Source organism: Pelobates fuscus, chromosome 8 (genome assembly GCF_036172605.1).
Source record: "Pelobates fuscus isolate aPelFus1 chromosome 8, aPelFus1.pri, whole genome shotgun sequence".
NCBI lineage: Eukaryota > Metazoa > Chordata > Amphibia > Anura > Pelobatidae > Pelobates > Pelobates fuscus.
The window spans coordinates 171,240,490-171,528,847 of record NC_086324.1 but is presented as its reverse complement, the minus strand read 5'-3'; the positions used below and the strand labels follow the sequence as shown (position 1 = coordinate 171,528,847).

At 42.9% G+C, this 288,358-nt stretch overlaps 7 protein-coding genes across 11 annotated transcripts; 4 read left to right on the top strand and 3 right to left on the bottom strand.

The window, feature by feature from the left end:
• The first annotated feature begins 5,043 nt into the window (after positions 1-5,043).
• Positions 5,044-9,803, top strand: ZNF668 (zinc finger protein 668). The gene is made up of 2 exons (XM_063430809.1): positions 5,044-5,329; positions 7,912-9,803. Exon 2 carries the CDS (start codon positions 7,924-7,926, stop codon positions 9,580-9,582), a length of 1,659 nt encoding a protein of 552 aa, XP_063286879.1. The 5' UTR covers positions 5,044-5,329; positions 7,912-7,923; the 3' UTR covers positions 9,583-9,803.
• Positions 9,804-16,257: 6,454 nt separating this feature from the next.
• LOC134571014 (syntaxin-4-like) lies at positions 16,258-31,328 on the bottom strand. Its single transcript, XM_063429047.1, has 10 exons — positions 31,189-31,328; positions 27,761-27,862; positions 26,950-27,049; positions 26,265-26,339; positions 25,892-25,959; positions 24,609-24,717; positions 20,004-20,077; positions 17,533-17,670; positions 17,152-17,262; positions 16,258-16,627 (listed from the first exon to the last, which is right to left on the bottom strand). Exons 1-10 carry the CDS (start codon positions 31,216-31,218, stop codon positions 16,547-16,549), a joined length of 888 nt encoding a protein of 295 aa, XP_063285117.1. The 5' UTR covers positions 31,219-31,328; the 3' UTR covers positions 16,258-16,546.
• A 19,014-nt stretch (positions 31,329-50,342) lies between these two features.
• STX1B (syntaxin 1B) lies at positions 50,343-130,054 on the top strand. The gene is made up of 10 exons (XM_063430807.1): positions 50,343-50,839; positions 101,128-101,202; positions 105,076-105,175; positions 117,041-117,115; positions 119,116-119,189; positions 119,797-119,905; positions 120,238-120,311; positions 125,484-125,621; positions 125,713-125,823; positions 127,941-130,054. Exons 1-10 carry the CDS (start codon positions 50,810-50,812, stop codon positions 128,019-128,021), a joined length of 867 nt encoding a protein of 288 aa, XP_063286877.1. The 5' UTR covers positions 50,343-50,809; the 3' UTR covers positions 128,022-130,054.
• Positions 130,055-142,322: 12,268 nt separating this feature from the next.
• On the bottom strand, positions 142,323-179,589 carry HSD3B7 (hydroxy-delta-5-steroid dehydrogenase, 3 beta- and steroid delta-isomerase 7). The gene is made up of 7 exons (XM_063430790.1): positions 179,517-179,589; positions 171,164-171,321; positions 149,599-149,754; positions 148,609-148,717; positions 145,790-145,889; positions 144,326-144,488; positions 142,323-143,187 (listed from the first exon to the last, which is right to left on the bottom strand). The coding sequence occupies exons 2-7, from the start codon at positions 171,318-171,320 to the stop codon at positions 142,766-142,768; spliced, it is 1,107 nt and encodes a 368-aa protein (XP_063286860.1). The 5' UTR covers position 171,321; positions 179,517-179,589; the 3' UTR covers positions 142,323-142,765.
• A 32,982-nt stretch (positions 179,590-212,571) lies between these two features.
• Positions 212,572-244,197, bottom strand: SETD1A (SET domain containing 1A, histone lysine methyltransferase). The gene is made up of 20 exons (XM_063429569.1): positions 244,132-244,197; positions 242,893-243,225; positions 239,851-239,997; positions 239,379-239,477; positions 238,771-239,041; positions 238,283-238,389; positions 238,016-238,197; positions 236,847-237,651; positions 232,936-233,745; positions 232,659-232,826; positions 232,025-232,109; positions 231,803-231,933; positions 230,950-230,995; positions 225,050-225,322; positions 219,732-221,045; positions 219,361-219,530; positions 219,131-219,241; positions 216,158-216,277; positions 215,069-215,206; positions 212,572-214,664 (listed from the first exon to the last, which is right to left on the bottom strand). The coding sequence occupies exons 1-20, from the start codon at positions 244,195-244,197 to the stop codon at positions 214,491-214,493; spliced, it is 5,550 nt and encodes a 1,849-aa protein (XP_063285639.1). The 3' UTR covers positions 212,572-214,490.
• Positions 244,198-248,589: 4,392 nt separating this feature from the next.
• Positions 248,590-259,118, top strand: FBXL19 (F-box and leucine rich repeat protein 19). 5 transcript variants are annotated; one of them, XM_063430786.1, is made up of 11 exons: positions 248,590-248,628; positions 249,996-250,202; positions 250,584-250,727; positions 250,846-250,932; positions 253,445-253,615; positions 253,957-253,989; positions 255,146-255,780; positions 256,015-256,178; positions 256,698-256,862; positions 257,071-257,289; positions 257,634-259,118. In XM_063430786.1, the coding sequence occupies exons 1-11, from the start codon at positions 248,614-248,616 to the stop codon at positions 257,822-257,824; spliced, it is 2,031 nt and encodes a 676-aa protein (XP_063286856.1). In that variant the 5' UTR covers positions 248,590-248,613; the 3' UTR covers positions 257,825-259,118. The 5 variants fall into 5 exon arrangements, with proteins under 5 accessions (XP_063286856.1, XP_063286857.1, XP_063286854.1 ...); XM_063430787.1 differs by having other exon boundaries at positions 248,603-248,618; XM_063430784.1 differs by having other exon boundaries at positions 248,612-248,634.
• An 11,368-nt stretch (positions 259,119-270,486) lies between these two features.
• LOC134571366 (cardiotrophin-2-like) lies at positions 270,487-277,720 on the top strand. The gene is made up of 3 exons (XM_063429568.1): positions 270,487-270,502; positions 270,954-271,087; positions 277,205-277,720. The coding sequence occupies exons 1-3, from the start codon at positions 270,487-270,489 to the stop codon at positions 277,718-277,720; spliced, it is 666 nt and encodes a 221-aa protein (XP_063285638.1).
• Positions 277,721-288,358: the final 10,638 nt, after the last annotated feature.

The window sequence follows — 288,358 nt, the reverse complement described above, 5'->3', positions numbered from 1 at the left end:
AGCGCGGAAGCACCTCTAGCGGCTGTCAATGAGACAGCCACTAGAGGCTGGATTAACCCATAGGTAAACATAGCAGTTTCTCTGAAACTGCTATGTTTACAGCAGGCAGGGTTAACCCTAGATGGACCTGGCACCCATAGTGGTCCTTTAAGTGAAAACCCAGGATGGACAACCCCATAATTCAACGCATTATATAAATAATGTAACAATAGTAAAATAATGCTCCCTTTGATGTTATAGGATTACTGCAAAGACCAGAGTTTGCAGCATCCTGCATCATAACATTATAGCTGCAGTTATAATACACTATGTACAGGGAGACAGGGGACCTCCTTACACCATAACCTTATGGGAGACATGGACCTCTTACAACATAACCTTATAGCTGCAGTTATAATACACTGTGTGCGGAGAGACAGGGACCTCCTTACACCATAACCTTATAGCTGCAGTTATAATACACTGTGTACAGGGAGACAGGGAACCTCCTTACAACATAACCTTATAGCTGCAGTTATAATGCACTGTGTGCGGGGAGACAGGGGACCTCCTTACACCATAACCTTATAACTGCAGTTATAATACACTGTGTGCACCATAACCTTATAGCTGCAGTTATAATACACTGTGTGCGGAGAGACAGGGACCTCCTTACACCATAACCTTATAGCTGCAGTTATAATACACTGTGTACAGGGAGACAGGGAACCTCCTTACCCCATAACCTGATAGCTGCAGTTATAATGCACTGTGTGCGGGGAGACAGGGGATCTCCTTACACCATAACCTTATAGCTGCAGTTATAATACACTGTGTGCAGGGAGACAGGGGACCTCCTTACCCCATAACCTTATAGCTGCAGTTATAATACACTGTGTACAGGGAGACAGGGAACCTCCTTACACCATAACCTGATAGCTGCAGTTATAATGCACTGTGTGCGGGGAGACAGGGGACCTCCTTACACCATAACCTTATAGCTGCAGTTATAATACACTGTGTGTGGGGAGACAGGGGACCTCCTTACACCATAACCTTATAGCTGCAGTTATAATACACTGTGTGCGGGGAGACAGAGGACCTCCTTACACCATAACCTTATAGCTGCAGTTATAATACACTGTGTACAGGGAGACAGGGAACCTCCTTACACCATAACCTGATAGCTGCAGTTATAATACACTGTGTGCGGGGAGACATGGGATCTCCTTACACCATAACCTTATAGCTGCAGTTATAATACACTGTGTGCGGGGAGACAGGGGACCTCCTTACACCATAACCTGATAGCTGCAGTTATAATACACTGTGTGCGGGGAGACAGGGGACCTCCTTACACCATAACCTGATAGCTGCAGTTATAATACACAGGGGTCCTCCATACACCATAACTTTATAGCTGCAGTTATAATACACTGTGTTTGACAATAACCTGGGTTACCAACAGGTGATTTTGTCCAGATGAATAATGTATGAAACAATACTGATATTTATTCTGCAAATTAAGAATTATTAAGAATTGACAAAAGGAATTTTAGGCAAAAATACCAAAATGTTGCATTGTCCAGTCTAATCTCCACAATTTGTAACGTAGGCCCTGATTTAATATTTTTGCATAAACTTTTTAAAAGTGTTTTTTCAGAATATTCTCAAATAAAGATAAAGGTAAAGATCACCTGTTTAAAATAGTTTGCAATGCAACAAAGGATCAGTACTACCATACAGCATTTTATATACTGCAGCAAATAAGTTGAATTGTGAATTTACAAACATATAAAACATTATTCCTTTCGTATCTTCCCTGGTTGCACAGCGCTGCGGAATAGAACGCTTTATAACAACTTATTACACTTTAGGAGCTTCTAAATAAAATAAAAAAAAGGTTTTACAATCTACATAAATATTACTCTTCTAGTCTCACTAAAGAATCTTTAATATATTAATATAATCAACTTCCTACATACAAAACAAATGCCTTAACATGGTTTTACCCAAACTGTGAATTGCCGGAAATTTACCAGGAAAATTCAAATTTGAGGCCAAAATAGTTCTGTAAGATAATATAATAGTCTTTACAATACTAAACCTATTTAAATTACATAAGACAAGGACTGATTTATTGTGACAGGCATACGAGACAAGATAAATATTACATAGTGTAAAGGCTGACATTACATAGTAACAAGGCAGTGTAAAGCTCAATTTGTACATGGACTGCTACACAAAGACAGTCACTCCGTACCCACATTGTCGTCATCTAACGTCACCCCGTGTCGTCATCTAACGTCACCCCGTGTCGTCATCTAACGTCACCCCGTGTCGTCATCTAACGTCACCCCGTGTCGTCATCTAACGTCACCCCGTGTCGTCATCTAACGTCACCCCGTGTCGTCATCTAACGTCACCCCGTGTCGTCATCTAACGTCACCCCGTGTCGTCATCTAACGTCACCCCGTGTCGTCATCTAACGTCACCCCGTGTCGTCATCTAACGTCACCCCGTGTCGTCATCTAACGTCACCCCGTGTCGTCATCTAACGTCACCCCGTGTCGTCATCTAACGTCACCCCGTGTCGTCATCTAACGTCACCCCGTGTCGTCATCTAACGTCACCCCGTGTCGTCATCTAACGTCACCCCGTGTCGTCATCTAACGTCACCCCGTGTCGTCATCTAACGTCACCCCGTGTCGTCATCTAACGTCACCCCGTGTCGTCATCTAACGTCACCCCGTGTCGTCATCTAACGTCACCCCGTGTCGTCATCTAACGTCACCCCGTGTCGTCATCTAACGTCACCCCGTGTCGTCATCTAACGTCACCCCGTGTCGTCATCTAACGTCACCCCGTGTCGTCATCTAACGTCACCCCGTGTCGTCATCTAACGTCACCCCGTGTCGTCATCTAACGTCACCCCGTGTCGTCATCTAACGTCACCCCGTGTCGTCATCTAACGTCACCCCGTGTCGTCATCTAACGTCACCCCGTGTCGTCATCTAACGTCACCCCGTGTCGTCATCTAACGTCACCCCGTGTCGTCATCTAACGTCACCCCGTGTCGTCATCTAACGTCACCCCGTGTCGTCATCTAACGTCACCCGGTTCCCACAGTGCCGTCATCTAACGTCACCCGGTTCCCACAGTGCCGTCATCTAACGTCACCCGGTTCCCACAGTGCCGTCATCTAACGTCACCCGGTACCCACAGTGCCGTCATCTAACGTCACCCGGTACCCACAGTGCCGTCATCTAACGTCACTCGGTACCCACAGTGCCGTCATCTAACGTCACTCGGTACCCACAGTGCCGTCATCTAACGTCACTCGGTACCCACAGTGCCGTCATCTAACGTCACTCGGTACCCACAGTGCCGTCATCTAACGTCACTCGGTACCCACAGTGCCGTCATCTAACGTCACTCGGTACCCACAGTGCCGTCATCTAACGTCACTCGGTACCCACAGTGCCGTCATCTAACGTCACTCGGTACCCACAGTGCCGTCATCTAACGTCACTCGGTACCCACAGTGCCGTCATCTAACGTCACTCAGTGTCGTCATTTAACGTCACTCCGTACCCACAGTGCCGTCATCTAACGTCACTCAGTGTCGTCATTTAACCCCTTAAGGACACATGACATGTCTGACATGTCATGATTCCCTTTTATTCCAGAAGTTTGGTCCTTAAGGGGTTAACGTCACTCCGTACCCACAGTGCCGTCATCTAACGTCACTCAGTGTCGTCATTTAACGTCACTCCATACCCACAGTGCCGTCATTTAATGCCACTCCGTACCCAGTGCCGTCATTTAACGTCACTCCGTACCCAGTGCCGTCATTTAACGTCACTCCGTACCCAGTGCCGTCATTTAACGTCACTCCGTACCCAGTGCCGTCATTTAACGTCACCCCGTACCCAGTGCCGTCATTTAACGTCACCCCGTACCCAGTGCCGTCATTTAACGTCACCCCGTACCCAGTGCCGTCATTTAACGTCACCCCGTACCCAGTGCCGTCATTTAACGTCACCCCGTACCCAGTGCCGTCATTTAACGTCACCCCGTACCCAGTGCCGTCATTTAACGTCACCCCGTACCCAGTGCCGTCATTTATTGTCACTCCGTACTCACAGAGTGTCTTCATATAATGTCACTTCATACTCACCAAGTTTTATCATATAATGTCACATCAGCTCTAGGAGGAAATCCAGGAAAATAAGCAGTGTCCATGGCAGGTCCCAGGGGGGCAGTCAGTCTATTGCTTGAGAATAGGTGTAAACAAGTGCCAAGCAGGGCATCCCAAAACCTACTGTGTGCAAACACAAACAGTGCCCCCAATGCTGCAGGGCAGGGGTGACTGCCCAGGGCAGGGAGCAGGCAGGGGGCTGGGGTCAGAGCTGGGAATGAATGGGGTGATGGGGGGGCTGGGGTGATTTGGGGGATAGAGTGATGGGGGGCAGGCAGTGAGCTGGGCTCAGAGCTGGGGATTTGGGGGGCAGAGGCCTGTGAGGGCCAGAGGGGGCTCAGTAGCAGCCCCCCACCGCCTGCATGCAGCCCACAGAGGGGGTAAATCCCAGAGCCCGGCCCCAGGCCCTGCCACACACCTCTAACTGCACGGAAATAAATCCCAAATTCTTTATATCATCTCCCCCAGCACAGCAAACACTTCCTTTTGTTGCTAGGAAACAGGAAATGTGCATCTGATAATGTCTTCCCTCCTGACTCCCTCGGCCTGCGGACCAATCTCCGCGGTCCCCTCCCAATGACGTCACTGCCAGAGCCCCCAATGGCGGAGCCCCCAATGGGCCGACTTCCCGGAGTAAAGATGGCGCCGGGAGAGGAAGGGCTGCGGCCGATGTGGATTGGGGACACTGCTGGCAGTTGTCCCACCAAGATGGCGGCTTTAGAGAAGACACGAGCCTCGCTGCCAGTCACAAGATGGCGGCGTGTCGGTTGGCAGACATGCGCACTGCGGCATTCCGAGCGCCCGCTAGTCCCCCGTGTATTCAGTCCGGCTGGAAACAAGGTCCGCGTGAAAGAGTTCCGCGGGGCCCACTGCGCTGTGCGGGCCGGGGGGCTCCGTTACCCGGTGTGAGGCGGTCTCTCCGTGATGACACAGAGACATGTCCCGCGCTCATCGCATGTCCGGGGGACACATTGTACTGCTACACTGCTCACTTCCGGAGCCGGCCCCTCCTCCCACCGCAGGGTCCTAGGCCCGGCCATGTTAGCTTTGTCTGGCTGGGAGCTGGGGCACAATTAGGGTTCATGGCACCCCCAAAACAACGGGGACACAGAGCACCCCAACCCTGCTAGGACTGGATCCGGGGAGCAGGTAGGTGGATCTGGGACAACATCAATAACCCAGCAGGGACTGAGCTGGCTGCCAGGAATGGTCTGTCTGTCTGTCTGTAAATAATGATCTGTCTGTCTGTCTGCAAAGAATGATCTGTCTGTCTGTCTGCAAAGAATTATCTGTCTGTCTGTCTGCCAAGAATGATCTGTCTGTCTGTCTGCAAAGAATGATCTGTCTGTCTGTCTGCCAAGAATGATCTGTCTGTCTGTCTGTAAAGAATTATCTGTCTGTCTGCCAAGAATGATCTGTCTGCCAAGAATGATCTGTCTGTCTGTCTGCCAAGAATGATCTGTCTGTCTGTCTGCAAAGAATGATCTGTCTGTCTGTCTGCCAAGAATGATCTGTCTGTAAATAATGATCTGTCTGTCTGTCTGCAAAGAATGATCTGTCTGTCTGCAAAGAATGATCTGTCTGTCTGTAAATAATGATCTGTCTGTCTGTCTGCAAAGAATGATCTGTCTGTCTGCCAAGAATGATCTGTCTGTCTGTCTGTCTGCAAAGAATGATCTGTCTGTCAAGAATGATCTGTCTGTCTGCAAAGATCTATCTGTCTGTCTGTAAAGAATTATTTCTCTTTGTCTGCAATAAGTATCTGTCTGTTTGTGTGTCAAAAATGATCTCTTTATGTGCCAAGAATGACCTCTCTGTGTGTCAAAAATGACCTCTCTGTGTGTCAAGAATGATCTGTCTGTTAAAAATTGTCTGTGTGTAAAATAATTATCTGTATGTCTGCCAAGAAGTATCTGTCTGTGTGTAAAGAACTATCTGTGTATCTGTCTGCCAGTAAATAATATTCTATATGTATGTAAAGAATTGTCTGTATGGACTGAAAGATCTGTTGGTAAAGAATATTCTGTCTGTATACCTATCTGTCTACCTGAACTGAGAGCTGTCTGTCATGAAAGGATTAACTGTCTGAACCGAGAGCTGTCTGTAAAAAGTCATCTGTCTGTCTATACTGAGAGTGTCTCTGTGTAAACAGTACTGTTTGCTTGCACTGTTTGTGTTTAGTGAATCATTTGTGTGTATTGAGTGATGTTTGTCTTTACTCGGTGATGCCAATTGATTATATTTACTGAGTGACCTGTCTGACTACAAAATGTATTGTATCTGTATTGAACTGTCTGTACTGGAAGATTTGTCTGTCTTCACTAAAGTGTGTGTGTGTGTGTGTTCCTGTCTATGAAGAGTTGTTTTTCTGTACCAGTGCTGAGTGATGTTTGTCTGTAATTAGCAATTTCACAAATATAATTACAGCAGCACACCTCGATAATCAATCACACTTTATTATAATGTGCTTTGTACAAAATTAACCCCAATTTCGCAATTTCTTGTTTTTACTATATGTGGAGTTTTTTTTTCCCCTTCAAACAGGCTACTTGTCTGAAACATTGGACATTTTCTATCCTCCTGTTAGTACTTTTGTATCACCATCATGGCCAACTTCATATGATTTATGTTATTTATTGCGGTGTGCTGCTGTGGATATATTGTGAGATTTAACTTTCCAGTCAGTAACTGAAACTGACTTTACCCTGATCTGCACCCCATACAGTGTTTTAAAGGGACACTGTAGTCACCAGAAGAACCACAGCTTATTGTATTTGTTCTGGTGAGTATAGTCTGTCCCTGCATGCCTTTGTGCAGTGAACACTGTCTTTTCAGAGAATGCAGTGTTTACATTGCTGCCTAGTGATCACTCCACTGGCCACTCCTCAGATGGCTGATAGAGGTGCTTCCTGGGGCAGTTTCAGTGTCTCCATCCTCTGCATGGAGACACTGAAGCTGTCACCGTGCCAGCAGCAGCAGACTGGAATAAAGGTAAGATGTTACTATATTCAGGGGGGGCTAGATGGTGTTTTTAACACTAAATGGTCAGGAATACATGTTTCTGTTCCTGACCCTATAGTGTTCCTTTTAAGCTTTAAAGGGTTAGTCCAACCGTTTTTTTTATCATAAATATATATTTACATTTCTAATGCTTTATTGGTTGCTAATAGCATGTCCACCCCTGTTTTCAGTACTAAAACATAAAAAAAATAAGATGGAATTTACCTTCAATCCAGTGTCTGATGAGGTTCTTCCATGCCACGTCAAATGCACTTCTCATAGAGAACCGTTTGATTTGGCCAATCGCTAGGCTCAGGGTGCATGAGGAGGGAGTTGGGGTGGACAGAAAGAGGGAGGGGATTACATAAAACCAAAATGAGCAGGTATAAATGCAAGGAAGGAAGGGGGAGCGGATAGGTGAAAGTGAGGGGAGAGCAAGGCTTCCTCTTGTAGGCGCACTCCCGTTACTGCTTGCAAGGGTATTAGGCAGTGTGGAACAGGTTTCCAGGCTGCCTAAGGCACGTGTGAAGAGGTGTATCTAGCGCCCGGAACCTTACAGATTCCTACCACCATCACCACTTTTAAAAGCAGAAGTGGTCATAGTGTCTGGAGTTATCCTTTAATCTGGTTTTATGGTTATCATGTGTGCACCTATATGCTAATGTATGTGAAAGTTTTGAGCTCCAATACTCCTTTCATGAGTAAACGGATTTGTACTCTTGTCTCTATAGGACTCGTTAAACATGGCGTCAGTGAAGATAGAATCCACTATAGAGGTGGTGTTGGAGGACAGCTCTGGGTTTGTGCAGTCTGGTCGTCGCTTCCGTTGCTTGAGCTGCAACAAGACCTTCCCTAACAAGCCAAGGGCCGAGCGGCACTGCTATGCTCATCAAACGGATGGGGCTGCTACCCCCTCTCTTCCCAAAAAGAAACGCATGCCAGGGTCGGAGCAGCGGCATCAATGTGTTCTTTGTGACAAGTCCTACAAATCAGCTTCTTTGCTCAGGAGTCATGCTCGAAGCCACACAGGAGAGAAACCCTTTGTGTGCAAACAGTGTGGGAGATCTTTTATGCAGCCCATTTGTTTGCGGGTGCATATGGCCACGCACAATGGCCAGCTGCCTTTCCCATGTGGGCAGTGTGATAAAGCCTATGCGACACCCTCCAAGCTTCGCATCCACCAGAGGCTTCATACAGGTGAGCGCCCTTTCATTTGCTCTGACTGCGGTAAAGGTTTTGCTGATCCCTCTGTTTTCCGCAAGCACAAACGGAGCCACGCTGGACTAAGGCCTTACCAGTGTCCGCTATGCCAAAAGGCCTATAGTGAACTTAAGGACCTAAAAAACCATGAGCGAAGCCACACTGGTGAAAAACCCTTCTTGTGCTCAGACTGTGGCAAGGCTTTCTCTCGTGCTTCCTCGCTCACATGTCACCAGAGGATTCACGCTACAGAAAAGCCTTACAAATGTCCAATATGCAACAAAGACTTTACTCAGCTTTCATCTTACCAGAGCCACCAACGAACGCACTCAGGTGAGAAGCCTTATTTGTGCGCTCAGTGTGGACGGATGTTCTCTGATCCATCCAGCTTCCGTCGGCACCAGCGGGCACACCAGGGTGTCAAGCCTTACCAATGTGATAAATGCGGAAAGCCTTTTCGGCAGCCAGCAGACCTGGCGATGCACCAGCGCATCCATACAGGTGAGAGGCCATTCCGTTGCACAGAATGTGATAAATCTTTTGTAGCATCGTGGGACCTGAAGCGCCACAGGTTGTCGCACAGTGCAGAGCGACCTTTCCAGTGCCAGGAATGTGGTAAAGGCTTTGCAGAACGCTCGGGACTCAGCAAACACCAGCGCTCACACAGTGGAGAAAGGCCGTTCAAGTGTCCAATCTGTGACAAGAGCTTTGTAGTATCTTCCAGCCTTCGAAAACATGAGCGCACTCACCAGAAAGTCGAACGAGAGGTCAGTAGGAAGAAAGAAGAATCTACCACCTGCGAAAAGTGTTCCCTGATCTTTCCTAGCGTGATGGACCTTAGGAACCACCAAAGGATTCATCCAGAGTTACGACCCTTCCGCTGTGACCAGTGTGAAAAGGGCTTCGTAGATAGAGCAGGGCTCAAAAAGCATCAGCGGATACACAGTGACGTACGTCCCCATGTGTGCGCACTATGCGGAAAAGGCTTTCTAGTGCCTTCTGACCTGCGCAAGCACCAACGGACACATGCAAAGGACAGCAAGGAGAAAGCAGAGGATGAAGAAGAGGAACAAATTACAACATTGACTCTCCATCCGGCCTCTGTAGAACCTCCACCTCTATTTGATCCCCTGGTTTCCTTTCTGGAGAAAGTGGCAGAAGGTGATATGGAAGTGATTGCTCCTTCACCTCCACCTAACTGACCCCTATCCTGTAACAGATTCCAGATGGTCTCTCTGTTGTTAGCGTCTGCCTAATGTCCTCCTGTTTACAAACACAGAACTTGCAAAGAAAAACATGGACTTAAAATCTCCAGCTTTCTCTCCACCAGTTATTCTCTGCTGATGTGTCTAGAATCAATAAGCCTCATATAATCCTCCAATACTATGATAATAAACCGCAGCCCATGGAACTCTGGTCACAATTTTGGTTTTCTGGTCTATCGATATTGTACTTCCTAATTTTATAAATCACATTTGCCTTTTCATTAGTGGTTCTGGTATACCATAAACCAACAGTAAATGGGTAAATAAAAGTCACCACTACAGAGCGTGACCAATTATAGAAAATTATATATATTTATTTTTTTGAGGAAGGAATTCTGGGAGATGGGGAGAAGACTTTACTAACCTCTACGCCATGACTCGTGCCAGTAACATCCTGTACTTCATAATAAGTAGCTATGTGAATTCTTGACACAAATTCAGATTCACTGCAAGAATACTGTGACATCTCCCCAAAAGTACAAAACAGTCACTGTATTTATAGATTTCAAAGTTTTTGGATTCTTTAAAGGGGCAGTACCTTGGTAATGTAGCATTATTATTTTTTTATTTGAAGCACGGTGTTAGATGAGCATATAAACAACCATATTTGCCTTTTGTCATAAGCAGCTTGGTTTTTGTAAAAGCAAATGTTAAATGGAGACCTACTAATTTACTGTTAGCTACTGTCTGGCAACGTGAATAGATGTCTGTGTTTAGCTGAGCATTCTATACGCAAGTCTTTCTAAAGAAATTAACAAACATTGCAATTGTAATTATATTTGGCAGAGCTTAATGTGTTTACAGTAAATTACATTGTGTGTTTAAATTAATATAATTTAAAAAAAAAATCAAGTTAGTGTCCCTTTAAACTGACTAGGAGGATATTCTAGGAAAGCCAGAACCTTAATTGTAAATAAACAAAAATAATAATTTAATAAATTAAAAATAATAATCATGGCGAATCACATTTAAGTGAAGACAGATATCTATTTTTTTTCCTTCAGCTGGTTTCCAAAGCTATGAAAAATGGCGGGCCCCTGCGGTAGAAGTGCATGCTGGTAAATACCGTCATCACTACTGATTAACAGAAAAACTCTCACACAGTATTCTGTCAGGGGTAGGCAGCCTTGGGCACTCAATATGTTGTAGACTACATCTCCCATAATGCTGGCAAAGCATCATGGGAGACTTGAGATCTGTGGTACCGAGGGTTGCCTACTCCTGCTTTGCGTCCGTTACTGTGGTATAACTAAACCCACAATGATTTCGTACTCTATGGACTGTGTACACAGCTCCCAAGACTATTCTCTCTGAACATTTCACTAATGTGTGATCTGTTTGGAATCCAGGGTGAATTTTTATATTTCAGACCACAGCAGTTAAACAGGAAAAATTCTCCATGTCTCTGATACTCAGTTTGACTAGTTTGGCCTAAAATGTAAACTTCACTTTGAATTCTGGGCATTTGTAGTTTAGTGAATAATAATGACTAGTAAAAGAGGGATTTGGTGTGCTTTGGCAAGGGAACTTTCGAATTTTAGCCAAAATAGCTATAATGTAATAATTCTCTAAGTCTGCAATTTTTCCTGCTTGTTTATTTGGGATTGTTTGCAGTTCCCCCATCAAGTCTGCATGATTCTGCATTTAGTGAACAAACAGTCCATGTATGTAAACTGTTACTTCAATGGAGTCATTCACAACCCGTGAGCCGTCCAATAAAGAGCTCGATAGAAAGCGGAGCACTAGTCCACATGTTTTTACAATTACATGTGGAGGGTTTTTGATTAAAGGGACACTGTAGACACAATAACCATTTCATATTGTTGACTTGGTTATAGTGCCTGTATTCCCCTGGCACTGTCCCTCCATTCAGAGTTAAACCATTTTCAAGCAGCTTAACACTGAATGAGGCTCTCTGGCTTCCCGTAGCCCCGCCCCCACTGGAGGTGTGGCTATGGGAGAGATTACACACTTCCTTTGAACCATACCAATTCTTACCAGCAATGGGGGCTGAGAAGCTCAAGCCAATGTTTTCATTTGTCGTGGCAGCACAGAGGGGATAGGCTACTGGGCTTCTAGTTTAGCATTAAAAACTGAGTTAACGCTGATGGGAAGAACAGAGCCAGGGAAATCCTGACACTATAAGCACTTCAATGTTTCACGTTACCTCATATGAAAATTAGCCCCATGAACTATGAAATTAGCTATTTGTATAAATGGGCACACTGACCATTTCAAAGCCATAGGTTCTGCATCTTAAAATGGTAATCTTCTGATTGTCACATTGAATAACTGTTCCCCTAATAATGTTTTCCCCCCATCGTACCCATCCTGAGCCCTAGTTTCAGTAACTTAAAGGGACACTATAGTCACCAAAACAACTTAATGAAGCAGTTTTGATGTATAGATCATGCCCCGCATTCTCACTGCTCAATTCTCTGCAATTTAAATCACTTCGTTTTTGCAACCCTAGTCACACCTCACTGCATGTGATTTACACAGCCTTCGTAAACACTTCCTGTAAAGTGTCATCTAATGTTTACACTTCCTTCATAGCAAATTCAATCATTTACATCACTTTGAAACCATATATTTTTTTTCATGCAGGTTGTGTGGTTGAATAAACAGAAACAAAGGGATATAACTTCTAAATGGCAGAGAATTGAGTTGAGTGAGACTACAGGGGCATGATCTATACACCGAAACTGCTTCATTAGGCAAAAGTTTTTTTGGTGACCATAACGTCCCTTTAATTTTATGGGAGTTGCTTTGTTTGAAAGAATTGCAATCTGTTCATCATTTTCAGAAAAGCTGTTCTGATATTCCGCTTCGATCTCCCATCACTGGGTGCTATGCTTACAGTGTTATATTGTATTATTGAAAAGTACACAGTGTGTTTTATGAGAAGTGGTAGAATTCACATCTATGTAACTAGCTATCACAGGCTTTGTTTGCGGGTGTTGTTTATTCTATAAACCAAAAATTACAGGGGAATTGTAGATTATGCTAACGCAGTGTACTTATAGGCTTAATTTTAGTAATGACAGGAGGCGTATTTTTGCATTGACTTGATAAAAACATCGGAACGTTTAGAATGCAACTAATAATTTTGGAACCTCCGCATAATTCTACAATTCCCTGTTTGGTGAATAAAAACCTGTGGGTTTGCGCTGTCTTACCTTAGAGTTAGCAGTGTATGCAGAAGCCTAACCCGCAGAGCTTACAATCTTTTGTTCCCAATAATTAGGGTATACTGTAAATTGCATTGATATAACAAACTAGTGTGTCAGAATAGGCACAAATATGCACCTGCTCCATTCCCAGAAAATGTAAGCTCAATTTATATGATTGAGAACGTTCATAAAATAAAAATAATATATAGGTGAACTTGCCAATTAAAAGTTTGTTGCATCGCTCTTGCAGTTTGCGGCAGACTGGGGGCGCTGCCATTACTGCTTCTTCCTCTGTGCATTGTCTGGTCGCTAAGAGTTGAAATAGGTCTTCATTCTGATTGGCTGAAAACCACAACCAATCAGAATACAGCTTTGGGTCTACCTTCCTGTGGCTTCCTTTAATAGTAAAATGCATATCGCAAAAACCTTATAACCTAGGTATATGTAAAATGGGTGCAGATATTTTATGTCAAATCTATTTCTATTAAGGTATTGCTAAAGAGTACGGAATTATTTCAACACGTTAATTCTATATTTCCAATCAATGTGAGTGAAAGGTTCGTCAGCAGGAAAATTGAAACTTTATTATTCTGCGCTGAAACTTCAGGCAGCTGAGTGTGAATGTAAAAAAAAAAAAAAAAATTGCTTAATGGACTTAACGGGACAGTCATGGAAAGTGGTCAGCAAACTATGATCCGGGTGCAGACTGTCAGAATTGAAAAGTTAAATATTCATATTTGAAACTAACAATATTTAGCATTTCAATTTCAGTGCAACTGATCTGGTCTAATTTTTTTATTTTTTTATCTATAGCATTTGTTTAACAAAAATGGCAACAGTAACTGGTTTCCTTGAAAGGGAAGGCAACATGTAATCTATTTTACTAGAGATGTAAATAAAGTATTGGGTGCTTGTGATATCACAATGTTTACACGCAGTTAGATCTTCCAAACCATTGTTATATTAAAGTGAACCTGTCCACCTTTTCGCTTCATTAAATGTATTTATCTATAATGTCTGTGACCTACACTTTGTGTTTGTTGCTCCTTTAAGAGCTGCCAGAGCCAGTCAGCTGTCAACAACTAGGAGACGCGAATATGCCAAACCAGTGAAATGCCTTTTGCAGTTACTGTTATTTTAGCAGATCAGTTCTCAAGTCAGGCACAAGGAAGCAGGATTGATGAAATGATCTGAATAGCTTTGACATGGGCCAAATAGTGATGGAAGTCTTGTGGGATGTTCCCAGTATGCAGTGGTCGGTACTTTCCAAAAGGAGTGCCAGGAAGGACAACACGTTCATGGGCACGCAAGGTTCATTGATGCAGGCTAAGAGCGAAGGCTAGTCTGTCTGGTCCAATCACATATTAGATCTGCTATAGCTCAAATTGCTAAAAAAAAAACTTACTGCTGGCAATGATAGGAATGCCTCACTAGCTATCACAGTTTGCTGCATAGCCGCAGACAATGTCAGAGTGCCATGAATACCCTTGTCCACCGTTGAAAGCACCTTTAATGGGTAATAAACACCAGGAAATGGACTGTGGAGTAATGGAAGAAGATTGCCTGGTCTGATGAATCACATTTTCTTTTAGATCACGTGAATGGCTGGGTGCATGTGTGTTTACCTAGGGAAGAGATGGCAGGATGCACAATGGGAAAAAAGGCAGTGTCGTGCTCTGTGTAATGTTCTGTTGCAAAACCTTTGGTCCTGGCATTCACATGGATGTTACTTTGACACGTACCACCTATTTTCGAAATGATTGCAAATTACGTGCACCCATTCATGGCAGTGGTGATCCCTGATGGCTGTGACCTCATGCAGAAGGATAATACACCCTGCCACACTGTAAAAATTGCTCATAAATGGTTGGAGAAACACGACAAAAAGTTCAAGGTGTTGCCCTGTAGAAAGCAAAGCCTAATTATGACATGACTTCCTATCAAAGGGAAACCCAGTGAAATGACGTGGGACTTATTTCTGAGTAAAACGGACTGATCCATCCGATAACACATACCGTGAGCTGTTAGCAGTGAGGAGAGAGAGGATGTCAGGTCAGGAGGTGTCTGGTGGAGTAGCGGCTGTCTGCGCATTCTCAAGTATACAGAAACCGCCTCTACGCTCCTCTTCTTAAAAGGACGCTATAAGCATTTCATCTCATTGAATTATCTTTAAAGGAACACTTTAGGGTCAGGGGCAAACATGTTTTCCTGACCCTATAGAGTTAAAACCACCATCTCTCGTGTATAGCATTCTATGAGAAGAAGTGGTTACAGTGTCCCTTTAAGAATCCCTATTTCCAGCACAGGAAGGACGATACAGCCGGCCATTTCTCATCTGTGCCTGGAATCAGAGTGAGGTTTGTGAAAGCAAGTGAAGCTGTATTGGACAATGCAGACACGTTCTCTTGCAGCCTATGGGGGTTCAGGGACAGAAATCCTTCGAATACGGCCCTTTCTGTTATACCATGGTAATCTGGATTAGTCATGCCCTGTTATAAGCCTGCCTATGGATAAATAAGCACACATAAAGTAGCCCATAGAAAAACAACTGCTTTGTAAGCGGATCTTAGTAAACAGCAAAATGTCTCAACAATACACATCCAAAACACCTAAAGAAAGTTACAAAGGGCACGGGGGAAAATTATACAAACCAATTATATAGTTTTATTTCAAAAGTTATAAAATAGGTGTACAAAACATCCAGCAATAGAGCCATGCTACTTCAGCATGACAAGTATGTACAGCTCAGTACAGACAGACAGTGACACACAGTGACACACAGTGACACACAGACACTACTACACCATACCATGTATGCCCAAAACTCAAACACACTCATACACCATATGCCCCACCTCACATACACCATCATGTATACAGCATGACAGCCCCACCTCACGCAGACACTACTACACCGTTATATGTATTCCATAACAGCCTCACCACTCAGACATTAATACAGTATTGTATATTATGACAGCCTCACCTCACGCAGACACTACTACACCATTATATGTATTCCATAACAGCCTCACCACACAGACATTAATACAGTATTGTATATTATGACAGCCTCACCTCACACAGACACCAATACATGATCATGTGTATTCCGTGACAGCCCCACCTCACACACACACACACACTAATACACCATGATGCATATAGCAAAGCAGACTCCCCTCACGCAGACACTACTACACCATCACAAATATACTGTGAAAGCCTCACAGACAATACTCCCCTACCCTGTGTATACAGTGACACCCCAAACTGACATTATGACATAAAATGTATACATAGCTCAGGACGTGACAGCCACACATACAACACTGAGCTTGAAGCAGGATGGCAGCTTTCCTTTTGTCCTACATCATAACATGACACAGCACACACACACACACCTTTGCAGAGCCAGACCGACCCTTTCATTGTTAAATTATATACAGAGGGTATATTTATTTATAAAGCACTTAATCAGCACACACAGGAAGGCACATTGAAGAGCAGGCACACCTGGTTAAAAAGACAAAACACAACAATTATTCTTATACAGCAAGTCCCATCCCTGTCACTTGCCAAATCTCCTACTTCCAGTATAGAGCTATTGGACATTCAACCCCAACACTTCATAACATGTCCCGACAACTACTTTCAGGAGGCCATCACGGCAGAAGGAGTACGAGGTCACAGTGCAAGCAGCAAGGCAAGGGCGGGTTCTGATCCCTTTAAGTGAACAATGTCACAATGATGATGAGGATGATGACCAGAAGCAGAACGGAGACACATATTGCGATGTAGACTTTCTTCTGCAAAGTAAAGACGGCACTTGGTCAGCCAAAAGGACCTACTGGAATGTAGCACACGCAGTGGTCAAATTAAAGTTCTCCAAGTATGGGCCACTGTACCTCCAGTGACTGTCTAAGAAGATTACATGATTTACACACCTGCCAGCAATGAGTGTGACTAGAATAGTGGAACTGATTGCACGTTATCAGGACAGGCTCAGACAGTGCTGGGTTTATATCTAATTTAGGGGATCTGACTGCACATTATCAGGACAGGCTTAGACAGCGCTGAGTTTATATCTAATGTAGGGGATCTGTCTGCACGTTATCAGGACAGGCTCAGACAGCGCTGGGTTTATATCTAATGTAGGGGATCTGACCGCACGTTATCAGGACAGGCTCAGACAGCGCTGGGTTTATATCTAATGTAGGGGATCTGACTGCACGTTATCAGGACAGGCTCAGGCCATGCCACGTCTTGCTTGGTTTGGGGTTTTTCCCCCCATTCTCTATAATACTCATTTTAAAGTGATCCTTTATTTTACCTTTCTTGCTTTGTGCTTATTCTCCACAGCCTTAGTGAGCTGTTTTTGGGCACTCTCCACATAATCTTTGGAATGCAGAATATTTTTCTCAATGTTATCTATTGTCTCCCCCTGAAAAAATAAGAGACATTGAAAGAAGCAAAAGATGACTGAACAGGTGCCACAGACATAGAACACGTAGACATCAGAGGGTGTAAGAAGATGAAGCATTTAAAAAAAAAAAATAATAATAATTCAGGATAGACTGGAGTACTTTAGAAAATAAATAAAATATGAATACTTTAACCAAAGTAGTACACAGATAACAGACATAGCTCAAGGTGCTATGAATGAGAATGGGTTGGTAGAAGTGGTTGGCCTGGATGACGGACTGCACCCCACCTGAGCTTCCACCTCCATAGCGAGAAATGTGAACATCTCATGAAGCTCCACAATGCTCTTCTCCAACTTTAGGATCTCTTCATGTCGCGCCTCAATCTCATTCAGAGCCTGTTTGGCAGCCTGCGTGTCTTGTAGGATCTGTAACAGGAGAAGCACAGTTAGCACAGGCTCTGCAGCCAAACTATAAGAATCCTTTACACCGCATCAGCGGCTAATCCGTAACAATCCCTCACACTGCATCCAAACAGTAACAATCCCTCACACCGCAGCCAAACAGTAACAATCCCTCACACCGCAGCCAAACAGTAACAATCCCTCACACCGCAGCCAAACAGTAACAATCCCTCACACCGCAGCCAAACAGTAACAATCCCTCACACCGCAGCCAAACAGTAACAATCCCTCACACCGCAGCCAAACAGTAACAATCCCTCACACCGCAGCCAAACAGTAACAATCCCTCACACCGCAGCCAAACAGTAACAATCCCTCACACCGCAGCCAAACAGTAACAATCCCTCACACCGCAGCCAAACAGTAACAATCCCTCACACCGCAGCCAAACAGTAACAATCCCTCACACCGCAGCCAAACAGTAACAATCCCTCACACCGCAGCCAAACAGTAACAATCCCTCACACCGCAGCCAAACAGTAACAATCCCTCACACCGCCGCCGCAGCCAAACAGTAACAATCCCTCACACTGCATCCACAACAATCTCCACACACCCCATCATAGGCTAATCCGTAACAATCCCTCACATCGCATCCACGGCAAAACAGTAACAATCCCTCACATCGCATCCACGGAAAAACAGTAACAATCCCTCACACCGCATCCAAACAGTAACAATCCCTCACACCGCATCCAAACAGTAACAATCCCTCACACCGCATCCAAACAGTAACAATCCCTCACACCGCATCCAAACAGTAACAATCCCTCACACCGCATCCAAACAGTAACAATCCCTCACACCGCATCCAAACAGTAACAATCCCTCACACCGCATCCAAACAGTAACAATCCCTCACACCGCATCCAAACAGTAACAATCCCTCACACCGCATCCAAACAGTAACAATCCCTCACACCGCATCCAAACAGTAACAATCCCTCACACCGCCGCCGCAGCCAAACAGTAACAATCCCTCACACTGCATCCACAACAATCTCCACACACCCCATCCGCGGCTAATCCGTAACAATCCCTCACATCGCATCCACGGCAAAACAGTAACAATCCCTCACATCGCATCCACGGCAAAACAGTAACAATCCCTCACATCGCATCCGCGGAAAAACAGTAACAATCCCTCACATCGCATCCACGGCAAAACAGTAACAATCCCTCACATCGCATCCATGGCAAAACAGTAACAATCCCTCACATCGCATCCATGGCAAAACAGTAACAATCCCTCACATCGCATCCATGGCAAAACAGTAACAATCCCTCACATCGCATCCGCGCCAAAACTGTAACAATCCCTCACATCGCATCCGCGGCAAAACAGTAACAATCCCTCACATCGCATCCGCGGCAAAAACAGTAACAATCCCTCACATCGCATCCGCGGCAAAAACAGTAACAATCCCTCACATCGCATCCACGGCAAAACAGTAACAATCCCTCACATCGCATCCGCGGCAAAACAGTAACAATCCCTCACATCGCATCCGCGGCAAAACAGTAACAATCCCTCACGCTGCATCCAAACAGTAACAATCCCTCATACCGCATCCGCTGGCAAACAGTAACAATCCCTCACACTGCATCCACAACAATCCCCCCACACCCCATCCGCGTCTAATCCGTAACAATCCCTCACATCGCACCCACGGCAAAACAGTAACAATCCCTCACATCGCACCCACGGCAAAACAGTAACAATCCCTCACATCGCACCCACGGCAAAACAGTAACAATCCCTCACATTGCATCCATAGCTGAACCGTAACTTATTAACTTAGCATGGAGTTAAAACTAGCAGATGTAATACTTAGAAGTCACCACTAGCCGCTCAACGCGTCTCGTCTGGGTTGGGGACTTCCTCAGGGATTCTGCTTTTACAGGTCACAGTATATAATAATTAATCTGCTGTTTTTAATTCCAATGTAAGTTAATTATTGGATTTATACTACATTGCCTACTTGCACTACAATTCTATAGATTTTCTCTTGAGTGGATGACTTCTCATTGTCACTGAAGACTTATGGTGATCTGAGCAACAAGAAAATGTAACCCTTTGAGGGGAGATGTTTTACAAGGCCTCATTTCAACATTCAAACGGTGAGTGGCCAATTGGAACTGCACATTTTGGCATATTATCTGCACAGTTATACACTACGTTGTTTTGCTTTTTGCTCTTCAAGCAGACGTTTCTCACACACAGGACTGTCCTACATTTAAGTGTTCAGATTTCAGTCCTCACTCCGATCTGTGGGGCGTTTGCATGTAGTCCTTACATTGCAGGTGAATACGTTAATCTGTCCACTCTCCAACATCTCATCAAACTTCTCATCAGTAACGCTGTGCCCGGCTGTGAAACACGGAGAAAGACATCTTACAGGTATTGCGCACAGAGGAAATTAGAGATATCAGCAGAGAACATAAAATAGTGTATTCAATGTGTATACCGATCGTTCTCTTTCACTGGTAAATAAATACATTTTTATTTTATTACCTAAAGTACATTTTCTAATAATTCTATCTGTATGTTATTTCATTATAGTTTCACATAAAAAATAAATAAATCACATTTTGCAGCAAGATTTTTATTCCCCCCTGAGCACAGCAATATCATGTGTTTTTCGGTCGGAAGAGATCGTGACTGTCGCACCGAATTTGGTGCAGTGATTTAGCAGTTATTACAGTTAGATGGGTTCTTCAAAGCTAGCAGAGAGAGCAGAGGTATCAAAAAAACCTGCCGAACTGCAAAAGCTGCTGCACAACGACCCGGGCTAACCTTTGGCAACATCCTGATGGCACCCCGCTACCCCACTCTTTGGACCAGTGGGGGGGAGATCCCAGTCCCCACCCTGGAGGCTTCATCACTTCACCAGGGATGTGTGGTACTGCCACAAACAGCGACAGCACACCAAGGCATACCCAGAATGGCAGAAACTGCATGTCCCCACCTTATCTATACCAGAGTGATGTCCAAGCTGGACAAACTCCTCTAGGGTTTTGGAGGAAGCTGCACTTCCAGCAACCTGTGCCTGCCCTACAAGCTGAGCAGGATCACTCGCCTCAGAGTGCTCAACACAAGCCTTGGATCAGGCCCAAGGCGTTGGGAGCTGAGAGAAAGCGCAAGAGTCGGAGAAGGCCGCATCGAAGGCCCGCGAGGGGTGCGGTGCACAAGTCTGTCTCAAAGGAGGGCACCAACAGAGCAGAAGGAGGGAGTCTTAGATGGGAATCTGTAAGGAAAGAAGAGCAGAAGGAGCCAAGGGTGATAGCACCAGCTACATCATCGTCAACACACTCTACTGTATGGGACTGCTTTCTGCCCATGGTGGGCATAGGCTGAATAACCTGATGGACACTCTGCTCAACCTCCTATTACACACAGTCAGGAGAAATTATGTTGGAGTCAGGGTATCTTTGCTTCTAAGCCTACTATTAAGAGATTGCATACTATGTATATTAGCTTGCCTAAATCTGTTGTCCCTTAACCCTAAATTTCTGCTGGCATGCATCAGATAATTTTATTCCCTCACTTGTGCTACCATTTATGTAGGATCTCTCTACAGTCTCACCAGGGCTGCCCAGGGTGGTGTATTCAGTTGTTCACTTAACCTACAGTTACAAAAAAATTGTGCAGTTTTAACGCTTCAATCTTTCGTATCATATGTCTTTCATGTGCTGCATTCTTTACCATATTGTTGTTCTGTAACACTAATGCACAACGAAAATAAAGAATATAAAAAAGAAAAATGTGCCCACACCCTCAGACTTGAAGTAGGGGATATATATATAAAGAAATGATGAAAAGAGCACTCCAGAGGACTTGTTAATTAGTTTTTATCGGTGTTAAGAAAAATCGACGTTTCTTGATAAAACAAGATATTCTTGATAAAGACCTGTGGGTCGAAACGTCGATTTTTCATAACACCGATAAAAACTAATTAACAAGTCCTCAGGAGTGCTCTTTTCATCATTTCTTTGTTTATCTACGCTCTGCAGCACCGAGGCGATTTTTGAGTGGACAATAATCTTAAGGTAGAGTGCCAGATTCTGTATATAATATATATAATATATATATATATATATATATATATATATATATATATATATATAATATATCGCTGCATTGACACCAATAAGCCTCTAGTCTTTATCGGGCTGCCAAGTCACCCCTAGTTCACTTTGGGGCTCTCTTATCTAAGGCCAAGGAGCAATGCGTATAAAAGAAAAACAAAAACAAACAAAAAATAAACAAATGAAAAAACAAAACAAAAAAAAACCACGCAACTCTTGGAAGCCGAACTTGTTAAAGACCCAAATCTTGGATCCCACTAGCCACATCCCATACAGCGCACCCAGCTACTGTACCATGACCACGTACGCCCAATTACTGCCCCATTCACAATTTTTTTATTATATGAATATTTTGCCCCTACTTGTTTACTAACAGCATATGTAAGTTAGGATTCTCCTGGGAACGGATGACGTTTCCCAGCGACCATTTAAAATTTGCTCATTTCTCTTTTTTTTTAGAGACTCTACCCCCTGCCCTGTACACGACTATACATACACCTTCCATCCCTACCTTCTTATAGGTATTGCAGCTTCCTGCGGTGACAGTAAGGATCTCGGTCCCAGTCTCGGATTGGACTTGAGACAGTCACCAAGGGCTCCCCTTACGCTATTTAATGGTGAGAAAAACTGTATATAATATGTGTGGGTACAGTAAATGTGTAAGAGGAATATTACAGCTAAACACAAACACCGAAGAAATGTAAAAACAGCCCTGGTCCCAAACGGTATGAAAAATGAAAAGCGGTCTGGTCACTAAGGGGTTACAATGAAACAATTCTTCACTAAATTTGTATGGGCCCACAAACATCCCAAACTATCTCTCGACCTATTAACACGACCAAAAACAGGGGGGGGGGGGGGGGGGGGGGACGACTCTGATTGCCCAACATAGGCATAGGCCTCTATCACAAAGCGATTATATTAACCAGAATATATGAATAGACCAACTGACACCAGAGACACAATGGGTGCAAATGGAGGACTCATTCTTTCTGATACCACGACACATGATCCCTTGGCACAAGACAGGAACCACCTTTCTCCGCCCAAGCCAAACCCCTCATCTTACTATTACCCCATCCATAGCCCTATTCCCTTCCCACTAAACCCACTGACAGATAACACCCTCTTCCCACCGGGTATACCCACACACTCATACGATTTTTTAAAGGTCCCTGGCACAACAGCTTATCTTCGTTTGACGTCGGTTCTGGACGGACACTTAGTTAAGCCTCTCGACGGTCGGATGAAATCAACCCAACCTTTAGTCCTCCTAACGTACAAATATGCCCAACTCTCCCACTTCATACACTCCACGGAGAACCTTCTTAAAGGATCACGTGTACTCCTCGCATCCTCAAGCGCAAACACCTTTCTATATTATACAAAATGTTGCAAGAGGAACACAAGGGACAGTTGACTTACTTCACCGTATTCCTACTACACCAGACCCCACGTCCTAAACCTAAAAAAAAAAAACTAATATTTCACTTATTGTCGACAGCAAACCTTCTCATGCCAGTAAAATGGAAGAACACCCTACCCCCCTCACCTAGGGAATGGATACAAAGGGTTGAAACGATTAGGCTAACGGAAGAGATTAATGCCTCCTTATCCCATAAACACCATTTTTACTCAGCCACTTGGGAACCGTGGTTGAAGTTTCTGCCGGATAACCCGGGAACGTAACAAACTCACATCAGCCACTTGTCACCACGCCTTTCTCATTGGTGCTCTATGCTTTGGTGCCACACTATATCGAAACGCACATAACATTGTGGTAACATATAGCTCATGGAACGTGAGCTACCCTCCCCCTCTCCTAGCATAGCAACAGAGAGGCCCGAGTGGGGCACCTGGGACTGATGTAGTCCCCATGTTTATTGTTATATTGTCAGATTTGAATTACCAAGCAAAATCGGTTGTGCACATTTCCGATACACGGGCTCCAGTATCTCCTGCCTCACCTATGAAAGGGTCCTTTTGATGACCGAAGTGAGAAATGGCCCTGATTTGAGTGAAACCCACCCAAAGAATATACTGGGACCCCAACAGTTTCCATCCATACCAAGTGCACATGGTATCATCATACGCTGGAAAGTACAATGTAATGTGTTCCTGCATAATGTTTTCGATCATTTATTATATTGAGGTACCCACCTTAAGGGCTTAGAGTATTGCTTATACACTGTACTGCCATGTTTACCACATTAAGATAACTCTACTGCAGAATACATGAATTTGTTCTCTGTAAATACCAATAATTTACAATATTTTCAACTTTATGTACTACATGACTATGTAATGTTATGTTATAACGAAAAAAAAATTAAAAAAAATACAATTTGGATAGAGATCATGAACACACAGCTATTCCATCTCACAGAATTCCCTGCTCGTCCATCACTACACAACTCCCAGAACCAACGGCTGTTCCCTTCTTTTTATATCCTCCACTATTCCGTCTCCCAGAACCATCTACTGTGCTATCCCGTTTACAGGGCTCAAGCTTTACACTTGCCACTAGCCTCTGGCAAGTGAATATTTAGCCCTGGCAAGTAGAAATTTTAGCTCTGCTCAGCATACAATGGGCTTTCTAGGGCTTAAGTGTGAATAACTTTCACTTGGCTAGTAGCATAGAACTTACAAATGTAAGCACTGCCCTTAATACCCCCGCTATTCCTTCTCCCAGAATCCTCTGTTATACCATCCATTTAATACCAAAAGTTATTCCATCTCCCAGAATCCTCTGCTCTTCCATTCCTACCCCCCCAGAGTTGTTTCTGGTTACATGTCTGTGGCTGCTCACTTACTGATCTGAAGCTGGCGTTTGATCCTCTTGACATTTCTCTCTTTGTACTCTGTCTGCGCAATGTTACACCGATTAATCAGCTCAATGAACTTCTTAGACAGCACCCCATGCTACGAGAGACAAGGAGAGAACGTATGTAAGAAAGTGACAAAGCTAGGCAAACAGTGTGCAAGACACAGAGTAAGATTGTAGCTAAAATAACAGCAGAGAATATGCACATAAAACACAGGCAAGGTGTGTGAGAGAGAACACAAAAGTAAGTCAGAGAGAAAGAGTGTGCACGTAAAACAAGGACAAGGAAGCGTGGATAAGTCTCCATCCATGAGAGATAGAGAAAGTGTGCACGTAAAACAAGGACAAGGAAGCGTGGATAAGTCTCCATCCATGAGAGATTCACGACAAGGGACAGAGAGGGAGAGTGTGCACGTAAAACAAGGACAAGGAAGCGTGGATAAGTCTCCATCCATGAGAGATAGAGAAAGTGTGCACGTAAAACAAGGACAAGGAAGCGTGGATAAGTCTCCAACCATGAGAGATTCACGACAAGGGACAGAGAGGGAGAGTGTGCACGTAAGACAAGGACAAGGAAACGTGGATAAGTCTCCAACCATGAGAGATTCACGACAAGGGACAGAGAGAAAGAGTGTGCACGTAAAACAAGGACAAGGAAGCGTGGATAAGTCTCCATCCATGAGAGATAGAGAAAGTGTGCACGTAAAACAAGGACAAGGAAGCGTGGATAAGTCTCCATCCATGAGAGATTCACGACAAGGGACAGAGAGGGAGAGTGTGCACGTAAAACAAGGACAAGGAAGCGTGGATAAGTCTCCAACCATGAGAGATTCACGACAAGGGACAGAGAGGGAGAGTGTGCACGTAAAACAAGGACAAGGAAGCGTGGATAAGTCTCCAACCATGAGAGATTCACGACAAGGGACAGAGAGGGAGAGTGTGCACGTAAAACAAGGACAAGGAAGCGTGGATAAGTCTCCATCCATGAGAGATAGAGAAAGTGTGCACGTAAAACAAGGACAAGGAAGCGTGGATAAGTCTCCATCCATGAGAGATTCACGACAAGGGACAGAGAGGGAGAATCCTAAAATAATTTGTGTTCGGATGTAAAAGACAATAAGACCAACAGACAGCCCAAGCAGAGACAGAAACAGAAAAAAAGAATTTGTTCTAAAAGACAGTCTAACAAGAGATAATTGTCATCCTAGAGAAATATGAAATCAGAGAGTGTCTGAAGAAGCATCGAGTGTGGTACACTCACACAGAAAGTACCTGCGTTCTTCTCATTCGAATATGGACATTAGTCATGACCAACTCTTCATCCTCCGTTACCTCGATCTCTGGAACAGACAGACATTCAAAGAGGGTGAAGGCAGTCAGAGTGGGGAAGATGCAAGAGGAGAGATATTATAGGCAGGACAGGCAAGAACAGAGGAACAGTCAGATCAGTCAAACATCCAGTGGGTTACAGAGGAATACACAGTACAGGCACAGAGAGCATGAAGCTAGATGAATAAACAGAGAATAAAATGCGTTATTTCAGACATGAAGGGAACTATAATAAGGTCAGTCAAAATAAATAAAATTAAAAAGGAGGTGACAGGTGAAAGAGAGGACAGACCCCAAGACTGGAAGAGGAGCTTACTTTGCAATTTAGCGCGAATGTCCTTGGCTAAACGTTTTATCTCCCCTCGAAGATTTTCCAAGTCTCTCTTCATATCTAAAGAAAGGGAATAGATTCACTATAAGCAGCAATTGCACACAATCTTCTTGGACCAATGCAGAACCTACAGGACCAATGCAGAACCTACAGGACCAATTTCTTATCCAGTTGGAACACGATTTCTGCTTCTTATGTGACACGCATGGCTGATGGCTTGGTACACTTGGGTACAACGTCATGTTTACGTATCCCTCGGTATGTCAAAGGACCAATGACTGACATGTTCCTTTTAGGTGGTGTGACAGGAGGCGTGACCAGGGGAGTGGTTACGGGGGCATTTTAGGCGACTTCATGATCTACTGATTTACATAACTGAAAAGGTAACTTCGAACTAGATCCAAGCATCTGATTTACACAGACTGATTTCTGTGAATTTTACTGCTGTGAAGCTCTCTTATACCAGCAGACCAAACAAACATTCTGAACTTTTAGAAAAAAAAAAAAGGACGCTGAGAATTGAGCTCAAAATAAGTATAGCTGATCCACCCCTAGAAAACTATTTATTTTAGTAATTTCTCCTTTCTATACTAAATGGGGCTCATGGTCTCTTTATTATCACTTTATGAAATATCATTCCAGTCCAGGCCACTAGGTGGTGCATACAAACCGTCCTCAGGAAGTGGCATAGTGAGAATTTTCACTTGGCTGGCTTCCAACTGCTTCACCTTTTCTTCCAGGAGTTGCAGGGAGTTTCTGATGTCTTGAGTCTAAAAGTAAAAAACCCCACAAGTAATTAAAAATACAGCATAGACACTGAGAAACATGTCACAGCATCCACCCAGATCAGCTTATCTTCACCATGGGTGCGGGTTAGTACATTATGCAGTGCGCAGGACAGGGAGACCCAAAACATTAGGTTATTATTAATAAATCGTATTAAGTTGAAAACAAAATGAATCCTAAGAAAGCCAGGCCGAGACTCTAGCTAGTTTTGAGAATTATTAAAAGTCAGTTAAATTTTGCCAATTCACAGTCAAGTGAATAAAATCCCTGACAGACATTCTGGGAAGAATACAAGCGCTGTCTGTAGGTTCTATGTATTATTTTAACTAACCTGTCTAATATAGAGCTGATCCCATTCTTAATAAGAAATATACTGCAGAGAGATTTAGAGATTTGGAGAGAAGGGCTACGTGAAAATGTACAGAGTACAAATATAATTTGTAGGTAGTGCAGGTAAGCAAGTGTAAAATTTGCTCTGCACACTTCACCCCAATAAGCTCTTTAATAGCATTTACTGGGTGAGAAAGTCCCTCTTACGTTTGTACAGCCTGAAGCCCACCACTAGGTGGCAGTATGGCCAACAGGATACTTGCACTGCTGCCTTTACTGACCATACGGCTAATGTGGCCCTAGCAATGCTGCAGTGGCCCATCAAGGCCTATTATGCCAAAGGAAGAAGCAGCGTTTAGAATTACCGTTTCCAGTAATTGGGCATTTTTGTCGTCTCCTTCTTTGCTTCCATTTGCTGCTGAATTAAGGAAACCTCTGCTCTCCTCATTTTCAGAGCCGCTGTCATTCTGGGACAAAAATAAAAATATGACTTGAGGAATGTGCAATGAGAGCAAACACAGAGCCCGGTGACAGGACTGAACACTTACAGTGAAAGTACACAGAGCCCAGTGACAGGACTGAACACTTACAGTGAAAGTACACAGAGCCCAGTGACAGAACTGATCACTTACAGTGAAAGTACACAGAGCCCAGTGACAGGACAGAGTTTACAGTGAAAGTACACAGAGCCCAGTGACAGGACTGAACACTTACAGTGAAAGTAGACAGAGCCCAGTGACAGGACTGATCACTTACAGTGAAAGTAGACAGAGCCCAGTGACAGGACTGATCACTTACAGTGAAAGTAGACAGAGCCCAGTGACAGGACTGATCACTTACAGTGAAAGTACACAGAGCCCAGTGACAGGACTGAACACTTACAGTGAAGTACACAGAGCCCAGTGACAGGACAGAGTTTACAGTGAAAGTACACAGAGCCCAGTGACAGGACTGAACACTTACAGTGAAAGTACACAGAGCCCAGTGACAGGACTGAACACTTACAGTGAAAGTACACAGAGCCCAGTGACAGGACTGAACACTTACAGTGAAAGTACACAGAGTGAATAAACAAGAAAAACAGAAATATGAGCATAAAGGCACTCGAAAGGAAAGAAACTGTACAATGGAATCAATTAATATAGAAAACAGCAACGACAATAGATTTTTTTAATGTCTTCATTTAGTGCAAATCCCTAAACTCTACGCTCCCCACAAGCAGCATGGCCAGTCGGTAGCCTTTCATTCTAATCTATGGAATCAGAACTACTAGGGTGAAACTGTATGGGATGATTAGCACAATGTCCCAGCTCTCTCCGGGGACTTACTTGTAAGTTCAGTTATCAGCTTTCAGTTCATGAAAACAGTTGAACTACAATTCCCAGGGATCAATGAAAGAAGAGCACTGCTCCAGCATTGTAACCTTGCCACTCTCTGATATAAATGTCTTTGTTTATGCAGCCCTAGCCACTTCTCCCCTGGCTGTGACTCACACAGCGTCCCTACACAAAGAAAGACGTCTTCCCTTATTGCACTGTGTGCTTAATTTAACCCCTTAAGGACCAAACTTCTGGAATAAAATGGGATCATGACATGTCACACATGTCATGTGTCCTTAAGGGGTTAAAGAAACACTATAGGGTCAGAAACTCGAACATGTATTCCTGACCCTTTAGTGTTAAAAATACCACCTAGCCTTCTGCCCCCAGGGTTAGATATCCCCCTAAGGCGGCACAATTGGGGGGGCTTGTATGATCTTGGCACCAATGACCAGTAGAGTTACAGCAAGGGTAGTAAAGAGAAGATGTACTTATTTAAAGAGACCATGTTACAAGAAGCAGCAACATTCTATTAAATCATACAGGAGACCCATTCAGTGATATGATGCAGAGGGGAGAGAAAAGCAGGAATGGAAATGTATATTAGAGGGATGTCATTGTAAAGGGAGGCAGACTGTGAGATGAGAGGGATTATATAGGATGGGAGTGCTGGACGTTTGAAGTTTAAGGGCTGCGTGTGTTTATGGGTTAGTTGTGAATTGTATGGGGCATGGCGCTTTGTGAGGAAAAGGAGAGAAACAGATTAACCCCTTAAGGACCAAACTTCTGGAATAAAAGGGAATCATGACGTGTCAGACACGTCATGTGTCCTTAAGGGGTTAAATGTTTCATGTTAAACTGATAGAATTAGTAGCGGATATAATAGGAAGCAATGTTCAGGGATTAAGAGATGGCTGACATTTCTCTTTAAAGGATTATTAAGCGGTCACGTCACTAGTGCGGAGGGTCAGGGCAATAAAAAGGTTAATGTACTATAGAGGAGATTGCAGTTGATAGAATGGAGAAAGCTGAATGGAAGGTGGAGGAAGGGGATCTGCTAGACAGACGATGATAGTAATACGTATAGACGTGGCGTGGAGTAGGAAGAATTCATGGATTTAAAAAGAGGTTAAAGAAGGGAAGACGTGCATGGGATTCACTGCACGGTATGTCACTGCCATGTCACCGGGCCCCAGATACAGGAGATGGGCAGAGTACGGGTTAATGGGGAACCTGACACAGCTGATAGCAATCACAGTGGTTATGGTACAGGCTGACAGAGGGCAGTGACTGGGGGACTGGGTTATGGTCACAGTGGTTATGGTACAGGCTGACAGAGGGCAGTGACTGGGGGACTGGGTTATGGTCACAGTGGTTATGGTACAGACTGACAGAGGGCAGTGACTGGGGGACTGGGTTATGGTCACAGTGGTTATGGTACAGACTGACAGAGGGCAGTGACTGGGGGTCTGGGTTATGGTCACAGTGGTTATGGTACAGGCTGACAGAGGGCAGTGACTGGGGGACTGGGTTATGGTCACAGTGGTTATGGTACAGACTGACAGAGGGCAGTGACTGGGGGACTGGGTTATGGTCACAGTGGTTATGGTACAGACTGACAGAGGGCAGTGACTGGGGGACTGGGTTATGGTCACAGTGGTTATGGTACAGACTGACAGAGGGCAGTGACTGGGGGACTGGGTTATGGTCACAGTGGTTATGGTACAGGCTGACAGAGGGCAGTGACTGGGGGACTGGGTTATGGTCACAGTGGTTATGGTACAGGCTGACAGAGGGCAGTGACTGGGGGACTGGGTTATGGTCACAGTGGTTATGGTACAGACTGACAGAGGGCAGTGACTGGGGGACTGGGTTATGGTCACAGTGGTTATGGTACAGGCTGACAGAGGGCAGTGACTGGGTTATGGTCACAGTGGTTATGGTACAGGCTGGCAGAGGGCAGTGACTGGGGGACTGGGTTATGGTCACAGTGGTTATGGTACAGGCTGACAGAGGGCAGTGACTGGGGGACTGGGTTATGGTCACAGTGGTTATGGTACAGACTGACAGAGGGCAGTGACTGGGGGACTGGGTTATGGTCACAGTGGTTTTGGTACAGGCTGACAGAGGGCAGTGACTGGGGGACTGGGTTATGGTCACAGTGGTTTTGGTACAGACTGACAGAGGGCAGTGACTGGGGGACTGGGTTATGGTCACAGTGGTTATGGTACAGACTGACAGAGGGCAGTGACTGGGGGACTGGGTGATTTAGTAATAATTAATGAATACAGGTCTGGAAAGGAGTAGAATGGAAAGTTAGAGCAGCAGCAGCCTGTGAGCAATGAGAGGAAAGCAGGGAATAGAGAGGCAATGCTGGGATCACATGGGGGAGGGGACTACAGCTCCCTCTGTTACAGGACTACAGCTCCCATGATGCTCTGCCAGCCATTCTAACTCCATACAATGGGTCTTACATTCCCAAGCTCGGTGGTCCGGTCCCTCATGCCGCCCTGTGCTCTGTATTAGCGCGGTGTCCTCGTTATTACACTCTGGGCACTTTATTTCTACTTCTGCTACAGACGTCCGCGCATGCGCACTCCGCCCTCAGCGCACCCTGGACTACTCCACCATCGAGACTAGAGAGAGAAGGATAGAGGGGCAGGGGCGGGGCATGCTGGGATATGGGAGGACTGGTTGCTGCAGTGGCTCCCAGTGTGCTATGTGCAGGCTGTGTTTACATGTAATGTGTGCTGTGTGCAGGCTGTGTGTACATATAATGTGTGCAGGCTGGGTGTGTATGTAATGTGTGCAGGCTGGGTGTGTATGTAATGTGTGCAGGCTGTGTTTAAATGTAATGTGTGCTGTGTGTACATATAATGTGTGCAGGCTGGGTGTGTATGTAATGTGTGCAGGCTGGGTGTGTATGTAATGTGTGCAGGCTGTGTTTACATGTAATGTGTGCTGTGTGTACATATAATGTGTGCAGGCTGGGTGTGTATGTAATGTGTGCAGGCTGAGTGTGTATGTAATGTGTGCAGGCTGGGTGTGTATGTAATGTGTGCAGGCTGGGTGTACATGTAATGTTTGCAGGCTGGGTGTACATGTAATGTGTGCTGTGTGCAGGCTGGGTGTACATGTAATGTGTGCTGTGTACAGGCTGAGTGTACATGTAATGTGTGCTGTGTGCAGACTGGGTGTACTTCTAATGTGTGCTGTGTACAGGCTGAGTGTACATGTAATGTGTGCTGTGTGCAGACTGGGTGTACTTCTAATGTGTGCTGTGTACAGGCTGAGTGTACATGTAATGTGTGCTGTGTGCAGACTGGGTGTACATGCAATGTGTGCTGTGTACAGGCTGAGTGTACATGTAATGTGTGGAGACTGGGTGTACAGGTAATGTGTGCTGTGTGCAGGCTGGATATACGTGTAATGTGTGCTGCGTTCAGCCTGGGTGTACATGTCATGTGTGCTGTGTACAGGCTGAGTGTACATGTAATGTGTGCTGTGTGCAGACTGGGTGTATATGTAATGTGTGCTGTGTACAGGCTGAGTGTACATGTAATGTGTGCTGTGTGCAGACTGGGTGTACATGCAATGTGTGCTGTGTATAGGCTGAGTGTACATGTAATGTGTGGAGACTGGGTGTACAGGTAATGTGTGCTGTGTGCAGGCTGGATGTACGTGTAATGTGTGCTGCGTTCAGCCTGGGTGTACATGTCATGTGTGCTGTGTACAGGCTGAGTGTACATGTAATGTGTGCTGTGTGCAGACTGGGTGTACATGTAATGTGTGCTGTGTGCAGACTGGGTGTATATGTAATGTGTGCTGTGTGCAGGCTGAGTGTACATGTAATGTGGGCTGTGTGCAGGCTGGGTGTACATGTAATGTGTGCTGTGTCTGTGCATGTAATGTGGGCTGTGTGCAGGCTGGGTGTACATGTAATGTGTGCATGTAATGTGTGCAGGCTGGGTGTACATGTAATGTGTGCTGTGTCTGTGCATGTAATGTGGGCTGTGTGCAGGCTGGGTGTACATGTAATGTGTGCTGTGTGCATGTAATGTGTGCAGGCTGGGTGTACATGTAATGTGTGCTGTGTGCATGTAATGTGAATACATGACGTGTGCCAGCCTGTGATATATAGTGCTCCCCCTCCATATTGTTTTCTACAGAAAATTCCCAATCTGCACACCTCCCAGTCATCACCTGTATCAAAATATGGAGTAATTATCCCCTGTATCAAAATATGGAGTAATTATCCCCTGTATCAAAATATGGAGTAATCATCCCCTGTATCAAAATATGGAGTAATCATCCCCTGTATCAAAATATGGAGTAATCATCCCCTGCGTCAAAATATGGAGTAATTATCCCCTGTATAAAAATATGGAGTAATTATCCCCTGCATCAAAATATGGAGTAATCATCCCCTGCATCAAAATATGGAGTAATCATCCCCTGCGTCAAAATATGGAGTAATTATCCCCTGTATCAAAATATGGAGTAATTATCCCCTGCGTCAAAATATGGAGTAATTATCCCCTGCATCAAAATATGGAGTAATTATCCCCTGCGTCAAAATATGGAGTAATTATCCCCTGCGTCAAAATATGGAGTAATCATCCCCTGTATCAAAATATGGAGTAATTATCCCCTGTTCAAAATATGGAGTAATTATCCCCTGCATCAAAATATGGAGTAATCATCCCCTGCGTCAAAATATGGAGTAATTATCCCCTGCGTCAAAATATGGAGTAATTATCCCCTGCGTCAAAATATGGAGTAATCATCCCCTGTATCAAAATATGGAGTAATTATCCCCTGTTCAAAATATGGAGTAATTATCCCCTGCATCAAAATATGGAGTAATCATCCCCTGCATCAAAATATGGAGTAATTATCCCCTGCGTCAAAATATGGAGTAATTATCCCCTGTATCAAAATATGGAGTAATCATCCCCTGCATCAAAATATGGAGTAATTATCCCCTGTCTCAAAATATGGAGTAATCATCCCCTGTATCAAAATATGGAGTAATTATCCCCTGTATCAAAATATGGAGTAATTATCCCCTGTGTCAAAATATGGAGTAATCATTCCCTGTATCAAAATATGGAGTAATTATCCCCTGTGTCAAAATATGGAGTAATCATCCCCTGTATCAAAATATGGAGTAATTATCCCCTGTGTCAAAATATGGAGTAATCATTCCCTGTATCAAAATATGGAGTAATCATCCCCTGTATCAAAATATGGAGTAATTATCCCCTGTGTCAAAATATGGAGTAATCATTCCCTGTATCAAAATATGGAGTAATCATCCCCTGTATCAAAATATGGAGTAATTATCCCCTGTATCAAAATATGGAGTAATTTTATAACATGACAGGAGGCTTCGTATTTGCTTAAGACTTTCTTTACTTAAGCTTCACAGCAGCACTTTTTTACTTAGTAACAAGGTAACCAATCAGAAAAAAGAGGTAACAAGGTATATAAGTCCCTCCCAGTGATGTCATTTCCTCTTTCTTTGCTGCTTCACACCAGTACAGGTCAGAGTGCCACTGTCTCCTACTTCTGTGGGTTTCTGTGGTTTTACTACTATTTTACCTATTAATCTTTTTCTGTCATACTCCTTCACTGTTATCTATTTACATATTATTTTATCCTTTGATAAACTACCTACTTTCCTAAGCTCATCTTTTGTTTATATATTTTCTCTTCCTATATAACTATTTTGTTAAGTATTTCCTTATTTATTTATTTATTGTGTAAAGTTTCTTACTTATTATTTCATTTAATTTCGTTTTACCTTCACTCCAGCCCGGTTTTATTCGGCGGCATTCTCGCCCCGTTTCCCGGGCTTTTCGGACTGTGGAGAACGCCTCCAACGGTCCTCAGTGCGCACGGCGGCCATCTTGGATCCCGCGCTCCCCCGCGGGATCTAAACGGCTTCCTCTCTAGTGCGCACGCGCGAGATCGCGGCGGCCATTTTCTTGGAGCCGCGATCTGCTTTTTTCCTCCGCCCGTGCGGCGGCCATTATACCGCTTTACACAGCGGTCAGATTCCATTACACAAGTTCAATACATCAACGTCACGGACTTATATTATTAAGGTTATATATATATTTTCCCTGCATATTTCCCTCACTAATAAAGAAGTTTTCAACACTATACTGGTACAGCTTTACCTCTGTCTTGCTCCCCCTTGGGGAGAAGTTTATATTACATCTGTTTTACTGGAATTTAAAACCAATTTATTCATATATAACTGGAATCATATTTCTCAAATACTTATTTTGAACAATTCCACATATATAATTTATGATTAATACATCTCAAATTTACACAATTCATGTGTATAAAGTTGATGAACTATTAAATATGATTGCTGTCTGTTTATACAGCCCATGACCGGCCCGCTTTGTCTGTGCCACGATACCTCTATACGGGTGTGAAAAAGTATTCCCTGAGGTGATTTATTACTGGGTGACCCCCAGTTTCAGCTTGCAATGTGGAATTATAACAAACTGTAATATTCCGTGACGGCCTTTAAATACATTCTAACACTGGCCTATTTTGCCCCATAGGTTTCAACACTATTGCTATGGAGGCTTCAAATCAAGACCAAAATTTGCAAGCAATTATTAACGCAGCTGTAGCTGCTTCACTGGAAAAGGCCCTGGCTCGGGTGCTGCCCGTGGATTCAAAAGAGCCAAAAATTTCGGAAACTCCGCATTCTGATGAAGATGCGGAGGAGTCCGACTCCATAAATAGAAACCCTTCCAAACCCAGTAAACGTTATTGGAAAGGGAATGGGCCTGAACCCCTCAAACGAAAGGGGAAAGAGCCGGCGAAGCGCCCTAAACAGGCGGATGTTAGAGAGCAACACTCCATCCAGCCTACCCTGTCGGAAGAGGAGGAAGACTCCTTCGACCTACACCCCTTAGCCATCTTGGATGAATGGCAGGCTGACCACTCCTCAGATGAAGGGGAAGACTGGCCCGAAGCACCCTTTAAAGGTGCTCCTCTCCCTCAATCCATCATGGGAGATCTCCCAACTGAAAGTGAGATACCCAGATCGAATCCATCTGGGGACGCTGAATCTTTCCTGGATGCACTTGGCCAACCTCTGTTTGACCCAAGGCAAATTAGATATCCCCGATCATCTGAATGGTCACTTCCAGACCATCTTGCTCAATATATTCACTTCTGGATCAGAAGACCCTTAGAGCGGGAGATCCGTAAAAAACTACGAGCAGAATGTCCTAGACCCACTCTACCGGATAGAGTTGCAGTGACCCCAGAGTTTGATACGCTGCTCCACACATATCTGGCCAGATCGGGCCGTGATCCAAAGAAGGGCATTGAGCGCAGCCTACGCCTGACCCAAGACAAAATGCTAGATATCCTAGGACCCCTAGCAAAAATTCTTCTACTGTCTGATGAAGCCCTATCTAATGAAGGCCCTCTAGACCCATCTGTGATTAGAGAATGGGCACTACGCTCTATTTGCCTGCTGGGCAACGCTAATACATCTCTCTGTACTGAGCGTAGAAAAGCAGTGCTGCTGCGTATGGATGCCAAGCTGGCTGACTTGGGAACCAAAGAATTGGGCCCCAAAGCAAAGGGTCATATTGTTTGGAGAACCATATATTAAAGAACTACATAAGCATGTAAACCTATACGCCACGCTAAACAAGGCGCAGTCATCCATGAAAAGGGTATTTCATTATCAACCCTCACGGGTTTTTGGCAGGGCTGGCCGTACAAGGGGTCGTACAGTCAGCCGTTTCTGGACCACAAACCAACGCCAGAGAACCCCAACTTCATCATCTTTTTTCCCCAACTATCAAACAAGAGGCTCCTACGCCCAAAGGGCAGATAGAGGAAGAGGGTACAGATCCCGCGGACGCAACAGATATCCAACAGGTGAGATTTCCTACCCTTCACCTTTTTACTGTTTATCATGCGGGCAGGTTGTCACACTGTGTGGACATGTGGAAGACTCTGTCTTCAGATACCTGGGTCCTGAACACAGTTCAGGGTTATTCCATAGAGTTTCATTCTCTCCCTTCTCAAACAGGTTTTCCGCAATATCCAAAAATGTCGAAGTCTCAGAGCTTTCTTCTAGATTCAGAACTACGTTCTCTTCAAACAAAAGGAGCAATTCAACTCGCTCCTCTAGACGGAGGTTTCCTCAGCTCCATCTTCTTAGTCCAGAAGAAATCAGGGGACTTTCGCCCAGTAATCAATCTCCGTCAACTGAACTCTTTCGTTGTCTACAGGCATTTCAAAATGGAAGGGATTCACCTCCTCAGAGACATTCTACGGCCAGGCGATTGGTTCTCTCGCCTCGACCTCAAGGACGCTTACCTCTCGGTACCAGTACACCCAGCCAGTCAGCGTTTCCTCCGCTTTCATTGGCACCACCGAATCTTCCAATTCACCTGCCTTCCATTCGGCCTGAGTTCCGCCCCGTGGTGCTTCACCAAACTACTCAAACCAGTCACCGCACATCTTCGAGAAAGGGGCATTCGTTGTTTGATCTACCTCGACGACCTCTTACTTCTCTGCGAAGACGCATCCAGGCTGCGTTCACAGACGAACTACACATCTGGATTAATCGAGTCCTTGGGGTTTGTCATAAACCAAGAGAAATCATCACTGTCCCCGTCCAGAGTCATCCAATTTCTCGGCTTCGAGATCGACTCTTCAACTTGTGTTCTTCGCCTACCCCAGTCCAAGTTATCTGCGATCAGAAAGGAACTTCGCAAAGTCCTTCGTCAGGAGGATTTACCCCTTCGAGGTTTAGCTCGGATTGTAGGCCTGCTTTCTGCTTCAATTCAGGCAATCTACCCAGGCCCCCTCCACTACCGGGCCATGCAACGCTTGAAAGCTCAATTCCTCCGGTCTCATCCATCATACGATCAGAGGGTCCCGATTACTGCAGAGGTGAGGAAAGAACTCTTTTGGTGGCTCCGTCACATGTCAGCCTGGAATGGCAAGGCAATCTTCGGTCCCACCCCGGACTATGTAGTGGAATCAGATGCAAGCCTCCAAGGTTGGGGTGCAACCTGTCATACGACCTCCACCGGAGGACCATGGACCACCTCAGAACACTTTCTCCACATCAATTGTCTGGAATTAATCGCAGGCTCGTTCGCAATTCGCAGTCTGACCAGTCACCTCTCGAACTGCTGTATTCTCCTTCGGATGGACAATGTCTCAGCTGTCCAATACATCAACAAATTGGGCGGGGCCAGATCCCGCATCCTTTCCGAAGTGACGAAAGACATCTACGAGTTTTGCTTCCAACGCAACATCACACTTCGAGCAGAATATCTCCCAGGGGAATCGAACATCACTGCGGATTGGTTCTCCCGACATTGGAGGGACACCAGCGACTGGCGCCTACACAGAACAGTTTTCCTCCACATCTCCAAACGCAGGGGCCCGTTTACCCTAGACCTATTCGCCTCCCGGACAAATTTTCAAGTCCCACGGTTTTTCAGCTGGCTTCCAGACCCAGAATGTTTAGCGGTAGATGCCTTCCTTCAGAATTGGCCGACAACGGGAGCCTATGCTTTTCCTCCATTTGCGATGATTCCCAGAACTCTCCTCCAGATTCGCAGACAACAGATCACTCTTGTATTACTCACACCGCTCTGGCGGGGCCAAGCATGGTTTCCGGATCTGCTGGACCTCTCCTGCCAAGATCCCCTCCTTCTGCCTCCATGGCCAAACCTTCTAGAAGACCCTCAAGGGAACCCTCATCCAATGATAACGCAAGGCCACCTCCACCTTGTAGCCTGGACTCTTTCAGGGGCACCTGGCACTTCGGAGAACTATCACATAGAGCTAAGGAACTCCTCTGGGATTCATGGGCCCCTGGAACTAGAAGATGCTATCTTTCTTCCTGGAACACTTGGTGCAATTGGTGCCTGGAACGGAATACCGATCCCCTTACGGCCCCTAGACAATACATTTTGAACTTCCTCTCTCATCTTTTCGATCTAGGCCGCTCATACAGATCCATCAACGTTTCTCGTTCAGCCATCTCGGCAGCCCATGTTCCTCTAGACGGAGTTCCAGTGGGCCAGGACCACCTGGTTTGTAGACTTTTGCGGGGCATCAAACTAGCTCGCCCCCCCAAACCAAAATACTCCCATCTGTGGGACGTTAATATCATGATCAGTTTCCTTGAGTCTTGGCCGGACAACGAAGATCTCTCCCTCCGTCAACTCTCGGCAAAATTCACCCTATTACTTTGCTTAGTGTCCTTCAGACGAATATCAGATGTTCGAGCATTTGACCATGACGCTATCAATTTCTCCCCAGAGGGTGTCACATTCTCCGTGTCCAGACGAACAAAATCGAACTCTTCTTCTATATTTTACCCTTACTTTCCTAACCACCCAAAATTGTGCGTGGTGTCTCTTCTTTCTCGTTACTTATTACTCACCTCCTCACTTCGTTCCACAACTTCCAGCCAACTATTGGTCTCATACGTCCAGCCACATAATCCAGTGTCATCCACAACCCTGGCCCGATGGGTTAGGTGGTTACTCTCCCTGGCCGGGATTGAAACCTCCTTCGGAGCCCACTCCATCAGAGGGGCGGCAGCATCGGGGGCATTCAACGCGGGAGCCTCGCTTCGAGACATTCTTCAATCTGCAGACTGGTCCCGAGAACAGACGTTCCGCAACTTCTACTTTCGTCCCGCTGTGCACGCTTCCTTAGCCCTCCTTGAGGAGCGTTAAAACAGCAAATACGAAGCCTCCTGTCATGTTATAAAATTGTAGATTATGCTAGCTTTAGTGTACCTATAATCTTAATTTTATTAATGACAGGAGGCGAGTATTTCCCACCACTGTTACCTTCGGTTTTTTTCCCACCCTAGGTTCGCCCCACTAGGTAAGTTTCTAAGGTAAGTTCTAAGGCTAGAACGAACACACTATACCTTACTTCCATGGGGTCAGCTATTATTGTCTATCCTGTATAGCTTAACTGTTCTAACAAATTATAACATATGTTGCATAACAACCGGTTATCATGATTTCCAAGTCCAATTCACGGATTAATCCTTGGTTTCGACTCTGCTCTCTCGTTTCAGCATAAAACTCCCTTAAGAAGTCAAAGCTAGTTGCTGTTCCTTCACGAACTTCACCTCTACCCTTCAAGAACGCAAGTCTACGTTCCTGTTTCCCTCTCAAGCATCTCTTCTCATATGACATCCTGAATTCCTCATCTGGTTCCTTCTGTTCCGGTTCCTGTTTGTTCGCAGCCAGAAAGAGGAAATGACATCACTGGGAGGGACTTATATACCTTGTTACCTCTTTTTTCTGATTGGTTACCTTGTTACTAAGTAAAAAAGTGCTGCTGTGAAGCTTAAGTAAAAAAAGTCTTAAGCAAATACTCGCCTCCTGTCATTAATAAAATTAAGATTATAGGTACACTAAAGCTAGCATAATCTACAATTATCCCCTGCATCAAAATATGGAGTAATTATCCCCTGTATCAAAATATGGAGTAATCATCCCCTGTATCAAAATATGGAGTAATTATCCCCTGCATCAAAATATGGAGTAATTATCCCCTGCATCAAAATATGGAGTAATCATCCCCTGTATCAAAATATGGAGTAATCATCCCCTGTATCAAAGTATGGAGTAATTATCCCCTATATCAAAATATGGAGTAATAATCCCCTGTATCAAAATATGGAGTAATTATCCCCTGTATCAAAATATGGAGTAATCATCCCCTGCATCAAAATATGGAGTAATTATCCCCTGTATCAAAATATGGAGTAATTATCCCCTGCATCAAAATATGGAGTAATTATCCCCTGCATCAAAATATGGAGTAATTATCCCCTGCGTCAAAATATGGAGTAATCATCCCCTGTTCAAAATATGGAGTAATTATCCCCTGCATCAAAATATGGAGTAATCATCCCCTGCGTCAAAATATGGAGTAATTATCCCCTGTATCAAAATATGGAGTAATTATCCCCTGCGTCAAAATATGGAGTAATCATCCCCTGTTCAAAATATGGAGTAATTATCCCCTGCATCAAAATATGGAGTAATCATCCCCTGCGTCAAAATATGGAGTAATTATCCCCTGCATCAAAATATGGAGTAATTATCCCCTGCGTCAAAATATGGAGTAATTATCCCCTGTATCAAAGTATGGAGTAACCATCCCCTGCATCAAAATATGGAGTAATCATCCCCTGTATCAAAGTATGGAGTAATTATCCCCTATATCAAAATATGGAGTAATCATCCCCTGTATCAAAATATGGAGTAATTATCCCCTGTATCAAAATATGGAGTAATCATCCCCTGCATCAAAATATGGAGTAATTATCCCCTGTATCAAAATATGGAGTAATTATCCCCTGCATCAAAATATGGAGTAATTATCCCCTGCATCAAAATATGGAGTAATTATCCCCTGTATCAAAATATGGAGTAATTATCCCCTGCATCAAAATATGGAGTAATCATCCCCTGCATCAAAATATGGAGTAATCATCCCCTGCGTCAAAATATGGAGTAATTATCCCCTGTATCAAAATATGGAGTAATTATCCCCTGCGTCAAAATATGGAGTAATTATCCCCTGCATCAAAATATGGAGTAATCATCCCCTGCATCAAAATATGGAGTAATCATCCCCTGCGTCAAAATATGGAGTAATCATCCCCTGTATCAAAATATGGAGTAATTATCCCCTGTTCAAAATATGGAGTAATTATCCCCTGCATCAAAATATGGAGTAATCATCCCCTGCGTCAAAATATGGAGTAATTATCCCCTGCATCAAAATATGGAGTAATTATCCCCTGCGTCAAAATATGGAGTAATTATCCCTTGTATCAAAATATGGAGTAATCATCCCCTGCATCAAAATATGGAGTAATTATCCCCTGTATCAAAATATGGAGTAATCATCCCCTGTATCAAAATATGGAGTAATTATCCCCTGTGTCAAAATATGGAGTAATCCTTCCCTGTATCAAAATATGGAGTAATCATCCCCTGTATCAAAATATGGAGTAATTATCCCCTGTATCAAAATATGGAGTAATCATCCCCTGTATCAAAATATGGAGTAATTATCCCCTGTGTCAAAATATGGAGTAATCATCCCCTGTATCAAAATATGGAGTAATTATCCCCTGTATCAAAATATGGAGTAATTATTCCCTGTATCAAAATATGGAGTAATTATCCCCTGTATCAAAATATGGAGTAATTATCCCCTGTATCAAAATATGGAGTAATCATCCCCTTTATCAAAATATGGAGTAATTATCCCCTGCATCAAAATATGGAGTAATTATCCCATGCATCAAAATATGGAGTAATCATCCCCTGTATCAAAATATGGAGTAATCATCCCCTGTATCAAAGTATGGAGTAATTATCCCCTATATCAAAATATGGAGTAATCATCCCCTGTATCAAAATATGGAGTAATTACCCCCTGTATCAAAATATGGAGTAATCATCCCCTGTATCAAAATATGGAGTAATTATCCCCTGCATCAAAATATGGAGTAATTATCCCCTGTATCAAAATATGGAGTAATTATCCCCTGCATCAAAATATGGAGTAATTATCCCCTGCATCAAAATATGGAGTAATTATCCCCTGCGTCAAAATATGGAGTAATCACCCCCTGTATCAAAATATGGAGTAATTATCCCCTGCATCAAAATATGGAGTAATTATCCCCTGTATCAAAATATGGAGTAATTATCCCCTGCATCAAAATATGGAGTAATCATCCCCTGTATCAAAATATGGAGTAATTATCCCCTGCATCAAAATATGGAGTAATCATCCCCTGTATCAAAATATGGAGTAATTATCCCCTGCATCAAAATATGGAGTAATCATCCCCTGCGTCAAAATATGGAGTAATCATCCCCTGCATCAAAATATGGAGTAATTATCCCCTGTGTCAAAATATGGAGTAATTATCCCCTGTATCAAAATATGGAGTAATTATCCCCTGTATCAAAATATGGAGTAATTATCCCCTGTGTCAAAATATGGAGTAATCATTCCCTGTATCAAAATATGGAGTAATCATCCCCTGTATCAAAATATAGAGTAATCATCCCCTGTATCAAAATATGGAGTAATTATCCCCTGTATCAAAATATGGAGTAATTATCCCCTGTATCAAAATATGGAGTAATCATCCCCTGTATCAAAATATGGAGTAATTATCCCCTGTATCAAAATATGGAGTAATCACCCCCTGTATCAAAATATGGAGTAATTATCCCCTGTATCAAAATATGGAGTAATCATTCCCTGTATCAAAATATGGAGTAATCATCCCCTGTATCAAAATATGGAGTAATTATCCCCTGTATCAAAATATGGAGTAATCATCCCCTGCATCAAAATATGGAGTAATTATCCCCTGTATCAAAATATGGAGTAATTTCAATCAAACGTATAACAACATTTTAACTTTTTAAACATTTTAACAGGTCACGTTACATGTTAACATAGGACCCCTTATTTGATAGCAGCTTCACAAGTCTTGCATCCATTGAACATGTGAGTTTTTGGACAGTTTCTGCTTGAATTTGTTTGCAAGATGTCAGAACAGCCTCCCAGACCTGAAGTTTTAAAGTGAACTGCCTCCCACCCTCATAGATCTTTTGCTTGAGGATGCTCCAAAGGTTCTCAATAGGATTGAGGTCAGGGACACCATGACTTTCTCTTCTTTTATCCCCATAGCAGCCATTGATGCAGAGGTATTCTTTGCAGCATGAGATGGTGCATTGTCATGCATGACAATGATTTTATTACGGAAAGCATAGTTCTTCCTTCTGTACCAGGGAAGAAAGTGGTCAGTCAGAAACTCCACATACTTTGCAGAGGTCATCTTTACACCTTCGGGGACCCTAAAGGGGCCAACCAGCTCTCTTCCCATGATTCCGGTCCAAAATATGACTCCACCACCACCTTGCTGACGTCGCAGCCTTGTTGGAACAGGGTGGCCATCCACCTACCATCCACTACTCCATCCATCTGGACCATCCAGGGTTGCACGGCACTCATCAGTGAGCAGGACTGATTGAAAATTAGTCTTCATATATTTTTTTGCCCAATGCAGCCGTTTCTGCTTGTGAGCATTGGTTAGTGGTGGCCAAATAGAAGGTTTAATGCACAGTTGCAAGACTCTGGAGGACTCTACACCTTGAGGTCCGTGGGACTCCAGAGGCACCAGCAGCTTCAAATATCTGTTTGCTGCTATGTAATGGTATTTTAGCAGCTGCTCTCTTGATCCGATGCATGGATCTGGCAGAAATCTTCCTCAATGTGCCTTTATCTGCACGAACCGTCTGTGCCCAGAAATTACACTGATCAGTGATTTCTAGGGAGCTCTGTTTATTCTACCTGAACCCTCCCGTCTTTTGCCAGTTGAGATTCCTGTTGCACTATAGTACATCGTGAGTGTTATTTAATTCCTGGTTAGTTTATAGTAAATCCCGCCTCTATTCTCCTGCCCTGGCTTACACGGTGATTCTGAATTTACTAACCTGTTCGCAAGTATGTTTCTTACTATAAGCACCCAGACCACTTCATCCCAACGACATGAATTTTATCATTTAGTAGATACAGTTATATTTCCATTGTAGGGCTAAACACACCTCTCGTTGCTGTCACGGTGCATGCGCCGCTATAATCAAGTCGATCTCGGATCTGTGACGTTCAATGTCCTCTGCCGCTTGTCACAGGGAACGTTGGATTTAATGATTCCCTATGAGAAGTAGTTGATTGGACGAGCGTGGCTCTTGCCATTCATGCATTTCTCCTCCAGAGTGCTACTCTATGAAATGGATTGGACGAGAAGACGAAAAGGAGACAGGCTGCAGGAAGATGTCATGGGAGGTGAAGTGGGCAGCTGCACAGAGTGTGTCTCAGTACTGGAAAAGGGGTTAGAAAATCACTTTTAAAAAAATGTAGAGGGCCCTAACTATGGAGTAGAACACTATTGTGTTAGAATACACGTTAGTATTCCTAACACTATAGTGTCCCTCTAAGCGCTAAGGACTGGCAATACATTTCTATGTTGCTCCTTTACAAGCGTATTTACTAAAGTGAAAATTAACAGAATTTCAAAATGGATTCAAAATACATTTCAAAATTAAGGCCAAAATAGCTGAATTAGAAAATGTAAAAAAATCTGATTTTATTTTGGATATTTTAGATTTAAATTTAACCCCTTAAGGACACATGACATGTCTGACACGTCATTATTCCCTTTTATTCCAGAAGTTTGGTCCTTAAGGGGTTAAAATAGACTCTGAATTCCAGACTGAATTCACACTTTATTAAACAAAGCTGGTATAGTGTGTGTACAGTTATAATGGAAACAGCATGATTCAGCATGATCATTGAAAATCAGGTTTATTGTCCAAATTCACAGACTTGTAGCTGTTTGCAATACACAAATCAGACAAAAGCAATTGAAAAAGCTCAACACAAGGAATGATGCAAGTGGTTTCCACATAGACAGCTGAAAATGCAACTTATAATGACTTCTCCAGTCTCAAAATGATTCAACCCCTTCGTGGGGAGCATGTTTAGTACTTAGTAGAGCACCCTTTTGCTGTTATGACCGGCTGTAAATGACACCAGACACCAGCTTCTGGCAGCATTCCAGGGGAATCTTAGCCTATTGCTCACGAGCAATGACCTCCAGTTCAGTGATGTATTTGGGTTTGTGTGCTGCAACCACCTTCTAGAAACCCAATCAGAAATTTCATATGGGTTTCAAGTCAGGTGACTGTGATGGCCACTGTCGAATTTTTGCCGAACTTCTTCTGAAACCAAGCCTTGGTGGAATTTGAGATATGCTTGCTCATTGTGTTGTTGGAAGGTCCAATGACAAACAGCCTTCAGCTTCCTCACAGACGGCATGATGTTTTCTCCTAAGATTTCCTAATATATAAATGAATCCGTCTTGCCATAGAACTGAATTCCAGAACATCTGTGGATCATTTATATGATTTTGAGCATTTTGCAGCCAACTTTTCTTGTGCTATTGTCATTAGTGGTGTACGTCTTGGAGTTCTGGCATGGAAACCTTCTGAATTTAGTAAGCGTCTTTATGTGCCCACTAAAACCTCAGTGCCTGTTCCCACCCAGTCTTGCTGCAGGTCTTTGGAAGTCACTCAAAGTTTTTTTCACAACCTGCCTTCTCAGAAATCTGGTTGCAGCCATTGATAGTTTCTTTTTCTGCCCCGTCCAAGTAGTTTAACCACTGTTCCTTCAACTTCGAACTTGTGAACTATGCTTCCAATGGTGTGTATAGGTTGACTCAGTGCCTTTGTTATCTTTTTGTATCCTGTTACTTGTTTGTGAAGGGCGACATCTCTTCTCTTAACTTTGTGGACCATTCTTTTGACTTGGCCATATTTCTAACATGCAGTCAAACGTGACACTCAACAAACCTCTAGCCACTTCAGGTATTTCAAGTGTTCCAGCTCAAGCACACCTGGTGCAACTAATAAAGTCCTTGTTCAGTTGCATCAGGTGACTTGAGACAACACCTGTTTTGCATATTTGTGCTATTGTGAGGGATTCATTTTGAGACCAGAAAAGTCTTTCTAAGTTGCATTTTCAGCTGAATTTGGGGAAACCACTTGAAGAATTCGCTGAGTTAAGCTATTTTATTTGCTTTTGTTTGATTTGTTCACTGCAAACCGCAGAAAGTCTGTACATTTTGACAATAAACCTGATTTTCAATGGGGGTTAAATAATTTTACATTACAACTGTATAGTGTTGGGTTAAATAAGCTTGCACGGCCCTCAACAGTCCTGCTTTCGGGGTCATATTCTGCTGTCCCGATTTTGTTCCCTGGTGTCCCACATTCAGCAGCGCCCTCTGCATGGTTCTGTGTGTTGTGCTTGACCCCAGGTCAAAACACTTCTTCATTGGCAAAGCCCCCCTTTAGGGCCCGTCCCGATCTCAGCTCCTCTTATCTGCCATGACACTTGGTCCCTGCTGTGTGTACCTAGAACGGGCTCCAGCAGTGCCAGTCTGTGCAGGTTCCCATTAGTGTAGTTCAGTCTGCTGGTGACAGCATCCTAGAGCAATATATCTATAAACTCCCGATAACGGAGCAACGGACCATGTAGTAAGTAGAATGAACCCTGATTGAGGCTATCCTAACGTCACACCATCCATGCGTCGAACCTTCTGCCAGGAGGCAGGAATAGCTGATTTTTATTCAGTAAAGAAACACTTTAAAAGAAGTGGTTTTATTTTCAAGGTTAAATCTACTTTTAACTCAGAAATATATCTCCTCGGGCTTTCATCCTTCAAGTCACGTATTGATCCAATTTATCCAGCTCTTAGAGAATTTTCTGTCTTCTTTATCTTTTGTTTTAATGAAATGCTATTAAAGAATCGAGTAGCAAATTAATGGACTTAGTATTTTTCTTTTATAATTTTGCTTGTGTTTTCACAGTTCCTTCCTTTACAACTTTGCCTTTCGGGGTCAAATCATGAATGAGTAGACAGTGAGAATTATCAGGAATTCAAATTGGATTTCAGCTTTAAGACACAGTGAAATATTTCTAAAAATCACTAATATCGTCGGTTCTGCTACTTTGAGCTAAAAGTTTCAATTAGAATTCCCAACAATTTGCACTTTAGAGAACAACTGTGTGTTTGGTTTATTACCTAAAGGGCTTAACTCACAAAATGCAGAGTTCTAGTAAATTGAGATCCGAATTCCAAAATGTAGACAAACATTGTCCAAATCAGCCACAGTCACCGCTCGGCCATTTTAGCCATCATTTCGAAAAAAAAATATTTCAATTCACTAACATTTTAAGTAGAGTGAATAACTCTGTATTCACAAGACGTTTGCAGATTATGGGCTAAAATAACGTAACAATGTTTGAATATTTTAGCTAAAATTTGCAATATTTTTGTAAATAGGCTACAATTTCCAGTTTGGTTTATATTTTTCAAGGGCAGTTATCAAATTTTTCACTTCTAATTTTCTTAAAAGTTTATTACATTTAATGGAACTTACTGATATATATATAGAATGATGTGTGTGTATATATATTTATTCTGCCCCCCCCCCAGAAAATGTCACTTTTTTATATGACGGGGCAGCCATGTTGGGTCAAACTCTACCGTTATATGACCGACTACTGCTCAGCCTAACTTGCTGCTGCCGGGATTGCTCTGCGTGAACCTACAGCAGCCGGAAAGTTAGGTTGAGCAGCAGTCGTGAAATTTTTCTCCCCCCCCAAAAAAAAGAAAAAATACAATATACATCATTTAAAAAAATCTATAATTGTTTCACTAAATGTAATAAACGTTTACATAATGAGACGGGAGGTTTGATGACAGTTGTCCTTTAAGTCCTGCGTAGTTGTGAAAAGGTACACGAGGAATACGAGGAATTCTCTGGCGACGAAACGGGGGCGGTCCTCTCTAAATTAGAGCATTTGGCGCGGAGGGAGGGGGGTACAATTAACAGAATCCGCAATGACCATAGTACACATCCGCCCCAATACATACAATAAAACAAACAGTCTTACCTGCATATCACCCCAAATCCCTCTCTTCTTTGGTTTTTATTGTATGTATTGGGGCTGATGTGTACTATGGTCATGGCTGCCGTCCACAAGTAGTGGGAGTCTGAGCGCAGGACTTATTTTTTTGTGTATTTACACATATAGACACATACAGGCAAAATTTACACATTCTAGGCCACCCTCCTGTTTCCTACCTTTTGGGTGCTGGAGGGTAGCTTCCATGGGGTCCAGATGGCTGGCTGAGGCTGTTGGGAGTCAGACGGACGCTCTCCCACTCTACCTCCTCCATTGCTGCTCAGCGTTATCTGGGAGGTTTGGCAGTGGGCGGGGCTTAATCAAGGTTCCATTTCAGTTGCTAATTTACCCACAATGCATCAGTCAGTAGCATTGCACACAAGGCATACTGCAGGCATCATGGACAGAGGAGAACAAAATGGCGGCTCCCAGGTATTGGAAAGGTAATAAGTCAGAAATAAAGTCAAATGGCAATGGTGTCTGTGTGGGTTAATCAATAATATACAACTGACAAAACACGACAGGGTCGCTTTAAATGGTATTCCTTTTTACAAGTGTCAAGGCCCAAACAGGAATACTGGGTATGGTCTGACGGGGAACCATGGGTTGGGAGGGGAATTAGCAAGGGGACTGCATGTTTTTTATTAGTAACTACATTGATAATATTCAACAACTCATCTCCTTCTCCAGCTCAGGTATTTGGGATTTAAAATTAGCATTATCCTTGACAGTTCTGCATAATTTAGTAAAATTGGTGGTGGTGCTGGTGGAGACTCACAGGATGTAAAATAATAAGAATATACATACCTTATGCTAATCTCTCTCTTTCACCTCGCATCCCAATCCATATCCCCCAAAGCGGCGTCCCGTGAAGCAACGTCGGTGGGCCTGTGACTGGAATCACGACGCTGTGATGGACCCGATCGCAGGCCGGCCAACTAAGGGCAGGCAGCGCTGTTTCAGCACCCTGAGCCTGGCACAAACACATCCAATGATTCGCTCTACGCTTTCTGGGAACAATTCCCCAGTGTCCCCCTTAACTTCACTTCTGGGAAAATTCCCCGGTGTCCCCCATAACTTCATTTGTGGGAGCAATTCCCCGGTGTCCCCCATAACTTCACTTGTGGGAACAATTCCCCGGTGTCCCCCATAACTTCATTTGTGGGAACAATTCCGAGGTGTCCCCCATAACTTCATTTGTGGGAACAATTCCCCGGTGTCCCCCATAACTTCACTTCTGGGAACAATTCCCCGGTGTCCCATAACTTCACTTGTGGGAACAATTCCCCATGTATTTGTGTTTTGCTGTATATTTAGCTGTGTATAGCTGTGTTTTTATGTGTATAGCTGTATATTCAGATGTAATGTATCTGTATATATATATGTATGTGTGTTTTGCTGTATATTTAGCTGTGTATAGCTGTATATTTAGATGTGTTTTGCTGTATATTTAGATGTGTATAGCTGTATATTTAGATGTAATGTGTCTGTATATATACATGTATATGTGTTTTGCTGTATATTTAGCTGTGTATAGCTGCATATTTAGATGTGTTTTGCTGTATATTTAGATGTGTATAGCTGTATATTTAGATGTAATGTATCTGTATATATACATGTATGTGTGTTTTGCTGTATATTTAGCTGTGTATAGCTGTATATTTAGATGTGTTTTGCTGTATATTTAGATGTAATGTGTGTATATATACATGTATGTGTGTTTTGCTGTATATTTAGCTGTGTTTTGCTGTATATTTAGCTGTGTTTTGCTGTATATTTAGCTGTTTTGCTGTATATTTAGCTGTGTTTTGCTGTATATTTAGATACAGCAGGTGTGGTGTGCTGTGAGTGTTTCTATAATTGTCTATATATTTTTATACCCTGGATATACATAGCTCCCAGAGATCTATTCCTGGCCATATGCTTTGCAGATGCTATTCCTTCAGAGACTACAACTCCCATGATCCCCCGGGGTTCACCTGCACTCTGCGCCTGCGCAGTTCTCCAGCTCTCCTCTCCACCGTCCCCTCTCTGTCTTTTTCTCCCGCATCCTCCTCTGCTGCATCAGCACCACAGCAGCAGCAGCAGCACCAGCCCAGCATCAGCAGCACTAACCCAGCATCCCTCAGCATCATCCCTGAGCCAGCATCCTGCCCTGCCCTCAGACACCCTGCCTGCCCCCCACTCTGCAACCAGGGGCAAGAGGGCAGCAAAAAGCCCCCTCCCTCCCTCCTCCCCCCATACAGGCAGCTCCTCTCCCAGCCTCCCTCCCTCCCTCCTTCCCCCAGACTGCAGCAAGAGGGGGAGTCACCAGGAAAAAAGGAGAGAGTGTGAGAGGGACCCTAGGAGAGCAGAGAGGGGCCACACACTGCCAGCAGGCTAGGGAGCAGAGCCAGGGGGTGATCCACCAAGGAGAGAGGAGCAGGGGGCAGCATTGGCACAGCCCTGATTGCCTGGAGGTGCCCATTCTGAGCAGGAAGCATGAAGGACCGGACCCAGGAGCTGAGGAGTGTAAGCAGGACAATCCTTTCTATTTACCCTTCATTCTGCCTTTACCCCTGGATATTTGCCTCCCCCTCCATGGCAGTGGGGGGTGGGGGTATGATGGGGCTGGGGAGGAGGGGAGCTCTGTGTGAGTGAGGGTGGAGGGGGTGTAAGGGTGCATTGCAGGTCCCTGTCTGTCTGATTTATGACTGCCTGTGTGTACTGAGGGCTGCAGGGGGATGCTGTGTGTGTATGTATGTGATGCTCATTGTGTGTGTGTGTGTGTGTGTATATGATGCTCATTGTGTGTGTGTATGTATGTGATGCTCAATGTGTGTGTGTGTGTGTGTATGATGCTCATTGTGTGTGTGTATGTATGTGATGCTCATTGTGTGTGTGTATGTATGTGATGCTCATTGTGTGTGTGTGTGTGTGTGTGTGTGTATATAATGCTCATTGTGTGTGTGTATGTATGTGATGCTCATTGTGTGTGTGTGTCTGTATGATGCTCATTGTGTGTGTGTATGTATGTGATGCTCATTGTGTGTGTGTATGTATGTGATGCTCATTGTGTGTGTGTGTGTGTATATAATGCTCATTGTGTGTGTGTATGTATGTGATGCTCATTGTGTGTGTGTGTCTGTATGATGCTCATTGTGTGTGTGTATGTATGTGATGCTCATTGTGTGTGTGTATATAATTGTCTTTCTTGGTGTGCACTGTATGTTCATCTGCATCCCTGACTTCATGCATTTTTGTGCATTGACTCGCGCTGCTGTGTGCAGAAATGTGTGCAATGGGCATCTTTGCAGAAGTGCTTGTGTGTGCAGGTGCTGATGTGTGCATTTTTCAGGGTTTGTAGAAAAGCCTTTTATGTATAAAGTATGTGTCAAAATTGTTTTTGCATTCATGTATATGTAAAATCTATCATTTTTTTATGTACCGCAACGAGTATGTGTGTGGAGTGCTTGCTGGTACCTCCGCATTTTGCTTATTGCCATCTCTGTGTGTGACTGCATTTGCATGTGCAGATTTGTGAATGTGTAGCTGGTATTTCATTCATCCCATTCATTTGTCTATGGATGTGTGGGTCTGTGTGTGGATGAAGGTTGGGCTGTGTGTAGATGTGTGTAACACGAATGTGTGTTACATTATGTTCATATGTAGGTCTGTATGTCAATGTGTGATTAATGTGTAGTGTTTGTCTGTTAGTAGTATGGATGTATGTGCCTGTGAGTATGGATATATGTGATGTCCATGTATGTATGTAGCCGTTTTTGATGTACTTCTTTGTGTGTGGATATATGGGTCTACGTTTGAATGTGTGTGCTTAACTGCAACATGAATGTGTGGCTCTGTGGGTGACATGAATTTGTGGCTCGGTGGGCAACATGAGTGTGTGGCTCTGTGGGTGACATGGATGTGTGGCTCGGTGGGCAACATGAATGTGTGGCTCTGTGGGTAACATGAATGTGTGGCTCGGTGGGCAACATGAATGTGTGGCTCTGTGGGTGACATGAATGTGTGGCTCTGTGGGTGACATGAATGTGTGGCTCGGTGGGCGACATGAATGTGTGGCTCTGTGGGTGACATGGATGTGTGGCTCTGTGGGTGACATGAATGTGTGGCTCTGTGGGTGACATGGATGTGTGGCTCGGTGGGTGACATGGATGTGTGGCTCGGTGGGTGACATGAATGTGTGGATCTATGGGTGACATGGATGTGTGGCTCGGTGGGTGACATGGATGTGTGGCTCGGTGGGTGACATGAATGTGTGGATCTATGGGTGACATGGATGTGTGGCTCGGTGGGTGACATGAATGTGTGGCTCGGTGTGTCACATGGATGTGTGGCACGGTGGGTGACATGGATGTGTGGCTTGGTGGGTGACATGGATGTGTGGCTCGGTGGGTGCCATGAATGTGTGGCTCTGTGGGTGACATGAATGTGTGGCTCTGTGGGTGACATGGATGTGTGGCTCTGTGGGTGACATGGATGTGTGGCTCGGTGGGTGCCATGGATGTGTGGCTCGGTGTGTCACATGGATGTGTGGCTTGGTGGGTGCCATGAATGCATGGCTCTATGGGTGACATGAATGTGTGGCTCGGTGGGTCACATGGATGTGTGGCTCTATGGGTGACATGGATGTGTGGCTCTGTGGGTGACATGGATGTGTGGCTCTGTGGGTCACATGGATGTGTGGCTCGGTGGGTGACATGAATGTGTGGCTCGGTGGGTGACATTGATGTGTGGTTTGGTGGGTGACATGAATGTATGGCTCTATGGGTGACATGGATGTGTGGCTCGGTGGGTGCCATGTGGGTGACATGTGGCTCTGTGAGTGACATGGATGTGTGGCTCGGTGGGTGCCATGGATGTGTGGCTCGGTGAGTGCCATGGATGTGTGGCTCTGTGGGTGACATGGATGTGTGGCTCTGTGGGTGACATGGATGCATGTCTCGGTGGGTGCCATGGATGTGTGGCTCTGTGGGTGACATGGATGTATGGCTCGGTGGGTGCCATGGATGTATGGCTCGGTGGGTGACATAAATGTGTGGCTCGGTGGGTGCCATAGATGTGTGGCTCTGTGGGTGACATGGATGTGTGGCTCTGTGGGTGACATGGATGTGTGGCTCGGTGGGTGACATTAATGTGTGGCTCGGTGGGTGCCATGGATGTATGGCTCGGTGGGTGCCATGGATGTGTGGCTCGGTGGGTGCCATGGATGTGTGGCTCGGTGGGTGACATGGATGTGTGGCTCGGTGGGTGCCATGGATGTGTGGCTCTGTGGGTGCCATGGATGTGTGGCTCGGTGGGTGACATGGATGTGTGGCTCGGTGGGTGACATGAATGTGTGGCTCGGTGGGTGCCATGGATGTGTGGCTCTGTGGGTGCCATGGATGTGTGGCTCGGTGGGTGACATGAATGTGTGGCTCGGTGGGTGCCATGGATGTGTGGCTCGGTGGGTGTCATGGATGTATGGCTCGGTGGGTACCATGGATGTGTGGCTCGGTGGGTGACATAAATGTGTGGCTCGGTGGGTGCCATGGATGTGTGGCTCGGTGGGTGTCATGGATGTATGGCTCGGTGGGTGCCATGGATGTGTGGCTCGGTGGGTGACATGGATGTGTGGCTCGGTGGGTGCCATGGATGTGTGGCTCTGTGGGTGCCATGGATGTGTGGCTCGGTGGGTAACATGGATGTGTGGCTCTGTGGGTGCCATGGATGTGTGGCTCGGTGGGTGACATAAATGTGTGGCTCGGTGGGTGACATGGATGTATGGCTCGGTGGGTGCCATGGATGTGTGGCTTTATGAGCGACATGGATGTGTGGGTGTGAGTACATACAGTGTTTGTTATACTAGTGATGATAAATTAAATCATAGTGTGTGTCTGTACATGTGTGCCTAGTGTGTGTGTTTAATGTCCCCTGCCTGAATACATTTAATGTGTGTGCAGTGTGCATGCGTATATGATTTGTGTGTGTCTTGTGTATTTAAGTCCAGCTCGTAGCTCGGGGCTCACATGCGTGAATGAAGATGGATTTGTACACGCATGTTAGTGTATGTGTAGAGGACAGTCTGATTAGCATTCTCAGCATGGATGCACATTAGTATGCTGTGCATGGCCATTTGTGTGCCTCTGCTCTTCATGACTGTATATCTAAGTAAAACTAAATGCATTTCCATTTTTGTGGTACATTGTGCAATTTATGTATGTATGGCTGTGTGTTGCTTGTGTTGTATTGTTCGTTTACCTGTTTGCATCAGTGTGTGTCCATCTTTTAGCTGAACCTGAGCCTTTTCATTTGATTTATCTGGGTGGGCGCATGTGAAGACACAATATACCTGATTGTATATCTGAATGTTTGTTTCGAGCAGACACAGTGATCTTATTGTGTACTTTTGCATTATGGTAGATACAGTATATCTGGATATGTATTTCGCTGCACGTGCAACAAACATAATTTAAATACGGATGTTTGTTTATCTTGTTGTGGATAAAACCATTATGTAAGTTTGCGTATCTGTATGCGTGTGTTGATATTTTGTGTTTGTGCATAACTACATTATTTGATTGTACATCTGATTTGGCATGCAGATATGTCCAACTTTGTGCCTTATTGTATGTGTGTCCTTGTGTTCAGATGCAATATCAGGTTGCATATTAGATTGTGTTTGTAGATTTCCTGTGTGTGTTAGTTGTGTGGTTGGGTATATTGTTTGTATTGAGTGGAGATGTGGATGATTGTGTGTGTTTGTGTCATATAGAATGTTTAGCTCTATGTGTATACGAGTGTGATGTGTATATTGTGTGTATTATTGTGTCCATATACGTGATGTGTTTGTAGATGTGTGTGTTGATTTATCTGATTGTATATGTATGTGAATGTGTCTGGTTGTGGAGAGGTGTCTGAATATGTATGTGTCTAGGTATCTCTGTCGTGTTTGTGTCTGTCGTGGGGGTATATCCTGTGGTATTGCTGTGTATTGGATAATATGGGCTCATTGAGGTAATTCCCAATTAGTAATGTCTCCTAGTTTTGGCTGAGCTGTTGGGGAAACAGAATGCTTTATTTAGAGAGCGTTCACCTTCTTCCTCACACTGCAAAAAGTAGACAATTAGCACTGGCCTTCATAGAGTATGTGCCACGGATTCACACAGAAAACTAAGAGCCACACAAATCATATAGTCAGCAGTCGCTTTTGAAATTCATATAGGAAAAAAAATGTCCCCACTCATTCGTATGAAACATAGGTCATGTCAAACTAACCTAATTGCATTCTAAGAAGAAGTAGGTAGAAGTATAGATCAGGGTGTTGCAGTGGGTGTGATCTACTTGGATTTTGCCAAGGCATTTGATACGGTTCCTCACAATAGGTTAGTCTTCAAACTAAAATAAATTGGTCTAGATGAATATTCTTGTTCTTGGGTAGAACATTGGCTTAAGGATAGAGTACAACGAGTTGTCATAAATGGTAAATTTTCAAGCTGGACAAAAGTGGTAAGTGGTGTCCCTCAGGGTTCTGTTTTGGGACCGCTTCTATTTAACATATTTATAAATGATCTTGAAATGGGCATTGAAAGCCATGTATCAGTGTTTGCAGATGACACAAAACTTTGTAAAGTAATAAAATGTGAGCAGGATATTGCCTTGCTGCAGAGGGATTTGGATAGATTGGGGGACTGGGCCCTAAAATGGCAGATTAAATTTAACGTAGAAAAATGCAAAGTTATGCACTTCGGGGTTAAGAATGCACAAGCAATTTACACACTAAATGGTAGTGAACTAGGGATAACCACACACGAGAAGGATTTGGGAATTGTTATAGACAACAAATTAGGTAGCAATATGCAATGTCAATCTGCCGTTGCTAAGGCCAGTAAGGTTTTGTCATGTATAAATAGGGGCATACATTCTCGAGATGAAAATATAATTTTGCCTCTTTATAAATCGCTGGTAAGACCACACCTTGAATATGCTGTGCAATTTTGGGCACCTGTTCTAAAGAAGGATATCATGGCACTAGAAAAAGTACAGAGACAAGCTACAAAATTGATAAAAGGAATGGAGCATTTTAGTTATGAAGAAAGGCTAAAACATTTAAATCTCTACAGTTTGGAAAAACGGCGCCTTAGAGGGGATATGATAACATTATACAAATATATTCGGGGCCAGTACAAACCATTATCTGGAAATCTATTCATAAACAGGGCTATACATAGGACACAAGGTCACACATTTAGGCTTGAAGAAAGGAGATTTCATCTAAGGCAAAGAAAAGGTTTTTTTACAGTAAGAGCAATAAGGATATGGAATTCATTGCCGTAAGAGGTGGTTTTGTCAGAGTCTATACAGATGTTTAAATTGCAATTGGATAAATACTTGCAAAAACATAACACACAGGGATACAATTTCTAATTAGTGGGGTAATAGCTGCTTGATCCAAGGAGACATCTGACTGCTATTTTGGGGTCAAGAAGGAATTTTTTCCTAGTTTGTTGCAAAATTGGAAGCGCTTCAGACTGGGTTTTTTGCCTTCTTTTGGATCAACAGCAAAAGCATATGTGAGGAAGGCTGAACTTGATGGACGCAAGTCTCTTTTCAGCTATGTAACTATGTAACTATGTAACTATATTGACATTGTTAAACACCAATATTTTTGTTCAATGGAAATATCAATTAGATTTCCTACACAGTGTCCCTGACAAAGCACAGAGCATGACAGGCCATTCCTACACAGTGTCCCTGACAATCACACAAAGCACAGAGCATGACAGGCCATTCCTACACAGTGTCCCTGACAATCACACAAAGCACAGAGCATGACAGCCCATTCCTACACAGTGTCCCTGACAATCACACAAAGCACAGAGCATGTCATACATTCCTACACAGTGTCCCTGACAATCACACAAAGCACAGAGCATGACAGGCCATTCCTACACAGTGTCCCTGACAATCACACAAAGCACAGAGCATGACAGGCCATTCCTACACAGTGTCCCTGACAATCACACAAAGCACAGAGCATGCCAGCCATTCCTACACAGTGTCCCTGACAATCACACAAAGCACAGAGCATGTCATACATTCCTACACAGTGTCCCTGACAATCACACAAAGCACAGAGCATGCCATACATTCCTACACAGTGTCCCTGACAATCACACAAAGCACAGAGCATGTCATACATTCCTACACAGTGTCCCTGACAATCACACAAAGCACAGAGCATGTCATACATTCCTACACAGTGTCCCTGACAATCACACAAAGCACAGAGCATGCCATACATTCCTACACAGTGTCCCTGACAATCACACAAAGCACAGAGCATGTCATACATTCCTACACAGTGTCCCTGACAATCACACAAAGCACAGAGCATGTCATACATTCCTACACAGTGTCCCTGACAATCACACAAAGCACAGAGCATGTCATACATTCCTACACAGTGTCCCTGACAATCACACAAAGCACAGAGCATGCCATACATTCCTACACAGTGTCCCTGACAATCACACAAAGCACAGAGCATGCCATACATTCCTACACAGTGTCCCTGACAATCACACAAAGCACAGAGCATGTCATACATTCCTACACAGTGTCCCTGACAATCACACAAAGCACGGAGCATGTCATACATTCCTACACAGTGTCCCTGACAATCACACAAAGCACAGAGCATGTCATACATTCCTACACAGTGTCCCTGACAATCACACAAAGCACAGAGCATGTCATACATTCCTACACAGTGTCCCTGACAATCACACAAAGCACAGAGCATGTCATACATTCCTACACAGTGTCCCTGACAATCACACAAAGCACAGAGCATGCCAGCCATTCCTACACAGTGTCATTGACATTCATTTACACACAGTTGAAAGTGTCTCAACTATTCCTACACAGTGACACATTCATTCATTTACACAATGACTATGTGTCCTGGCCATTCTTTCACAGTGACACTGACATTCATTCACACAATCAGAGAGTGTCTTAACCATTCCTACACAGTATCACTGGCATTCATTAACACAAAGTAGAGAGTGTCATGACCATTCCTGCACAGTGACACTGACATTCATTCACAAAACGAGAAAGTTACCTGACCATTCTTACACATAACAAACAGCATTGCTGACAGTTATGCTAAAGGTCCTAACAAACAGCCTTGCTGACTCTCGCTTAATACTGTGTCACTGACAGTCATATAGGGCACACAACACTGACAGTCACACAGAGCACGCAGTGTCACTGACAGTCACACAGAGCACACAGTGTCAATGACAGTCACACAGAGCACGCAGTGTCACTGACAGTCATACAGAACACACAATGTCACTGACAGTCATACAGAGCACAGAGTTTTGGTGACAGTCACACAGAGCACAGAGTTTTGGTGACAGTCACACAGAGCACAGAGTGTCACTGACAGTCACACAGAGCACACAGTGTCACTGACAGTCATACAGAACACACAATGTCACTGACAGTCATACAGAGCACAGAGTGTCACTGACAGTCACACAGAGCACACAGTGTCACTAACAGTCATACAGAGCACAGATTTTTGGTGACAGTCACACAGAGCACACAATGTCACTGACAGTCATACAGAGCACACAGTGTCACTGACAGTCACACAGAGCACAGAGTGTCACTAACAGTCATTCAGAGCACACAGTGTCACTGACAGTCATACAGAGCACAGAGTTTTGGTGACAGTCACACAGAGCACACAGTGTCACTGACAGTCAATCAGAGCACAGAGTTTCACTGACAGTCATACAGAGCACACGATGTCACTAACAGTCATACAGAGCACACAGTGTCACTGACAGTCATACAGAGCACAGAGTGTCACTAACAGTCATACAGAGCACACAGTGTCACTGACAGTCACACAGAGCACAGAGTGTCAATTGACAGTCACACAGAGCACACAGTGTCACTAACAGTCATACAGAGCACACAGTGTCACTAACAGTCATACAGAGCACACAGTGTCACTGACAGTCACACAGAGCACACAGTGTCACTGACAGTCACACAGAGCACAGAGTTTTGGTGACAGTCACACAGAACACACAGTGTCACTAACAGTCATACAGAGCACACAGTGTCACTGACAGTCACACAGAGCACAGAGTTTTGGTGACAGTCACACAGAGCACACAGTGTCACTAACAGTCACACAGAGCACACAGTGTCACTAACAGTCATACAGAGCACAGAGTTTTGGTGACAGTCACACAGAGCACAGAGTTTTGGTGACAGTCACACAGAGCACACAGTGTCACTGACAGTCACACAGAGCACAAAGTTTTGGTGACAGTCACACAGAACACACAGTGTCACTAACAGTCATACAGAGCACACAGTGTCACTGACAGTCACACAGAGCACACAGTGTCACTGACAGTCACACAGAGCACAGAGTTTTGGTGACAGTCACACAGAGCACACAGTGTCACTAACAGTCACACAGAGCACACAGTGTCACTAACAGTCATACAGAGCACAGAGTTTTGGTGACAGTCACACAGAGCACAGAGTTTTGGTGACAGTCACACAGAGCACACAGTGTCACTGACAGTCACACAGAGCACAGAGTTTTGGTGACAGTCACACAGAGCGCACAGTGTCACTGACAGTCACACAGAGCACACAGTGTCACTGACAGTCATACAGAGCACACAGTGTCACTGACAGTCACACAGAGCACACAGTGTCACTGACAGTCACACAGAGCACACAGTGTCACTAACAGTCACACAGAGCACACAGTGTCACTGATGACAGGAATGTTGCTGGATGGGGGGCTGACAGGGCAGAAGCACCTGGTTAGATCCTGAAGTGCCTGATCTCAATGCAGTTTTAGCCCTGAGTCCCCTGTAATATTGAGATTAGAAGGAAAACCTTTAATTGTGCATTTTGTAGCAGAGCCTTTAATGCACCATATTTTGAGTTTATTAAACAACAGTGTGAAAAAGATATACACTTCTTCACTCTCTTTTTTCAGCGGGAACTACTGATAGGCAGAGTGTGTCAGCTGACGCTTTCAGACAACCAGGGACTTCCAATCCAGGTTTGTTTGATTGAAGCCTCACACCTAGAGCGACATTCAGGGGCAGAGCAACTGGGTGCTGGCTTTACGGCCTTGGGGTTAAACTGATCTTAACAGGTTAGTTTAACCTCTTCAGATAAGCTGGTGCCCAGGCAGGACCTCTGATAGAGTTGCTATGGTGCCTGGAGTGGTACTTTAATACATTATGTTTGGAGTTTATAAATATAGGTTTATACAATACTCTGAATTCATTCAAGATGTGGTGTCCTAATATGATACAGAGATCATTTTAGGATTGGACTAAGGGTGTGGCGTAAGACATGGTTTTAGAAATGGTTTAAGTCACTGTATGTGAAATGGGCCATAAAATTAACCCTTGGGACAAAGTCCCTGTTTATTTGGACCACCTAACAATCCCACTGGTTGATAGTCCGACAGAACAAACAGTATCGCTGGCAATCCTCCTGAACCCGGTGTCACTGACTGTCACATGCTCACATGATGCTACGGTAATATTCAGCATTTCCCCAAACTGTCACCAATTGTCAGACAGCACGTAGTTCTAGGGGAGATTTGCCAGCATTCTACAGTTAGGAATGTGTCACTAGCGTTTCTACAAAGTCATCATTTCCCGACAAGTTAAATTATCGCTTCCATCGAACTGATGAGTTCTCGTCCACTAAATGCATCACTTGTCTTTGTGACATTCCTAGTATATGATTAAATAGAAGCGGGGGCTGTCTGAGATTTATGGGCCTTGCAGTCCACCCTGGGAGCGTCAGCCATTTTACTCTTACACATTCATTGATGTTAGGTGATATCTTATTTCTGACACGACGTTTAACCTTTAATGACCTTGCTTACATTCAGAATGAACAATTTCTGATAACTGCTGTGATGCAGTTACTGGGACATGCCCCAAAGTGGAAATTCAAAGTGAATTCAGAGTTAAGATAAAATATTAGAACTAACCTTTTCAGTTCTGCCAACTCTGTTCCAATTCACTATAGTTCAGAGTTTAGTGAATATGTCACTGTCCAAGCATCAAAGTTCCACTTCCCACAACCCTTGCTGGTCAGTTTTTAAGGGACACTCCACTGCCCAAATACATTTTTTTTTTTTATTTAATCACTATTTAGTATACTCCCCAATGAACACATGCATACATATTATTATACTTTTTTGTAATCTAATTGTTAATATGAGGAATATCTAAAAACAGTTTGCAATAAATGCAGAGCTCTTGTCTGCAACCTTTACAAGCCCTCCTCTTGTAACCCCGCCCAGACTTTTTGTAGCTGTCCAATCACAGACTCCGAATGCAGCTCAATGAGAAGTCTTTGCAAGGCAGGTGCTCTGGGCAATCGCTGCCTCTTGCGCTTAGTTCCACTGAGCTAAACAACCAGGAAGTAACATGACGTGACACAAGTGCTTCTTTAAGGATATTCCTTTTCTGCATTAAAATCTCACAGGGTTATTCACAAAAGTAAAAATTTACATAATTAAATGTGAATTGCAAAAATAGCCAAGCTGTAACTATACCAGAGTCGGAGATTTTCTCCAAGCCACTTTTTTTTTAGCCTTATTTTTTCAATTTGGCTTTAATTTGCAGAAATGTTGAGTTTAGTGAATGAATATCCTGCCAGTGAAAACAATGGGAAATTCTGAATAACTGAATAAAATCTAAAATGAATATGGTTAAAATATGTCCATGTTATGACCCATAAGGTTAACCCACATTGAAGAAGTTGTACATTCGAGATAAAGTTATTTTTTTTTTTAAGCCCTTGTATATGATTCTGTTTACTTAACTTGATCCATTCCATCCGCTCTTTGAAAAGGCACAAACATGGCATTTTATGCAAATAAGCCTTTTTGGAGAAATGTAACATTTTCATGTTGATGTGTATTACCTGAAATTAATTAAAATGGCGCTGCAGGTACCGCAAATTCATTATCTTATTATGTTATCACAACTTATTGTATCTTTACAGCTTTTTAAAGTTTGAACAGTTTGTCTTTCTCCAAAGGGATTGCTGGGTGCTGCTTATGGCCTGCACTACGTCCTCTGGAGAGACAGCAACCCCTGCTAGAAGCGTTTATTAGCTGTCCTGAATTGAAGCCCTGTAGTGCAAAGCATCACCTCAACCAATCAGCTTATCTCAGACAGAGAACCTCCGCTAAAATACTGTGACTCCTTACAATGTGTGTGTGTGGGGGACTAGGGGGGGGCACCAGGGCAATCCTCGTGCAGTAGTGCTTATGGTGCTTGGAGTGTTAACTAATACAATACGCTGTAAATATATTGATCTGTGTAATGATACAATGAGCTGTAGTGGTTGTGGTGTTTGGATTGTTTAAAGCGGCTCTGTCATTTGTAGTCACACATCGACATTTGTTAGTTCTCACAGTAATCACAAGCAATGTCTGTAATAAGTGGCATCTTCTTATCCATGGCACGAATTGATCTATGGGGGATCCGGCGGTTTAAGGATCCTCTGTAGACCTCATTGTTGTACCCTCGTGCATGCGTGAGCGTACAGCACTGACACAGATTCACGGCAGTTATATGCTAATACCACTGAAAGTGGCAGAGCCACTAACCAAGGCAATTTGTTTGGCATTCCTACTCGCTTAATTAAAATGTAGGGCAACTCTTTTTGTGAAGCCCACCAGAAAAGCTGGTGGATCTATATCCCTGGTGCCAGAATGCTTTCCTTTTCTACTGTTGGCTTGACTTTAGCTGTGTCATTGAGCTGGCTACGTGTGTTGGATTCTGCAATTGGTCACAGGGTAATGATGTCATATGATGCAGTATAAAATGGCTGCAGGCTTGACTTTGATTGCTTTTGACGCGTATTGGATTACTGTGCTGTAGAGGGTTGTTTTTTTAAATTCTATTTTGTGTGTTTCCGGATATGAAAATAATGTTGCATTTGTCGTTTGTTCTACTGGTTGACATTTTGAATGATTCCGGAATTTGATGGGTATATGATTGTGCACTGATGTATTATTTTTACTACTTTTTTGTTCCGTAAACAATTGCGCGATATGCTTTCAGGTTTTCTTGATTGGTAAATTTCAAGTGTCACACCTGGGAACAATTCCAATTGATTTGCTGAATAATAATGAGAATTTTGATTAATATGTCTACGTACCAAATGTCATCAACTGATCAAGGATTTTACACAGAAAAAAAACACCATCCGTTTACCGATACTCCTTAATTAAAGGAAATCTACATTAGCATTATGTATAATGATATTTACATTTAAACACAGAGCATCAGGCAATATTACCCTCTTTTGCAACACTCACCAATTTGCAAACAGTTTGATGTATTCAAGTTAACCTGTAATTGTAACAGTAATTTCAATATGTATCATCCCAATTCACACAGAACCTTACTTCCTGGCTCAGAACCGAATAGAAGGGGTCTGATAAACACCAATTTACAGATATAGTGTTGGCGAGAGTGGCATGTCCAGCTAATCGCTGTATGAGATTTCAGCCAATATAGCAAGTTAACCCCTATGGTCCAATAGCATTCCACTATGACTCACAATATGGTCCTTACAAGACATTACTCCAGCACAGAATGTCCTAATTATTGAGCACAGGGACTTCACTTGGCTGAATTTTGATTTGGAACAAGATATTTAAGGACCAGATTTGTTTTTAATTGGCATAGGCCACCATTTGGATGTAAAGCAGTGGTCCCCAAACCAGTCCTCATCATGCCCGCCACATCCAGTCCAGGATTTAGGGATTACCAAGTTGTCACTAAGGTGGTTTTAGAAAAAAACAAACACCTTAGACATAACTGGGTAAACACCTTAGACATAATTGGGTAATCCCTAAATCCTGGACTTGATGAGGGGGCATGAGGACTGGTTTGGGGACCACTGATGTAAATGTTTAACACAAATGTCACAGGTCAGCCCTGAAGTGTGATGATTTGAGAAGGACCTTTTGGGGGGCGTGTCTTATTGAGAAAATATGGCTCTGTGCATGTAGAATCATTATAGGAATATTGTCGTGCATAACATGAAAGAATCTAATTTCAATTAGTATAGAATAGAATGTATTCTATATAGTGAACCAGTTTGATGAGTAGATTAAATATAAAATGATCACCCCGTGTCCGGTTTCAGTTTCATGCCATGAAGGTTCTGCAGTGACATATGTCCAATCTATCTCGAAAGCAATGCAAGATTCTGTGAATGGCCAACGAGTGTTGGGAATGTGTGTGACTAGCTTGTGGCCACATACCAGAACAAAACTGGACGCTGACATGTTATGTGTTTTAAGCCCATTCAACTTTCAAAAATATTAAACCAGACACTTACTGTGGTAAGGGAATATACCTTCCTACTGCTCACATATACATGGCTTAACAAAATCTCTGTCCAATGCCATGTGCATGCAGGGACTGATTATCCAATGCGATGTGCATGCAGGGACTGATTATCCAATGCCATGTGCATGCAGGGACTGATTATTCGATAAGCTGTGCATGTAGGCACTGATTATCCAATGCCATGTGCATGCAGGGACTGATTATCCAATGCCATGTGCATGCACAGACTGATTATCCGATGCCATTTGCATGCACAGACTGATTATCCAATGCCATGTGCATGCACAGACTGATTATCCAATGCCATTTGCATGCACAGACTGATTATCCAATGCCATTTGCATGCACAGACTGATTATCCAATGCCATGTGCATGTTTAGACTGATTATCCAATGCCATGTGCATGCACAGACTGATTATCCAATGCCATGTGCATGTTTAGACTGATTATCCAATGCCATGTGCATGCAGGGACTGATTATTTGATGAGCTGTGCATGTAGGCACTGATTATCCAATGCCATGTGCATGCACAGACTGATTATCCAATGCCATGTGCATGCAGGGACTGGTTATCCGATGCGATGTGCATGCACAGACTGATTATCCAATGCATGCAGGGACTGATTATCCAATGCCATGTGCATGCACAGACTGATTATCCAATGCATGCAGGGACTGATTATCCAATGTCATGTGCATGCACAGACTGATTATCCAATGCATGCACAGACTGATTATCCAATGCCATGTGCATGCACAGACTGATTATCCAATGTGATGTGCATGCACAGACTGATTATTCGATGAGCTGTGCATGTAGGCACGGAATGTCCTATTTGCATGCAGAGACAGGTAATGGAAAGCATAATACGGTGTTTAGTTGAGTTTTACGTTATTGCACATTAGAATGATGGCAGTGCGTTTGTCACGAAGTGCTGCTCACACCATGTGAACATGTGACGTGACCTTATCAAACTGTATTTTCTCATGGTTATGCTTTCCTTATTCCCACTGTATCTTAATGATTACACTCCCCCATTACCATCTGCCTGTTGGATCTCAATCAATCCATATCTGGATGCGGCCATTTTTGTTCTCCTCTGGCCATGATGTCTGCTGTTTTCCCCTTTGTGGGATAATTATTACTGATGGATTGTGGGTAAATGTGATTGGCAACTGAAACAGAACCAATATTTAAGCTCCGCCCATTGTCCTGTTTTGTCACCTTGCCTGCTTTACCTAGTGAAAAGTAGCCCCTACTTTTATTGATGTATTATATCAAAATTAGAGCGCTCAAGAAAAAAATTGTTTCAAACACAGAGAGCTATGCAGAGGCAGATTGGATAAGGCTTATTTTTGGTAAAAATGGTATTTGTGAGTGAACTGTGCCGAGTGCGAGATTGTCCTCAAAAATGTGACTTACGGTAATTATTTTTCAAATAAATTCAAAATGTGTCATTGACTCACACCAGAGTGCACAGGACTGCATGTTACCCTTAAATAAAGGGATTTCTTCACTAACCAAATCTTAAAATTTTGATTAAAAAATCCATAATATTAAATGGATTCCCAGCTCCCAGTTTGTAATTCTCCACAATTGGCATAGCAGATTTACTACTGATATCTCCGAGGTGGAGAGAAGTCCATAAAGATTTTACCAGCGTGCCATATCCACGGATTTTATTATTATTTTTTTTTAACAGGAGAACTAAATAATCAAATTATATCTGCAAGTGGCTTGCGTTTCTTACAGATTTTCCCGGGCTTCCTTCCAGATAATTTACTTTTATTTTATTATTAAGTGAAATCTACATTAGTAGATTATTATCACGTAGAAGTGTGTTTAGACAACAGAATCGTATGAAAAAAAAGTATAGCTACAGTTTATGTAAACTTGCAAACACTGTAATTCACCAAAAATCATCATATTCTAACTCAATTCTGCTGATATTTTATTTATTTAATAATTTTGACCCTTACGTGGAGCGATTGTGTTGAAGTAACAGCCAGTGGTTTTACTGTCAGACGGAGAAGGGTTTGAGGTAAATTACTAGAAATCCTGCCTTTGGCAATGCGTTAAGTAAGGTTTCAGCTTACTGACCTAGAAAACCCCTTCTCAGTGTCCTACACACGTCTTCATTCTAATTAATTGATGTAATGCACCAACATGCTCTGCAGCGCTGTACATGACTGGCGGAGACGTGTGTGCCCCTTTAACCTGGAAGGCTCAATATGCTTGTTTTTACCCAATACCTCCCTCCTACTTTCAGGGGTTTATTAACTAAACAGTAAAATTGGGGCATGTTGACAAATGTCTTGTAGAATTTAGGCCAAAATAGCTGAACTGAATAAAAAGCCCTTATTTGGCTATTTTTGCAGCCCAGTTGTCAGCTCTCCGCAGCTCACTCTCCCTGTCATGTTGTATTAAGCTCTTAATGTGGAAATGTTAATACATTGAGAAAGGACACAGACCTATACACTGTAACCCTTGCAAGGTCCCTGTATATCCAGTGATCAAACTAAACTGAAAAAAGAGAAATGCCCAATAGTGCCATCCACATTATTACCTCACATGGATATAAAACATTCTTTCTCAGATTCTCAGAAGACAATTATTAGAGTTATCCCCTCACAAATGGCAGGTTTCATTATGTCACATTAACACATGCCTTCATTTTCGGGAGTTATACATTCGGGACACAGGATCATATCCATGGGATAAAAAAGGCATTTTGGCTCACGCTTGCATAGGCTCAGTGCTGCTTAAACCTTGTGGCCGTGGCTGGTAAGGGGCCGTAGCAGCATTGGGGAAACTCACTGTGGCACAAATTGCCTCTGAGCCAGGCCTTTGCGAGCACTGGGCCCTGCGGACGCGTTTGCTTATACCGCACTGTTTTTTTACATTTTTTTGTTGTCTCAGAAAGTTAGGAATAAAAAAACAAAATAAAAAATATGCTCAGCACTTCATTAGCAAGAGTGCTATCCTGCGAAGGGCATCCGGGGCCATCCACTAAATATAGACAAGACCATAAAGATTAATAACGAAGAAAATGTTCACCCCTGTGCCACTGTTTTCAATTGGAATTTGAAACTTTCAGGGTAATTTCAAAAGTGAATTTCAAATTTGAAGGGACACTCTGAGCACCAAAACAACTTTAACCTAATGAAGTAGTATTGGTGTATAGATTATGCCCCTCCTGTCTCACTACTCACTTTTCTGCCATTTAGATGTTAAACCATTTTTGTTTCTGTTTATGCGACCCTAGTCAAACCTTCCCTGACTGTGACTCAAATAGCCTCCATAAAAAAGTGTTTTATTTTAAATCAGACCCTACAGCACAGTGTGTTTACTTTAGAAGTTCTAAACACACTATGCAATAAAGGAAATGTTAACATTAGATCCATTTTTATAGGCAGTGTGTAGGACGACTGTGTGAGTCAAAGTCAGGACCACATAAACAAAGTGACTTACCTCCTAAATACCAGAGAATTGAGCAGTGATTGAACAGCATGATCTATACACCAAAACTGCTTCATTAAGCTAAAGTTGCTTTAGTGTTTATCATGTCCCTTTAAAGCCAGAATAGCTGAACAAAAAGCGAAGCTGACATTTACAATTTGGCTGTTCTGACCTTAAAGAGACACTATAGTCACCGGAATAACTATAGCTTAATGTAGTTGTTCTGGTATAAATTTTAATAGAAAATACATTGTTTACATTACGAAGAACCAAAGTGCTCTGTGCAAAAGAGGCGCTTCTTATTCCAATAGTATTGTAAATTAACAGCTAGCTCACAATGTGAGTCTCTTCCTGACTCTCTGACTACACATAAATCAAATAGACATAAAACAAGTGAACTGAGTGGTCAAAAGCTACCACCAGGGCAAACAGTGGAGCGCTCACAAAACGACTTACGCTTAGAACTTAAGAGGTATTGATATCCCTACCAAGTCGTTTTGTAAGCGCTCCACTATTTACACTGGTGGTAGCTTTTGACCACTTAGTTCAATTATTTACATTATTGCCTAGGGACACCTCCAGTGGCAGTCACTCCAACGGCCACTAGAGGTACTTCCTGGGTCAGTGCTGTATAACGTGCAGCACTGACGTCCAGCGTCTCCATGCTATGCGTAGAGGCGCTGACCTTTCCTTATAGAGATGCATTGATTCAATGCATCTCTATGAAGAGATGCTGATTGTCCAGGGTGGTGTTTGCCTCCACTCCCCACCTCCTTGGCTCAGGGCATCAGCATTGACAATCTCAGCTAAACCAATTCTTTCCTATGAGAAAGCATTAAATTGGCTGAGATCATCAGTTTTGATAAAGTCAGCCATTTAGGCATATTGGGGGCAGTGACAGCACCACGTTTGTATTCCTGACCCTATAGTATTCCTTTAAATTTGAAATTCATTTTGAAGTCTTTGAATTAGTGAACACGTTTGTATTTATTTTTGGTTTCTCCATAAAAATCAATATTGCAATAACCAAAGATGGTAGATCAGATCTAGGACATCTGAAATAAATGCTATATGCTCCTTTTGCTGGCATTGCAACCAACCTGTTTGGGAAATATTGTCTGAAACTGAATTGGCAGTAAATGCTTAACAGCCCTGGTTATTAAAAGGACATAAACGTAAAACGATGTCACGTGCCTGATGTTACGTTTCAGATTCCACAGAAATCTTGGTTTGAAACGTTTCCAGTTTCACAATTTCCCCAGAAATTATATACCGTATATATTTCAGACCAAACACATGCAAATGTATAGATCTAGCCTTCCAGTTACCAAAATAAACATAATGACCATTTTGTGAGTGTGGTTATTTCTCAATCAGCAAGTTCACTGTTTAGTAAGTACACCCCCATGTCACGCTGCTCTGAGCTATCACAGTTTGCTTGTTATGGTAGATCTAATATTTCCTACCAAACACGCAGAGCTCAATGTGACCTGTGTGTGAGTGCATCACAGAGCTCCACAGCAATAAAACTCCCAGTAATGTGCCTTATGTGTGAGTGTATCACAGAGCTCCACATCAGTACTATTAACAGTAATGTGCAGTGTGTATCCGTGGATCACAGAGCTCCACAGAAATAAAACTCAGTAATGTGCCTTGTGTGTAAGTGCATCACAGAGCTCCACAGCAATTCTATTAACAGTATTGTGTAGTGTGTATTCGTGGATCACGGAGCTCCACAGCAATAAACCCTCCTGCAATATTCAGTATATAACCGAGCTCCACAGCTACAAAACTACCTCTAATGTACAGTATGTATGAATGTATCACAAAGCTCCACAGCAATAAAACTCCCTCTGATGTGCAGTGTGTATTAATGTATCACAAAGCTCCTCAGCAATAAAACTCCCTGTAATGTGCATTGTTTACGTGTATCCCAGAGCTCCACAGCTATACTATTAACAACAGTAATGTGCGTTGTATAAGTGTATCACAGAGCTCCACAGCAATACTATTACCAGTAATGTGCGTAAGTGCTCCACACCAATTAAACATTAATCGGCCAGTGAGTATGAGTAATATTGTAATGTCCTGCTCCCTAACCAGCCTTCATACATTTCTCTTAGATGGTTAAAATATTGGGAGATTTAATCAGGGCCTTTTCGGAATCGGAAGGTGCATTTCCCTGTTTTGTTTATACAAACACGTACTTTAGTGGGATTTCCAACACACTTTGCATTTCTCTTCCGTTATTTCAGAAATCATTAATTCCAGTGAGAATACTCCTCGTGGCTATAAAAGGTTAATCATTATTCATAAGCAATGAATTGTGGGTTTTGCTAACTTTAGACCTGAATTTCGGAGCTAGAAATCTAGTTGGATGAGGGATTTCGTCCAGATTCGGCTAATACAGTGTTGTCCTATCTATGCCTTCCTTTGTCAATATTCAGTTTAGTTAATAAACCCCCACATTGATTGTTGACCATCTGGAGACAACTTGCCGTGACTTGAATTAAATTCGCTCTCTCGCTACTTAATTCGATTTTACAAAGCGTCCTTCCCATATTCATTGTGTTTGTTGTGGCTCTTCAATTAGGGCAATTTTTATTTTTAGCTGTAAACTCGCCCAGTTTGAAAATCTCTGATTGCATCAGTATATAAAAAAGATCCTTCAATTTAACCCGTTCACTGTCCTTTCTTGAGGCTGCTTGTCATTATGTTGGAGATGCCTTTTAGAGTGTTTTTTTGGTGGGGGGATGTTGGGCTGGAGGGGTTTCATTATCCATTTGTTCAGTACAGAGATCTGAGCGTTTATTCTGCATATTTCAGGTGTAACCGCAGACCAGGACATGCATGTTACCGCATAGCGAGGGGGGGTGGGGGGTGCAATTATGACATCATAACATTCCACCCTTCAGGGTCCAATATAAGGGACGCACTGAGTAATATTATGGGCAGCTGTAAGCTTTGAGGTGCAACGCATGGTGTCTCTGCAGAATTCACACCCAGCATGTTTGAGAGAGATTAATATCCGTCAAGGAAGAAGCTCTCTGTTGTAAATGCACCTGTCTGAACTGAATGCCAAATCATGGCCACTGTGCCGGTCGTTGAGGCACGGCTGTGTTCATTCTGGAGACATTGTCACCAGATGGGTTGGAGAATAAGTGATGTTGTTCCATTGTCGAAAGATCACTGGGAGATGCTAAGGGCTGACATGAGGAGTGTTGATTTGGTGATGGCCGTAGTGAAGATTGATTGAGTCCCATCATCTCGTATCATGTGATGTTCAGGATATTGATTATGCTGAAAGGGCGATGGTTATCAATGCAGCATTAGCCGGGGTTAGGGCGGACCCTTGACCTCTTGCTATTGATTATTGGTTGTTAGGTGGGAAATTCAGGAGGGGTCTTTTCTCTAGATAGATTAACTCTTTAGAAGATGGCATAAAAATCAGAGTACAAAGCACAGGGTGTAAGCATGACATAAGGACGCTGTGCCCTTCTCTTGCATTCCTATAAATCAGTCTCCAATCTCCATCTCGAGCACATTTTACACCCCGCGTAGCGGACAGGAGGACGGCACCATTAAAGATGAATAAATGTTAATATTACTATTATTTATAGCCTGTAACGTTTCTGCTCCTATTCCCTACATTCTTCCTGTCTTCCTCCATCTTTAATACTGTTCCTACACTCCCCCATTATCAGTCTATGTCCATCCATTCATGTTCACCCTCTCCACAGCTCCTTTATTTTCTTCCATCTCTTCCCCAACCACGCTCTTATTATAATTATTATTATTACTACGTGGTATAGCGCCAACATATAATGCAGCGCTTAACCATTTTACAGTGGGGATACAAACAGCAATAAATGTGAACATAAATAAGAGGTGAGGAGGGTCCAATCCCCCACCCTCTCCCCCTGTCTTTTCTCCTCCCTTCCCCTTCTCTCTCCCTCTCTCCTCTTTCTCTATCTCTATCCCTCCTCTACCTCTCTCTCTCCATATCTTTTTTCCTCTCACCTTTCTTCTCTCTTTCTCCCTCCCCTAGTACCACTCGGTCTCTTCCTCTCTGCCCCCTCCTTCTCTCCTTCTGTCTTTCTCCCCTTCTCTCACACTCTGTTGTTTCTGCTGGATTTCTTTCATTCAGTTCCTCTCTCCCTCTCTCTTGCCCTCTCTTGCTACCTGTTTCTCCTTGACATTCCCTCCTTCCATGGCTGTCAGTCTCTGGCTGCTGCATTGCATTGCAGGAGGCAGTACTGGAGCAGAATGCAGATACGGCAGCAGCAGCGCAGGGATCAGAGGACAGACAATGGGAGAAGAAAGAGACAAAGGCAGAGGATAACTGACTGAAAGACAGACATTTTTACCATCTGTCCGGGGCATCGACTGCACCCAGCAAGGGGAAATTGTCCTTTTCAATGCGGCCTTATCCCTCTTCTAATTCAGCTTTGTATAGTGAAATGAATAACATTTCCTGGCTTTACATATGATGTATCGGAATCTGACTGCACGTTATCAGGACAGGCTCAGACAGCGCTGGGTTTATATCTAATGTAGGGGATCTGACCGCACGTTATCAGGACAGGCTCAGACAGCGCTGGGTTTATATCTAATGTAGGGGATCTGACTGCACGTTATCAGGACAGGCTCAGACAGCGCTGGGTTTATATCTAATGTAGGGGATCTGACCGCACGTTATCAGGACAGGCTCAGACAGCGCTGGGTTTATATCTAATGTAAGGGATCTGACCGCACGTTATCAGGACAGGGTCAGACAGCGCTGGGTTTATATCTAATGTAGGGGATCTGACTGTACGTTATCAGGACAGGCTCAGACAGCGCTGGGTTTATATCTAATGTAGGGGATCTGACTGCACGTTATCAGGACAGGCTCAGACAGCGCTGGGTTTATATCTAATGTAGGGGATCGGACTGCACGTTATCAGGACAGGCTCAGACAGCGCTGGGTTTATATCTAATGTAGGGGATCTAACTGCACGTTATCAGGACAGGCTCAGACAGTGCTGGGTTTATATCTAATGTAGGGGATCTGACCGCACGTTATCAGGACAGGCTCAGACAGCGCTGGGTTTATTTCTAATGTAAGGGATCAGACCGCACGTTATCAGGACAGGCTCAGACAGCGCTGGGTTTATATCTAATGTAGGGGATCTGACCGCACGTTATCAGGACAGGCTCAGGCAGCGCTGGGTTTATATCTAATGTAGGGGATCTGACTGCACGTTATCAGGACAGGCTCAGACAGCGCTGGGTTTATATCTAATGTAGGGGATCTGACCGCACGTTATCAGGACAGGCTCAGACAGCGCTGGGTTTATATCTAATGTAGGGGATCTGACTGCACGTTATCAGGACAGGGTCAGACAGCGCTGGGTTTATATCTAATGTAGGGGATCTGACTGTACGTTATCAGGACAGGCTCAGACAGCGCTGGGTTTATATCTAATGTAGGGGATCTGACTGCACGTTATCAGGACAGGCTCAGACAGCGCTGGGTTTATATCTAATGTAGGGGATCTGACCGCACGTTATCAGGACAGGCTCAGACAGCGCTGGGTTTATATCTAATGTAGGGGATCTGACCGCACGTTATCAGGACAGGCTCAGACAGCGCTGGGTTTATATCTAATGTAGGGGATCTGACCGCACGTTATCAGGACAGGCTCAGACAGCGCTGGGTTTATATCTAATGTAAGGGATCTGACCGCACGTTATCAGGACAGGGTCAGACAGCGCTGGGTTTATATCTAATGTAGGGGATCTGACTGTACGTTATCAGGACAGGCTCAGACAGCGCTGGGTTTATATCTAATGTAGGGGATCTGACTGCACGTTATCAGGACAGGCTCAGACAGCGCTGGGTTTATATCTAATGTAGGGGATCGGACTGCACGTTATCAGGACAGGCTCAGACAGCGCTGGGTTTATATCTAATGTAGGGGATCTAACTGCACGTTATCAGGACAGGCTCAGACAGTGCTGGGTTTATATCTAATGTAGGGGATCTGACCGCACGTTATCAGGACAGGCTCAGACAGCGCTGGGTTTATTTCTAATGTAAGGGATCAGACCGCACGTTATCAGGACAGGCTCAGACAGCGCTGGGTTTATATCTAATGTAGGGGATCTGACCGCACGTTATCAGGACAGGCTCAGGCAGCGCTGGGTTTATATCTAATGTAGGGGATCTGACTGCACGTTATCAGGACAGGCTCAGACAGCGCTGGGTTTATATCTAATGTAGGGGATCTGACCGCACGTTATCAGGACAGGCTCAGACAGCGCTGGGTTTATATCTAATGTAGGGGATCTGACTGCACGTTATCAGGACAGGGTCAGACAGCGCTGGGTTTATATCTAATGTAGGGGATCTGACTGTACGTTATCAGGACAGGCTCAGACAGCGCTGGGTTTATATCTAATGTAGGGGATCTGACTGCACGTTATCAGGACAGGCTCAGACAGCGCTGGGTTTATATCTAATGTAGGGGATCGGACTGCACGTTATCAGGACAGGCTCAGACAGCGCTGGGTTTATATCTAATGTAGGGGATCTAACTGCACGTTATCAGGACAGGCTCAGACAGTGCTGGGTTTATATCTAATGTAGGGGATCGGACTGCACGTTATCAGGACAGGCTCAGACAGCGCTGGGTTTATTTCTAATGTAAGGGATCAGACCGCACGTTATCAGGACAGGCTCAGACAGCGCTGGGTTTATATCTAATGTAAGGGATCAGACCGCACGTTATCAGGACAGGCTCAGACAGCGCTGGGTTTATATCTAATGTAGGGGATCTGACCGCACGTTATCAGGACAGGCTCAGACAGCGCTGGGTTTATATCTAATGTAGGGGATCTGACCGCACGTTATCAGGACAGGCTCAGACAGCGCTGGGTTTATATCTAATGTAGGGGATCTGACTGCACGTTATCAGGACAGGGTCAGACAGCGCTGGGTTTATATCTAATGTAGGGGATCTGACTGTACGTTATCAGGACAGGCTCAGACAGCGCTGGGTTTATATCTAATGTAGGGGATCTGACTGCACGTTATCAGGACAGGCTCAGACAGCGCTGGGTTTATATCTAATGTAGGGGATCTGACTGCACGTTATCAGGACAGGCTCAGACAGCGCTGGGTTTATATCTAATGTAGGGGATCGGACTGCACGTTATCAGGACAGGCTCAGACAGCGCTGGGTTTATATCTAATGTATGGGATCTAACTGCACGTTATCAGGACAGGCTCAGACAGTGCTGGGTTTATATCTAATGTAGGGGATCGGACTGCACGTTATCAGGACAGGCTCAGACAGCGCTGGGTTTATTTCTAATGTAAGGGATCAGACCGCACGTTATCAGGACAGGCTCAGACAGCGCTGGGTTTATATCTAATGTAAGGGATCAGACCGCACGTTATCAGGACAGGCTCAGACAGCGCTGGGTTTATATCTAATGTAGGAGATCTGACTGCACGTTATCAGGACAGGCTCAGACAGCGCTGGGTTTATATCTAATGTATGGGATCTGACAGCGCTGGGTTTATATCTAATGTAGGGGATCTGACTGTACGTTATCAGGACAGGCTCAGACAGCGCTGGGTTTATATCTAATTTAGGGGATCTGACCGCACGTTATCAGGACAGGCTCAGGCAGCGCTGGGTTTATATCTAATGTAGGGGATCTGACTGCACGTTATCAGGACAGGCTCAGACAGTGCTGGGTTTATATCTAATGTAGGGGATCTGACTGCACGTTATCAGGACAGGCTCAGACAGTGCTGGGTTTATATCTAATGTAGGGGATCTGACCGCACGTTATCAGGACAGGCTCAGACAGCGCTGGGTTTATATCTAATGTAAGGGATCAGACCGCACGTTATCAGGACAGGCTCAGACAGCGCTGGGTTTATATCTAATGTAGGGGATCTGACTGTACGTTATCAGGACAGGCTCAGACAGCGCTGGGTTTATATCTAATGTAAGGGATCAGACCGCACGTTATCAGGACAGGCTCAGACAGCGCTGGGTTTATATCTAATGTAGGGGATCTGACTGTACGTTATCAGGACAGGCTCAGACAGCGCTGGGTTTATATCTAATTTAGGGGATCTGACCGCACGTTATCAGGACAGGCTCAGGCAGCGCTGGGTTTATATCTAATGTAGGGGATCTGACTGCACGTTATCAGGACAGGCTCAGACAGTGCTGGGTTTATATCTAATGTAGGGGATCTGACTGCACGTTATCAGGACAGGCTCAGACAGTGCTGGGTTTATATCTAATGTAGGGGATCTGACTGCACGTTATCAGGACAGGCTCAGACAGTGCTGGGTTTATATCTAATGTAGGGGATCTGACTGCACGTTATCAGGACAGGCTCAGACAGTGCTGGGTTTATATCTAATGTAGGGGATCTAACCGCACGTTATCAGGACAGGCTCAGACAGTGCTGGGTTTATATCTAATGTAGGGGATCTGACCGCACGTTATCAGGACAGGCTCAGACAGCGCTGGGTTTATATATATTGTAGGGGATCTGTACGCACGTTATCAGGACAGGCTCAGACAGCGCTGGGTTTATATCTAATGTAGGGGATCTGACTGCACGTTATCAGGACAGGCTCAGACAGCGCTGGGTTTATATCTAATGTAGGGGATCTGACTGCACGTTATCAGGACAGGCTCAGACAGTGCTGGGTTTATATCTAATGTAGGGGATCTGATTGCATATTATCAGGACAGGCTCAGACAGCGCTGGGTTTATTTCTAATGTAGGGGATCTGACCGCACGTTATCAGGACAGGCTCAGACAGCGCTGGGTTTATATCTAATGTAGGGGATCTGACTGCACGTTATCAGGACAGGCTCAGACAGCGCTGGGTTTATATCTAATGTAGGGGATCTGACTGCACGTTATCAGGACAGGCTCAGACAGCGCTGGGTTTATATCTAATGTAGGGGATCTGACCGCACGTTATCAGGACAGGCTCAGACAGCGCTGGGTTTATATCTAATGTAGGGTATCGGACTGCACGTTATCAGGACAGGCTCAGACAGCGCTGGGTTTATATCTAATGTAGGGTATCGGACTGCACGTTATCAGGACAGGCTCAGACATTGATTTCTAAACATTTCCTTCTGTTTCCTGTTAGTCTTGTATTATTTAGTGTGATGAAGTGTATGACCTTTACATGTAACATTACTACACACCACTCACATATGACATTACTGGTAAAGCTGACGCCATGTTAATGTAAGCCATTAGAAGGGTGCTCCTGAGACAAATTAAATATTAAATATATCCTAATGCATCAATCAAGAGTGGAAGAAGAGAATTTATCACATGAAATCAGCTTTGGGACCATGGTGTAGCGGCTAATGGATTGGGATTATTTTTTTTAGCTTCTGTGCTCATGTGTAACATGAAAGTGCTGGGGATCTTCTTGGGACTCTTGGTTGGATTTGTTTCTTTGCCTGGCTTGTCAATAAAGTTTATATTGCGACCGATGAATCAATGTTTATTATGAGTTTCCAATGGCACAATCAATGTATTCAGATCTGTCTGGTTTTCACAGCAGACCTTTAAAGACGTTTATTTACTAAATTGGAAAGCGGTAGCAAATTCATTTGCACTTTGAGGCTAAAATAGTCAAATTTAACAATTTTCTAACTTACCTGTGTTCAGCTTTGTTACTAAGCCTGAAGTTACAACTCTTGTTATTTGTCCTCAATATCCTATTTGGTGAATTAATAAAATGTTGCTATGCATTCTGACGGCGTCACAGTGGTCATTGCAAGAATCCTGAGTCCATGGGGCCTATTCACTAAATAAATGCTAGCTCTGTTATATTGGTCTGAACCCTTCACGTCTGCTATCAACATATCATAACTCATTGTTTAGTAAATAAATCACCAACCCGTCTTAGTGAATAGGGCAGAGTTGAATGAATTGGCATGCTAAGGTAAACAAAAAACTCACATTTCCACTAGCCATTTGTGAGGATAATTTCAGCCCTTTCACGGGCTGTTTGAAGTGGCTGCTGATTTCTGAGAAATTAGACAGAGCCGCGACCCAGAGCAGAGAGAGATCGGACCTGGGATCAGCTAAATAAATTAAGGGTGGCAGAGAGAGCTATAGTGCCTTACTGGCACTTATAGTATCCCTTTAACGTTGTTCTGGTGAGTATAGTCATTCCCTGTAGGCTTTTTCCTGTAAACAATGCCTTTTCAGAGAAAAGGCAGTGTTAACATTGCTGCCTAGGTACACCTTTACTGGCTTATTTCTTTAGCCTTTGCAGCTATGTAATGTGTACGTAGATGAGGATGGGGGGGTTTGTAGTGGAGAGTAACATATAGGCTCGTAGTGTAGGACTTGGCATCGTGTGCCCTGATAGAAAGGTTATATTTAAGGTGTTCTGTAAGTTAGGTTACTGGTGGTTCGTTTTTGCTCCACGTAAGTGATGCCACATACCAGGCAACTGTGTTAGCGCTATTTCAATTATTCTAAAAATCTTGGAGTAAAAAAGGAAGTTTTACATATCTTTTAGCTCTCGCTTCTCCAGGCTCTGTGCAGACACAATGGCTCAATCTTGATGATCTCATCCAATCCAATGCTTCCTCATAGGGAAGTACTGGGAGGCTAGTGCGCATGCACAGCACGCACAGCACATTGCACCAATGAATGTCTATGGGGAGCATTCAGCACCCGTGAATGTAGATCCTAAAAAGATGGCAGGAGCTCGTCCATTACGCCCCGCTCGGGGCTGCTTAAGTGAAGGCAGAGTTTACATTTCTGGAGCTGCAGGGACAGGCTCTATGTCCCTAATTTATTATATTAAGCTGTAGTGGTTTGGGGTCCTATATTAAAGTATTCATTTACATAACTGGGAAGTGGGAAAATAAAAATGACTTCTCCTAAGCCAAAACAGCTGAATTGGAGAACATTTCATTTCATTTACTGGTGTCAATGTGTCATCGTTATGACTTATTACTTGTCTGATATTTGGGATTTCATAAAAAAAATTTTTTTGTTTGATTGAACACTGGACCCAAAAAAATATATATATTTCATACGTCCAAATAAAATGTTTCATTTAAAGTGTACGTTTTTTTCCCTAGTATAGAGATCTAATTGTTAAAGGCAGCCATGTTGTTTACATGTTGAGAATTATTCCCCAATCTTGGAGTTGTGCAGCTGCATGTATCGCAATGAGAGGTCCTGCACTTTGCATGATGGGAGCATGTGGACGCGTGCACAATGCAAACCAACACCTGGATAAAATATATCTTCGTCTTGTGTTCAATTGATAGATTTGCAGCGTATAGTGTCAGTTATAACATTTACCTGTATCACACCTTGCCCCTCCCCAATGCTAATTGTTTTATTTCCAGTATGGCATCAGCATCATACGTCACCAATGTTTTTCACGACATACTCTGCACTCTTTGCACAGGACGCCTTGGTTATATAGCAATGCCTTGCCACCTCTGGACACACAATGCATTATTGCTACATTCACACTGCAGCCCTGCCCCCCTTTATCTTCTTGTCCTGGGACCCTAAACACCACTCATTCACCCCGAGAATCTCAACATTCACCCTGAGACACCACTCATTCACCCCGAGAATCTCAACATTCACCCCGAGAATCTCAACATTCACCCTGAGAATCTCAACATTCACCCTGAGACACCACTCATTCACCCCGAGAATCCCAACATTCACCCCGAGAATCTCAACATTCACCCTGAGAATCTGAACATTCACCCTGAGACAAAATGAAGGGTAACACCCTAAGTGCAGTGTACGTGATCCAGGAGCTGACTTGCAAAAATGTCTAATACTAGAAATATAAAAATTTACAAATATAAATGTGTAAATAAATACTGAGACGCCACTCATTCCCCCCCGAGAATCTCAACATTCACCCTGAGAATCTGAATATTCACCCTGAGACACCACTCATTCACCCGGAGAATCTCAACATTCACCCTGAGAATCTGAACATTCACCCTGAGAATCTGAATATTCACCCTGCGACACCACTCATTCACCCGGAGAATCTCAACATTCACCCTGAGAATCTGAACATTCACCCTGAGACACCACTCATTCACCCGGAGAATCTGAACATTCACCCTGATACGCCACTCATTCACCCGGAGAATCTCAACATTCACCCTGAGAATCTGAACATTCACCCTGAGACACCACTCATTCACCCGGAGAATCTCAACATTCACCCTGAGAATCTGAATATTCACCCTGAGACGCCACTCATTCACCCGGAGAATCTCAACATTCACCCTGAGACGCCACTCATTCACCCGGAGAATCTCAACATTCACCCTGAGAATCTGAATATTCACCCAGAGACACCACTCATTCACCCGGAGAATCTCAACATTCACCCTGAGAATCTGAACATTCACCCTGAGACACCACTCATTCACCCGGAGAATCTGAACATTCACCCTGATACGCCACTCATTCACCCGGAAAATCTCAACATTCACCCTGAGAATCTGAATATTCACCCTGAGACGCCACTCATTCACCCGGAGAATCTCAACATTCACCCTGAGACGCCACTCATTCACCCGGAGAATCTCAACATTCACCCTGAGAATCTGAATATTCACCCTTAGACACCACTCATTCACCCGGAGAATCTCAACATTCACCCTGAGAATCTGAACATTCACCCTGAGACGCCACTCATTCACCCGGAGAATCTCAACATTCACCCTGAGAATCTGAATATTCACCCTGAGACACCACTCATTCACCCGGAGAATCTCAACATTCACCCTGAGAATCTGAACATTCACCCTGAGACGCCACTCATTCACCCCGAGAATCTCAACATTCACCCTGAGACGCCACTCATTCACCCGGAGAATCTCAACATTCACCCTGAGAATCTGAATATTCACCCTGAGACACCACTCATTCACCCGGAGAATCTCAACATTCACCCTGAGAATCTGAACATTCACCCTGAGACAAAATGAAGGGTAACACCCTAAGTGCAGTGTACGTGATCCAGGAGCTGACTTGCAAAAATGTCTAATACTAGAAATATAAAAATTAAAAAATATAAATGTGTAAATAAATACTGAGACGCCACTCATTCACCCCGAGAATCTCAACATTCACCCTGAGAATCTGAACATTCACCCTGAGACGCCACTCATTCACCCCGAGAATCTCAACATTCACCCTGAGAATCTGAACATTCACCCTGAGACGCCACTCATTCACCCCGAGAATCTCAACATTCACCCTGAGACACCACTCATTCACCCTGAGAATCTCAACATTCACCCTGAGAATCTGAACATTCACCCTGAGACTCCACTCATTCACCCCGAGAATCTCAACATTCACCCTGAGAATCTGAACATTCACCCTGAGACGCCACTCATTCACCCCGAGAATCTCAACATTCACCCTGAGAATCTGAACATTCACCCTGAGACGCCACTCATGCACCCCGAGAATCTCAACATTCACCCTAAGACACCACTCATTCACCCCGATATTCTGAACATTCACCCTGAGACACCACTCATTCACCCTGAGAATCTGCCCATTCACCCTGAGAACCTAAAAATTTTATGTGAGAATCTGCCCATTCACCCTGAAAATTAGCCCATTCACCCTGAGAATCTAAACATTTTATGTGAGAATCTAAACATTATCCCTGATAATCTGCCTGGCAAACTTGAGAATTGCCTAATTAATTCTGAGAATCTGTTCCTTAACTCTGCCCATTACTGTTAAGATTTTGTTCATTCCCAATTAAATTATGTCGATTACACTGTAAAATAAAGAATCTGTAAAGAAACACTGAGAATCTGTCCTTTCACACTGGGATCTTGCCCATTCACCCTGATAACCTGCCCATTTACTCTGATAACCTGCCCATTCACCATGATAACCTGCCCATTCACCCTGATAACCTGCCCATTTACTCTGATTACGTGCCCATTCACTCTGATTACCTGCCCATTCACTCTGATAACCTGCCCATTCACCCTGATAACCTGCCCATTCACCCTGATTACCTGCCCATTCACTCTGATAACCTGCCCATTCACCCTGATAACCTGCCCATTCACTCTGATAACCTGCCCATTCACCCTGATAACCTGCCCATTCACTCTGATAACCTGCCCATTTACTCTGATAACCTGCCCATTCACCCTGATAACCTGCCCATTCACCCTGATTACCTGCCCATTCACTCTGATAACCTGCCCATTCACCCTGATAACCTGCCCATTCACCCTGATAACCGGCCCATTCACCCTGATAACCTGCCCATTCACCCTGATAACCTGCCCATTTACCCTGATAACCTGCCCATTCACCCTGATAACCGGCCCATTCACTCTGATTACCTGCCCATTCACTCTGATAACCTGCCCATTCACCCTGATAACCTGCCCATTCACTCTGATAACCTGCCCATTCACCCTGATAACCTGCCCATTCACTCTGATAACCTGCCCATTCACCCTGATAACCTGCCCATTCACTCTGATAACCTGCCCATTCACCCTGATAACCTGCCCATTCACCCTAATAACCTGCCCATTCACTCTGATAACCTGCCCATTCACCCTGATAACCTGCCCATTCACTCTGATTACCTGCCCATTCACTCTGATAACCTGCCCATTCACCCTGATAACCTGCCCATTCACTCTGATTACCTGCCCATTCACCCTGATAACCTGCCCATTCACCCTGATAACCTGCCCATTCACTCTGATAGCCTGCCCATTCACTCTGATTACCTGCCCATTCACTCTGATTACCTGCCCATTCACTCTGATAACCTGCCCATTCACCCTGATAACCTGCCCATTCACCCTGATAACCTGCCCATTCACTCTGATAACCTGCCCATTCACCCTGATAACCTGCCCATTCACCCTGATAACCTGCCCATTCACTCTGATAACCTGCCCATTCACCCTGATAACCTGCCCATTCACTCTGATTACCTGCCCATTCACCCTGATAACCTGCCCATTCACTCTGATTACCTGCCCATTCACCCTGATAAACTGCCCATTCACCCTGATAACCTGCCCATTCACTCTGATAGCCTGCCCATTCACTCTGATTACCTGCCCATTCACTCTGATTACCTGCCCATTCACTCTGATAACCTGCCCATTCACCCTGATAACCTGCCCATTCACCCTGATAACCTGCCCATTCACCCTGATAACCTGCCCATTCACTCTGATAACCTGCCCATTCACCCTGATATCCTGCCCATTCACCATGATAACCTGCCCATTCACCCTGATAACCTGCCCATTCACCCTGATAACCGGCCCATTCACTCTGATAGCCTGCCCATTCACGCCGATAACCTGCCCATTCACCCTGATTACCTGCCCATTCACCCTGATAACCTGCCCATTTACTCTGATAACCTGCCCATTCACCCTGATTACCTGCCCATTCACCCTGATAACCTGCCCATTTACTCTGATAACCTGCCCATTTACTCTGATTACCTGCCCATTCACTCTGATTACCTGCCCATTCACTCTGATAACCTGCCCATTCACCCTGATAACCTGCCCATTCACCCTGATTACCTGCCCATTCACTCTGATAACCGGCCCATTCACCCTGATTACCTGCCCATTCACTCTGATAACCTGCCCATTCACCCTGATAACCTGCCCATTCACTCTGATAACCTGCCCATTCACCCTGATAACCTGCCCATTCACTCTGATAACCTGCCCATTTACTCTGATAACCTGCCCATTCACCCTGATAACCTGCCCATTCACCCTGATTACCTGCCCATTCACTCTGATAACCTGCCCATTCACCCTGATAACCTGCCCATTCACCCTGATAACCGGCCCATTCACCCTGATAACCTGCCCATTCACCCTGATAACCTGCCCATTTACCCTGATAACCTGCCCATTCACCCTGATAACCGGCCCATTCACTCTGATTACCTGCCCATTCACCCTGATAACCGGCCCATTCACTCTGATTACCTGCCCATTCACTCTGATAACCTGCCCATTCACCCTGATAACCTGCCCATTCACTCTGATAACCTGCCCATTCACTCTGATAACCTGCCCATTCACCCTGATAACCTGCCCATTCACCCTGATAACCTGCCCATTCACTCTGATAACCTGCCCATTCACCCTGATAACCTGCCCATTCACTCTGATTACCTGCCCATTCACTCTGATAACCTGCCCATTCACCCTGATAACCTGCCCATTCACTCTGATTACCTGCCCATTCACCCTGATAACCTGCCCATTCACCCTGATAACCTGCCCATTCACTCTGATAGCCTGCCCATTCACTCTGATTACCTGCCCATTCACTCTGATTACCTGCCCATTCACTCTGATAACCTGCCCATTCACCCTGATAACCTGCCCATTCACCCTGATAACCTGCCCATTCACCCTGATAACCAGCCCATTCACTCTGATAACCTGCCCATTCACCCTGATAGCCTGCCCATTCACCCTGATAACCTGCCCATTCACCCTGATAACCTGCCCATTCACCCTGATAACCAGCCCATTCACTCTGATAACCTGCCCATTCACCCTGATAGCCTGCCCATTCACCATGATAACCTGCCCATTCACCCTGATAACCTGCCCATTCACCCTGATAACCGGCCCATTCACTCTGATAGCCTGCCCATTCACGCCGATAACCTGCCCATTCACCCTGATTACCTGCCCATTCACCCTGATAACCTGCCCATTCACTCTGATTACCTGCCCATTCACTCTGATTACCTGCCCATTCACTCTGATTACCTGCCCATTCACCCTGATAACCTGCCCATTCACCCTGATAACCTGCCCATTCACTCTGATAACCTGCCCATTCACCCTGATAACCTGCCCATTCACTCTGATAGCCTGCCCATTCACCATGATAACCTGCCCATTCACCCTGATAACCTGCCCATTCACCCTGATAACCTGCCCATTCACTCTGATAACCTGCCCATTCACCCTGATAGCCTGCCCATTCACCATGATAACCTGCCCATTCACCCTGATAACCTGCCCATTCACCCTGATAACCGGCCCATTCACTCTGATAGCCTGCCCATTCACGCCGATAACCTGCCCATTCACCCTGATTACCTGCCCATTCACCCTGATAACCTGCCCATTCACCCTGATTACCTGCCCATTCTCTCTGATAACCTGCCCATTCACCCTGATTACCTGCCCATTCTCTCTGATAGCCTGCCCATTCACTCTGATAACCTGCCCATTCACCCTGATAACCTGCCCATTCACTCTGATAACCTGCCCATTCACCCTGATAACCTGCCCATTCACTCTGATAACCTGCCCATTCACCCTGATAACCTGCCCATTCACCCTGATAACCTGCCCATTCACTCTGATAACCTGCCCATTCACCCTGATAACCTGCCCATTCACTCTGATTACCTGCCCATTCACCCTGATAACCTGCCCATTTACCCTGATAACCTGCCCATTCACTCTGATTACCTGCCCATTCACTCTGATAACCTGCCCATTCACCCTGATAACCTGCCCATTCACTCTGATAACCTGCCCATTCACCCTGATAACCCGCCCATTCACCCTGATAACCTGCCCATTCACCCTGATAACCTGCCCATTCACTCTGATAACCTGCCCATTCACCCTGATAACCTGCCCATTCACCCTGATAACCTGCCCATTCACTCTGATAACCTGCCCATTTACCCTGATAACCTGCCCATTCACCCTGATAGCCTGCCCATTCACTCTGATAACCTGCTCATTCACTCTGATAACCTGCCCATTCACCCTGATAACCTGCCCATTCACCCTGATAACCTGCCCATTCACCCTGATAGCCTGCCCATTCACTCTGATAACCTGCCCATTCACCCTGATAACCTGCCCATTCACTCTGATAACCTGCCCATTCACCCTGATAACCTGCCCATTCACTCTGATAACCTGCCCATTCACCCTGATAACCTGCCCATTCACCCTGATAACCTGCACATTCACTCTGATAACCTGCCCAATCACCCTGATAACCTGCCCATTCACTCTGATTACCTGCCCATTCACCCTGATAACCTGCCCATTTACCCTGATAACCTGCCCATTCACCCTGATAACCGGCCCATTCACTCTGATTACCTGCCCATTCACTCTGATTACCTGCCCATTCACCCTGATAACCGTCCCATTCACTCTGATAACCTGCCCATTCACTCTGATTACCTGCCCATTCACCCTGATAACCTGCCCATTCACCCTGATAACCTGCCCACTCACTCTGATTACCTGCCCATTCACCCTGATAACCTGCCCATTCACCCTGATAACCTGCCCATTCACCCTGATAACCTGCCCATTCACTCTGGTAACCTGCCCATTCACCCTGATAACCTGCCCATTCACTCTGATTACCTGCCCATTCACCCTGATAACCTGCCCATTCACCCTGATAACCTGCCCATTTACCCTGATAACCTGCCCATTCACTCTGATTACCTGCCCTTCACTCTGATTACCTTCCCATTCACCCTGATAACCGGCCCATTCACTCTGATAACCTGCCCATTCACTCTGATTACCTGCCCATTCACCCTGATAACCTGCCCATTCACTCTGATAACCTGCCCATTCACTCTGATTACCTGCCCATTCACTCTGATTACCTGCCCATTCACTCTAATAACCTGCCCATTCACTCTGATTACCTGCCCATTCACCCTGATAACCTGCCCATTCACTCTGATTACCTGCCCATTCACTCTGATTACCTGCCCATTCACCCTGATAACCGGCCCATTCACTCTGATAACCTGCCCATTCACTCTGATTACCTGCCCATTCACCCTGATAACCTGCCCATTCACTCTGATAACCTGCTCATTCACTCTGATTACCTGCCCATTCACCCTGATAACCTGCCCATTCACCCTGATAACCTGCCCATTCACTCTGATAACCTGCCCATTCACCCTGATAACCTGCCCATTCACTCTGATAACCTGCCCATTCACCCTGATAACCTGCCCATTCACCGTGATAACCTGCCCATTCACCGTGATAACCTGCCCATTCACTCTGATTACCTGCCCATTCACCCTGATAACCTGCCCATTTACCCTGATAACCTGCCCATTCACTCTGATTACCTGCCCATTCACTCTGATTACCTGCCCATTCACCCTGATAACCGGCCCATTCACTCTGATTACCTGCCCATTCACCCTGATAACCGGCCCATTCACTCTGATAACCTGCCCATTCACTCTGATTACCTGCCCATTCACCCTGATAACCTGCCCATTCACTCTGATAACCTGCCCATTCACTCTAATAACCTGCCCATTCACTCTGATTACCTGCCCATTCACCCTGATAACCTGCCCATTCACTCTGATTACCTGCCCATTCACTCTGATTACCTGCCCATTCACCCTGATAACTGGCCCATTCACTCTGATAACCTGCCCATTCACTCTGATTACCTGCCCATTCACCCTGATAACCTGCCCATTCACTCTGATAACCTGCTCATTCACTCTGATTACCTGCCCATTCACCCTGATAACCTGCCCATTCACCATGATAACCTGCCCATTCACTCTGATAACCTGCCCATTCACCCTGATAACCTGCCCATTCACTCTGATAACCTGCCCATTCACCCTGATAACCTGCCCATTCACCCTGATAACCTGCCCATTCACTCTGATAACCTGCCCATTCACCCTGATAACCTGCCCATTCACTCTGATTACCTGCCCATTCACCCTGATAACCTGCCCATTTACCCTGATAACCTGCCCATTCACTCTGATTACCTGCCCATTCACTCTGATTACCTGCCCATTCACCCTGATAACCGGCCCATTCACTCTGATAACCTGCCCATTCACTCTGATTAGCTGCCCATTCACCCTGATAACCTGCCCATTCACTCTGATTACCTGCCCATTCACCCTGATAACCTGCCCATTCACCCTGATAACCTGCCCATTCACTCTGATAACCTGCCCATTCACCCTGATAACCTGCCCATTCACTCTGATTACCTGCCCATTAACTCTGATTACCTGCCCATTCACTCTGATAACCTGCCCATTCACTCTGATTACCTGCCCATTCACTCTGATAACCTGCCCATTCACTCTGATAACCTGCCCATTCACCCAGATAACCTGCCCATTCACCCTGATAACCGGCCCATTCACCCTGATAACCTGCCCATTCACTCTGATAACCTGCCCATTCACTCTGATTACCTGCCCATTCACCCTGACAACCTGCCCATTCACCCAGATAACCTGCCCATTCACCCTGATAACCGTCCCATTCACCCTGACAACCGGCCCATTCACTCTGATAACCTGCCCATTCACTCTGATTACCTTCCCATTCACCCTAATAACCTGCCCATTCACCCTGATAACCTGCCCATTCACCCTGATAGCCTGCCCATTCACTCTGATAACCTGCCCATTCACCCTAATAACCTGCCCATTCACCCTGATAACCTGCCCATTCACCCTGATAACCTGCCCATTCACTCTGATAACTTACCCATTCACTCTGATAACCTGCCCATTCACTCTGATTACCTGCCCATTCACCCTAATAACCTGCCCATTCACCCTGATAACCTGCCCATTCACCCAGATAACCTGCCCATTCACCAAGATAACTAGTAATGATTATGCGTACAGGGTACTGAATATTTCCTGCGGTTTCCACAGACCAGACTAAGCCGGTGAATGGAATGCCATTGTTTTTCTTGATCCTTAAAGGTTTAAATCCGCAGACAGTACAGCCCGAGTACCGTGGGCGGCTATAATAGCAGTCCGTTTACTCACACAGCTTTCTCAATGAGTTCATTAGAACTGTAATTAGCACAAATCGACACAATAACTCTACGTCCGTGTATAGGGCAAGATTCTATAACGGCCCCTTATCGTGCAATGCCTACAATCCTTGTTTGTTCTTATCAATAACTTATATTAATTACCATTAATTAGGGGATTTAGTGAGCGAGAGAGAGAGAGAGAGAGAGAGTGTGTGTGTCTGTGTGTGTGTGTTTTGCCTAGAATTGTCGGTGACATTTATAATTTATTTCTTGCCTTATTGGCAGGTAGGAAAATAGTTAATTCGCCTAAAATGACTTTTCCGGTGATTGTTAGGCTTCGCTATGGTACACATGTGGGATCTAATCACTTTGCAGGCCTCTGATGATGCATCTCTATCAGATATTTTCTATATTCCATCTTTATGATTCAGATTTAGGACTTTTAGATGTAAAGCTTGACGGTTTTAATGGGATCATTTAGGCGTCGGTGAGTCAGCCACGTTGGCGTAAGGGGGGCAGTGGAGGCTAGGAATGTGTCGGAGTGACAGCGTGTGCGCACGGATATTATCGCTGCGTCTTCCACAGGGGGGAGCGGACATTCTCTTTGTTCGTGGCATTTGCTTCCTGCCGGTGTGTGTGATTACAGCTTATTCTACCTGACACAATTTGAATGGCCATAATTTAGTATAACCCCCACCTTACTTTCACCATCTTGTTTATCGAGAATACATCCACCTAACAATTCATTCACTAAAGAAAGGTTTGAAATCCTGCCCTGTGACTTTTACTGGATAGCTAAGACGTAGTCCACTAGTTATCACGGAACTACAACCCCCACAATGCTGTGCTAGCCGAAAGGATGCATCATGTAGTGAGGGGTATACGGCACATATCCTTATGAATTAGGAAAATATATATATTTCTATGTGTATTTCATAATAATAATAATAATAATCTGTCAGTCGTTTTATGTTATTCACTGCTACATATCAAACATTGGGGCTTGTTCACTAAATGTACATTTTTGTGAATTGAAAACTGAATTGCAACATTTATGCCAAAATAGCCACCCTGTGACTATAGCTGCATACCGACCAAGTGTCCCTATTTAGTAGGGACAGTCCCTATATTAGGCCCATATCCTCTGTCTCTCTTTTCTCTCCTATACCGCTTTTTTCTAGGAGCTCCATATACTTGGTGTGTGAGTGTATAACAGAGCTCCACAGCAATAATACTCCCAGTAATGTGTCTGAGTGTATAACAGAGCTCCACAGCAATAATACTCCCAGTAATGTGTCTGAGTGTATAACAGAGCTCCACAGCAATAATACTCCCAGTAATGTGTCTGAGTGTATAACAGAGCTCCCACAGCAATAGCACTCCCAGTAATGTGTCTGAGTGTATAACAGAGCTCCACAGTAATAATACTCCCAGTAATGTGTCTGAGTGTATAACAGAGCTCCACAGCAATAATACTCCCAGTAATGTGTCTGAGTGTATAACAGAGCTCCACAGCAATAATACTCCCAGTAATGTGTCTGAGTGTATAACAGAGCTCCACAGTAATAATACTCCCAGTAATGTGTCTGAGTGTATAACAGAGCTCCACAGTAATAATACTCCCAGTAATGTGTCTGAGTGTATAACAGAGCTCCACAGTAATAATACTCCCAGTAATGTGTCTGAGTGTATAACAGAGCTCCACAGTAATAATACTCCCAGTAATGTGTCTGAGTGTATAACAGAGCTCCACAGCAATAATACTCCCAGTAATGTGTCTGAGTGTATAACAGAGCTCCACAGTAATAATACTCCCAGTAATGTGTCTGAGTATATAACAGAGCCCCACAGCAATAATACTCCCAGTAATGTGTCTGAGTGTGTAACAGAACTCCACGGCAATAATACTCCCAGTAATGTGTCTGAGTGTATAACAGAGCTCCACAGTAATAATACTCTCAGTAATGTGTCTGAGTGTATAACAGAGCACCACAGCACTAATACTCCCAGTAATGTGTCTGAGTGTATAACAGAGCTCCACAGTAATAATACTCCCAGTAATGTGTCTGAGTGTATAACAGAGCCCCACAGCAATAATATTCCCAGTAATATGTCTGAGTGTATAACAGAGCTCTGCAGCAATAATACTCCCAGTGATGTGTCTGTGTGTATAACAGAGCTCCACAGCAATAATACTCACATTAATGTGTCTCAGTGTATAACAGAGCTCCACAGCAATAATACTTCCAGTAATGTGTCTGAGTGTATAACCGAGCTCCACAGCAATAATACTCCCAGTAATGTGTCTGAGTGTATAACAGAGCTCCACAGCCATAATACTCCCAGTAATGTGTCTGAGTGTATAACAGAGCTCCACAGCAATAATACTCCCAGTAATGTGTCTGAATGTATAACAGAGCCCCACAGCAATAATACTCCCAGTAATGTGTCTGAGTGTATAACAGAGTTCCACAGTAATAATACTCCCAGTAATGTGTCTGAGTGTATAACAGAGTTCCACAGTAATAATACTCCCAGTAATGTGTCTCATTGTATAACAGAGCTCCACAGCAATAATACTCCCAGTAATGTGTCTGAGTGTATAACAGAGCCCCACAGCAATAATACTCCCAGTAATGTGTCTGAGTGTATAACAGAGCTCCACAGCATTAATACTCCCAGTAATGTGACTGAGTGTATAACAGAGCTCCACAGCAATAATACTCCCAGTAATGTGTCTGATTGTATAACAGAGCTCCACAGCAATAATACTCCCAGTAATGTGTCTGAGTGTATAACAGAGCCCCACAGCAATAATACTCCCAGTAATGTGTCTGAGTGTATAACAGAACTCTACAGCAATAATACTCCCAGCAATGTGTCTGAGTGTATAAAGGGTCACTATTTAGGAGGGACAGTGCCTATTTTATGCAGTGGAGCTCTGGTATTTTATGCTGTGGAGCTCTGGTATACACTCAGACACATTACTGGGAGTATTGTTACTGTGGAGCTCTGTTATACACTCACACACATTACTGGGAGTATTATTGCTGTGGAGCTCTGTTATACACTCAGACACATTACTGGGAGTATTATTGCTGCAAAGCTCTGTTATACACTCAGACACATTACTGGGAGTATTATTGCTGTGGAGCTCTGTTATACACTCAGTCACATTACTGGGAGTATTAATGCTGTGGAGCTCTGTTATACACTCAGACACATTACTGGGAGTATTATTGCTGTGGAGCTCTGTTATACACTCAGACACATTACTGGGAGTATTATTGCTGTGGAGCTCATTTATACACTCAAACACATTACTGGGAGTATTATTAATGTGGAGCTCTGTTATATACTCAGACACATTACTGGGAGTAGTATTACTGTGGAGCTCTGTTATACACTCAGACACATTACTGGGAGTATTATTACTGTGGAGCTCTGTTATACACTCAGACACATTAGTGGGAGTATTATTACTGTGGAGCTCTGTTATACACACAGACACATTACTGGGAGTATTATTACTGTGGAGCTCTGTTATACACTCAGACACATTACTGGGAGTATTATTGCTGTGGAGCTCTGTTATACACCCAGACACATTACTGGGAGTATTATTACTGTGGAGCTCTGTTATACACTCAGACACATTACTGGGAGTATTATTGCTGTGGAGCTCTGTTATACACTCAGGCACATTACTGGGAGTATTATTACTGTGGAGCTCTGTTATACACCCAGACACATTACTGGGAGTATTATTGCTGTGGAGCTCTGTTATACACTCAGACACATTACTGGGAGTATTATTACTGTGGAGCTCTGTTATACACTCAGACACATTACTGGGAGTATTATTGCTGTGGAGCTCTGTTATACACTCAGGCACATTACTGGGAGTATTATTACTGTGGAGCTCTGTTATACACTCAGACATTACTGGGAGTATTATTGCTGTGGAGCTCTGTTATACACTCAGACACATTACTGGGAGTATTATTGCTGTGGAGCTCTGTTATGCACTCAGACACATTACTGGGAGTATTATTGCTGTGGAGCTCTGTTATGCACTCAGACACATTACTGGGAGTATTATTGCTGTGGAGCTCTGTTATACACTCAGACACATTACTGGGAGTATTATTGCTGTGGAGCTCTGTTATGCACTCAGACACATTACTGGGAGTATTATTGCTGTGGAGCTCTGTTATACACTCAGACACATTACTGGGAGTATTATTGCTGTGGAGCTCTGTTATACACTCAGACACATTACTGGGAGTATTATTGCTGTGGAGCTCTGTTATACACTCAGGCACATTACTGGGAGTATTATTACTGTGGAGCTCTGTTATACACCCAGACACATTACTGGGAGTATTATTGCTGTGGAGCTCTGTTATACACTCAGACACATTACTGGGAGTATTATTACTGTGGAGCTCTGTTATACACTCAGGCACATTACTGGGAGTATTATTACTGTGGAGCTCTGTTATACACTCAGACATTACTGGGAGTATTATTGCTGTGGAGCTCTGTTATACACTCAGACACATTACTGGGAGTATTATTGCTGTGGAGCTCTGTTATGCACTCAGACACATTACTGGGAGTATTATTGCTGTGGAGCTCTGTTATACACTCAGACACATTACTGGGAGTATTATTGCTGTGGAGCTCTGTTATGCACTCAGACACATTACTGGGAGTATTATTGCTGTGGAGCTCTGTTATACACTCAGACACATTACTGGGAGTATTATTGCTGTGGAGCTCTGTTATGCACTCAGACACATTACTGGGAGTATTATTGCTGTGGAGCTCTGTTATACACTCAGACACATTACTGGGAGTATTATTGCTGTGGAGCTCTGTTATACACTCAGACACATTACTGGAAGTATTATTGCTGTGGAGCTCTGTTATACACTCAGACACATTACTGGGAGTATTATTACTGTCAGGGGCGGACTGAGAACCCTCAGGGCCCCCGGGCAAAATAAATCAAGGGCCCCCTTAGAGGCCCCACCCATACTCCGCAGCAAGCGCCACCCATGTCCCGCCTCCATGCACCGCCTCCAGCCACACCCTACACAATCTTTAGACACAAGGAACAAAAGTGCAATAATCCCTTCAAGGCCCCAGTAGAGACTACAATTGAGGGCTAATGGGCCATGGAGGGGGGTCTTTCTAGCAGAGGCTATCTCAGTGTCCTTTAGAGAATGTGTTAGAAAGAATCCCCCCCAGGCCCTATTAGAGACTACAATGGAGTCTGATAGGCTTGGAAGGGGGTCTTTCTAACAGAGGCCATCTCAGTGTCCCTGCTGGAAACAGTCGCCTCCAGGCCCCAGTAGAGACTACAATTGAGGGCTAATGGGCCATGGAGGGGGGGAGCATTCTAGCAGAGGCTATCTCAGTGTCCTTTAGAGAGTGTGTTAGAAAGAATTTCCTCCAGGTCCCATTAGAGACTACAATGGAGTCTAATGGGGCCTGGAGGGGGGTCTCTCCAACACTCTGGTTCCTATTCACAATATAGCAACACAACATAGCTGATACCTAGGCCAAGTTGGCTCCTCTTACCTTAATTACTGTTGCTGGCTGGCAGTCTGTGGGCTTGCTGGAAGGCTGTGGGCTTACTGGCTGCGGCTGGCAGGCTGTGGGCTTGCTGGCAGGCTGTGGGCTTGCTGGCTACTGCCGGCAGGCTGTGGGCTTGCTGGCTACTGCCGGCAGGCTGTGGGCTTGCTGGAAGGCTGTGGGCTTACTGGCTGCGGCTGGCAGGCTGTGGGCTTGCTGGCAGGCTGTGGGCTTGCTGGCTACTGCCGGCAGGCTGTGGGCTTGCTGGCTGCGGCTGGCAGGCTGTGGGCTTGCTGGCTGCGGCTGGCAGGCTGTGGCTTGCTGGCTGTGGCTTGCTGGCTGGCAGGCTGTGGCTTGCTGGCTGCGCTTGGCAGGCTGTGGGTTTGCTGGCTTTAAGCCTAACTAGTGGCCTGTAGGCTGGCTGGCTGTCTACTGGCCAGCCTCTGGGCTGGCTGGCCTGTGGGTTGGCTGGCTTGCTGGCTACTGGGGCACTCGTAGATTATTTAAAGAAATAACTCTGTGTAGTCGTTATGGTGCCAGGAGGGCCGGGCCCCCCTCCCAGAGTAAGTAGTCAAACCGTTTAAGAACAGTTTGACAACTTACCTGGGGTCTGCTGGGATATGAGGCTGTAGTAGGGTATAGGAGCAGTGGTGCAATGTGTAAGGGGTGCAGTGTGTGTGAGGGGGTGTAGTGTGTGAATGTGTAGGGTGTGTGGGGCAATGTGTGTACGAGGGGGCTGTGTATGTGTGTGGCAATGTTAGTATGGGGGGCTGTGTGTGTATGGGTGGGCAGTGTATGTGTGTGTGTGTGAGGCAATGTGTGTAAATGTGTATGGTGTGTGTGGGGGCAGTGTGTGTATGGGGGGCAGTGTGTGAATGTGTATGGTGTGTGGGGGCAGTGTGTTTATGGGGCTAAAGTTCACTCTCACCACTGCGACCACCAGGAATACCTGGTGGTCACAGTGTTGAGAGTGAACTCTAGCCCGTAGCTCCAGGGCTAGAGTTTACTCTCGCAAGAGCCGTAACGTTGCCGTGGTAACCACGGCAACGATCTGTGCTCGCGCAAGAAGGACCCAGAGGAGCTGCAGGCTGAGCTCCCGGGTCCTCTCTTCCTCCCTCCCCTGCCGGCTGCCCGCACGGTGCCTGCGGACAGGGGAGGGGGCAATTGCCCTCCTCTTACCCCCCCTCCCCCTCTTCTTACCCCCTTCTTACTCCCACTCTCTTCTTACCCCCCTTCTTACTCTCCCCCTCTTCTTACTCCCCCCTCCCCCTCTTCTTACTCCCCCCTCTTCTTACCCCCTCCCCCCTCTTCTTACCCCCTCCCCGCTCTTCTTACTCCCCCTTCCTCTTTTTACTCCCCCCTCCCCTTTTCTTACCCCCTTTACTCCCCCCCTCTCTTCTTACCCCCTCCCCCCTCTTCTTACTCTCCCCTCCCCCTCTTCTTACTCCCCCCTTCCTCTTTTACTCGCCCCTCCCCCTCTTCTTACCCCCTTCTTACTCCCCCTCCTCTCTTCTTACCCCCTCTCTCTCTTCTTACCCCCCCTCTCTTCTTACCCCCTCCCTCCTCTTACCCCCCTCCCTCTCTCTTCTTACCCCCCTCCCTCTCTCTTCTTACCCCCCTCCCTCTCTCTTTTTACCCTCCCTCCCTCTCTCTTTTTACCCCCCCTCCCTCTCTCTTTTTACCCCCCCTCCCTCTCTCTTTTTACCCCCCCTCCCTCTCTCTTTTAACCCCCCTCCCTCTCTCTTTTAACCCCCCTCCCTCTATCTTTTAACCCCCCTCCCTCTCTCTTTTAACCTCCCCTCCCTCTCTCTTTTAACCTCCCCTCCCTCTCTCTTTTAACCTCCCCTCCCTCTCTCTTTTAACCCCCCCTCCCTCTTTTAACCCCCCCTCCCTCTTTTAACCCCCCCTCCCTCTTTTAACCCCCCCTCCCTCTCTCTTTTAACCCCCCCTCCCTCTCTCTTTTAACCCCTCTCTCTTTTAACCCCCCCTCCCTCTCTCTTTTAACCCCCCCTCTCCCTCTCTCTTTTAACCCCCCCCCCCCTCCCCTCCCTCCCTCTTTTTACCCCCCCCCCCCTCCCCTCCCTCCCTCTTTTTACCCCCTCCCCCTAGCGTGGCCGAGCTGCTCTGCGTCCGCGGTGCCGGCCGGATTGATAGGAAGGTGCACACACACTGAGTGTGCACCTTCCTGTCAGTCCGGCCGGGTACAGGAAACAGAAACTCCTGTTCCGCGCGGAACAGGAGTTTCTGTTTCCTGTACCCGGCCGGACTGACAGGAAGGTGCACACTCAGTGTGTGTGCACCTTCCTATCACTCCGGCCGGCACCGCGGACGCAGAGCAGCTCGGCCACGCTACGGGGAGGGGAGGTGAGAAGCTGCAGCCGCCTGAGCGCTCTTAAGAGAGCGCTCAGGCGGCTGCAGCATTTAAAGGGGCGGCCGGGCCCCCTGATGGCGGGCCCCCCTCCCGGCCGGGCCCTCGGACCATGTCCGAAGTGCCCGACCGGTCAGTCCGCCCCTGATTACTGTGGAGCTCTGTTATACACTCAGACACATTACTGGGAGTATTATTGCTGTGGAGCTCTGTTATACACTCAGACACATTACTGGGAGTATTATTGCTGTGGAGCTCTGTTATACACTCAGACACATTACTGGGAGTATTATTGCTGTGGAGCTCTGTTATACACTCAGACACATTACTGGGAGTATTTTCGCTGTGGAGCTCTGTTATACACTCAGACACATTACTGGGAGTATTATTGCTGTGGGGCTCTGTTATACACTCAGACACATTACTGGGAGTATTATTACTGTGGAGCTCTGTTATACACTCAGACACATTACTGGGAGTATTATTACTGTGGAGCTCTGTTATACACTCAGACACATTACTGGGAGTATTATTACTGTGGAGCTCTGTTATACACTCAGACACATTACTGGGAGTATTATTGCTGTGGAGCTCTGTTATACACTCAGACACATTACTGGGAGTATTGTGGGACCTCCTAGAAAAGAGGGACATTAGGAGAGAAAAGAGGGACAGAGGGATCTGTGCATAAAATAGGGACAGTCCCTCCTAAATAGTGACCCTTTAAAGGTATGTTATTAATTAAACAATGCAAATTGAATGAATTTAACTTATTATGGTGGGCAGTTGCTTTGATGCAATAGTTTGCAATTCTTCAGGTTTGGGCAGCCATACTGTATTTTGTGGGCCTTGGTTTGAGGTCTGATTTCAGAGAGAGATGTTGTAAGTATTTGTCTGCTGTAATGACTTGGTGAGCTCAGCAGTTTTCTGCCATTGGCGACTATCGCTGAGACTTATCGGGTTTCCTTGGCTGTTTTGTAACACAGTGAGGTGCGGGCAGGCAGCCATGTTTGCTGCCATCATGTGACTGTCTGATTCTTGGACGTGCTAGCCATGTAGTGTTATATAGAAAGGCCTGGATTTTCAGCCACCCTAAAACGTGGTATTTAATTTCCCTAACCATTGTGCAGTGCTCTGTCAGCCATGGATTATTTTATAAGTGATCAAATCAGAATTTCATGCATTTATCTTTTATGAAGACTGGAGATGGATAGGCTGGAATTTTAATACCTACCACAAGCAGATTGCAAGCTCTTCAGCCAAGACATTCACAGTCTCTTCTGATGTTGCATGTTAAGCCTAGCAGTATTAGCTTGATGTAATAATAATATAAGTGGAAAATAATATGTGTAATTACTATTTTCTATGGACTCATTAGCATCGAAAGCAACTCAATCCCTTTCTCTTTATTTCGTTCTCCCCTTCCTGTCTTCCCTGTTACCCCATCTGTTCTGCACATTCATCCTCCCTCCCCTACTGTCCCCTGCCTTAATGTCTCCCCCTTTCAAGTGCTCTCTCTGGGGGGAGGCTAGAGTTACACACTGAGTGAGTGACCTTGTCGGTCTGGCTGTGGTCTCGGCCCTGTTACTAAATATACTCTCAGCCTCCATCGGGTTAACCCTTCGTTCGTTATCTTATTTTCGTAGATATTTCCCATGTTCTCAGACCCAGTCCATCTCATTGCATATCTCATGCCATCTGCTTCACCAAGCCTCTGCCTGTCCTGCTTTTACCATTACGCCTCTCCTTCACCTCCATATCTCTCTCCCCATCCCTATTTCTCAGTCACCCCTTTCCACCAGAATTCACCTTGCTAACCTCGCGCTCTCAGGAGTTATTTCACTAAACTCTGAAATGGAGCAAATGGTAGAATTGAGGTTAGAATTGCTGCATTAGAAAAATGCTCAGCATTAGCCACATCCTAGTAATTTTAGCCTCAGATTTGTAATCTGGATTTCAGTTATAAATAAAAGAACAAGGGAAGGATCGGAGGTAGAGACGGTTTCACACCTCACGAGCCTGACCTATGGAGATGATGAACAACCCTTAAATAAAAAGTAACATTTAATAAGTATAATATAAAAAAAAAAAACAACATATGTGGGTATGGAAAGTAATGATAAATCCTACGTTTTAAATAAATAGTGCTAACAAAACATAATAAGGGAACCAAAATGTGAATATTGCTGGGGGGGGGGGAAACAGTCTCTACCTCCGATCCTTCCCTTGTTCTCGTGTTTATACTTATATTTATCATTAGGGGTTAGCCCCCCAGTACTATTAGCAACCTGATACATTTTCTCTGCTTATATCAACTTAAAAATGGATTCCACTTAGCTTTAATTCATAGTTTAGTGAATAAACCTTGTGATGTCCTTCTAAGCTCCCATCTTTTCTGGTGCCAAATGGAAGTACGTACTTAAACAGAGCTGTCTCCTGTCCCATGTCTCTGAGATGTATTTTTTACCTGTCTCTAGAGATCTGTTACCAACGTAAAATACAGAGATCTATCTTTTAACGGCTTCATATACAGAGATCTGTCTGATACCGGCCTCATATACAGAGATCTGTCTGATACCGGCCTCATATACAGAGATCTGTCTGATACCAGCCTCATATACAGAGATCTGTCTGTTACTGGCCTCATATACAGAGATCTGTCTGATACCGGCCTCATATACAGAGATCTGTCTGATACCAGCCTCATATACAGAGATCTGTCTGTTACTGACCTCATATACAGAGATCTGTCTGATGCCGGCCTCATATACAGAGATCTGTCTGATACCGGCCTCATATACAGAGATCTGTCTGATACCGGCCTCATATACAGAGATCTGTCTGATACCGGCCTCATATACAGAGATCTGTCTGATACCGGCCTCATATACAGAGATCTGTCTGATACCGGCCTCATATACAGAGATCTGTCTGATACCAGCCTCATAAACAGAGATCTGTCTGATACCGGCCTCATATACAGAGATCTGTCTGATGCCGGCCTCATATACAGAGATCTGTCTGATACCGGCCTCATATACAGAGATCTGTCTGATACCAGCCTCATAAACAGAGATCTGTCTGATACCGCCTCATATACAGAGATCTGTCTGATACCGGCCTCATATACAGAGATCTGTCTGATGCCGGCCTCATATACAGAGATCTGTCTGATACCGGCCTCATATACAGAGATCTGTCTGATACCGGCCTCATATACAGAGATCTGTCTGATGACGGCCTCATATACAGAGATCTGTCTGATACCGGCCTCATATACAGAGATCTGTCTGATACCGGCCTCATATACAGAGATCTGTCTGATACCGGCCTCATATACAGAGATCTGTCTGATGCCGGCCTCATATACAGAGATCTGTCTGATACCGGCCTCATATACAGAGATCTGTCTGATACCGGCCTCATATACAGAGATCTGTCTGATACCGGCCTCATATACAGAGATCTGTCTGATACCGGCCTCATATACAGAGATCTGTCTGATACCAGCCTCATATACAGAGATCTGTCTGATACCGGCCTCATATACAGAGATCTGTCTGATACCGGCCTCATATACAGAGATCTGTCTGATACCGGCCTCATATACAGAGATCTGTCTGATACCGGCCTCATATACAGAGATCTGTCTGTTACTGGCCTCATATACAGAGATCTGTCTGATGCCGGCCTCATATACAGAGATCTGTCTGATACCGGCCTCATATACAGAGATCTGTCTGATACCACCGACACAGTATTTAAATATGCCGCCTCTGCTCTTATGATCTCTTCGACTACCTTAATGAACCCTCCAACATCCCTAAGGACCTACGTTTCGGCTCCCTTCTTTTCACATTGTTTTCTAACCATATGCTAAACAATCAGCATTCATTTTGTTTCTGTGTATTTATGGTGCCATGCGGTAATGTTAGAATAGATCAATGACAAATAAATGGCATTTACTGCTCATTCTCTTCTCCTGTTTATTACTCACAATTTTCCGTTTCTTCTTCTCCTTCAGGCGAAAGACAGTGATGACGATGAGGAAATTGTACACGTGGATCGGGATCATTTTATGGATGAATTTTTTGAGCAGGTGAGAGATCTGATGACGGGACGTCGATCTCCTTTACATGATTACACAGATATGCTTCTCAAGTTATTCCTAGTGTTTACTTTGGTAACAGCGTTTATTCCTGATAATTTGTGAACTTTAAATCCAGGTCGTCTATGGATTCACTGCAAACCATGGTCAATCCATCAACTTCACCCCGATATTACTACATTATAACTATACTACACTATACTATACTCTGACTGCACTATACTATACTCTGACTGCACTATACTATACTATACTATACTCTGACTGCACTATACTATACTCTGACTGCACTATCCTACACTATACTATACTCTGACTGCACTATACTATACTCTGACTGCACTATCCTACACTATACTATACTCTGAATGCACTATACTATACTCTGACTGCACTATCCTACACTATACTATACTCTGACTGCACTATACTATACTCTGACTGCACTATACTATACTCTGACTGCACTATATTACACTCTGATTGCACTATCCTACACTATACTATACTCTGACTGCACTATACTACACTCTGACTGCACTATACTATACTCTGACTGCACTATACTACACTATACTATACTCTGACTGCACTATACTACACTATACTATACTCTGACTGCACTATACTAAACTATACTATACTCTGACTGCACTATACTAAACTGTACTATACTCTGACTGCACTATATTACACTCTGATTGCACTATCCTTCACTATACCATACTCTGACTGCACTATACTATACTCTGACTGCACTATACTAAACTGTACTATACTCTGACTGCACTATACTATACTCTGACTGCACTATACTATACTCTGACTGCACTATACTATACTCTGACTGCACTATACCAAACTGTACTATACTCTGACTGCACTATACTATACTCTGACTGCACTATACTATACTCTGACTGCACTATACTACACTCTGACTGCACTATCCTACACTATACTACACTCTGACTGCACTATCCTACACTATACTACACTCTGATTGCACTATACTACACTCTGACTGTACTATCCTACACTATACTATACTCTGACTGCACTATCCCACACTATACTATACTCTGACTGCACTATACTCTGACTGCACTATCCCACACTATACTATACTCTGACTGCACTATACTCTGACTGCACTATCCCACACTATACTATACTCTGACTGCACTATACTCTGACTGCACTATCCCACACTATACTATACTCTGACTGCACTATACTACACTCTGACTGCACTATCCTACACTATACTACACTCTGATTGCACTATACTACACTCTGACTGTACTATCCTACACTATACTATACTCTGACTGCACTATCCTACACTCTGACTGCACTATACTACACTCTGATTGCACTATACTACACTATATTACACTCTGATTGCACTATACTACACTCTGATTGCACTATCCTACACTATACTATACTCTGACTGCACTATACTACACTCTGACTGCACTATCCTACACTATACTATACTCTGACTGCACTATACTCTGACTGCACTATCCTACACTCTGACTGCACTATACTACACTCTGATTGCACTATACTACACTATATTACACTCTGATTGCACTATACTACACTCTGATTGCACTATACTACACTATATTACACTCTGATTGCACTATACTACACTCTGACTGCACTATCCTACACTATACTATACTCTGACTGCACTATACTACACTCTGACTGCACTATCCTACACTATACTACACTCTGACTGCACTATACTACACTATACTACACTCTGACTGCACTATACTACACTCTGATTGCACTATACTACACTATATTACACTCTGATTGCACTATACTACACTCTGACTGCACTATCCTACACTATACTATACTCTGACTGCACTATACTATACTCTGACTGCACTATCCTACACTATACTACACTCTGACTGCACTATACTACACTCTGACTGTACTATCCTACACTATACTATACTCTGACTGCACTATACTCTGACTGCACTATCCTACACTCTGACTGCACTATCCTACACTCTGACTGCACTATACTACACTCTGATTGCACTATACTACACTCTGACTGCACTATACTATACTATACTATACTCTGACTGCACTATACTACACTATACTACACTCTGGCTGCACTCTCCTACACTATACTACACTCTGACTGCACAATCCTACACTATACTACACTCTGACTGCACTATACTACACTCTGACTGCACTATCCTACACTATACTATACTCTGACTGCACTATCCTACACTATACTACACCCTGACTGCACTATCCTACATTATACTATACTCTGACTGCACTATACTAAACTATACTACACTCTGACTGCACTATACAACACTATACTACACTCTGACTGCACTATCCTACACTCTGATTGCACTCTCCTACACTATACTACACTCTGACTGCACTCTCCTACACTACACTACACTCTGACTGTACTATACTACACTCTAACTGCACTCTCCTTAACTATACTACACTCTGACTGCACTCTTCTACACTATACTACTCTCTGACTGCACTATACTACACTATACTACACTCTGACTGCACTCTCCTACGCTATACTAATCTCTGACTGCATTATACTACACTATACTACACTCTGACTGCACTCTCCTACACTATACGACTCTCTGACTGCACTATACTACACTCTGACTGCACTCTCCTACACTATACTACTCTCTGACTGCACTATACTACACTCTGACTCCACTCTCCTACACTATACTACACGCTGACTGCACTATACTACACTATACTACACTCTGACTGCACTCTCCTACACTATACTAATTTATGACTGCACTATACTACACTCTGACTGCATTCTCCTACACTATACTTCACGCTGACTGCACTATACTACACTCTGACTGCACTGTCCTACACTATAGTACTCTCTGACTGCACCCTTCGACACTATACTACAGTCTGACTGCACTTTCCTTTATTATACACTTTGACTAGTTTGGCTATTTTTGCCTTAAATTTGAAAATCATTGTGAATGCCTGACAACTCTCTCCTCTGCTATACAACAAAATGACTACTCATCTCTACTACACTAAACTATGACTGCGTTCTCCTTTATTACATTACAAACATGACTGTACTCTTGACTGTACTTATTGTTTTCTACTTTACTACTACTGTGCTATTTTCTGCTATGCTACACTATAACTGATCTTTCCTCTACTATACTAAACTATGACTGTGCTCTCCTATACTATACTACACTATGACTGTGCTATTCTCTACTATGCTACACTATAGCTGATCTTTCTTCTACTTTACACTATAATTGATCTCTCATCTACTATACCACACTATGACTGATTTCTCCTCTACTATACTACACTATGACTGTGCTATTCTTTACTATACTATACAGTGACTTTTTCTTCTCTACTATACCACACTATAACTGATATTTTCTCTACTATACTACACTATGACTGTGCTAGTCTCTGCTATACTACACTATGACTGTGCTATTCTTTACCATGCTACTATTAAAGTTTCTAATATTTCTGAAAGTGTTTGTTACATGATTTATCGAAGGATCACATGTTAAGAATGCATATTCTTTTTTTTTCAATTTGATAATTTTTTTGTCGTTTTTAAATTGCAAGTGACCACATTTATAGAAATCAGTTTTTTAAACATCAGTCACATCATAACGTTCAGTCATCTTAACTCAAATGCTGCTGTGTCTTCAATTTCCACTGAAATTAAATGGATTATATTAGTACATTCCTGTATCTAGTCTGCCTTTGTCGTGGTTATTGTAAAGGCTCAGTATTACTGTGTCTCAATAGGTGGAAGAAATCAGAGGATGCATCGAGAAGCTCTCAGAGGATGTGGAGCAGGTGAAGAAACAACACAGTGCTATCCTGGCTGCCCCCAACCCTGATGAGAGTGAGTGGGAAATAAGGGGGGAGAACAGGGAAGATGTCAGGATGAGAGGGAAGTGCATAGACGAGGAGTGAGGTTGCTAAAATAGAGATTCCACTGACTTCCTCAGTATGCTAAAATACAGAATCCATCGCTCTTAGTACGCTAAAATAGAGAGTCCATCGCTCTTAGAACGCCAAAATACAGAGAGTCCATCGCTCTTAGAACGCTAAAATACAGAGAGTCCATCGCTCTTAGTACGCTAAAATACAGAGAGTCCATCGCTCTTAGTACGCTAAAATACAGAATCCATCGCTCTTAGTACGCCAAAATACAGAGAGTCCATCACTCTTAGTACGCTAAAATAGAGAGAGTCCATCACTCTTAGTACGCTAAAATAGAGATAGTCCATCGCTCTTAGTACGCTAAAATACAGAGTCCATTGCTCTTAGTACGCTAAAATACAGAGAGTCCATCACTCTTAATACGCTAAAATACAGAGAGTCCATCGCTCTTAGTACGCTAAAATAGAGAGAGTCCATCACTCTTAGAACGCTAAAATACAGAGAGTCCATCACTCTTAATACGCTAAAATACAGAGAGTCCATCACTCTTAGTACGCTAAAATAGAGAGAGTCCATCACTCTTAGTACGCTAAAATAGAGATAGTCCATCGCTCTTAGTACGCTAAAATACAGAGAGTCCATCGCTCTTAGTACGCTAAAATACAGAGAGTCCATCACTCTTAATACGCTAAAATACAGAGAGTCCATCGCTCTTAGTACGCTAAAATAGAGAGAGTCCATCACTCTTAGAACGCTAAAATACAGAGAGTCCATCACTCTTAATACGCTAAAATACAGAGAGTCCATCGCTCTTAGTACGCTAAAATACAGAGAGTCCATCACTCTTAATACGCTAAAATACAGAGAGTCCATCGCTCTTAGTACGCTAAAATACAGAGAGTCCATCACTCTTAATACGCTAAAATACAGAGAGTCCATCGCTCTTAGTACGCTAAAATAGAGAGTCCATCACTCTTAGAACGCCAAAATACAGAGAGTCCATCGCTCTTAATACGCTAAAATACAGAGAGTCCATCGCTCTTAGTACGCTAAAATACAGAGAGTCCATCACTCTTAGTACGCTAAAATAGAGATAGTCCATCGCTCTTAGTACGCTAAAATACAGAGAGTCCATCGCTCTTAGTACGCTAAAATAGAGAGTCCATCGCTCTTAGTACGCTAAAATACAGAGAGTCCATCGCTCTTAGTACGCTAAAATACAGAGAGTCCATCGCTCTTAGTACGCTAAAATACAGAGAGTCCATCACTCTTAGTATGCTAAAATAGAGAGTCCATCGCTCTTAGTACGCTAAAATACAGAGAGTCCATCGCTCTTAATACGCTAAAATACAGAGAGTCCATCGCTCTTAGTACGCTAAAATACAGAATCCATCACTCTTAGTACACTAAAATACAGAGAGTCCATCACTCTTAGTACGCTAAAATACAGAGAGTCCATCGCTCTTAGTACGCTAAAATACAGAGAGTCCATCGCTCTTAATACGCTAAAATACAGAGAGTCCATCGCTCTTAGAACGCTAAAATACAGAGAGTCCATCGCTCTTAGAACGCCAAAATACAGAGGGTCCATCGCTCTTAATACGCTAAAATACAGAGAGTCCATCGCTCTTAATACGCTAAAATAGAGAGTCCATCACTCTTAGTACGCTAAAATAGAGATAGTCCATCACTCTTAGAACGCTAAAATACAGAGAGTCCATCGCTCTTAGTACGCTAAAATACAGAGAGTCCATCACTCTTAGTACGCTAAAATACAGAGAGTCCATCGCTCTTAGTACGCTAAAATACAGAGAGTCCATCGCTCTTAGTACGCTAAAATACAGAGAGTCCATCGCTCTTAGTACGCTAAAATAGAGAGTCCATCGCTCTTAGTATGTTAAAATGCAGAAAGCCCATCTCTCTTAGTAAACTAAAAAAGAGAGTCCTGAGAGTCCATCGCTCTTAGTATAGTAAAATGGAGAGTTCATTATTCCTAGTATAATGAATAGAGAGTGTACAGAGAATCCATTTCTAATGTATAGAGAGATGAGAGTCACTTAGTATACTTGTTTTCCAGTATGTGTCCCCCAGTTTGTCTTCCCAAGTGTCCCTATATAGGAGAGACAGTGCCTTTTATAGTGTATAACAGAGCTCCACAGCAATAATACTCCCAGTAATGTGCCTGAGTGTATAACAGAGCTCCACAGCAATAATACTCCCAGTAATGTGTCTGAGTGTATAACAAAGCTCCACAGCAATAATACTCCCAGTAATGTGTCTGAGTGTATAACAGAGCTCCACAGTAATAATACTCCCAGTAATGTATCTGAGTGTATAACAGAGCTCCACAGCGAAAATACTCCCAGCAATGTGTCTGAGTGTATAACAGAGCTCCACAGCGATAATACTCCCAGTAATGTGTCTTAGTGTATAACAGAGCTCCACAGCAATAGCACTCCCAGTAATGTGTCTCAGTGTATAACAGAAACCCCACAGCAATAATACTCCCAGTAATGTGTCTGAGTGTATAACAGAGCTCCACAGCAATAATACTCCCAGTAATGTGTCTGAGCATATAACAGAGCTCCACAGCAATAATACTCCCAGTAATGTGTCTGAGTGTATAACAGAGCTCCACAGCAATAATACTCCCAGTAATGTGTCTGAGTGTATAACAGAGCTCCACAGCAATAATACTCCCAGTAATGTGTCTGAGTGTATAACAGAGCTCCACAGCAATAATACTCCCAGTAATGTGTCTGAGTGTATCACAGAGCTCCACAGCAATAATACTCCCAGTAATGTGTCTGAGTGTATCACAGAGCTCCACAGTAATAATACTCCCAGTAATGTGTCTGAGTGTATAACAGAGCTACACAGCAATAATACTCCCAGTAATGTGTCTGAGTGTATAACAGAGCTCCACAGCAATAATACTCCCAGTAATGTGTCTGAGTGTATAACAGAGCTCCACAGCAATAATACTCCCAGTAATGTGTCTGAGTGTATAACAGAGCTCCACAGCAATAATACTCCCAGTAATGTGTCTGAGTGTATAACAGAGCTCCACAGCAATAATACTCCCAGTAATGTGTCTGAGTGTATAACAGAGCTCCACAGCAATAATACTCCCAGTAATGTGTCTGAGTGTATAACAGAGCTCCACAGCAATAATACTCCCAGTAATGTGTCTGAGTGTATCACAGAGCTCCACAGTAATAATACTCCCAGTAATGTGTCTGAGTGTATCACAGTGCTCCACAGTAATAATACTCCCAGTAATGTGTCTGAGTGTATAACAGAGCTACACAGCAATAATACTCCCAGTAATGTGTCTGAGTGTATAACAGAGCTCCACAGCAATAATACTCCCAGTAATGTGTCTGAGTGTATAACAGAGCCCCACATCAATAATACTCCCAGTAATGTATCTGAGTGTATAACAGAGCTCCACAGCAATAATACTCCCAGTAATGTGTCTGAGTGTATAACAGAGCTCCACAGCAATAATACTCCCAGTAATGTGTCTGAGTGTATAACAGAGCCCCACATCAATAATACTCCCAGTAATGTATCTGAGTGTATAACGGAGCTCCACAGCAATAATACTCCCAGTAATGTGTCTGAGTGTTTCACAGAGCTCCACAGCAATAATACTCCCAGTAATGTGCCTGAGTGTAAAACAGAGCTCTACAGTAATAATACTCCCAGTAATGTGTCTGAGTGTATAACAGAGCTCCAAAGCAATAATACTCCCAGTAATGTGTCTGAGTGTATAACAGAGCTACACAGCAATAATACTCCCAGTAATGTGTCTGAGTGTATAACAGAGCTCCACAGCAATAATACTCCCAGTAATGTGTCTGAGTGTATAACAGAGCTCCACAGCAATAATACTCCCAGTAATGTGTCTGAGTGTATAACAGAGCCCCACATCAATAATACTCCCAGTAATGTATCTGAGTGTATAACAGAGCTCCACAGCAATAATACTCCCAGTAATGTGTCTGAGTGTATAACAGAGCTCCACAGCAATAATACTCCCAGTAATGTGTCTGAGTGTATAACAGAGCTCCACAGCAATAATACTCCCAGTAATGTGTCTGAGTGTATAACAGAGCCCCACATCAATAATACTCCCAGTAATGTATCTGAGTGTATAACAGAGCTCCACAGCAATAATACTCCCAGTAATGTGTCTGAGTGTATAACAGAGCTCCACGGCAATAATACTCCCAGTAATGTGTCTGAGTGTATAACAGAGCTCCACAGCAATAATACTCCCAGTAATGTGTCTGAGTGTATAACAGAGCTCCACAGCAATAATACTCCCAGTAATGTGTCTGAGTGTATAACAGAGCTCCACAGCAATAATACTCCCAGTAATGTGTCTGAGTGTATAACAGAGCCCCACATCAATAATACTCCCAGTAATGTATCTGAGTGTATAACAGAGCTCCACAGCAATAATACTCCCAGTAATGTGTCTGAGTGTATAACAGAGCTCCACAGCAATAATACTCCCAGTAATGTGTCTGAGTGTATAACAGAGCTCCGCAGCAATAATACTCCCAGTAATGTGTCTGAGTGTATAACAGAGCCCCACATCAATAATACTCCCAGTAATGTATCTGAGTGTATAATGGAGCTCCACAGCAATAATACTCCCAGTAATGTGTCTGAGTGTTTCACAGAGCTCCACAGCAATAATACTAATAATAAGCAAGATAGTGTCTCGGACTGCCTCTCTGCTATTTCTCACTGGATTACTGCTCACTTCCTTAAAATAAACCTGTCCAAAACAGAACTTCTGGTCTTCCCTTCCTCAAGGGTTGCTACTCCCATTTCTGTCTCGTTCCACGTTAAAGCGGCATTGTCATGCCGAACTTACCTTTCCCCAATCGATTCTTCTTCTCTCCCTCTCTCAGGATCTGTTCTTCATTTCTTCCTGTCTGCTATAGTTTTCTTTAAAACTTAAGAAAAAATAGGGACTATTTTTCTTCTGGAGGTTTCCTACGCAGTGACCAGCGGAGGAGCAAAGTGTGCTTCGTTTCCGGTGGTCACAGCAATTTTCCCACAATCCTTACCTTTCCTCCCTGTTCCCACGCTGCTTCCTGTCACTTAGACAGGACTCCGGCAAAACTGGTGAATTGCGTTCTAACAGTTTCTCCATTCGTGTTAGAACGCAATTTTGGATTTTGTTTGTATCGGAATTTCATTAGATTGAATGAAACTCCGATCCTATTCATTCCCACGGTATTAGGGAGTTATCTACTAAAAGCCTGAAAGACCTAAATTGGTCTTTCAGCCACATTTACTAATACTAAGTAAAGATTACTTAATATTAGTAAATAATCTGCCCCTACTCGCTATACCGCGAGTAGGGGCATTTCTAGTAAACAGTGAGCAGCCAGTGGCTGCTCACTGTAAAAAAAAAAAAAAAACCTATTGGCCCCCACCCCTGAGTGGTGGGGGCCATAGTGGACAATCAGGGGGGGGGGACCTACTGTCCTCCCCCATGGCCCCCAACCCTGCGCGGTGCGTGGGGGCCATAAATTACAATGGGGGGGGACCCCTACTGTCCGGCCCCCACCCTTGAGCGGTGGGTGGGGCCATAAAGATAATGAGGGGGGGGTCTACTGTCCTCCCCCCGGCCCCCACCCCTGCGCGGTGGGTGGGGGCCCTAAGACAAATCCCCCCCTCACCCCATCAAAGGTGACTAGGGGTCCCCAAGCCCCTAGTCACCCACCCCCCCACCCAAAAAAAAGGTTACCCCCCTACCTATCCCGCTCACCCTAAAAAATAGTGAGGGGGAATAAAATAACTAACCTGTAAAGAAAAATTAAACTTACCATTTGACGTCTTCTTTTTTCTAAAATCTTCATTTTTCAGCGCCAAAAAAGGCCAAATGTAAAACCATCATACCTGTCGAACGTAAAATAAAATAAAAAACCCGAGCGCAAAAAAAGAAAAATAAGTGACGAAAATGAAAAGACCCGAGCGGAAAAAAATTAATCCATCTTCACCCATTAAGGGCTCCGCGCAGACTGAGCTCTGCAGGGTGGGGGAAGGCTTATAAAGCCTTCCCCCGCCCTGCAATTAGGCTAAGAACACTCTGATTTGTTGGTTTAAGCCAATCAGAGTGCTCTTTGTCATTTTACACAGTGTGGGAAAATTCCAAAGAACTTTCCCGCGCTGTGTAAAATGACACAGAGCACTGTGATCGGATGGATCATTATCTTTATGGCCCCCACCCACCGCTCAAGGGTGGAGGCCTACATCGCTCTTAAGTTCAAAGAGTAGTAAAAAAACAAAACATTTTTTTTTTAAATCAATATGCAGTCCCTATGTTAATTTGGCCCTGAGTAGATGGGTGGGGTGCTTAACCCAATCGGAATCTGCTATGGATTCCAAACATACACAGAAAAAAGGGTATTAGGCAGGCATACACGGAACATGAATTTCATAAAGAGTAACATATATACAAAATACAGATTAAGGGAACAGCTCACACAAACACACAACAAAACAGTTTAAAATCTTACCAGGCTACTTAAAACGACATGTCAAACAAATATTCAGACACTCTGTATTTTACTGTGTCACTCTGTATATTATTGTTACTCTGTATATTATCATCACTCTGTATATTATCATCACTCTGTATATTATCGTTACTCTGTAGGTTATCGTTACTCTGTATATTATTGTCACTCTGTACATTATTGTGACACTCTGTGTATTATTGTGACACTCTGTGTATTATTGTCACTCTATATATTATTGTGACACTCTGTGTATTATTGTGACACTCTGTGTATTATTGTTACTCTGTGTTAGGAAACCTGGTATATCCTATACCCATTCGGTAGTTTCCTCCCGAACGGCCGGAGTATCAGGGATTATAACTCGCCGTTCGATTAAATAAAGTAAGCGATTCCCATATGAAATAACAGCTTCCCAAGTAGATTCTCCCAGTAAAGCAGACAGGATTGTTCCCCTCATTCGTATGAACAAAAGTACCGAACAGCGCTCTCCTAGCGGTTCGGGAAACAAAGAAGCAAGCGGGTTGGGACCGGTGTTCGGGAAGTCGAGTTTTAGACTTTAGTTGCAGACACTCGACGACCAAGTCCCGCTGCCTTGTTCGTGCACAGGGAGAGGGCTTAAACGATGGTTCCCTTTGAAGTTAATGAGCCAGGGGGGTGGTCTCTGTTCAGTAGTTACAGCTACCGAATGAAATAAAATAAAACGGCCGAAATAACTTTACTGTGTCACTCTGTATATTATTGTGACACTCTGTGTATTATTGTTACTCTGTATATTATCATCACTCTGTATATTATCATCACTCTGTATATTATTGTTACTCTGTATATTATTGTCACTCTGTATATTATTGTTACTCTGTATATTATTGTGACACTCTTTGTATTTTTGTGACACTGTATATTATTGTTATTCTGTATATTATTGTTATTCTGTATATTATTGTTAATCTGTATATTATTCTTACTCTGTGTGTTATTGTGACAATGTATATTATTGTTACTCTGTATATTATCGTTACTCTGTATATTATTGTCACTCTGTATATTATTGTGACACTCTGTATATTATTGTCACTCTGTATATTATCATTACTCTGTATATTATTGTCACTCTGTATATTATTGTCACTCTATATATTATTGTTACTCTGTATAATATCGTTACTCTGTATATTATTCACTCTGTATATTATTGTCACTCTGTATATTATCGTTACTCTGTATATTATTGTCACTCTGTATATTATTGTTACTCTGTATAATATCATTACTCGGTATAGTATTCACTCTGTATATTATTGTTACTCTGTATATTATTCACTCTGTGTATTATTGTTACTCTGTGTATTATTGTTACTCTGTATATTATTGTGACACTCTCTGTATTATTGTGACACTCTGTGTATTATTGTTACTCTGTATATTATTGTGACACTCTTTGTATTTTTGTGACACTGTATATTATTGTTATTCTGTATATTATCGTGGTACTCTGTATATTATTGTTACTCTGTATATTATTCTTACTCTGTGTGTTATTGTGACAATGTATATTATTGTTACTCTGTATATTATTCTTACTCTGTATATTATTGTCACTCTGTATAATATCATTACTCTGTATATTATTGTTACTCTGTATATTATCGTTACTCTGTATATTATTGTCACTCTGTATATTATCGTTACTCTGTATATTATTGTCACTCTGTATATTATCGTTACTCTGTATATTATTGTCACTCTGTATATTATTGTTACTCTGTATATTATTGTGACACTGTATATTATTGTTATTCTGTATATTATCGTGGTACTCTGTATATTATTGTGACACTCTGTGTATTATTGTGACACTCTGTGTATTATTGTTACTCTGTATATTATTGTTACTCTGTATATTATTGTGACACTCTTTGTATTTTTGTGACACTCTTTGTATTTTTGTGACGCTGTATATTATTGTTATTCTGTATATTATCGTGGTACTCTGTATATTATTGTGACACTCTGTGTATTATTGTTATTCTGTATATTATCGTGGTACTCTGTATATTATTGTGACACTCTGTGTATTATTGTGACACTCTGTGTATTATTGTCACTCTGTATATTATTGTGAAACTCTGTATATTATTGTTATTCTGTATATTATCGTGGTACTCTGTATATTATTGTGACACTCTGTGTATTATTGTGACACTCTGTGTATTATTGTTACTCTGTATATTATTGTTACTCTGTATATTATTGTGACACTCTTTGTATTTTTGTGACACTCTTTGTATTTTTGTGACGCTGTATATTATTGTAATTCTGTATATTATCGTGGTACTCTGCATATTATTGTGACACTCTGTATTTTAATGTGTCACTGTATATTAGTGTGACTATATATTATCATGTCACTCTGTATATTATTGTCACTCTGTATATTATTGTCACTCTGTATATTATTGTTACTCTGTGTGTTATTGTCACTCTGTATATTATTGTTACTCTGTGTGTTATTGTGACACACTATATTATTGTGTCTCTGTATATTATCGTAGTACTGCATATTATTGTGACTCTATGTATGATGTTGTTACACTCCAAAACTCATTGTGTCACTGTATATTATTTTGACACTCTAATAATATTGTGACTCCCCCCAACCACCCCATTATTTTGGCCTGATGCGTTTCTCAAGGGGCTCTCATAGGCATCAGGCCGAAACGATGGGGCTGTGTTCTCCACTCTCTTTGTCGGTGATCTTAAGGTAACACTTGTGGTTATATTGTATACACGTGTTTGAGTTTGTTAGAAAATATATCTCTATAGTGTATAAATTTGGATATGTCATTATACACAGTGGTGATGGTATATTCATAGTATGCTCTCAATTAGTGCTGAATGTTGCTAATTTTGTACCGATAAATACATTTGCATGATGGCAATGTGCTATGGTTTACTTTACACAATGTGTTTGTGATCTTAATTGGTTTGTAGGATTATATAATGTAGCACCCAGTAACAATTAAACCCTGCAGCTCAGCGCTTCCTACATTAACCATTTCTACACACAACAAATGATATTCTTACCAGCATTGAACAAAGTTTAATCAGCTATATAGAAAGTTAGTTTCATTTCTCCTCTTCTCTGTACGCACTCTCTACACTGACTGCCAGGTGCACCCTGCATATGACTGAAATCCTCACACAGTCAAAAGATATACTGATACAAAGTAGGGACTATGCCTGATACTTGTAGACACTCGGCTGAGCTACCGCCGTCTAGAAGTGTCAATCACCCAGCTGTAACCAGTAACAGCTGCAGGGAAATTGGTTTATCTGTGGAGGGTCTCGAGGGACCCTCCATAGACCCAATGCTGTACTCTCGCACATACGCAAGAGTCCAGCAGTGACGTTAGCAGAAGATGGCAGTGCCCACGATAGACAGGATCAGGTAATCAGAACTCACCTTTGCCTATCCCATCCAACCCCAGCAATGTTGTCACCGGTGGGGGTCTTTGCAAGTTTCATGTCTGCAAGAAAAATAATAGATAGTAAGTAACCCACATTGTGGTTCGTATTTTCCTGGAGGAGACGTTAAACACACTCTGTCTAATTCAGAGCCAAATTACCTCTCCCCGGTTTTGTCTTCATTTGAGCTATTTGCATGTTCTTTTTATTTGCATGTTCTCTTGCTATGTCTGGTTAAAACAAGATATAATCAGGTATTTTAGACCTTACTTAAACAGGAACTCTTACGTCTCAGGATTTTTAATATGGTGGTGTATCCCCTATATTTAACAAGCCTGTATGAATTTTTATTCCAGTGGTATAAATTCTATAATAGCGACCGTTCACTTTATTGTTTAAAGGCACACTCCAGGTGCCAATACAACTTTACTGTAATTGATAGATGTAGGCCTCATTAATATGCTATATTTTTTGCATGCTCAAATATTTATAGTTTTTGCAAAAAAATAAATAAATGCATGTTTAGCGGAATGTTGCCCCATAATCCTGCCTCCTTAGCCAGACCCACTCATGCAGGAAGACTTCCTTATCAAAGGTATGCACACAGTGTCAGCCCCAACAGCACTGAGTGAACTACTTTTATTTCACAACCTGGCTACAGGCAGTCAGAGAAATTGCAAAAAGATAGTGGTAGATAGTGATAGTGTCTCCCTGGGTGTCCTTTCCTACTAATGCAGGTTGTTTTCTAGTTCAGATCAATCAGTACTGTCAGAAGCTGAGCTTTGTTCAGACATTTAGTAAGGAAGTCTTTTTCTGGAGTTAGGGTGTGTGACTAAAGAGGCGGGGTTATGGTGTAGCATTGTGCAAATTTTTTTTTGTTTTTTTTTTTATGCACAAACAGGAATGATTTGAGCATGCAAAAAATACAGTATTCAAGTGTGTTACAGTTGCATTGATGCCCGGGGGGTGTCCCTAAAATTTAGCGGCTTATTTAACAAAACTACAACTTCAGTTAATTTTTAGTTTGATGAATAAAATGTAATGTCGCTTGTGATATAGTATTCCATACATGTTCAATATTTTTCAAATAAAGAAGAAAAACATTAAAGGATAAATATATATTGCTATACACCCCAATAACAAGGGCTATATGCATTTATTAAGTATCAATTTGTGGAAATGCACATGTAAAAACTCACATATTTTTGCGTTACTGTCATTGAAGAAACCCTTTAACACATAAACCTAGCCCTCAATTTTATTTGAGCAGAAAATTGCAGTCAAAAATGATTGGCTGGATCTGCAGGTATTTTTATTTTAATTCTAGCAGGCGAACCCATTAAACGTGTTGGCTGCTTGAGATAAATCATCCTTTTTTAATGACTAACCCTGTTAGTCCTCAAAACAGGAAATTAAAACAAAGCCTATGGGGGTAATTAGGAACCCCATATTAGTACAAGGATGTTTTTAAACCTCCCCCGTGCCCACACTCACTGTTTCTGAATAAACAAGTAATTAAACTCCTAAATGGCAGAGAATTGAGCAGTGAGAGTGCAGGGGTCTGATCTGTACACCACAACCACTTCATAAAGCTAAACTTGTTTTGCTTGCTTAGAGTGTCCCTTTAACATCCTATTTTACCACACTCTGTTATATGATGTAGCTATTTAAATGTTAATACAACATATTTATGTTTTCCTTTATTTCTCTGTTTTTAGTCTTCTCCTCCTTTTTTAATTGTTTTCTATTATTTCTGTCTTTCTTGTGTTTTCTCTTGATTTCTTTCCTTTTGTACCATCCCTTTGATTCAGAAACAAAACAAGAATTGGAGGATCTCACAGCTGACATCAAAAAAACCGCAAACAAAGTCCGATCCAAGTTGAAAGGTTAGTCCATGTGCCATCTGAACCTTGACCTACCCGAAATCGATTTAGAGGACTCGCAAATAATACAGTGACTTATAAATTCATAGAACTTGTCGACAGTATCTCTGTAACGAAACAATTCTATACCACCCCTCACCTACCAATCCACTGCTTGCAAGGCAGCACAAACCTGGTCCGATCGATCTCTACTGGATCCCAATCAATGGCCTCAATTTGATTTGCGTGAATCAATATCAGAAATTACTCCAAACTGTTAGAAAAAAACTTCTCAAATAGTTTATCTACAGAAGTCACCATTAAAATCTATGTGGGTTTTGTAGATGAATCATTTGAAATTATTCTCTAACAGAATGGAATTATTTGTGATACTGATTGAAGCAAATTAAATTGAGGACAATGTCCCCATCCCGTTCTCTAAAGGACCATGGCTTTCAAGCAGCCAGCGAGAGGGGAGTTAGGCAGGTCACTAGATAGCCATCAGGGAAAACCTGCTGGGAGCTGCATTGTTTAGTTGCATTTAATCTACAGATTTGTTTGTTAGGTTGGTTGGTTTTTGTGTAGTTTTTTTTTTTGCTTGCTGTTAGTTTGGGAATATGCAATTTCAATAACAACTTCTGATTTATTTATTTTTTCTACAAAAATACGTAAGCGTATCTTACAGGTTTATTCCATTATGCGATATACATCTGTGTCCTAAAAGTATATCTCTCTGTGAAAATGATAAGTTTTGGACATATTAAAAGGAAAGTTGCATTATGTAATCACTAATATCTAGCACCCCATTTACAAATGTTAATTACAAATTTACTGTAGCTTTATTAAAACAATATCCATATTAAAAGTGTGCCGTGATGTTTCATTTTAGAAAAAGTGTAGATTTCAGTAGAAATTGCCACTTTCATAAATTAACCTTGTTACACCCTCCAGCTGACAATCAGACAAACTGTTCTGTCACTTCCTGGTTTGTTTAGCTCAGTGGAGATAAACTCAAGAGGCAGCCGTTGCTCAGAGCACCTGCCTTGCAAAGACTTCTCATTGAGCTGTATTGGGAAGTCTGTGATTGGACAGCCGCAGAAAGTCTGGGCGGGGTTAGAAGGGGAGGGCTTCTAGAGGCTGCAGACACGATGCCTGCAGCTTTTACAAATTGATTTTATATACACACCCCAATGAACTGCGTCACAATCTGGAAAACATTTTCAGGGGCTAATTTTTATGTTCTAGAGAGTTACTGATAAAATAAAATGTTTCTGGCATTCTGTGCTGGCAGCAACCAATCAGATCCTTGGATTTATGGGCAGTCCGAGCAGTGAGGAACATTGGGACTGCTTTATGATACAATATGCTATTTTAAAAAGTGTTAAAGGAATATCTAGCTTTATTGTGGTTTTTAGAAACATGATGATATCATAGGATATAGAAGTCATCAATCCCCGTGTTACTTGCATTTTCAGCAATCTTATAGTTATAGTGAGTGACACAGCACATCAAGGCAAAGTGTATTCACACTCTGAATATCCAGCATGTACCATCAGCCTATATCAATGACATCGTAAGTACTGACTTTGTATTTGCAAAGCAAGAAAAATAAATCTCTTTTATAAGAAAAGACAGGAAAGTCTGAATATATTTTTAAGTGACACAGAAGAACTATAATATGCATGATACATGCCAGTCACCCAACAATAAGAAAGAAGAATTTACATACATATGAATACGTATCAAGCAGAATGATTATTCTAAGAGTTCACATTTTCTACAGAGAGCCAGGTGCATGTCTCCTTTGTGATGCCATGTAACCAATTTGGTATATAAATGGATAGCTTGGCAGAATACTGGGCCATTTATATCTGACGCCATTGCCGGCACTGGAAATACCAAACGTAAAATCCCCTTTTCTCCAGATTCTTGCAATTCTGATACATTTTTTTGCAGTGATGGCTATGCTTGTGATAAATAATTCTTCCTATTAACACTCACCATTATATCTGCACCCCTCACAGCTATAGAACAAAGCATCGAGCAGGAAGAGGGACTAAACCGCTCCTCCGCTGACCTTCGAATCCGGAAAACACAGGTCAGAGAAAGCAAAACCCTCCTTGTTTCTCCTTCATTCTGTAATACTTTCTCCATTGTCCCCAATGTCAATCCTTCACCTCTGTGTTTCGCTTTAGCAAGCTTGTTCATGAGCATGAGTGTTGGTTATTTGCTGAAAATTGTTCGGTCTAAAATGTTGTTCCATGTTATATACTTCAATGAAAAATTACCACCATGTGTAAGGTGTTAAATCAAGTACTTGTTTAAATCTCTGGGTAAGAAGGGGACAATCAATAAAGTAAGAAATGATCAATAAATAGTGAATTTGCAATCTCAGCCAAGAGCAAATGATCTGCACTCAAACTCTGCTGAGAATGAATTCACCTTACTGTGTACCAGACTTTCCATCACTAATGTATCATAAGTTTCTCCTGTTTGAAATGTTACCCATCATTGCTCCCATTTATCAGCCATTCTGCTGCCCCTTTCATCTTTCACGTCCCACCTTATTCATTTCCCTTTGTTTCTTGTATTCTCCTTTGATGTGTCTGATTTTCTTATTTTCTATTTTTTTTGGTGCATGTTTTCATGTCTGCTGTTCTGTATATTATCCTCCCACGTCTCACTTTGTCTTGGCCTGTCCTTAGCACTCAACTCTGTCCCGTAAGTTTGTGGAAGTGATGACGGAATATAATGCAACGCAGTCTAAATACAGGGACCGCTGCAAGGACCGTATACAAAGACAGCTGGAAATCAGTAAGTGAAACCAGAGACCTAGGGTGTCTATAGGAACCACAATTATTAAAGTCACACACCTGACACCGGACATATTTAAATAGTATATTGAAGTCAGTGGAGACACGGCTTGGATGTTCTAGTCAATCATTATTTACTAAAGGGAATTTAAAATTGAAGCCAAAATAGCCAATATTCTTTTATTTTGCCATTACATTTTCTTTTGAATTTACTTTGAAATCCCAGCAGTTCTTAATTTAGTTAATAACCCTGGATGTTTAAAAGTGGTGTAGATAGCTAGGATCCTGGCCTCTGGAACTTGTGAGTGATTGATTTCCTGTTTTCCCTCGTAGCTGGAAGAACAACAACCAACGAGGAGCTGGAGGACATGTTGGAAAGCGGAAAGCTGGCCATATTCACCGATGACGTGTGTAATGGGGTTGTGTCAGGGATGGAAAAAGCAGATCATTTATTGTGTTGCCAACATCTTGAAAAACACATAGAGATACACGTTTTCCTCCAACATATACCGCCACAGGCACTGCACATCTCCACCCAGTAGATTTCACATGAGAGCGCTTAAAGGAACACTGTAGCGTTAAGAATACAAACCTGTCCCTAGTTATCATTACAGTAGGCCATGACATATTTGGACATTGACACAAGTTCTGCTATTTCGGCTACTTACCAAAATAAATTAAAGTTACAATTAAATAATGAAAAATGACTTAAAGTGCAGTCCCTCAGATTCAATTTTAGGGTACTTGCATCCAAATTTGAGGAAGGGTTTGGGAATTACAGCTCTTCAATATGCAGTCCCTTTCCATTATTTCTTCATCAATTAAGCAGGTAAAAGGTCTGGAAGCTGGAATGGTCACATTTGGAAGCTGTTGCTGTGGACCTTCAACTTGCGGTCAAAGGAGCAAGTGAAACAGGCCATCCTTTGGCTGCAAAAAAAAAGAATGCACCAGAGAGATAGCAGAAACATTAGAAGTGGCCAAATCAACAGTTTGATACATTTTGAGAAAAAAGAACACACTGGTGAGATTTGCAACACAAAAAGGCCTTTCCAGGATCCTTTCCATGCGAAAGAAAAAACCCTTCACAACATCCAGCAAAGTGAAGAACACTCTCCAAGATGTAGGCATATCATTATCCAAGTCTACCTTAAAGAGAAGAATTCACAAGAGCAAACACTTAGGGTTCACCAGAAGGTTCAAACCATTCAGCCTAAAGAATAGAAAGGCCAGATAAGGCTTTGCCAAAAACCATCTAAAAAGCTAGCCCAGTTCTGGAATAGCATTCTTTGGACAGATGAAACTAAGATCAACTTGTACCAGAATGATGGGAAGAAAAAAGTATGGAGAAGGCTTGGAACGGCTCATGATATGAAACATATCACATCATCTGTGAACCACGGTGGAGGCGATGTGATGTGAAACATACCACATCATCTGTAAAACACGGTGGAGGCGATGTGATGTGAAACATACCACATCATCTGTAAAACACGGTGGAGGCGATGTGATGTGAAACATACCACATCATCCGTAAAACACGGTGGAGGCGATGTGATGTGAAACATACCACATCATCCGTAAAACACGGCGGAGGCGATGTGATATGAAACATACCACATCATCCGTAAAACACGGCGGAGGCGATGTGATGTGAAACATACCACATCATCCGTAAAACACGGCGGAGGCGATGTGATGTGAAACATACCACATCATCCGTAAAACACGGCGGAGGCGATGTGATATGAAACATTCCACATCATCTGTAAAACACGGTGGAGGCGATGTGATATGAAACATACCACGTAATCTGTAAAACACGGTGGAGGCGATGTGATATGAAACATACCACATCTTCTGTAAAACACGGTGGAGGCGATGTGATATGAAACATACCAATTGTGAAAACTGTGTCAGTGTCCAAATATTTCCGGACCTAACTGTCAGTGTGTGTGTCCTGTGTGAAATAAAAGAAAAGCTGCTCACTTCTCCGCCTCCCGCAAAGTGATGGAGGTGGCCATGGACCAATCCAATGCTTTTCATATAGAAGCATTAAGGAACTGATGTGCACAGCAACATGTGCCACTCATTGATACAAAGCTTCACTGCTTTCCTATGAGCTTCCGTATCACATGACAGAGTTTTACTCAGTGCAGCAAAAGCGCCTCTAGTGGTAGTTTTACTTGTGTGATGTAGACATTGCCATTTGTTAAAAAATAAAACATATATTGCCAGTGTGTAGTCACAGTAAAACCTATATATTGTCAGTATCTAGACTTGGTGAAACCCATATATTGTCAGTATCTAGACTTGGTGAAACCCATATATTGTCAGTATCTAGACTTGGTAAAACCCATATATTGTCAGTATCTAGACTTGGTAAAACCCATATATTGTCAATATCTAGACTTGGTAAAACCCATATATTGTCAATATCTAGACTTGGTAAAACCCATATATTGTCAATATCTAGAATTGGTAAAACCCATATATTGTCAATATCTAGACTTGGTAAAACCCATATATTGTCAGTATCTAGACTTGGTAAAACCCATATATTGTCAGTATCTAGACTTGGTAAAACCCATATATTGTCAATATCTAGACTTGGTAAAACCATATATTGTCAATATCTAGACTTGGTAAAACCCATATATTGTCAGTATCTAGACTTGGTAAAACCCATATATTGTCAATATCTAGAATTGGTAAAACCCATATATTGTCAATATCTAGACTTGGTAAAACCCATATATTGTCAGTATCTAGACTTGGTAAAACCCATATATTGTCAGTATCTAGACTTGGTAAAACCCATATATTGTCAATATCTAGAATTGGTAAAACCCATATATTGTCAATATCTAGACTTGGTAAAACCCATATATTGTCAATATCTAGACTTGGTAAAACCCATATATTGTCAATATCTAGAATTGGTAAAACCCATATATTGTCAGTATCTAGACTTGGTAAAACCCATATATTGTCAATATCTAGACTTGGTAAAACCCATATATTGTCAATATCTAGAATTGGTAAAACCATATATTGTCAATATCTAGAATTGGTAAAACCCATATATTGTCAATATCTAGAATTGGTAAAACCCATATATTGTCAATATCTAGAATTGGTAAAACCCATATATTGTCAATATCTAGAATTGGTAAAACCCATATATTGTCAATATCTAGACTTGGTAAAACCCATATATTGTCAGTATCTAGACTTGGTAAAACCATATATTGTCAGTATCTAGACTTGGTAAAACCCATATATTGTCAGTATCTAGACTTGGTAAAACCCATATATTGTCAATATCTAGACTTGGTAAAACCCATATATTGTCAATATCTAGAATTGGTAAAACCCATATATTGTCAATATCTAGAATTGGTAAAACCCATATATTGTCAATATCTAGACTTGGTAAAACCTATATATTGTCAGTATCTAGACTTGGTAAAACCCATATATTGTCAGTATCTAGACTTGGGAAAACCCATATAACCCAAGTTTGTGGTACCAACATCAGTCCATCCTTGCAAGCGCGCTGTCTTGGCGTCATACTTGACTCTGGTCTCACCTTTGAGCCTCACATCCAGCATGTTGCCAAATCCTGTAGATTCCATCTTAAAAACATAGCCCGCATCCGCCCCTTTCTTGCATCAGATACTACCAAGGAGCTTGTCCATGCTCTAGTAATTTCCCGCATGGATTATTGTAACCCTCTCCTGATTGGTCTTCCCAATAGCCGTACTGCACCTTTACAGTCCGTAATGAATGCTGCTGCTAGACTGATTTTCCTCTCTAGTCGTTTCTCTCACACCTCACCCCTCTGCCAGTCCTTACATTGGCTTCCTGTATGCTATAGGAGTCAATTCAAGGTACTAACTCACACCTATAAAGCACTGAACAACTCTAGCCCCTCTTATATCTCCTCACAGATCCATAGGTATGTCCCTTCTCGGTCTCTCCGTTCTGCCCGTGACCACCTCCTGTCCGTGGTCCGCACTCGTACGGCCAACTCGCGCTTGCAGGACTTCTCACGGGCGGCTCCCTTCCTATGGAATAGCCTGCCTACCGCCATCAGACTCTCCCCTAGTCTTGCATCTTTTAAGAAGTGCCTTAAAACCCATCTCTTTAGGAAAGCTTATGGCCTCCAAGACTAACCCTTACCTCACATACCTGTCTCTTGCCCTCTCCTAAAGGGCAGCCCACCTTATTTGATTGTAAATTCCTGTCCTAATGTGTTTTACACCCCACCTCCTATAGAATGTAAGCTCGTTTGAGCAGGGTCCTCTTCAACCTATTGTTCCTGTAAGTTTATTTGTAATTGTCCTATTTATAGTTAAATCCCCCTCTCATAATATTGTAAAGCGCTACGGAATCTGTTGGCGCTATATAAATGGCAATAATAAATAAATAAATAAATTGTCAATATCTAGAATTGGTAAAACCCATATATTGTCAATATCTAGAATTGGTAAAACCCATATATTGTCAGTATCTAGACTTGGTAAAACCTATATATTGTCAGTATCTAGACTTGGTAAAACCCATATATTGCAACTATCTAGACTTGGTAAAACCCATATATTGTCAATATCTAGACTTGGTAAAACCCATATATTGTCAGTATCTAGACTTGGTAAAACCCATATATTGTCAGTATCTAGACTTGGTAAAACCCATATATTGTCAGTATCTAGACTTGGTAAAACCCATATATTGTCAGTATCTAGACTTGGTAAAACAATATATTGTCAATATCTAGAATTGGTAAAACCCATATATTGTCAATATCTAGACTTGGTAAAACCCATATATTGTCAATATCTAGACTTGGTAAAACCCATATATTGTCAATATCTAGACTTGGTAAAACCCATATATTGTCAATATCTAGACTTGGTAAAACCCATATATTGTCAATATCTAGACTTGGTAAAACCCATATATTGTCAATATCTAGACTTGGTAAAAACCATATATTTTCAGTATCTAGACTTGGTAAAACCCATATATTGTCAATATCTAGACTTGGTAAAACCCATATATTGTCAATATCTAGACTTGGTAAAACCCATATATTGTCAGTATCTAGACTTGGTAAAACCATATATTGTCAGTATCTAGACTTGGTAAAACCCATATATTGTCAATATCTAGACTTGGTAAAACCATATATTGTCAGTATCTAGACTTGGTAAAACCCATATATTGTCAATATCTAGACTTGGTAAAACCCATATATTGTCAGTATCTAGACTTGGTAAAACCATATATTGTCAGTATCTAGACTTGGTAAAACCCATATATTGTCAGTATCTAGACTTGGTAAAACCCATATATTGTCAGTATCTAGACTTGGTAAAACCCATATATTGTCAGTATCTAGACTTGGTAAAACCCATATATTGTCAATATCTAGACTTGGTAAAACCCATATATTGTCAATATCTAGACTTGGTAAAACCCATATATTGTCAATATCTAGACTTGGTAAAACCCATATATTGTCAATATCTAGACTTGGTAAAACCTCTAATGATTGTATTCTTCACCTCTTGTAGATTAAGATGGATTCCCAGATGACGAAGCAAGCTTTGAACGAGATTGAGACGCGACATAATGAGATCATTAAGTTGGAGACCAGTATCCGCGAGCTGCATGACATGTTTGTAGATATGGCCATGCTGGTGGAGAGCCAGGTGAGAGACAGACTCTGTACTCATGGAACACGGTGGGATGGTCACCTGGTGTCTGTGACATGACCCATCTGTGCTTCTTACTCACATATAGGGAGAGATGATAGACCGCATTGAGTATAACGTTGAACACTCTGTGGATTACGTGGAGAGAGCGGTGTCTGATACCAAGAAAGCTGTTAAATATCAGAGCAAAGCAAGGAGGGTGAGTACTAAGACATGTAGCTATACTGCAAGCAGTTGGACATGTGAACTGTGGAGAGAGTTGGATACAGAGAGACGGATGTCAGTCAGGCACCAAGAGATGTGCCATACATACAGACACAGCACGTACATTAAGAGACAGACAGTGTGTTACTCTTCTGTCAGATTGCAAGAGTGACCGCAATAAGATCCAACTGTATAGTCATGACAGGGAGACATAGTAATAGCTGAACACATTTACAGAGAGGCATTTGTTAATCTACATGTATCAGGTGAAAAACATCACTCCAAAAATATGAAGGTTGACACTTTCAATCATCTGTTTTTCTCTCTCCTCCACTCTGCCCCTGTCCTTCTTTCCCTCTTTTCCATTTTGTGTGTCCTTCTGGTCCTCCATCCAGCCCCTGTCCTTCTGTCCTCCACCCAGCCCCTGTCCTTCTTTCCTCTACCCAGCCCCTGTCCTTCTCTCCTCTACCCAGCCCCTGTCCTTCTCTCCTCCACCCAACCCCTGTTCTCCCCTCCACCTAGTCCCTGTCCTTCTCTCCTCCACCCAGCCCCTGTCCTTCTTTCCTCTACCCAGCCCCTGTCCTTCTCTTCTCTCCTCTACCCAGCCCCTGTCCTTCTCTTCTCTCCTCTACCCAGCCCCTGTCCTTCTCTCCTCCACCCAACCCCTGTTCTCCCCTCCACCTAGTCCCTGTCCTTCCCTCCTCCACCCAGCTCCTGTTATTTCCTCCACCAAGCCCCTGTTATTTCCTCCACCAAGCCCCTGTTCTCCCCTCCACCCAGCTCCTGTTCTTTCCTCCACCAAGCCCATCTCCTTCCCTCCTCCACCCAGCTCCTGTTCTTACCTCCACCCAGCCCCTGTCCTTCTGTCCTCCACCCAGCCCCTGTTCTCCCCTCCACCCAACCCCTGCCCTTCTCTCCTCCACCCAGCCCCTGTCCTTCCCTCCTCCACCCAGCTCCTGTTATTTCCTCCACCCAGCCCATGTCCTTCCCTCCTCCACTCAGCCCCTGTTCTTTCCTTCCACCCAGCCTCTGTCCTTCTCTCCTCCACCCAGTCCATGTTCTCCCCTCCACCCAGCCTCTGTCCTTCTCTCCTCCACCCAGTCCCTGTTCTCCCCTCCACCCAGCCTCTGTCCTTCTCTCCTCCACCCAGCCCCTGTTCTCTCCTCCACCCAGACCCTGTTCTCCCCTCCACCCAGCCCCTGTTCTCTCCTCCACCCAGCCCCTGTTATTTCCTCCACCCAGCCCCTGTTCTCCCCTCCACCCAGCCCCTGTTATTTCCTCCACCCAGCCCCTGTTATTTCCTCCACCCAGCCCCTGTTCTCCCCTCCACCCAGACCCTGTTCTCTCCTCCACCCAGACCCTGTTCTCCCCTCCACCCAGACCCTGTTATTTCCTCCACCCAGCCCCTGTTCTCCCCTCCACCCAGCCCCTGTTATTTCCTCCACCCAGCCCCTGTTCTCCCCTCCACCCAGCCCCTGTTCTCTCCTCCACCCAGACCCTGTTCTCCCCTCCACCCAGCCCCTGTTCTCTCCTCCACCCAGACCCTGTTCTCTCCTCCACCCAGCCCCTGTTCTCCCCTCCACCCAGCCCCTGTTCTTTCCTCCTCCAAGCCCATCTCCTTCCATCCTCCACCCAGCCCCTGTTCTTACCTCCACCCAGCCCCTGTCCTTCTCTGTCACAATTACCATCATATTAGATTCTCAGGAGATTCATTAATCCTATAGGATTTTTAATGACTTGTTAGAGTTGTATCGCTCTTTATTTGTGTATTCAGTGCCTCCTGCGCACCTAATCGTAACGATTGAAATTGCTTGAAAAACTATTCTGCCTTAGCTGTTTAGTGTTCCCATAAAAGTATAAAGATTTTTCAAAAAATAGTGTGAACACAATTAAATATCATGCTCTCCAGATAGCTAGATGTCATCAGATCCATAGACAGACAGGTGTGTGTTCCTGTATATTGCTGTCCCTTAGCACCATTCCTCAATCTAACTCTTCTCCCTTTCTCTGTCTCTTTTTCTCTCTCCTTTTTAACCCTTTTATCCTGACACACCATTTCCTCTGGTGCGTCTCCTCTGCTCCCTTTGCTTCCGATGCCTTCTGGGTATGTAGAAGAAGATTATGATTATAATCTGCTGTGTTGTACTGGGGGTTGTTCTGGCTTCCTCTATCGGAGGGACACTGGGACTCTGAAATAAAGAAATGCACAATGGCGATTTAAAAAAAAAAAAAAGGGAGAGAAAGAAAATAGTCAATTATAAAAAGAAAAAAAAAGTAATATTATTATGTAAATGACAAGTATTGGAATTTGACGCACAGCCCCTGTGGCTATGAGCGCATTACCCCATTTTCGCCTCTGTGGGTTTCACTCAGGAGTTAGGTTACCATCAGCTAATTTAAGCCAATGGGGGGCTCTTTTGCCTTTAAGGAGTGGGTTTCCCTTTCCACCGCACTGGCCGCTATAGTGTTAACTGACGTGAACCTAAAGCCAAAGCTTCATCGATCACCCACATCTCCTGGGGGCGAAAAGGGTTGAGAATTCCCAAATATTTGTTTTATTATCTCTGTGTCTGTTTTTACGTTTCTTAACCTGTTTTCCCGTCTGTCAAGGTTTTAAAAGAAAAAAAAAATCAAAATGTATTTGACGTTGCTGGACATGTTCCCTGGAGCCCCACAAACTGGCGGCATTGGCAGAGGGTCTCTGCCGGTGCTTTAATTTGTCCTTTTTCTTGACTGGTGGCTGAATGTGTTTCTGTTCCTGCCAAAGTCTTGTGTGCGCGTTTTTAACGTTAATTCCTCTGTTTTCTTGGTCGGGTGGTGTTGGGGGGAGTGGGTGTGTGTGTCTCAGTTATTTGTGTGTCCGGGGCTGTCCGCCTTCGGCTGAATGGAAAATCGCTGCTCGCTTGTTATCCCGTCTCTCGTATAACGCGCTGTGGTAAGATGGGGCAGGGAATGGACGATACCAAGCTTTTCATTTTTTCGGCTTTTATTTTGTGGACAGATGTTCACTGCTATGTTACTAATATTTCCAACAAGATTAGTATGTTTTCATTTACTTCATATAATAGGCTTCATATCATAATCAAAAATAATATCTCTAATCCCTATATACAAACTTCTTTTATTGCTTCATAGAATACTCCTAATAAGGACTTATTGATCTTTAAAATTATTTTTATAACACTTCTTTTATGTCCTTTCCTATAACTCCTATTACACTATCTAACCCGCTCGGTAATTCATCCTATTACTCCATATAACCCTCCCTATAACCCCGTCTTTTACTCCATATAACACTTCCTATAAGTACTCCATATAACACACCCTGTAACTGCTGTTACTCCATATAATACTCCCTATATCTCCGTATCCAGGTATCTCTGCTTGGCTTGCTCACCCACTAGTTGGCACTTTCTGGTTCATTTTATACATTTTTGAGTCTGTCCTTCCATGTGCTGTAGGTCTGTCCCTCTCTCCCCATAGATGGGGGTCTCTCCCTCATCCTCCCAGGCATCTTGTTATATATTGGTTTATGAGTTGAATATAAATTAATATAAACCAAAGGTCTCCCCATCTCCTTGTCCCTGCCCCTCTGACCACTTCCCTTTTACATTTTGCACCAGCTCACTTTCTCATAATATTTTTTATTTCTGACATACCGTCTTGCACAAAATAAATACTAGCGTAAATAACTGCAGTGCTACAACGCAATCTGCAGAAAATCCATACCGTGCAGAGCGGCAGTCTCCCCTGCTCCGCTAGTCTCCATGTATTTTGGTATCTTTTATCTCATGTTAGAGCCTGTGTCTCATCCTACAGCAATAATGCACTCGGACCTCAAGCTGTTCTGCCTGTGAAATCATGATGGATGTTGATCATGGAACAATGGTCAGGGTGTGAGGGGGTGTAAAACAACATCAGTTTTGTTTTTTCTTACCTGAGTGTTAAGTGGTGACTAGGTTTACCAAATGGATTGAGTGTGTGTAAGGTATTTCAAAAGGATTCTGTGCAGAGAGGAACATGTAGCTGCATGTGTAGACGCTGTGATCAGTACAGGATGCTGTGTGCGTGAAGGCTACGATCAGTATAGGATATTGTTTGTAGGGACTGTGATTAGTACTGGATGCTGTGTGTAGTGGCTGTGATTAGCACAGGATACTGTGTGTGTAGAGCTGTGATTAGTACAGGATGCTGTGTGTGTAGAGGCTGTGATTAGTACAGGATGCTGTGTGCGTGTGTGTATGGAGGCTGTGATTAGTACAGGATGCTGTGTGTGTGTGTGTATGGAGGCTGTGATTAGTACAGGATGCTGTGTGCGTGTGTGTATGGAGGCTGTGATTAGTACAGGATGCTGTGTGCGTGTGTGTATGGAGGCTGTGATTAGTACAGGATGCTGTGTGTGTGTGTGTATGGAGGCTGTGATTAGTACTGGATGCTGTGTGTGTGTATGGAGGCTGTGATTGGTACAGGATGCTGTGTGTGTGTGTGTGTGTATGGAGGCTGTGATTAGTACAGGATGCTGTGTGTGTGTGTATGGAGGCTGTGATTAGTACAGGATGCTGTGTGTGTGTATGGAGGCTGTGATTAGTACAGGATGCTGTGTGTGTGTGTATGGAGGCTGTGATTAGTACAGGATGCTGTGTGTGTGTATGGAGGCTGTGATTAGTACAGGATGCTGTGTGCTTGAAGGCTATGATCAGTATAGGATATTGTTTGTAGGGACTGTGATTAGTACTGGATGCTGTGTGTAGTGGCTGTGATTAGCACAGGATACTGTGTGTGTGTGTGTATGGAGGCTGTGATTAGTACAGGATGCTGTGTGTGTATGGAGGCTGTGATTAGTACAGGAGTGTGTGTGTGTGTGTGTGTGTCGCTTATATCATCATCATTTCCTGCCAATAGTGGAAATTATATATTATGCAGTAAAAGAAGAAATTGTTCTCAGCGCACACTGGCCCCTCGACCTCTCTCCCCCGCTTCTGTCTGTCCGTCTCTCTGTCACCTTTTGCATGAATATGAGCTGTCTTTGTGGATATTTCTAGTCTCTTTTGTCCTGCAAAGTAAACATTTTCCACTTCCACCTGGGGGAGAGGGGAGAGGGATGGGTAGCTGTTCACATGCATGCAGGAAGCAACAAACCTGGAAAAGATTTCTATCAAGGGCGGCCATTTTGAACTAGTCCTTTGTGAACAATTTAAAGACTGGCAATATTGTGTATACCAGTGGGCATGTCACTTGCAATCAAATATGTTTCCTTTGGTAGGCAAGATGTAGTTATTTCTGGTGAGTGACGTCAGCAACAAATATATAGATGATGTCATAAAACAAAATGGCTGCCTTATTAGACATGGAGAACATCCAATGTATCTATGCAGTTTTCATTACTTAACTCCACTATGGATACACAGATTTGAAAAGTGGCTTGTCTCGCCTTTAGCTTTAAGAATTTATTCGAATTTATTGTTACAAATGATTACATATATCACAATAAAAATATAGAAAATGACTGACTTTGAGGGAAGAAAATTGTGTTAGATATTTAGTCGTGTCAAAAACAAATTCTGCGAGAGAAAAAAAATGTGGACCGAAGGAATTTACAGTCTGGTGTCCAATGGGTCATTGGGAATTTTATTTATTTTTTTACTGGTATAATAAAATGAGTTTATAAAGACTAAGTAGCCTAGCTTGCCCTAGAACCTGTTCTGTTTCCCCCCTACCTTCCTGTAAATATGGCTTCACAGCAGAATATGTTCCTAAGTTTACGCTCCATTTCGCTAGGGAATTTCTTAACAAAATGGATAGAGACATCATTTGAGAAATCATAGGCGTCTCGTCTTGTCCTAGTTGTATATATTAATGTTGGGAGCTCAATAACCCAGCTGCAAAGAGGCCATAAGGAAATGGGGTGTTTCAAAATGGCCGCCCTCAGCAGCCATATTGTTTGAATGTCCCTGGTCCCACTGTGTGTGTTGTGCACTTGGAAATTTGGGTGTCTCTTGGCTTTATTTTTGTCTTTGGGTTTGCTGTAAATGTTTTTTCTCCGTTAGCGGCCTTGAAATTTGCATGTTTGTTTAATTTAATGAGAATATCTGGTCGTGAGGATAATTACATGAAAATGCATTCCAAGGAGGGATTATGTTGAGGGGGAGCGACAGAGTTTGGGACAGGGCAAAAAAATAAGACAAAAAGCAGGGGTGGAATATATTGTACCTCTAATGACCACCGGTATCCAGTGTTAAGCAGAGGCTGAGATTAAGGGGACTTTACGGCTAAAACCTAATTCTGTTTGTAAGAGTTTTTGTTAAAATTCAGCTCGAATACAATGTAAAATATTTGATGTTTTTCAGTATACATGGGGAAGTAGTTTTCAGTTTGTTAAGTGCTCCCTGCGTAGGTGACCGCTGTAAGACACAACAGGAAATGAAGAGTGCAACGTTAATTGCTTCCCCCATGACAAACCCAGCTCTTAAAACATCAACTATTTTAAATGATATCAATATAATGACACCAGTCTCATCTACGTAGAAAATACAGTAATGTCCTATCTACTGGCATTGGTCTAAAACATTGAACAAACACACAAAAACAAATATATAACGGCAATGGTCATCTGATATAGTGCTGGCTGAGTGATATAAAGGTGATATAGGAATATCCCAGGAACACTGAATAGGGAGATAACTGATGTCTCCCTTTATGGATACTTCATGGTGTTTTATGGAGTGTATTCAAGCTGCTAGTTGACAAAATGAGTTGCAGAATTTAGGTTAAAATAACTGGGTTAGGAACGTTCTTAACTCATCTTTTTTCCCAGCTCTGATATTTTCACCTGAATATTACAAACAATTTTTGAAGTCCCCACAACTCACCGCTATGTTCCCTACGTACGAAAAATAGCCAAGAGCCACTGTTGAGTATTGTAGCTTATGATTATAAGGCCTGTGTTTAATCCATAGGTCCCCTCACTAGCATATAAACGAGGGAAGCTTCTAAACTTCAAATCTCACATAATCAGCAAAGCTAACTCTATATCCCCTTAGCTTGGAGTTTAATGTCTCCAGCAGATAAAGGTGCTTAGTTTAGTATGTAGGTTAAAATAATGGCATCGTCATTGACTGACGGCTGGGCGATCGTTAGAGACCTTCCGAGACTATCAAAAACGGTGTAAAACTCTGCTTTAATATAATGTGTTCTGTTTAACTTCTTGGTTGCTAAAGAGGGCTTGTCATGTGACTAAACCTTCTGTCTCTTCCCCCAACCACCATGTTAATCCTTTCCTACCAGAGGGGCCTACAACAGCTAAAGGGGGTTTGAATTCTCTCGCTTCCTCTCCCCACCCTCCTGCGACCCCCTCTTCCTTCCTTCCGTCTGAGAATTTTTTGATGTTTAATACCGTCTCAGTTGAAAAAAAAATGTGAATTGCAAAAAAATAAAAAAAGTTGTTTTAAGGTTGAAAAATAACAAAAAATGAAAAAAATAATGAAAAAAAAACTGCTTGCATGTTTAAAAATGTGAAAAAAAAATTACAGCAGAAACCGTGAAAAAAAAAAAAGAGAAGAAAAAAAATCTGAATTCTCGGTTTAAAAAAACTGTGTGGTCATTATTTGTTATCATTTTTTTGATTTTGATTATTTGTTTTCTTGTGCGTCTGGCGTAAAAAAAAAAAAAAAAAAAGAGAGAGAAATGCAAAAATATGAAGTTTAAGAAAAATCCCAAACAACTTTCCCACAATTCAATGTGTTTCTGTGAAGTAAATGAAGTCACGTCTCTTTGTGTCTGTAATTATCCTGCTGTCTTGTGTCTGGGAGGGTGGAGGGAGCTTCAGATATGATCATTTGGGTTTGAAACCAAGTCTCCAATACCAGTGTTATTAAATTCACACGTTTTTTCACTGAAGGGAATTTCACATTTTGGGACAATGTAGTTACACTGAAAGTAGTGCTGATTTAGATTCATTTTGAATTCTCGCTATACTAAAAAACCCTCTAAGTGTTAATGTGTTACAGACCATACTGCTGTAGAAGGACGATTCAATTATATTCATTTGCATAAAACACAATCTTCATTCTCAAACATTTTGCATTATGAGACCTGTAACACCGACAGGAATCTAAAACAAAATAATTAATTGATGAAACATAAAAAGTGAAAATCTGCTGTGTTTTCAACGTTAACATAATACAATTATATTTTAACTTCCAATCACCATTCAGACTGAGCCTTCAGAAAGAAGGTCTACAAGTTAAATAGTCCTCACTTCATGTTAGCGGTAAATGTGAAAGGCGACCCATTTGGGGTTATTCACCAGGAAACATGGGAAATTGAGAAATGATTTGCAAATTCTAAGCCATGTACAATAGCTAGAAATATAGATGGTTTGTGGAACAAACCTATAATTTGCAATCTCCTTGGCAATTTTCCATAATTCACAGTTTAGAGAACAACTCCAAATCTGGGGGTGAGGGGAGGGATACATTTCATTTTAATAAGTACGTGTATTGTGATAAATATATAAACAGAATACATTGATGGTGCTGTACATGCCAGGATTGGGATTAGATAAATGAACTGCCATGGTATATGAGACTTGCCCACTAGGGGGGCCAGGTGCGAACACTCAGTAGTAGAGTGTCTCCTTGGTGTATATAAAAGCAGATGTGGGTTTTGTTTTGTTTTTTATTTATTGGGGATAAAGCTTGATTGTGTATTGAGGAATTGTGTATTTAACTGGCTTATTCGTTAAACTGAAAAAAAAAAACAATTCAACAGCCAAATCACAAAACCAAAGATAAAATAGGATAGCGTTCAGATTATAGTGAATAACATAACATGGAAACGGAAAGGCACTTACAGGTAAAATGCAAGCTGCCCCCGTGTAATAGGAAACAGCTTTTAAACAATATGCATATTAACATTTAGAATCATTGTTTCATTTATATAATCATTTGGTAGTTTTATTCTGTCTTGTGCATAAAATGCAACGGGGAGATTAATCAGAAAGTCTTAATCTGAAAAATGGAGCAAAGTACTAAAAGTTGGGAATTCACCATGGAAACCAGTGAAAGCAGCAGGCACGTTCCTCCCCTTTACATATTTACTCCATTTTTCAGAACCCGACACCTTGATAAATATTCCCTGTTATATCTCCTCTCGTCATACACAATGTGACTGACAAAACAAAATGAACAATCTATTTGTAGCTTGTGTGAGACAGATTGTCTTTAAAGGGAACTTCTAGTCCTAAAAATTACAATAGATATTTTGGGACTATAGGTTCCCTTCTGTCCACACCCTATTGTCCACCCCCTTCGGCATTAAAAAAATAAAGTTAACTAATGATTACATGCCTCGTTACCAGCTCTGGTATTCCTCTGGTCACACCTCTAGTGATGTCAGCATCCAAGCTGACATCACTGGCGATCTCCTCCAATCCATTTCTTATCATAGAGAAGCAATGAATTGGTACCTCTGCATGGCCAAGCTTGTGATTACTTGGCCTGGTGGTGGAATTGACCCTGCAATGTTTCTACAAAGTCGCAGTGTTTTACATTGCAGGGATAAAATGACAGGGCCACTGCTTTCAGATCACTGCACGGAGACAAAGTGAACATGGGATGGTGAGGCTGGTAATCTGGGTGATTAGAAATACTTGTATTACTATCTAGCATGGCCTCCAGATATGCAACATGCTGGCTGACACGGACACAGAGACACCGACCATCTCTGGAAGAGAGAAGGACATTTTTGCCACCAGTTTGGTTCCAGTTGATGATATTTTGTGGCTTCTCAGAGCTCCATTCATGGCAGCTATTATTACCATTCGATGGCTTTCTACTTCTACAGAGTCTTCCGATATCAGCATGTGTGGTGGGTTATTGTAGGTAAGTTGGATAGAAGTACCGAGCAGCAGATTAATATAATTCCTTTCCAAGAGGCGCATGTTTTTATTTTATAAATAGATGGATGTTTTTATACATGGTGTGTTTACTGTTAGACATTACCAATAGTACACACAGAGCGGATATTAGATTAGATGTAATGATATGTTTATAGAATACAAAATGATCCCAGTTTTACTGATATATTATTTAATGGCGCTCTGTTTAGCCTCTCTAGAAACCAGCTTTGAGCAGAACGATAAACCAATCGCCTTGTTGGATCGGTTGAGAGATCCTCATTTTCTTTAAGATTATTATAGATCCTTAGCTATTTAACATTATTATAGGAGACATAGTTACTAAGTAAATGTATTTTACTCTAAACGCAGTAGTTTGGGGATAGTTTTATATGTAATAGCTTACTATAAACACAATAACTTTCCATTATTGCACATTTTGTAGTTCAGAGAGTACCATACACCCACTCTCAGGTGTAAGAATGCTTTCTAACTGTATTTGTAAGATAGCCCCCAGAGCTGACAGTCATAATCTAAGCTACCTGTGTCAGTTTTATCCAAGTTATCCATGTGGCTCTGCTTATCGCTACACTTGGCCGAATTCATAAAACTGTGAACTGACGTACGAATGTACCGATAGCAAGTCCAACATGGCTGCTCTCACTTTAAAAAGCACATCCACTCACCCTTTGCAATGAGTTGAACTACTGGTGAGGAACAAACTACATCTCCCATAAACCTCTACTGGACAAAATCAGGCTCCATAGACCAGAACGATAGTCTCGAGATTTGTGGAACCATTTCCTGTTGCGGGAAGGGTCGCCCTGAAGCTACAATCTGCTTCTCTAAGCCGTACAGTTTCAGGATCTTCATTTGAATCTTTTTTTTCATTCAGACAATTTCTGTATAATTTCTATATATAATAAATTCTGTTATACGGTTATCAGCTGGGAGATAACCCTGGGAAGCAGTGTACCTATCAGCTAAGTTTTTTCATTATATATTTTTCTTCACGGGTGTCCGTGTGTTTGTTAATTTCTGTATAATGCATTAATAAATAGTGGGTTGGTTTTATTCATGTTTCCCTTCAAATTGTCAGATTCAAGAGAAGAGAGAATGGTGTGAATCCGATACACGCTGTTTTCCGCTTCCTATAACAAACTTTGTCTTTTGTAAAAAGCAACAATTGTGTTGTTTTTTTTACTTAAGTTAAAAGAAGTAACTTTTGTGAAGAAGTTCGTAACTACTCTTTATAAGCCTTTAGTGTATTACTAAACATAGAAAATGTATACATAAATCCCGATGCTTTAAGGGAAACTTGCATTTTAACTGGTAACTGTAACTCTGCCGTATAACCCAGGACGTAAAGTGCACAGAGGTGCTGGAGTCAGGTGGGATTTTCTTTAGATGAGTGCGCTGTCAATGGTCGCATACATATTTAGTGCCGCTCTTTCTTCAATCTGTAGGCAAACTTTGGGTAAAAAAAACAACCACTTATTTAAAACGGAATTACAAGCAAGGTGTCTGTGTTCCTGTCTGAAGGCAGGCATCCTCAAAAAAAAAAAAACCCCGATAGCCCAGATACTACTGGTTACCCAGGGTGGATCACATGGTTCTAAGAATGTACGTATCTAGATTTCTATGGAAGTAATCAAACTGAGCTACAAAGAATTAGACGTTTATACACTAACCTGTGAACAGCAGTGAGAAGAAAATCTCACATTTTAGGCTAAATATCCTAACTTAAAGGGACACGTTAGTCACCAAAACAACCTTAGCTTAATGAAGCAGTTTCTGTGTATACGTCATGCCTCTAAATCTTCGCTGCCATTTAGGAGTTAAATTACTTTTGTTTCTGTTAATGCAGCTCTGGTGACACCTCCACTGGCTGTGACTGACACAGTCTGCATGAAACAAAGTGGTTTCATTTTAATCAGGCATAAACTATTTTAAAAGTTTTTATCTCCTGGTCTGAAAAATTTAACTTTTAATTACATACAGGAGGCTCCTGTAGGGTCTAGCAAGCTATTAACATAGCAGGAGATAAGAAATCCTAAATTAAACAGAATTTGTAATAAAGGAAGGATAAACATTAGATGACTTTTTATAGGAAGTGTTTAGGGAGGCTGCGCAAGTCACATGCACTATGACTATATAAACAAAGTGATTTAACTCCTAAATGGCAGAGAATTGAACAGTGAGACTACAGGGGCATGATCTATACACCAAAACTGTTTTGTTAAGCTAAAGTTGTTTTGGTGACTATAGTGTCACTCTAATCCATAATTAATAAACTGAGCTTTTTTCTATTTTAGCTTAACATGTGCAGTTGCCTTGGTACTTCTCAACAATTCCTGGTTAAATAAACAAACCTGAGCTAAACTAATGTGTAAAGCAAATTGACACATTGTTTTAAATTAGCCTTGATGTGCATTTTTTGTAAAAAACTATTATTCTTTTTTTTTTTGCATTTAAAAGAAATAGAGTTAAATAATAAAAATGAAATCTAAAGCGATCACCGGAATATTCACTAAACTGAATTATCTGAAATGCACCAAGGAATTGCACATTTTAATACAATCAGTCCAAATTGGAGAGAAAAATAAATCTGTGACTTGCATCTCAATTTATGGCTTTGCACAGATTTACTCGGATCAGGAAAAGTCCAAGGATTGTAATGTAAGGTAATATAGGATTCTTTTTCTTCTTCAGGGGAAGAAGGTAAGAATGTAAACAAAAGTTCTAAACACAAGCAATTTGTAGTTTCTAACATATTAACAGATATAAAAACGACTTTACTATGATTTAGGATACACACATGTTCTTTTTCTTCCATGATAATGTCCCTTAAAGCTAATTTTTTTATACTATAACTAAAAGAACAGAGGATAGATGTACGGAGATCTAGCGATGTGTTACTGTGTGTCTGTATCTGTGTGATATCATTCTAGTGTGTTTGTGTCCCTGTTAGTGTAAGTCTACACTGTGTATGTGTACTTTGTATTGTATCAGGCAGCTAATTGCTTGATTTAACACTTAGTGGACCAGAGAGGTGAATACCATATTAAAATACGTGCTCTGGCACGTAAAAGGTAACCTTTATATTATATTATGGCTTCAGCAATGATATAACGCAGGGTGAGTTGAAGCTTCATATTCAGAATGTCTCTCTGCAGATGTGGATCTGGGTAGATCCAGGCTTTTTTATATTTTAAAGAAAAACATCATACACGGGTTAAAAAAAAAAAATTTCTTAGCAAAGCACATTGTGTAAGATAATTCAGCTAAATCTGTTGTTTGAAAGTGAAATAGAACAGTATTTTGTTATCCTTGCAATACAGACAGTGCCCACTAGGTGTCAGTAACATTCCTTATTGATTCTACATCCTGCAGTATCCTGCAATACACCACAAGGTGTCAGTCTAAAACATGAAAACATGTTAAAATAGTCCTCACTAGGACAAACACTATTATCATTCTGAATTGAATGTAAGGCACAGGGGATGTGAGAGAGGCATGACAAATTATACAAAACATGCCAAACCCTACAATAGCTGCTATTGTACTGTGCAGTGGAGTACGTTCGTAAAATAAGTTGCCGTGAGAAGAGCTGCTGGGGGTTCTGGCTGCACGGAGGACAAGGTTTGCCCTGGAAAACTACAAGTCTGCGTGATTACTGAACAGAAAACACAAGTTCTCATCCCGGGACCCAACCACAAAGCATCTCTGGAAGACCCAAATACTGGATTTGTCCTATTAGTGGAACGCGTCTGGGTCTCTCCATCGTTCCTGCTTCTGACGCTCAAAATCATAGACAGGACGCTCTGTTTGATAATAAAATATATTTATTTATGTGTATTTCTTTATATTATTGCATTTCTATTTATGGTGCTGCAATTTAGCGCAAGCTCCTTACAGGAGACGCAAGGTCTGGAATTCTGTAAAATGTCAATTTCAAAAGATACATTTGGTCCTATTGAAAATGCTAATCTCCTCTGCAGGTTTGCAGAACTGTGTGAAAAATACATCTATTGCACACATCCCTAATGGCCTAGAAGACGGTGGTATCCACACTTATTAAGTAAACGGAGGCAGAAATGATAAATTGGGGGGTTTGTTAATTTTCAAAATCACTTACTCAGAGTCACCTTTATCCCACGTATGTCACTTATGTCTATTTTTACAGTGCCACTGTATATGGTGCAATTATTGGGCTAGTAAATTCTGACTACCTAATTATCTCTCAAGAAGAGATGGAGATTCCTTGGAATTTTGGGGTTTAATTCAGTAAGCTTAAAATCATGGAAAATTTAGCAGATTTGAAATTTTAGGCCAAATATAGCTGAATTGTTAAATTACATATCTAAGTTTAGTGTTGTCTGTTTTAAAATAGTGGGGCACTAGTGTGCACCCCTGGAATTTGACTCCACCACTTTCTATGTAAAACCCACCTTCTTACTTTTTGGATTTATGACATATCAAAACCCAAATCTTTATTCTGTCATTTATAAACAATGTTACAAATTATGACTTACTCAGGAAACTAATAATGATATACACTATTCTTGGACCGATTTAATAAATTCTATTAAAAGAAGGAATTATTAGAATTAGCAGAACAGAAGTTTACACAATATTCCAAATCACACTTAAATCAAATTTGAGGAAACAGAAATACTCATGACTGCCAAAGGGGATCTCCAGTATTCTGACAGGAAGGTGTCAGCAGATATAAGGCCTAGATCCTGTTACATGAGATAATCTTAGCCCATGTAACCGAATAGCGATCTAATATATAGGCCCAGAGTTTCTGCCAATTCACAGAGCGACAATCTAAATGGTTTTATTCTACATGCTTGGATAGAATCCCAGGCTGCCCCAAGGTTAAGTGGTTACATATTGTTTGTTTTGTCTACGTGGCCTTGATTCAATTTCTGATGTAAGAATTAAACCTTGTGCATTTTTTATGAATTGTGAAAAATAATTAAAAGAAAAACAAACTTGTAAGATTTCCCAAGTGGAGAAATAATAATTTGACAGACATTTATATCAGCAATTGAATTATTACAATCGAGCAGCCCGTATAACTCAATAAGTGATCTAGTAATGAGGGAATCTGATACAGAATGTGTTCTTTGGTTTTATAATATTGCAACAATTTTTGGTCGGGTGCTCCTCCAAGTTATTCAAAGGATAAGAAACTACGGGATGAATTTTATTTTGAAATCCAATATTTTGGCCGACAATATCGTTTTCTATGTGAATATTGTAGACTGAGTTTAGTGGATATTTCAGTGCATGTCCATCCCATATCTAGAATTAACAGTGCCGTGATTTACCTGTAGCTATATCACAGGTCACCTGAGTCACATTCATTCTCAAATATCAGGTGTTCAAGACGCGGTGCAGTCTGTAATCTCCCAAGCTCTGTAGTGCTGCTACGGCAACATTAAGGCCAAAATCCTTGATCCAGAAAAATTGATTAACTCAGCTAATCCACCTCCCCCCTTTTTTGGGGTGGGGTTAAATCTTCTATTGTCAATTCTCTGTATCGTTAGTACGGTATATATTATAGTGATTACAAGGAAATCCACCCAATTTACCACACCTTTAGCACATCCAATCATTCTTCCATATTCCCTCATTGGTAAAAATTACTCCTATTAAATAATTAGATACCCATTTCGCTCTCCATTCTGTGTTGACTTACATTGTCCATACATCTCATACATAGAGATACAATACTAAATATAATTAAATAGATAATTAAATAAACATTCTGTTATGTATATATTGTGGCAAGGCATGGCCGGCGGCTAACTTAATACCTTCGTCCAAAGACCGATGCATGTTCAGTTTAGTTGGAGGAGCTATAGAATATGGGAAGCTGTTTTCAGAACCCCTTGGTCAGGACCCACAATTGGGGTTGCCATGCTTTTCCAGTGGACCTATAATGGTTGAAAGAGGCACGTTGTATTCACCAGATGCTAGGCAGATTTTGTTTGTTACTGCCATCGCCAGCGGAAAAAAGTCTAATGAAGTGGTTTTACACAATTTATTTTGGAATATATCATATCATATTTAAAGAATGGGCCTCCAGGCTAACGCGATTTAGGTACTTTAAAAGAACTACTGGTTTATTCACGGAGGCAAGCTTCAAAATTCAAGCCAACATAGTGTGAAAAATAGCACCACTGATTTGGGTAATATTTCAAACACTATGTATTGTAGATGGTTTATCCAACTCATTGTTTAGTGGATACATTCCTACTATATAAGAATTCCACTAGGCTAAAACATTGGGTCATGACATTTTGTTATCCGACCATCACGTCTGATCAGCATCAACGCACACCGTGACCATGAAAATGCTGTATTTACTGAGCTGTAAACGTTCTGCGTGTCAATTGACTTGGCTTACACTCGGGAGTTTCATTACATCAGATTAGTTGTTACTCTCTCCATCACACGGAGCATGCAGTCTGAACATTGGTAATTCTGTGCCACTGTCAATGCCGGCCACAATATATACACTGTATAAATAGGAATAAACAATTGTGTATTAAATAATTACAGAATAGTTTACACACATATATATATTAAGCACCCTATTATAAATTTCAGATTTTCCCAGACCCCTAAAGTTATGGTGGTGACAGAGACATGTTTACTCTGCATGAGTAGTAAGTCTGATTCGTAGACCACCATGATGACGGAATTGAAAGTAACTGGGAATGATGGGAGTTGCACTTGACCGATGATAATGGTTCTCACATATCTAGAAGGGGAGTGGAAAGATCTGTGCTTCCCACCAAGCTGTTATGGGATCTAAAATCCTTTAACATCTTTGATACCCGGTCCTAGAGGTTTATTTCTCTCCTTTTTGTTGGCCATCCAGCTATCAGACTACATTTCCCATATTCCTCTCTGCTAGCTAGCTAGCTGAACATTCATTGCATTCATGGTATCTTACGGGTATCTAACTGGTTTGAGCGTCTGTGGCCATTGCTCGGCTCAAGCCGTCTCCATTTAATGCCTCTTGCTAATGTTTTTTGCCCTCTTTCTCCAGAGACTGAACCCAAGTAATTGTCCTGCTCTTGCACTCTTCCCAGCTGTAGAGTGGTCGGTACCCAAAGTGCTTCTCTGCTTTGTCAGTCTGTACGGTGAATGTCGTGCTGGCCACGGACAGGGTGTAGGGGTTAAGGATTGGAGCGTAGACACAAAATGGATGTAGCAGCCATTGCAGCAAGGCATTAAACAGAGCCAGAAGGTATAGCAGGAAGTAGGGCACCAACGGGCGGCTTCCCACCATGCGGAATCCACAGCTTGAGAGGAACTCCATGTTGAAATCCTCATAGCTCTTATAAGGAGAGTGGTCGTAGCAGAAATACTGTTGCCCACCCAAGGTATCTGGCCGCTCCTGCAGATATTGGGCAGCCAAGACATGCATCCAAGCCACATTCCCTGCGGGAGACACAAGAGCATGGTAACTTGTTCAATACTGGGTGAAATACACAGACAAAATACCTGGGGCTCTCAACAGGTCTTTTTTTATCAAGGCAACAGCAGGTGTTATTCGTGGGCAAAGTGCAATAATACATCATTCACCACAGAAATCACAGCATTTAGCACCTTGCCACAGATTAGACCCTGCTTTGCTTAAAGGAACACGATAGGGTCAGGAATACAAGCATGTATTCCTGATCCTATAATGTTAAAACCACCATCTGGCCCCTCCTTGCACCTCTAAATATAGTAAAAGCTTACTTTTATTCCAGTGTGCTGCTGCTGGCTCTGCCCTGATCTGCCTCCTTGGCTGACATCATCAGAAGTGATGATTTCAGCTATTTCATATGGAAAGCATTGGATTGGCTGAGATTGCCAAGTTTGATGATCTCAGCCAAGGAGGCGGCCTGGGGGTTGAGACAAATGCCACCTTGGCCATTCAGCATCTCTTCATATAGATGAATTGAATCAATGAATCTCTATGAGGAGAGTTCATGCAGAGGGAGGAGATACTGAATGTTTGGATGCATTTTAGGCAGCCATGACCCAGGAATGATCTCTAACAGCGTTCTGAGGAGTGGCCAGTGAAGTTATCACTAGGTTGTAATGTAAACACTGCATTTTCTCTGAAAAGACAGTGTTTACAGCAAAAAGCCTGAAGGTAATGATTTTACTCACCCGAACAAATTAAATAAGCTGTATTGGCCTTTCTCCCTCCACTCATACTGTCTGCTGCACTAATCCTTCGCTATAATCTCTCTGAACGCAATCTTTTCATCCCCAACGGGGAGCCAGGAGGGGTTTCTGAGAGTAATTGTAACCCAACACTCATTTACTGTGTTGGAAAAGCCCATAGGCACGTTCCATTCAGTGTAGCCATCAGTGCCCCCTCAAGGGGTTAAGAAACACTGTGACAGCAAAATGTAACTGACCAACGGGCAAATTAATGGGTCACAAACCCCAGTTCTAGGTTAAATATGGATTGTAAATATAACAGAAGATTTATTGCATTCTGTGGTGGACGAATGAATCTGCAGATCTGCATGATAACGGACTGCATGGAGGGTTTACGGCAGATACCCAGAACTTAACTTACCGACATATACCCGTCCGTGCTCAATGGAGGGTGAGATTGCTCTAAACACCCGGCCTCCAGTCTTCACCCCTTGTTTATAAAAATCCTTCATGAGTCCATGTCCTTCTCCATATATACCAGTCGGACGCAATGCGCAGGTGTAAAGGGTCTTTCCATCCTTAATCTACCAACAATACACAAAGTAAAACTGAACACAAAGTAAAACTGAACACAAAGTAAAACTGAACACAAGGTAAAACAAACTAAACACAAGGTAAAACAAACTGAACACAAGGTAAAACAAACTAAACACAAAGTAAAACAAACTAAACACAAAGTAAAACTGAACACAAAGTAAAACAAACTAAACACAAGGTAAAACTGAACACAAGGTAAAACAAACAAACTAAACACAAGGTAAAACAAACAAACTAAACACAAGGTAAAACAAACAAACTAAACACAAGGTAAAACAAACAAACTAAACACAAGGTAAAACAAACAAACTAAACACAAGGTAAAACAAACAAACTAAACACAAGGTAAAACAAACAAACTAAACACAAGGTAAAACAAACAAACTAAACACAAGGTAAAACAAACAAACTAAACACAAGGTAAAACAAACAAACTAAACACAAGGTAAAACAAACAAACTAAACACAAGGTAAAACAAACTAAACACAAGGTAAAACAAACTAAACACAAGGTAAAACAAACTAAACACAAGGTAAAACAAACTAAACACAAGGTAAAACAAACTAAACACAAGGTAAAACCGAACACAAAGTAAAACAAACTAAACACAAGGTAAAACAAACTGAACACAAGGTAAAACCGAACACAAGGTAAAACCGAACACAAGGTAAAACCGAACACAAGGTAAAACAAACTAAACACAAGGTAAAACTAAACATATGCACATTATTTGATGATCTAACTATAGGATGCATCCCAATAGTAATGTTACATACTAACACGTGTTTGCTATAAGCACTTTATGCGGACATATTATTGTCTTTAAAATGAAATAGCATAAACAATATTTTATATAGTGTGTTTAATGTTAGCGCAATGTAGTTTGTTAAATGCATGTTGTACTATGATGCCCCTCTGTGGTCACTTTATGAATTACAAACAACTTTTTTTCTAAATGAATGAGGTCTCTTTTGCCTTTGTGTAAATTGTGTGAATTACAAGCATACAAAACTGAGCCCTCGGTTTCAGCTGACGCTGGATGTCCTCATGTATAGCGTGAGGATGTCCAGCGTCAGGCTACCAAAAAATAAATAAATTACTTTGCAGGGCTAAACTGACAGGGGCAGTGCACCCAGGCCACTTCAATGAGCTGGTGTGGTCTAGGTGCCTATAGTGTCCCTTTAAAAGTCAACACATTGGGTGGGATTTGGGTGAATTACGGCCCTGGATGATGTCTGTACGGTGTAAGGTACTCTGCTGACACCTAGCTGTCACTGAGGGTATTACCTTCCTTCCATTGGCTTGGAGGACGAGTTTCTCTGCCTTTGCCTTGCTCAGAGGATACGGCTGTGTGTGAAAAACTCTGTATTTTGTGTCTTCATTTCCCCTGGAAAAGGTAGAGAGGATTAGTGTGTAGAGCAGGAGAGACGTTGTCCAGCGTAGCACATGCTTTGTATTGCAGATGACGAAAGGGCCCAGGTATTGTGAAAGAGGAGGAGGTCCCGGGGGGCTAGGTTTTGCTGTCACTGAACTGACATAAAGTGATCATTGTTCCATTGGACTCTATTTTAATTAGATGATTTAATCAATAACCTTCCTGAGGATACTGAGTTGACTCCTTGCGATGGATTCTAACAGAGTGGTTACACAGTTTCCTACCCTCAGTCACGGTAAAGTGACGCTAGATAGAATGTATTCGTCAGAGCTGGAAAAATCTTAAACTCTGTTACATGAGCAACGTCATGTTATTCTTAATGGGCTTTTAATATGATAAGAACATGTCAGCACGCTATGAATGCTGGGAATCGAGAGATGTCATTCCTGACTCGGACTGACAGTGAGCTCTGCTTTTAAGCCCCGTTTCATAGAAACATAGAATGTGACGGCAGATAAGAACCATTCGGCCCAACTAGTCTGCCCGATTTTCTAAATACTCTCATTAGGTCCCTGGTCTTATCTTATAGTTAGGATAGCCTTATGCCTATCCCACGCATGCTTAAACTCCTTTACTGTGTTAACCTCTACCACTTCAGCTGGAAGGCTATTCCATGCATCCACTACCCTCTCAGTAAAGTAATACTTCCTGATATTTTTAAACCTTTGTCCCTCTAATTTTAGACTATGTTTTCTTGTTGTGGTAGTGTTTCTTCTTTTAAATGTTGATTCCCTTTATGTTTTATGATTCCTTTTATATTTTCACAAAACGATAACAGTTTCCTTTTGCCCCGTAGCCATTGGCGACTAGAAATTCACCCCAGATGACTGCACTACGGCCCGTCTAGGTCTGCAGTGGCAATTAACTTTTAGGCCTGGCTAGTAGCATGGGACTTAAGCCCTCTCCTAACACCATAACCACTTCAATAAGCTGTGGTGTTTATGGTGCCTAGAGTGTCTCTCTAATAGCATTAAACAGTATGGAGAGAGTTAAAACAGAGTTTTCATCCCACTTGCTCTTATATTCCATGACATGTTCTGAACTCAGCACAAGGATGGAAAATAGAAATCTAACTACTGTGTTAATCTGGCGGCCTTCATAGCTGGTTTTACTCAGGCAACATTGAGAGGCGTTCCCAGTACTGCCTCTGTTTTTGAATGGATTCCTTAAGAACGACAGCGGAATAATTGTGCTTTAAAGAAATAAACAACCTATTGGTAATGAACAGCAAACGTTATTACAAACAGATTTTCAGTTCTATTTAAAAGAACGCAAGATTTATAGACTTTTAAATGTTTGAAATATAATCAAAGGTACAGAAATGCCATTTTTGTCTATTAAATAAACAGCTACACCAAAAATGATAATCAAAATCAGTCAGCGGCTTCGTTTAAAATGTCTCTTTGAGTCAATGTTGTTAAAAAGTTGCTGTTTTTTAAATCTGTTTTTGTGTGTGTGTTTCGCATTATTAAGGAAACTGCGATTGCAAGCCTTAAGACCTCGTGCTGGCTGATCTCTTTACCCTGTGGAATTTTATTTTCTTGGCTTTAACTGACCACAGATGTCTCTGTCTGATCCGGTCTTTTTGGAAGCTGCGGCGTGCGCCCCACGTGGCGAGCTGCACAGATTCTGCACACTCTGCGTGTGGTCAAACAGAATTCAAAACCGCTAATACAACTTAACTCCTTCACTGCCCAGTACTTCACAGAACACAAATCCAGGTGTAATGGAAAGTAACGTAATATTCATTAAAACAGGATGCATTGCTAACACATTAAACAATGGGCGTTATTGAAACCAATTGAAAAAAAAATGCAAAACATAGGCAAAAAGTACCCAAAATGTGAGAACATTTTTACGAATCAAAGTTTCTTGGCCCTACGTTTGCATTTGCTTTTCAATTCACGATAATAAATTAACCACATAGAAAAAAAAACAAATATATATATATATATATATATATATATATTATTTATTTTTTATTGACTTAATTTGTCTATTAAGGAAATTAGAACCTATTTATAAAGTATTATAGATTATATGGACTGTTTTGTCTTGCAATAAATTAATATATTCCCTCCTACGCCATCACACCTGTAATTAGTAAGAAAATGCTCAAACAGCTTGTCCATAAATAGGTATTTGTATGTAAACTGCAGGTATGTTTGGGACTGCAGATTTCCGATTTCCAGTCCCTTCCTAAACACCAGCAGCGAGATCTCAATCCTGCCATTACCGACAGATTCAGTGAATACACTGTGTTCTATCCAGTATACCAAGTGTAAATTAAAGCACAGTACGGTTATTTGAATGAATTAGCAATATCACAGGAAGGGAAGAAGATTTTAAGATATTACTTGTGAGCAGTTTACTGATGTGAAAAATTAACCCACAATTTAATACTCAATGAACGGTGACCAGTAAGCTTTAATTACACTTAGGAAGAATGTCTGTGCGTTGGTGTACTTTTATAACACTGTCTGTGTAGGCCTTATTCAATAAACGATATTAGTGGGGGGAGGGGGAATTACGGACCATGATTCTTTTTGGCCCAAATTTTGCGGTTCCCTTGTCAATAGCTTGACACGTCTTAGTTCAGTGATAAAACCCATTAGTGTTGGCGCAGTTTTCTGTTAGTGTGCGCAGAGTGAAAATGGTTTGTCCCAAATACCTGTAGAAGTGATCTCCATGTTGGTTCGGACCTACAACCTCCATGCTGCTGGTATAGATCAGGTACTGGATCCCTTCCTCGCCGCACACCTGGAGCACATTTTCCGTCCCTACAAACAGAGATTTATTTAAGTGGGCAGCAGATTAAATGTTCAATGGGCCCTCTTTGAGGAAATGTAGAGTTTATGAAAATATTTATCCAATCAGCCCACTTGTTCCTGTAACAGGTGGCTTTAGTAACATGGGGGAGGGAGGCTCTTTTAGTAGACGCCTGACTGGCAAACTCAAAACAAGGGAACTGGTATTAAATAATGTTGTTTTACTGTGCAGGAAATTGCAGCACTCGGTATGTCTCCTCCACCCAGCACTCGGGGATTTAAAAAGGTCAAATATGTGAATGTTTTCAATGAATAGTGGAACAACAGCTTTTCATCAACATGCGGAATTCTGTGTCAAATTAACCCCTTAAGGACACATGACATGTGTGACATGTCATGATTCCCTTTTATTCCAGAAGTTTGGTCCTTAAGGGGTTAAGTTGGTTTGGTGAATTAAATTCATACGTACTGCTGCCCGCATTCCCAGTGGATACAGATATATGGTGAGGGGTTTTTTTTTAACCCTGAAATTAAAGGGACACTGTAGGCACCTTCAGCTCATTGTCCCATCACCCTTAACCCTGAGCATGCAATTATTGCAGTTTTTATAAACTGCAATAATTACATGCTAGGGTTAACTCCCCCTCTAGTGGCTGTCTACCAGGCAGCCACTAGAGGGACTTCCTGGCTTCAAGGTGACTTTTGGTCGCCTAAATGACGCTGGATATCCTCACGCTATGCATGAGGACCTCCAGCGTCACCAGAATCCCCATAGGAAAGCATTGAATAATCCTAATGTGAGCACGACCAATGAAGGTTGCCTACTACACATCTAGGGTAGCACTTCATTAGTATTAATAATTGTAAATCGACCATTTGCTTTGACGTCTTACCATTCACATTGACCTCTGTGACCTTGGCAGCTGGCACACGTCCCCAAACGTCCACTAGGCTGGCAGTGTGTATAACAACATGGCTCCCTTGCAGTGCGCCACGCACATCATCCAAACATGAAATGTCTCCTTGCACAAGCTGCACCTTCACCTTGCCTGAAGAGAGATATGTTGAAAATATGACAAGCTAAAATGACTACCTTATACAGATCCCAAACATTCTCTAATTAATATACTCTATTAGACTCATACACAGCCTGAGCATTCTTCAATTCCTTTACTACGTTACCTTATTCACATCATGAGCATTCTTCAATTAATCCAATTTATTAGCCTTATACACATCCCAAGCTTTCTAAAATTTATTTACTTTATTATCCTTATACACGTCTTGATCATTCTTCAATTCATTTACTGTGTTAGCCTTATACACATCCTGAGCATTCTTCAATTCCTTTACTGTGTTAGCCTTATACACATCCTGAGCATTCTTCAATTCCTTTACTGTGTTAGCCTTATACACATCCTGAGCATTCTTCAATTCCTTTACTGTGTTAGCCTAATACACATCCTGAGCATTTTTCAATTCCTTTACTGTGTTAGCCTTATACACATCCTGAGCATTCTTCAATTCCTTTACTGTGTTAGCCTTATACACATCCTGAGCATTCTTCAATTCCTTTACTGTGTTAGCCTTATACACATCCTGAGCATTCTTCAATTCCTTTACTGTGTTAGCCTAATACACATCCTGAGCATTTTTCAATTCCTTTACTGTGTTAGCCTTATACACATCCTGAGCATTCTGCAATTCCTTTACTGTGTTAGCCTTATACACATCCTGAGCATTCTGCAATTCCTTTACTGTGTTAACCTTATACACATTCTGAGCATTCTTCAATTCCTTTACTGCGTTAGCCTTATACACAACCCACGCTTTCTAAAATTAATTTACTTTATTATCCTTATACACATCTTGATCATTCTTCAATTCCTTTACTGTGTTAGCCTTATACCTATCCTGAGCATTCTTCATTTCCTTTACTGTGTTAGCCTTATACACATCCTGAGCATTCTTCAATTCCTTTACTGTGTTAGCCTTACACACATCCTGAGCATTCTAAAATTAATTCTTTATTATCCTTGTACACATCCTGAGCATTCTAAAATTAATTCTTTATTATCCTTGTACACATCCTGAGCATTCTTCAATTCCTTTACTGTGTTAGCCTTATTCACTTCCCATTGACTCTGACTCCCTAACTGGGTTTACTGTCTAAAGCAACAGCATTAAAATATTATTGTTTTTGTCTTGCATACCTTTTCCAAATTAACTTTTTATTAGAGAGTTTTCTCAGCACAGAGAACAGTGAACATATTTTTCTAAATTAAATTTTTGGCCTAGCCCTCAACTTAAACTGGCCACCGTGCAGGTCAGAGGGGCTACCGTGCTTAGAAGGAGGACTAAAAAGTTTCCAAATTCAACAATGATTAAACAAACCATGGTTAAGGAATGTAACGTTTCTTGCTAACAATGCTCAACTGGACAAAAATGTGAGTTTTGCTGAAGGCTTTCCACTCCAAAAAGAGTAGTTAGGAGACCAGACCCCATTATAGTGTTTTAACTTATGTCTAATCAATGGGAATGTCGTGCTGTACAAAGACAATGGGTGGCAGACTACGTACAGGAAACAGAAGTCCGATCCAACCCAAGTTGGTTGGAAAGCCCTTAGATAACGTGAGGACCATCACAAAACAAACAAAGACATGATGTTCTGTAAGATGGGCCACATACATCTGACCGGGACACAGGAACATAGTTACATAGTTACATAGCTGAAAAGAGACTTGCGTCCATCAAGTTCCGCCTTCCTCACATATGCTTTTGCTGTTGATCCAAAAGAAGGCAAAAAACCCAGTCTGAAGCGCTTCCAATTTTGCAACAAACTAGGAAAAAATTCCTTCTTGACCCCAAAATAGCAGTCAGATGTCTCCTTGGATCAAGCAGCTGTTACCCCACTAATTAGAAATTATATCCCTGTATGTTATGTTTTTGCAAGTATTTATCCAATTGCAGTTTAAACATCTGTATAGACTCTGACAAAACCACCTCTTCAGGCAATGAATTCCATATCCTTATTGCTTACTGTAAAAAAACCTTTTCTTTGCCTTAGATGAAATCTCCTTTCTTCAAGCCTAAATGTGTGACCTCGTGTCCTATGTATAGCCCTGTTTATGAATAGATTTCCAGATAATGGTTTGTACTGACCCCGAATATATTTGTATAATGTTATCATATCCCCCTCTCAGGCACCGTTTTTCCAAACTGAAGAGATTTACATTTTTTAACCTTTCTTCATAACTAAAATGTTCCATTCCTTTTATCAATTTTGTAGCTCGTCTCTGGACTTTTTCTAGTGCCATGATATCTTTCTTTAGAACAGGTGCCCAACATCATATTCAAGGTGTGGTCTTACCAGCAATTTATAAAGAGACAAAATTATATTTTCATCTCGAGAATTTATGCCCCTATTTATACATGACAAAACCTTACTGGCCTTAGCAACGGCAGATTGACATTGCATATTGCTGCCCAATTTGTTGTCTATAACAATTCCCAAATCCTTCTCGTGTGTGGTTATCCCTAGTTCACTACCATTTAGTGTGTAAATTGCTTGTGCATTCTTAACCCCGAAGTGCATAACTTTGCATTTTTCTACGTTAAATTTAATCTGCCATTTTAGGGCCCAGTCCCCCAATCTATCCAAATCCCTCTGCAGCAAAGCAATATCCTGCTCACATTTTATTACTTTACAAAGTGTTGTGTCATCTGCAAACACTGATACATGGCTTTCAATGCCCATTTCAAGATAATTTATAAATATGTTAAATAGAAGCCATCCCAAAACAGAACCCTGAGGGACACCACTTACCACTTTTGTCCAGCTTGAAAATTTACCATTTATGACAACTCGTTGTACTCTATCCTTAAGCCAATGTTCTACCCAAGAACAAGAATATTCATCTAGACCAATTTATTTTAGTTTGAACACTAACCTATTGTGAGGAACCGTATCAAATGCCTTGGCAAAATCCAAGTAGATCACATCCACTGCAACACCCCGATTTATACTTCTACAGTATAGAGGAAACTAGAGGAGCACTATTTACAACGATCCAACTGAATGCTTCTACTTCTTTTAGTTGCAATAAGCAATCAAGATTCCCAACACAAAGATCTTCCTTGCAGACGTGGCAACACAACCACAAAGTGACCTATATTTTATTTGCAGCACAGCGTAGAGACAAACTATACCCAAACTATGTGGGCAGACTAGTTGGGCCAAATGGTTCTTATCTGCCATCACATTCTATGTTTCTATAGAAAAACACGTCACTTTCAGACTCGCAGAGATAGGGATGGGATATGGTGACCGCTTTATGTCTTCCCCAAAACGTTTAGCATTTTTAATTTATAAAAAAAAAAGTCCTTTAGTACTAACCTGCCCCAGTCATACAACCAATCATTCTTCAGCAGCTCTCGTTAAAATATCAGGGTTATTGTCGTTAATCGAATTTAAAGTGAACTCAAAGTGAATTTCAAATTTAAGGCCAAATAGGCGAAGTGGAAACATTCTCCGAGTCAGATATGCTACCAGTTTGGCTTTTTTTTTGTCCTTAAAATGTGAATTTCACGATGAATTCCCAGAAATTCTCTCTTTAGTGAAAGTGAACCAGTTACCAGAACTCAGAATCATCTGAGCAAAAGAAACATTAAATCTGTCAGTCCGATCATTGTCTACGCTGGAAGATATCAGATCCAGAAGTACTTTTCTGGATCCATAAAATATCAACTGAGCATTTATTAAAAACAAGTAGGCTGCTCTCTTTTCTTTTTCTTAAAGGGACAGTAGAAGCCGTGTAATTGCTTCAACTCATTGAAGTGGTTATAGTGTCTGGAGTCCCCTGGCCCCATGCTTTCCTTTAGTGTTAAACCATTTTTAATCAAGTTCAACTCAATTCAGTGACACGAAATGGTTACACACGATGGTCCGTTTCCTTTTATATTTATATTAAACATACAGCAAAGTACATCAATTGTCAGTCAATTCAAGCCAATGCCAGGTCGCAGATTGCAGAAGAAAAAAGAAATTCTTCAATTTCTCCTTGTCTCTGTCTGCTCTCCCTGTGCTGACCATCAGGTGGAAGGGACAGACCTTATAACAATGGCTGACACGGAGCTACGATGGAGGCGCCCAGTTACAGCATAAAACATGTGGGAATTTTGACATTTATTTTTTCTCACCTTACAAACACAAATCTGTTAATTATAAAGATAAGTAAATAGAATATGAAGAACCGTGGGAAATGACAGTTCCATTTTAATTGTTGCAGGAAACCTTTGGGGCCTTTTGTGGATAGATAATTAATGAAACATTGAAACATTTCCTAACTGTTCACTATCCGGAAAATGTTTAACCCCTTAAGGACCAAACTTCTGGTATAAAAGGGAATCATGACATGTCACACATGTCATGTGTCCTTAAAGGGTTAAAGACATGATATGAAATTCAAAGCAGAAACAGTAGAAGCGTGGGACTTCCACTTTATCTGTAGAATGTGTTGACCTATTGTGTTAGAATCAATACAGAAATAAGACAAAGGGCACATTAAGCAATAACAACACAAAGTGATTGAATTACACCCGGCATTATTAACTAAACTGACAATAGCTCGACTGGAAGCAGAGTCAATTCAGACATTTTTTCCCTAAATTTGAATTTATCTCCCTCCCTGACAGAGTTTAGGAGAAATGAAAGCACACAAAATGAGTCTCCCCCACCCCAAAATAAATAAATAGAATACTATTAAAAAGCCAGATTTTAGTGACTTACTCTAAGGTTATAATTTTGGTAAAGAGAGGCGAGGGAGAGGGAATGGATAATTTGTTATGAGGAGAGAGGAGGAGGTTAATTCACGACTATTTTGGCATTTTGTACATAATTGCCGTTTACCAGAATAGAACGCCGGTGAGGTCAAGGTTGTCCAAATGTTATGGTATGAACTGCCAAAATCAATAGTTCACATTTTCCTTAAATAGGACACCGCCCGGTAAAACAACCTACGGATCGAAAAATTCTCTGCAAAACCAAACTGACTAACATTTGAATAAGCTGCTTGCTCGAGAAATAAAAACTGACTTAAATAAACTTTGAATTCACAGGAATCTGTCCAACAGTGCAACACAGTCACCTCGAACCGGGTTTATCATGACCCGAGCATCGACCGCTTTTTAGAACTGAAACGCGTTTACTCAGTAGATTCCCCTGCATTACGATATGTATCTTATTACCTGCTACAGAGAAGATAAAGATCCTCCGGCTGGTTTTTGTTCTATTTTGGAAAATGTTAAAAACTCATTTACATTGCATTCCAAGGCTTTAGCATTCTCCATCTCGATTTTGTTTTGTGCTGTCTTTTGTTTTTGTAGAGTATATAATAATCTCCTATAATTTACTCTGCATCGAAGAAGCGTTATTGTCCAAATATGTTCTTCCCACTACGCTGCTTATCGGGCACAAAATATCAGTATAATAAAAAATATAAACCATTTCTAAATATCAAATTAACCAACTTTAATGCAGGTAAACAATTCAATCTGGTGGTTTTAGGGAAGACTTTAAGCGGTCACCATATCCCATTGGTGTAGTGTTACAATTCTGCGCTCATTTTACGGGTTTTACAATTGGCTTCACGATATTAGTAGACAGCTTGTACTGAGTCATCTTAAAGAATTATAGAGGAAAAGTCACACGTTTTGTTATCAATATAATAAAATCATGAATCCAAATCCGGCTATGTCTTGGTGATTTTAGGATTTTGAAAATGAAACCTAATTGCAAAATATTGTCAGAGAAATAAAAGAGAGTATTTTATCTTATGGCCATTCTTTCTGAAGAATGTGAATTACCTGGCATAGTCTTAGCTGTGCCCCCTTTTCTTATAGTGTACAACTTGACTGGTGGTAGATCCTGGCTTACCTTTACGCCATATTGTACGAGATGCCAATTAAAGGGACAGGAGGAGTGTGATCGAATTATGTTTCATAGTGATCATTTTATCGACACATGTACTAGCAGATGTATTGAATAAACCTGTTTTTATTTACTGTGTCTCTCTAAAGCTGGTGAAACGCTTCAGACTTGATAAAGGGTCCATTTTCTAAAAGCCTGTTGTTTCAATATCCGGTTCGTCAGGAAAAGCAGTATAATAAAATAATACAATATTCTATTATTCGGCATCTTGACTAATACCGTTTTTCAAAACCTGTAGTCTACTATGCATTGCTGAAATGCTCCAGTGGGACTTCAAATCTGAGATATAGGTCATACTGGTATGGAGACCCAATGGCTACGATCTATGGCATCTGGGAAAATTGATCCTCTCGTCATCTATCATGGGAAACAGCTCCTCTGCCAGCCACAATATTTTGGCAGCATTGACTATGGGTGTTGAGGAATTACATCACATTTTAGTGGCCTCAGACACGTGGAGCAGAACAGCCTGGTAGGAAAAATCGGTGTCATGCCCGAACAATTACAAATGAAATATAAAGAGCTTAACGTCTAGGTTATTAACCAACCTATTTGGCAAAATTCAGGTAGAAGAGACTGCGATCAGGGCACATTTGAGAGAGAGTTTTCCGCGGTTTTCCGACGTTCTCCTCCTGCCTCTGGCGTACAAATCGTTATAACCTCAGAACACGAACGTTGAACTTGTGACTTAACCGGGTCACTTTAACTTTTAGTTACTGTGGGTTAAATGAAGTTGTGTTTACATTCAGAGACTCTCTCGGTCATTGTTTATTTATATTATTGTTATTTATGAATTCCATTTCCCAGTTACAGGCCGGTCGTGGAAAGTCCCATGAAGCCTTGACAGAGCAAGGTGGAAGAATTCATGTTTGTCAATTTACTTCCTTGTATGTACGGGAAAGATTAAGGTCATGTTTCATCGTGTCCAGACAGAAACATTGTGTCCAGACACGTCATTTTCAGAAATAGTATCAATGCTACACAATATGTTGGTGCGGTTATATATATATATATATATCTCTGTCTGTCTGTCTACTCTATCTATAAATCTAGATAAATACACACATAACATACTTGGAGGAGCCCTTGTGGTGATAAATGAACTTTGAAGAAGATGTAATTGATTTTGGTTTTTATGCTGTGATTTTACACCATTCCCTAATATTTCCTTTTACGGTAGTCATACCATGTATAATACACACAGCACTGTATTTTGTAATGACTCATTCTAGTGTATGATTATGATGCCGCAGACTGCCTGGAGTCTATATCAGTACATTTTAAATAGGCACATCACGGATAGCATTCTTTAAATTACCACAAAAAACAACATAAAAACAAACAAACAATAAAAATACTTTTTTGGATGGGCGGAGCCTGAACGCTGAAGCGAGCGGTCGCAAAACTCAGAGCTCCGACATACAGCTAAGACAATCCGCGTATTAGCCACCTTACCTTCAGCCATCGGGACCTGGGGAACCCCCACACTGAACTTAACTGACATGGGGAGGAAGAATAAAAAACAAAGACCCGACAAACCAAGCCCGGGGATGACGATCGGCGACATGTGGCGCCAGGCGCAGGGAATGACTGGGCCTAAAATGGCCGCCCTCTCGGACTGTGAATCCGACTACTCGGATGATTACTCTGGCGGAATGGAGGAGCAGACCCCGAAAGGGGCAACAAGACTGCAGCGTGACCCAGACAGACCTGACAGCGCACCGGTGACCAAAGCGGTGCTGCAGGAACTTCTGGCTGACCTCCAGAAACATATCTCAGCTGATGTGGCAGCGGTCCGCAGCGATATACAGGGCCTCACGGGCCGCATGGGAACTCTGGAGGGCACGACCACCCAGAACACCCAGCATATAACAACACTCCAACGGGAGATGGCTGACCTACGTACGCAAAACTTAATGCACGAACGCCGCTTTGCAGCGCTGGAGGATACCAGGCGCCGCAACAATTTAAAGGTGCGTGGGGTGGCTGAGACCGTTTTGGATGCAGAGCTACCGCACTTCACAAGGCGGCTGTGGGAGACCTTACTACCATCGAAACAAGCTAGGGCAATGCAGCTGGAAGGTCTGTTCCGCATCCCAAGATCCAATAAGGCTCCAACTGCGGAACCAAGGGACCTGGTGGTCCAGTTCAGAAGTGGAGCAGACAAGACCGCCGTGCTTAATGCCCTGAGGGGGAAAACCCCATATCAGTTTGAAACAATGATGCTCACCTTTTACGCTGACCTCTCGGGGCATACATTAGCCTGGCGCAGATCCCTCAGACCACTTACTGCGCTCCTCCAACAACACAACGTGAGGTACCGCTGGCGCCCCTCCCATACGCTACAGGTCTACCATAATGATACAACTCACCAAGTTCAAGAGCTCCAGGAGGCCACGGCCTTGCTGCACGTATTGGGACTGCCTATGGACTCCCTCGACCAACACAAACCGGAGAACGGACGCACCTACAACTGGGACCCAAACCGGATCACCCCCTTCGTTCCGCAAAAACGCACGCCGGAACAGTACGCAGCAGCAACAACTTGAACTGTGACTGAAGCTCCCAACACCATATCCAGGGAAAACCCCATGAACTGGATGTCACACTGACCCACTGGACTTGTGTCCATACTTCCTTTGTTTCTCCCCTTCTTTTTTACCTTTATACTTTTGTTAAACCTTACTTGACAAACTATTACTCACCCATGTACACTGGTGGGGCTCCCAATGCACGTAACCGTTACATTCTCAACACCTCTTAGGCGGCAAGACCGGTTGACATACACAGGTTACAGGCACACATGACCGCGGGACCACCCAACAATGTGGGACAGTACCCGATTCTGAAGCGGCATGGGCCCTTGCAGAGTAGCACACTTAACTCAGACATCACACGAATGTCTTGTATACCTTCTTTATGTACAATACGGGCTTAGTATTGATCCAAGCTTTTATTAATGTTACTAATTTTATTCTTTTATTTTATTTTATTTATTTATTTTTTCTCTCCTTTCTTGTCGTGTTACTCATTAGACAGACACAGCTGGCACTAAGACACTGTACTCGCCTGTAACATAAAACGAGAAGCTCTCACGCAACCTCTTTTTTGTTTATTTATTTTTTTATTTTTTATTTTGGTTCATATCTCACACAACTACTAATGTGATACCTCTCAGGGAACAAAGCTCACATCTCCCTCTGTTCTATGCTTAGACCACGATATAGTCGTTACCCACACACACAGATCTACGCTAGGATATTGCTTAAGACAAAACTGATACGAATGTTGCTAAACCTATTGTTATACATTTAAAAATATATATGTGCATGTTTCTCTTTTACCAATGCCTCAATGCCTACAAATTGTGTAAACTGCTTTCCTGGTCGCAAGCTGTTGCGGCTTGGCGAGTGGATGTGTATTTATCTGCACTTCAAAAATAAAGAATTACAAAAAAAAAAAATATACTTTTTTGTACTGGATTCAAGATGCTTTTATCTTGTTTGGGACAGCTGTTCTTTGAAGATTCTTTTGATTTCGAGTTTTCTGTTTTTCCTCATATTATATCAAAGTGAGTGTCTTTCTATGCTATTCGACACCAGTAATTTAATATATTTAAAAAGGAGATTAGTTGTATCTCACGTCTCTTATTCTAGACCTGTCTGGATCACCAGGGCCGGACTGGCCTACCGGGATACCGGGAAATTTCCCGGTAGGCTGCCGGCCCTGGGGCCGCTTTAAGATGTGGCTGCACAAGAAAAGAAAATATTTTTCTTCCTTTACTTCGCCCTTCCGCGGCCCGCCGATGCGTCTGCGGCTCATGGTTAGAAGAGTCGAGCGAGCGCAATGATTTCTCCTGCGCCAGCCGGCGGATGTGAGCGGCATATGACAACATGACGTCATATCCGGCGGCTGCGCGGCGGCGGATCTACAATGCACAGCATGGCGGCATCCCTTCCCTCCTGCACACAGACACCGGCATCACTGAGCGGAGCTGCCCTGTCTGCATCTTGTAGTTCAGGTAAGAGTAAAGGGGTTTGGGGGACCTACTGTGTATTGCATTTGAGGGGTGTATTAGATAGTGGGGAGGGGGCCAGTGTTGTATTAGAAAGTGGGGAGGGGGCCAATATTAGTGGGGAGGGGGGGCCAGTATTGTATTAGATAGTGGGGAGGGGGCCAATATTAGTGGGGAGGGGGCCAATATTAGTGGGGAGGGGGCCAATATTAGTGGGGAGGGGGCCAATATTAGTGGGGAGGGGGGCCAATATTAGTGGGGAGGGGGGCCAATATTAGTGGGGAGGGGGGCCAATATTAGTGGGGAGGGGGCCAGTATTGTATTAGATAGTGGGGAGGGGGGCCAGTATTGTATTAGATAGTGGGGAGGGGGGCCAGTATTCTATTAGATAGTGGGGAGGGGGGCCAGTATTCTATTAGATAGTGGGGAGGGGGGCCAGTATTGTATTAGATAGTGGGGAGGGGGGCCAGTATTGTATTAGATAGTGGGGAGGGGGGCCAGTATTGTATTAGATAGTGGGGAGGGGGGCCAGTATTGTATTAGATAGTGGGGAGGGGGGCCAGTATTGTATTAGATAGTGGGGAGGGGGGCCAGTATTGTATTAGATAGTGGGGAGGGGGGCCAGTATTGTATTAGATAGTGGGGAGGGGGGCCAGTATTGTATTAGATAGTGGGGAGGGGGGCCAGTATTGTATTAGATAGTGGGGAGGGGGGCCAGTATTGTATTAGATAGTGGGGAGGGGGGCCAGTATTGTATTAGATAGTGGGGAGGGGGGCCAGTATTGTATTAGATAGTGGGGAGGGGGGGCAGTAGTGTATTAGATAGTGGGGAGGGGGGCAGTAGTGTATTAGATAGTGGGGAGGGGGGGCGTAGTGTATTAGATAGTGGGGAGGGGGGGCAGCAGTGTATTAGGTAGTGGGGAGGGGGGCCAGCAGTGTATTAGGTAGTGGGGGCAGCAGTGTATTAGGTAGTGGGGAGGGGGGCCAGCAGTGTATTAGGTAGTGGGGAGGGGGGCCAGCAGTGTATTAGGTAGTGGGGAGGGGGGCCAGCAGTGTATTAGGTAGTGTGGAGGGGGGCCAGCAGTGTATTAGGTAGTGTGGAGGGGGGCCAGTAGTGTATTAGGTAGTTGGGAGGGGGACCAGTAGTGTATTAGGCGCAGTGACTTATGGGGCTAGAAATTTGTTTTTTCCAGGGCTGCTTTGTATCCCCAGTCCGGCCCTGTGGATCACCCTCCAACCTCAGACAGTCTCTAATTCAATGGTTTCATAAGTAATAGAAAAAACAAAACAAAAATGTAATCAAAGGTTTTAAAGATGCCTCCAGGTAAGGTATCGGGATTCTAGCCAAGAGCCCAAAGAATGCCGACATTCCCAGGTTTTATGGTGTTTTGGAAGGTTAAAGGGTTTTTACACACGGTCAGATTTGAGACCGTATGGCAGCCCAGGAATGAGAATTACCCCAACCATGGCACACCATTTGTAAAACAAGACCACCCAGGGTATTCAAAATGGGGTATGTCCAGTCTTTTTCAGTAGCCACTTAGTCACAAAAACTGGCCAAATTTGCGTTCAGATTTGTTTTTTGCATTTTTCACACAACAGCTGCACTTTTACTGATAATATCATCACTGTGTTACGTTTTACTGTTTTAAAATGCTCATATTCTGAATAGAACAGATTTTATGGTGTTTTGGAAAGTTACAGTGTTATATATAGGGACGGCAAATTCAATTCTGTGGACTTTCTGCCTTTTTTAGGCAGGTCTCTCAATATATAATTGTGGCGAAACCAACCTCGCAACTATGAGCTGGAGAAGCCTGGTTAATCCATTTGAAAAAGTCTCTGACGAAACGCGTTATGGATATTTATATTTGTGTTTTTATAATATATTAAAGTATTTTTTGGACATTTGTTTGTGCCAAAATATCTTTTTTTATAGAAACTTAATTATTTTACCCTGGCTTTTTAATCTTTATTGGTTTTATTACACCTTGATAAAAACCCTGGAAGTTTCCTGCATTTTAAAGAAATCCTAGGTGGGGATCAATCCACCAAAGCTGTCTACACAGAGCAGTCGGTCTGCTCTTGGTTTGTGAGTATACCCTTTTATTATTTTATCCACTTTGCCAAACAGTGAGCACTATCGGATGTTTCTTTTTATCTTTTTGAGAATTGGACACCAAGAACACAGAGAGGAACCCATTTAAATCCCATAAGCGGGGATTATACCGCTGTATGCGCTTTATTCCAGAGCTAGGACAGTAGCTCTGGTAAATGTGAGTTCTCAACTATTATTATTATTTCTATCCACATCAGTATTGTGCAAACTACACTATTGGTTGTCCATCTCTTCCCTTTTGTCTTTCATATGAGAGGAACTACTACATTGGTAGAAGACACCACCAGCAAAGACCTCCTGTAAGGACACACCAGTTGGACTTTTCCTCCCTTTGGACTTTACACTGTGTCTGTTTTTATCGTAAGCGCAGCCTTTTTATTATTTTTTACAAGCCTGGTTGCTCGCCTGCTTCCTTTGGACTATGGACCAGACTTTAAAAAAGCTTTATTTTACCTGCAGAAAGGCATATTCGTGCCTTTCAGCCGGGGTGTTCGGTAGATTCCAGCTACCGAACAAACTACCGTATGAGGGACCACCTAGGAGATGGAGTGTGCCGTCAATTAACCGCCCAGAAGCTGCGGTTAACCGCAGCTTAATTGATGAACGCTGGGTGGCCTTTGTTCGTTTGCCGACCACGAGGTAGCGGCCATTTTAATCGTGCGAAAGACCAGCGGTGTTCGGCGAGGATTCTATGGAACTATAAACGGACACTTAATTGCACGAACACCGCTGAGCCGTCTGTCGCCTGGGTCCTAATCGTACAAGGTTAACCGAACACTGGAATTTGGTATTTCTATGGGAATTGTAGTAACCCAGATAGCTATACCATGGAGCCTATTTGTGTGATTAAAGACTTTGGCTCCATGGCGATTAAACTGTATTCGTGTAGTCTGGGTGCCATTCACCTAATAATGTGCACCCAGACCTGAGCTATCTGGGGATATGTAACATGTCTGTGTTGGGTGGAATAAAAGTGACTTTATATATTTTAAAGCATAATACTGTATTTAGATCCCCACATGTGTAATGGAGTCTTGTCTTTGTCCTGGGAGATAATTGGATTACCTCTACAATTATCTCCAGGGCAGAAGGGAGGAAACCAGGATGCATTGTGGGAATGTTTACTGCTGTGTGTCTGTAATTGGTTTATGTCTGTCCTTTGTTACAGTCTTCCATTTGGTCCCCTAGGGGAGTGTCCACCAGGTGGGAGACCTGCATAAATACTGGGCAGGTAGCCCTGAGTAAATGAGTTGCTGTTTAACCCTGAAGCTGGAGTGTGTCTCTTTCTTGGGGGGAAAGGGGACTGTATGCCGACTGCCAGGAGTGTAAGCTGTTCGTATTGCTTTTCCTGTTCGGCTGCTTCCAGGGTTCGTGTGTCTGCTGTTCGAGAGTTGGTGAATTCGTGCAGTTTGGGAGTTCGGGAAGTTGGTGCTTATAGTAGCTGCTGGTCTATGGAAAAGGGGATTATCGCCTAAACGGATTTTTCCCCTTTTATGCTGAAACGGTCCGTTACAATAATTAATAAAATAATATAACTATATATAAATAATATATAAATACACTTAGAATGAAATTATTTATGTTAATCTATAGAATTGTTTCTTTTTGTGGCAGTAATCTGCAGATAGTCAGGGCAGGAAACCAACATTGCACAGAGCCACCTTACCCATTGGCCTCTTTGTCGAAATTTGTTTCCTTTACAACCACAATTATTACCACTTTGAGAAGGAAATGTTTTGTTCTGTTAGTAACTTTAGTGAATACCAAATTAGAGATATTTTTGATTTTAGATAATATATTAATAACTCACTCCTTCGGCATTTGAAGATTCATCTCTACGTTTAGAAAAACACTGTCATACAAAAAAAAATACCTTTGATAGATCGTGTGTCCGCTATTTAGAATTTCCTTTGGATAAACAGATGCGTGCTTCCTGGAATTCTGGGCAATGAGTTCTTCGTTCTTTTGAATACTGGGCACGTCATCATCCTATTTATCATTCCAGAGATATTGTAAATGATGGCTAGTTTATAAACACCTGCAGAGATATCTAGGTTGGCAAGACTTACTATCCCTCCCTATTCTTTAAACTACCATGAGACAGCTGTCTGAAGAATGCATTAACTGATAAAACTTAAAGGAACACTGTGGCGTTAGGAATACAGGTTTGTAGTCCTAACGCTATAGAGCCTCTGTCCCTAATTATATACAGCCCCTGCCTCTTTACAATAAAATTAATAAAATAAAGGTTTTACTCAACTTTTTCCATTGGACTCTATTGGTGCTTCTCACCTCTTAGCTTTCCGGGACATCATCGAGGAGAAATTGTGTCCTCCAGCGATGGTCCAGTCCAATGATCCTCAAAGTGGAGCATTAGTTGACCTGATGTACATCTTTTACACAGTCAATGCATTGGAAGTTCCTCAAGTGGCGTGTTTAACCATTCAGGGTATACATTGTCCTAGCTACAAAACAGCAATGGTTTACCTTGAAGGGTTAAACGTACAGGGCCACTGCACCCAGACCACTTTGTTTAGATGAAGCGATCTGGGTGACTTTGGTGGTCCTTTAAATATAAACTTATAGTCTCTCTGCAGAGATAATATATTTTAAACTATTTAGTCAGTCTTTCTCCCACACGACAGATTAACAGCAATCTGGCATTGTTTATATAATCTGGAGGGAGTGCACATTGATGAATTGAAGCTAAAATAGCCCAAGAAGGAGGATCTGTTTTTTTTCAGTTTTGTTTTCCATATGCCCGCTGAATCGTAATGATTATATCCCCTCCTGGAAACTTGCCTTTATGTATATTTATTATCTTTTTATACTTTTGCCGAATGACATTATCTGGGTGCAGCCATTTTGTTATATTCTTTCCACGAAGCCGGCTGTTTGACCTTTCGTGTGAACCGAATGTTACTGATGGATAAATATTCTGTCCCTGTGTGAAATGATAAGGGATATCGCATCATCGCCAAAACATTTTATCCATCACCATATTAAATAAATAAATAAAATTCTGTATGTGGGAACATTGTCATTTTAATTATTTTAGGTATCCATGAACCTCAATCTCTACACGGAATTGCTGTTTTATCCTCTGTCTATATGGCAGCTTTATATTCTGTTTAGAATAGAGTGCAAGGCGTTTGCCTAATTATCCCCTTGCCCCCGTTTAGATCTATATGATCAGTTCTTAAAGAGTTTGTTTTATCTTAATTTTTTTCTAAAGAAAACGCTCATATCTGTCCATGGTTATCAGGCAGGAAATGCTTTGTATTTTGAAATTAGTGTTTATTTTATTTTTTTAAGTAGTCAAAATAGTCAAGTAATATACTTCCAGTGAAGGTGTATGGCCAGCCTGCTCTTGTCATGGGCTGGTCTTCATAGAACAGCGTAATACACCCTCTGCCATTTATCATATAAAAAGTATTGATATTCAAACCGCAAAAATGCAGCTTAGTTCATTTATTTACAAAACGTCAAACGCCGTATTAGTTAAAAGTATATTTTTGTAGACATAGCTTTTCTATACAAATAAACAGCGCTTAAGACAGAGGTTTATATATCCAAGCATTGCTCTTAAACCATAAGGGAATATCTTTAGCGTTAACTAAACAGTATATCTTTATATCAGAATATTAGAATGTCAGAATATCTGAACATCAGAATATTAGCACGGCCGTCCTTTGTTCTATTTTCTATTATTGCAGTCTTTGGGCTGGTGGTGTGCTACACAGACATGATGCTATTCTGCTGCATTGGGATAAATGCACTCGAAGACCCTGAGAGATTGTTGAGGAATTCCTGTGCATCATGTCACATTCAGCCTTGACGTACTTCCCTAAAAATGCACAATAGCCTGGGAGGGGCAAGGACCCTGAATCAGCATAAATGGATTACACAGAAAGTCAGCAATTCTATTTGCGGTATAATATGTTGTCAACGCACATTGAATCAGTGTCACGTTCATCGATTTTCTAATGAAAAAGGAGAACAAAGAATGAGCACAATATGGTGCACTTTAATAAAAGGGTCATTGAAGATCTGAGGACAGGCTTTAAGCGTTTTCTTTGAGCAAAGTTAGAAATGACCCCGCGCGTTTCACCTCCTACACCATAGTTTTTCTAATAGGTATCTATGTATCCTATGATGTTATTTTCTAAAAATACAACATGACTCCATTTAGACACACCATCAGAGCTGTAAATAGCTCCCACAAGGATAGAATTTGATATGGTTTGCAGATAACTATTGCTTCATACACAGCTGTTCTACATTTTTAGTAGGATCCCAGTAAATGGGTAAATGCTTGGGAAAACTGAAAATTATACTGATTATGATACTGTGATATATGTGATTTCCACAGTCCCCTTCATATTCTACCCCCCCACCTTCGCCACGGTCTTAAGTTCAGCAGAACGAAAACTCTGTGAACTACATTTCCCAATAAACTCGGCAGGAGTCATGACTAACAAGTATGAAGAGAATGTAGGTAGAAAATTTCTTGCTTGAGCCAAAGCCACCTACAGTTACTGGTACAGATAAACTCCGGAGGTTATCACTAAATCAGAACTTGTGCAGAATTCACAAAGGAATAGAAATTCTCTTTCGATTCCAACAAAATTTTATTTCACATTTGATATTCTCCCCGGTCGAACATAAATATCGAGTAGCTATATGTGAATAGTTATCACCACATCCGCAGTGTTGGAAAAAGGATACAATGTATAAAGTAAAGTTTCATGGAACCAGGGCCAAGTGACAGAGTTTTACCAGGTCAGTCCCAAGCTTTGCCTTTCTATCACAGAATCCTGCTGGCCTGGCTGTTTTTTTTGTTACAGATTATAGCTATTAAATTGTTAATAAAAGTGTTCATTTACCATGATCTCATCCAATTTTAGGTTTCTTTTGCGTAATAGTCTTAATATTATTCATAATTACAGGATATTTATCTACCCAGTGCCAAGTCTCCATAAAAACATGCTCACTGTGTAGGAAAGAGGTCACTAGACATTTGGCCTACACCTATACCATATGGTCTACGATTACTGTAGCAATTTCCTGCTGTGTTTCGATATAGGCTTTCTAGAGATACAGTGTATTGTTTTCCCATTGCTGCCCTATATGGGGCAGAGAGACATCTAATGAAACAGACAATTTGTCGTGTAACATCTGGTTTAGAGCAGGTAAGTTGCTCAATTAAAGGGGTATCACCAGCGAGCTCACAAACGGAGTCACTGGAGCCGTAGTTTAAAAATAGTAGGAGAGCAACCTATTGGCTATTCCTGTCGCTGTAATTCAAAGCAGCCTGTTTAACACTGACCCTCAACGCATGCAGAGTGAGTTACTTTGAGTTTGCATTGTCCTCTGTTCTATGTGTGTGTGGCTGGCTTGATGTAGTTTCATAACATTTAAACGCGAACACATGTTCTTACTACTTATCCCATACTCTAAATGTTTAAACTTGAAAGTCTCAGCTGTATGGATTTGGTTTTATATCTCCGGAGCAGCTAAATGCTCCATAAACATGTGAGTATCATTGAATTCCTTACATAGATTGGATTTCAGAATACATTCTATGTTCCATTGCAAAATACTACACAAAGACTAGCGTGCCTACCTTTTATCTGATAATACAGTTTAAACTTAATTTATACAAAGTCCTGATACAAATGTTTACTCTGGGAGTTTTATTTATTTCAATAAAGATGCAGTGTTCTCTGCTCAGCATAACTCTGGCAGCAAAGTTGTTATGGTACTTAGAGTGACTCTTTAAAGTGAAAACCAATGATAAACACTCGGCACAAAACAGATGTTAACTCAAATATGTAAAAATGAGCCAAACGCTTGTAAACTGGCGTGGGACACTGAAACCACTAGCAGATAACTCCAGAAAATCTGCTAGAATAAAGTGCTTCGTTGGACAAGTTCCTGAATAAGACATTTGCCAGGAATGAATCCTTCCGGTGTTTCACCAATCTACTTCCATTCGTGTTATTTTAGTAAATCTTTCTTTATAAAAAAGGGAATATAAACACAAAGTAACACAAAAACTTAGCAAATCCCAAATAATAATAAAATAAGGATATGTTTTTTTGAAATGCTTCAATAAGGTCTTTGGACCAGAAATTGGCTTACAAAAGATCAAGTGCCACTAGGCCAAATTAAAAAACAAACGAAAAACACTAAAATGGAGACATGCTGCGTGGGCCGATTTTCATTGTGAAGTCTTCAGTTGTATTTTCAAATAGCGTATGTTTTGGGACATGTTAAATTTCACTGGAGGCAGGACAAAGTGGAGATCAGATACAAACAAGTTTATATGTTGGAGGAGGAAACTGGAACATAAAATAAAATAAATACAAATACACCGAGGGAGGTGCACGGATTTAGCAAAACACAAACATTCAGAGAATGTTTGACAGGAATCCGTACACAGAGGCATTTATTAATGTCTTTAGCTGCTGGTTTCCCCGTCCATCAATACACAGCTGGTTTACATCACAGGCCAGGCACACACCCGTATGATGCAATGAACATTGCTTTTACAAATGTTGTACAGAACTTTTTAATAATAATGTATTCCTAATTGGATTCTCCAAGCATTATAATCCCTACAGCCTGACAACATTTGGCCTCTTACCTGGGTCCCAGCTGGGCCCTGAGGTTTCTCTGTGGCCGGTGATGTACTGGAGAAGCCAATTGCCAAAACCATTAATTGGCCGAGAGCGTCAGCAAACTGCTCTCGGTCAATGACGGCAACTCTGTGCATAGACATATGCCCAAAATTGACATTAGCCAGCCCAGAATGCCTTGCTCCGGTCTAGCTAATGATACCCCAATGAAGCAGCAAACCAGTTAACCTCCATATTTGCAGCGTTTTTAATACTGCATATACAGACTCCAGACAGCATGACCATTTACATCACTGAAGTGGTCATGGTGTTTGGAGTAACCTTCTAAACTTCCAGAATGAACGAGATATGTTACATTTAAAGAACAAACAGTGTGCTCCGGAGACATGAAAGGTGGGCAGGGGTCACAGAGTTGGTCACATAGTCAGCATTGTCTCTCATCATCTCCAGCTGAAGTGAAGCTCCCTGTCTGTGGACAAACCGAGTCCCAACTCATCTTCTTCAAACATGGGGTCAGAAAATAAAATCAAATACCAGGAATCCAAAGAATTCACATAAAGAGTATTGCGCGAGCTTTTAGCCGTGCTTCTGGACCTCTGTGGAACCTTCCCCCAGCACCCTGACAGAGGAAGATTCACTGGACTGAAAAGACGTGCAGCAGGGTCCAGTCAGGGGAGAGACCAGGGTCAGAAAGCCATGGCAGCCAGTACATCTGAAAGGACTTCTTCGTTATCTTCAAACAGGAAGAGAGCTAAATTATTGTTTTGTGGTTTTGCTGAAGGTTTTAAAATTCCAATGGTTTCTGGTTCTGTTTGTTTAATACGTTTAAATGTTTTGCGGAATGTTACAGCTGTCAGTAGGAAGTTGTAAAAGGAGTTTTTTTTACCTCATTCTGCAAATATCCGTCTGTCTCCTTTAGGTTTAATTCCTAAAATAGAGCCTGGGTCATTCAGGCTAATTCATCATTTATCTTGCCGGCTGGCAATTCATTAAATGAAGATTTGTTTAAGGATACTGTATCCTATGCCTATTTGCTGGGTACATAAATATTGTCCGGGTGCACTGATGGACATTGAGTCAGCCTTTAGACTATTGCCAGTATACCTGGAAGGTCTCAATTCGTTGGTTTTTTTTTATACCTCGATAAGTTTTGTTAAATGTCTGACAATGGGATGCTCCATATTTTGTTTTTATTTTGACGCCATTTCTTCCTTCCTTAAATGGGTTTTTAATTTTGAGACTGGTTTATATTATCTTGAAAACCTTTTGTTTATTGGTTCAGATTTAAGTTGAGAATGTTTTAGGTTGTTAGAGTTTTTCTGTAGTTTAGAGGGTCAGGTTGGTTGGCATTCCTTTAGCAGTTGAGAAGACAGTGGGTCCGGTAAAATGTGTTACAGTTTAGGATTAACAATTGACTGTTGCTTTTGGGTATAGGCTCCATTTATAGTATAGGAGTATATGAAATTTAATTATTTTTATCAAGCAAGAAGCAAAAAAGCAACAGTCAATCAGTTCCATTCCATATTGGGCTTATTAGCATTTGCGGGTCGTATTATGCCTATACGAAGAATTTTTTGTAGATGGATGACTTTGGCTTGTGCATAAAAGAAATTGTGTTACTGTTTTGTTAGGATTTCTGCAGAAATTGAAAAAAGACTGTTCTCATTATAGCAAACAGACTTTCAGGATTCTCCAAGCATTACAATTATTTATAGAAGTAGCAGGGTCAGTTATTTTGGAGCAATAAATGGGCTTTTGCTGAGTATCCAGATGATTGGGTGGACCAAGAGTTAACCAAGAATCTGACCCAGCTAGAACTGGTACCAATTGTTTCAGCAGTTCTAGGCTGGGGTAAGGAACTCCAGAATAAACAGATTTTGTTCCACTGTGACAATAAGTCGGTGGTACGTGTGTCATTACGTCAATGCATTCCAGATGTTTCTTTGTTACTAATTTGTTGCGAAATCTAGTATTGTTACTTTTTAGACAAAATATTTGTTTGAAGGACAAATATATTACTGGTGTTTGAGAATAAAATAGCTGATGCTCATTCTCGTTTTCAGCTCAACTTTCAGAAGTTTCGTTCCAAATGCCGAGGAAGCGGGCGCGGACTTGCTTTTGGCAATTAATCATGGAAGAGCCTATCCAATTCTGATGAAAGCACTCGCACAGGGCAGGGCAGTATTTATGTAATTTCCTGAAATCCAAGTTGATTCAGTGGTTGGTAATATAGATTAAATGTTTAAACAATGGTATAGCTAAGAACGCTATCTCCCATACTGTTTGGGTTTGTTAGGATAAAGTTAATAATAAATGAGTACAATGCCTGTCTGTGCTTATTTGCATGGAATTCTGGGATAGTTGTGGTAATATGATTGAGTTACTGACCCTCACTGCCCGCGTCGACAGAAGTCTACAAAATGTTTAAAATAAGACTTGATTTTTAAGTTTTGAGCTAAAGTTCTTTTAATCTTAGGGCAGCATCAGAACAAATATGTCCAGGCGTGGCTGAGACTGGTGGGCATTACACTCCCAGGCATCAGAAGCTTTCTAAATTCAGCTCCTTCCGATAATGACATGCTGGGAGAGGAGCTGGGGTGAAAGCATCTCACTGTCTAAATATGTGTAATAAAACATGTTAGTTACATTTCAGTGATATCCCACAGGTAATTAGCTCTCTGGACTTGTTACTCACTGTTACTGAGTGTCTGTAGTCTTTCATCCAAATGGAGATCAAACACTCGTATTTCGGACAGGTTTTCGCCATGTTCCACCAACATGCGCACTAAGTGGGATCCCAGGAATCCGCATCCTCCCGTCACAACGTACACTTGGCCCTTTCCCGCTGACATCTTGGAAGAAGTAGAGACATGTTAGACCAAGAATATAAATTTCACTATTGTGTCAGGATTTTAGCCCAAAACTAAATATAGTGACTCCTTGCAAGGCTCAATCTTTCACACCTGCAAGATATGCTTCTTGGCCCCTGATGCAGATACACGCAGATACACGCAGACACACGCAGATATACAAATAGTCATACACGCAGATATACAAATAGTCATACACGCAGATACACAAATAGTCATACACGCAGATACACAAATAGTCATACACGCAGATATACAAATAGTCATACACGCAGATATACAAATAGTCATACACGCAGATACACACAGATATACAAATAGTCATACACGCAGATACAGTCATACACGCAGATACACACACAGATATACACAGTCATACATGCAGATACACACACAGATATACACAGTCATACATGCAGATACACACAGATATACACAGTCATACATGCAGATACACACACAGATATACACAGTCATACATGCAGATACACACACAGATATACACAGTCATACATGCAGATACACACACAGATATACACATAGTCATTGTGATGGACCGACTGCACCCTGACCGGGTACCTCTGTCAATCGCTGCTTCCTAGTACTGACTAGCACCATAACCACTGCAAACCCCACGAACCGCCGCAGCTTGGTTGGGATCTCACCGTCTCCTACCCACCCTGGAACTACGACAAGGCTCCAAGTTCCAGTGGGTGAACCTCTCTCGCTCCAGAGAGTCAAGCAGGAACAGCTCTTACAAGAGCTTAGTGATTATACTCAGGGGAGTTTAGTGATTATAGCAGTCCCCAGAGTGTAGTTCTCCAATCCCCCAAACATGAGCTGAAACTTCAGCTGCAAGATAATCTGAGAGTTTAATGGTACAGGTTGGATTTTTATACAACTTTTCAGGCCAGAGGAACACACACTGGACCTGATGGGGCACAGGACACAAATTGTACAGACCAATAGAAACAATGTAACAATGCCTGACACTCCCACATACAGCACACAATCCCTCCCCTCTGCCTGTGATACAAGTAAGGTAGATAATGTATTAACGTAATTATCCCCAAGCATAAAAAAAAAAACATTTTACAAAACCCCAAAAGTACCCCAAAACACAACATATCCCCATAAATCCTTACATACCCTGATAGCCCTGATCGGGGTGAACAACATGTCCAAAGATCACCCAGTTTAGAGCAGGGGTTCAGGAAATTCCTGGAAGTCTTATTTTTGACCCACCATGCACATGGTCCCATGCCCAAAACAGTTCCAGGGAATTTGGGCTAACGGTCAGTCTCTCTGTCTGGAGTACAAAACTACATACTACACATGAACAGAGCCTTTTAAAGTGCATTAGGCAAGGTATATTGCAGGGTCCATAGTCCTGAGGCAATAGGCTGGCCAGCAGGCCCCTCCAAGAACCCGTGACAAGGTTCAGTTTGTCACAGGGCCATAATCACAGGGTAGGAGGCTGGCAAACAGGCCCCTCCAAAAGCCAGTGACGAGGTTACTTTCTTCACAGTCATACACGCAGATACAAACAGATCTGCACAGTCATACACGCAGATACAAACAGATCTGCACAGTCATACACGCAGATACAAACAGATCTGCACAGTCATACACGCAGATACAAACAGATCTGCACAGTCATACACGCAGATACACACATGCACATAGTCATAAACGCAGATACAAACAGGTATACACAGTCATACACGCAGATACGCACATAGTCATACACAGTTACATACTCCCATGCTCACATAAAGACGTTTGTGGTGCCCAGTGTTCTAGCTGTAGGTACAGTATGTAAGTGGTGCCCAGTGTCTTAGCTGGCCTGGCATTGTGGGTGCAGTATGTTAGTGGTGCGCAGTGTTCCAGCTGACCTGGGATTGTGGGTGTCCAGTGTTCTAGCTGTAGGTACAGTATGTAAGTGGTGCCCAGTGTCTTAGCTGGCCTGGCATTGTGGGTACAGTATGTTAGTGGTGCGCAGTGTTCCAGCTGACCTGGTATTGTGGGTACAGTACCTTAGTGGTGTCCAGTGTTCTAGCTGTAGGTACAGTATGTAAGTGGTGCCCAGTGTCCTAGCTGGCCTGGCATTGTGGGTGCAGTATGTTAGTGGTGCCCAGTGTTCCAGCTGACCTGGGATTGTGGGTGTCCAGTGTTCTAGCTTTGGGTACAGTATGTTAGTGGTGCGCAGTGTTCCAGCTGACCTGGGATTGTGGGTGCAGTACGCTAGTAATGCCCAGTGTTCCAGCTGACCTGGTATTGTAGGTAGAAGCTGTCTATAAAGCGGTTAATCTCGCAGAGCAGATGAACGTGCATGGAGAAGTGAGATTGCCATTTCTGTAATCCCAGCAAATGGCCTCTTGACATGTAAACAAGCAATAAAACGTCTGGATTCCTCAGCACATGGTTTGTATGAGTCAAAATTTTTTGTATGGTTTCAGTTTTTGTTTTGTAAATATAAAACTGTAATAATCACCAAAACTATTTAAAAAAAAAAAAAAAGCCCTGTATTTAAATTCCTGCATTATAACAGCCAATTGTATGAACTTCCAGTGCTCAGCAACGCACCGGAACGCAAACAGTAACATTAACACAGGGATTACGCTGACCACAGAATTTATACAGGGAGACAGCTGACAGCGGCGGTTATCCACTGACTGCCGTCACCGCGTTACATAAGCTTTACTTCTATAAGTGTCTGGTGGTAACGATGAGCTTTCACCATGTATGGAATGCGAGGAGCATACTGCAGCCAGTATTTATAACCTGCATGGTTTGTGGTTTCATTATTTATCATTTTATTGTATGCAAATAAAATTGAAAGTCAGCAGAAATGGTAAAAGCTGCAGTGGGGGCTATAAATACTGTGACAGGTAAAAGCTGCATAATACACCGCGAGGACAACGAACAGGGCTGTATGATAACAGATCACCGATCGTACAATGACAGCGCAGTCAGGGCGATTACCGAGAACGAGTTTGTTTGTATAGTCAGCTTGCGGAGTTTAGAGACCCAGTGATGGTGGGGGCAGGACGCTATTTTGCATCCCTCTATTCATTGCCACGGCTGTGGGGGCGCAGCTGTGGGAGCAGAACTAAAGTTAACGCAAACTGCAACTGGTTGAGAAATGAGAGATTTCAAGCATTGTGGGTTTTAAGCAGGTAAAGGGGGCATACAGCCACACCTGGGAAAAAGAGTTTGGCTTAAATTTAAAGGAACGCTATAGGCACCCAATCTATTTCATGTCATTGATGTGGTCTGCGTGCAGTGCCCCAGGTTTAGAGAAATGGTAGTTTACATTGCAGGGTTAAGACTGCCTCTAGTGGCTGTTGGAAAATACCATAGGAAAGCATTGATTTAGTATTTTCCTATGGGGATGGACTAATGTGGCCTGACGCTCACCACCACGCATGCACGTTAGGTTCCCGGATCGCACTTACATTGGCGGAGAAGTAGCCCGATCGAGCACCAAGGGATAATGGCACTGTAATCAGAAAATTGTTTAAACACACTTTACATGGCCCGAGTGGGGGGGAGAGGGGGCACGAGGGTAGCGGCACACTATAGGGTTCCTTTAAGTTGTGACGGTAATTACAATAAGTGGCTCTATATGTTAATAAAGTTCAGCTCTGGCTTTTGTTTAGTGGTTATGAGTGTTTACTACAAGAAAGTGAATCATCGTAAGTCTCAGTCACCTGGCTAGCCTAGTGGGAGCTGCATACCTCCCAAGTGTCCCTATTTAGGAGCGACAGTCCCTATTTAGGGCCCTAATTCCTCTGTCCCTCTTTTCTAAAAGACCCATATTGTTGGTGTGCCTGGGTATATAACAGAGCTCCACAACAATAATACTCCCAGTAATGTGTGTGAGTGTATAACAGAGCAATGCAGCAATAATACTCCCTGTAATGTGTCGGAGTGTATAACAGAGCTCCACAGCAATAATACTCCCAGTAATGTGTCTGAGTGTATAACAGAGCTCCACAGCAATAATACTCCCAGTAATGTGTCTGAGTGTATAATAGAGCTCCACAGCAATAATACTCCCAGTAATGTGTGTGAGTGTATACCAGAGCTCCGCAGCAATAATACTCCCAGTAATATGTCAGTGTATAACAGAGCTCCACAGTAATAGTAATGTGTCTGAATCTGAGTGTATAACAGAGCTCCACAGTAATAATACTCCCAGTTATGTGTCTGAGTGTATAACAGAGCTCCACAGCAATAATACTCCCAGTAATGTGACTGAGTGTATAACAGAGCTCCACAGTAATAGTAATGTGTCTGAATCTGAGTGTATAACAGAGCTCCACAGTAATAATACTCCCAGTAATGTGTCTGAGTGTATAACAGAGCCCCACAGCAATAATACTCCCAGTAATGTGACTGAGTGTATAACAGAGCTCCACAGCAATAATACTCCCAGTAATGTGTATGAGTGTATAACAGAGCCCCACAGCAATAATACTCCCAGTAATGTGTCTCAGTGTATAACAGAGCCCCACAGCAATAATATTCCCAGTAATGTGTCTGAGTGTATAACAGAGCTCCACAGCAATAATACTCCTAGTAATGTGTCTGTGTGTATAACAGAGCCCGACAACAATAATACTCCCAGTAATGTGTCTCAGTGTATAACAGAGCTCCACAGCAATAATACTCCCAGTAATGTGTCTGAATGTATAACAGAGCTCCACAGCAATAATACTCCCAGTAATGTGTCTGAATGTATAACAGAGCTCCACAGCAATAATACTCCCAGTAATGTGTCTGAGTGTATAACAGAGCCCCACATCAATAATACTCCCAGTAATGTGTCTGAGTGTATAACAGAGCCCCACAACAATAATACTCCCAGTAATGTGTCTCAGTGTATAACAGAGCCCGACAACAATAATACTCCCAGTAATGTGTCTCAGTGTATAACAGAGCTCCACAGCAATAATACTCCCAGTAATGTGTCTGAATGTATAACAGAGCTCCACAGCAATAATACTCCCAGTAATGTGTCTGAATGTATAACAGAGCTCCACAGCAATAATACTCCCAGTAATGTGTCTGAGCGTATAACAGAGCTCCACAGCAATAATACTCCCAGTAATGTGTCTTTAAACTGCAATAAATGTGTTTAGAAATCAGTCTGTGTAAATAAGATACATTGTTCTTCTTCTAAAGCACATTTCAGTTCTATAAATTGTTATTAGTATGTCACCTGAAATTTCTCAGAACAGCCGGCCACACCCCGTAAAATTAAAGTGCGACTCTTCGTTTGGTTGAATTGTTGGGAGGCATGGAGTGCAGTACACTTTGGTGATCAAAAATTAAGTTTTACAGGTGGGGGTGCAATCCAATTAGAAAATAAATAAATTAAAGTTCTGGTTGGCTACGAAGGGTATAGTGACATTCTAATGATCAACAGAATGCATTCCAAGATGAAGATGTTCAGATCCAATCTATGGGGCGCTGCAAGACGTCCTTCCAAGAGCCCATGTGGCACAAACCTACAGTGCCACAAAGACAGTTAGGTGCTGAATATGGGACAGTGGACTCTGGTCCATTGCAAAGCCCAGGTGCACTATACAGTAAAGCTGTCTGGCTTTAGCGGGGCGACTGTACCCACAGTCATAATATGTACAATCTGCAGGTACTTTGGGGGACATAATTCCCAAACAAGCCAGCAGACATCTCTGAAATTACCACAAGTAGAGTATTAAACCATTGTAGATCTATTTTATTGTCATTTAAAATAGTATTATATAATATCCCATAGTTTGTATTAGTACGTATACAAAAAGATAAGTCCTGCGCTCAGTCCCATCACTCCTGGGCGGCAGCAATGACCACAGTGCACATCAGCCCCAATATATAGTAAAAACCAAAGAAAAAGTTACCTGCACTCTCTCCTTAATCCCTATGTATATTTAAACAAATGGAGGTCATTTAGTTACTCCAATGGCCATTGGAGGAAATGCCCACCTGCCAACGTCAAGGCAGACCCCCCCTACACTGACCTTTCACCTTGCTTCCTTGAGCTTTTGGCAAAGATATCTCTAAAGAGACAGAAAGGGGTATTTTTTATATACACCCCTATATACTTATTAACCCTTAATAAGGAACACATGGGATGGGCGGCTGCATTGTAACCAGGCTGTGTGATACAAAGTAAATACAAATACAAAAAGAGAAGTCCTGCGCTCACTCCCATCACTCCTAGTTGGCAGCAACGACCACAGTACACATCAGCCCCAACACATACAGTAAAAACCAAAGAAAAAGTTACCTGCACTCTCTCCTTAATCCCTATGTATATTTAAACAAATGGAGGTCATTTAGTTACTCAGAATCCCCCTCTCTGTCTCATTAGATATATATTTGCCAGAAGCTCAAGGAAGCAAGGTGAAGGGTCAGTGTAGGACCCGCCTAGGGGGGGTCTGCCTTGACCTCCATTTGTTTAAATATACATAGGGATTTAGGAGAGAGCGCAGGTAACTTTGTCTTTGGTTGTATTAGTACGTGCTGGGTCTATTATGTTAGAACAGAGACACCCGAACCATTTTGTGTTACCTACTGAATGTGACAGTATGGTTTAAATGCCTCTGTTCTAACATTTTCTGCTAATACACACTATGGGATATTATATAACTGTAAATGCATTGTGCAGAATACACTCCTATTTAGTTTACGAAAAGATCAGACTAATGAAAGGGTTAATCATACACCTGACTCTAAATTACCTATATACGTCACCCAGTGAACCCGCTGCAGTGTGTCATTCCGTTACCCAGTGTCTCAAAATAGAGACCACAGAGGTATTTCGATTTCACACTCCGTAGTTGGAACACTGCTGGGCGCCATTTATATAACATTTAAATATCTAAAACAGGTAACAGGTTAGGCCTGTTTGTCGATAAATCATTACGTAGCAGTTGTCCTAATGCCTTCTACAGCTCAACCCAATCCTTAAATTATGCAACAACCCCATGCTTTATAAATTAATAAAGCACCAACCCATAGTGTAGCGTAGAATTTGGATGGAAATAGTTGATACTCAGAGATCACAAAATATCTAATTCCCCAGGGATTTCCCCTTTAAATGTACCTTTAGTAATAGTTCATTCCTTATCTGCTCAGCTTATAGGTAGTTATGTAGGTCATAGATTTGTAAACCGGTTTACCGGAATGTTTTACATGGGTCACGTTCTATAGCCTGCACGAATTTAAAGTTTCTTTTTTTTTCTAAACTGGGAACTGCAGGGAACGGAAAATCTAAAAGGAAATATAAAGTCCAAAATATTAAATTCACCACAACTAATTATTTAGCTAACGCACCCCTGTATTTAATAAATAGCACTTTTTTTCAAAATTGTAATTAAATATTAAGGATCAGTTTAACCCATTGCAATATGAAGAGGTTGAGCAATGTTCTGAAAGGGTTAAGGGGACTGTGTGTTTCAGAATAAGGAAGGATACGAAAATGGACTTTAAAATAGCATTAAGACACCTTTATTCCATAACATGTTTGGTTTCCAGCAGCAAATGACCTTTCCCCAGTTATTTAACAAGTACAGACGGAATTCAATATACTGTGAGGATTGTCAGGGATTCAAAGAGAATTTCTAATAAAATGATCAAACTAAAATCATAAATGACTTTTTTTCCAGTTGGCTATTTGGAATAAAAAAATAATTAAAATTCATTTTTAAATTCAATTTTGTGAATAGCCAAGTGAATGTGAGTGTATTAGTGACATCATATCATTTCTGTCTTATAACAATAAAATGCAGTACTTTGTAAACCAGCCTGCACCCCTCAGTCACACATCACCCCAGAGATACAAAGCTGGCCACATAGAGTTGGGTCTCAGATAGACAGTGTCAATAAGTGGATTCTTAGTAAACAGTTAAACTGCATTAATGTGCAAAGAAACACACACACACACACACACACCATTTAGATAATAAGCCCCCATATACATGGCTGTGCTGATATGGGCAAGTGGAGAATTATTCACAATAAAGAATGAAGGGGCCAGCAGAATTTAGAGTGCAAGCTCTGTGGGACAGTGTGGGCTCCATGGCTGCACACACAGTGCTTGCTGCAGGGGAATTGGAATCTCCTTGATATGATAAAGGCAGGATTCTAGATGAGGAATGAGTCTCTTACCTTTCAGTGACTCCTGGGCTGAATGCTGTATCTGTATCACTGACAGTTAGTAACAGAGAGACTAGGAAGTGGGAGGTGAGAATCAGCCAATAGAATGCAGTCTGGATAAAGGTGGATCTAGTCTGATCTAATACTACAGGCTCTGTTACTGTTACAGTGGGGAGCTCTCAGACATTTGGGAGAACTTAATCCAGGTGTTTTGTAGAATTGACTTTGTCTGAATGATCATGTCTTGTTTTGTTTTGTTTTTTTGCACCATTGTAAAATTAATTTAAAAATAAAATAAACAAATAGCAATTGGAGAAAGTTTATGAATAGAGTGCATTGCTATTTACTAAATAGTATCAAGGCGATGCACAGCGCCAGTCGAATTAACCCTTCATGTGCCAATGCCATGAGGCTCTGCTCTATCCTGTGACATTTAAAGTGAAAGTAAAACTGGTAAATTACTTAATGCCGGGGTCTGTGCGAACACAGCATTTAATTAAAGAGAGAGAGAAATAGTAAAAATAGCAATAATAATAATAATAGAGTTATTTAAATAGTGGCCCTCAATAATACCAGGGGTGGCCTTCCTCCTTCCGCCACTAGATGGGGGTATCTGGTGGAATATAATGGGTTAATAGAGCCAAAGATACTCTATCTCCTGGCTGCTTAATGTTGAATAAGGGCGAGAGGATGGCCAGACCTCCGGCTAGTATTGTTGAACTATCTTGCAACTATTTGCCTCTTACCTGGGTCCCCCGTGTGCCGAATCTCCTCTCATTTCAGATGAACCAGCATTCAACTTCAGCAGCTTTGCCAATCCAGCCATTCATACATTGACTACACCTCCCAAGTGTCCCTATTTAGGAGGGACAGTCCCTAGTTGTGGCGGAACCAACCTTGCCACTGTGCACTGGAGAAGCCTGGTTGCTCGCCTGCTCCCTTTGGACTATGGCCCGGCAGTTAAAACCTTTATTTTCCCTGCAGAAAGGCTTATTCGTGCCTTTCTGCCGGGGTGTTCGGTAGATTCCATCTACCGAACCAAGTACCGATCGAGGGACCACCTGGGAACTGGAGTGTGCCGTCAATTTACCACCCAGCAGCTGCGGTTAACCGCAGCTTAATTAACGAACGCTGGGTTGCCAAACGAACACGTGGCAGCGGCCATCTTAAACTCCCGAACAGCAGTGTTTTGCCCTCGAGTGTCTGGAACTAAAATCGGACACTCGACTAGGCGAACACGGCTGAGACCTCCAGACTTTCGTGGATGCGTGCCGGAACTACCGAACGAGCCATCGTTCGGTAGAAAGACTAATGCTACCATGGGGATTCTAACGAACACAAGGAAACCCACGGATGGCAAGCTGTTCGGGACTTTTAATAACACTAACAGAGACCGACCGCAAGGCCAAACCTCATGGAACTATTTTCGGCTACTTTGCCTGTGCGGTCGGTCAAAACTTTAAACCTCCATAGCTCCCGAACACCTGGTCTGATCTGGGTGATTTTTGAGTATGTTGCTCACCCAGATCTGGGGGGGGGGTCAGAAAAAGGCAATCCCTCTGCATTCACATCTATACGCCATTCGAATCGAGGGCGGACATTTAAATAGCTCTGCACTATAGGTTTGTAACCACTGAAGCGAGAGCTCACATACAGAGGAAGTGGGTTATCTGGGTTACAAAAAAACATTCATACATCTCCCAAGCTGTGCTTGTTTTTAAACACAAATAAACTCAGCCGTTCTGTTTTATTGTTATTAATGGTGGTTTTACTTTATTTCTTGTAACGACATTGGTAGCACATAGTAATTGGACCAATATGACCTACCTCACAACATTGGTAGCACATAGTAATTGGACCAATGTTACCTACCTCACAACATTGGTAGCACATAGTAATTGGACCAATATGACCTACCTCACAACATTGGTAGCACATAGTAATTGGACCAATATGACCTACCTCACAACATTGGTAGCACATAGCAATTGGACCAATATGACCTACCTCACAACATTGGTAGCACATAGTAATTGGACCAATGTTACCTACCTCACAACATTGGTAGCACATAGTAATTGGACCAATATGACCTACCTCACAACATTGGTAGCACATAGCAATTGGACCAATATGACCTACCTCACAACATTGGTAGCACATAGCAATTGGACCAATATGACCTACCTCACAACATTGGTAGCACATAGTAATTGGACCAATATGACCTACCTCACAACATTGGTAGCACATAGTAATTGGATCAATATGACCTACCTCACAACATTGGTAGCACATAGTAATTGGACCAATATGACCTACCTCACAACATTGGTAGCACATAGTAATTGGATCAATGTGACCTACCTCACAACATTGGTAGCACATAGTAATTGGATCAATATGACCTACCTCACAACATTGGTAGCACATAGTAATTGGACCAATATGACCTACCTCACAACATTGGTAGCACATAGTAATTGAATCAATGTGACCTACCTCACAACATTGGTAGCACATAGTAATTGGATCAATGTGACCTACCTCACAACATTGGTAGCACATAGTAATTGGATCAATATGACCTACCTCACAACATTGGTAGCACATAGTAATTGGATCAATGTGACTTATCTCACAACATTGGTAGCACATAGTAATTGGACCAACATGACCTACCTCACAACATTGGTAGCACATAGTAATTGGATCAATGTGACCTACCTCACAACATTGGTAGTACATAGTAATTGGATCAATGTGACTTATCTCACAACATTGGTAGCACATAGTAATTGGACCAACATGACCTACCTCACAACATTGGTAGCACATAGTAATTGGATCAATAAGACCTACCTCACAACATTGGTAGCACATAGTAATTGGACCAATATGACCTACCTCACAACATTGGTAGCACATAGTAATTGGACCAATATGACCTACCTCACAACATTGGTAGCACATAGTAATTGGATCAATGTGACCTACCTCACAACATTGGTAGCACATTGTAATTGGACCAATATGACCTACCTCACAACATTGGTAGCACATAGTAATTGGATCAATGTGACCTACCTCACAACATTGGTAGCACATTGTAATTGGATCAATGTGACCTACCTCACAACATTGGTAGCACATAGTAATTGGACCTGCTGCACATAGTAATTGGACCAATAGGAGCAATGCTGTCTGAAAATGTGGCATAATAGGAGCCCTTATTCAGGACTGTCCTGCTGAACCCGGGACAGTTGGTAAGTGTTATACTTGCCTTCACTATTTTCCTCACCCCAGTAAATGTTTCCTTTGCCAGGAACAGATAGAATGTAACCCGTTAAGAGATTGAATTGTGCCAGAGGTTCTGGTATCTCTTTGGCTTAGCCAACACTTGTATTTCAGTAAATATTGATCTAATGCGAATCCCTGACACTAACTGTGTTTCCTTTAACACCATTTCCTGCAGGTACCCCTCACGTCTTCTTCACTGAATACAATGCATATCGACCTCTTCATCTACTAAATCTGAAACTGTCAGCTCCTTGATCCCTCAAACCAGTAAACTCTGTTGCAGACCTCCCGACCGCCCCGAGTTTGGCGGGACAGTCCCTACTTTAGAGTCCTGTCCCACCGTCCTGACTTTTGGAGACAGCCAGCAACTGTTCTCAGAAAGTGAAGCCCAGAAACAGTGCTGTCTGCGTGGGTCGCCCTTGGTAAGCCAGTCTCTTGGGTTGGTTACCTGCAAGTTTTTTGCCCCCTTCCAGGTGGTTCTGACCCAATCGACGTGATACGTATCACAGCCCACCCCTTTTTATCCCATCTATTTTCTTCTAGTATCATGGGACACCGATATTGGGCAGTGCGCCATTGAAGAAATACTGGTGTGAGCAGTGCAACGGAGGTAAATAATAAACCTACTTACCTCTTCTGTGTTCACGGCAATGACCCTATGGGGACATTTATTCCTTCCAAGGTGGTAAACAAGTGTGTACCATAATTTGCGTGGATTGCTCCGTGCCAACACAGCCTGGCATACAAACTCAATTAAAAATCAAAATGACAAGATAATAAAACCCACACATAACACTTGGCTACGGAGTTGTGACGATGTGATAGTTCCACTTTATAAAAACCTTACCCCGTAACGCTGACTGAAATGTAATCTCTTACAGAAACAGAAATGGAAACTTCCTCTTGCACTCACTTTCATTACGACGCTGGCTCACAATGCACGTCTAACGGTGTCACTGAATCCTTATCTCAAATCCACTTACCTTTTTGGGCCTGTACTTCAAACAGCACATAACCCCTTTAGCGGAATTTTCTTGGCAAGACGTAAAGGCTACATCACGGTGAATTTCTGTTAAAGGGCCTCTGTCTGAGAGACGGGTATCTGCATCCACTACACCCTGCAGCTTTCAGGGTTATAGCCAAGAATGTTGTAGTATTATCCAAGTTATACTATTAAAAATTATCTCCCGGCATAAAATGTTCAATTTGCTGTCAGTTCTCCACGAGATACAGTTTAGTGCGAAAGCCTCACGTATTTTTGACTTGTTTCCTGTCCAGGACATTTTTATATAATTTAAAACTCATCATAATGTGCTTGCGGTTTGTATTACATTAGATACTTTTCACCAACGACATGCTTCTTCCTCTTTTGGTTGTTAAATACAGAAGCCGTAGTTTAGAGAATTTATTTACTGTTGTGGTTAACAGGCTGACGCGTGTCACAGCTTCTGGTCTCGTACAGACATATAGCACTTCTGACAAGAAATGAGGGATTGTGCTAATAGAACATTATCAGGGATTTTTACTAACGTTAGAATTCAACGTGAATTTCAAATTTACGTTAAAAAATTCTCCAAGTAAGTCATGTTTTCAGTTCGGCTACTTTGGGGGGAATTTTAATTCTCACTTCGGTGAAGAACCTGTGTCTTAGTTCTTCCTTGACATCAGAAATTGCTGTTTTTAGGGTGATTTTGCCCTAAAGTCTTTTAGATTAACATGCAATCACTGTGCTCGCTAGAAAATTCCTATTATAGCAATGGATACACCTAGAACCCCCTACCAGAACCCCCATCAGATCTCCCTATCAGAACCCTCATCAGACCTCCCTACCAGAACCCCCATCAGATCTCCCTACCAGAACCCCCATCAGATCTCCCTACCAGAACCCCCATCAGATCTCCCTTCCAGAACCCCCATCAGATCTCCCTTCCAGAATCCCCTAAAAGAACCCCATCAGATCTCCCTACCAGAACCCCCATCAGATCTCCCTACCAGAACCCCCATCAGATCTCCCTACCAGAACCCCCATCAGATCTCCCTACCAGAACCCCCATCAGATCTCCCTTCCAGAATCCCCTAAAAGAACCCCATCAGATCTCCCTTCCAGAACCCCCATCAGATCTCCCTTCCAGAACCCCCATCAGATCTCCCTACCAGAACCCCCATCAGATCTCCCTACCAGAACCCCCATCAGATCTCCCTTCCAGAACCCCCATCAGAACTCCTTATCAGAACTCCCTAAAAGAACCTCATCAGATCTCCCTACCAGAAGCCCCATCAGATCTCCCTACCAGAAGCCCCATCAGATCTCCCTACCAGAAGCCCCATCAGATCTCCCTACCAGAAGCCCCATCAGATCTCCCTACCAGAACCCCCATCAGAACTCCCTACCAGAACACCCATCAGATCTCCCTACCAGAAAACCCCTTTCAGAGCACCCTCTATAGGACCCCCTTATTGAAACCCCCTCTCAGATTTACCTTCCAGAACCCCCCACCAGATCCCTTCCTGATACTTTTTTTTGGAAGGCGTTAACATGTTGAGGATTAGCAATCAATAGATTATGATTAAGGTCAAATACTAACAGTTTCTTACACCAGATGGCGAAAGATAGAACATTATATCAAAATGTATCGCAGGCTGGTCTCTATGGTAACAGCCTTGATATTTAATATCGATACTCTTATATTAAGGTTATATCATTTTTATAAGTTAAACAATGGTTACATAACAATTACCGTCAGTGGATTTAACTCGGTGAAGAACACAGTATATTTATACTCCACACTCACTTCCTGGTCCTCGATGCTTGTTACGGAGTGAGCCCATTGTTTTTTTGAGGATTATTATTTTCGTTCCTATCTGCGTACTCACTCCGAGCCACACGTTGAAGGCTCCTACAAGCTGCACGTGAGAGAAAAGGCTTCACTGAGCACAGTGACTTCCTCCTCCCAACCAGACTGCACGACTCTCACACTTTCCCAATACACTTAACCCCTTAAGGACCAAACTTCTGGAATAAAAGGGAATCATGACATGTCACACACGTCATGTGTCCTTAAGGGGTTAAACAGACTGCAGCAATAAAACCTGGGATATTTATTATACAGTCCTTTTTTATATTGCAGTCCGTTCACAATTTTCCAGAATTCCCAGTCTAGTCAAAATGCCCATTAACTCTGAAAATCTGATAATTTACCATGAGAATCTGCCCATTCGCTCTGAGAATCTGCCCATTCACCCAGAGAATCTGAGAATCTGCCCATGCACCCTCAGAATCTGCCCATGCACCCTCAGAGTCTGCCCCAGAGGCGGCTCTCTAATTAGGCGGTTTAGGCGGCCGCCTAAGGCCTCGCGCTGGCTGGGGCCTCGCGGCCGCCTAAACCGCCTGTTGGCAGAGTGTGTCAGGTCCTCGGTCACTGACCGAGGACCTGACACCAGGAGGGGGCCCGGCGGCTTGCCCGGTATGCCGCCGGGTGCGAGGCCCCTCCTGGCTGCCCAGCCACCATCGCAGACACTGGTCTGCAGCTCCGCAGTGTGCAGAGCTGCAGACCATGTGACTCGCGAGAATCGGCCAATCAGAGCGTTGCCGCGGGTTACCACGGCAACGCTCTGAAATCTCGCGAGACTACACGGTCTGCAGCTCTGCGGAGCTGCAGACCGTAAACAGTGGCCACCGGACCACCAGGGAGCCCACTGGGCCACCAGGGAAAGGTAGGCTCTCCCTCCCATCACCCCCCACCACCCTCATCATCACCCCCACCCCCCTCAGCCTCATCATCACCACCCACCCCCCTCAGCATCACCCCCCTCCATCACCCCCCACCACCCTCAGCCTCACCCCCCCACCATCCTCAGCCTCACCCTCACCCCCACCCTCACCATCACCCCCACCACCCTCAGCCTCACCATCACCCCCACCCCCTCAGCCTCACCATCACCCCCCACCACCCTCACCATCACCCCCCACCACCCTCAGCCTCACCATCACCCCCCACCACCCTAAGCCTCACCATCACCCTCCACCACCCTCAGCCTCACCCCCCACCACCCTCAACATCACCCCCCACCACCCTCAGCATCACCCCCCACCAACCTCACCATAACCCCCCACCACCCTCAGCCTCACCCTCCCACCACCCTCAGCCTCAGCCTCACCCCCCCACCACCCTCAGCCTCACCCCACCATCCTCAGCCTCACCCCCACTATCCTCAGCCTCATCCCCCCTACCCTCACCATCACCCCCACCACCCTCAGCCTCACCCCCACCACCCTCAGCCTCACCCCCACCACCCTCAGCCTCACCCCCCACCACCCTCAGCCTCACCCCCCACCACCCTCACCCCCACAACCCTCACCCCCACAACCCTCACCCCCACCACCCTCAGCATCACCCCCCACCACCTTCATCATCACCCTCTCATCACCCTCAGCATCACCCTCTCATCACCCTCAGCATCACCCCCTCACCACCCTCAGCATAACCCTCCGTCACCACCCTCAGCCTCACCCCACTCACCATCACCCCCTCCTTCTCACATCACCCCCTCTCACTCTCACATTACCCCCTCTCACATTACCCCTCTCACATTACCCCCTCTCACTCTCACATTACCCCCTCACTCTCACATTACCCCCTCACTCTCACATTACCCCCCTCACTCTCACATTACCCCCCTCACTCTCACATTACCCCCCTCACTCTCACATTACCCTCACTCTCACATTACCCTCACTCTCACATTACCCCCCTCACTCTCACATTACCCTCACTCTCACATTACCCTCACTCTCACATTACCCCCCTCACTCTCACATTACCCTCACTCTCACATTACCCTCACTCTCATATTACTCTCACATTACCCCCTCTCACTCTCACATTACTCCTTCTCACTCTCACTTTACTCCTTCTCACTCTCACTTTATTCCTTCTCACTCTCACATTACTCCTTCTCACTCTCACATTACTCACTCTCACATTACCCCCCCTCACTCTCACATTACCCTCACATTAACCCCCTCTCACTCTCACATTACCCCCTCTCACTCTCACATTACCATCATCCCCCTCCCTCTCACATTACCATCATCCCCCTCCCTCTCACATTACCATCACCCCCCGCTCCCTCTGACCATCACCCCCCGCTCCCTCTGACCATCACCCCCCACTCCCTCTGACCATCACCCCCCACTCTCTCTCACCATCACCCCCCACTCTCTCTCACCATCACCCCCCGCTCCCTTTCACCATCGCACCCCCTCTCACCATCGCACCCCCTCTTCCCCACTCCTTTTCACCATCGCACCCCCTCTCCCCCGCTCCCTCTCACCATCGCACCCCCTGTCCCCCGCTCCCTCTCACCATCGCTCCCTCTCACCATCGCACCCCCTCTCACCATCGCACCCCCTCTCCCTCTCACCATCGCACCCCCTCTCCCTCTCACCATTACCCTCCCCTCTCCCTCTCACCATCACCCCCACACCATCACCCCCACACCATCACCCCCCTCTCACCATCACCCGTCTCTCCCTCTCACCATCACCCCCCTATACACACAACACACTTAAAGCAACTACCCCATACACATAGGGTCTCAGACAAAAACGCAAACATGCTCACAGAGACATACATTCACACACACAAGGATACTCTCTGTCAGACACACTCTCAGGCACATGCACAGGTAGACAGTGCATCAATGTGTATATGTGACACTTTTTTGTTAGTGGGGCCTCATGTTTGCATTTCGCCTAAGGCCTCATAAAGTCTAGAGCCGCCTCTGATCTGCCCATTCACTCAGAGAATCTGCCCATTCACCCTGAGAATCTGACAATCTGCCCACTCACCCAGGGAATCTGCCCATTCACTCTGAGAATCTGCCCATTCACCATGAGACCCTGAGAATCTGCCAATTCATTGCAGGTGCATGATTTCTACACCAAACCAACTTCCTTAAGCTAGAGCTATAATATTGCTTAAAGTGTCCCTTTAAATTTAGCCAGGACACGATATTTGATAAATTATCCAATTGGAAAACTGTTTATTTAGGATTCCCGAGAGGGCGTTAAATTCTGTACTAAAAATGAAATCCTTATTGTTTTGTTGTTCATTTTAAAATCGTACGGAAGATTTTTTTTTTTTATTTTCTCAATGAGTTGGCTCTTAACGTGTTTTCCTGCTAAATAAAAGTCATTCATTGTTTCCCTCAGAATATCCCCAATGCTTGACACATGTTGCTGGCCGTGACATGTTCTTTGAATTACTGCGGCCTAGAGTACTTCCGTCTCTTTAAGTGACTTCCTCTAAAGGTGCATCCGAGGCACGGCTTATTGCATGACTGCATCTGGGGCGATCATTTGGGGAAAATAAACAAATCTATTGTCTATTATAATATAAGGAAAAAAACGTAGGCGTAAATTCATTGACCACGAGTTTGATTTTGATCAGGTAAGCATTACCATGTGGGACAGCCTCCGATATTTGTCAATAAAACCAATTTGGGGCTCAGGTCTCATCAATGCCACAGTGTTTTTGTGGGAACAGGGGCTGACGCTAGCTTCTACGCATAATGATTCTTCATAATGATTCGTTCATGGATGACGTTGCGATTTTTATTTAGCAACAACAAGACCTGATGATTTTAGAACCTTGGCAGATGACCTCTTGTAATAGTTCAGCTATGAGATACAAAGTTAATTTTGGTGTCTGTATGATACAGTGAGATCTATATCAACAATGCTAGAAATGTCGAGAATTCTCGAAGAGGCGGTGTGCGTCATTCACAATATCCAGAACTATAGGGATCCTCTGGGAGATACATACACATTGTTCAGAGCAATGCGTAAATACTGTAACCAGTTAAACTTACAGATACCAAACCAAAAATGTCATGTCACCAGGTGCAAGCCATCAGATACAGAGGGTGAACTCTTGGAATGTCAATGGAAGTCACAATGTAACTATAACGGTCTCTTTATAAATCCGATATTACCAGTTAAACAGGGACCTACTCTCTCCCGTTCACAATAATTTTTCTGACATTTACTTCTTCATTATATTCAGTTGGCGACCTAGATATAATAATAGCAAAACAGAATAAATTCGAAAAATAAAATTAATAAAATCCTGTTTAATGTTTTAAATATTTACTTGTATTTTCAGGGGGTGCTAAAATCAAGAGGTTATTTAGATTTCCAATATAGAAAAGGCTAAATTAGATGCCCGTTGAGGGAGGGGAAGGGGGTAGAGCAGGGGACAATTGCTCCCCAGGCTAGTAGCGTAGCATGGATTGTAGCCCACTCACAGCACAATACTAAAACATCTTTATATCAATTTAGTTTCATTGGTATTGTATTCTAACTCGCTTTGTAATTGTATAAAACATGTAATTTATATTATAATGACAGTGTAGGCTAGTGGGAAGGTCCGAAAGTGGGGTGTTGGTATGAAGTTGACCCGAGCCCCCTGGCCAAGTCCCTACTTTGACACTCAGTCTCAGTGATTGTGTTTGTGTGTGGGTTGGCTGAGTGTGATTGCATGTGCTAAGCAGGTAAGGGATTTAATCCCTGGAGTGGCTAGTCTGGACCTCAATAGGTGCAGACCACAGCACATGTCCATTCCAGTCCGAGCTCATGCGTTGCCATATGTGTTATGATATAACATAACTGTGTGAATCTGTTCCACATATATGATACATACACAGTGTTATTCGCTAATACAAAGTATTTTCATTCAGGGTTTACTCACTCATGAATACATCTTCCCAGATTACCAAAATTAGATGTGCAGGCTCCAATGGAAAGTCAGGACAGTCCACGAATGTAGTATAAAAATAATAATTTATTGATAAGATATTTAAATAAACCATATGAGTACAAGAGTAAGTAAAGCAAGTGGAGTAGTAACACTGACGCGTTTCACCTGTTAAAAGGCTTTCTCAAAGTGATGGTGTTCTCGAGCTGTAGAAGCAGGGACCCAACATTGTGCAATACGGGAGCTCATTCATTGGCTGAGAGTCCTCATGCGGACATTCCAATGTGGGCAGTGGTGATTATGGGGCTTGGAGTGTTTCTGTAATATGTTTCTCCGTAACCTGGACATTTTTAAAGACGTCAAGGAAACAATCCTCGAAATATGAGTAAAACACTTTCTTTTGGCCCATGTCTGCATGGATAATAAAGGAGCATATTTATTAACAATCTTGAATTCTATTAATTGAACTGTATATATTGGCTGAAGGCAACACCTGATTTTCATCAGCTATTTTGAAGACGTGAGCTGTATATAAAAGTGAGGTTCAGTGTGTACACTATGTTACGTTGATTGAGGTTTTCCAGTTTGGAATGGTTATTAATGATGTCCTACTCATTGCTGTGGTTTATATGTGGCGGTATAATGCTGCCCTGCCTCTTGAAGCATCTCTTCCTATAAATATATACGCGGATGGGTCTGGTTTGTCAGTATTCAATAAAGTTTCACTGAATTTGAATTGTGCTGAATCTCTAGGCACCATTTTAGAAGTGGGACATTCCCACATGTACGGTTCCTTAAACAAGGGATACTTCTCATCTTTTTATTTAATTAAAAGAGAACCGTCATGTCCCAGAATTTCTGGTATTAATGTTTATCAAGATAAAATTATACATTGAAATCCCCATAGTTATTTCTATCCCGGAACTGAGATTTCCCGATCTTGACTTCCTGTAAAAAATTATTATAAATAACAGCCTTTGTACCTGTCACTCAACACAGATATAGAGAGATGCATTGAAATGCCTTTTTATGCCCAGGCTGTGCCAGAATTGAACTGAAATGTGAAGTCAGTTACTAAATCTTTAATATACATGTAAAAGAAATCACAAAAATTACATGTAAACCTTGCAATTCTAGCGAAAAGGCAGTATTTACATTGCTGCCTAGTAACACCTCTAGTGGCTGTCACTCAGGCAGCTACCAGAGGGACTTCCTGGTTAGGTCCTGCAGTCTATGCAGGACCTACGTTCAGCATCTCTACACTCTGCATGGAGACAATGAATGCCTCCATAGAGATGCATTGATTCAATACATCTCTATGAGAAGATACTGATTATTATTTATGTTTTGCCGCACATGCGCAATAGCCTACCAATGATTTCCAAGAAAGCATTGGATTGGCTGAGATCAGCAAGGCTGATGATATTAGCCATGGAGGCGGAGCCAGCCGGGGCAAAACAAGCGCAGTGGTGAAAATAAGGTAACTAATAAGGGTGGTCGGACACCTAAACATGTTTGTATTACTAATACTATAGAGTCCCTTTAAGCTACAATAAATGTGTTTAGAAATCAGTCTGTATAAATAAGACACCTTGTTTTTATAAATTAAATTTTTGCTATAAATTATTACAGCCCCGCCCTTGGCGACACTCCCACCCACAGCCCTAAAATTAAAGTGTCCCTCTCTGTCTGTTAGAAATGTTGGGATATAGTCAGCAGGAACAATCTATAGGTTTCCATGGTAACTGCTCCTCCTTTGTGATCACTGTATAAATAATTCCTGCGTCTCCCGGGGCTGAATGCTCTCTCACAATGGAAGTGCTTGATCAGTGATAAAATGGAGTGTCGGCTAACAGATACGGTGGACTTCGTGCACAAAGAACCATTGTCCTAGAAAAACTGTGAAAACATTCAGCCATAAGAGAAACACAATGTTGGAATATTGCCAAACAGTTTTTCTAAATCAGCTTTTTTGGGGCCTGTATTTTACAAATGACAGATTTATATAATAATTTTTTTTCAATTCATAAATATTTCGTTTTCAATTGATAGACTTGTAATTAAGTTTACGAGATGGTGATGGGCGTATAGTTCACCTCGCTGGATCTAAAAGGGTTAAAGGTAGTCTGGAATCATTCACCGATATGTGGAAAACACAGCAACCAATGGACTGATTTAGAATCACAGTCATAAATTCCAGACATGGAAAAAGGAGCAACGGGGGCTTTCCACGGCGCAGTATTCAGTTCATACGTTGGCCATCACGCACATGCTGCAATTAGGCCACATTCTGCCAATCTATCCTCTAAGAAAGTATTAACCCGTGACACTGGGACTGCCAGAGATGGGGTCGGTTATTCTAATCTAGAACAAACCTTGTCTTGAATTTGTTCCTGTATTGTTCAGCGCTACGGTATTTGCTGGTGCTATATAAATAATGAAATAATAATTATAAACTAAATAATAATTATAAACAGGCTGGCTCTCACCTGCTCCTAAACGTCATGACAAATACAACACGGTACGCCACCCATAGACACTTTGTACCATGACCACCAATCCACACCGCCAGGTTAAAAGCCTGGATCAAAGGCCCGAACAGAGACAAGAGCAGGGAGAGAGATGTTTATACAGAAAAGGGACAGAAACGTGTAAACAGGCGAAAACTTGGACGAATGAAATGGGAGAAAGAAAGACTCTAACGTAAAAATGAGTGTGAGAGAGGGTCTAAGCAGGATCTTTGCCCCGAGTGACACTATCTCTGCGTGTTGTTAAACTGTTACTGTTTCTTTAACTTTAATCTTCCCAAAATGCGGTTACCATCGTGCTAACCCTTTCAGTGAGCAGTACTGTAAAAAATAAAGACCATGTTAATAAGTGAGGGGGCGCCATGGGTGGACACGTTGCTGGGCTGTGGAAACTGTGAGAGTTAAAGTTTATTTTAATACATGTTTCGGCCCCTTTGAGTACTTCATGTTTCCTTTTTCATAAAATTCCTGGCACAGAATGAAGGAGCCTTTACATTGCTTGACAGATGTTCTAAAAAACCATCTCTTCTCCTGGTAATTACAGACACACGTGGTGGCTTTGGGATATCATTAAAATAACAAAATAACCGCCTCTATAAACGTATTCCCTGAACAATATAGTGTTTTGTATTTTCATTAAACTGGAAACTCTAAATATTAATTTGGGAATTTTCTTCAGTTTGGTAATTAGGCAGCTCCCTCATCACCTCTTCGGAGTTTTTATTTTATTAAATGAGTCCCATGGAGTGGCAGTGAATGGAAAAACTGTATTACAGTATTTTTGTTTACTAAGCAGAAACGTGATGAATGGAAAAACTGGTTTGTAAAATTTATGTTAAATTAGTTGTTTTACCAACATTTTGCAACTCAATTTCATTCACAACATTTCCCAATTGAGTAAAGCAAAAAGGAAAGGGATATCAGTTCTGTGCAAATTCCGCCATATATAGGGACACTCCACTGACCAAATTTTAATTTATTTTATATTATATACATATATATTATTATTATTGCCATTTATATAGCGCCAACAGATTCTGTAGCGCTTTACAATATTATAAGAGGGGGATTTAACTATAAATAGGACAATTACAAAAAAACTTACAGGAACGATAGGTTGAAGAGGACCCTGCTCAAACAAGCTTACATTCTATAGGAGGTGGGGTGTAATACATGTTAGGACAGGAAATAGCAATCAAATAAGGTGGGAAGGAAGCAGAGCTGGAGGGGAGAGTAAAGTGCTGCCCTTTAGGAGAGAGAAAGAGACAGGTATGTGAGGTAGAGGTTACTCTGGGAGGCCATAAGCTTTCCTAAAGAAATGGGTTTTAAGGCAAATCTTAAAGGATTGAAGACTAGGGGAGAGTCTGATGGCGGTAGGCAGGCTATTCTATAGGAAAGGAGCCGCCCGCGAGAAGTCCTGCAAGCGTGAGTTGGCCGTACGGGTGCAGCCAACTGTAGCAGTTTACCAGGAGTTGGAGCCAGGTTGCAGGAGATGGCACAGGAAGGAGGAAAAATCCAGAAGCGCAGTACAGATTAAGGGGAAATCCAAAGGCAGGGTCAGACGAGAAGCAGAAGTCAGGGCTGGTAGCGGAGTAACGAAGTCAGTAAAGCAAACAGAGGTCAGAGTCCATGAAATCAGTTAGTAGTGTAGCAGAGATCCGGCAGGAAAAACCAAACAAACAAAATGACCAGATACCAGGCTTTAGGCAGAGCTGGCTTTTACAGCTTGCTGATTAGGAGCAGCTGACCCTAATTGGAAAGGGGGTGCAGGTGGATCAACACTGCTCCATCCAGGCAAGGAGTCAGGAAGCAGTTCAAACCCAGCCAGGTCTCTTAAAGGGGCGGCCACGCCTTGCTGTCTGCAGGGCTCGGGGTGCACCGTGACAACAACGGACAGGAGGTGGTCACGGGCAGAGCGGAGAGACCAAGAAGGGACATACCTACGGATCTATGAAGAGATATAAGAGGAGCTAGAATTGGTCAATGCTTTATAGGTATGGGTTAGCACTTTGAATTGACTCCTATAGGATACAGGAAGCCAATGTAAGGACTGACAGCGGGGTGAGGTGTGAGAGGACCGACTAGAGAGGAAAATCAGTCTGGCGGCAGCATTCATTACAGACTATAGCGGGGCAATACGGCTTTTGGGAAGACCAATTAGGAAAGGGTTACAGTAATCCATGCAGGAAATTACTAGAGCATGGACATTTGGTACCATGCCGGCTGTGAGACCAGAATCAAGTATGACAACAAGACACATATACACACATATAACGGGGAATGTAGGGAATCAGTGCTTAACAAATCCTTGTGTGGAATCCAATGGAGCCAATTATAAAAGAGAAAACAAAATGGGACAGGAATACTAATATAGCGTAGTGTCTATAACAGCAGAGGCAGAATATAAGGAAACAATATATTGCACTCACACTTTCTGGAGCTAAAGATCAGCTCCAGATCACAGCGTATCTGTGGATGTCAGGATGGCCCTGATCCCCTCTGGTATCGTATCCTTATGACATTAATCCACATGGTGTATTCAGGATGATGCTCCAGTGATGATGCTCCAGTGATATGCAGAGTATATAAAAGAACAGGAATATTGCTCTCTGATCTATAGGCTGATTGCAGACTGGGAGCTGCTGGCTCTGTGCAGGCTGGGTGCGGCTGGCACTGTCCAGGTTGGGAGCGGCTGGCACTGTGCAGGCTGGAACCTCCTAGCTCTGTGCAGGCTGGGAGCTGCTGGCTCTGTGCTGTGTTGCTCCCATCTATCGCACAACTCCCACAATGCTATAGCAGCTGGGGATCTACCATTTGCCAATCCTTGCAGGCTTGTATTTGTGAGCAGCGTTTGTGTGTTTGAATGGAGTGTGTGTGTGCGTGTAGGGGTGTATTTGTATGTATTGTTGCCTTTAGAATGCAGTGGAGTACTTCTATGTAATGTTTGTGTTTGAATGCAGGGGTGTGTTTGTATTTAGTGTTAGCTTTTAAATATATTTTTAGCATTTTAATACATGGGTGTGTTTGTAATATTTCCGTTTCAATGCAGAGGTGTGTTTGTATATAGTGATAGCTTTTAGTTTCAATCTTTTAATGAAGGGGTGAGTTTGTATATAATTCTGGCATTTGACCGCAGGAGTGTGTTTTATGTAATGTTTGTTTGCATTTAGTGTTGGCGTTTGATTGCTGGCATGTAAGCGAATATACACACATGCTGTCACCTACATACATATTTACACAGACAGATATACACATACATACATATATACATAGCTATACATACAAATTGACATACACACACTGGCACACAGATACACACATAGATAAACACTAACACATGCATAGATACACAATGACACATACAGATATACACACTCATACACTGACATATACTTACACAGATACAGACACTGATGTATTGACACATAGAAGCTCTGACACATACACACACTCAGATACGCACATATGAACACACTGAAACACATACACATATAAACACACTGACACACACACATAAACACATATAAACATACAAACGCACACACACACACATATAAACACACTGACACACACACAGATACACTCGTATAAACACACTGACTCACACATACACAGATACACTCATATAAACACACTGACTCATGTATACACAGATACACACACACGTCATAAGTGTTATTTTTTCAGCCACCCTTCTACTAACTTACCATTTATGTGCAGGCTTCCCAGGGTCATGCTGGCTGAGGCTGATATGAGTGTGGAGCTGGCTGCACTGGATCTCTCCACTCCTGTCTCCCATGACTCACTTCCTCCCATGCTGATGATATTACATGGGACCCAGTTGCGTTGCTAGTGGGTCGCGGCGCCCGACCGGGTCCCTGTTGAGCTCCAGAAGGGCTCTGCTGCCAGAGGCGTCCCAGCCGACACCGCAGCTCCCACTCCCCCTGGCCTGACCCTTGTGCTGTGCCGCCTGCAGCCTGAGCCTGCATTGGGGACAAGAGGTGGCGCAGAGAGAGCCTATCTCGCCTATAGGAAGCGCCAGCCCTGTGGCCATCAGGTTGCGACTTTCTTCAACTGACTACTGGATCCAGACTGTGCGATGATGGACACGTTTCTACAAACTTGACCTCTCCATGGTGCTTACGTTTTTCCTCCATTTGCGATGATCCCCAGAGTCCTTTATCAGGTGCAAATTCAGAGGTACCTCTCCTTCTGACCACTCCATTCTGGGAGACTCGGGTCTGGTTTAACAAATCTGTTGGCAAATCTGTTCTTTTGCATCTGTTTCCATCAAGCAGATCCTTTCAATCTCTTCAGGAACACAACTTGACCCGGCTTCCATTTTATACTTTTTCTCTCATGATATTCCTAACCTTTATGTTATCTCTACTCTGCTTCGCTATGTAGAAACTACAGCTTCCCATCGTCTCTCGTGTATGGCCAACTCCTGGTCTCTCACAAGCCTGTTTCTACTACCTGAATTAACTGTTCTTTGTCCCTCGCTGGCATCGAGACGTCTTTTGGGACGAATTTTGATCGAGGTGCGGCTGCATCTAGGGCTTTTTCCGCGGGGGCCTTCCACTACTATAATATACGCTCAGCAGATTAGACCAGATGGATACTTTTTAAACTTTCCTCTCATGCGTATTTTTTTTTCTGCGGAAGCGTTAAAACAGCAAAATATGAAGCCTCCTGCCATGTGGTAAATCTGAAGATTATGCTAGCTTTCTACCGATTAATCTTCATTTTAGTAACGACGACAGGAGGAGATTATTGCCCCTTCCAGCTTCGGTTGGGTAGCTTTTCCTATTATATTTCTTCTCATTTTCTGCATGACAGATCTTTGGGTTTTTAGTTTGTTTACTGTCTACTATATGCAGTTTCCCCCGTTTCCTATTAGTGTGATTTTGGTAACGATGTTGTCGTAATTACAATGTTATATGTGATGTCAGTGGTGGGATATTTATCGTTGAGATAAAGTTTCCTTTCGAGAAACCTTTCATGTGTTCCAGCTTAATCCTTCTCTCCGATGTGTTCCTGGAAGTTGACGTTCCCCTCTTCGATCCATTGATCTGAATGGCCTGGTTTCTCGTTTACGGCTGTTTCAAATTGTTGCATTTATTGTATTTATTTTCAGACTGTTTTTACACCATAGAAAGAGGATGTAGTTTGGATGCGAGGGATTACATTACCTCCTCCTTGTTTTTGATGGTTTATATATTCTTGTGATTTGTGCTGCTGTTTCAATTTAGTAAAGAGAGTTAAGAAAATATTTGCCTCCTGTCATTAGTAAAATTAAGATTATAGGCACACTAAAGCTAGCACAAACCACAATTTTGTTTCGCTACATATGTTGCTGGAGTGTTAATATGATAGTGAAACGGATGAGTTGGCTATTTTGCTACTTTTTACCACTTTGTTTTATCACTTCTGCTCTTGGCTCGTTCTACTTCCTTGACTACCCTATAATTCTCAGATTTTACTATTAACATGACGTAAAGTCATGATTTTATTAAAGACACGGAGGCTCCTATTATGCATATCTCTTTCTTTATTACTCTCAGCAGCAAAGATAGAGAAATATAAATATATCAAAATGAAAGAAAAAAAATGCATAGGCACACAGGCAACCAATCACAAAACAGAGGAAGTGACTATAAAAGGCCTGTGTCACCCACAATCCCCCTCTTTCTTGCGAACCGAAGACCAGGAAACATGAACCGACATCACACACCGGTAAGAACAGGAACGGCAACAAACCGAACTCCAAGCTACAAAAGAGAGAGAAATATGGTAAAATCTAAACTCCAAACTGAAACTCACCAAATAAATTCGTCAGGAGCAGTCTAGGAAACCAAACCTATAGTAGGAAAAATTACCATTAGAACCAAACCATGGAAAATTGAAACTTCTTTAGTAAATATACACAATAAATACATACAACAAACAGACTGGATTGCCACATACCTGTAAGTCCAACAGCATCTCATCCCAAACCCAACACCGGGAGGGTGGGTGGGAATAATACTCGCCTCCGTGTCTTTAATAAAATCATGACTTTACGTCATGTTAATAGTAAAATCTGAGAATTTTATTAAAGACACGGAGGCTCCTATTATGCAAGTTCAAAGCTGAGCCACCATATGAGATGCAATGTGATCAATCGGTCTGGAATATAGAGTCACGAAACTCAACACTCGCCACTGGAGAACAGCCCGTAGTGTATCCTCCAAACGACAACCGCCCTCCAAGGCCCCGTATGTCATACCCTCGTGTACCAAGTGGGATGCATCAGACGACATGTCGATACCAGCCAACATAGTAGTCAGGAAACCCATCTTGACAATGTAAGAGTGGACACCAGTAGGTGGGGAGCGTTGAAAGGAAAGAACAAAGTGCACGATCCGGAAAACGTAGTGGCTGTGTAACCTCCAGGTAAGTTCCCAGACACCCCACCGGCCATAGCGTCAAAAAAACGTCCTGAACGTATGGTAAAAATGTATGCTCCAGCTGACTTAGTAAGGTGAATCCTCTACATAGATGATCTACAAAGGTTGTTGACCGACCAGGAAAAATCCCAAATCCAGGGATAGATACGGAAAAACCAGTGGTAGTCCCACGCATCAACCGGACCACACTTGTCATGATGACCTAAGGCCGGTCGATCACCCGGGATCCATGTTTCACAGAGGAGACGGGGAGTTGATCGCAGAATGGCCAAGATAATCCAAACGTCCCGAAAGGAGTCACATCATCTAATGTAGAAGGTCTTGATCCACGAAGTGTAGTCCCATTCGGTCTAGAAGGGTTCCGAATGCTTGGAATCAAACCTGGCAAATCATCGCCATTCTCAGTAATCGAGGGAACCATGGATGCGACCTTCACAGAGCAGCAATCAATACCAACGCCACCTAGTGCTGGGCCAAGTGCAAGAGCCCGCAAGCAGCCAAATCGAACGGAGGGAATGCATACATCCAAATATCCGATCAGTCCAGAACGAACACGCCAATCGTGACAGTTGCTGGGTATCGCCTTCCATACGTAAAAACCTCGGTAACGAGGTGTAAAGACAAGATGCCAATAGATCCACCTCGAACTGCTTCCACAACCGTTACAAACCGAGAAAAAACGCCATAAACTCTTGAATAAACGTGAAGTCCAAGCGGACCTAGAAGTGTCCAGGTGGAATGTGTTCAGCCGTCACCGAGACCCTGAAGGCAAAAAAGCACCAGAATCAGTACGCTACGATTAGCCACTTAGCTAACTTAGCCCTTAGCTGGTCAATGGAACTCATCGCCGACATATAGCCCACTCAAAACATAACGTAGTCGTATGCGCGACCGGGGCAAAACCGCGAAAACAAAATGTTCCCGCCAAGATTTACAATAGTCAGAGTGCAACATCTTCTCGATTTTGGACCACTTGTCCCTGGGAGAAAAGATTCACGGCTCACAGAGGGTCCCGCTGATCCAGGTCTACTTATGAGCCAAGCCTTGAATCAGATAGATCCTGGAACCGTCGTCCAACTCCCGCCTTGCCTCATAACAGTGACCCGGACAGAGATAGGAATCCTACTGACTTGAAGGGGTAGAAAGTGAGGTGGTCCTGGAGACATAGCCTGGATGGAAGCCATTGGCAGGTCTGGCACCCGCACTAAATGCCCGACCACCAGGACCACTGTACTAAAAGTCTACATGACAAACTTCATAATGGTTTAGATCTCGGAGCCAGGAAGGAACAATCTGATAGAGTTCCACCGTTAAACCTAAGAAAAAACTCCATCGACCGTGAGGACTACATAAAACTGGCTCCTAACCGCTCATTAATAAATGGAAAACCCGAAGCATCGTGATCGGACAGTTGACACGCAACCGTAACTGGTACCTGGACAGGGATATGACCAGGACGTCGTCCAGGTAGACATTCAGATGGGTACCCCTAGCACCTCCTGGTGGGACATCCAGAAGCCGATGAGAGACTTAACAGTAGCCCTAGCAAAAAAACAATCTCGAATGTCTCCTTCGCCAGGCAAAACGGGGAAAAAACCCCCGTATTCCGTGTTCATAGTAACAATAACAAGATAGTCTGTCAATTCCAGATGGGCCAACCAAACCTACTCCTAGAAATGATCCCGGAGGCAATGGATGCCCATCAGTTGAAATGGTGGTACCAAAGGGAAAACAAAGAGGACGGGGAAGTAGAATGGGGCGAACCCCTCCCCACCGTTTAGGTACCAAGACTATACTGATCTGAAGATTGGTAACCCCAGGGTAACCCTCAAATCTTCCCTAAGGCGAGCAGGTCGTGGATCCCCGTGGAGAATCACGATACCTGTCCCCCTGACAGGCAAGTGCAATGGGGCCAAAATGCCAACAGGTCAAGACAGAAAAAACACTAGACGGTAGCTCCGTACCGCTCAGAAAAACTACTAAGGCAGCATCTTTAGCAGAAACTGGACCAAACCTGTCCGCCACCCGTCCATAAGGAGGAGGGGAACATAGGGTATCCACCAGAAGGGAGTAACCACGGGGTGGCAGGGGCTTAATATATTCTCCCCCTGGATGGGGAGGAGTGGAGTCTAGAGCTTGTGGAAATCCCGCATAGGGAGTAAGGAGCTTGGCATTCTCGGAACGAGTCCCGTAAATCACGGCCAGACGGGCGGCTCCCGTCACGCCTGGCCCCACCAAAACCATTTCTAATTACTTGGGGCTTAGCAATCAACGTGAACGTCTTCACTTATAAAACCCCAGTTCCATGACAAAAAGTCTGCATCTGAACAGCCTCCCTTCAGCTTAGGGCCGGTGCGGAGATGGCCATATTCGCCAATCAGGGTGAACCTTCAAAGAATCGCCTTCTGGCGTCCGGTCGTGACGACCATAGAAAACGTGCCAATAGTGCCAACAGGTGATGCACCCGGGCGTTCATATTCACCGCCGTAGCGGAATCAAGTAGGACATACATTTGTACAGAAAAAAGGGAAGGGGGTCCCATCGCTCTCATAAGTAAATTCTGAAATTCTCCAGGGAGGAGCCCAGAGGTATCAAAGTATCAGCCCGATTCGTTAAAGAAAACGGGGCGTACCCATAGGACCCAAAAGGGGTCGTACCCCTAATACCCGCCCGAGCGGGAGCACCTGATAGGGTAGTAGCCCCAGTAGGGGTCGCCATAGGAAGGCACCTACCATAACCACATAATCCTTCTCCTCACTCCGGTCGGTAACCGACCTCTCAGTACGGTGTCTAGCCCGTATCCACATTGGTCTTTTTAGCCCGACCAGGGGCTCTTATGCGCGGTGGGAGCGCGCCATCTTTGACCGCCTCAGCGAGTCCTTCATATCAGGCAGGATCTGCGTCAATGAGTGGGAGTTATGAGGTTATAATCCTCCGCCGTAGCCTTATGGGCCCCGGCGAGGCAGGGCAGCGGGGGGGGGGGGGAGGGTCCCATACCCAGTAGAGCAGAGGTAGCCGCAGGGGGCATTAAGGGAGTTGCGTCAGAAATACTGGGAAAGCGAAGACGACTCCGCACCCAGGATAAAGATAAAAATTCATGGCATGGGATACGACATATAGGAGACTATTAATGTCTGACAGTCAGCTCTGCTGCCCCTGATGAAAAATCATGAAAAACGGCTCTCAGGCTCATCACCCTCAGCCATCATAGGGAGAGGGTTGTTATGTAAAACGAAAATGTATTGTCCATTAGATAAAAACAGATTTGAGAAACTGCAATAATATAGAAAGGGAATACATAATCTTTAAAAGAAAATAAATAGTCAGAAAGATCAGGTCCCTCTGGGACGTAAAACAACTAGTAGAGTAAAGGCCCATGTGATCTGGACACATTCATGCAATTCCCATCATTAAATATGGCAAAATACAAAGGCATAACAGGGAGGTAGTATGAGAAAACTGTAAATACACATTAAGAAAACCAAAAGCATAAACCTAGCAGGACAGGGTTGAGTAACCCATAGGAGAAAAGAAACGGTTAATTAGGCATAATAATAACATTAAACATAACATTAAACAGAGTACCTGAATGGTGGATTGCCCAGGAAAAGAAGAAGCCTCAGAGGCCGACAGAGCAAGGGGAGGATGGCCGGGCAGGAGGAGAGGGAACCCAGGAAGCCTGCAGGAAGATCGCGGTAAAACCGCGATCCAAGATGGCCGCCGCACGAGGTACAGGCACCTCGGGAGAAGCAGAAAGTGCAGGGGAGGGACGCGTGTATGGTACACATGCGGTCCGGTCCGATCCGACTGCACCCAGGGAGCCACCGTCGCGAGGAGCGGAGGCACGCAAACACCTCTCCAACCGCAGCACCCATGGCCACCCACCAGGAGGCCATCCAACGAGAAGAGGAGAGGGTAGGAGAGGGTGAGGACGGCGGGGAAAAACCGACCGGCCGGCAGGGGAGAAAAATTAAGCAGGGCACACCACGCAGGCACAGGAAGGGGCAAAGGTAAGCAGAAGCCCCAGAAAAAATATAAACACATAATAAACAACCAAAGAAATTCCATAAATAACACATTAGACAGAGAGTGAACAGAGAGTACTTATCTGGTCTGAGAGCAGCAAAGAAAGAGGGGGATTGTGGGTGACACAGGCCTTTTATAGTCACTTCCTCTGTTTTGTGATTGGTTGCCTGTGTGCCTATGCATTTTTTTTCTTTCATTTTGATATATTTATATTTCTCTATCTTTGCTGCTGAGAGTAATAAAGAAAGAGATATGCATAATAGGAGCCTCCGTGTCTTTAATAAAATTAGTTTTAGGAATAAAGGAAATGAATCTACAAGGATGGGATGAAGTATGGGGCTCTATAAATATATAGAGAGAGATACTTACTGGTGCTAACAGGATCTCTCACATTTATCAGCTATAAATTGTACCCACTGATGTATTCACAGTGTGTTCCGTTTTTCTGTTGTTCACTTTATATTGATATTTATATTTCATTTGAATAAAGGTCAACTTATTGAATATTCATCTCTTCTATTTTTTTTATTGTTTTGAAGGTAATCTCTTTCTGGTGACCACCTTGGGGATACACCATTTGTAAATACCGTCGATGCTCTGGGTAATTGCTGCCTCTTGGGTTAAGTTCCACTGAGACAAACAACCAGGAAGTAACATGACGTGTTGTCTGATTGACAGCCAGGCGGTGTAACAAGATTCATTTATAAAAGTGCACATTTTTAATAGAAATCTGCACTTTTTAGGCATGTGGCTTGTTATTTTAATAAAACTGTTCTAACTCAAATTAATCTTTTTTTCTTTGCATGTTAACTTGTTTCACTGGCGATGCCTAAAAGGGCAGTTCCAATTAGAAAGATGGCATGGCTTCTACAGGTGCCCACACCCTCTAATTAGAATTTTACATTTTGGCCGTTCATACAGCAGACTGACTGGCACCTTCGCTGCTGGCCCCATTCGGCACCGACCCTGCACAGAGCACTGCTGACGGGATCTCTACATGGTCCTTGTGGCGTCAGATATAGAGGGCACGCGTTTATTTTTGGTTTTATTTTTGTGTGCTTTATTAAACTGTAAACTATAGTTTTTTTATGTAATAGAGTTTCAGACTGCATACTATAAAAATAAAACTTCTGGGTCATCTAAACCGATTTCCTTTAATGAGCTGTTCCTTGTTCTGCTTGTATGGTTGAATACTAAAGAGATAAATAACAGCCAGTCATTGGATCCCACGACCACACCGGAAAACGTCAGCACAAATGTGAGCAGTCTCAGGAATCCAAAGTGAAATTAATATTCCGATCAAAATAGATTAACCCCCAAAAATTCCCCAGGTCAGCTACACTTCCAGGTTGGCCAATTGGGCCTTCTGAAATTCACTTTGAATTCCCAACTATTCTCGCCTATGAATATCCCGGCACTATCAGTAACTCCCACAATTCTCAGCAATGAAAGTCACTAAACACTCCTTAATCTTACATCCCGGGTTATGGTACTGCACCCAGAGTCATTACAGCCAGTGCGTGTTTCATTCTGTAACTATACAGCATCGTATTTAATGATCAGATGCAGTGGACAGTTTATGACGAATGAAGGGCTTGTGGGCAGTTTGCCACACTCTAAGTTTAGGAAATGTTGATTCATATGGCCAGCTATGGTGTGAAGGGCGTACAGCGGTATAACCCCACCTTATGGGACATGAAGAAAGAATGCGTTCGTCAACATCGTCCGGTTTTCCAAGGCTCCAAAAGGGAATAAAAAGTAACAATAGTGCTCTCAATTGTGATAAAATTGTGAATAGAAGTAGATAAAATTATACTCACAGGCATAGAGCAGAAACACTGCTCTGTCGGTAAGGCGTTGGTGGTATGATCCCCACCTGGGATATTCTTTATGTACAGGAATTATAAAATGCCAGGAAAGATTTAAAAAAAAAAAGTGTATATAAAATACAATAAAAAGAGGATTGGCACAGCAAAGTAACCAAAATACTTTTATTGTTCTAAAATATACAATATAAAATAACCATAACACGTTTCACCATAACCATACGCCCTTCACACCAGAGCTGGCCATAGCTCTTTAAATGTGAGTTTTCTACCTCTTCCTACCACATTTTATCTTGGATTTTAGCCTTTTTGCACTATTGGTTGCCTCTGTCTCTTCTTTTGTTTCCATATATACGATACGAACATCCTGGGATATTCAGACTCCCTCATTTCTACTGAAGAGTTCATTTATCTACATTTTACCAAGTATCTCTGATCATTCTATTACTGTTCCAGTGAGATTTTTATATTTGGGACTATTTGACTTTTATTGGCGCAGCCCTACCCCATCCTTTGTGTATTGCTTTCCTTATTTGCTGAAGGATTTGAGAGGTTCCCTTCATTAGGGTTGCTGCCTTATTACATATTGTTTGTTAGTTACCACTGAGCTATTGTTGTTTTGTGTGTACCTATATTTTACCCTCTTGTGGAAAGCCAGAAGGCATATGATTTGATTTGTGTCTAATTCTGGGCAAAGCTTGAACAGAAGGAAAGCCTTGATGCACCAAGTAATGGTGTCCATTCCGCCTGCCTGGTGCCACAACGTCTTCAAGACAAACTTCCACGAGTACAGCGAGCAGACACGAGTCACCCCAAACAGTGACAATATACACCCAGCATCCTTCAAAACCGGGAAAACGATATTGGCAGGAAGATTCAGAGAGATAAATTTAAGGCGAACTATCCAGGACTGTGGACTGGAACACTTACTCAACATGAGAAGTTGGCTCGCAGCCGTTCATGGGCCTGTGAGAGTGGTCACCGACTCCATAATCCACCCCATCTCCCGCATGGGAAGTGGGTTATGGTGGCCTTTGACCACTACCGAGGGCTTCTCTGGGATTCCCATTTCATTATGGACCTTTGTTGCTGTCTTTTCTATTTATTATATGACCTTCTACTAGGATTTGTTTTTGGCATATGGTAGTACTTATATTGCTGTGCATCTACTCTTTATTTAAACCTGCCTTCCTAATTATCTTATATGAATAGATATCTCTATAGATGTCAGTTTTATTGTTGTAAGTAATATGCGATCATCTCAGTACTATGCAATAATTTTTTTTTCGTTACCATTAAATAAAAAAATAAAAAAAGATTTTTAATGTAACATGCATTACTCAAATGTCTATATATCTTGCGTTTACTCAAAACCTCAATAAAATAATGGACAACAAAAAAAGTTGGGGCAATTAAGGCTTCATTTCAAAGAGCGCTAGAAATCTGGTTGAGACAATGTAGGCTCATGTCCAAGGAAGGTGGTGGAGATGATAAAAACTAACAAACAATAAGAGCAAGAAACATGGGGACGTTGAAGGTTTTGCGTGAAAAAGATTGACCAAGGTTCGAGAGATTGCAATGCACGACCAACAGGAGGTTTGGGGAGATTGCAAATCAAATTCTCAGAAGCTTTAGCCTTCTGTACCGTCAGCCTCTAAATAGGGCAATAGGGCTTCTCAGAGCTCAAACACATTATAGAAAATTTTTAACTTAAATTGCAACATGGGGGCTTACATTACTTCATTCACTTCTGTGCATTGTACAGGCACTGACCAGGGTTTTAACGCTCTCTGGATTGGGAGTTGTTGTTGTGATACCCAACGAAATATGATTATACACAATTTATTTGTTTTAAACAATAGGCAGAAATTCCAGTTCTGACTACCCCTGTTTTATACAGTGATAACCCTACAGGAAGCTTTTAACTGAACACATAAAACCTCAATCAATACTATAACATTAATATAATGATTAATATCATAAACACAGCTTATAGAACAGGACAGAGGTTATACATCGAAACAGCACTCAAACCATTAGTACACAATTCTCTAACTTGTTAGGAAATTTGTTTATTAAGATAATCACTTCCTTTTTCTTTTCAGAGAAAAGCTTAAAGTAAGTACACATATGAGAATCTCGTTCGTAAAGAAATCCTTATGAAACAAGTCTGCGGTGAGCGTGACAATGTAACTGTGGGGAAACACATTTTCGGAGAGCAAGTCAACAGCACCCAATGTAAGTATGGGCTGTACGGTATGATATGTCAACTTGATCTAAAACATGATTCACTTCCTAATCTTTTCGCTTCCTGCAAAATGGTCTGCAAGCCAATTTTTCTTCCCATTCTCCAGTGCCTGACGGGTGATCTACAATACCCAGACATTTAAATCATGATGTCACATACAGCAGTAAAAAGGCCAACACTGCAAGTTGATAAAGGACAGAAACGGTGGGTTTTAAGGAGTAGACCTAAACTAAAATATATAAAAAATTAATTTTTTAGGGGGGCGGGGCCGGTCCGCCGAGCTGGATGGTCGCAAGTGAGACCAGCTCCTGCAACCTAAGGCCCAACAAGCAATAGAATTACGATTTCTGGCATAAAACCGACCGGCAACGGTGGCCCTCAGCGGGCAGAGAGCCCTGGATCCAGGGTGAGGTTGGACCAACAGGGGGTGACCCCGGTCCTCACTCTCGGGACCCGACCACCGCGAGACCAGAGCCTCCACAGGATACTTCTCAACAGCAGCATTACAACGAGCGGACTGTACATACCAAAGGTACAGATCCCGACTGCAACCATCCACCTGCACACATTCTAGAACCCCAGCAAGCCACTCACCTTCACTAACACTGGACCCTCAGAGGTCTCCCGCTGGGCTCCGGTACTTCCTCCCTCCTCCAAGCAGGGAAACAAGACGCCCCACAGAGGCATCCGCTGCCCGCAATTACCGCCGCACTGGGGGGCAAACCAGCATGTGGAAAAGCAATAGAGCCATCACCCAAATCCCTGATGTTGAGGAGATCCGCACATGCGACAGGAACATAGTAGAGAACTTAACCAGCACCCAGCGACTGGCGGCAGACCGGGCTCCCTGATATAACAAATCAGCAGCTGCAGATGACGTCTCTTACTCACCTAAGAAGGGACTTTTTACTACCGGGACTGTCCTGTCTTCCACCATCTCACCCTCAGGAACTCTGTGCCATTCACTTACGAGATCTGCTGCCTGGGGGTATACTACACCCAAAAGCATGCCCATAGACCACATTGTGAACAGGAGCGACCATCTTGTTGACCTTACCAGCCTGTCTTTAGATAACGGTCATTAGTTAGAATCGCAAAAGCATGGGTGATCTTTGTTTCACTACTACTACAAATGCTGGATTTGAATTAGCATAATCAACCCATCACATTAATGCAACTTACCTAGCGACTGACACAATGTCTATGTGATATGTGACCTAACTGCTAATCGACTGTAGGATATGAGTAGTTAGACAGCCTGTTTAATCGTAATCATACCTAGGGCCCGAAGCTAAAGCGACAACGATTACTGCACTTAATAACCTTAAGCTACTATTACCAAACGTCTGAATACTTCATTTTAGACAGCAAGCTGTTGTGGTATTACAGTCAAGTGAATGTTATACATGCACATCAAAAAGAATAAAAAAAAAAAAAATTTTGAAGACCATTTTGTTCTCCGTGCAGAATATATACATTGCAACTCATGTAGTCGCCTGAGACAGGAAACAGAGAGAATAGAATGTGAATTGTTTTATATCAGGTTGAAGTATCGTACCGTACAGTGTGTATATATCTATCTCACATTCCGTGCTGTTGGTTTGTTCTCCATTCATTTCCCCACAATCACATTGTCATTCTCACCGCAGACTTGTTCCATAACGACTGCTTTACCAACCAGATTCTCAAATATGTACCTCATCAAACTTCGAAAGGAAAAAGGAAGCGATTATCTTATGAAACTAATTGTCTGTGCCTTGTTTGGATGCATAGCCTCCGTCCTGTTGTGTAAGCTGATATATCACAACTTGTCTTAATACTATGACACAATTGCTACAATTCCCAGAACTCTCGTTGTGCCCATAAATCACTTCTTACTGAATACACTTATCCGTGCTATAAAAGGTAAGAAAACACAAGGATTGGCTGTTAGTTCCTGCTCCGGACAATACGTACGGCAAAAGCTGCAACGCTTGTGGATTTGCAGCAAATGCAAGAAACTCAAATGGAGGTTTTTTAAAAACTTTATTTTAATGCACTGAAACTCTAATATACGCAGGAGAAATTGTTCTGAGGAGATCTTCTGGAGGCCCGTTGTATTTTGGTTTGTAAACATTATGATTATAAAAAAGGCAAAAGAAAGTTATTGAAAAGGACACTGCAGGTGCTATAAGCATATCATTAAAGTGTTTATAGTGCCTGGAGTTCTCCAGTCCTGTCCCTTCATTAAATCAGTTTAAACACTAAATAAGGGTCCCTGGTTTCCCGCAGTCCGGCCTCCACTGGAGGTGTGGCTAGGGCAGAAATTTCACACTTCCTTCTAGCCCTGCTGATTGATACCAGCAATGGGTGCTGTGATAGGCTGACACTCTCAGCCAATCACTACCAGCTATTGCTGTTCAAGCCAATTTGTTAACCCAAACACTACAAAGTGGATGGGCTGCTGGAGACTCATTTAGCATTGAAACAGTAACACTGAGCAAAAAGGAGGCCACCAGGGTACTCCAGGCACTATAACCACTTTAATGAGAGACAGCACCAACAGTGCATACAGTGTCCCTTTAAATTCCATGATTACATTGACAGCAACGCTGTGTGACTTGCTGCATAGATCCAAAGGTTAATTAGATAAAATCCAGCCTTACTGCTCTCTGAAGGCTATCCGCATTCATTGAACTTTCCCACAACTTTTACATTTTTTACCCATCTCGCTGTCTTCTGTTATATTAGTTGCTCTAATGTTTCTTTATACGAGGATAAATACACAAAGCAGTTTATTGTTAAATAGACTTCATTCATCTATCAAACATTTATCAGACTTAAGAAAAAAATAAAACATTCCGGGCACGGTAATCACTACAGCCCACTGTAGTCGTCCCATGGTAATTAATCAAACCATTTAGTACAGTTTGACAACTTACCTGTGTCTGTTATGTATCAGTTTATCCTCTAGACTGTGAGCTTGTTTGAGCAGGGTCCTCAACTACCTATTGTTCCTGTTACATTTTGTTAAAATTCCACTCTTATTGTTAAGTGCTGCGGAATAAACTGGCGCTATATAAATACCAATAATAATAATATACAGCCCAGTTCACTGTTGATCAGCTGAGCAGGCAGTCCACGGTGTGGCCTTTTCTCTGGGGAACGTAAAGCATTCTGTATTGCGTACGCCACATGTACAATAAGGACAAAATAAGACACTGGCAGTCCAGATCTGAGCGTTTCACGCTGCCAAATTTAAAACCCTAAGCGGCAAAGATTGTGAGAATGCACGCCACGTGCTCTGAACACCGGGCACTTTGCTTAGACTGGCTCTTCTTTCCAATATCTCTCTCTCTCTCTCTCTCTCTAGATATAGATATATAGATAGATAGAGAGAGATATAGTGGTATATTTCAGATAGGGGGAGAAATCTCGTTACAAGGGATACGTTCTGTCTCTCAATCCCCACGCACCATGTTCTAGAATCTAGATCTAGAACAAGAGAATTTATATTTCAGGTACAAGTTTAACTCTTCTGTACTTTTAAAGCTTTATGATATTTACATACGGGATTACTGGGGGAAAACAGGTGCAATGTTTGTTCTTTGATTAACCTGTCTTGAAAAAAATCAACAAAATACTTAAAGTCCTGTTTTTCTTTCTCTCTTGCAGCCTCACAAACAGACAGGATCCTGAAAAAGTCAGCATGTGCTTACTAAAGATTTTAATTCTTAACTGTGTGATTAAACGGAATATTATTTCAATATTGGAAGCTCTTTTTTCCCAGGAAAGAGAGGCGGTGCTTTAAATGATAGAAATCTAGCGTGATTGTCAATTAATTAGGTTACGTTTAGAAGGGTCTACGAATCCTTGAAAAACAAAGAATCTAATGAGTAACAATATGAAGGAAACCCAACTACGCATTCCTTTGTTTGTTTCCCCAATACCGTTAAAACTGGGAAATCTCTTTTCAAAGAATCACTCTATGCAGTATATTACCTGTTCAATTTATTGTATTAGTATAGCTCGGTAAAGTGGTTATAGTACAGATTCTCTGGGAGCTGTCTCACAGATTTTATCAAACCGTTTACACATGGGCTGACAAAAGCCAGGGCTCTCCTCCCCCCCCTATCCAGCATTATTGGTAATGAGAAAGTATAAATTCCACAATACCAACTTGGACGGTCACCCTGTCACTCTCAGGGAACTACAGAAGTCCATGTTGGGCAGAACTGACATAAAAAAAAGAGGAAATGTAAACAGAGGAGAGGGCATTCTCTAGGTGTACGGTTTCACAAAAAACTGTGGGACGGCAAGTGGAATCAAGACACTACTAACCATAACCTCTACACTAACCTGTAACACAGTAAACTGTCATAATATATTGAACTCCGTTGGTTACTGTGGGTAAAGTCCTTTTAAACAGTGCGTTAATGTGAGACATTGAGCTGCTGTAACCTCTCGAGACCAATAGATACACCTGCCAATTATTCCATTTTATAACTTTGTCCTTGATTTCCTGGAATGGCTAATGTGTTTTCTTTCCAGCGTTTAAAAATGTTATGATACTAGTTATCACAAAGCACACTGTCTTTTACATAGTAAAATTCACCTAAAGGTTATCCCCCCCGCCCGACCCTTAAAAAACAAACAAGTGGCCATGCCAGAACCGTACAGCCACGTTTAACAGAGATCTTAGATTACTGCGTAAATATATCAATGCAGGTGATAGGGGCACAGCTTACAAATACTTGTCAAACAGACACAGAGAAGCGCAGCTGGAAGGCAGTGGCACTGAGTGAGTTAACACGTAGGCAACATGCTCTTTGTACGGCCCTGAACGAAGCATCAAGTGCTTTTGTCTGATAAGCAATCACTTAACACACAGAGCAGAATCCCTTGTTTCATTGCAGAACCACCTCTTTGCAGTTTATTAAATCACCACCCCCACTGTGATCTCCGAAATAAAAATACACACACACACAGTGTAATATATGTAATAAACTCATGTTTCTACAAGAAACAAAGCTGTTAATATACAGAATATACAACATTTTCAGGCCTGCCTCCCTCCACCCCAAAAAATGGACCCTTTCCTAGGCCTGATCCCTAGCAAACCATCCCTCTCTCTGTCCCCCAATCTACAAGGCAAAAAATGGTAGCACAAAGGGGCCCATGTACTGCGGGTCCTGTAAAACAAACAGATAGTTACAGCTCGATGTAAAAGAACGTCATTGCTTAGAAGTGGTGTGCGTGTGCACATATAGGTATATACTACACACACGCTTATAGAAAATTCTAAAACAGTCACTTTAAACAATTACGTTGAGGGCAGGGGATTCATTTGTAACCATGTCACCTGCTGTCAGGTGCTACACGTGGTACAGGGAGAGGAGGATTCTGGGACGCTGAGTGGCACAATTTTGACTTGACTAAAGAGTTATCACTTTGAGTGCAAGGTAGAGAAAATAAGGACCTTTTGAACTCAAATGGCTAAAAGAAGAAAAAAAACCATCAAATCTCAATGTTTATCAAAATAAATAAAAAGCATTCTTCATTAAAAAAAAGTTGTAAAAAATTGCAGTGTATAGTTATACCGAATACACTAGCTGTGATGTATCGTACTCTAGTTACCGACAAATTAATATGATTCTAGGCAAGCAGACGATCACCTAGCGAGTTCAGAAAGATACAATGTATCACTATACGTTGCTGTTTTTATAGAGAACAACATATCAGCATTGGAACTAAAAGTGCGTGAGGCCTAGGGGTCGGCTGGGCGGCCATTTTCAGAATGCTTACACCAACACTTGGAGATGGCAATCTGGTTTAGGACATTCGGTTTACCCTGCGGCATCCTGTGACCAGAGTCCCTCACCTCTCTACTGTATTTACCTAGAAGGTTTCAAGCCTAGTGTCTCCAGGCGTAAGGGCGTGAATCCTAAAAACCAAAGTCAGTTTTATATTTACATATGATCAGGGAACAGTGTGTTTGTATATACAGGTAAGAAAACAAGAAGTCACATTAATATACAAATAGAGGGGATGCAAAAAATCCTGTCTCAATAGCCAGAGATTGTGAACTCAAACTAAAAAAGGACCCAAAATGTATTATATATTGCGCTGATAATCAGCATAGAAATAGCAGGAAATAGATTTCTAGGACATCAATGATGAGGTGGGGTGGGATGCTTTTACCCTTCACCCAAACCATGGATAAGGAGTTAAAAGGAGATTAATGCAAGCTCAGAAAATAAACGCAACTTGCAGGAGGTTGCGTCATACTGACACCCCCTAGTGTTAGAATGGAGGAAAATAAATCTTTTGGTTGGAATATCAAACCTTCAGATTCAGGGTAAAGATTGGTCTGTTTTTTTGTTTTTTTTTGCCGCAGCCCTGTATAAATAAACATACTCCCATAAAGGAATAAATGAACAATGATGTCTAAAATATATAAAAAGTGGCCAAAAATCAATGGCTTTAAAATAATTAAAAAAAAATAAAAATAAAAAAAAAAAGGAACAATTCACACACATATTTCTATCTATATATATGCATGTGCCTCCAGAGACAGAAGGTAGGATGGTATAAGGGGTGTGCATGGGTGACATTGCTAAAGTCCCATAAACAGGCCAAGCTGTCACCTTTCTGGATCAGAGAAAGAAAATCTAGACTGGAGCCCCTGTTCCTAGCACATCACTGGGCATGGTTCCAGGGCCATATTCCTTACAGGTCTTAACACCCACTCCCGTTTTCCCCAAGTACACATGCCAGAGACAGGCTATGCTTGCCATCCTTCGGTCACCACAATGGGCGCCATTGGCCTACGTACAATCAGGCACATGCAGAGAGAGACGGTTGTCTAGGGGGTTAATTCAACGTTCCCCGGCAGTTCTCAGTCCCACACAAGCAAGGGATCTTGTTCTCTTCAATTGGGAACTTGTAGTCGTACGTAATTTCCTCATTAACGCCAATCGGCTGTTTGGAGTAGATGACAATTTTCTTTTGAGACTCGATGGTAATCACTTTGGCGTAACAGTTGGGCTGGAATGGAAGAGCAGATACAGTTAAAATACAACCAAAATAACACAGGGCTTCAACTTGTGTCACGATTGGTCAGTGTTCACAGAGTTATGGCTGTCAAAGAAAACAAAAACGCACAAAAAACAATACACAAACAAATACAAAACACAAACAGGTGCCAGTATTACACAAAGTAAACCAATCACCAAGAAAGTCATCTCCCCAACTTGCACCTCTAACAACCCTGACTTTTAAAGGTGCAAAATTTATATTTTGCTTTATAACAATGTAATAATTATCATGCATCTATATAAGGGTACTGTGATTGGTTTAAGGTGATTTGATTTTTATATAGAACATATAATATGGGTGCCATATAAGGTCTACCATGGACAGAAAATATCTCCTCTCCTCCTAATTCTCACCGAGCAACAGTGGTTTATAAATCGAGCCAAATTTCCACATTTGGTGGCGTCAATAATAGTGTCTTGGTCAACACGGAACAAATAGCTGCTGCCGATTCCCTCCTGAGAATATCTCTTCTCGCGCATGTCCGCTACCACCTGTAGGGAAGACAGGGCACACAAAGGGAGAACACATGAGGATATTAGGGTCGTACATGGGATGGAAATGTTGTTGTTCAACAAAAGTAAATAAATAAAACTGAATTTATTCCATTTTCATAAAGTTTCTAAATGCAATCAATGTAACGATACAGCTAGAATGGTTTGTTCCCCATCCTGTTTCACAGGCTACCTGCTGATGCCAGGTTACCTGTAGTTGGTTCAGGAGTCAGTAAGTACGTATATGTTTGGAAATGATGGATACGCTGCAGGTAGATATAAAGTGTCTGTTTAACTGCCAGTCAATGTGTCTGAAGCAGAGTTTGGTCATCTACAGACTGGGCGAGGAATGTATCCTAGGAATTGTGCACATACAAAAGCTTTTTCCCTCTGCTCTAATCTGCAAGAGACCGTGACCTGTGACAGTATTAACCGTATCTGTGCTCAGTGTTATCTGTATGATGTAAAGTCATGCGAGGCAGTAAACATACTCCCAGGGAATGCATGCAAAGTGTTGGCTCATCAAATGTTTTATCAGTGGATACTGCTACAGAGAAGACTCTCACAGATAACGAGGAGCTGGTAACCCTGAACATGACAGGGAGGAAAGGTCACAACGACCATGAACTGTACTGTGCTGAAAACTCCTGGATTGCTGGATCATAAACATTCTGGTATTTTACTAACTCTCATTGTGGATCCCTGAAACACCAAATTTCGCAGAGCACTTAAAGGCACAGATCTGCATTTAGCAGAGATAGGAATCAGCTGGATACAATAATAGATGGATTGTTGCAGTACTTTTAAATATACAATCCAGGTTTTCCTCCGTGGCTCCGAGGTAGCATTGGTCCCTTTAATTCAATACTATCCTGTGCAAGAGTAACGGCCATCTTGTTTCATCACATTTTACCCCCCGGGAGAGCTGCTGTTGAGACAGATCTTACTCACCTGTCGTATATTCTGCCCCACGTACTCTATCACCATCTCATCAGCAGCAATGGGCTCCATGGCAAACAGACCCCATTCGTGAATACGACTGCGCCCAAAGCGCAACTTCTTTTTCCGGAACTGTAAAGCAGATAAAGGATATGTAGATCACAGATAGCAAGGGCACATATCTTATACTAATCATCCACTACACAAGAACCATTTCAATGTTACAATAAAGCGTTTCTTCAATTATTTGAAGTAGTTTTGGTGCTTGGAGTATTTCACTATGAAAAGCAGCACGTACAGAGTTTAACACGCGTGTAACTTCACCTCCGGCAGCATCACTAGCGAGAACAAGAGTTCCGGGCTGGCCAATATCAATTCTGTGCATACTGGACATCTGTATTCAGCACGCAGAGCACGCTTGACAGGCATCCAATAGCTACAGAGGCCCTGTTTCCGTGTGGACCATGTAAGTCCTCCCCCAACCCCTCCTCCAGAGAGGAGGATCAGGCAGTCTGGAAAACTTGGCCTCAAACTCGAAAGGAGGGATAACAAAGATATGAAGGGTTACTTTAACTAAAAACAGTGTTTTATTTATTAAAAACACATATTTTGGGTGGTGGAGCTAACTAACGATCAGATCGGATGCATTTCGCCCCAGCTCCTGCTGAACACCGCTTTAAAGCCACCGTTTAGCAGTCCCAAAAATCCCGGGGGCACGCAGAGAGCCAAATTGGCGTGCTTCTATTGCAGCCATGTAGGCCCAAGATGGCGGAGTTACAGCCCGACTCGCCACAAGACACCCCCTCGCAAGACGAGGACCTTGATCTGTCGAAAGCACCATCTCCTCGCCGCAGGAGCAGGGTACCACCAAGACCCGAACCCCCACTAGCGTCCAAAACAGACGTTTCTTCCATGGTGACAGACCTCAAAGCCTTCTTTTCCTCGGAAATGACAATGCTGAGGGAGGACTTGGGCACCCTGACGGGACGCATCAAAGTCACAGAGGACGATATCCAAGAGATACAGCCTAAACAAGATTCAACAGCAGAGAAACGACTTGAGGTTACCAACATCTGTGTGCAGCTCAGTGCCAAAATCGGGCAGCTAAAGGACAACGTGCGACAACGTAACCTGAAGGTGTGGGGAATACCCGACACCATTGACTCGGCGGAACTACCGCAGTTCATACAGAGGCTGTTCTCAGATATCCTACCACCTAAACAGGTGAGGGGACTGTCTTTGGAAAGACTTTACAGAATCCCGGGAAGGCCCAATACCAACACCCTAACACACAAAGATGTAATCTTATGCTTAAAATTCAGATCTGACAAAGACTCACTACTGAAGGCAGTCAGGGGCTCAACGCTATATATCTTTAAGGAACACTCTCTAAGCTTTTTCCATGACCCGAGTCGCCCAACGCTGCAGTGGTGCGCATCATTGAAGGGGGTGACCTCAAAGCTACGGTCAGCCGCCATCACCTACAACTGGGGATACCTGAGAGCCCTTATAGCTGAAAAAAATGGCCAACGCTACCGACTGACATCCGTCTCTGAAACTGACATGTTCCTGCACTCTCTGGGACTCTCAGCTCCTGCCTCTGCAAACAACCCGACAAGAACAGCACACCAGTGGAACGTGGCTAATGTGGCGGTCTTCCATCCAGCAGGCTCTTCGGCCCCAGGTCGAAGCTACCTAGAGGAACATTACACGGTGCGGGTAAAACTGCTAAATGATTTTACCAATACCTCAATTAAAAATCTGGTCCCTCCCATCACCTATTAATTACCAGCTCAGAGGTCAACGCCGGCAGCACAGACCTGCATGCAGACCATTGTAAAGGGAGAGAGACCAGCTTTGTACATGCCTTTCTCCTCTTCCCATTACAGCAGCTGCACTGCAGATACAGTGAATACTCCACTAGTCACCACATCTCACACTTAGCTTGGGCAGCAAAGGAAGAATGACCAATATTACTCATTTTAGTCTCCGATGTCAGAGAGCAGTGTCGACATCAAGGTCGAAGCGTTCCCATGAAGGGCCAAACTAGTAAGAGGTAGATGGGAGCCATCAGTGGGCATTTATTTAGTTTAATAAATCTTTGTGACCATGACAGCACTAGCCCAGAGGAAATCAGCTGCCAAATAATGCAAAGAGCAGTGGACTATAGAATTAATCCCTATGATAAATTATACACCCACTGCTGAACGGATCACTATAGTCACCCAGACCACTTCAGCTCAATGAAATGGTCTGGGTGCCAGGTCCCCCAGGTTTTAACCCTTCAGATGCAAACATAGCAGTTTTAGAGAAACTGCTATGTTTACATTAGGGGTTAATCCAGCCTCTAGTGGCTGTCTTCCAGACAGCCGCTAGAGTCACTCCCGCGACGCTAAATGCGAAAAAGCTCAATGCAATGCTTTCCTATGGGCGGTTTGAATGGCCGCGAATGCGCATTTGGCTCCACTCGGGAGCTGACGACGGAGGTTTTAACCCCTTCAGCATAGCGGGAGGGGGTCCCTGAGGACTATATAGTGCCAGGTGGTCATAGTGGTCCTTTAAGGGGCTGTTTGCCATTAATGTAACAGTTAAAGTTTATGGTGACAGCAGAACAGTCTAAACATTAAAACATGGCGTCCTTCTGTGTCAGCCAGTGCTACCCAGGCAGAGAACCCCCAGCACACAGAGTGAGACAGTGCAGCTATTTATTATGGGGTAGTGGCCTCTCAGCACCCACATGCATCGATAATGTGGAGAACAAGTGAAGGCAAAATAGAGGCTTACAATCATACAGGCAGGATGCCAGGACACACATTAATGGCAACCTGTATCTGATGATTACTGAGAGATCCTGAAACACATGCAGCAAGACACAGACTTCAAGCTTCCTGCAGATCATACCCAGTGACCGTCAGAGACTGCACAATTTTCTAGTGCAGCAGCGCCCTCTGCTGTCAAAACACTGAAATCACAACCAGGTCTTACCTTCAGCTGGTTGAGTTTCAATAAGTCGCTGTCCAACAGGGAGGAGGAGCCAATGGCACTGAGCAAGCGTCTCTGCTCGGAACGACGCTCTGACAGCACTCTGTTTGTGCCCTGTTAGAGAAGAGGAAGAAACACAAACCTCATTTTAATGGGGGAGAGGCAGATCAGATCCCTTATGACAGAAGCCTGATTCTCTAGAGTTCTCATTAACAGTACAGTTCCCGACTGACCTGTGTGTCTGCGTCAAGCTCCTGCACGGACACAGGGAACACATCCAGATACTTGTCCTTATCCTTCTTGCTGATGGCGTAATAGCCCTCACTCCTCGCACAGCCGGTTTGGTGCTCCCGCAGCCCGTCCTGTCGGTTCTTTTTGCGTTTTGGGTCCGCAATATTGGTGAGTGAGAAAGGAGTTAAGGAAATAAAAAAACAGAACAAAAAAAAAAACAAACCTACAAAATAACAGTAAAAATTCTCAGACAACAAATAGCCAAGCAACATACATGCAAAACATGCCGTGTACATGTTCCATGGAGATCAGCAAGAATTTTGCCATTCTATCCGCACAACCACCACTTGGCTCAGCCATGATAAAAGGATATTTGTATGATGCACCCAGTGGGTGTCATTCAGCCAGTCCGTGCTGTGGTCTTCTTGCAGAAGCTTCTCATAGGTGTCTCTCAGGAAGACCATGTCCTCAAAATCTAACCCTGTGTTCCATATATCGTACAAAATGGTCATCTGCTCAAACTCACTGCGCATCTCATATCTTGGTGGCGATAATGGTATGAAAAGGCGCTTATTCTTGTGAGATCTGAGCTGCCGTGTGCTCACCCATGTTTCCATTTCTTCTTCTTCTTCTTCCTCCTCCTCCTCCTCATCTTCCTCGGTGGTCACCTCCCCAGGTTCCGCTTCTTTGACCTGCTGTTGCCTCCGCGTCCTGCTCCTTGACTCCTCAGGGGGTAATAAGGCAGCAACTTCCTCCGTTTTCCTGGAGGGCGTAAACTGCATGTCACCAACCTGTAACAGTCCTGTATTACCCTCCACACCTGGTAAACTACCTGCTCCACAAACCACCTCCTCTGCGGCCTCCAACACGAGTTGCCCAATGTCCACATGCAGAATCTCAGTGAGTTTCTCTTCCACAGACATACCTCTATGCTTCTTGGAAGGCTGCTTCAGGTTAGCAGGGATTGAGGCATAGCTGTGCTCAAGAAGGATCTGCCGAACAGTGGCAAACAGAGCCTCCTCTGCAGGTTCTGTCCTTACTGCCTCACGTGGCTCTGCTACCACAGCAACTTTTTGTTCCTGCTCCTTTGGTGGTTCAGGAAGAGGAGAATGTTTGACCTCCTCTACAATCTCTTCTTCAAAGTCCTCTGTTCCATCTTCATGTCTACCTTCCAAATTCTCTACTCGAGGGGGGTAGGATTTCACCATAGACGCATGGTCCCACGGAAGATTTAGCACCGTGAAATGTTCAAACTCTTTCTTCTGGGGAGAGGGCTCTTTGGTAGGAGGAGGAGGAGGAGGAGGCACCTCAGGCTCCTTTTCTGGGCTCCTAAGGACCTGAAGAGCTCCCTGAGGAGCTGATTCAATGGGAGGAACTTTGGGAGAAAGAACAGCAGCTTCTTCAACAGGTGGGGGTGGCTCTTCCTTGGGCTCTTGTGGGAGAATTTGTGGTATTTCAGGGGCTGGAGTAACCAGGAGCTGCTGGTTTTGGGGTTTGCTCTCGGTGGTCTCAGGCTCTTCTTCAGGAAGAAGTTGGAAGGACACAGTTTTACGCCTCTTTTTGGGAGGTGGGAGCAGTTGCAGTGGTGGGGATGGAGGGGCACAGGGTTTTACAGGTGGAACAGGAGTGGGAGGTGCTGGGGGTTCTGTAGGTGGTTCCTCTTTCACTATTGGATCTGGAAGTTTCTCTGTAACGTTAAAACAGGTAGATGAAAGGAATGAAGGGAGAACATAAAAAAAAAAAAAAAAAAATGAAATTGTGATATTTGGAATAAGAACTGTAATTTTATCAAATATTGCACTTCAGCCTCCTGGCTGCAACTATATTCACAGTATAAAGTTTCAGTATTGTATCTTCTATTAAAATGACCATATACTTACTGCACCTCCCTCTACTGTAATGTAACCTGTAAAGTGCTGAATACACCTGTTAGTACTATATAAATAAATATACATACACTGTATACCTGCTGCACTTACTGTACCTCCCTCTACTGTAATGTAACCTGTAAAGTGCTGAATACACCTGTTAGCGTTATATAAATATACATACACTGTATACCTACTGCACTTACTGTACCTCCCTTTACTGTAATGTAACTGTAAAGTGCTGAGTAAACCTGTTCGTTTTCAACTACATAGTTGGAAAAACAAAAAACACTAGAGGCGCTTCCTGGCTTTTCAGGGATTTTACCTTAAAGGACCACTATAGTGCCAGGAAAACCTACTCGTTTTCCTGGCACTATAGTGCCCTGAGGGTGCCCCCACCCTCAGGGACCCCCTCCCACTGGGCTCTGGGATGAGGAAAGGGTTAAAACTTTATTCCAGCGCCGGGCGGGGAGCTCTCCTCCTCCTCTCCGCCGCCGATCCTCCCTTTCGGCTGAATTCGCATGCGCGGCAAGAGCTGTGCGCGCATTCAGCCGGTCTCATAGGAAAGCATTTACAATGCTTTCCTATGGACGCTTGCGTGCTCTCACTGTGATTTTCACAGTGAGAATCACGCAAGCGCCTCTAGCGGCTGTCAGTGAGACAGCCATTAGAGGATTTGGAGGCTGGATTAACCCTATTATAAACATAGCAGTTTCTCTGAAACTGCTATGTTTATAAAAAAAAAAGGGTTAATCCTAGAGGGACCTGGCACCCAAACCACTTCATTAAGCTGAAGTGATCTGGGTGCCTAGAGTGGTCCTTTAAAGGGACACTATTGTCCCCGGAACTACTGCAGCTTATTGTATTTGTTCTGGTGAGTAGAATCATTCCTTTTTTGCAGTAAATACTGTTTTCAGTGAAAATGCAGTGTTTACATTACAGCCTAGGGATACCTCCACTGGCCACTCCCCAGATGGCTACTAGAGCTGCTTCTTGGTGAAGTGCTGCACACTGTGCAGTACTGCCATTCAGTGTCTCCACCCTCTGCATGGAGACACTGAACTTTCCTTATAGAGATATATTGATTCTTTATGAGGAGACGCTGATTGGCCAGGGCTGTTTGAATCATGCTGGCTCTGCCCCTGATCTGCCTCCTTGAAATTCTCAGTCAATCCTATGGGAAAGCACTGTGATTGACTCAAAGAATCACTTCTTATTATGTCAGCTAAGCAGACAGATCAGGGGCAGAGCCAGCAGCGGACTGGTAAGATTTTGACATATTAGAGGGGGCCGTGGGGGGAGTTAGAGGTTGGTTTTAACTATAGGGTCAGGAATACAGGTTTGTGTTCCTTTAATAAACCCTGCTTTGCATTATGATATCCAACATCTTACCATTGGAAAGCACTGATTCAATGCTTTCCTATAGGGAAGGTCTAAAGCGTGGGGCTCGCCGGGCATATGCATTCCTCCATCGGTGTGATGTCCCATCCAGCACCAAGGGACCTCGGCTATGGAAGGAGGTAGTTGGGGAAAAAAAGGGTGGTTAACCCTATTATCACCGGGTGGGGGGCTGCAGGGTAAGGGGGACACTAGAACATTAGGAATACAATTTTGTATTCCTAGCGCTATTGTGTTCCTTTATTTATTTATTACTGGCATTTATAAAGCACCAACATATTCTGTAGCACTGTACAATTGGGAAAAAGACAATTCAATATATACAGACCAATACAAAAGGTAGAGGACCCTGCCCGTGAGCTTACAATGGGAAAATGACGCAAGAGGTAGCAGAGAAATGTGGAGGTGATGGCCTTTAAAATGTTCCATTTATATATTGACGGAATGAAACAATGAAATCTAATAACCTGTAAAATGGGCATGGAAATGAACTTATTGCCACGGTTTGCTTTATATCGTTTGTAGTATTACATAAAGTGCAATATTTTATCTTAGGATTTCTTATGTACGTTTTCTTTGTTGAAATGCAGAATTTATAAATATTGTAGAAACCTAGTTTTTATTCCACGTATGTCTGCACGCATGTCATTATTAGCTTATTAACATTGATGGGAGTATTTACCAAACTAAGGATTGGATAGGAATGACTAGAGCAATATAGAGGAAAAGAAGGTCAGAACCGTTTCGAATTCAGCTATTTAACCTAAAATGTGCAATTTCTGCTTTAGTCAATACATCCAAAAATAGATTTTTAATACTTCTATAACCTTTAAAGTGGGCAGTCAATTTCAGTAAATGTTTTCATTTTTTTTGTTTAGTTATAATTTAGAATTAACACCTATGTATTTGTGAAGTGCAAAAATTTTAATCAAATGTAGAAATCCCCACCTTTTTATATTGTCACTGGGTACCTCCGTTTTAGCTCCCTGTCAATCATTGTTAAGAACTCAGCCCTCAGCATACAGAAGGAATCAAAGAGCAGGAGAAATGACACAATGTGTCTATTTCACCTCTTCATTTGCATGGTTTGCCCTGGCTGTGCCTGGATATCGTTTGCAAAACCTTTAATATAAACTTAAAAGGAAAACAGAGCATCTCATGAAAAAAATTTGACATGTGTTTTAGTCAATGTAGTAATTTTCAACAACATTTTATTATCCTTGGGGGAAAAAAAGCAAAAAAACAAGCATGGTTCATGCTTTTTGGATTTTAGTTTTATGTGATTTATTATGAGAATTATATTTTTAACCAAAAACACAAAAACAAATATTTTCTAATTCTCTGTCTGATGAATTCCTTGTATTTCAAAGTGCATGTACTTTTATATAATATGCTCATTGCTTGATGTACATTTGATCAGCCACTTAAAGGATCACTATAGGGTCAGGAACACAAACATGTATTCCGGACCCTATAGTGTTAACACCACCATCTAGCCCCCCTGGGCCCCTCATGCCTCCTTAAATATAGTAAAAATCTTACTGTATTCAAGCCAGAAGCTGTAACTCTGCATGCTGTTAGACTCCGAAAAACAAGCACTCTGCTGACATGTGGTAGCCTGATCCAATCACAGTGCTTCTCCATAGGATTGGCTGAGACTGACAAAGAGGCAGATCAGGGGCAGAGCCAGCATGATTCCAACACAGCCCTGGCCAATCAGCATCTCCTCATAGAGATGAATTGAATCAATGAATCTCTATGAGGTAAGTTCAGTGTCTGCATGCAGAGGGAGGAGATACTGAATCACAGGATGCTGTGCACAGTGCTGCCCTGTGCTCTGCTGACAGCAGATCTGAGTGGATGGAGGCACATTATGCCTCCATCAACCCCAAAGTCCCTCTGGTTCATTCTGAGTGACTGCAACTGGAGGTGTTCCTAGCTTTCAATGTAAACACTGTATTTTCTCAGAAAATACAGTGTTTACATGAGAAAGGCTGCAGGGAGCTATAGTTCTCACCTGAACAACCTCATTAAGCTGACGTTGTTCAGGTGACTATAGTGTCCCTTTAATGCCCTGTGAAATCAAATCTTAACATTCTAGTCTTTGAAGATGCTAGATGAAAATTAAATTCTCAGTCCTTTGACTACTCAATGCAACCTGCATTAAAAGGGACACTTGGGGCACTAAAACAACTGTAGTTTTAGTGCATAGATCATGCCCCTGCAGTCTCAATTCTCTGCCATTTAGAAGTTAAAGAAATTGTGTTAGGAATACAAAGCTATAGTGTCCCTCTGGCCCCGCAGCATTAAAAAAGGGGGCAGACACTTGGGCCCCTGGATTGTCCTTTTAAATTATGGGTTATATTTATATGATATCACAGATGCAATAAATCAAATGTGTTAAAACCATTCACTTGTCACTCACCCGGTGGTTCCTCTTTTGTTACAATGGGTTCGGGTTCTGGATCGGGCACCGCAGGACTGGCAGCCACAAGAGGTTCAGAAACATCTGCTAACTTTGGATCCTCCTCTTGCTCTTCCTCGTCATCAGAACATGCTGGTGAGGAAGTGGAGGAAGACGAGGAGGAGGAGGAAGATGATGAAGATGAGGAAGAGCTGCTGCTGTCCGACTCACTAGAACTGTCATCATCATCAGACACAATCTTGGAGGACAGCTTGGTGAGAGGCGAAACGTCATCTGGGAAACGAGAGCAAACACGTGATAGGCTGACTGACAGGGAAGAGGCCTGTAAAGTCCCAGTATAAGAGACGCCTTGAGACTACATCTGCTTTAGTTTCAGAAAGCTCCCAGCATGCTTTGCTTACACTACTGCCCATTAGCCACATGTAAAGTGCAGGCAGTCATTGAGTAGAATATAGTGCAAGTCTTTTACAGCCAAGAACCATTGAAATAGCAAATCAGCTTTAATAAACCCTGCAATATAGCACATTAATAGCCATCATATATACTACTAAATAAAAGATCTCTTTTAGATACACACACACACACACACACTATATATAGTGTCAGACATGATCACCCTATACACACACACACAAAGATCAGTCTATAGAGGACTCACCCACCAGACACAGAGTGTGTGTGTGTGTGTGTGTGTGTGTATATATATATATATATATATAAATAAAAAAAAAAATCATTCCTGCACTCACGCTATTGCATCCCTTAGTGACCGGGTGCCAGCCATACGTAGCTAGTGTATCCAGAAAATTCAAGTAGATGGCTGCACTCACGGTTTTTGTATAAAAGTCCAAAGTTTATTGAAGAATCATAAAAAGATCTGCGATCAAATCGCAAATCTTTTTATGATTCTTCAATAAACTTTGGACTTTTATACAAAAACCGTGAGTGCAGCCATCTACTTGAATTTTATATATATATATACACACACACACACACACACACACATACATACATACACAGTATATAGCTATTAACCCACCAGACACGTTCACTCTATAGAGGATTCACCACCAGACACATTAACTGTGTGTGTGTATATATAAACGTTGATCGATTTCTATATGGATTATATGATTTAAATAAACACCATCTGCACGTTTTTGAAAGTCCTGTGAGTGCATCCCGTTTTTTCATAGTGTACATACCGGACGACCGTGGATCCAGCACCCAGGCAAGATTATTCTATTTTAACAGCAAAGGAGAGTGCCAAGTTCCCATTATTACTATATAGAGAGGTGCTAGATCACACCTACTTGAGCACCCCTACCTTTAACAAAATTGCCTTTTTTGTGTGTGCCCCGCACCTTTTTCAAGTAGTTACAGCATGGAGGATTTTTTGGCTAGATCTGGCACATTAGCAGAGACAGCTGAGACTGTCTATTAGCGACTGTACTGTGGCCACGAACAACTAAAGACCGTACTCCTACAAATACGGCTAACTAATTAATTATTATATTAATTATATAATGATTTATTGAAATTAAAACGCCGTGATGTTGATTTGGATCTACACGGGATTTTTATTTCTGATTATTATCGTGCCAAGAGGGTTCCAAGGGGATTTAGAGTTAGAAATGCCCCGACCATTGGCCGACAGAACCCGGACTTTTGCAAACATTGGATGGGTATTGCTAACAAATGCTCTCTAGATCGGATGGTTATTGTGGTGGAGGAGGTGGGTAGATAGTTAATCCTGGTCAATCAATCTATTCAAGAATTTGAAGCCACAAATGTCACTACATTACAAGCACCATCTTCCAATGAAACACTGTTAAAGTTTCAAGACGACATTCAGAAATAGCAAAACGATTTAATTCGTTTTAAGAAACAAAAACTAAACAAAGTCAATCATGATTATACATATCATCAGGTATACAGATGGCTCAGTGGCACCGAATCTAACACGAGGAAATTTCAGCCTAGATTTCGACCTAGGATTACACGACCCTCTAGTCAAACAATAGATATAAGCTCTGGCGAATCTGCCTCAGATGCTGAATCCAAAGACACTCGATATAAATCTAGAGTAGATCCTTTTTCAGAAGGAAGTCCCCACCACCAAGAACCACCTGGAACACCAGGAACCAGTATGGACATAAGAGATACAAGAAAAAGAGACCCCCCAGGAGAGGACAAAAGGGTCACAAGACATACCAACATAGCCGGAAAACCACCAGTCCAGAAGAAGTGTGTGTAGTTTTTAACTTGTCCAATAAAACACTAACCGAAGCTCATTATACACTGTTAAACAAGGGTTTAACATTTATTCCAGTAAAAGAATCAGCATCTTTTACAGTTGAAATTGATATGTACAAATTACAGCGGACTTTGAATATTAATGAATACAGAAAAGAAATTGAAACACGACAAAGTAATCCTTTCCCAACAAGAGAGAAAAAAAGACATTAAATCAAGCAATATGACTATCAAAACTTTTATGCAAACCATACATTAGGATGTTTTGGACATCATTAAGAAACCTTCAAAACACAGATCGAACCTGACAAAGAAAAAGCTGCGTTAAAGAATTTAAGAGAAGACTCTAGTATTGTCATCCGTCCAGCGGACAAAGGCGGGGGAATTGTCCTCCAATCATACCACCATTATCGGAATGAGATTGAGACAATTGAATGATATACAAACTTATCGAAAACTTACATATGATCCGATTCATACCTTTCAAAAAAAAGATTAATCAGTTGATTGATATTGGTCTTCAGGCAGGATATCTGGACCTAAAACTGGCCCTAAAAGTTTTTGTATGTGACTCTCCCTATACATCCTGTCCTATACACCCTGCCGAAGGTCCATAAATCTGTTGACAACCCCCCTGGCCGACCTATAGTGTCAGCCAGGGGTGGTTTATTAGAACCTATTGCAAAGTATGTGGATCACCATATACAGTGTTGTGTTAAAGAGCTGCCAGGCTGTCTCAAAGATACCCAAGACTTACTTGATGAACTAAAGGCACTGAAGTTAAATGTGCAGACAGAATTCTTTTTTTTCAAAATTTATATACTGCCATCCCACAACAGGAAGGCATACAAGCGGTATGTGAGGTCCTCTCTAAATCCAAAGTTTATTCAGGTCCTCCAACAGAGTTCATGATGGAACTGTTGAATGTTGCATTATCTTGCAATTATTTTAAGTTCGAAGGAAACTTCTACTTACAAGTATCTGGAATGGCTATGGGGGCGGCCATGGCTCCCTCATATGCAAATATCTTTATGTCCTGGTTCGAACAACTATATATCCTTTCTACATATGGCAACAAAATATTGAAGTACTTTCGTTTTGTGGACGATATCCTGCTTCTTTGGACTGGATCATCTGATGAACTAGAAAATATGGTCCAACAGATCAATGCATTATCCACTCCGATTAAGTTTACTCTTAGTTACAACTGTGATCAAATTCAATTCCTTGACGTGATGCTCTATAAAACTACAGATAGCATGGGATACACTCTATACCGTAAAGAGACCGATAGGAACACTTATTTTCTACAAGCTTTCATCCACAACATTTGAAGGATTCTCTCCCGATTTCTCAATTTTTGAGGGTGTTACGGTATAATAGTGATCACAAGCGAATGACAACAGCTACAGGAGATGAAGGAACGGTTCCTCCACAGAGGATACACCCCACATGTGCTGGATATTGCCAAACAAAGCGCCATAGAATGTTTCAATAAACAATCACTAAGGAACACCGTAAAAGATACAGAAATCAAGCTTTTTCTTCCTATGACTTATCATACTGGAACATTAAGAATAAGGAACACCATACGGAAACATTGGGACATACTACGGGCTGACAATAGCCTTCCATCTATTTTTCAGCACCCTCCGAGCATCAGTTATAAGAGGAACAGCAATTTATGAGATTTACTCGTCCGCAATGACCCTAAACACTGTTATATGAAAAAGCCACCAATCACTAAGAAGGGATGTTTTAAATGCATGTGATGCGTAACCTGCAGTCATATGCAATCTAGCAGTACTTTCGTCCATCCTCATACTGGCAAACGTATACCTATCACACACTATATTACATGTACTACTGATCACGTAGTTTATATGGTGACATGCCCGTGTGGTCTATCATATGTCGGCAAGACAGACCTCACATTACGAGATAGAATTAGAGGTCATCGTTCTGGCAGCATGACAGCTTTTCGTGATCAGGCCACTGATAAACCAGTGGCTAAACATTTTCTAGCTATGCAACATCGTTTGCCTACATTAAAGTTCATTGGGATAGATCATGTCCCACCCTTAGACTGTGGGGGTGACAGATCTAAAGCCCTTTTACAGAGGGAGGCCTACTGGATCGATTCTTTGGATACAGTTGCCCCTAAAGGACTAAATGAGAATATAGTATATTCTATGTTTTTGTAACGCCATATGTGGATACTATTCTTTAAAATTTGTAAATAGATTTAGTTTTGACTAGTTAGTTCCTCTATGAGTTGGACACAAAAAGCTTTGTCTGTTTATTTAGTTCTCTATATAAACCTATGCGTTTAGATGTTAGACCACAATATATGCTTTTTATCTAGAACTTGGGCCAGGTCGTTGGTATAGACATCGTGCTTCCCTATGACTTCTTTAGTTCTTTATTTATTTAATAGGTACGCCTACGGCACACATCCTATTACATATAGGCATTGGTGCAGCACGTTAGACAGAGTCCTATAGATTAATCTTTCTCTTTGTAATTATTAGTTACCATAGCTGACGGCATATTTCCAGTATATTAAATTCAATTTTCGATCTATTGAAATCTTTCTAATATGGAATGATTTAACTTGCTGATGACACAATTCTAATTTACATTTAAGTTTTTTATTTTCTGAAATCTCCGTGATTAATGATTTAATTTTGCCATCAGTTTAATTGCCGTGGTTGGTACCATTATATTATAGTCATCATTCATTTTTTATAGACATATAGACAGTATGTCTCGCGATACAATAGTATCAATCATTATATTATGCAGCTTGTATTATTATGATACAATGTAAATATACTCTTATCTGTATTTATTTATTATGTCACACCCCTGATTGAGGAGTTTTTTCTAGTTGTTGACACTATATTTAACACTCACTCTATATTTCTCACTTTTTCATTTCACATTTTTTTCACCCTATCACTTTTTACTCTCCAGGGGTGGCCACATAATTACTGATTATCAATAATACGACCCTCCAGATCGGCTCTAACTCTACTTTCTATTAGTGATATTCCTTCCATGTTGTTACTTGACACCCGATATTTAAGATCACATTTAATACCACGTCCATTACACAGCTTCGTGGGTCACCATAGCAACCACGTATCTCCCGCAGTACGTTCAGACGTCTGACGTCACTGACGGCTTCCTTTCACTTCCGGGTGGTAACGGTCAGAGGCACTTCACATCACTTATTGGTAAGTTCACTGATTACGGTTTTTATAAAAGTTGTACTATTGCTTGCATATAGTGATCTTGAAAAAGACCCGGCAGGGTCGAAACGTCGATCGATTTCTATATGGATTATATGATTTAAATAAACACCATCTGCACGTTTTTGAAAGTCCTGTGAGTGCATCCCGTTTTTTCATAGTATAATATATATATATATATATATATTATACACACACACAAAAAGACCAGTCTATATACAATTCGCCCACCAGACATGTTAACTCTCTCATATATATATATATATATACACACACAAAGACCAGTATATATACTATTAACCCACCAGACACATTCACACTATATTTGCAAAGACCGGTCTATATACCATTCACCCACTACCAGGCACAATTACTCCATGTCAGACTCACCTTCAGAATCATCATCTTTTTCACTGACTTCATCTTCCTCGTCATCCTGGTAAAAAGCCAATTATTACATTAACCACTGGACTGAATACAGATGGGCACGTCAATACATATTGCTAGCAAAGCATATAAACAGGTCCACACTGACAAAAGAACCCCGATGGATGAGAATCAGATCTCTGCAAAACCGCTGACACAGAACGTTCACAGGCAAAGCAAACTTAAATGTAATTCATGATTATATTAACATACAAACCCGGGAAACAAATCTATGTCTAAAAAGAACACATAACACACCCAGACTAACCGAATAATCAGCTCACTATAACTCACCCAGACTAACCCCATAACCAGCTCACTATAACTCACCCAGACTAACCCCATAACCAGCTCACTATAACTCACCCAGACTAACCCTGTAGCCAGCTCACTATAACCCACCCAGACTAACCCCATAACCAGCTCACTATAACCCACCCAGACTGACCCTATAACCCACCCAGACTGACCCTATAACCAGCTCACTATAACCCACCCAGACTGACCCTATAACCAGCTCACTATAACCAGCTCACTATAACCCACCCAGACTAACCCTATAGCCAGCTCACTATAACCCACCCAGACTAACCCTATAGCCAGTTCACTTTAACCCATGTACTAATGCTGCAGTATCCACCCTCAGTTTCCCGTTGGACATTAAACAAACAATCCAAGTATTTACTGAATGGCTTCATGAGTCAGCTACTGAATTACACGCAAGAGTAAATTTATGTCTCGGACATCACGTGGCTAGTCTAAAAGGGCAACTCCCAGAGAATGTATTCCGCAGGATAACGGAGCCTTGGAGTCTCACCTTGTCAGATTCCTCTTCTCCCTCGCTGTCCAGGTGGAAGGGATTCCTGCGCTTGTGGCGCGCTCGCTCACCTTCTCTCTGCGACTGCTTGGCTCCTGATCGAGGATCGGAAAGCGTCTCTTTATCTCTTTCTGGAGGAAGAAGAGAAATAGGGATGTGATTTCAGGCGCCTGTAGCTGGTATCCGTCTGTACCCGGTTTTCAAATGGAGGTAGTAACTCACCGTCCTCTTCCTCCTCTGGTGGGGTAGACGTCCGGGGCCTCTTCTGCTCACCGTCTTCGCTCTCTGATTGTGGCTTCCTCTTAACCTGTATTTGGGAAGATAAAAAAGCCTGAGAAAAATGCAATGCCCTTATTTACACAGAATTTTTCTGCCGGTTAGTAATGTCACAACATTTCAGGCAAGTAATGTCCGACTTCTGCTCAACATCAAATAAAATTCTCAAATCCAACACGCCTGTCCAGAGACATATACACAAGTAATACAAGCCATAGCGCATCACGTGTAAACTTCCAGTGGCTATCATTCGTCACATCACTGCATGTCACCCATAGTACATATACTTGTTTCTCATCCCTTTTCAGTAATCCCTACAAATGTTTTCCCTAATTTTCTATGGACCATCAATGGTCCCTCAATGCTTCAACTTGTACAGATTAGCAGCACTCGTTGTCCAACATACAGACAAAACCTCACCTCAGAACTATTCTCACAAACCAGTAACACCCCGATATCACTCTCCTTAGAGACAAGCAATAGGTCATGCCAATATGGTTTGTTTGGTTTTTCTTTGCCTCTAATTATAAGCCTATAAAAGTCTGCACTACACAATCCATCTCCTCTAGAAAGAACTGACCTTGAAGGAGGGCAGTCTGAGTGCACCCCTGAGCCCTGCTCCAAATCCAAATCCTTCTGCACCCCCGCTCTTGGCCCAGTCCACCAAAGAAAGTAGCCCAGGATCTTTGGGTCGGACCTTCTCCTTGTCTTCTTCCCTAGGTGGTGGTTTGGGTACATTCTGAAATGGCTGCAGATTGAAAAGACATCTTAGTGATTTTACGCTCCTAAAAACGCTCACTCCTTTCTACCAGCCCAATCTCTTAATGTTTTCCTCTCTGCCACCATTTGATCCTTACCTTTGCCTTCTCCTCTTTACATTCCCACCACTCATCAAAGGCCCTAAATGCCACATTCTCTACCATTTTCCTGTTCAAATCTCTTTGCATTGTGCTCTTCATCTCTTGAATAAGTGCAGTCAGTACACTGATAACTGTAGAGGCATGTGGGTCTGCCTGTTGTGTCCAGCCTGGTGGACGAGGGTCATGACCACCTCCTCGACCTGTCCGGTTTGGAAATTCCCGAGGGGGTAATAAAGGCTGTGGCTGTTGTGATGGAAAAGGTGGGTACACTGCTCCATAGACTTGCTCAGACATGAGTGGAGGAGGGTGAGGTTGGCGGTGTCTGATGGGTAGTGGGTGAGGGAGTAGAGGTGGGGGGTATTGGTCCTCAAATGGTTGTCCTTTGCATTGTCTGTTTTGCTGTAATCGGCTCAGCATCTGAGTCTGCATCTGAAAGGACATGGAGGTCCCTCCCCACTGGTTACCAAGTCTGTTTACCAATTCCATGGAGTTCACAAAGTCATATATATGGGGAGCAGATGAAGAAGATGACGAAGCAGCAGAGGGATCAAGTGGAGGAGGGGTGGAGGGACGAGTGCCAAGTTCGCCAAGCCGTGGCCTGGCATTGACAGGTAACATTTGATAAGATGAGGGAGCCTGGTGGTGGTGGTGAGGTATGGGAAGGAGAGGAGATGGAAGAGGCTGTGCAGAGTAGTTGCCCCCGGTGCCTGCCAGGTGGGGCAGAAGTGGGTATGGAGGACCAGCAGCACCAGGCATCTCAAGGTTAACCTCTTCATCTGAAATTTCCATGTCATCCCCGGATGACAGCTGAGAAGAAAGAAAGAAAATGTCAATGCCACCAAAAACAAATGAATAGCAGAAATTGAGAAACTTCACTGAACATTTAATACAAAAAAAAAAAAAGTATTTTCAATTTTCCCTCCAACTAACACACAATCAGAAAATAAATCATAAAGCGTGTGACTTTATGACTTTATTAAAAGATTGGGACAATTTTCTGCAGTATCAACCAAATGGACTAGCGCCATCAAGGGTCCATCAGTGGTGAGCAAGCAACATCGGTTTAGCCCATGGTACTGGTTTTAATTTAAAAGGGAACTGTTGCTTCTCTCTACACCACTGTAGAACACATTGAAAATCCCTTAACCTGCGTTAACATTTTCGGGATTCTAAATTTTTTTTTTAAGTGTACGTTATAAAGCTTAAACAAAATGACATAATCCGGCACCGAGCCATGGCAGTCATCGCAAATGAAGAGGAGAAAAGGAAACATGGTTTCATTTCTTCTGTTCTCTGTATGCGCTTTCTATTCTGACCGCCTGGTGCAAAGGACAGAGATTATAACAATGATTTACAAGGAGCTAAGACCGAGGCGTCCAATCACTGGAAAATGTGGTGAGGATTTCTACGTTTCATTTTATTTCACACCGCACATAGACATATATATATATATATATATATTATAAACATAGGGAAGTGGCCTCTCGTTTAAGGCAGACAATTTAAAAGTGGTAGCAGCATCAACCACAAGACAAAAAAAAAATAGTTTATTCCTTAAGGTTCTGAATTGCAGTGGACTGCAATTAGAATGGCATAAAGTAGCCAAGAATGAATTACAAAGTAACTAAGTAACTGCCTTGCTCTGACATACTTCACAAATTCAAGAACCTACAGTAAATTAGTAAAATAGTTTACGGTGTGCCCTCAGAAATACAAAATGGGTCACCTATTCAGAATGTGGATTTACTATAAGAAATGTCCCTACTATATATATTTATTTCGGATAAATGTCTGACCAGATTCCAAGCCTGTGGCATGGTACACATTACCTCAATGCTGGTATAATTCTGGGAGATAAGAAATAGACTAGTAGTATCAGAAATTAAATAAAGAACACTAAGTAGTAAAATAACTGCAGCCAAAAATGCTGAGAAAAGCCAGTAGCATAATGTCTTGTAACGAGCATTTTAGATTTTGTGGTTTTCTAAAACCTCCTAATCTGGCGTCTTATTATTTATTGGGGAATTTTTAAGAATTGAGAAAGGAAACGTAAATTTTAGAACAAAAACAAGTGAGTTGGAAAAATAACCAAGTGTGATAATGTCCCCAAAATGCTCTGTTCTAAAATTTTGTTTTCAATTCTCCATAATTTTCTGCGTAAATAAAAATGGTCCCTTTTAACTCATGGGTCTCTTCACCAACCAGGAAGTAACGTGTAACTAACAGAGCTCTGTGCAGAAAAAGACTAAGGATTCCCAGAAATAATGGCACAAGGAGCCCCCGACATCCCTCAATCACCTCTGATTCGAGGCTTCAGGTCTACAGAGACGCTCTAGTTCAGTAATGAACTACATTTCACTGTAATTAGCAAGTAGTGAACTACTGGACATTTTGTTTTATTGTTGTAACATTGACAATGAAGTTTTGGGTGTACCACTAAGGGGTACTGCTCATGTTACAGTGGTTTCCACTACATGCTTAAGGAACACCAGTGGTGCAGGTTAAGACAATATTCCCTGGAAAATTTCTACATCTTTGACTTTGGGGAACGGCCTTAGGATGTGATACTGACTATAAAACTAGACTAAGAGGATGTGTTTAAACCTGAGTGTTAGTACAAAGAAAAAAAATAAAATAAGTTTTTATACATTATTATGTGCGATATATTTAATATTTTGTGAATGACTTATTGATCTGGACTTGGACCATTTATTAGAGAAATCAAGTGTGCTGAGGCTGAACTGGGAAGTAAAAAAATTAATTTAAAAAAAGGATAATTCTTAAATCACCCAGTGGAGAGTAAACGGGAAGAGTCCCATGGATTAGCAGAAGAATATGGCGCATTATGATGATGTTGTTAGATCAAGCAGAGCCACAAGGGAACTGATCTAAATCAGGCATCTATCTGAAAGTTGACCTTATTCTTTACACCTGGGATTGCTCATTTTATTTCAATGTGTGTGTAACATTTACCAACCTAAATGTAAAAAGTTAACTTCCCATATTTAACATCATTTTCACCAAGTTGATATTTTGGTTGCCAGCTATCAAATCACTACAACGCACATTTGGGGAATAAATAAGAGCACAAAGGAATTTATTTACTCCATGATGCAGAAATATAGAGTTGAAAAAGGTAGGTTTACTATACATATTTCAAAACCCCCCCCTTCTTCAATTTAGAAGAGAAATTAGGATGAAAACTTTGGGAACAGTTTTGACATAAACTGTGACTCAAACTCTCTGCTTCCCTTTGAAAAATGTTAGTAAATGTTGCATTGTATAAGTGGGATCTAGAGAGACACTAAAGATTTTATTTTCATAATAATGCAGAAATAGACCATACGATTGGTAATAAGCCCAAAAAACGAATTTTACTTTCTTTATCTAACTAAAGCCAAAATTTGGTGTAACTGAAGTCCAGATCAGACTCCTACATTTGAGAAGTTTTAGACTAAAGTGGTTCTGGCTTTGTTAATTTGTACCTCCGCATCTCTTTTGAATGTTTCTAATCTTTAAACTTTACCTTCCCGAACAATAAAACTGCTAAGATTGGGTCTATATTATGGAAATTCAGGTCAATATTTATAGAAAGAGTTATGGGAAACCATCATTCATTTAAAGAAATTTAATTTTAACTGCTAGTTTCAGTTTAATAAATTCACTGCTGCAGACTAAACTGGAAAATAAAAATAAATAAAATATATATTTGTTTTTAAATAAAGTTGCCCTTGTTGCAAGTGACTTAGAAATTCAGTCAGCACTAAATAACAAAACCTGTTCAATCTGTGCGATCAGCAATACTAAATTTGTTCTAGGGAGCCAATAAAACGGAGGCTTAATGGCAGCTAATCCCTGCTGCTGCGTATCTAATAAGATCTCTGGAAACGCATGGCTTTGTATCTCACCCGCTCCTGCCCGTTTGCTGTCCTGCCAATATCACCCATCCTCAAGATGGCCTCAGCAGACACATCCTCAAAGCTTGCAGGTGGGGGAGGTGTGTATGGGCCGTGTACAGGGGGAGGAGCTTCTTCTAAGACCATGTTCTCCTGCCCAGCATTTTCCGTTGCCTCATCTTCTTCCTCGGTGTCAGAGGGCAGGAAGGAAAATTTGGAGCGCTGCTCCTTTAGCAAGGCCTCAATACGGGAGTCAAGGCTACTACTATGTTGTGTGATTGGAAGACTCTCCGAAATACCATCAGGAAGCGGAGAGCAAGAACGAGCTGGTGATGGAGGTGGAGAAGAGGCTGGAGGAAGAGGAGGTGGTGGTGGTGGTGGAGGGGGCTCCCAGCCTTCAGTAGGTGGTGGAGGAGGAATAAGTAGAGTAGGTGTGTGGATAGATGTAGACGGAGGAAGAGGTGGCTGGGTAAGTCTGTAATCACGGTCAGTTTGGTGATCATCTGGAGGCGGAGGGGGTGGTGGGGGAGGTAGAGGTGGAGTCCCAGGAAAGCGATGTAATGGAGGTTCTTCAGGAGGTGGAGGTGGCTTGCGGTGTCGGGAGCGGTATGAAGACTGTGGGGAGGAACGGTGTTGGTGCCTGTGATACCGTCTATGACTGCTCTCATGATGTGAGGAAGATGATGTGGAGGAAGACGGAGCAGGAGAATAGTGGTGCCCAGAGCGGCGAGAGTACGAATCTCCAGAGCTGTTCTCCTGGCGCCGGGACTTGTATCCTGAGGATTCATGGGAGCTGGAATGGCTGGGGGTTCCCTGCCTGCAAAACACAGTATTTGTCAATATGAAAGCAAGAAAGAAAAAAAGTATAAAAGACGACATATTAAGAACATTTTGATTTATTTTATTTTCTACAATCAGCGCTGTTAGGACGTGGAATGCCACAAGTATTGGAAAAGAGGTTTTGAAAGGAAAAATAAAAATAAAATTCGCCCTCTGAGTACTTTTAGAGTTTTTTTTGTGTTGACCATGGTGTCTTTTTACAACCTGATTAACTGTGTAAGCAAACATATCCAACATACCAGGTGCCCACATTTCTGTGTTATGCATGTAAAATGATTATGGGCTGTCTCTTGCATCTTGTAACTAAGAAGTCATTGTGTCACCCAGAGATATGGTCTTACCTGCTGGAGTAGGCAGAGTCCTGAGAGTAGGGGGTGCCACCTCTGGGAGTGTAAGGGGTGCCCTGCGAAGAGGACAAGGACGGGGTGTACTGGCTATAGGCGGTGCCTGTGTCCTGAGATGATGGGGTTCCATTTCCAGGAGGGTAAGGGGAATCAGTGGATATGCGGCGTCTAGAATCCAGCTGAAGAGACACAACAGAGATTCAGGTCAGGATGCTACAGCAACTAGTTACTGGGCCGGGGATAGCACTAAAGCAGGTCACTCACCGGTTCAGCCTGCAGACGATCCAGGACCCACCTCGCACCTGTAGGGACAGTCTGTGGGGTGTATGAACCATTCACAATCATATCAAAGTATTTCTGCCTTTGCTGCCCTGGAAACATAAAAGATTCCAAGAGTAAGGTTTGCGCGTTTTTTAACACAATACGGCAAATTCCAAAAATTAACTCAATCTCTGCCTCATAATATTTCTACATTCATCCAACCTGATGGTCTCTACTGCTCAGCAATTAGCACCTGCCTGTGCAAAGTGTGTAAAGAATGTAACTTGCGCTGTTGATCATTTATTGTTGCCATATAGTTAATAAAATATTTATTGGATAAAATAAAAGTGACGTTTCATGACCTTCGATAACAAACACGCAGGTTGATTTCTATATGGTTTGTTTTCCACGGTTTTAAATGCACTTGATGTACACCATTACCCATAATCCACTTTTGTCTGATCACATATTCCACTTGCCCTTCCCCTCACCTCGGAGGTCAAGCTCTGCATGTATGAGGTTGCCCATAACAGACGTATTGTGGAGGTGAGTAACGGTTTCTCTGGCTGACTTCGAGCTGGAAAACAGCACCTTAGCCAGTCCTAGATGTTTGCGTGTTTTGGGATGCAGCAGAATCTCCACCTCCTCCACATCCCCAAATTTTCGGCACATGTCAGCCAGAAAGGGTTCCCGGACATTGTCATTGAGATGGGCAAAAGTGACTTCCTTTTGAGGGAGCTGCCCCACGTAGAATTCATCAAACTAGAACACAAAAGAAAAGTGTTAGAGCACCTGATAGATCCTTCAACCTAATACATGCCACATCCCAAGCCTTAGACTGTACCCACCTTCAACGCTCACTGCAGGCAGAAGAGCCAAGTTCTCTTCTACAAGTCTGCAGGTTTATTACATTTCTGTTTTTATGTTCAACTATTGCAGATTTCTGTTAATAGCAGCCAAGCACAGCCAGGACCAACTCCTCGTCCTCTCCTGCAGTCACTGGCTGCCCCAGTGACATATTTGCTGCTGTTCACCACCAACCTATACCTGCAACCCTCCTCTCACATTTATCCCACTTATCGAAGAAGAACCTTAGTACCTTGAATTTGGGGACAGGAAGGGAGACATCCCGTGGTTTGCTCCACATGCGATGTTGTCGTGGGTCCCGGACATCGCCTACTGGAAGAAATGCTCTATCCTGAACAACAAAACAAAATGTTTATTTTATTTAAAAAGTTTGTCAAAAGGTTGAACACGTTTTCTCCTATCCTGTGGTGGGAAAAAAAAAAAAACCAAAATACTGAAAATACAAACACAACTGAAAATTCTACTAAAACTTTCTTACCAATTTGAAATCCTCATTAAAAATAACATACTACATCCAAAAATCACATCTTATAACCCAGGGTATTTTTAGAGTAAGCTCAAGTAGAAATCGACTCGTGCTCTGCATACTCTAAAGCTATCATCAGCTATAAGATAACTTGGTCCAGATTTGCACCTCAAACTCCAAACTGGAGCCAGTAGTGCAATTTCCCCAATCCCTCTTTAAATTAAAATATGGGTCTCACAGCGATATTAAAGTGCACGCCATCATAACGGTAGATCTTCTGTGTATCGCGGCGTAGAGCGGGATCCACTAGTAGTTTGTAACTCCTCCACTGGAAGCCGGCTGCTCTGTGACTCTCGCCCTCGGGCTCCATCTGGGGACATCTGACCTGTAGAAGGTAAAACCTCATCATATACTGGCTTCCAAGATAGTTCTTCAGAGGCATAAAAAAATAGGACCAAGAAAGATCTATCTAAATTACTGAGTATTTAAAGTACAAAATAGATTACAAATCCTACTTCTCATATGGGCTCTTCTCAGCATCAACTGAGCTGGTATGGTGTCCTGTACATCCACATTAGGAGAAAATCATACTATTTCAGCTGTATCTAGCTTTCAACTGCCTCTAAATTCTTTCGCCTGTAATATGGTCTGTACCTCAATGACCCAAGATGTTATGCAGCCATTTACAAATGCAGGCTGACTGTCCATAAATACGTCCCAGATGTGTGTGTCCCTACTATCTCACAGGATCAGTCCCATGGCTGTATTTATATTGTACATTTGTTTTTGTATATATTTCACACAAAGTTATCAGTATCTACATGCCATCTAACGTATTCTCCCTCATTCCTTGTGGTCTCCTTTGACTATTGTCCGCAGGTTCCCTGCCTCTCACCCCCATAGATATCTATTTTGGGTGGCTTCGGTTATGTCTCGTTTCCACGGTAAAGTACAGAACACATCTCAAACAAGTCTCTTATCATTTCTACAGTTTTTCAGCATGTCATCTTTCCTTGACAGGTATGATCGATTGTTTTGATCTCAGACCCTGAACACATGATAGCGGTCTCTTACAGCCAGCTCCTTTGTTATTTTCATCTGTCTCTGCCCTCTCTCCATCATGGTTTGCTTTCTCCAAACTGACTCCTGCGTTCCCATGTTCTGCATCACTGTGCATTATATATCCAGTCTAACTCCCAAAATGTCTTTCCAGTATTCCTTGAGTCACTCAACCTATCTGTGCCTATTGCTCTATCATGATTAGCAATCTTCCAATGTATGTCAATAAGATCTCTCCCAGGGATACCATGAGTATTTCCCACAGTAACTTAGTCTGTCTCCTGCAGTGAATCTCCCAAATGGCCCAGGTTAGTCATCACAGTACATGTTATTATTCGATCTTGTCCCCGTACTCTCTCGGCTTTTAGATCCCTATGATCTGTCTCTTGCTATGCCTCTCTCATATTCTGTGTTTTCAATGTGCATGTCATTAGTATGTCTCCCAGGAATGCCTCCTGTGTTATCCATTGTAGTCTCTCTACCTTTTCATTCCCATGATCTCTCTCTCTCTCTCTCGGCTGTCACCTGTTAGTGCACTTCCATTTTCCATGTTCTTATGGTGTGTATTAGCCTCTCTCTCAGGGTTGTCAGCCTATATAATACCTTGCAGTCTATCTGCCTGTCTAGTCCCATGATCTGCCTCATGTTACTTCTCCCTCATTGTCTGTGTCGCACTAGTTGTATTATTAGTCGGTCTCTCAGGGGAGGCTTCTTGAAGTCTCTCTCCTGTTATTTGTCCCGCATTCTCTGTGGTCTCACTGTGTGTATTATTAGTCTCTCTCTCTGAATATTCCCTGTTATTCCATGCAGTCTCTCTGCCCGTCTATTCCCATGATGTGTCTACTGTTATTTCTACCTCATTCTCTGTAATCTCACTGCGTGTATTATTAGTCTCTCTCTCTGGGGAGATTCCCTGTGTTATTCCTTGCAATCTCTCTGCCTGTCTAATCTCTTGATTTATCTCCTGTTATTTCTCCCTCATTCTCTGCGGTCTCACTGTGCATGTCATTAGTCTGTCTCCTGAGTGTGGGTGTCTCTCTGTGCAGTGTTTCCCGGGGGTGACTCCCTCGCAGTATCTGAGCCTGTCTATCCCCTGAGTGTCTCTTTTTTCCGTGCTCTCTCTCGCAGTTTCTCAGCCTGTCTATCCCCTGAGTGTCTCTCTGTGCAGTCTCTCAGGGGTGTCTCCCTCGCAGTCTCTGAGCCTGTCTAGCCCCTGAGTGTCTCTCGCTCTCTCCATGCTCTCTCTTGCAGTCTCTCAGCCAGTCTATCCACCGAGTGTCTCTTTCTACGTGCTCTCTCTTGCAGTCTCTCAGCCTGTCTATCCCCTGAGTGTGTCTCTCTCCGTACAGTCTCTCTCGGGGGTGTCTCCCTCGCAGTCTCTCAGCCTGTCTATCACCTGAGTGTTTCTCTCTCTCCGTGCAGTCTCTCGGGGGTCTCTCAGCCTGTCTATCCAGAGTGTCTCTTTCTCCGTGCTCTCTCTTGCAGTCTCTTGGCCTGTCTATCCCCGGAGTGTCTCTCTCTCCGGGCAGTCTCTCTCGGGGGTGTCTCCCTTGCAGTCTCCCAGCCTGTCTATCACCTGAGTGTCTCTCTCTCTCTCTCCGTGCAGTCTCTCTCGGAGGTCTCTCAGCCTGTCTATCCCCTGAGTGTCTCTCTCTCCGTGCAGTCTCTCGGGGGTCTCTCAGCCTGTCTATCCCCTGAGTCTCTCTCTCCGTGCAGTCTGTCTCTCAGGGGTGTCTCCCTCGCAGTCTCTCAGTCTGTCTATCCCCTGAGTGTCTCTCTCTCCGGGCAGTCTGTCTATTCCCCGGGCAGTCTGTCTCTCTCTCGGGGGTCTCTGTGCAGTCTCTCTCGGGGGTCTCTCAGCCAGTCTATCCCCTGAGTGTCTCTCTCTCCGGGCAGTCTCTCTCGCAGTCTGCCTATCCCCCGGGCAGTCTCTCTCTCTCTCTCTCTCGGGGGTCTCTGTGCAGTCTCTCTCGGGGGTCTCTCAGCCAGTCTATCCCCTGAGTGTCTCTCTCTCCGGGCAGTCTCTCTCGCAGTCTGTCTATCCCCTGAGTGTCTCTCTCTCCGGGCAGTCTCTCTCGCAGTCTGCCTATCCCCCGGGCAGTCTCTCTCTCGGGGGTCTCTTTCTCCGGGCAGTCTCTCTCTCGGGGGTGTCTCCCTCGCAGTCTCTCTCTCGGCCTGTCTCTGCTCAGGCTGTCTCTCTCGCGGTCTCCGGAGCTCTCACCTGGCTGTCTCTCTCCGTGCCGGGCTGTCTCTCGCTGTCTCTGGCTGTCTCTCCCCCGGATCCCACTCTGTGTCCCGGTAAAGCTGAGTCCGGTTTCCGCCGGCAGTTTCGGCACCGCCCGGGCCCTGTCCCCGGGATCCGGCTCCTCTCCGCCCGGATTAAATCTGCCGATCCCACCGCTTCACCCCGCCGGCTGCCACCACTTCGCCAACCGCCCCCATCGCCGCCGGGAATTAATCCGGAAATCCCGACCCCGGGCTGGAATCTGCGGCGGCGAGAACTCGCGCTGGATTTACCTAGCCTGCGATCCGCCGCAGCACTTTCCACACCGGACTGGAAATTAATCAATAAATCCCGGTTTATTATCAGAGGGCCCTAAACCATCATTCTAACTGGAACTCGATGGCACCGGGTCCGCGGGGGGGGGATTCTGACACCCGGGGATTTTAAACGCGAGTGTGGCGAATCTGCCATTCCCAGCGCTGGGCTGCTTAGCGGAGGGAGGGCGGGCTCTTACCATAGAGAGTAACTGTATCCCAGAGAGAGAGTAACCATAGACCGCCGGCGCTCTGCACCCTCAGCCGGGACTCTATGGTGACTGGGAGGACGGGATGATGTTACAGTGCTGGCACAGGAGACATGGCGCTGCCCTGTGTCCCTGGATGACACTTTATTCATTATAAATATTCAGGTTCTGTTTGGACTCTGCCCAGTTAGGATGCTGAGCTCAGTACTAGTCTGCTTCCTGGAAATAACAGTTTATAAACAGAGGGATTCCAGAACTACCTTTAAATATTCCCCCCCATGCAGACAGATAACATGGCAGGGTGTCATGGTAACCCTGGGTTAGACTGGCCCTGGCCCTGGGGGGTGAGCAAGCAGGACAGACCCTGGAATAACCTGCGACCCCTCGAGACACCTTCTGTGAGATGCCTGGACGGGACCAAATTCACAACGGCCGGGAACGTAGCAATTCTTTTTTGGTTGTTGTTAAGCCGTCCTTAAAAAATATGGCCCAAATTTTAGCGAATGGACCTGTGGAATCTAAAGTGGAAACCGATGCCCGCAGGGAGACTGGACGTGAGATGGACTATTGGATTAAAAACAGAAAGAGTGGCCAAAAAGGGTTTCGAGAAAAACTAATGAGGGGAAAAACAAAAAAAAACGAACATTCATTAAATAGAAATTACGAGCAACCTAACCTATACATTGTTCATAACATGTGGGTACCAGAATTACCTCTCGATACCAGAGCAGGTGGTTTACAGATGTGACAAGGAACTGGACCTTCAGTTTAATACTCATCAGCCATCTATCATGGTAGTGGCTATGTCATTGGATAAAATATTGAGTACATCGCCTCAAGGACAAGTAGAAATGTATTTCAGTAATGGTTATTTGTGTGGTTGGCTATAATAGCCCTTCGTCATTACATTGAAGCATTGGGTTACAGTATTATCACACCTCAGGATGTTCTGAATGAAATTATGACAAATTGAAAGGCCATTTCAACCTCCAAAGAACACGAATCCTCAGCTATGGTTACCAATAGTTAGTATAAAGTAAACTTAAAAATAAAGTGTAATTGTCACTCGGAAGATTCGTGCACAGCCCAGTAATTAGCAATACGTTTGTACTTTTCTTTAAATTCTCAACGATTTCCATTTTTAAAAATTAATTTTGTAAAATAATTTAAAGGGACACTATAGTCACCCAGACCACTTCAGCTCAATGAAGTGGTCTGGGTGCCAGCACCCTCAGGTTTTAACCCTTCACATGTAAACATAGCAGTTTCAGAGAAACTGCTATGTCTACATAGCAGGGTTAATCCAACCTCTAGTGGCTGTCTTCCTGACAGCCGCTAGAGGTGCACCTGCGACGTTGGATGCGAAATTCGCATCTAACGTGCAGAACGTTTATAGGAAAGAATTAAGATATGCTTTCCTATGGATTGTTAGAATGCGCACGCGGCACATTCCGCTCCACTCTGACGTCGGCGGGGGAGGAGAGGTCACCAGCGCCAAGAGAGCCCGGCGCTGGATTAAGGTAAGCTGCTGAAGGGGTTTTAACCCCTTCAGCACCATGGGAGGGGGACCCTGAGGGTGGGGGCACCCTTAGGGCACTATAGTGCCAGGAAAACCGCTTTGTTTTCCTGACACTATAGTGATCCTTTAACCTCAGCAGGTTTATATATAATAAAATTGGTCCCATGTATTACTTTACACAGTATATTCAAACCTCAGATAAAAGGTTATGGTGTAATGAGGTCCTCCCTGCACACAGTGTATTATAACTGCAGCTATAAGGTTATGGTGTAAGGAGGTCCCCTGTCTCCCTGCACATAGTGTATTATAACTGCAGCTATAAGGTTATGGTATAAGGAGATTCCCTGTCTTCCTCCACACAGTGTATTATAACCGCAGCTATAAGGTTATGGTGTAAGGAGATCTCCTGTCTCCCTGCACACAGTGTATTATAACTGCAGCTATAAGGTTATGGTGTAAGGAGGTCCCCTGTCTCCCAGCACACAGTGTATTATAACTGCAGCTATAAGGTTATGGTGTAAGGAGGCCCCCTGTCTCCCCACACACAGTGTATTATAACTGCAGCTATAAGGTTATGGTGTAAGGAGGTCCCCCGTCTCCCCGCACACAGTGTATTATAACTGCAGCTATAAGGTTATGGTGTAAGGAGGTCCCTTATTTCCCCGCACACAGTGTATTATAACTGCAGCTATAAGGTTATGGTGTAAAGAAGTCACCGTCTCCCTGCACACAGTGTATTATAACTGCAGCTATAAGGTTATGGTGTAAGGAGGTCCCCTGTCTCCCAGCACACAGTGTTTTATAACTGCAGCTATAAGGTTATGGTGTAAGGAGGTCCCCTGTTTCCCCCACACAGTGTGTTATAACTGCAGCTATAAGGTTATGGTGTAAGGAGGTCCCCTGTTTCCCCCACACAGTGTGTTATAACTGCAGCTATAAGGTTATGGTGTAAAGAGGTCCCCTGTCTCCCCCACACAGTGTGTTATAACTGCAGCTATAAGGATATGGTGTAAGGAGGGCCCCTGTCTCCCTTCACACAGTGTATTATAACTGCAGCCATAAGGTTATGGTGTAAGGAGATACCCTGTCTTCCCCCACACAGTGTATTATAACTGCAGCTATAAGGTTATAGTGTAAGGAGGTCCCCTGTCTCCCCGCACACAGTGTATTATAACTGCAGCTATAAGGTTATGGTGTAAGGAGGTCCCCTGTCTCCCCGCACACAGTGTATTATAACTGCAGCTATAAAGTTATGGTGTAAGGAGGTCCCCCTGTCTCCCTGCACACAGTGTATTATAACTGCAGCTATAAGGTTATGGTGTAAGGAGGTCCCCTGTCTCCCCACACACAGTGTATTATAACTGCAGCTATAAGGTTATGGTGTAAGGAGGTTGCCGTCTCCCCGCACACAGTGTATTATAACTGCAGCTCTAAGGTTATGGTGTAAGGAGGTCGCTGTCTCCCCGCACACAGTGTATTATAACTGCAGTTATAAGGTTATGATGCAGGGAGGTCCCCTGTCTCCCCCACACAGTGTATTATAACTGCAGCTATAAGGTTGTGGTGTAAGGAGGTCCCCTGTCTCTCCAGACACAGTGTATTATAACTGCAGCTATAAGGTGACAGATGCCTGCCACCCCGACTGGGTGCCTCCGTCAATCGATGCTCCTGGTGCTCCCCGAGGACTCCAAGCACTCCACCGGACACCATAAGCACTTGGTTGGGGTCTCGCCGTCTTCCAGCCATCCTGGACCCAAGACCAGGATCCAGCTTCCAGTGGATGAACCTGTCCTCTAAGAGAGTATAGCTGTGAAGCTCTTACAAGAGCTAGTGGTTATAGCTTGAATAGCAAGTCCCTACAAACACGAGGCGAGGCTCTATGTTGAGGGTGAAGTAAGACTGAATTTTAATGGTGCCACACTGACCTTTTATGACAATCCCCATGCAAGGGGTACGCCCACATGGACTCCAACAAAAAGACACAGACCAATAAGAACAGTGATCAAATGCATGGCACTCCTAAAACAAGCATACAATCCTTCCTCTCTGCCTGGGAGATAATTGAGTCAGATACTGTATTAACCCAATTATCTCCAGGCAGAAAAAACACATATTTTACAAAACCCCAAAAGTACCCCAATAACACAGGATATCCCCACAAATGTTACATCCCTTGATTGCCCTGATGTGGATGACCAACATATCTAAAAATCACCCAGATCAGTTCAGGGGTTCATAAATTTCCTGGAAGTCACATTTTGACCGACCGCACGCATGGTTCCATGCCCAAAACAGTTCCATAGAATCGCGGCTAAGTGCCGCTGGAGGACTGACGGGCAACCGCAAAGTTTTCAGGCTGAAAATAGTTCCATAGAATTGCAGCTAAGTGCCGCTGGGGAACCAACCAGGAACCGTGAGGTTTTCATGCCGAAAATAGTTCCAGGGCATTCGCGGCTAAGTCCCCCTGAAGTCTATTCGCAGTTTCGGTCCATGCAAAAAAGATGGCTGCCACCTCGTGGTCGTCCATAGGAATTGCAGCCACCCAGACGAACACTTAGACCACTGCGGTGGAAATTGCAACAATGTATCAATTAAGCTTAACAAGCACCAGGGTGGTCTCCGGTTCATGCGGCTGCTCAGTTGCTGAACCATATAATTCCAATAGACAAATTGAGACTTTTATATCACAGTTTACAGGGTCTATAGTCTGTGGGCAAGAGGCTGGCAAGTATGCCCATCGAAGAACCCGTGACGAGGTCCAGTTCGTGACATAAGGTTATGGTGTAAGGAGGTCCCCTGTCTGCCCGCACAGTGTGTGTTTTATTTCTGTGGAGCGCTCTGTGATACACTCGTATACTCTGCATATTGTGTGTGTTTTATTGCTGTGGAGCTCTGTGATAAACTCACATACTCTGCATAATGAGTACCATTAAATTGGGTGATGGTAACAACCCCTGGATGTTGGGCTAAGGTAACATCCCCAGGACGTACTTGGAAACCAGAGTAATCTGAATGTACCATTCCTGGTTAAATACTTTGTTATTATTATTATATTATGTGTGAGTTTTATTGCTATGGAGCTCAGTGATACACTCACACACTGCACATTGATTGTGAGTTTTACTGATGTGGAGCTCTGATATATAACTTTTACATTTCCCTGTATACTTTCTCCATGCTGACTGCCAGGTTCAAAGGACAGAGATTATAACAATAATTGGAGGCTCCCAGTTGTCGGATTAAATAAACATTTAATTTTAAAAAAGACCAAAAATACATATTTATTCAATATAGGAATAATTAAACATAATATAAACAAATCCTGGTTAAAGTCACACAGGTCTACAAAAAAAACCTGACTAATAATAGGTCTGTGTCCCTTTAATTTCAACTCTGGGACAGTTTAACTGTCAGCTATAAACTACATCTCCCGGCAAGCTTTGCACCCAAGAAGGGTTTCACTTCCTGTTCCTCTTCCCCGTTATTTTACATCGGACTACGTTTCCCGGCATCCTTTAAGAGAAACAGCGTTGCGCCATTTTGTTTGTAGTTCCGCTCACTTCCGCGTTCCTTTGCTTATGCAGAGGGGAGTCATGGGCGGGAACTACATTACCATGCATGCTTTGCGGCCCTGTAGGCGGTCTCCCTTGCCTTTCCCACAGGGCGGCCATGTTGGATGTGGTATTGTTGTGTGTGTGTATGTTTGTGTGAATGTGAAAAAGAAGGGAGTGAGGGGGAAAGGGGCTGCTGATTTCAGGCCCAGGGGTTTTATTGTGGGGGTCTCTCCATGCTCTGCCCATGCTGTATGTAAAAGGGGAGAGTCCCCACAAATCAGGAGATCACATTAGGAACAAGGTCCATAGAGGAAGCGAGGAGCAGGGCAAAACGCTGTGATTTATCTGCTCCCTGGGACTGGGGGTATCTGTATCCCCCCAGCACATGCATGCTGTGTACCCCCTGCCAATACAGCCACCAGACTGCCTGGCTCCCCCAAACAGGGCTCCCTGGCTGATCACACCCTGCACTGGGGGTCTCAGGGCTTGCAGGTCACACAGCATAGCATTCAGGGGCTGGGGGGCTTTCTACTGGGTGCTTTAGGTCCAGGTCTTCCAAGTACCTAACTGGAGGATGCTGGGATGTGATGGTGGTGGGCTAGGGGTTGTGATGGTGGTGGGCTAGGGGTGTGGGGGGGCTTGCAAGTGGACTCAGTACGTGATACCGCAATATAGGATTCCAGTTCTGATCATGTTAATAAAGAACCAAAATCAGGGCCGATCAGCAGCGGAGAACAGGTCAGTGGCCGCCGTGGAGTGCGGGAACGCTGGGACTTAAATGCTGTGAAATCAGTTCGGTAAACTGTGAATGGTGGGGGAAATTGACAAGGGAACTGTAACTTTTAAGACCAAAATTTAGGGAAATAACCAAGTAGAGTTTTTGCCAGTTCAGCTATTTTGCATTACAAATTGCAGTTTCCATATTGATTCTTCACAACTCTCTTTTATGTAAATGAACCTCTGTGAGATGTTTCACATAGAAAGCCGGTTGCATATGTACAAAATGTTACCCAGCAGGTGGGCGGTGTGTACGCTTTCCTTACTTTGGACTGTTTTGGTTTAGGAATCTCTTTTTATAGTTTATTGAAGGTCGTTCTATACAAGGCGAAGACAAGGAAGGAAGGTTTATATTCCTGCCTCTGTGTAACTCTATGTATTCCTACACCATATATCCTCTTAGCCACTAACAGTGACTGTAGAAGAGGTTATTGATCTTTGGCTCAGCCTTTATGAATTGACACTTAATTACTTTGTGTGTGGTGGTGTCTGTCATGTGACAGAACAGTCTTTTTGGGGAAGATCTGGCAGGGTCTTGCACACGCTGTATTGTCTAACATTAGATTGTGAGCTGGTTTGAACAGTGCCCCCTTCACCTCCTGTTTCCAGTACGTCATACTTACTTTGTTAGAATTAAATGTTTGTTTATCTTGGACAGCGCATCGGAATATGTTGGCGCTATATCAATAATTGTAATTATCGGTAACCTCCTTCTCTTACCCTCCAGGAGTGGGCGCAGCTGAGACATTGCTTGGCCCGTTGGGAGATGTCTGGAAAGAATCTGGGGGCTGCGCGGCGCAGGCGGACGCGCTGCCGAAGGTGCGAGGCCTGTGTGCGCAGTGAATGTGGAGAGTGTCATTTCTGTAAGGACATGAAGAAGTTTGGAGGTCCCGGGCGCATGAAACAGTCCTGTTTAAAGAGGCAATGCACAGCGGTAAGAGTGGTGGCGGAGTATGGTGAGGCGTATTTAGAGTGGGCGATTCATTTGATATAGCAGAGTGGGTAGACTGACAGAAAGTGGGCTGGTGGGGGTGTTGTATAATGAATGAGGAAGGGGCACTGGATAGCTGCCAATAATGACACCATGTGAGAAGGCTGATGGTGCGTAAGACAAGGTATGTTGAGTAAGGGGTATTTAATGGCAGCAAACAGTAAATCTAGAGGATTGCACAGCAAGGAAGATGGATTTTGGGTAAAAGTGGTGATTGTTTGTATATTGGGGGAGAAGGTATATATGTAGATTTAAGTGAGTGTAAATTAATGAGGGAATATTGGTCCAGAGAAAGGATGTTGACACATGTACTCTGCCTTGCAGCCTGTACTTCCACACACAGCGGTGTGCCTCCTGTGCGGGGACGCAGGGAAGGAAGACACTGCCCAGGATGAAGATCAGAAGTTCAACCTATCCCTCATGGAATGTACTATTTGTAATGAGATTGTCCACCCTGGCTGTATAAAGGTGTGTCCATGCTGTTCTTTCTTCCTGCCTGCGTGTGATCAGCTGCATCATTTGGGTGCTGCGCATCCATTGAGGTTTTTCTTATCGTTTCCCTTTTCCACGTTCTTCCTTCCTGTAGATGGGAAAGACTGAGGCTGTCATTAATACGGAGATCCCGAACTGCTGGGAGTGTCCCAGGTGTAAACGTGAAGGTCGTACAAGCAAGGTATAGTCCAGTCTCTTAAGGTCATGAATTAACTCAAACTTTGAAGGGAAAGAGTTTAAGTCCATTTGTCCTGCTTCAAACGTCATGCTTATGCTGGCTATAATTTTGTTTTCACTTGTAAAGAAATCAAAAATGAAATTTAATGAATGCATCACCTTTAGCCTTATCATTATCCATCACCTTCCCATGACTGGGATAGTAGTTTTTTTTGCCTTACCTAGTACAGCTGTTTTGTTTTACTGTTCGTTGTACTTACTATAGATGAGGATTGGCAGATATTCTTTTTGGGGGGACAATTTTGCTAAGAAACTTTCTAAAAAATACCTTCAGGCTCTTTACTCATAAGCAGGATATTAGTTAAGGAATATCCCATGCACCATAACCACTACAGTGTGCAGGTATGCTCATGGCTCCAGGATTGCTTTTACCATTTTAGAATTTTTGACCTCTTACTTGGAGTCTGCCCAGCGCAGCTCCTGATCTTTAATTTAATCTCCTCTTGCCAGAAGTCCTTTCTGAGCTCAGCTAGGTGGTGAGCCAACTCTCTTAGCCAATGAGCTCGCTCGCGATGACTATTGGAAGCTCCTCAGCAGGAGTTAACCACTCTTGTAAAGCTACAGAGATGCTGGGAGCAACGACATTCTTAAATTGTTTTATCACTTTCATATATTTAAGAACACTATTATGTATTCTTAAAGGAACACTATAGTCACCTAAACAACTGTAGCTTAATGAAGCAGTTTTGGTGTACAGATCATGCCTCTCAGGTTTCACTGCTCAATTCACTGCCATTTAGTAGTTAAATCACTTTGTTTCTGTTTATGCAGCCCTTGCCACACCTCTCCTCGCTTTGATTGACACAGCCTGTATGAAAAAAAAAAAACTGGTTTCACTTTTAGTCAGATGGAATTTACCTTTAAATTATTTTATGTATTGCTCTGTAAATTGAACTTTAATCACATACAGGAGGCTCTTGCACGGTCTAGCAAGCTATTAACATAGCAGGGCATAATACAATCTAAATTAAACAGAACTTGCAATAAAGGAAGGATAAATTATAGATGACTCTTTACAGGAAGTGTTTAGGTAGGCTGTGCAAGTCACATGCAGGGAGGTGTGACCAGGGTTCATAAAGTCATTTAACTGCTAAATGGCAGAGAATTGAGCAGTGAGACTGCAGGTGTGTGATCTATACACCAAAACTGCTTCATTAAGCTAAAGTTGTTTTGGTGACTATAGTGTCCCTTTACGTGTTTATGCTTCTTGGCTAATATATCAAAACCATAAATACTGCATGTAGTATAATCGCTTAATACTTTAATATGTAATCAGAGATGTGGAATTTATATCGTCCGACGCCTGGGACATGCAGTTCTGAGTGTCGGGCAGTAAGATTTAATTAAAAAAATATATTCTTTTAGCCGTGCTGCTGTCAAGTGTGGCAGGGCTGCATTGAGGGTGGATTAGTGTTGGGCAGGGAATGCATCTCTGGCAGGAGGAAAGGCGGACTGCCCACCCGGGAATGACTTACCGCAACTCACTGGTGGCTCACAGGGAGATATGAGAAGCGGCAGCCAGCCACTCGTCACGATGCTCAGGACAAATGGCCGCCAGGACTCAGTGTGACGTCATGCTGTTAGTGGGCAGAGACAGCATTCGACAGGTTGCACATCCACTGAATACCAGCTGCTAGTAATCTGTGGTGTGTGTGTGTGTGTGTGTGTGTCAGAGAGCGTAAATGAAAAATACAATATAATATAGTACCTAATGTGAACTTTCTGATATTCCTGAATACAGTTCTAATCTATTTATACATTTGCTGTTCTGATTTGATTTGTGCATTGATTCCCATGTTTAAATGCTAATAATGTTTTGCTTATTATTATGGTGGGATGTTTGGCATAGTGAAAGGGAAAACAGACTTGCTACGAATGGTTTTAATATTGTTTCCATATGATAGTGCCGTGAGTAATAATGTATCATTTTAAGTAATGTATATATTTAGCACATCTACAGAATAAGATACATATTGAGGTAACCGGTTTGCTTAAAGTTAACACTATAGTGTTTTAGGAATACAAACATGTGTTCTTAACCTTATAGGGTCCTATTGCTCCCCCAAAGCAAATAAAGGGTTAAAAAAAAACATTTTCACTTACCTGATTCCTCCTGCACACTGGCATTTTTAAACATGTACGGTATATGAAATGTGTGGAGTTATATGTAAAATGCAGAATTCTATAATACTTTCTGGGATGTGTGTAGGTTTCTCCCTTGAAGGGCCACTATAGGCACCACAAACACTGCAGCTTAAAGTTTTGGATCTGGGGCCTATAGCCTGTACCTGCTGGCTGAGCAGTGTAAACGGCGTCACTCTGACAGCCGCCAAAGAGACCTTCAAACATTGTTCAGCGCGAGAATTAATGTATCTCTATGAAGGGATGCTTCTAAAATAACCAGGAGCTGTATGTGGGGTCCCCAACTTGAAATATCTCTGGGTTTCATTTTACAGGACTCATTGGACGGTTCTGGCAAACGGAGGTTAGATAACGGAGAGGATACCGTGCGGTGGAAACTGACTGACGACTCAGCTCCTTCCAAGAAGAAACCGTCAGAAGACAATCCAGGATACAAGCGAAAGAAAGAAAAGGAGCCTCCACCTGATCCAGGGGTTAAGAAAAAGGTAGTGATCCCACGACTGCCACCAGTATCCACCAATGGCTATTCACAGTGACATGGAATCTGTTGCTTGCTAGTCGTATACGGCTTCATATTCCGCATGTTCTGATTCATTCTCCCTGCAGCGCTCTCTACTTGTTGCATTCTTATTTGCTCTCCCCCATTCTGCTTTGTCTCTTATGTCAGGGCAGTCTGTGTACACCATAAATCATTCCCCCTAATGTCTCTGATGCTAGGGTTTTTTAATTTGTTTTTATTCCCCCCTCCTCGATATCAACACTTTGTGAGTTTTTTTTTTTTTTAAATTTACATTTTTTAAAGATGGGTTTTTTCTTCACCTTACAGGTGAAAGTCGAGAAGGACAAAAAAGTTAAAAAGGTTAGTGAGCGTGTTTGAAAGCTGGTAACCTGTGACTGTTATCGCCTTTCTGATTTCATTTATCCTCACTGTATTTATTATAAACCACAGTAGAAATGCCGAGGGTATACACAAGCGTGAAAGGCCTCTGCGCACCAAAACCACTGTGTCTTGATGTAGTGACTTTAGTGCATAGATGCCGTTTACCTTCTCTGGCAATGTAAAACATTACTGTTTAAGAGAAACGACAATCTTTAATAGTTTGCGTTATATATTTGAGGTATTAAATACAATAATACAGCTTTGAACTCCATATCATTATTCTGCATGCTAGCGTCTCCATGTTGGCTCCCTGTCAATCATTGCTATAAGCTCTGTCCTTTCTACCAGTCAGTCGCCATAGAGAAAGTGTACAGTAGGGAGAAATGAAACAATATTTCTTCTTCTCCTCTCCAAATGCATTGTGTGCCCTGTGTGTGCCTTCCTAGATCTGGATTGTAATTTGCAAATGCTTTAATATAAATGTAAAAGAATATCCCAGCGAGTTCTAGGTGATATCCAATGGTGTAATCTCCATTGAAGGGGCAGTTCTCCTTTAAATTAAATTTTTTGTTATTCCATTACAGAAGGAAGCGATACACTTTCTGTATTGCTATGGTAACCCACCCAGTCATCCAGGACTCCCACTAGTGTACAATTTGGGTATTTCCTAGTTCTCATCCATAGGGATATTAATAAATGCCCAACTGTCGGGACCTTGTGATCAATGTTTTTAGAACCCACAGTATATTGGTGCAGTCCCAGCCACGAGGGCAGCCCAGGTTTGTAATTCCCAAGAGGTCCCATCTGTAAGAGTAGCCCCTGACCGTGGCTTATTTTAGACCAGGGCCAAAGACAATATACCATGGAAATGCTTCCATATTTGTCAGTGTTGCTGCAGAGTGTCCAAGGATTTAGGGGCAGGAGTTTTTTTTAATTCTCTGCCTAAGCATGCTTGCCCTTTCCACACTCCTGTATTTCGCTGGTAATCTGAACCATGGTCATATGGAGGAGAGCAGAGGATTTTGTTTAATGATGCCTTGACATCTCTGATGTAATTTTTTTTTTTTTTTTTTCTTCTACTCTCCTTCTCATTTCCTCTTTCTCTTTCCTTTGCTGTTTCTGGATTCCCCTAAAGGAGCCACAAGTCCCAGCTGAACCCATCCCACCTTCCGACCGTTCTCACCAGCGAGAGAAGATTGAACGGTTCAAACAGATGTGCCAGATGCTGGAACGAGGACGCAGCAGTACCTCCAGTTCTAGTTCAGACTCTGACTCTGACTCCGACTCAAAAGGCTCCCGGGGCAGCAGTGACACCGGAGAAGGGGGGGAGGGTCAGGATTCTCGAATCAGCTTTAGCACCAGCTCAGAGGATGAAGAGGAGGGAGGCGGATCCGCTGCAGTGGGTGATGGACAAAATGGGGCAAAAAATGGAAAGCAGAGGTCACCCCGGAGCAATGTCAGGGAAAAGGAAAACAGGAGAGGTGCTGGGGCCAGAAAGGGACCTGGTGGTAGGAATAATATAGGACAAACCATATCGCGGAGTCAACTTCTAAAGAGGCCTCTGGTCCCATCTCCACCCAAGCCACCTCCCCTTCAGCTGGAGCGGCATGTGGTACGTCCCCCTCCCCACAGCCCTGAGCCAGACTCTCTGCCATTGGACAATGGGGCAGATCACGTGATGCAGAGGGCAGTCTGGCTGTCTGTTTTCAGGCACTTGGGACAAAAGGAACTTTGTGTCTGCATGCGGGTTTGCCGGACCTGGAGCCGCTGGTGAGAGGGGGCATAAAGGGCAAGTGGTGGGAGTGCTGGATTCATAATGGGGCTTTAAAATGGGGTGAGGAGAAATGTGAAAAACCTGTGATCCTAGATTCACAATTTTAATATCACCATTTGCAGAATTATTATTCTTGTCTGGAGGACAGAGCTGCATCATTTAATGTGCTGTGTACGTATAAATGATTTAGTTCTAAAAGTAAATATCTTTTTATTTGCAATTTGTGACAGGTGTTGTGACCGCCACCTATGGACTTCCATTGACCTGAGCCGTAGAAAATCAATCACACCCCCAATGCTAAGTGGGATAGTCCGGCGACAACCAATCAGGCTAGATCTTAGTTGGACCAACATATCAGAGAAGCAACTGACCTGGCTAATCCATCGATTACAGGGTGAGGAATGAAGACTCCTGTTAATGTGTCTCTAAAGTGCAGAGATTGTGTGGGGCTGTGATTTAAGGTTCATTCACTAAACACTGAATTTCAAAATACTACCAAGCTGTCTGCGGCTGTAGCTGAATTATTCCAAATACACAATTTTTTTCTTCAGTCTTGAAATGGGGTTTTAAGTTCACTACAATTCCGTGTTCTGTGAATAAACTTCATAGTGGGCGTTTGGGGGTTTTGTGGGCGTGACGTTGTATAAAAGAAGGGTTCAGTGCCTGAAAGGTGCTGGGAATTCTGCACATAGGTCTACAGTCTGAATTCCGTCAGGGTTAGTGGATGCATGGAGGTAGAGATGGTTAATGGAAAGGCTGTATTGACGGCATTGCTTTAGATCCGCTGACTGGATGGTGGTGGAGGTAGGATTGTGTTGGGGGCCATTGTTATACGTAAGTGAAGCATTTTTTCTGGGTAGATCTTAGTCTGTATAAAAAATATATTCTAACTTACTCTGCATATTTGTCACAGGTCTAAAGGAACTTTTGGTTGCTGGCTGCACGTGGGGTGCAGTGTCCTCCCTCTGTACAGCTTCCTTTCCCTGCCTGTCTCTACTGGACATGGGCTGGGTCCAGGGAGTGAAAACTTCCCATCTCCGTGAGCTGCTGTCTCCTTTCTCCTCTGACTGTAAAGCAGGTGAGGGGCTTTCGAATGGGGCAAAATAGTCACACGCCGATCACCTGCGATCCTGATATAGTACAAAGGGGAGGGTCTGATAGGCGATGAAGTTAATTTGGGGGGTCTTTGGAGGTAATGAGCTTACAGAATATAAAGTGTTTGCTAAACCCGACATAAGTTAAGAAATTTGTTTGCATTATACTGATGGTGAACTCTCATCCATTAGTTGTGTCAGACCCCCGGGGTCGGTTCTCCTCTCTGTCGGAGTTGCGTCTCTGTGGTCTGGAGTTAGGAGATTCTGCCCTGCGTCTATTGCTCCGTTACACTCCGCGGCTAAATCGTCTGGACCTGAGTCACTGTGTTCAGCTAAGTGATCACGGAATCCACATTCTAACCGCAGCCACCTCACCCCTGAGAGATAGCCTCACCCACCTCAACCTTACCGGTAACTCTGCTTAATTGTCTGCCTCACCCACCTCAACCTCACTGGTGACCCTATCTTCTTCACCCACCTTGACCTTACTGGTAACTCTGCTTCCATCACCCACCTCAGCCTCACTGGTAATTCTTTCTTCATTCACCATTATTCTGTACTTTCACACACTCTCCATTTTTTATTTTTCCTCCTCTCTTCTTTTTCATATGTATAGTTATGTTCTTCCCCTTCCTGCATTTTTTCCCCCCTTGCATACTGTTTCTGTCTGCACCTTAACTATATATCTTATTGCTTCACTATGCTCAATCTTCTATTATACTCATCTAGTAACTAATCTCCACCTCTACCCTTAGGATGTCATCGCTTGACGGACCAATCTTTGGCCTTCTTTAAACGATGCCCACGGCTGAAGCATGTCGACCTGCGCTCCTGTCGGCTTCTCACCCACGAGGGTTTCCAACGGCTGCTACAAGATCCGCCCTCTGAACCGGACGGAAAACCCTTCCAATGTGTGGAGGACCAAGTGCTGACCCGGGAGAGCTAGCGGTGGGAGATGTGGAAACCTCTGCGAAAGCACTACTGCCCCTTCTTGGGGCAACTCTACTGTATCTGCCTCCTCTACCTACCTGGCATTTTGCTTGGGTTTTGGCAAGGAGGGTGCACTGAAGACCCCAAGTTTAACTGTTGACATATCAGGGAGAAGCGGCAAAGAACTGCAGCCAACTCTGGTATGGACCTGTTAATGGGGGTAAAAGGAACTTCCTACTAGCTCACTCCACGGTTTGGGGTGTGGACACCCCTCATCACTGAATGAAAGGGTTCCGGACAGTTTTAAGCAACCTTTGTTACAGGTCACGAACGGCCTCTAGTGTAACATTATCATCTCTGCCCCTACGATCTGCTTATCACAGTAATCAGGCGTTTAAACATATGCATTGCAAGTGAGGGTGCAGTACACTCCAGGTGAAGGGGGTGGGGAAGGTTGTCGATAAGGTTTCTATCAGTTCTCTTTGGACCTGTTTTTTATTATGCTGTTGTGGGTGGGCTAGGTGGGATAATGCACTGCAGGGTGAGAACAGGGAATATGATATATCAGGGTGATGCCCTGCAAGGGTTAACAGGTTTACGGGGACATTACGGGGAAGATTAGATGGTACGACACATGCAGGGCTTGGAAGGTTATTTTGATGACTGACCGAAACAAGGCTGACAATGCTTTGCAGAGCAAGGCACCTGCAGATTCTTCCAGTACGAAAGACGAAGAATTCTCATCTTACTGAAAACCACGACTCAGAGTATCTTTTCTACCCTAACTCTCGCTTTCATATTACCACATCCAGCTGACTTGGCAATAGGACTAGCTATGGGTTACTGTTTGGTTGGATACTCTGTCTCGTTATACAGCACCATTTTTCATTCCCTCGGGGGCGGGTTAATTATTAAGTCTTTTTGGCCGGTTCTGGGATAAGGCTTAAAAAGCAAATCTGTGCAGCTAATATAGGGGGAGGGGGAGAGCAGGTCTCTACAGCAGGAAGGGGTCAGTGGAGATTTCCTGATTAATGGTTGGGCTGCAATACCCATCATCCAGCTAGCCGCTCCTGCTGTAGATCGGGTAATGATTATTTTTTTTTTTTTCCTTTTACCTTTTACGTGGCGTTCTGACACAGCTGGTTTATGTTTTGTCACTTTGCTCGGTACTCTCACAACAGGCACATATGGTATTTTAACCTCCTCCCCTTCCCCGCCGCTGGTTATGACGGTTTCTGATTTAATGATCTGCTCTGTTATTTTGTTTTTTTATTTTATATAAACGTGTTTTTTTTTTTTTTCTTCTTCTTTGTTGTTGTTTTTTTCTTTCTTTATTATACCAGTATAACACAGAACAGAGGTTTTGGTGTCAGATCCTCTGTATCACACATTTCTAAAATGTTTCATACAGATCTCATGAAAAGTATACAGGTCTCTGCTGTACGATTCTCTTCTAAAACACAAGCAAAACTACCTACATCAGATGTAGGTAAGTGGCAGTTGAAATTCACCTGTCCTACACACAGTTTCTAAACCAATATTTTACCAAAATAGGAACGGTGATAATTAATCCGAGAAATCATTGAGATGTAGCTTTCCTGAAAACGTCTGCAAAGTTCTGATTGAGCACTGTTTGTGAGAGTGCCCCATTGGTAAATAAGTCACCAATAATAGAAATAGAAAGTAGACTCAAAATCCATTTCAGCTGTGTTGAATGAATTGAATTTCTGTTAATCTAATGAATCAATCCGTCAAATCTTTACCTATGGAGTCTTAAAGCCACAGGTAAATCCCGGACGGATTGAATCGTTTAGACGTGGGTTATTTGACGGAGCTGAAATAGATTTGGGCACCAGTCTAAAGGAATTCTCACCATTAGGGAGGATCGGTGTCTTACTTATGGAATTATTTAAGAAAGTATCATTCCTTCCTAATAATGGCTTTAGGTGTCTTTTAGAATTCAAAATAAATCTGATTCAGCTGCATCAAATAATCTATGTCCAAAAAAATTAATGTGTTCAGGATTTAGGTAAACAAAAAATCGTTATCTGTGGTATCTTTACAGATGCAATATATAAGATATGTGTCCCATATCTTAGCCACTTCCTAATGGTCACAGGAAAAAGTAATGTGCGCACAGTATTAAAAAAAATAAACATATATAAATATATATACACACACACACACACACAGGCACGCACGCTTTCTGAATAACATTGGTTCTGGAACCTGCATGAATCCAATTAGATTGATGGGAGTGTAGGATACCATAGCTAAAGGACATCTACTAATGTATATTTATACACTAATCCAACCGACTGTCAGGTCTGCCTAATAGAAGGAATCCACACTACCGTAAAGCATTGATTTCAATATTTTGCTGCATAATTGTCTTATAGAATTAGGAAGAATAATTGATTAAGGAAAATTGATGATCATTATACATGTTAGTTTTTACTCATGGGCTAGTTCCTCCCCTCACAGCAGAAAGGGCAGGAAACAGAACTGTGAAATTGGTAAGTTTGAAACTATTCCCCATATTTCTAATCAAACATGGGAGCATTTACTTATGGGTAATACCCAAGCAGTATATAAATAATGGGGGGAATTCAAATACAGCTAATAGTTATAAAAAAAAAAAAAAAAAAAATATTGATTTGCACAAACCTAATAGGCCTTCTCAACCGCCAGACAAGTAATCAATAGGATATTGTCATAATATCTGGTCAGTATTTTTTTTTTCTTTTTTAAATATAGGAAAAAATCTTGGAGAATTACAGTGCCGGGTAGGAATTAAGGTTATGATAACCAAACCAATAAAAAGAAACAAGTTTAGACTAATCCAAGACAAACTCCTGCAAGAAATAAGACACCCATCTTGCTTTGGAGACTAATAAAATAAATTGGAGGAGAACACCCTTAAAATATAAAGACGCGGTCTAGAAATTAGCAAAACGAGAACTTAACGTCCTTTAATATAGAGGAAAAACCTTAACAGGTGGCACCATCAGAACCTTGTCAAAGGCATAACCTCTAAATACCAGGCTGGAACAAGTCCTGAACTTTCGACACTGCTGAATGAGAACAGTTATACCCTACTATCAAAGGATAGAGAGGAGAATTAAACTGAACATCCCATTATTCTCTGGATGTATTTATCAAAGACAATTCTTCTTGCCTTGTGAACTACTTCCATGTAGCTACAGGAAACACAAAATAATATCTGCCGCTAAGAAAAGGCAGAGCCTAGTAGAGAAATAGGAGAGTTTGATATTAAACCACTGGCACAATGACTACATATTGCAAATGTTAAATTCTCAACCGCATCTCACATAGTAAATGGATTGTCTGATACAGTAATGTTCAGTTACACGAGACGTACAATCCAACAACACAAATGGTAGATATTATTCGACAAAGGCAAGAAGGAGCACGTCATTCAGATCGTGAAAGCATACCAGGATGGACCATAGAAATTGTGTCGACTACCAATTATAAGTAGGAAATGTAGGTTAACAACATCAGGACATCCAGTCAAAGATTGAAATACTGTAAATAGTACAAATTATGTCTACCAGAATCAAAGTTAGAAACCGTTAATATAATTAGATAATATGCAGACGACCAATGAAAAGGTGGTAACCAGAGGCACAGCATACATTGTGACAACAAACACATCAACAAGTGGTATTAAAGATATTAAATTGTCCTTATGAGAACAAATAACCACATACTGGCGCTGACCTTATCTTCCGATAGTGATGAAAGTCTTAAGGTAGAGCCTACGGTAATTTTAAGATCCTAGTCCCAGCTTGTTTTATCTACAATGATATTAACACCAGTCCAAACATAACATTCACAAGTACTACATCAATGGAATGTCAGGAAAGAATGGAACTTCTATGGACCTAGGTACAGAGACCATGTGAAAAATATCAGCCACATGTTTGTCACAAAAAGGCTACAATATTATATTAAACAGGATGACTCTTCAATTTAAAGCCAAATATTGACTGGAAAGTCCAGATAGTAGGACACCCAGAAGAATTAATTTGGACATCAGAACAAGCCAGTGGGACTTTGTATTCAGGGATTTCCTTTATTGGTATCAAGTGCAAAGTTGCATGAAGGATTAAACCTGGTAGAATGGTCTGGGGACTGAAGAGACCTTCCACTGCCAATGAAAACATTTGTAATACCCAGCATCAATAATACATGAATAATATGAGCCTAAGAGACTAACCTTCAATGCAGAACAGAAGTCATAATGTTACTCCTGACAAACTTACATCATTAAATGGATTGGCAAACATAAGGTCCCCAAGGGATAAGTTAGGGTCTTCAAAGAATTAGCAGTGGACCCTCAGGAGTTAGGTCAGACCCCCAGTCACTAAAGGGGGTACCCAGGCTAGTGACTCTTACTGGTTGCTGGGATTAGAGGCTGAACTCTGGCTGGGCCTACAAAAATATTGGCCTGGCGAGGATAGAATTTAGATCTAATAATGCTGACTCCTTCCAAACTGCTGTGAAGGACAGGAGATAAAGACTGCCTGATTGGAAGGGGGTGGACCTATTTATACCAGTTTCCGAGTTCTATTTCCTGTCCATTGTGCCGTAAGGGGAGGAGCTAACCCATAAGTAAATGCTGCCGTGTTTGATCAGAAATTATATTTATGTAGAGAGAGTTTGTTTCCCTAGAAAAAAAAAGTTAGATTACTCTTTTCAAAGTAAAAAGAAAACATAAACTTGACTAGAAAGTGCTACAGAACATGGCTCTGAATTATTTAGCAGCCAAGGTCCGAAGTCAGTATCTAGGCAGAATAATTGTCTAAATGTTTACAAAGAGAAATTCCAATTTTTCGGAGAATATAGACAAAACCGGAAATATTCTCTGTCAGCTGTGATTTCAGTGTAGCTACGCTGTCTTTAAAATTCACGTTGAATTCTCCCATTACTATATAGCCCTGATGGACATCTATACATACGCTAGGGCAAGATGCCAACATGCCTTGCCAGAAAGAAAAGGACTCTGGTTAGATCTCAGCCTCTTGTATAACTAAGTAAATACCAAGTGGCACATGAGGACCAATGCCAACCGAGTATCACAGAACAATGGCAAAAGGCCGGCCATAGTTTGATCCTCCATGCCCAGTGCCCGTACTCTCAGGATTCAGGAAGCATGGGATCTCTTGTTGTTATGGCTTATTGATGGGTTAGACGTATTCATAGGATTACTGGAAAACACCTGACCACGTTTACAATGGGTGAACGTGCAGGACTGTGTTGATAAAAGGGATTTCCCTAAGTCCTTGCCATGAAACGGGTCATGTGAATGGCTCTTCCTTGTGAATATGGAGAAGGTTTTCCCCAAACAATTTTCCAAAATTCCCTTATTAGTGAAACTAAAACCCAAGTATGGTGCTTCCTTTTGTTAGCTGTAAATATTGGTCTCTGGCCGAGGTATTGTAAACTAAACTAAACTAAGGATGAAGGTAAATGGATCTTAAAGGGACACTCCAGACCCCTAGTGCACTTTAACTTGCTTAGAAGCTTTGACACTTTTATAAATTATACTGGTTACTCCCCCTGGTTTTTCACAGCAGACAACATGTCCTGTTACTTTCTGGTTTAGTTAGCTTATTTGCACTGGATTCAAGAGGCAGCAATTGCCCAGAGCACCTGCCTTGCAAACATCATTGAGCTGTATTGGGAAGTCTGTGATTGGATAGCCGCAGAAAGTCTGGGCGGGGTTAGAAGGGGAGGGTTTGCAAAGGCAGCAGATAAGAGATCTCTAGTTTTGGCAAGCTTTTTTTAGATATAACCTCAAATGATAAAATGCATAATTAAATGCATGCAAGTTTTTATTTTGGGCATATCTACTAAACAGTTATTTTTTAAAATGTATTTGGGCAGAAGAGTATCTCTTTAACATTTAAAAGAAAAGCCTTATTAAAAATAGTAATGATAATTGTATTGATGTTTATATAAATATAGTGCATTATATTATATGAAGAAGAAAAAAATGAATTTACTGAGACACTTTAAATGGTCATAATATATATAACTCCTTGTGGTGGCCATTCAATCGGTATAAACTGCAGCTCGTAAACGTCCGCATTGGCCATCAAAGATAGGCCGATGGTTTTAAAGGTGGTTGTCAGCGTAAATGTGTTTTAAACCCACTAAAAAAAACTGGGCATGTTCAAGAGATAGAGCAATAATATAAAGACAGTATTTGTAAAATGTGTGGGTGACTTACAGTTAACGAAAGTGAAGTGAGAATTGTCGGGAATTCAGAGTAAATTTCAACTTAAAGGCCAAAGCAGCCGAACTGCACACATAGTTGGCTGGGAGATTTTTTTCCACTTCACTATTTTGACCTTAAATGTGAAATTCAATTTAAATTCCTGACGTTTCTTAGTTTATTGAATAACCCTGATAGGAAGGGTAGTAGGTACCAGGAACAGCCTTCCAGTGGGAGCAGTAACAGTGATATAGAATGGGTAGTAGATACATGGAATAGCCTTCCAGAGATGGTAGTAAGAAGAGACTAAAGAATGCTTGGGGATGTGCACAGTGCAATCGGTCTGAGATTTCATGAAGAGCTCCTGCACTTTGTGATTGGTTCTTACGTGCTGGCACGATTGTCGTTCTCCTGGCACAGAGTACGAGTAGGGATTATCTTGCCCTGAGTTTAATCCATGTTAAATCTTGCGGTTTGCATGTGATAGTTTAGAGTTTCACTGTGTTAAACAGATTTTTTCTTTCTTTTAAATGGATTGAATGGCCGTCGTAAACCTATTATGAAAGCAAGATGTTTACATTGAATAATAGAAAAGCACCCGCCTGTGGAATCTTTTACACAATCCGATCCTCCATATCGCACGGATCCCAGCCCTCAGGATCCCAGGGAGATATTTAGAAAGAGAAAATTCGGGGTTAAACAAGGAGCCATCACCATGGAAACCAACGTCCACTAATTGCTCAATTTTTAGCCCTTTCGCACCAGCTTCTTAATCTCATTTGGCTACTTCAGCCCTTCAATTTGAATTCACTTTTAATTCTCACCTTAGTAAATAACCCAGACAGTGGTATTCAATAAAATGGGACTTTCTTCGATTCGCGGGATCGGTCAAGTTTCATGGAAAAGTCTGCATTTATCGGAGTCTGAGATAGAGATACCAACATGGACTAAAAATGTCCGTACTAGAGACAAGAGACCGTCTTATTTAATGTATTAAACGTGACAGGTGCACTGGAATTGTAGTAAACTGCCCGCGAGATGCTAAATTAAGGCTGATAGAGCTGAAACATTCCAAATCTGAACTTTTTGCCCCAAATGTTTGCAAATCAGCGTTTAGTCAATGAATGAACTGCTGAGGTAAAATCTGGAGATTTCTACCCATTTCAGGCAAACCGAAAACTAAACTGGTGAATGTTTCCAATTGGGTTATTTTGCCCCGGTTTAGTGGATAAACCCCTGGACTAAACTCTGCCCTAGAATGCACAGGGCGCACACTGCCATTATCATCTGGTTATGATGTAACACAAGGCGTGTTCCCATTGGCTGAGCTCAGAGGTAAAGAATGTACCTACTCGTGGGAATACGTTCCAGAAATAGGTCACATCAAAGGAGACGTGGAGGAAAGAGTCCTTTAGAGTTTCAGTCTGCCCGTGGCATGTAAAGATAGGTCACCTTACCAGTCCAACACTGCTAGCACCGAGATCCGAATCTCCACAACACAGTCTGACTCATAACCAAAAAGGAGACGACTTGTGGTTAAACATTCTACAATTAAAGGCCACATTAATTACTACATAATAAGAACTCTCTATAATGTGTGTCAATGGAACACAGGAGTTCCCTGTACACTCCCCGGGTAAGTAGGCAAAACATTTCCTAATGCCTTGACAACTTAACTGCGCACCACCAGGCACCAGTCACTTTCTATATTGAAAGCCGTAAGCTCCTGGAGGAGGTTAATGGCACCCAAATTAGTTGACAAACTGCTCACAAGAGGTTTGACTACCTACACTGTGATGGGGTCAGGGGACCACGTAGCGTACTGTAGTGGTTATGGTGCAAATAACATATTTTAACAATTAATGGAACGGACGCTTTTATGGGCCGTCCACTGTTTTATGGAGGAGAATTGACAAGCGTGTCGAAGATTGTTCACCAGCAGCTCAGTTGGAAAAAAATCTCCAATTCAACAATTAAAAAAATATTTTAGCCTAAATGTGAAATTCTCTTTGAATTCCCACCAATTCCTACTTTAGTGAGTAACCCGTTTGAGGTCTTCCAAACAACGCGACATAAACAAAGTTTAACCTTAAATGGAAATAAAAACCTTAAAGATTTGTATGTGTTGTTTTCTAATTGAGTTCAGTTTCAGATCCCGAGTCTGCCCCCCCAGGGGGTAGAAATTAGATGAGTTATAACTCAGACATCTAGGGTGCGGCTCATTTAATAAAAACATTGACTCAGGGCATTTACATGTAAAACAATATAAGAATTATTCATTACATAACCGTTAATTTTCTAAACAGGGAATCGTCGTCAAAGCAGCTCAGTCACCAAGAAAGAAAAAAGGTCTCTAATTTGCTTCTATATGTGTCCAAATATTGCTTTATTTTTTCCTAGGCGCTCTAATTTTCTTAAAATACATAATTGAGAGATACGGATTAGTTTCCATTATGTACAGCAGTCAAATTGACAAAACCGGGCAATTAGCAGATCGTAAAACAATTTACCCAGAATCCATCAGTAAAAGAGAAGCCCACGGAAGGGCAGAGGTCATGACCTCTGCCCTTCCGTGGGATTCTCTTTCCTGATGGTAAACGAGATGGTTTGAAGAGAACAAAATGGCTGCGCCCAGGTATTGAGATCCAGGACAATAAAGATAAGATAATACATATAAATAAACATTTGGCAAGGAGGGGAGTATTATCATTAAGATACAGAGGCATTATGGGAAAAAATGACAGGGCAGATTTAGTTGCAAATTAAGGTTTAAAAAGTGGATTTGAAGACATTCCACAATACAGCTATTTTTGACTATTTTAGATAAAAGTTTGAAATTCAATTTTTTTAAGCAGATTTTTAGCTAATAAACCCCTAATTATACTGTTCCTTTAAGAAAGAGATCAGTTCACACGGGGTTTATATTCTAAACACTCAATTGCAGTGAAATAAAATAAATTAATTAATTAACAAAAACACCCTTTGGTTAAAAATATATTAAGGTTTGGAAAGAATCATCAACTCGGCTCTTGTCACAACTTGTTTATTTTAGCAAGAAATGTACAGTTCGGTGGTCGTCCACTACAAAATGATTTATAGTGAAAAAATCCAAAAGTCAGTGTGGACTGCAATCCTCATAAGGCTCATCCGCCAAGTGGAACACAAAACTGTATGTAGATTAACACCAAAAATGGAGTGAGGGTTTGTGGCCTCCAGGGGGCAGTGCTTTCATTTTGTTTGTTTTGATATATTTATAGTCTCTGAGTGAATATGGTGTATTGACTGGCAAACACTCAGAGCAGACGTTTTGTTTGGCACTGGGTTGCGTTGTAGATATTCCTAGTATCAGTCTGAATTCCTTACAGGTGACAGAGCTGAACATCCCAGGATTTCCTCCTCTGTCTGTCGCTCAACCACAACCCCTCCTGTGAGTGACAAATCCCATAGACACGGCGCGCACTGGCCGCAGTGACACACAGAGTCCTGGGAAAGTGACGATGACGGCCTATTCACAACTTGTCACTCTCAGGAGTTTATTGGCTGAAACTGAGACTTGTGAAAAATACATAAAAAAATGAATTTTTAAAGAAGAAAAAAACCAGAATCATTCATAAAATTGTGAATTGTCGGAATTCATAGTGAATTTCGCTGGTTAGGGTAAAATAACCAAAATGGAAAGATGTGTGAAGTCCCCATAATTTCCAATCTGATGATCAAAGCTCTGATAGTGTCATTGCGTGTGTCTGTACCAGTCAGGAAATCTGTCTGTCAGCTCACCGGTGTCAGTCTGTCTGAGTGTACGTCGGAAGACACGACACGTGCATTGTCACCTGGCTGAGTCACTTTGCACTGCGCTGCCAGACGTGTTTTACAAATCAATGGATTAAAGATACACACTCAGGACTCCTTTATGTGAATATGCCAACTCCCTGGGAGAGAGAGGCGGATACTGACATAATAGCTCTAAGGGGGGTACATTGCCAGCTGGTAACCTTACTCCTGAAGTGCCTTATTGTCATGGCACCATTTCGGTCAGCTCTCCAACAAGCTCTTAATTGCAGTGAGGTGTTTTAATCAGCTCTGGGGGGTAACAGGGGAGGGAACATATAGTACCCGAGACATATCTTGTCCACTTATCTGTTATTTACCTTCCCTTCATCCACTCACCTGTCTGTATCCCCCTTCATTAACTCATCTGTCATTATCCCATTTGATCCACTCACTTGTCAGACTAACCCCCCTTTATCCACTCACCTGTCACACTACCCCCCCTTTATCCACTCACCTGTCACACTATCCCCTCTTTATCCACTCACCTGTCACACTGTCCTCCCTTTATCCACTCACCTGTCACACTATAGCCCCTTTATCCACTCACCTGTCACACTTTCTCCCCTTTATTCACTCACCTGTCACACTACCCCCTTTATCCACTCACCTGTCACACTATCCCCCTTTATAAACTCACCTGTTACACTATCCCCCCTTTATCCACTCACCTGTCACACTGCCCCCCTTAGCCACTCACCTGTTACACTGCCCTGTTTATCCACTCACCTGTCAACCTATCCCCCTTTATCCACTCACCTTCACACTATCCCCCCTTTATTCACTCACCTATATCAAATTATCCCCCCTTTATCCACTCACCTGTCACACTACCCCCCTTTATCCACTCACCTGTCACACTATCCCCCTTTATTCACTCACCTGTCACACTATCTACCCTTTATAAACTCACCTGTCATACTACCCCCCTTTATCCACTCACCTGTCACACTATCCCCTCTTTATTCACTCACCTGTCACAGTACCCCCCTTTATTCACTCACCTGTCACACTATCCCCCGTTATAAACTCACCTGTCATACTACCCCCCTTTATCCACTCACCTGTCACACTATCCCCCTTTATTCACTCACCTGTCACACTATCCCCACGTTATAAACTCACCTGTCATACTACTCCCCTTTATCCACTCACCTGTCACACTATTCCCCCTTTATCCACTCACCTGTCACACTATCCCCCTTTATAAACTCACCTGTCACACTATCCCCCCTTTATCGACTCACCTGTCACACTACCCCCCTTATCCACTCACCTGTTACAATGCCCTGTTTATCCGCTTACCTGTCACACTATCCCCCTTTACCCACTCACCTGTCACACTGCCCCCCTTTATCCACTCACCTGTCACACTATCCTCCCTTTATTCACTCACCTGTCACACTATCCCCTGTTATAAACTCACCTGTCACACTACCCCCCTTTATTTACTCACCTGTCACACTACCCCCTTTATTTACTCACCTGTCACACTATTCCCCTTTATCTACTCACCTATCACACTATTCCCCCTTTATCCACTCACCTGTCACACTACCCCCCTTTATTCACTCACCTGTCACACTACCCCCCTTTATTTACTCACCTGTCACACTATTCCCCTTTATCTACTAACCTGTCACACTATTCCCCCTTTATCCACTCACCTGTCACACTACCCCCCTTTATTCACTCACCTGTCACACTACCCCCTTTATTTACTCACCTGTCACACTATTCCCCCTTTATCCACTCACCTGTCACACTATTCCCCCTTTATCCACTCACCTGTCACACTACCCCCCTTTATTTACTCACCTGTCACACTATTCCCCCTTTATCCACTCACCTGTCACACTATTCCCCCTTTATCCACTCACCTGTCACACTACCCCCCTTTTTTTACTCACCTGTCACACTATTCCCCCTTTATCCACTCACCTGTCACACTATTCCCTTTTATCCACTCACCTGTCCCACTATTCCCCCTTTATCCACTCACCTGTCACACTATTCCCCCTTTATCCACTCACCTGTCACACTACCCCCCCTTTATTCACTCACCTGTCACACTATCCCCCCTTTATTCACTTACCTGTCACACTATCACCCCTTTATAAACTCACCTGTCACACTATCCCCCTTTATAAACTCACCTGTCACACTGCCCCCTTTATCCACTCACCTGTCACACTATCCCCCCTTCATTCACTCACCTGTCACACTATCCCCTTTATTCATTCACCCATCCCAGTAACCCCTTCTTCCAAACTCACCTGTCACTCTGCCCCCCTCCCTCCCACTATTTCATTCATACTTGACTCATGCAGGTTTGCTGCTGCTGTTTGTACACACTCACTCCCCCCCTCTCCTCCCCCCCCCCCCCCCCCCCCGTCCCTCCTTCCTAGTTGTTTCCTTAGAAAGAAGGAAGCAGGAATGAAACACTCAGGGACCGGGTCGGCAGGCATGCAGGTGACAGGCAAAGCAGGGGGTGTGTGACGCCTCGAGATTTCCACATAGGGGAAAGAAATGGGGGGGGTGGAAAGATATAAAAAGATTTCCCCTGCAGGGCAGGTGTATCACAGGTGTAAGGTCCTGAGGACAGGATGCTGACTGCAACAGGTGAGTCTGTTAGTGCATCTTTCTTGACTGAAGGAGCGAAGTAATGAGCCTATGGGACACAATGCTGGGCTAGCAGGCAGGGAATGGGGTAAGGAGTTCACTAAGATCCAATTGCAAAATAACGCCCCTTTAATGGATAAAACTACATATATATTTTTTTTACATTATTTTTTAATTTCAGTTATAATAAAGCATTAATACACATACGCACTCTTAAGATAATACATGAAATGTAAGGGTCACACAAAGGATCCCCCAGTATTGTTTTATGAATCTATGTTTTCTAGGTGATGTGAGATTTATTGTTTAACCAACTCTGCTTGGCGGCAGATCCACTTTACTACACTCATGATTGACATCATGTACAGATAATATTTTGTGAAGTATATATTTACCTGCTGCAGCCCTAGTTATTTATATTTATACAAAGTGCTCTCCGTGTCCCCTGTAGTGTTTGCGGTGCTAGGTGTCACTCTCTGCTGTGGACAAGAACTATCCCCTGCGCCAGAAACTGAGATTATCACACAAATCCGCAGCCAAACTGTCTACCTACAGGGCAACGCAACATCGCTGCTCAATACCTTTGTGAGTATTTCCCCTTAAATGAAGCATCACCCATCTTGCATCCCTGCAGAACATTGCAACTCTAACTGCTTCCCTGCAGAGCAATGCCCCCCCTTTATGCATCCCCTACCATACAGAGCAATGCATGGCTTTTACTCCCCTCCCATACAGAGCAATGCATGGCTTTTACTACCCTCCCATACAGAGCAATGCATGGCTTTTACTACCCTCCCATACAGAGCAATGCATGGCTTTTACTCCCCTCCCATACAGAGCAATGCATGGCTTTTACTCCCCTCCCATACAGAGCAATGCATGGCTTTTACTACCCTCCCATACAGAGCAATGCATGGCTTTTACTCCCCTCCCATACAGAGCAATGCATGGCTTTTATCCCCTCTCCCCGCAGAGCCACACTTTTAACCCCCTCCTCTGCAATCTGCATGTATTTATTTGCACTAATCCACAGATCATTCTATTCATATAGCACACATCTCTATCTATCCATCTATCTCTCCATCTCTGCTATTTTTTATCACTCGTTGATCTAACTAAAGATCTGGTCCTTTTGTTTCATGATCTTCAATCTAATTCCCTTAAAATATCCATCAATCTTATAAACCTTTATCCCACCCCTCACTATCCGTCTCTCCTTCCCATTCACATTATCCACCTTCCAATCTAATGCCCGCCCATCACTATCCGTCTCTCCTTCCCATTCATATTATCCACCTTCCAATCTAATTCCCGCCCATCACTATCCGTCTCTCCTTCCCATTCATATTATCCACCTTCCAATCTAATTCCCGCCCATCACTATCCGTCTCTCCTTCCCATTCATATTATCCACCTTCCAATCTAATTCCCACCCATCACTATCCGTCTCTCCTTCCCATTCATATTATCCACCTTCCAATCTAATTCCCGCCCATCACTATCCGTCTCTCCTTCCCATTCATATTATCCACCTTCCAATCTAATTCCCACCCATCACTATCTGTCTCTCCTTCCCATTCATATTATCCACCTTCCAATCTAATTCCCACCCATCACTATCCGTCTCTCCTTCCCATTCATATTATCCACCTTCCAATCTAATTCCCACCCATCACTATCCGTCTCTCCTTCCCATTCATATTATCCACCTTCCAATCTAATTCCCACTCATCGCTATCTGTCTCTCCTTCCCATTCATATTATCCACCTTCCAATCTAATTCCCACCTATCACTATCCGTCTTTCCTTCCCATTCATATTATCCACCTTCCAATCTAATTCCCGCCCATCACTATCCGTCTCTCCTTCCCATTCATATTATCCACCTTCCAATCTAATTCCCACCCATCACTATCCGTCTCTCCTTCTTATTCACATTATCCACCTTCCAATCTAATTCCCACCCCTCACTATCCATCTCTCCTTCCCATTCATATTATCCACCTTCCAATCTAATGCTCGCCCATCACTATCCGTCTCTCCTTCCCATTCATATTATCCACCTTCCAATCTAATTCCCGCCCATCACTATCCGTCTCTCCTTCCCATTCATATTATCCACCTTCCAATCTAATTCCCACCCATCACTATCCGTCTCTCCTTCCCATTCATATTATCCACCTTCCAATCTAATTCCCACCCATCACTATCCATCTCTCCTTCCCATTCATATTATCCACCTTCCAATCTAATTCCCACTCATCACTATCTGTCTCTCCTTCCCATTCATATTATCCACCTTCCAATCTAATTCCCACCTATCACTATCCGTCTTTCCTTCCCATTCATATTATCCACCTTCCAATCTAATTCCCGCCCATCACTATCCGTCTCTCCTTCCCATTCATATTATCCACCTTCCAATCTAATTCCCACCCATCACTATCCGTCTCTCCTTCTTATTCACATTATCCACCTTCCAATCTAATTCCCACCCCTCACTATCCGTCTCTCCTTCCCATTCATATTATCCAACTTCCAATCTAATTCCCACCCATCACTATCCGTCTCTCCTTCTTATTCATATTATCCACCTTCCAATCTAATTCCCACCCATCACTATCCGTCTCTCCTTCCCATTCATATTATCCAACTTCCAATCTAATTCCCGCCCATCACTATCCGTCTCTCCTTCCCATTCATATTATCCACCTTCCAATCTAATTCCCACCCATCACTATCCGTCTCTCCTTCCCATTCATATTATCCACCTTCTAATCTAATTCCCACTCATCAATATCCGTCTCTCCTTCCCATTCATATTATCCACCTTCCAATCTAATTCCCACCCATCACTATCCAGCTCTTCAATCTAATACTCACCAACCACTATCCATCTCACCAATCGCATTCCGACAAATCGCTATCAATCTCACCAATCACTATTTATCTCACCAATCTAATTATCATCAATCACTATCCATCTCTCCAATCTAATTCCCACCAATCACTATCCATCTCTCCAATCTAATTCTCACCAATCACTATCCATCTCACCAATCTAATTCCCACCAATCACTATCCATCTCACCAATCGAATTCCCACCAATCACTATCCATCTCTCCAATCTAATTCTCACCAATCACTATCCATCTGTCCAATCTAATTCTCACAAATCACTATCCATATCTCCAATCTAATTCTCACCAATCACTATCCATCTGTCCAATCTAATTCCCACCCATCACTATCCGTCTCTCCTTCCCATTCATATTATCCACCTTCCAATCTAATTCCCACCCATCACTATCCGTCTCTCCTTCTTATTCATATTATCCACCTTCCAATCTAATTCCCACCCATCACTATCCGTCTCTCCTTCCCATTCATATTATCCACCTTCCAATCTAATTCTCGCCCATCACTATCCGTCTCTCCTTCTTATTCATATTATCCACCTTCCAATCTAATTCCCACTCATCACTATCCGTCTCTCCTTCCCATTCATATTATCCACCTTCCAATCTAATTCCCGCCCATCACTATCCTTCTCTCCTTCCCATTCATATTATCCACCTTCCAATCTAATTCCCACCGATCACTATCCGTCTCTCCTTCCCATTCATATTATCCACCTTCCAATCTAATACCCGCCCATCACTATCTGTCTCTCCTTCCCATTCATATTATCCACCTTCCAATCTAATTCCCGCCCATCACTATCCGTCTCTCCTTCCCATTCATATTATCCACCTTCCAATCTAATTCCCACCCATCACTATCCGTCTCTCCTTCCCATTCATATTATCCACCTTCTAATCTAATTCCCACTCATCAATATCCGTCTCTCCTTCCCATTCATATTATCCACCTTCCAATCTAATTCCCACCCATCACTATCCAGCTCTTCAATCTAATACTCACCAACCACTATCCATCTCACCAATCGCATTCCGACAAATCGCTATCAATCTCACCAATCACTATTTATCTCACCAATCTAATTATCACCAATCACTATCCATCTCTCCAATCTAATTCCCACCAATCACTATCCATCTCTCCAATCTAATTCTCACCAATCACTATCCATCTCTCCAATCTAATTCCCACCAATCACTATCCATCTCTCCAATCTAATTCTCACCAATCACTATCCATCTCACCAATCTAATTCCCACCAATCACAATCCATCTCACCAATCGAATTCCCACCAATCACTATCCATCTCTCCAATCTAATTCTCACCAATCACTATCCATCTGTCCAATCTAATTCCCACCCATCACTATCCGTCTCTCCTTCCCATTCATATTATCCACCTTCCAATCTAATTCCCACCCATCACTATCCGTCTCTTCTTCCCATTCATATTATCCACCTTCCAATCTAATTCTCGCCCATCACTATCCGTCTCTCCTTCTTATTCATATTATCCACCTTCCAATCTAATTCCCACTCATCACTATCCGTCTCTCCTTCCCATTCATATTATCCACCTTCCAATCTAATTCCCACCCATCACTATCCGTCTCTCCTTCCCATTCATATTATCCACCTTCCAATCTAATACCCACCCATCACTATCCGTCTCTCCTTCTTATTCATATTATCCACCTTCCAATCTAATTCCCGCCCATCACTATCTGTCTCTCCTTCCCATTCATATTATCCACCTTCCAATCTAATTCCCACCCATCAATATCCGTCTCTCCTTCCCATTCATATTATCCACCTTCCAATCTAATTCCCGCCCATCACTATCTGTCTCTCCTTCCCATTCATATTATCCACCTTCCAATCTAATTCCCACTCATCACTATCAGTCTCTCCTTCCCATTCATATTATCCACCTTCCAATCTAATTCCCACCCATCACTATCCGTCTCTCCTTCCCATTCATATTATCCACCTTCTAATCTAATTCCCACTCATCAATATCCGTCTCTCCTTCCCATTCATATTATCCACCTTCCAATCTAATTCCCACCCATCACTATCCAGCTCTTCAATCTAATACTCACCAACCACTATCCATCTCACCAATCGCATTCCGACAAATCGCTATCAATCTCACCAATCACTATTTATCTCACCAATCTAATTATCACCAATCACTATCCATCTCTCCAATCTAATTCTCACCAATCACTATCCATCTCACCAATCTAATTCACACCAATCACTATCCATCTCTCCAATCTAATTCTCACCAATCACTATCCATCTCACCAATCTAATTCCCACCAATCACTATCCATCTCACCAATCGAATTCCCACCAATCACTATCCATCTCTCCAATCTAATTCTCACCAATCACTATCCATCTGTCCAATCTAATTCTCACCAATCACTATCCATCTCTCCAATCTAATTCCCACCAATCACTATCCATCTCACCAATCTAATTCCCACCAATCACTATCCATCTCACCAATCTAATTCCCACCAATCACTATCCATCTCACCTATCACTATCCATCTCATCAATCACTATCCATCTCACCAATCTAATTCTCACCAATTATTATCCATCTCACCAATCACTACCCATCTCATCAATCTAATTCCCACCAATCACTATCCATCTCACCAATCTAATTCTCACCAATCACTATCCATCTCACCATTCTAATTCCATTCCCAATCTTTCTTTCCAAACTAATTCTCATCCCTCACAATTCATGGCAGTAAGATTATTGATATTTACTGACCAGAGTTAAATCTACCTCTATTAATAGCATCATTCTCATAATTCCCACTGAAAATCTATCCATCTCTTCAACCGAATTCACACTCATCCATTTCTCCAATATCAGTATCCACCTCATTCCCATCCCTCACTACCCAAAACTCTCACCAGTTAATGTTCATCTACCGTAATTCACACTCATCACTATGTAGCTCCCTCCCATCACTATTCATTTCTCTATCTAATTTTATCACTATCTCCCCAATTTAATTCCCATCCTTCACAATCTATTTCTGCAATCTTACAGCCACCCTTTACTATCCATCTTCCCAAATCCACTTCTCACTCATCAAAATCCATCTCCCCAATCTAATTTTCTCAATATCCATCTTCCTGAAGGAATTCCCACTCTTCACGTTCCATGCCTGTGGGAGAAATATACAGACCAGAGTTTGTAATAAAATCAAGCTCATAATTCTCACATGGCATTATATGTCTCTCCAATCTACTTATCACCCATCACTATCCATCTTTCCAGTGTAATTCCTATCCCTCAACATCCATCTCTAATTCCATCTCTTCATCTAATTCTCATCCATCTCTTCATCTAATTCTCATCCATCTCTAATTCCATTTCTTCACTCTAATTCTCATCCATCACTGTCCATCTCTTCATCTAATTCTCATCCATCACTTTTCATCTTTCCAATCTCATTCCTTCTCTCACTAGCCATAATTCCCAATTCCTTTCTCTCACTATCCATCTTCCCCATCTAACTACATACTATTGCTATTCATTAGCCCAATCTAATTCCATCACTATCTCTCCAGTCTAATTCCGATAATTCCTAACAACCACTTTAATTAATTTTCATTCATCGATATTAATCTCTCCCATTGAATTTCACTCTAATCGCTTTCCAGTCCTCCAACCTAATTCAGCTCCATGTTAGTAAATCTTGTCTATTTATTTGTTGTTCTCCTAACCCCTTTTTTATTCCTGCAGTTGAAATACCAGGAAAAGCCATTCAGCTGCCCTGGATTTAGCTTCCCCTCATGGCAGGAGCCTGGGCTTCCAACAGCAAGTATGGGCTTCAAGAAATGGAGGTGCCTGTGCTCAGGGGAGCGGCTTCTGCTGGCCAGAAATGCCTTTTCATCCATCTCTGAATTCTTCCAGCTCATCCAAGATGACCAGTTGTCCTTGAACCCACAAGCCACAGATTTGCATCAACTACTAGAAGCTGCTCGGTGGTCTTCGGAGGCCGTGCTTAATAACCTTGTAACTGCTTTTGAAATGTTAGGCTTTCAACCTCCACCATTGCAGCCAGACACCTTGAGCTGGACTTCTGCAGGAGCCACCAGCTTCCAGAAGAAGGTGCGAGGTTATGTGCTCTGCAGAGAATACAGAGACTGGCTTTCAAGAGTGGCCAAAGACATGGATATTTTGAATGGGACACGTAGATGGAGACAGACTTTTAATCAGGAGAGGAGAGACTGCTGTAGGTCCTCAAATGTTAGCTAAATGATTACATTGAGAGAAAACAGGATGTTTCTTATTGTGTAGGTGTAAGGTAGACATGCAAAGGACTGCAGCAGGAATTAGTGGAATTCAGGCAGAAAGAGATAGGACTGAAACGAGATCAGACGCTGCATGATTGGTGGGGGGACAAGAGACTGCAGCATGACCAGGAGACAAGGGAAGAGAGAGAAGGGACCCGAATGAGGTTTAATGATGAGCAGGAAAGAGGTGGGACATGAAAAAAGGACGTACATTTTGGTAAACTTTTTTACAGAACAACAAGGAAAATTATAAAGAAAAATAGTTTAGAAACCAGTTTTTCCATCACGAGTGCCAAGTTGTGTAAACAGTGATCACAGTGATACCAGTTATCTCTCATTATCAAACACTTTACCAGTTATGTTATCATGAACTGTGCCTTTTACGCAGTTTGCTGGAAAAAAAATGGAAAAGACTGCATCAGTTTGCTTGTTTTTTTTGTTTTTTTTTAATTGCTTCACTTAGTGATTCACACCCAGGTGGAGACAGGAGCTTCTACTAATAAATACCCAATTTAAACAGCTCCCACTGGTACTAGGATGGGATCCACGTCTACGAATCAGCTACAGTGACAGAAAGAGGGGAAAAAAGAAAGAAAAATTAGAGAAAACGTTAAGAAGAGAAAACGTTGATACAAATGAATTTGGTAAAGGAGTTGTTTCCAGTTAGCTTGGGAAAGAAAGCCAACCTCATACTTCTTGCTAGATGCTACTCCAATCAATCGGCCGATCTCCAGATAGCAATGTTCCCATAGAAGTTAATGGGAGAAGTGCTACTCAGTAACCAGAATAAGCTGCATCTCTTGTAAATAGATATTTCGATAATGAAGCGCAGTTGATGGCCAGGCGTTTGTCTTTGTGATGATTGATGAGTAATGATTTGGATACTCGTTCTTACTCAGAATATTTCATCGTATCTTTTACCGAATTTGAACAAATTGCAATTTAGCTGAGCATTGTACCTGTACTGGCTTGCAGAGTATTACACCTGTAGTGGCTAGCAGAGTATTACACCTGTAGTGGCTAGCAGAGTATTACACCTGTAGTGGCTAGCAGAGTATTACACCTGTAGTGGCTAGCAGAGTATTACACCTGTAGTGGCTAGCAGAGTATTACACCTGTAGTGGCTAGCAGAGTATTACACCTGTACTGGCTAGCAGAGTATTACACCTGTAGTGGCTAGCAGAGTATTACACCTGTAGTGGCTAGCAGAGTATTACACCTGTAGTGGCTAGCAGAGTATTACACCTGTAGTGGCTAGCAGAGTATTACACCTGTAGTGGCTAGCAGAGTATTACACCTGTAGTGGCTAGCAGAGTATTACACCTGTACTGGCTAGCAGAGTATTACACCTGTAGTGGCTAGCAGAGTATTACACCTGTAGTGGCTAGCAGAGTATTACACCTGTAGTGGCTAGCAGAGTATTACACCTGTAGTGGCTAGCAGAGTATTACACCTGTACTGAGCAACTAGAGAATTTAACTTCTGTAAATATGCAGACTATTGCACTTTTCTAAATAGAGCCACTATACTTATTGTGAGTGATTTATTTGTTTTATCATGTTTATTTCATATGTGTATAACTTATTTTTTTATAAATAAAAATATATTTTTGTTTATTTATTGAGATTTATTTATATAAAAAATAAATAATGATGTACGATTGGACATTAAAGTGCACAAAGTTATAGTATTATAGCAGGGGGTAGAGATGTGAGGGGTACAGCAGGGAGATACAAGACATGGGGTATAGCAGGGAGATACAAGACATGGGGTATAGCGGGGAGATACAAGACATGGGGTATAGCGGGGAGATACAAGACATGGGGTACAGCAGGGAGATACAAGACATGGGGTACAGCAGGGAGATACAAGACATGGGGTATAGCGGGGAGATACAAGACATGGGGTATAGCGGGGAGATACAAGACATGGGGTATAGCAGGGAGATACAAGACATGGGGTACAGCGGGGAGATACAAGACATGGGGTATAGCGGAGAGATACAAGACATGGGGTATAGCAGGGAGATACAAGACATGGGGTACAGCAGGGAGATACAAGACATGGGGTATAGCGGGGAGATACAAGACATGGGGTATAGCGGGGAGATACAAGACATGGGGTACAGCAGGGAGATACAAGACATGGGGTATAGCGGGGAGATACAAGACATGGGGTATAGCGGGGAGATACAAGACATGGGGTATAGCAGGGAGATACAAGACATGGGGTACAGCGGGGAGATACAAGACATGGGGTATAGCGGAGAGATACAAGACATGGGGTATAGCAGGGAGATACAAGACATGGGGTACAGCGGGGAGATACAAGACATGGGGTATAGCGGGGAGATACAAGACATGGGGTATAGCGGGGAGATACAAGACATGGGGTACAGCAGGGAGATACAAGACATGGGGTATAGCGGGGAGATACAAGACATGGGGTATAGCGGGGAGATACAAGACATGGGGTATAGCAGGGAGATACAAGACATGGGGTACAGCGGGGAGATACAAGACATGGGGTATAGCGGAGAGATACAAGACATGGGGTATAGCAGGGAGATACAAGACATGGGGTACAGCGGGGAGATACAAGACATGGGGTATAGCGGAGAGATACAAGACATGGGGTATAGCGGGGAGATACAAGACATGGGGTATAGCAGGGAGATACAAGACATGGGGTACAGCAGGGAGATACAAGACATGGGGTATAGCGGGGAGATACAAGACATGGGGTATAGCAGGGAGATACAAGACATGGGGTACAGCAGGGAGATACAAGACATGGGGTATAGCGGGGAGATACAAGACATGGGGTATAGCGGGGAGATACAAGACATGGGGTATAGCAGGGAGATACAAGACATGGGGTACAGCGGGGAGATACAAGACATGGGGTATAGCGGAGAGATACAAGACATGGGGTATAGCAGGGAGATACAAGACATGGGGTACAGCGGGGAGATACAAGACATGGGGTATAGCGGAGAGATACAAGACATGGGGTATAGCAGGGAGATACAAGACATGGGGTATAGCGGGGAGATACAAGACATGGGGTATAGCGGGGAGATACAAGACATGGGGTATAGCGGGGAGATACAAGACATGGGGTACAGCAGGGAGATACAAGACATGGGGTACAGCGGGGAGATACAAGACATGGGGTATAGCGGGGAGATACAAGACATGGGGTACAGCGGGGAGATACAAGACATGGGGTATAGCAGGGAGATACAAGACATGGGGTATAGCGGGGAGATACAAGACATGGGGTGTAGCTGGGAGATACAAGACATGGGGTGTAGCTGGGAGATACAAGACATGGGGTATAGCAGGGAGATACAAGACATGGGGTATAGCGGGGAGATACAAGACATGGGGTATAGCGGGGAGTTACAAGACATGGGGTATAGCGGGGAGATACAAGACATGGGGTATAGCAGGGAGATACAAGACATGGGGTATAGCGGGGAGATACAAGACATGGGGTATAGCAGGGAGATACAAGACATGGGGTATAGCGGGGAGATACAAGACATGGGGTGTAGCTGGGAGATACAAGACATGGGGTGTAGCTGGGAGATACAAGACATGGGGTATAGCAGGGAGATACACGACAAGGGGTATAGCAGGGAGATACAAGACATGGGGTATAGCGGGGAGTTACAAGACATGGGGTATAACAGGGAGATACAAGACATGGGGTGTGGCTGGGAGATACAAGACATGGGGTATAGCGGGGAGATACAAGACATGGGGTATAGCAGGGAGATACAAGACATGGGGTATAGCGGGGAGATACAAGACATGGGGTGTAGCTGGGAGATACAAGACATGGGGTGTAGCTGGGAGATAGAAGACATGGGGTATAGCAGGGAGATAGAAGACATGGGGTATAGCGGAGAGATACAAGACATGGGGTATAGCAGGGAGATACAAGACAAGGGGTATAGCAGGGAGATACAAGACATGGGGTATAGCAGGGAGATACAAGACATGGGGTACAGCGGGGAGATACAAGACATGGGGTATAGCGGGGAGATAAAAGACATGGGGTATAGCGGGGAGATACAAGACATGGGGTACAGCAGCGAGATACAAGACATGGGGTACAGCAGGGAGATAGAAGACATGGGGTACAGCAGGGAGATAGAAGACATGGGGTATAGCAGCGAGATACAAGACATGGGGTACAGCAGGGAGATAGAAGACATGGGGTACAGCAGGGAGATAGAAGACATGGGGTATAGCGGAGAGATACAAGACATGGGGTATAACAGGGAGATACAAGACATGGGGTATAGCGGGGAGTTACAAGACATGGGGTATAACAGGGAGATACAAGACATGGGGTGTAGCTGGGAGATACAAGACATGGGGTATAGCGGGGAGATACAAGACATGGGGTATAGCAGGGAGATACAAGACATGGGGTATAGCGGGGAGATACAAGACATGGGGTGTAGCTGGGAGATACAAGACATGGGGTGTAGCTGGGAGATAGAAGACATGGGGTATAGCGGGGAGATACAAGACATGGGGTATAGCTGGGAGATACAAGACATGGGGTGTAGCTGGGAGATACAAGACATGGGGTGTAGCTGGGAGATACAAGACATGGGGTGTAGCTGGGAGATAGAAGACATGGGGTATAGCAGGGAGATAGAAGACATGGGGTATAGCGGAGAGATACAAGACATGGGGTATAGCAGGGAGATACAAGACAAGGGGTATAGCAGGGAGATACAAGACATGGGGTATAGCAGGGAGATACAAGACATGGGGTACAGCGGGGAGATACAAGACATGGGGTATAGCGGGGAGATAAAAGACATGGGGTATAGCGGGGAGATACAAGACATGGGGTACAGCAGCGAGATACAAGACATGGGGTACAGCAGGGAGATAGAAGACATGGGGTACAGCAGGGAGATAGAAGACATGGGGTATAGCAGCGAGATACAAGACATGGGGTACAGCAGGGAGATAGAAGACATGGGGTACAGCAGGGAGATAGAAGACATGGGGTATAGCGGAGAGATACAAGACATGGGGTATAACAGGGAGATACAAGACATGGGGTATAGCGGGGAGTTACAAGACATGGGGTATAACAGGGAGATACAAGACATGGGGTGTAGCTGGGAGATACAAGACATGGGGTATAGCGGGGAGATACAAGACATGGGGTATAGCAGGGAGATACAAGACATGGGGTATAGCGGGGAGATACAAGACATGGGGTGTAGCTGGGAGATACAAGACATGGGGTGTAGCTGGGAGATAGAAGACATGGGGTATAGCGGGGAGATACAAGACATGGGGTATAGCTGGGAGATACAAGACATGGGGTGTAGCTGGGAGATACAAGACATGGGGTGTAGCTGGGAGATAGAAGACATGGGGTATAGCGGGGAGATACAAGACATGGGGTATAGCGGGGAGATACAAGACATGGGGTGTAGCTGGGAGATACAAGACATGGGGTGTAGCTGGGAGATAGAAGACATGGGGTATAGCGGGGAGATACAAGACATGGGGTGTAGCTGGGAGATACAGTATATGGGGTATAGCGGGGAGATACAAGACATGGGGTGTAGCTGGGAGATACAGTACATGGGGTATAGCGGGGAGATACCATACATGGGGTATAGAGGGGAGATACAACATAATTAAATCTAATCATATTCACCTCAAACTGTTACAATTTGCCAGCTCAGTCAGTGTGGCAGTGTGGGGACAGGAATGTGTGTAATGTGTAGAGGCACCACGAGTTTAGTTGGCATACTTGTGTTTGCTTTGTGGGGGATGAGTATTTAACGTAGTATTTAAGACAATGAAAAGAATGTCTCTTATCCGGTATTGTGATTCCTTTCTACAGGCCCTCAGGTCAGTATAGCAGAAGTATATATAATACATTAGTAAAGAGAACCTTCAGGTGGAGAAATAAGGGCTGCTATCATATAATGTACAGGATGCTGTGTGTGTAGAGGCTGTGATTAGTACAGAATGCTGTGTGCGTAGTGGCTGTGATTAGTACAGGATTCTGTGTGTGTAGAGGCTGTGATTAGTACAGGATTCTGTGTGCGTAGAGGCTGTGATTAGTACAGAATGCTGTGTGTGTAGAGGCTGTGATTAGTACAGGATACTGTGTGTGTAGAGGCTGTGATTAGTACAGGATTCTGTGTGCGTAGAGGCTGTGATTAGTACAGGATGCTGTGTGCGTACAGGCTGTGATTATTACAGGATGCTGTGTGTGTAGAGGATGCGATTAGTACAGAATGCTGTGTGTGTGCAGAGGCTGTGATCAGTACAGAATACTGTGTGCGTAGAGGCTGCGATTAGTACAGAATGCTGTGTGCGTAGAGGCTGTGATTAGTACAGGATTCTGTGTGCGTAGAGGCTGTGATTAGTACAGGATTCTGTGTGTGTAGAGGCTGTGATTAGTACAGGATACTGTGTGCGTAGAGGCTGTGATTAGTACAGGATTCTGTGTGCGTAGAGGCTGTGATTAGTACAGGATACTGTGTGCGTAGAGGCTGTGATTAGTACAGAATGCTGTGTGAGTAGAGGCTGTGATTAGTACAGAATGCTGTGTGCGTAGAGGCTGTGATTAGTACAGGATTCTGTGTGCGTAGAGGCTGTGATTAGTACAGGATACTGTGTGCGTAGAGGCTGTGATTAGTACAGGATTCTGTGTGCGTAGAGGCTGTGATTAGTACAGGATGCTGTGTGCGTAGAGGCTGTGATTAGTACAGGATTCTGTGTGCGTAGAGGCTGTGATTAGTACAGGATTCTGTGTGCGTAGAGGCTGTGATTAGTACAGGATACTGTGTGCGTAGAGGCTGTGATTAGTACAGGATTCTGTGTGTGTAGAGGCTTTGATTAGTACAGGATTCTGTGTGAGTAGAGGCTGTGATTAGTAAAGAATGCTGTGTGAGTAGAGGCTGTGATTAGTACAGGATTCTGTGTGCGTAGAGGCTGTGATTAGTACAGAATGCTGTGTGAGTAGAGGCTGTGATTAGTACAGAATGCTGTGTGCGTAGAGGCTGTGATTAGTACAGAATGCTGTGTGTGTAGAGGCTGTGATTAGTACAGGATACTGTGTGCGTAGAGGCTGTGATTAGTACAGAATGCTGTGTGAGTAGAGGCTGTGATTAGTACAGAATGCTGTGTGCGTAGAGGCTGTGATTAGTACAGAATGCTGTGTGTGTAGAGGCTGTGATTAGTACAGAATGCTGTGTGTGTAGAGGCTGTGATTATTACAGGATGCTGTGTGCGTAGAGGCTGTGATTAGTACAGGATACTGTGTGCGTAGAGGCTGTGATTAGTACAGGATTCTGTGTGCGTAGAGGCTGTGATTAGTACAGGATACTGTGTGCGTAGAGGCTGTGATTATTACAGGATTCTGTGTGCGTAGAGGCTGTGATTAGTACAGGATACTGTGTGCGTAGAGGCTGTGATTAGTACAGGATTCTGTGTGTGTAGAGGCTGTGATTAGTACAGGATACTGTGTGCGTAGAGGCTGTGATTAGTACAGGATTCTGTGTGTGTAGAGGCTGTGATTAGTACAGGATTCTGTGTGCGTAGAGGCTGCGATTAGTACAGGATTCTGTGTGCGTAGAGGCTGTGATTAGTACAGGATTCTGTGTGCGTAGAGGCTGTGATTAGTACAGGATTCTGTGTGCGTAGAGGCTGTGATTAGTACAGGATTCTGTGTGCGTAGAGGCTGTGATTAGTACAGGATACTGTGTGCGTAGAGGCTGTGATTAGTACAGGATTCTGTGTGCGTAGAGGCTGTGATTAGTACAGAATGCTGTGTGCGTAGAGGCTGTGATTAGTACAGGATTCTGTGTGCGTAGAGGCTGCGATTAGTACAGGATTCTGTGTGCGTAGAGGCTGCGATTAGTACAGAATGCCGTGTGCGCAGAGGCTGCGATTAGTACAGAATGCTGTGTGTGTAGAGGCTGTGATTAGTACAGGATACTGTGTGCGTAGAGGCTGTGATTAATACAGGATACTGTGTACGTAGAGGCTGTGATTAGTACAGAATGCTGTGTGCGTAGAGGCTGTGATTAGTACAGGATTCTGTGTGCGTAGAGGCTGTGATTAGTACAGGATACTGTGTGCGTAGAGGCTGTGATTAGTACAGGATACTGTGTACGTAGAGGCTGTGATTAGTACAGAATGCTGTGTGCGTAGAGGCTGTGATTAGTACAGAATGCTGTGTGTGTAGAGGCTGTGATTAGTACAGAATGCTGTGTGTGTAGAGGCTGTGATTATTACAGGATACTGTGTGCGTAGAGGCTGTGATTAGTACAGGATTCTGTGTGCGTAGAGGCTGTGATTAGTACAGAATGCTGTGTGCGTGTATGTATGGAGGCTGTTATTAGTAAAGGGATGCTGTCTCACTGTGTAGAGGCTGGGATTAGTACAGGATGCTGTGTGTGTGTGTATGGAGGCTGTGATTACTACAGGGTGCTGTGTGTGTGTGTATGGAGGCTGTGATTAGTACAGGATGCTGTGTGTGTGTATGGAGGCTGTGATTGGTACAGGATGCTGTGTGTGTGTATGGAGGCTGTGATTAGTACAGGATGCTGTGTGTGTGTATGGAGGCTGTGATTAGTACAGGATGCTGTGTGTGTGTGTGTGTGTGTGTATGGAGGCTGTGATTAGTACAGGATGCTGTGTGTGTGTGTGTGTATGGAGGCTGTGATTAGTACAGGATGCTGTGTGTGTGTGTGTATGGAGGCTGTGATTAGTACAGGATGCTGTGTGTGTGTGTGTATGGAGGCTGTGATTAGTACAGGATGCTATGTGTGTGTGTATGGAGGCTGTGATTAGTACAGGATGCTGTGTGTGTGTGTGTGTATAGAGGCTGTGATTAGTACAGGATGCTGTGTGTGTGTATGGAGGCTGTGATTAGTACAGGATGCTATGTGTGTGTGTGTATGGAGGCTGTGAATAGTACAGGATGCTGTGTGTGTGTGTGTGTGTGTGTATGTGTATGGAGGCTGTGATTGGTACAGGATGCTGTGTGTGTGTGTATGGAGGCTGTGATTGGTACAGGATGCTGTGTGTGTGTGTATGGAGGCTGGGATTGGTACAGGATGGTATGTGTGTGTGTGTATGGAGGCTGTGATTAGTACAGGATGCTGTGTGTGTATGGAGGCTGTGATTAGTACAGGATGCTGTGTGTGTGTATGGAGGCTGTGATTAGTACAGGATGCTGTGTGTGTGTGTGTATGGAGGCTGTGATTGGTACAGGATGCTGTGTGTGTGTGTATGGAGGCTGTGATTAGTACAGGATGCTGTGTGTGTGTATGGAGGCTGTGATTAGTACAGGATGCTGTGTGTGTGTATGGAGGCTGTGATTGGTACAGGATGCTATGTGTGTGTATGGAGGCTGTGATTAGTACAGGGTGCTGTGTGTGTGTATGGAGGCTGTGATTGGTACAGGATGCTGTGTGTGTATGGAGGCTGTGATTAGTACAGGATGCTATGTGTGTGTGTATGGAGGCTGTGATTAGTACAGGATGCTGTGTGTGTGTGTATGGAGGCTGTGATTGGTACAGGATGCTGTGTGTGTGTGTGTGTGTATGGAGGCTGTGATTAGTACAGGATGCTGTGTGCGTGTGTGTATGGAGGCTGTGATTAGTACAGGATGCTGTGTGTGTATGGAGGCTGTGATTAGTACAGGATGCTGTGTGTGTGTATGGAGGCTGTGATTAGTACAGGATGCTATGTGTGTGTGTATGGAGGCTGTGATTAGTACAGGATGCTATGTGTGTGTGTATGGAGGCTGTGATTAGTACAGGATGCTATGTGTGTGTGTATGGAGGCTGTGATTAGTACAGGATGCTGTGTGTGTGTGTGTGTGTGTGTGTGTGTGTGTGTGGAGGCTGTGATTAGTACAGGATGCTGTGTGTGTGTATGGAGGCTGTGATTATTACTGGATGCTGTGTGTGTGTGTGTGTATGGAGGCTTTGATTAGTACGGGATGCTGTGTGTGTGTATGGAGGCTGTGATTGGTACAGGATGCTATGTGTGTGTGTGTATGGAGGCTGTGATTGGTACAGGATGCTATGTGTGTGTATGGAGGCTGTGATTAGTACAGGATGCTGTGTGTGTGTGTGTGTGTGTGTGTGTGTGTGTATGGAGGCTGTGATTGGTACAGGATGCTGTGTGTGTGTGTGTGTGTGTATGGAGGCTGTGATTGGTACAGGATGCTATGTGTGTGTGTGTGTATGGAGGCTGTGATTAGTACAGGATGCTATGTGTGTGTATGGAGGCTGTGATTGGTACAGGATGCTATGTGTGTGTATGGAGGCTGTGATTAGTACAGGATGCTATGTGTGTGTGTGTGTGTGTATGGAGGCTGTGATTAGTACAGGATGCTGTGTGTGTGTGTGTGTGTATGGAGGCTGTGATTGGTACAGGATGCTGTGTGTGTGTGTGTGTATGGAGGCTGTGATTAGTACAGGATGCTATGTGTGTGTATGGAGGCTGTGATTGGTACAGGATGCTATGTGTGTGTATGGAGGCTGTGATTAGTACAGGATGCTATGTGTGTGTGTGTGTATGGAGGC

Excerpts from the sequence above, each read along its gene's own strand:
- LOC134571014 (XM_063429047.1), bottom strand. The coding sequence starts at position 31,218 with ATGAGGGACCGGACCACCGAGCTTGGGAAT. Across the intron at positions 20,078-24,608 it reads CAAACGCCAGCTTCAGATCA|CCGGGCACAGCGTTACTGAT; the intron begins GTAAGTGAGCAG and ends CGTGTTTCACAG. Across the intron at positions 17,263-17,532 it reads CTATGGAGGTGGAAGCTCAG|GGGGAGACAATAGATAACAT; the intron begins GTGGGGTGCAGT and ends TTATTTTTTCAG.
- FBXL19 (XM_063430784.1), top strand. The coding sequence starts at position 248,614 with ATGTGGTATTGTTGTGTGTGT. Across the intron at positions 253,990-255,145 it reads AGGACAAAAAAGTTAAAAAG|GAGCCACAAGTCCCAGCTGA; the intron begins GTTAGTGAGCGT and ends ATTCCCCTAAAG. Across the intron at positions 256,179-256,697 it reads GCTAATCCATCGATTACAGG|GTCTAAAGGAACTTTTGGTT; the intron begins GTGAGGAATGAA and ends TATTTGTCACAG.
- HSD3B7 (XM_063430790.1), bottom strand. The coding sequence starts at position 171,320 with ATGTCAGCGGGAAAGGGCCAAGTGTACGTTGTGACGGGAGGATGCGGA. Across the intron at positions 149,755-171,163 it reads ACTACAGACACTCAGTAACA|GCAAGGTGAAGGTGCAGCTT; the intron begins GTGAGTAACAAG and ends ATCTCTCTTCAG. Across the intron at positions 143,188-144,325 it reads GCACGGACGGGTATATGTCG|GGAATGTGGCTTGGATGCAT; the intron begins GTAAGTTAAGTT and ends TGTCTCCCGCAG.
- ZNF668 (XM_063430809.1), top strand. The coding sequence starts at position 7,924 with ATGGCGTCAGTGAAGATAGAATCCACTATAGAGGTGGTGTTGGAGGAC.
- STX1B (XM_063430807.1), top strand. The coding sequence starts at position 50,810 with ATGAAGGACCGGACCCAGGAGCTGAGGAGT. Across the intron at positions 50,840-101,127 it reads GGACCCAGGAGCTGAGGAGT|GCGAAAGACAGTGATGACGA; the intron begins GTAAGCAGGACA and ends CTTCTCCTTCAG. Across the intron at positions 125,824-127,940 it reads ATCAGAGCAAAGCAAGGAGG|AAGAAGATTATGATTATAAT; the intron begins GTGAGTACTAAG and ends CTGGGTATGTAG.
- LOC134571366 (XM_063429568.1), top strand. Across the intron at positions 271,088-277,204 it reads CATCGCTGCTCAATACCTTT|TTGAAATACCAGGAAAAGCC; the intron begins GTGAGTATTTCC and ends TTATTCCTGCAG.
- SETD1A (XM_063429569.1), bottom strand. The coding sequence starts at position 244,197 with ATGAGTATTAAACTGAAGGTCCAGTTCCTTGTCACATCTGTAAACCAC. Across the intron at positions 239,478-239,850 it reads GCGTGCACTTTAATATCGCT|GATAGAGCATTTCTTCCAGT; the intron begins GTGAGACCCATA and ends TTTGTTGTTCAG. Across the intron at positions 238,198-238,282 it reads ATCGTCTGCAGGCTGAACCG|CTGGATTCTAGACGCCGCAT; the intron begins GTGAGTGACCTG and ends GTGTCTCTTCAG.